This window comes from Balaenoptera physalus (genome assembly GCF_965194825.1).
Source record: "Balaenoptera physalus genome assembly, chromosome: 5".
In the NCBI taxonomy this organism is placed as follows: Eukaryota; Metazoa; Chordata; class Mammalia; order Artiodactyla; family Balaenopteridae; genus Balaenoptera; species Balaenoptera physalus.
In genome coordinates this window covers 47572509-47844399 of record NC_138884.1, presented here as the reverse complement: position 1 = coordinate 47844399, position 271891 = coordinate 47572509, and the positions used below count along the sequence as shown (strand labels likewise).

The following is a 271891-nucleotide window of genomic DNA, read 5'->3' as shown; positions in this document are numbered from 1 at the left end:
CTCTACATCGGATAAATGAAAGCAGGTGAAGGAAGCTTGCTGAGCAGTTTAAACCCTTCAAAGAAGATAGCTATAACTTATCCAGCCTCCTGCCCTATTGCTAGTAACCAGTACTCCAGGTATCAAATCAGCAACATCCATTTCTCGAGTAAATACCAAATCCACCTGGAAACATATTTATGACCCCAAATTCACTGATTAGTGGTATTCATTCCAGTCCTATCACTGGTTGTCAATACCTGACCACACTGTGGCTCCCTAACTCTTCAACTGCTTTGTGAGCAGTGGAAAGTTTACCTGTCACATGACATTGCTTCAGCATCCCAATACCTGAAGCGGTATTCCCTTTTCATCAGTGAACCATCTGGGTGTCTGTCCCACCCAGATCCAGAGCCATGGAAGCAGCCCCGAACCTTATGGTCCATCAGGAGAGAGTCAACAGTCACTCAGTCCTCACAGGCTGCCAGAGTAGAGGGAAAAGCTGAGCCACGTGAAGCTGGCTGGGGAGATGGGGCAGGTGTTGGCTTGTTTCCCCACCAGCTATTACAAAACCTCCACTCTCATATACCTATTGCTGATTTCCCCTAGTTTGAGAACTGAAGCTAAATCCTAAATCTTAGCTCAAGCTGAAAATCAAAATTCAAGTTAAAAATCAACAACAAAATCTGCAGTAATTCCGAACAACCGTGGTCTTTGAAAAAATACAGCTTTTGTCCACTTTAAAGATAAGTTTCAGAAATTCAATACTAAAAACCTATTTGAAACCACAGCTCTGTGGCCCATCTAGATGGATATAAAATAACATTATTGCTTGTATGAAATAACATTAAGGAGGAAAAATGGAATATAAAATGGTATTTTTAAGACAAAGCAATTGATTGATTGATTATAACTAGGCAGAATGCTTCTATGTACATTGATAAAGAGAGATTATTTTGAACAATAAAAATGGTTTACTATTTATTATTTTTTGGTAAATTTAAGTTGGGAGGGAAGTTAGAATGGAAGACAGAGATGTGAGGAAAGATTCAATACAACTTAAGTGGAACCAGTTTTAAACAAGGAACCTGTGATGCTAGCTCATAAAAAGCTCCCTTAGAAACCTCTGGCATCTTTAGGATCAAATGTCCATAATTCAGTGGCCATTTCATTACCTAAATCCAGTGGGTCTAAATGTCCATCGACAGATGAATGGATAAAGAAGATGTGGTACATATATATAATGGAATATTACTCAGCCATAAAAATAAATGAAATTGGGTCATTTGTAGAGATATGGATGGACCTAGAGTCTGTCATACAGAGTGAAGTAAGTCAGAAAGAGCAAAACAAATATATATTAATGCATATATGTGGACTCTAGAAAAATGGTACAGATGAACCTATTTGCAGGGCAGGAATAGAAACACAGACGTAGAGAATGGACATGTGGACACGGGGCAGGGAAGGGGAGGGTGGGATGAACTGGGAGATTAGGTTTGACATAAATACAGTACCATGTGTAAAATAGATAGCTAGTGGGAACCTGCTGAATAGCACAGGGAGCTCAGCTCAGTGCTCTGTGATGGCCTAGAGGGGTGGGATGGAGGGGCAGGGAGGTCCAAGAGGGAGAGGAAATATGGATACATATAGCTGACTCACTTCATTGTACCACAGAAACTAACACAACATTGTAAAGCAATTATACTCCATAAAAATAAAAATTAAATAAATAAATAAATAAAAATAAATCCAGTGTGTGCCATCCTTGTCACACGCTCCACCATCACCTTTATTTCTGTCGTTTTTTGCTCTGCCCAGATCAGAAGCTGCAGGTTGTTAGAGAACAAAAAATGCAGCCCCACTGGAAGTAGGAAACACCCCCAAATATTCGGTCAGACGGTATTACCTGTCAGAGCTGGAGGGACACAAAGCAGATCAGCGAGAAGGGTCTCTGCCATATGTTAATGCTGACCTTCTCAGGAGCAACGTGCTCTCTTTAGCTTCTACACATGTCTAATCACGAGGGATTTGTCTAGCTACACGAATTTTTCATATTTGTCAGCTAAGTCAGTGCTCCAAATGCACAATGCAGCACTTAGAAACATTATGTGAATTTATTAAATTCTCTGGAGGACTTTGGGTCCATAAAGCAGTAAATTGATTACAGGGAATCGAGGCCATAATATTTTCATCAGCAACAAAAGCAGTCGGGCTCCCATATTGTCCGTGGCACGTGAAGAGAAACTGTTCCTCACTTCACTTAAGCCAGCAGGCTTAGGATCACTCAACAAAGGAAGGAGAAAGCTCTGGGATGCTCCAACATGATCTGTCATCTCATCAGTTTCTTTCAGAATGCCAGCTTTCCGGTTTACCAGTTACAAGAACACATGTGAGAAATATAAATGGCCTCTCTCCACTCTGGATCTACGTATGAATGCTTTCAGAATTAGCCCCTGAGATCATCTGCTCATTGACTTTACCATGAAATTGTCTATTGACATTGCCATCAAAATGAGGAGCATTGATTACTAGCGAACCAAGAGGAGACGAGGGGTCAATGGTGATGACACGATGTTGATACCGAGCATCCTTATACGTTGTTTGATGACCATGTGACTGACTGCCCTTACCCCCTTCCAAAGAGGGAGGAGACAATCCTAACATTTTCTTGGACGCCTCATACACCAGGAATTACTATAGTTGCTTTCCCGTATATTATCCTATTTCAAGAATTGCAACAACCTTATGAGCTAGGAACTATAATTCCTGTTTTTAAGTGAGAAAACCAAGGCTTACAGTAGTTAACTAAATTGCCCCAAATAACAGAGCTGATAAGTGGTTAAGCTGGGATCCGAACCAGGACTGTGTGTTTTCAAAGATATCTTGTTCTATGACCCATTTCAGTATAATGGCTGCTCATTTCTTCTAAAAGCTTTGACTCTTGTAAAAAGTAATTGGGTATCTTTCTGCTGCTGCATGGGGAAACTTTTACCATCTTGAATCTTTCTGGATGATGAGGAGAGGATAAACCTGGGGGCAATCTTGTTAGTGTCTTGGCACAAGAGATGTCATTTTCAAGGCTTCTCCTAGAATATGACTTTGACCATTTCGCTGTGTCTTTGAACCTTCTACAGGCATCCTGGAAAAGGATATGATTATAAAATTCAGGTATGATGAGTGATAATTTTTTCACTAGATTGTAATAAACATCTAAAATGACCATAGTTCTTCCCTGTTTGAAGGGTGGTAGCACAAGGGGCACAATCAGAGGGTGAGCAATTCTCACTCTTCTGTAGCCTCCGACTAGACAATGTTTCTGTATGAGAGAAGCAGGGACCTTGCTACAGAAAGGACAACGGATTTAGGGAGTATTGACTCCTCTCCTTGCACCACAGCCCTTGGACTGAGACCTTTAGCTGTGATGGAGGAGAAGCAGAGTCTCCATAAGGCCTGAAAACAGCTGAACTAAAGGCTAACATGGAAGGAAGGGCTCTGTTTCACTAATTTGTGGATTCCTAGTGCTTGGCAGACTGCCTGGTACATAGTAGACCCCCAATAAGTGTTTATTAAATTCAATTGAAATATTAAGATAGCTCAGCAGTTTGTCAAGTTATACAATATCAGAATATTAAAAATTACTTTATGAGTTGTTTTTCATTTTTTAATTTTTATGTATTCATTTATTTATTTTTGGCTGTGTTGGGTCTTCGTTTCTGTGCGAGGGCTTTCTCTAGTTGCGGCAAGCGGGAGCCACTCTTCATGGCGGTGTGCGGGCCTCTCACTATCGCGGCCTCTTTTGTTGCGGAGCACAGGCTCCGGACGCGCAGGCTCAGTAGTTGTGGCTCACGGGCCTGGTTGCTCCGTGGCATGTGGGATCTTCCCAGACCAGGGCTCGAACCCGTGTCCCCTGCATTGGCAGGCAGACTCTCAACCACTGCACCACCAGGGAAGCCCCTTATGAGTTGTTTTTAAATGTAATAATTTGCAAGCATGAATGTATTTCATATGAGGTAATGCACAAAGCTAAGTCCAGCACTTCCCAGTTCATCTTAAAGCTGTATATTTAAGCAACTCTTGACCCTACAGCAACAGCTATCCATTATATCCGAATTTTTCCTAGCATATGTGCCTTTCCAAAATAGTCTTTCAAAACTGGAATTATCCAGGCCACACCAGAGCATATAATCGACTTAGAATTAGCCATCATTTTTGTGTATTTCTTCTTCCCCATACTATTGGCTGCAGTTGTATGAATTGCAAAGATTTTATCTCCCTCTGAATTTTTTGCTTATGGAGGGGGGTGGCTGGCTTTTCTCGCCTTATTGCTTGTCTGATGCTAAAATCCTATCAATCTTTCAGAAACTAATCTAATTCATTTTGAGATTAATGTTGTGAACTCAACACAGTCCAAACCCAAAAAAGCGTCAATTGCTTCGTGAAACGGCACCACCTACTGGCAGAATTGTCACATTGCGCCATCATATTCTCAGCCCCGAAATCCGTCCAAAATTGCTGAACTCTCTCCCTTTGGGAAATTTTGACAACTAACTTCACAAACAGAACCGATTAGAAAGACTTAAAACTTAATAAAATTTTAATTGTATCTTACCTTCTTGGAAACTACTCCGTGCTTACAATATTTGTTAAAAAAGAGAAAAATATCTGATCTCTACCTCTTTTCAATGACCATAAAATTATAAAAGACAAAAGTTTCCTTCAAGTCTGACACCAGCATCAGATGGATTCAAGCCAAGCATTCATGTCTTTGTGTTAAATGAGTTCAGCAGTACTATCCCATGTGTAGTAAATACAAAGTACCAAAACTAGCTTTAATAATATTCATACAGTTAGTGTTTTTGCTGTGAACATTTATTTATTCCTGATCAGAACATTCAGTTAACAAATATTTACTGATCACCTAGGCTTAGGGACACCACAGTGAACAACCTAGGTCTTGTCCCTGCCACATAGAGATTATAGCCTAGGAGAAAGAATAGACAACCTGTACAATGTGGTAGGTTTTATAAAGGAGGAAATAGGAGTCTGTGGAACCATGGAGCAAGGGCACCTAACATAGTTAAGGGGGATTCAAGGACAACTTTCTAGCAGGCACTGCTTGTACCCCACCCATAACCCCTCAACCCACACTGAAAGTCACTGTAGCCTCAATAGATAGTTGTAGCCACACTGATGTTTTCTACATCAAGTACTTGCATCTCCCTAACTGAGGACTTCTGCTGTGTACAAAATGGACCAGCTAAAAGTGTCAGGGAATTAACACCCCCAAAGCAACCCTCAATCAGTGAGGGATGGGAGTTGGTGGATAAATACGCCAGCTTCCTTGCCCCTCAATAGATAATCCTGAAGTGTATCCCACTCAGGCTCTTAAGAGGTCCCCAGTGGAACCTATGCAATTATTATGTTGATAGAACTGTTGGGACTTCAATAGGCTCTACAAATAACATCCATCTTTTCCACAAATGATGTGAGACAATTAAGAAAAAAAGATCAGGGACTTCCCTGGTGGCGCAGTGGTAAGGAATCCGCCTGCCAATGCAGAGGACACGGGTTCGATCCCTGGACCAGGAAGATCCCACATGCCGCAGAGCAACTAAGTCTGTGCGCCACAACTAGTGAGCCCACGTGCTGCAAATACTGAAGCCCGCGTGCTCTAGGGCCGGTACCCTGCAACAAGAGAAGCCACCGCAATGAGAAGCCCACGCACCGCGTGGTAGAGTAGCCCCCGCTCGCGGCAACTAGAGAAAGCCTGCACGCAGCAACAAAGACCCAACGCAGCCAAAAAACAAATTTAAAAAAAAAGAAAAGAAAAAAGATCAAAGAATAAGGCAGATAGGGGACTGGATATCACGTTGTTAAAACTATAGGATGTGGCTCATATATTTAGGTAAGGGGATTCCATTATACTGAACCTAAGAGTTAAACTACTTCTGAGTCACAAGCACCACTGGAAAGGGACAAGCCTCACAGAGACAGGGCCTGTCCCTGGTATATTTATGGGAAGGAGGATCAGAGGAGAATGCAAGCTTCCTGCAGACAGGCTCACTCCCAAGAGAAAAGGGGAGAGTCTGGACCTACCGTCATAGTTAATCCTTCCACATCCAGCAGTCAGATAAGAGACTCCTCCTCGAGAGAGGAACAAAGGGGCCAAAAAGGCCAAAAGTATTACACCGGAGGAGCTCCCTTCACACAGGATGAAACATCAACAATGGCCAGAGTGTGCCCAACACCACCAACCGACACCACGTCCCTGTCAACAGCACTTTCACATAGTTTTGCTAGTCCCATAATTCCTCCACAGCACCACTCAGTATAATAAATAAAAACAAAGCCTTGTAATTTCCACACTCCCAATACCCTTTCCAAGTGATACTGGTCCCCAATTAGGAACAGAGTAATTGGTTATATGAATAGACAATGATCATTAAATCCATGGTCTCTAAGACATTAATAAATGGATTTCAGCCATGTAGTGCCTGCCTATAAAAGGTACTTAAGAAAAGCTTTGCTTTTTTCTGATTTTTGTTTTAACATTTTTGTACCCTAACTAGGTGCTAATACCACTACACATTTCTTGAACCCTCACAATAACCTTATGAGGTGAATACTGGTATTACTCCCACTACTCAGATCAGAAGACTGAGACTTTGGTTAGAAAATGTGCTGAAAGCCAGACAATTAATAAGAGTGGAGCCAGGATTCAAACCTTGGTCAATATAGTGCCAAAAACCCATGCCCTTAAGCGCTACCCTATCCTTCTCCTCTAATCATTAAGCTAAATGCAGGGTCTTAAAATAAATCATTCAATTTGCTTCAAATTAGAAATGCCAACAGGACAATGAGCTCTGAAACTGACTAATGAATAATGTAAATTGATTCCAATATTGTTTGATGATTAATTAGCCCTCAAGTGAACAAACCAAACTCTGCTTGGAACAAAAGACTAGAAAAACTAGAAAGAGGAAGAAAATGCTTCCATCTTTTTAGACAAACCATTGCCAAGTATCTTTCACTCTGAAATTAATCCCAGTGATATCACTAACTCTTTGAGGTTCTATCAATATTTACCACTATTCTCTGTACCAATGAGATTCTCTTATTTCAGTGGTTTTTAACTTTACATAAGCACCACTTGTGAAATATACAGAATTCTAAAAATGCTACAAGTCGAACATATATGCAATTCATACTGCAATTACAGCCCCTTACTGCTTAGTATTGTAATTATTTTTCATGTCTTTAAGTTCAGAGAAGTCAGGGACATATTCCTAGGACCTAAAATGATATCTGACAAATATCAGGGGTTCAAATAACTGCTTATTTGAATAAATGATTGAATGTCTCTGAAGTGTTTGACTTACTAAAATAAGTTTCTCAGAGGATTCTTTTCTTTTGGAAATTTTCAAATATATGTTAAGTAAACCCAAAATAGATCAATTCAAGTGAACTGACTTTGTGGTCAAGTTTTTTTTTTCTCTCCTTAATGGAAATAGATTGTTGGACCAAGAGTAGCCACTCTATCTGGACCTAAGGGGAATGCACAGTGTCTAGAAATCCTAAGCTTGGTGTTGAATTCATCAACTCAATGCATCTTTTGAGTTGCCTCCTCTTGAAGAGGGGGTAAGTTTGTGCTGTCGCATTGTGCTCAGGAAAGTTGAAGCGTTTTGGCCCTTTCAGAGTTGCGTGCACAGGGAAAGGGTATGGATGTGTGCTCGTGCCCAAGTAGTGGAATGTAGTGGGTTGGGTTGCTCCTTTAGTTTGCTCATTTGCCCAGCAAACATTCCCACATATTCTGTCACTACGGTAACATATTCATGTTGCTAAGTCCCTTCTCCTCCACCCCCAACCACAGGGCATGATCACAGATTCAAGGTGGCAGTTCATGGTGCCCCATTCCCCATGCCAGTGGCGCTTGGCATGTGCCCCATTTGGGTCACATGCCAAGCCTTGTGCATGATTGGTACAAGGCTTGGCATGTGACCCAAATCAGGCCAGAGTTTGTACCTCAGTCATAATGCAGAAATGATTTGAAATCTGGACCTCTGACAACACTCTTCCCTGAAGCAAGAGGGGATAAAACCGAACAGAAATGAGAAACAGAGGGGCAGGTCCTGGTCACACTGGGTCCTGGATCTAGCCTCCAAGGCCATGGCTGCTACTTCCTCAGTTCTGTGAGATAACACCTTTTCTTATTTAAGCTAGTGTGAAATAGGTATCTGTCACCTGACACTGAAAGAGACCTGATTAACATACCAGGGCTTTGCCATGGCCAGATAATGTAATCTCGCTTCATGACACTAGTTCTATGGGGAGAGTTTTCAAGTCCCAACAGCCCAAATGTCTTCATAAACTTTTTAAACAATCTTTCTGGCAAGCTGAAATGAGTTGAATTCAATACATTCATAATACTGACCACAAGATGGCACCTAAAGCATTCTTTCAAAGACTTCTCAGCCACTCAGGATGATTGCCGATGTCTAATGTCTTATTTACAGATTTTATTAGACTGCAGAATCATTCCATTCTAGATGATTCCATATGCATTCTGGTAGTTACAGTGTACCTCACAGAGTATCTTGCACTTAATGGTCTTCAGTGGATGGTCAAATCACCAAAATGTTGAACAAATGTAAAAAGGTGAGGTTTGGTCATTTCTTTCAGGATAACAGATCAACCTACTGTGTTTGGGAAATTTAGTCATATCAACAAGTTGTATGACAGCTGAGATCTCCAAACACCTATTATGCACCCATGAAATTAGCCTGATTATCTGTTCTTTCTTCATGGCAAAACACAACTTTATATTATTTTTAGATCGTTTTCCCTGTTGACAACTTAGAGTCACAAGTTTATGTCCCTATCTCTAAACCAGATTTAATGTCCACCAATTGGTCCAAGAAGTCTTCTTAAAGCTTGCCTTCAGGTTTCAGTTACAACCTACTACACATAAGGTCAACACAAAAATATACTACATCTTACAGAGTGTATCACTGAATTATATTTTAATGTGAGTTTATGAAAATGAAGGACAAAGCCTCTTGGATAAAATGCAAAGTTCCTACCACCAGAATGAAAGTTTGAACACTCTTTATGGGGAAAAGTCCTTCTCCGTTGCCTCTCCTTTGATAGTAAAACACCATCACGTGTTATATCCTGACCACAATCTGTAATTTTCCTTTTTAGCACTTGGCGCAATTTATAATTATACATTCCTATTTAATTATATGCTTAATATTATTCTCCCTCTCTCTACACTTACTATCTCCATGAGGGAGGAACTGTATCTATTCTGTACCACTATGTACTTAGCACCAATACCGATGACTGGCATTCAGTAAATATTTATTGAATGAGTAAACAAATGAGAGTGTCACAAATCTTAGTCAATTTCCTAAATGCAGAGAGTTACTATAAAGCAGGTGCAGTTATTTATCAGGACACAATTTATGTCTTGATAAACAATGGCAGGTTCACAGAACAGTTCCAGAGTCCAACCCAAGTCCCTCTATTCCTTCATTCATCACACCTTTGTTGAGTGACTATTCTGTTTTAATTGACATTTCCCTCTAGAAAGATCTCCCTTCTCCCCCAGCAACACATGCACGCATGCGCGCGCGCGCACACACACACACACACACACACACACACACACACACACACACCCATCTCTAGGCACTGTCTTCTTGATCAAAATAGTAGTAGAAAGAGCTTCAATCTAGAAATCTGCGTCTCTTTCATCTGTAACAGCCTAATTCACATGGATCAATTAAGGGAACATATGCAAATGTGTTTACATGCATAGGAAAATAAGATAGTATTTTTATTGTTAATAAAGTATTATTTCCAAACCATTTTCCCATTTCAGGGCTTTTCTCCCCTTTCTCCACTCCCCTTCTTCAATTCCAGAAGCCTGATGACTAATGGGGCTTTTGGGAAGGGGGGATTTGCTTGTTTTTTGTTTTTTTAATGGTAGAACAAAGAGTCTGATAACCCAAATCCCAAGAGGAAGTTACAGACTGAAAATAGTTTAATATTTTAAAATTAATATCATAGTTTAATATTAAGAAGCAGGGGACATGAGGGTCTGTTCCCAGGAAGGCCCCGAAATGTCTCGCTCAGTTTCAATAGCACCGTGGATATACTCTAGTACAGCACATAACACACAGCATTCCTGGTAATTGTGTCTGTCTGTCTCCCAGACTAAGCCATGTGGTCTATTATCCTAGCGTCCACAGGAATATAGTCCGCCAGCCCTTCTTGAGCTGTCTCCTCTCAGGCTGGTTTTGTTGCGTACTCAATTCACCCTTTCTTTGCTTCACAGGCCTCCGTCCCCACTGCATGCAGAAGTGCCCTGTGCATCCCCGCCTTTCCCTTGGTAACCACGCCCACGCGAGTCATCCTGGGTCCAGCTCATCCTCACTCCAAGGCTTCTCCAAGTTCCTCGTTGGCTCCCAGTCAGTTCCACGCCCCCGCTGGTAACTGTTCCGTGGAACTGCACACGTGCACGTGGGTGAGCAGTGGGAGGAGATTCTGCCTACACACACCACACCATTCTGCTCTTCCTCAGCTGCACCATATTACCGTGGGGCTGGAAGAGAAGGACTTCTTTCAAGGCTTGCTGCCTTCAGGCTTCTCCTGGGAAATGAGGGGCAGGTCCTCTCTGCCCTGACATCCTCCAAGACGTATTAAAAATGTCTCTCCTTTCTCATCCTGCACCTCCACCACATGGCTCAGTGTAGGAGGCCCATCTCAGACACTCAGTAGCATCAAAGTCTCGGTCATGTTCTCTCTGAAACTTGGCCCCCCGCCAGTCACTTAGACTTTAATGCCTGTCTGATGGGGAAACATTCCCACACCATTGCACATCCTTCTCCGGACTACAGTTAGAAAGTAAACTCAATGCTTAAGAACTCCTTTTCTCTCTCAAAAGTCTGACTCTTCCAATAGGAAGCCTGATTTTTAAAAGTCAGGCTTTTTTAAAAGTCAATTCAGAAACTCAATGTTTACACTTTTTAGGGCCAAATCAGTGAATGCTTCCAATAGGCGGTAGCCTATGGGGCAACAAGAAAATTTCAGGAAAGAAAAGCATTGGTTATTATTTTATAATTTTACCCTGTCACAGTCTGTGTGTTATGTGAGGACTTGGAAATGAACAACGGAGGCATTTGGATATGGTTTTCTAAAGTCAAATAATGTGTTAAACTAAGTCAGCAGAAGTCTTGGGAACTATATCTAGCATCATTGAAAGTCAGAGCTGGAAAGATCTGGAGAATTCATCTTTGTCTAATCCCCTTACTAAAGGTAAGGCACTGAAGCTTCGGGAAGCGGGGAAGAGATGGAATAAAATGATTCGCCCAAGGACGTGGAAACAGACACTCTCTTTTTATTTTTAGCTACAATCTATTCAGTTTTTGCTCTGTGGCAAGCACTCTGCTGTCACTACATAGTCATTGTCTCATTCACTCCTCCCAGCACCCCTGAGAATTGGTATGATTCAGCTCATTTTACAAAGCAGTAACTGGGGCTTACAGAGGTTAATTTATTTGCCCAATGTCATATGGCTACTAACTGGAGAGCCAGTTTTCAATGTCATGATGTTGGATGCCAGAGCCCAGGATTCTAACCTGAACCTACTGTTTCAGATACAATGCAGAGGGCTGAAAATACAAGGAAAAATAAGGTACCCTACCTGGCCCTGAATTGCTGGATCTGCTAACAATACAAGCTACTGTTGGTCTGCTACTGTGACCTGCAGTGATATTTCTATCAGGTCAGGAACGAGGATTTCTCCTTGGAAATCTACCAGTAGCAACTACTCACTCTTAGGCAATGTCGTTTTGTGCAAAGATCACAGGACTTAGGGTCAGAAGGTTCTGGTTCTAACCTCAACTCTGCTACCCACTCATCAGTTATGAGTCCTGTGTTAGCCTCTCTTCCCTACCTGCAAAAGCATAAAATGCCCATCCCAGTTAGCTCATAGGACTGTGGTGAATTTCAAAGAAGATTGTAGACTAGAAAGCCCTCAGCACAAGGTGAAGAATTATTGTAAATACACATCAGAAGTCACATTGCATATTCTCCCACAAAGGTTTTCAAAACTCTTTATAAATAATTATAGTCAGTTCGTGAAAATTTTGGAAAGGAAGGCACAATGTGGTTCATAGTGGGAGGGGAAGGAGGAGGAAAGAAATGAACCACAGATAAAATGAATAGCATTAGCCGTGTTCTGGCTTGTAAGTCGATCGGTGGTTCCACAGGTGTTCAAATTATTAGTATGCTTCTTAATATATATGTGGTACAGACATTCTTTTTTATTAATACATTGAATAATAAATGTTTGAATTTTTAACAAAGAAAGGAAGGCATTCCTGGAAAAAAGCTGTAAAGCAAGAGGTTAGAAATATGTGGACTCTTTTCTGAGGAACTTTTATGTTTGGGGTTCTTATATGGAGGGAGCTTAAGACCACACAGGTTTTGTGGGTAGAGGGGGGTTGAAAGCAACCTCCCTAACCTGCTGACTTCTCTAAACTCAGACTCCACCAAGTTTCAGCCTCAGTTCAATTAGGTGCTCACTTTCCCCATTTGAATGGAGGAAACCATTTCCTCTTCCAAGAAAAAACTCTCATCTAGTCTAGAGAGATAACACATGTGTCATAACTATAAATTTATTTGGAAGAACAACTGGGCTTTACACAGGCCATCTGGAGAAGACAAATATATCATGTAAGCATTTGGGAAATTTCACTGACAACATATGCAGCTAAACGAACTGTCCTCAGCATTGCCAAAATGAGAAAATTCCATCACACATGAGGAAGGTATCTCAACAACCACCTCAAAATAAATACAAATCAATCTTTTAATTTAACTAAAACATACGTAAAGGGTAGCTGTATTTCTTTTCAATGTACTGACAACCAAATACACAGCCTCTGCAGAGAGATGCATTGGGTTCAACTCCGCAGGGACAGCTCTGAAATCATTGCATTCATCTACTCATGTTTAAAGAAATATGTCTTGAGAAGCCGGTTGGAGTCTGCGACGTCTTGCCGTTGTCTGAAGATTCTTCAATCACTATGTCAAGTGACACAGATGTTTCTCTTTCTTCATATGACGAAGGTCAGGGATCTAAACTTATCCGAAAAGCTAGAGAGGCACCATTTGTCCCCATTGGATTGGCAGGTTTTGCAGCGGTCGTTGCATATGGATTATATAAATTGAAGAGCAGGGGCAATACTAAAATGTCTCTTCACCTGATCCACATGCGTGTGGCAGCCCAAGGCTTTGTTGTGGGAGCAATGACTCTTGGTATGGGCTATTCCATGTATCAAGAATTCTGGGCAAAACCTAAACCTTAGAAGAGGAGATGCTGTCTTGGTCTTGGTGGTGCTTGCTTTAGTTAGACATCTCATATTGAGGTTATATGTTTATGTTGAAAATAAATTCTGTGGGTCGGACAATAACATGGTAATTTGAATATTGGCTTCCCTTCTTGCAGGCTTGATTTGCCTAGCGACTAGTTCACTAGCTAGGTCATTTAGGGGAGTCAGATTAGCACAAAAACATGTCACTTTTAAATGCACTTGATAGTGGTACAATGTCCACCTTCTTAAACTCTTCTGATAAAATTAGTTTTAAAGAGGACAACATGCCAAACCTGAAAATGCTCCCAGTTGCTGCAGAATATCATATGCTTTTGATGTAATGTAGGAATCCTATTTACCCCAGTTAATTTAACTCTTTCTGACTGCCTTGTGGACTGAGTACTGTTTTTAAGGTCTGGTTAGCTCTTGAAGAACCCTTTCAGAACAGTGCACAGAATACAACATTATAAACCTCCCAGCAACTATGTGTGTGTTTTGGTAACAGCTGCTTTGAAGTAGTATCTGTTTCAGAATCATAGTTGTAAACATGAGAATAACTTAACTGTAGATCCCCGTTTAGCTGTTTTGTAATTGCAAAATTATAGTTTGCTGCTGTTATATTAGAATAATTTTTAAATGGCATTTTGAAATAGAAGTGTGTATTTTAAGTGCTAATGCAAAGGTAAACGAAAAATACTTTTTAAATGTGTGCAGTCTGTTTATTTTCTCTGAAAGAATCATAAGTGTTAAGCTAAATAAATTGCCTATAATGGAAGTGATTTATGAGCAAGCTGGTTTGGTCAGACATTATACAAACTTTGGTATACTACAGAATGCTTTGTTGTACTTGTGAAATTCTCTTGTCTAACCTGAATTTACATTCCATGGTGATAACGTGGTAAATATAGTGTTATTAAAGTAAGTGAACACAAAAAAAAAAAAAAAAAAAAAAAAAAAAAGAAATATGTCTTCCTGCAACCTTCCCTGCTTTGCACACATTCCAGTCCTCTGAACACTGGATGTGACAACATGGAAGAGTGTTAGACAGTAAATCAGAATTATCCTCACTAATTCAAAGACTGACCTCAAATCCTGTTACCAATCTGTTTTAGTTTAATCCCCTCTAAAATAAAGAAATAATTCCTTCCCAAACAAGTTTTAAATGATACATTAAACAAGATGGACTTAATTGGTATTTACACGACATTCCATCCAAAAACAACAGATTACACTTTCTTCTCAAGGGCTCATGGAACATTTTCCAGGATAGATCATATCTTGGGTCACCAATCAAGCCTTGGTAAATTTAAGAAAATTGAAATCATATCAAGCATCTTTTCCGACCACAACGCTATGAGACTAGATATCAATTACAGGAAGAAAATCTGTAAAAAATACAAACACATGGAGGCTAAACAATACACTACTAAATAACCAAGAGATCACTGAAGAAATCAAAGAGGAAATCAAAAAATACCTAGAAACAAATGACAATGAAAACACAACGACCCAAAACCTATGGGATGCAGCAAAAGCAGTTCTAAGAGGGAAGTTTATAGCAATACCATCCTACCTCAAAAAACAAGAAACAGCTCAAATGAACAACCTAAAGCAATTAGAAAAAGGAGAACAAAAGAACCCCAAAAGTTAGCAGAAGGAAAGAAATCATAAAGATCACATCAGAAATAAATGAAAAAGAAATGAAGAAAACAATAGCAAAGATCAATAAAACTAAAAGCTGGTTCTTTGAGAAGATAAACAAAATTGATTAGCCAGACTCATCAAGAAAAAAATGGAGAAGACTCAAATCAATACACTTAGAAATGAAAAAGGAGAAGTAACAATTGACACTGCAGAAATACAAAGGATCATGAGAGATTACTGCAAACTACTATATGCCAATAAAATGGACAACCTGGAAGAAATGGACACATTCTTAGAAAAGCACAACCTTCTGAGACTGAACCAGGAAGAAATAGAAAATATAAACAGACCAATCACAAGCACTGTAATTGAAACTGTGATTAAAAATCTTCCAACAAACAAAAGCCCAGGACCAGATGGCTTCACAGATGAATTCTATCAAACATTTAGAGAAGAGCTAACACCTATCCTTCTCAAACTCTTCCAAAATATAGTAGAGGGAATAACACTCCCAAACTCATTCTACGAGTCCACCATCACCCTGATACCAAAACCAGACAAAGATGTCACAAAGAAAGAAAACTACAGGCCAATATCACTGATGAACATAGATGCAAAAATCCTCAACAAAATACTAGCAAACAGCACATTAAAAGGATCATACACCATGATCAATGGGGGTTTACCCCAGGAATGCAAGGATTCTTCAATATACGTAAATCAATCAATGTGATACACCATATTAACAAATTGAAGGATAAATACCATATCATCATCTCAATAGACGCAGAAAAAGCTTTTGACAAAATTCAACACCCATCTATGATAAAAACCCTCCAGAAAGTAGGCACAGAGGGAACATACCTCAGCATAATAAAGGCCACATATGACAAAACCACAGCCAACATCGTTCTCAATGGTGAAAAACTGAAACCATTTCCTCTAAGATCAGGAACAAGACAAGGTTGCCTTCTCTCACCACTATTATTCAACATAGTTTTGGAAGTTTTAGCCATAGCAATCAGAGAAGAAAAAGAAACAAAAGGAATCCAAATCAGAAAAGAAGAATTAAAACTGTCACTGTTTGCAGATGACATGATACTGTACATAGAGAATCCTAAAGATGCTACCAGAAAACTACTAGAGCTAATCAATGAATTTAGTAAAGTAGCAGGATACAAAAATAATGCACAGAAGTCTCTTGCATTCCTATACACTAATGATGAAAAATCTGAAAGAGGAATTAAGGAAACACTCCCATTTACCATTGCAACAAAAAGAATAAAATACCTAGGAATAAACCTACCTAGGGAGACAAAAGACCTGAATGCAGAAAATTATAAGACACTGATGAAAGAAATTAAAGATGATACAAACAGATGGAGAGATATACCATGTTCTTGGATTGGAAGAATCAACATTGTGAAAATGACTCTGCTACCCAAAGCAATCTACATATTCAGTGCAATCCCTATCAAACTACCAATGGCATTTTTCACAGAACTAGAACAAAAAAATTCACAATTTGCATGGAAACACAAAAGACTCTGAATAGCCAAAGCAATCTTCAGAAAGAAAAACGGAGCTGGAGGAATCAGGCTCCCTGACTTCAGACTATACTACAAAGCTACAGTAATCAAGACAGTATGGTACTGGCACAAAAACAGAAATGTAGATCAATGGAACAGGGTAGAAAGCCCAGAGATAAACTCACGCACTTATGGTCAACAAATCTATGACAAAGGAGGCAAGAATATACAATGGAGAAAAGACAGCCTCTTCAATAAGTGGTGCTGGGAAAACTGGACAGCTACATGTTAAAGAATGAAATTAGAACACTCCCTAACACCATAGACAAAAATAAACTCAAAATGGATTAAAGACCTAAATGTAAGGCCAGACACTATAAAACTCTTAGAGGAAAACATAGGCAGAACACTGCATGACATAAATCACAGCAAAATCCTTTTTGACCCACCTCCTAGAGAAATGGAAATAAAAACAAAAATAAACAAATGGGACTTAATGAAACTTAAAAACTTTTGCACAGCAAAGTAAACCATAAACAAGACAAAAAGAGAACCCTCAGAATGGGAGAAAATATTTGCAAATGAAGCAACTGACAAAGGATTAATATCCAAAATATAGAAGCAGCTCATGCAGCTCAATATCAAAAAAACAAACAAACAAATCCAAAAATGGGCAGAAGACCTAAATAGACATTTCTCCAAAGAAGACATACAGATTGCCAACAAACACATGGAAGGATGCTCAACATCACTAATCATTAGAGAAATGCAAATCAAAACTACAATGAGGTATCATCTCACACTGGTCAGAATGGCCATCATCAAAAAATCTACAAACAATAAATGATGGAGAGGGTGTGGAGAAAAGGGAACCCTCTTGCACTGTTGGTGGGAATGTAAGTTGATACAGCCACTATGAGAACAGTATGGAGAGTCCTCAAAAAACTAAAAATAGAACTACCATACGACCCAGCAATCCCACTACTGGGCATATACCTTGAGAAAACCATAATTCAAAAAGACTCATGTACCACAATGTTTATTGCAGCTCTATTTACAATAGCCAGGACATGGAAACAACCTAAGTGTCCATCAACAGATGAATGGATAAAGAAGATGTGGCACATATATACAATGGAATATTACTCAGCCATAAAAAGAAACGAAATTGAGTTATTTGTAGTGAGGTGGATGGACCTAGAGACTGTCATACAGAGTGAAGTAAGTCAGAAAGAGAAAATCAAATGCCATATGCTAACACATATATATGGAATCTAAAAATAAAAAATAAAAAATGTTCTGAAGAACCTAGGGGCAGGACAGGAATAAAGACACAGACATAGAGAATGGACTTGAGGACACAGGGAGGGGGAAGGGGAAGCTGGGACGAAGTGAGAGATGGCATCGACGTATATACACTGCCAAATGTAAAATAGATAGCTAGTGGGAAGCAGCCACATAGCACAGGGAGATCAGCTCGGTGCTTTGTGTCCACCTAGAGGGGTGGGATAGGGAGGGTGGGAGGGAGACACAAGAGGGAGGAGATATGGGGATATATGTATATGTATAGCTGATTCACTTTGTTATACAGCAGAAACTAACACACCATGGTAAAACAATTATACTCCAATAAAGATGGTAAAAAAAAAAAAAACAGAAATGTAATCAGGATAAAAAAAAAAAAGAAAGAATTCCTTCCCTATTCACATCTTAGAGTTTTCTGTGAAGATACTATTAACACCTCACATTAGCATAATATTTTACAATTTAGTAAATGTTTCAAACATATTATTTCATTCACAACAAATTTATGCCCATTTTATAGATAAGAAAATTGTTGCTGTATTAGGGGAAAGGCAGGGCTATAATAAATAAGCTGCAAAAAGTCAGTGGCTTAACACAGTAAGGTTTGTTTCACATTCATGTAACAGTGTAAGGCAGGTGTTCCTGGTCACTGATTAGCTTTCCAGCATGAGATGATTGAAGAGCCTGGGCTCCTTCTGTCTTGTGGCTCTGTAAAGCCCTAGGACCTTGGAGTCTCCTGCCTCCAGCTAGCAGACAGACAAGGAGAGAAAGGAGAAACTCACCCCCTTCTAAGCAACCTCTTCCTGGCAGTGACTCAAAGGAGTTCCACTCATATCTCATAGGTGAGAACCAGTTAATGGCTCCACCTAGAAGCAAGGGGTCACTGAGCAATGTAGCTCCTGGCTGGCAGCTGCTTCTCAGTGATGATGCCATTCGGTGGAAGAGAGAGCATAACTTTATGGTGAATAATCATCTCTACCATGAGAGAGAGGTTATGTATTTACCTCAAGGTTGCACAGCTAGTAGGTAAGTGCATTAGCTATCTATTTCTGCACAACACACTACAACAAACTCAGTAGCTTAAAGCAACACCCATTAGTTTTCTCACAGTTACTCTAGGTAAGGAATCTGATCATGGGTGAACTGGTCTCTGCTTCAGAGTCTCACTACAGTCAAGATGTCAGTCTGGGCTGCGGGCTCATCTGGAGGCTCAACTAGGGAAGGATCCACTTTCCCACTCACATGGTTCTTAGCAGCATTTGGTTGCTTCCAGCTGCAGGATTCATGGCAGCTTCCTTCTTCAAAGCCAGCAATGAAGAAAGACTCTAGAGTAAGTCAGCTAGCAAGACAGAGTGATATACAATGTAATGTAATCATGGGAGTAAAATCTCATCACCTTTGCTATATCCTACTGGTTAGAAGCAAGTCACAGGTCCACCTACACTCAAGGGGAGGGGATTACACAAAAACATGAATATCAGGAAAGGGAACATGGGGGCTACCTTAAAATATGTCCATCACAAAAAGAAACTCAAGCCCAGATTTCCTGACTACGAATCTAGTGCTCCTTCCATTTAATTATGTGTCCATCTCTGGATTCCAAAGTTATTGTCTATGATAATATGGATAATATTTGCATATAACATACCCAGTTGTTATGAGGAACAAATGAAATAGTGGATGTGAGTACACTCTATAAACTATAAAGTACTCTGTAAATTTAATGGGTATTTATTACTATTTTATCCCCCTGACTGTGATGTTTCTTTACTCTTCTTGTCTGTTTAAATCCTACTCTTCCTTCAAGGACCATCTAAATGCTACCCTATGTCTTCCACAAAGTATGTGTATCTGTTGGTACTGGGTTCAGTTTCACATAACAAAAGAACAAAATGATGGCTCAAGTAACATTGAAAGCTGAGCTCATAATATAGATCCACAAAATCACTGGAGATCCAGATTCCTTCCAGATCTCTGGTCTGCCTGGTCTAGAGTGTGGCTCTTGTCCTCAAGGTCCAAGATGGTTACTAGAGCTCCAGCCATCATATCCCCAAACTAGGCAGCTAGAAAGAAAAAATGTCTTTTATAGATGCTTCCCAGAAGTCCCACCCAACACTTGGATTGATGTCTTCTTAACAGGAACTCAGTCCCATAACTATACCTGGTTACAACAGAGCCTGGGAGTTACAGTTTTCAGTTGAGTATGCTGATATCTTGAATAAAAGTGAGGTTCTGGGGCTTCCCAGGTGGCGCAGTGGTTGAGAGTCTGCCTGCCAATGCAGGGGACACGGGTTTGAGCCCTGGTCTGGGAAGATCCCACATGCCACGGAGCAACTGGGCCCGTGAGCCACAATTACTGAGCCTGCGCGTCTGGAGCTTGTGCTCCGCAGCAGGAGAGGCCGCGATAGTGGGAGGCCCGCGCACCGCGATGAAGATGAAGAGTGGCCCCCACTTGCCGTAACTGGAGAAAGCCCTCGCACAGAAACAAAGACCCAACACAGCCATAAATAAATAAATTAATTAATTTAAAAAAAAAAAAAAAAAAAAGTGAGGTTCTGTCACTAAGAAGGAGGAAGAAAATGAATGTGGGGACAATAAATAGTTTTTGCTGTGGGATGTTTTGGAAACATCAAGTATACACATCTACCCAGAGGAAAGACGATAAATAAGAATTTTGGTAGTTTGGAACCATATTGTGGGGAGCCTAGGATTTCAGGCTAAGGAACTGGTCTTCATTTGGCATCTAATAAGGAACAAGGACACGATGAAAAGGGTATTTTAGGAAGCTGAATCTAATGGTGACTTCATATTTGGATAATTTTATTTCTAAGACTGTTGTAATCTAGCAACAGAGTGGAAAGGTCTGAACGCTCCCTGAATGGTGATGACAGAGAAGAAGAAAATAAGGGAGTGATCTTAAAAGAAGAATCCAGTTGTGTGTAGAGGGCAGGAGAGGGTAAAGAAGGTTCAGATGTTGCCAGCCAAGTTGATGGGGAGACAAAGGTGAGACAGAAGAACCAAAGGACATACAGTATCAATAAATTAGAAAAGCGGGTTTCCCTGGTGGCGCAGTGGTTGAGAATCTACTTGCCAGTGCAGGGGACACGGGTTCGAACCCTGGTCTGGGAAGATCCCACATGCCGCGGAGCAACTGGGCCCGTGAGCCACAACTACTGAGCCTGCGCGTCTGGAGCCTGTGCTCCGCAACAAGAGAGGCCGCGATAGTGAGAGGCCCGCGCACCGTGATGAAGAGTGGCTCCCGCTTGCCACAACTAGAGAAAGCCCTCGCACAGAAACGAAGACCCAACACAGCCAAAAGTAAATAAATAAATAATTCTTTAAATAAATAAATAAATAAATTAGAAAAGCAATTAGAACTCCAAGGCAAACCACCAGAATTAAGGAAAACAAATGATGAGGAGGGTAGCAAATCTGAAAAATAAAGCAGTTAAATATGTATGAGAGAAATATCTTAAATGTATACCATCTCTCAAGCTGTGGGGCCTTAGATAGGCCCCCTAGCCTCTGTGGGCCTCACTTTTCTTCACCTGAAAATGAGGATAATAATTCTTACATTGCAGGGTTAGAGTTCCTGGTATACAGAATTCACAGTAGCAATGACACCTACTTTTTCAATTCAAAAGGTGAAGAGAGGCACATCTGGCGGGTGACCACATGCCTGGCTGTGTGGCTCAAACAGACACCTGGTAAAGCAGGTCAAGTTCCTTTCTCTTCCAGGAAATTACATGAATCTAGTGGCTTTAGCGGGAAACCCAACACTGGGGGACAAGCAAAGACAAACACAGTCTCCCTCACCCCTGTTTGAACTCAGGAGTCTTCCAACGCCAACCACTTCCACTGGCCCCCGACAAAAATGTCAGTGTGTGTCGGCCAACTGCCAGCATGGCTGGGGCCGCATCCAGTCCCTCCATAAGAACACTACTAGCCAGCCTCACAGAACACGCTCCAACCACCACAATGAGGGGCTGGGGACATCTAGCCCAAGACCAGAAAAAGATCTGCAGGCAACCTTAACTCCTGCCCCAAGGCCACACCCACAGACCAACAGGTGAGACGCCCAACGTGGAAAATTAACATTTGTTTCTGTCCAATCAGAGGGTTGTCAGGAAAAGTTCTACTTCAGTGACCACTGAGTGAATGAATGAATCAATGTCTCCAAGCTTTTGTTCAGAAAGTTGAGCTATAGATATAGGACAGGTGATTAATCCACAAAGTATTTTGAACTGTCACAAGATGATCCACTCTCTCAATTTCATCTGTAAATATAACATGACAACAGCAGAATAAAATCTCCTGAATTGGAATTTAGTAGGAGTCAAGAGAAGGAAGAAATTTAAAACCTTTTGGCCATGTTGCAATTTCCCATTATTTAAAAAAAAGGAAGTTGCCTATATGACATTACTTACTTTCTTAGAAGACGAAGTTGAACTTTTGGCCTCAGACTTTGGCTTGTGTCTATGAAACTGGATTTTCTTTTAATGATGTAAGCAATTATTTGATGAGACCACTTTAGAAGGAAATGAGATCAGTACTAGGAAATAAATGCTTCTTGCTCCAAAGCAAATCTCACTAGAATTCACATAACCACTTGGAAAACGCTACACTTAAAAAAAAAAAAAAAAAAATCTGACTTGGCATCATTTCAGTGATGACTATGCCTTTTGTTAGCTGAATGACTTATGCTGCCAAGACACATGATTTCCATCCAAAACTACCTCAACGATGTGCTAAAAATAGCGAAGCAAAATGAACTGAGCACAGCCAACCAAAGCCAGACTGAGTGTTGGGGTCACACTATAAATAGAAGAAAGAAAAGATGGAGAGAAAACAAGGTCAAAGAGAAAACCAAAATGTTTTTCTTTAATACAGACTGAGATTCCCAGGGTACAGTGAGGAAAAGGATTACATCTTACATTGCTTTATGGAAAGCTGTCATGGTTTACACATTCTGAGATTTTCTGAGTTGTACTCTTGCAGATCAGCATTCTCTCCTAACAATAGGGGTTTGTTTACAGAAGAAAAGCACTGATACCTGCCTTCTCACTGGTCCCCCTCAAAGTGTAACTACAGCATTGTGGAACCTCTAACTCCCAGTATTATTAAACCCCTTTGAGAGTCTATTCAATCACCCCTTTTATGTTCAGATGTCAGAGTGTTGTGTTCTACCCCAAAATCTACCACTCTGCAGCATTAGAAAATGTGTGTGTTTACTGTTGAACATGGGGACTTGCCTCAGGCGATAGGGGTGGAATCAGGTATAGATGAACAATGAGGGATATTCGAGGCCTCAAACACTCTTTTACTCCAGCTCACTCCAAAAGGGGAGAGGGAGACTTCTGGAACATCTTCCTCTACTTCCTGTGAGTTTGCGATAACTCTGCCCTGCCTCAGACTGGCTGGCTGTCTGTCTGCCCTGGCCCTGACCAGAGATTTTGTGCTCTGCAGCTGCTGAAAAAATCCATGCCTTGGTGGCCTCCATCGTCTGGGGTAACGCCCCACACTGGCTTCTCTACCTCAGACAGGAGTTCTGCATCAAGTAGGAAGCTGCCAGAAGCTCCTGGGCACAATTATCTATCTTAGCTAGACTCAGGTTTAATTACGCTAATATTTAATTAACTCAATAGTTGATGCTGTCCAAAAAAGTACTTTGAGGGAGACATTTAAATTCTATAAACATTGTCAGCAAGGTTTATTGTACTAGCTTTATTTTATTTATTTATTTTTAATACAGCAGGTTCTTATTAGTTACCTATTTTACACATATTAGTGTATATATGCCAATCCCAAACTTGCTTTATATTTAAACCATTAAAATTAGGCCCTACTTGCAACTATACCCCAATAAAAAATAAAAATAAATTAAAAAAATAAAAATTAGGCCCTACTTAATTGAAGGGGAAATCCCTTAAAAATGCGTATTCAGGGGCTTCCCTGGTGGCGCAGTGGTTAAGAATCCACCTTCCAATGCAGGGGACACGGGTTCGAGCCCTGGTCCGGGAAGATCCCACATGCCGCGGAGCAACTAAGCCCGTGTGCCACAACTACTGAAGCCTGCACGCCTAGAGGCCATGCTCCGCAACAAGAGAAGCCACCGCAATGAGAAGCCCGCGCACTGCAATGAAGGGTAGCCCCGGCTCACCGCAACTAGAGAAAAGCCCGCGTGCAGCAACGAAGACCCAATGCAGCCAAAAATAAATTAATTTTAAAAAAAAATGCATATTCATTGCTCCAAGCCTGAGCTTTCCTTTTTGTCTTGCAGAGCCCTAGGGTTTCACAGGGTTGCCCCAGACTATGAATGGAGGCAAAAGGAGACTGAGTGAATGGGGCTCGGGGTAGCTGGAATCCCATCCCTGATCCAATGAAAGTATTATCTTTTGAAGTTCTAAGGGCAATTTCAGTTGGGGGAAAAAAAAGAATTCCCTAGCTAAAAAAAGAAAAGTGCTTGTGTATGTACATGTATACGTATAAATACTATACATACATTTTTATAAAACCATTTGTTTTAGGACTGTTTCATTTTCAACATACTATAGCTGTAAACTTGAACTCACTCTAAATGCGAATCCATCTAGCTTAAGTAGAAGGAAAAGATTTTATTGACTATTGTATCTGGAAATTCATAGGGTTTTCTGGCTTCAGGCATGAGTGAATGAAGGGTATCAAACTATACCATCAGGATGGGTCTCGCTTTTTCTCTCCACTTTCCTCTATGTTCGCTTTATTCTCACAAGGTACTTTCCATGTGGCAGCAAAGAAGATCCCCAAGATCTCTAGATCTGCATGGTTCTCTTTCTCCAATCTCAGAAAAAATAAGAAGCTATCTCTCTGTATCCCTTTTGCTCTTTCAAAGGACTCTCCTTGACACTCGTAGGTCATGTGTCCACCCTGGGAACAAAGGAAGTCCTCTAACTGGCCAGCTTTGGGGGGATGTACCAATCTCTGTGGCAGAAGAAGTCACTTGCCCTATACTGTAACATGGCAACAACAGGAAAGAATATGGGTAAAAGTAATAACATTTACCCTCTGCATCGCAGTAATATCAGACCTCAGTTTGTTTCACAGTAATATCAGACCTCAGTTTTCAAAAGAAAGCATAGTCCTAAAACATCTTTAATATTCTTTGTTCATTAAAGCCAAATTAGAATTTATCCAGGAAAGTGACCCAGTTATTTAAAGAGACATGAAATATGTATACTTATGTATGTGTAATTTAAAGAAACATGTGAGATTGAAAGTAAAGGTTGAAAACAATACAATATGCAACCACTAAGCAACCCCCCACCGTCCCAAAATTCAAAAAGATGGGAATGGCTCTTCTACATCCCATTTCTCTGCTTCTCCCTTTCCTGAACCCTTCAGTCCTAAAGCCACAGGTGGTGCAGAGTAAGGTGGGCCCCATGCTGGTGGTGGGAAGCCTGCGGTGGACCAGAGCAGGTGTCAGAGCCTGTGCAGGGGCCAGAGAACGTCTATGGAGGAAGGACCCACAGGACTCATTTTAGGGGGAAGTGACATGATTCGATTATGATGCTAAAGGATCAGACCAGCTGCAGTTCATCAAACAGACTATTTTGGAGAGAAGGGCAGAGGCAGATTAATCAGTTGGAAGATTCTTACTGTAGCCCAGGAGAAAGACGATGATGGCTTGGGCTCAGGTAGTAACGGTGGAGAAAGAATACATGGCTCCAAAAATAAGAACAGGAAACGTTTCAGAGGCAAACAATTCTGTGGTTATAAACAACCTTCTCATATTGAATTTTTTGTTTTGTTTGGGCGGGGGGGAAGGGAGGGCGTGGTGCATGTAGGTGCACATGCGGAACAAGGAATCCAGTCACCTGCATTTTCCCTGATTTCATCAGAGAGCACTTACTCACCCTCCATAGCTCGCTGCTCAAATGTCCTCCCTTCCACACCCCCTTTCATCCCCTGCATTAACCACTTTTTCAGACTCCACAGCATTTTACTCCTGGGGCAGAAAAAAAAAAACAAAAACAGCCTTGCCTTGCCACTTCCTCTTGTGGTTAGTGGTGTTCGTCTTCAGTTCCAGATTCTAAGTTCCTGCAGTGTGGATTCCTGTCTTGGGCAGCACAGAGCCTCAGTACCAGCAGAGTGAATCATCATATGCATTTCATAAAGTATGTGTTACATATCTAAACAAAATCACTGTTTAACAGAAGCATTTTCAAAAGAGAGGTATTAAATCAATGGATTTATTGGGCGAAGCTACAGTATCTCATTTGTCACTCTACTGGTTAACCAAATTACTGTAGAACCTGCTGGATAAGTCCTTCCTCTGCCCCATCTTGAACAAAATTCTGGCTCTTCAGGAACAATTTCAGAACCTGCTCTAAACAATCAGCCCTGAAAATTCCTTCCAGTTAGGAAGTTTGGAACTCTTTCACTTGTGCCTGATTTAGTAACAACCAGATGTCAGGGCTGCCTGTATCAGCAGATGGTTGCTATAATAAGCAAGCTTTAACCAAGGTCAAACCTTCAGTCTGCTCAGCATTGAGAACTGTCAGGTGTGCATTCCAGAGAGATTAGGCTCCCCCCTTCTCCCAGTCACAGAGCTCGATTGCACTGATGCTATACTCTAGCTGTAAGAGAAGTATACTTTCCCGTAAACTTCTAAAGAACGCTTAGGCATTTACTATCCCAGGCTTATATAAAAAAATTGAAGATCACTCTGAATTGCTTGTGATGGTTTTGTCCAAACAGGTTTCTTGATTTTTTTGTTTTCCATCTGCTTTAGTGGATTTCCATAAGCCCAGCAACTTTGTCTTCCGTTGTCATTGCTGTGTCCCCAGACCCAGAACAACCACACACAGCAGTCACCAAATACAGGTGTTTTACTTGATAAAGCTTGAGAAACAGTAATGTGAATGCTTTCCCAAGAAAGCTTTGGTTCCCAGTTGATTTTTACAATTGGCAAGAACTTAAGGGATACGATTTTCAACCCTACTCAAAAATAAATAAATTCACTTCTTTTTAATAGTAGTATCATATTTCACCTTGCAAAGAGACTGACTCTTTGGTCCCAGTCTTCCAGGCATCTCACACCCTAATCATAGCTTAGAGCTCAAAGGGATTCAAAATATTTTAGTTCACCAAGACAGAGTATAAACATTCTATTTTCAAAGCTATCTTGGCCATCCTTTCCAGACATAGAGCCAAGAGGCCAACAAGTAGCCAGAACTGCTATATGCTTCCTACCACAGTAGGGGGTGCCCACAAGGGGGATTTCTGACTCCCATGAAGGGCCATCAAAGGCTTTTATGGGACTTCAGCCCAGGCTGTAACGTGGGCAGTCAGAGAACTTGCCAGTCACCCAAAAATGCAGAAAACACCACTGCACCTGCTTTCAGCTGCCTTCATGCTGTTAGGTTTTAGCAGTATGTATGCTAAAAACCTCTTAACTTGCCCTGTGTTGGTCCATACCTTCCTGTATATCACTTCATCTTATAAAAAGCCTTCAGCAGAGTATTTAATTTTCAAAGTTATAATTCTAAAGAAGTTTTTTTGCTCTTTATATTAAAAGAATGACTCAGAGAAACTATATATTTTTTGAAAGTTGTTGCTTTCTAGAACTTTTATTTCTACCAACATGTTCCCACCCTCTTTCTATACGATAAAAGAAAATTATTTTGACGGCTTCCATAAACTAGCAAGAAGGTTATGACTACTCAAGCCAAAGACTGAAGGAAGATAGGTTATCCCAGTAGATAAGCAGAGCAGAGAGGCCAGCTGTTGGCTTTCACCTTGAGAGTGTTGGCTGAGCCAAGCAAACTTCAGCAGTGGCTTCCAGAGCCTCAATGACCTAAGGGACAAGAGACAAAGCTGAAGGCCAGCCCAAGGTGGGAAGTCTAACTAGAAACCCTTCCCTGAAGGGTGGGATCTCAAAGGGCTACACCCTTTAAGTAAGAAGAAAGTAGAAATCACCCATCCCTCACTCCCAGATGCCAGCCTGATAAACTGTCTGTGTCAAACCTTAGTGCTAAGTGAAAGGGAAAAATAATTCCCCCTAAGGATTTAAAACCACTTGGCAATTAAAAGGTAAGAACTACTTATAAACATAACAACATGGATGTATCTCAAAAACATTATGCAGAGAATTCAAAACCACCAGATGGCCTCATTTGGGTTTACAGGCTAAATTCTCACTATTTACATGGTTCAATAAACCTCAAGCCAATAAGTTAGTTTAAAGTAGTCCTGGATTGACTGTGCCCTAGTGCAGGGGTAGGCGAACTATTCCAGGTGAAGGGCCAGAGGGTGAATAGTTTAGGCTTTGTGGGCCATCCAGTCACTGTTGCAACTACTTAACTCTGCTGCTGTAGCGCAGAAGCAAACACAGACAGTGAGTGAACAAATAAGTGTGGCTGTCTTCAATAAAATCTTACAGAAACAGGCAGAGCACAGGATTTAGCCTATGGGCTGTAGGTTGCTGATCCCTGATCTAAAGGCCTGAAGGCAGATAAAATTCCAAAGATGACATCATCATAAAAATTCTCTAACCACACAAAGAAATGACTCCATTAATGAGAAGCCACAGGGGGAAAAAAAGACTCAGACTCGCAAAAGATCGAAGACTTTGGAATAGTAGGAAAAACATATAAAATCAATATGTGTAAGATGCTTCAAAACTTATTGAAGAGTAAGCACTTTTGAAAAAGAATCAAATACTCAGGGAACTATATTCAATATCTTGTAATAACCTATAATGGAAAAGAATCTGAGATAGCTATCTATATGTATATAGCTATACTGGCTTGACCAAAAAGTTCATTTGGGTTTTTCTGTAAGATGTTATGGCCAACCCAATATATGAATAGCTGAATCACTTTGCTATACACCTGAAACTAACACATTGTAAGTCAACTGTACTTCCATTTAGGGGAAAAAAAAAAGAATCAAATATAACTCATAGAAATGAGATATATAAAAACTGAAATTAAAGACTCAGTGACAGAACAGTAGATTAGAACTGAAGAATTAGTGAAATGGTACAATCATAAGATTGTCCAGAAAAAAGTCTAGCTAGAGGCAAAGAAATGGAAAATATAAAAAAGAAATGAAGAGACAGGTAGGATACAGTGAGAAAGTCTAATATTTGTTTAAGCAGACTTCTAGAAAGACAGGAGAGGGCAAATGGGAAAAAGACATTATTGAAAGGGATATCTGAGAATTGATGAAAAATACTAAACCACAGATGAGAAACCAACAAGTCACAAGCAAGATAGATAACAAGAAATCCACACCTAGATACATCATGGTGAAGTGGTAAAATAACAAAAACAAATAATCTTAAATACACTCAAAGAAATATTACCTTCAAAGAAGTAATACTTATGCCTGGTAGCTGACTTCTCAGTAGAAACTATGGAATGATCCTTAATGTGTTTAGAGAAAAATAACTGTTGATATAAACATAAACTTCTATATCCAGCAACAACTTTCAAGAATGTATACAAAATAAATAAACTTTCAGAAAACAAAAACTGAATTTGCCACCAGCAGACTCTCAATAAGGAACGTGATCCCGGATGAAAGGATTGAGATAAAAGAGGTAAGGAATAAGAAAGAAAGTGGTCAATGTGTGGGTAAATGCTGATTATATAAAATAACCAAAATGATGATGATGACAACAATGACTACAATATTTTGTGGGATTATATAAGTAATTAAAATGCATAATATCATATAAATTGGCAGGAAGAATGAATGACTGGAATTCAAGGTCCTTGTATTATTCAGGAGTATAAGGATAGTGATCAATTTTAGACTTTGATAAGTATGCAAGTTGAAATTTATAAAGTAGCCACAGAATAAAAACAAATTAAGACCACTGAACTCCAATTTAAGTAGAGAAAATGGATAAAGTAATAAATCCAAAAGAGGGCAAGAAGAAGAGAGAGATTTTTAAAATGGAAGAAAGAGAAAGCACAAAAGATTAAAAATAAATCCAAATATGTTATTACACTAAATGTAAATGTTGCTCTGATACACTGCTGCTGGGTTGTGTAAAATGGTACAACCTTTTTGGAAATGTTTGGCTGCTTCTACGCTAAAGGTGAAATGCTCATACCCTATCCTGGAGCAGTCCTAATTCCTACTATACAAACAACTAGGGAAACTCTTGAGCATGCCTAAAAAGAGATATGCAAGCATATTTACAATAAGCTAAAAGGAACCCTACTGTCCACTGACTGTAAATGGAATAATAGTTTGTGATTTTTCATACCTTCCAGGATCCAGTCATGTTCTACTTATTGGCCTGGTAACAAGCACGCAGGTATCTATTTTTATCATTGCCCTTAAAGTGTACCTGCACACCTTCATATACATTTGTGTGTGTTCTAGAATTACACAATAAGTAGAAAGAAGATAAGTGAGAATCAGAGAAGTAAGTTGTCAAAGGCTGAAAAGCTGATGAGTGCTAGAGCCACAATTAGAAAATGTCTTTATGACTCTTTATCTCATCCTAACCATTACTCCAAAAAAACATCAAACACCAGTAGCATCAATTCGCTAGAAACCAGTGTTAAAAAAACAAAAGCAAGCATATAGCTTTTGTCAAGTTCCTAATAAGGCCCCTAGTTCTCGGTACCAATCCCAGATCCCATCCTCCCCGCCAGCCTCCCAGCACAAGCTACTCAGACCCAGCAAGAAGCAGGTTAGATCTGCAGTACCACGTTTAAGAAAGTACCATATTTCAGAAACAATGACTGAGAGCAACTCTGGTCAAGAGGCAGCCCTCATGACCACAGTAAATTTTCTGTAGTCACGAGAAACCAATAGCCCTTATCATATATTTGCAGGTATCAATAGAATAACGCAAACGCAGCATGCGCACCGAGGGGATAATGGCAAATCACCAAGACAAAGTTGAGTTGGCCTTGGAAAGTCTGCTTATACAAGAAAACTTTCCTTGCCACTGTTCTTTGTCCCAGGCTGTGATCCAGGACTACTCCCCCTATGCTCTGAGTGTATTTGCTGATTCAGACATGGCTGCTCTTCCAGTCCCGGAATGTGCCAGGACATTTCAGAAACCCTTGGCATTCCTGAAACTCGATGTCTATAAATGTCACCAAGACAAAGGGTAGGACTAAAAAAAGGCAACCTCAAGGCTCAGTGAATGAATTTGTACAAGGGTTAGATGAAAGTTCTTATCTAATGGGATTTTTCTACCAAATCCTGCCTACCCTTGATATCCCAATACAGTTACAGAAGACTCAGGAATACACACAATATTTCGGGCACAATATTTCTAAAGTGGGTATAAAATAATATTAGGGAAGGCAAGTCCAAAGAAGGAGTTCTAGGGAGCATAAGCTAAATCTGAGCAGTATTTGCTTTCTAAAAATATGTTTTCAGTAACATTGTAATTCCTAAAACAACCTGAAAACTGGTTGTGTCAGTCAAAGACTTACAAGAAGGTTCTGATTAAAATAGCATTCGATTTTCTAGTGAATACATGACAGCATTATTACTTTCACAGTGCCCTTGGAAAGATACATATTATCAGTGTCCAAACAAAACAGCTGTTAGTTGTTCTATCAGCTTTTCTGAGAACTGACCCAATAAATAAAATGGATTTATTAATTCAAGCTATACTGAATATGAAAAGGAAAAAGGAAAAGGAAATCTTCTGAGAAAAAACAAATAAGACAAAGAGTCACCCCAACATACGTATTTGGATTTGCTGATTTTGGGTCAAGCTCACCCTCAGGAGAGTTTTTGTTTGTTTGTTTGTTTTGGGTGGGGGCAAAGGTTAAAGCAAGAGCAAAGGGAAAAGTTGGGAGGAAGTGAGAAGAGAAGAGTAGCTGACCAAGATGGTCACCTGTTTGCAAATCTTCTCTTGGGATCAAGCCCCTATAGCTTGATAAGAAGAATACACACTGATAGCGCTGGGGCAGGCCTACCTAGAGTCAGTTAAGAGAGAGTTGCCTGAGTTCACCTGCAGAAGAACGGAATCCAAGGGTCAGAGTCCAGACAACTAGGCTAAAAAAAAAAAAAGAAAAAACACACCAAAACCAGCGGTTCATGTTTCACATTTCCCAGATGTTCCAGTCCCAGAAAATCTAACTCTGTCATTGAAATGAAAAACAAACAATCCTTGTTTGTAATGAGAAAGAATTTAACTTACTCAAAATCAGAAGAGGGTAAGAGGGTGGAGGTGCAGGGAAAATAATGCAACAGACGTTTAGAAATATAGAATTTATTTATATTCACCGTAAGACAGTGTCACATTTTGTACATGGTTACCAGCAGAGGAATAACACTCTGATTGCACTATATTGCTATCAACATTGCTTATGCTGTGGAGTCGGGAAACACTTATCGTCCCCTTTAAAAAATTTAAGGCTCAGTTTCCAAAAGGTAATTTTACCATTTATTTTCCTGTTTAAGGAACTGGGAAAGTTCTGAAATAAAGGACAAAGGGGTGGAGGGGGAAGGACAGTGCCACACACTTCACTCCTCCTACCCCCGCTGAAGACACTCAGTGTGACCTGTGGTTTTGTCAAAGGCTCCTCCTATGTGAAATGTGTTTGGTTACAAGATCAAACAAATCAGTAGATGGGAGACGCCTTAGGTATGTACCTTTAGTAAACAAACGGGAAAACTAAAAACTTTATCACTAGTTGCTGGCTAACATATGTTTATTTGCAAGTTGCCTGCAGAGAAGTGTGCACACATAGTCACGTGGACTCACTTTCCTTCGGTAAAGCTCACCAAACAGGATGTCTCTTCTAACACGCTAGTAAAAAATATTTAATTTCCTTTCAACTTCCAGATCAAGTGGCCACAAAGCTGTCCTTTCTCCTAAATACTGTCTTCCGTTTTTCTTTTCAACCTTGTAGTAGAACAAAACCATGATAGTAACTCAAACTGGTGTGTAATCCCTGTTTCAGTGATTAAAGGGAGTGGGAGGAAAGAGCGTGAGAAAGCTGATCATGAACAAAGTTTGGGGTATTTTCTTGAGAATTACCATATCAACGAGTTCCAAACACGAGTTCCCAAAGTGTTTTAGAAGCACGTTTTCCTGTACAAATATTTCATTCAATCTACAATGACGTCATCATTTTACAAAAGAGAATCTGTTCAAACACAGTGAACTACCTCACAGTTCATGAGGCTAAGGCTATAACAACAACAAAAGCCAAAAAGGGCACCGTGGGTTCTGCCTCTGGCGTAAAGAGGTAGAGACAATCACTCAGTAGAAAAGATTAACAATAAAAAACAAAAACGGTAAAACAAAACAACACGCCCTCCCCTCCAAAAAATACTCCACCACATTCCATTTCTAAGGACTAGTTCTGGAAAGCCTGGGTGGCATTCAGTCTAATTCCGAGTTGAGAGATCCGTTGCCCACGATCATCTTGCTGTAATTCTTCTGCTGCTCTTCCTTATACGTGTCCTTCACCTTGGCTCTCTTCAGCCCTCCATCCCTGAGAATAGAAAGACAAATAAATAAAAGATACTCCCAGCAGTGATTTAAAAGGGTTACCTATTAATACATGCTGCACCGTGCCATGACATTTAGCAGCTGGTCAGCGATGAGGCAAAAAAACACTGGATTTGGAAGCAGAAGGAACCAGATTTCAATCTCTGCTCTGCCACTCAACCAGACCTGTGTTACTTTAAGGCAGGAACAATCTCTCTGATGTCTGATTAAAATAAAACAATCTCTCTGCTCGGTGTCTTTTTAGAAGTTAGGGCTGCTATATTCAATATTTGGATACTGTATTAAAACTAGGATTGTTTACCTATCTTTTTCCCCAAGGAAAGTAAAGTACTAGGTATTTTTAATCTAAATCGACCTATATCTTACCAGAAAGCCATATGGGAAATTTTAAATAAACACACAAGAAATGGTGAGGATACTGAGTATGTGTGGGTAAACTCCTTAAAGAGAAATGGGTTCGTCATTGTTCACATCTAATCCTACGTCTAACAAGTCATGTTTTGATTCAAACCACTATATTTCAAGTATTTATAATCTTCCATGTTCCAAAACAGACTCAAAATAAAACAAGCAACAAAAACATAAACTGCATTCAACCAATCATAGTGCCTATGTAAGCAGCATTCCTTAATTCAGAGCCTGTGAATCTTTGAACTCTCTCCAGGGTGGAGAAAACAGACCTGCCTGGGTTATAAGTATTCTGTGTGCCCTTCCTTCTTTGGACAACACAAAGAAACAACAAGCTGGAAGAGCTGGAAGGGGACTGGACTGTCAGGGCCACTCTCTCTCTCCTAATCTCATGTTTCAGATTTTAACTCCTAGGAGAGCGTGGACCAAGAACTTGCTTACTTTATACTCTGCCTGTTTAATTTTAACCCAGCTAAGCATGAATGTTTACCAAGTGCTCTCTAATGATGATGAATGGATCATAGGTTAGACAGTGAACTCAATGCCATGAAGACAGAACTTGACCTACAAACAGACGGCTGCCTGAGACAACTGCCATGTCCTGGCCTCTAAAGTCAAAACTAAGACACGGCCCACCAGGAGGTCCTCAACTTAAAAATAGACTTCGGTCCACAAATCTTCCAGGGGGTCAGTTGTAGGAAATTTCCATGAAATAAGGTTATAAGTTGTCTTTAGGTCTCCAGAATTGTCCACAAGAGCCTCTTTTATCCACATGAGCTGTCTCTTAACTATTCAGAGCATTTATGTGAATTCTGAATAGTAAGAACTAGGGAAGGGAGGGAGAGACAGAAGAAAGGCCATTCCTCCTTTCCTGAGGTCCAGGCCAAAACAGATAAAAATTCACAGTCAGCAACATTTGTCCTTGAGCATCCTGACATTATTTTTACACAATTCTCCCTCCCAAGAGTTCCAGTAAACCTCACGCTGCTCTGGGCATCCCAGCTGTGACTTGCCACCCCTAGAGACTTTAAAGTTTTACCCAATTCCCCTTTGCAATGACAGCAGATCTTAGTTCTTAAGGAGGGCAGCAGCTGTATATAAAAGCCACTTTAAGATGACACAATTAAGTTCTCATTTAATCTAGGGGAAAAAAAAAATCTAGACATGTTAATTCATATCCAAATGACAAACACATCTGGAAAGGCACTGAGCCTATTTTCTTTTTAAAGAAGAGGCCAGGTAATTAAAAGTAACTTTTTATTATAAAACTGCAGATGGCCTGATAAAAGGAAATTTTAAAACTCTGAGGATCATTTCTGCCATTTCGTTCAAGCCAATCTGACTGGGAGTCTGTCCTGGAGCTAACTCCCTTAGGCTATTTTTATTTTGCAAGGCTTTCTTCCTTTCCTTGGTATCTGAGGCTATAGATCCAAAGCTCTAAGCTTTTCATAATGGCTTCAGGGCAGGAGCAGGGCTGGGATGTCAGGTAAGAGGAAGGGGGATAAAGAGTAGAAAACAATGAACAAGGAAGAGGAAGCCTGATACACATATGAACATGGGTCACCAGGACATCTGTAAACTAGGACATTGGTAAGCCTGTCATTTCATGATGGTAGGATGTCTGCAATTTTGTTTCACATATTCCAGTTTAGAGAGTGTAATACAAATATTAGTCTTAACCTGTCTTAACCCTAGTCTTGACTTTAGGGCCCTAAAGTGAGTTGCCCTACATCAAGAACACATACTCCCAGAGTGGTCAACTAGGCATTTAATCAGCAGGCCACCCTCCAGAGGTGCCACTATAAGGTTTCAGCTATCTTGATCTCCCATCAACTTCCCAAGGTTTGTTAATTAGCATAATGAATTTTAGAAATGGGTTTTCACTGTAGAAATTAGTAGTTTGTTCATTAGCATGACAGATGCCAGAGACAGGCTTTCCTAGGTGAAATTAGTTGTATTCAAGGTATGCGAATGGATAAAATATTTTAGAGACATTCCCCACCCTTGCATTAAAGGGTATATAAGAATCTAGCCAGGGCTTCCCTGGTGGCGCAGTGGTTGAGAATCTGCCTGCTAATGCAGGGGACGTGGGTTCGAGCCCTGGTCTGGGAAGACCCCACATGCCACGGAGCAACTAGGCCCGTGAGCCACAACTACTGAGCCTGCGCGTCTGGAGCCTGTGCTCCGCAACAAGAGAGGCCACGATAGTGAGAGGCCCGCACACCGCAATGAAGAGTGGCCTCCGCTTGCCGCAACTAGAGAAAGCCCTCGTACAGAAACGAAGACCCAACACAGCCAAAAATAAATAAATAAATAAATTTTAAAATGAATGAGTCAAGTTTCAAAAAAAAAAAAAAAGAATCTAGCCAGCCCTTCTTCCAGAGGCTTAATCCCTAAACAGTCCTGCGTCCCTCTGCGGTTTCAGAAGGCTTTGGTTGCCTGGCTGACAGCCTGACTTGGTGAGCCACATCCTGCTCCTACAACATTACCAAAATTGTCTCCGATGAACTTTTCATGTCAAGTGTTTTCAAAACACCAAAAAGACAGCAGGGACTTTATTACACTTACAGGACTTGAAGTATGGACTATTTTGTGCCAGTTTGCAAATCTTATGTCTGTGTGCGTGTAAGAATCAATCTCCTATTATAACCCTCACTGACACAGACTAAATGTTTGTGTGCCCCCCAATATTCATGTACTGAAGCCCTAACTCCCAATAATATGGCATTTGGAGATGGGGCCTTTGGGACCTAATTAGGTTTAGATGAGGTCATCAGTGTTGGGCCCTCAAGATGGGAATAGTACCCTTATAAGAAGACACACAAGGGCTTCCCCGCTGGCACAGCGGTTAAGAATCCGCCTGCCAATGCAGAGGACACGGGTTCGAGCCCTGGTCTGGGAGGATCCCACATGCTGTGGAACAACTAAGCCCGTGAGCCACAACTACTGAGCCCATGTGCCACAACTACTGAAGCCCGCACACCTAGAGCCTGTGCGCCGCAACAAGAGAAGCTACCGCAACGAAGAGTAGCCCCTGCTCGCTGCAACTAAAGAGAAAAGCCCGCGTGCAGCAACGAAGACCCAACGCAGCCGAAAATAAATTAATTAATTAAAAAAAAAAAAAAGACACAACAGAGAACTTCCAGCCTTCAGAACTGTGACAAAATAAATTTCTGTTGTTTAAGCCACCCAGTCTATGGTAGCTTGTTATGGCAGCCTGAGCAGACTAATACTCCCATCTACATTCAATCTTGCTCAAAGAAACAAAAAACTGAAGCCACAGATATCCATACCTAAAATATTTCACTTATTTCCTGACAAGTTTTTAAGTTTTCTTTAATATAGTTATAGCTGGAGTTAAATATGGACAAGTCTGTAAGTTGCCCCTTGCCTGCCAGGGTCCATTCCTCTCAATCCATTCCCACTTTCTTCTTCAGTGAAAGAACCCTAAATTTTAGCTTGACACATGGCCATGCATAACAAAGACTACATTTCCCAGATTCCTTTGCAGCAAGGTGTCAGTTCAAACAGATACAAGTGGGAGTGGCTTGTCCAACTTCCAGCCTGTGCTCTTAAAGACATGAATGTGTCCTTCTTGTTTTAGTTCTTCCCTGCTAGCCATTTTGCTGTACTCACTAGGTAGAGGTGGAGCAGCCATCTTGGACCCTAAAGTAGAAGCACACTGAGGATGGTAGACAAACACAGAATGAGCTGTTATAGCAGTCTAGACTGCCTATGTTTACGTATGGGAGATGAAATTCTATCTTAGTTAAGCCATCGTTATGCTGTATAAGCCACTGTCAGTGTCAGCTAAACCTCCAGCTAACAAGCCTAATAAATGACATTATTAAAAGTTGAGTTCTTTTAATTTAAAAAAAAGTGATAGTACTTCTGAAAAATTTCTTACCAAGGAAGCTCAGTCAACCCTCCTTGTATGGCAATAGCAGACTTAACCCGGTTAGCAAACTGGACTGCATCTTCTCCTTCCTGGAAAAAAACAATCACAAGTACTTCCTTAAGATAGAGTTTTCAAATAATGCTTTCAAATGTCTCACAATCATTTAGATTTGTTTTAAAGTATAAGATTCATATTTTAGCTCAAATATGCTCTATTCTGAATCATAGCAAATATCATTTGTTCTATCAAGAAAATGCAGTGCTGTATTGTTTAATATTTTTATCATATGTATATATGTTTATTATGCTCTATATTAGCCTTATTCAAGATACAAAATTCCACAATATCTGTAGGTTCAAGAAACCAACAGCAATTGTAAAAACTATTATGGAAAAGAGTCCCTGAATATAAAACCAGCTTGATTTTGAAGACAGCTAGGTATATATACTTTTTAATGACTAATGCTGAGAAAGCAGAAAGTCCAACTGTAGCTAATGTAAGGAAGGGAGACACCCAGGTTTTCAGGTAAAGGTTTTCTTGCCTTTATCTGACTAGATAAAGCACCAAAGACCAGCTGTTATCTATGGCATACCTCTCTGGTCATGGGGGGCATGTACCACACATCACAGACAATGGCCCAGCTGGTCATCACTCGAAGCAGGTAGCTCACCATGTTGTATTTACTACTGTTCCAAAATGCGTCACCAAACTGAGGATTATACTGAGAAAAGAGAAAAGAAAATGCATTCCAGTTAGGAATTAAGAGACAGTTTCTCTTATCCATGTCAGTGGATGATAAGCCAAACATCTCTATCAGACCCCCCAAAAAAGAGAAGCTACTTCACTTGACAGAAAGGATCCAAAGAGCAAACCAGATGTAGAAAACAAATTTATGGTTACCAGGGGGTAAGAGGGGGAGACAGAAATTGGAAGATTGGGGTTGACACATACACACTACTGTATATAAAAGAGATAACTAATAAGGACCTACTGTATAGCACCAAGAACTCTACTCAATAGTCTGTAACAACCTATATGGGAAAGGAATCTAAAAAAGAGTGGATATGTGTATTTGTATAACTGATTCACTTTGTTATACACCTGAAACTAACACAACATTGTAAATCAACTATACTCCAAAAAAAATTAAGAGAACAATTAAAAAAACTATACTCCATTAAAAATTAAAAAAACAAACAAACAAAACAAAACCCAAAGAGCAAACCAGGCCATATAACTCCCCTGACTAGAGCCAGAGAGCACTGATACAGGAGGGTTATTGACATGACTCTTAAATATCTGTCTCCCCACTTAACTGGAAGGTGGGTGAAAGGAGGAACAGTATCTGTTTTGCTTATCATGGTGTCCTCAGTACTCAGACACTGGCCTGGCACACAGTACCACCCCACATATCTATATACATATCTCAATAGAGAGAAAAAGTGATCAAGCAAATGGGGTAACTGTAAACAATTGGTCAATCTGAGTAAAGAGTACACAAGTATTCCTTATTCTTGCAAATTTTAAGTTTGAAATTATATCAAAATAACATTACCAAGTCACTGCCCTCTTTTGCAGGGGGTGAGGGTGTTTTACCTTAATTGCAACTGGATATATGGTTCCTCCAATTTCAAAGCTTCCCTTTTTAAACATCATGACTGAAGTATTGTTGATGCAAGTTCCTATAAGGAAATGGGAGTAGAGGGTGAATATTTTTTAAAGCAGTCATTTTTAAAAGGAATCATTTTGATATAAAATAATTTAAAATATTCAAGTCATATCAAATTACAGATTTTTTTTCAAAAAGAAAAAAAATTACAGATATTTTAGTATCATTTTACAAATCAATTCCTGCTTAAGTAGTAGTAATTCGACAGTTCTAAGCAGGTTTAATAACGAACTTTTACTTTTTTATTGGCTACTCTAAAGATACAATTTCCTCACAACAGGTGACAATTTCAGCACATCTTAAAATAAGGACTTTAAAAAGTTATGGACAATACCTTTCTAAGTTAATTACCCAGAAACAACTTCTAAGGTCAAAAAGGTACCAGGACTTCCATCAAATCTCAAAAGAAAGCAGGGAATTACTAGCTCAGAGGCCGTCTCATCCCTACAGGACAGCATAGATCTGAACTAAGAATGCCGATTCTAGAACAATCCAATTCCTCATATACTTTTGGTACTTGTTATCAACTAAAGCTTGGTAATAAGCACTGCCCCTTCTTACCTTCAGGAAAGATTAATATGGGTAATTTTTTCTTATCAGCAATATGTTCTCTTAGTCTGTGAAGAAAAACAAAGGATCAAAATTATACCTTAAAAAAGAGAGAGGTGGGAATCCTCTTTGGTATTCTTTACTCTCTACTAACACAGATATACTTGTAAAGCAATAAGGAGGAAAGAAATAAGATACAAGTAAAGAAAATAAACTCAAGTTGGTCCCTTTCTAAAAAAAGTGTAAAGGCTGGTAAAGCTGAGATAGAGAGATTACAGCTGCCAGAGTATATACCGTTGCTCAGTAATCTCAAGATGGGGAACAGTTTTCTAACCTTAAAGAGATTTCAACAGGTACTTTCCATTTTACTTTTAAAAGCATGGCCCACCTTCATCTTTACAGCAATGATCAGAGTGCCTTCAGTTAAAGGCCTCAGGCAAAAAGCTGTTTCCAAACAAAGGTTTCTGGTAAGCAACTGTACCCCAAGCCCCAGAAGTTCCTTCTCCTGTTCCATAAATAGCATTAGCTCTGTCTGTCTCTACATGGATTTAAGTGATAACGGTCATTCAGCAAACACTTAATCCACCATCTATTTATTCAGCCAACTGTTACCAGTTATTTACCTTCAAGGTAGTAATCTTCAACTTTAAAAATTCAGTGACTGGACTATATCTAAGTCATGGCAATGTAAATGTATGGGCCTTCTAATCTCATCATCTATCCCACTATGACTACAGAATTCAAAAATTTTTAAATCTAGCTAAGACAGGTGATTCACCAGAAAAGGCCAACCACAAATAGAGCTCCATATGTTTTAGTTTTAACCTTTAGTACTGCTCTGCCTTCTTTGGCAGGAAGACCAAGGCTTAAAAGATTTTATGCTACCCCAATGGATACTGTGTAATGATGCTGCTTACCTCTTAGTAACCAGATGTCGGTCCTTCATTTCTGAGCGTTCAAACCAGACATGTGGACAAGCCTTGACCATAGCTCTCTGAATAATTCCCATCAATCCACCATGAACCTGGCCAACCTAGAAGGACCATGAGAAAAAGGGGAAAATGCAAAGGCACAGTTGTCCAAAGAAAGCCTTTTTTTCTTTTTAGTACCAGTAAGTTCCTATTCCCCACTCAGAGAAAAGACTGGCCTTCTTCTACTGATTGAAGTTCTTAGTCTGTTCAAAGGACATGACTGGCCAAATATAAGCACAAAGTATTCTTTAGTAGCGCCTTTGAATTTTAAGCTATGTTGCTATACTAGCTTTACTCTAGCTTTAAAAAGTAGAGGTCTTTCAACTCAGTCAAGATAAGGGAAATACAAATTAAAACTACACTGAGGGACTTCCCTGGTGGCGCAGTGGTTAAGACTTCACGCTCCCAATGCAGGGGGCCCGGGTTCGATCCCTGGTCGGGGAACTAGATCCCACATGCATGCCTCAACTAAGAGTTCGCATACCACAACTAGGGAGCCCAAGTGTTGCAACTAAGGAGCCCGCCTGCTGCAACTAAGACCCGGCACTACCAAATAAATAAATAAATATTAAAAAAAAAAGAAAAACTACACTGAAATACAATTTCTGACCCATCAAATCAACAAAGATTCAAAAGCTTGACGATGCGCTCTAAGCCAAGACTGTGGGAAACAGGCACCATCATGCATTGCTTGGGATGAGGAGATTATAACACCCATAGCAGGAAATTTGGCAAATTTATCAAAACTACATATACATTTATCCTTCAACTCAATAATTCCAGTTCTAGGAATTTACCCTGAAGATACAGCTCCAACAAAATGGAAATATATATATACACAAAGTTATAACTGCATTATTTGTAATTGCGACATATTGGAAAATACCTAAATGTCCAAACATAAGAACTTAGATGAATAAACCATGGTACATGCACACAGTGGAGTACTATACAGCTAGGAAAAGAATAAGGTTGATCTCTATGACTGATAAGGAGTGATTTCTAGGAGATATCATTAAGTGAAAAAAGCAACTGCAAAAGAGCAAATAAAGTATGCCACCTTTCATGTTAGATGGAAGGGGAAGTATACACATGTACTTGTTTATCTCTACAAAAAGAAAACATACGCAAAACCAATGTAGTTGGAAACCTACAAGGATAGGAGGGAATGGGGTAGAATGGACATGGGTGGGGTAACTTCTATGAGTGTAGTTTTTTGTCTAGTTTTGACATTTCAAAGCATATTAATGTCTCACAAATTTAAAAAATAAATCAACAAGGATGCAACTAGCAAAGTGAAAGCAAATTTAAACAAATGAACCCAACTGTATTTCAAATGAATAAAAGGACACTGAAGGAAGGGGGAAGAAAAAAAAAATCTAAGAAATTTACAAAGATAGTATTTGACCACATCTGCTCCATTTTGGGTGGGGTACCAAGAAATGCAAAATACCCTGAATTTTTTTACATTTTTTTCTTTTTGTAGTAAAACAGGTGAAGCAATTCTGAAGCAATTTTAGATGTATTATAGGATTGAGAAAATGAGTAAACATGTTGATATTGTTGGGAAAAAGGGTATTCACTGTGAAGAAAAGGGAGATACAAATATAGGTTGCGGAAAACTAAGAAAGAACTTGATGAATTGAATGAATTGTTACAGACTCAGATTTCCAATATTATATTAGCATTACACATAAATATGACATATAAACATATTAAAAATAGAAATATTTTACACACATTTTTACATAGAGAGAGAGAAAGCAGCACATGAGAATGTAAATAATAAAGCAAATGGCGCAAAATGTTACCAACAGGTAAATGTGGATAAAGGGCATATGGATGTTCCATGCAACATTCTTATTATTACAATTTCTCGCTAAGTTAGAAAATATTTCTAGATTTTAAAAAAAAGTAGAGAGCTTTGTTTAGGAAGGAAAAAAAAAAAAAAAAAACCTCTGAAAAGCCGCTAAGAAGAGATCTTGATGTATAGTTTATATTTAGCCAAAAGAGGACAAATACAACCTCTGGAGGTTAGCTATACAGTTCCTCCCACTTCTGCCCTCTGCTGCCTCTGATTTAAATCTGGTTGGCTTAGAAAGGATGGAGACGGGGGGAGGGAGGGGGGACAAAATTAGGTGAAGAGGATTAAGAGGTACAAACTTTCAATTATAAAATAAATAAGTAATGGCATGTAATGTACAGCATAGGGAATATAGTCAATAATGTTGCAATAACTTTATATGGTGGCAGATGGTTACTAAACTTATACTGGTGATCAATTCATAATGTATATGTGTTGAATCACTATGTTGTACGCCTGAAACTAACATAACATTGTACTCAACTACAATTAAAAAATTAAAACTAAAAAAATAAATAAAGAAATCCAACTGGCTTTTGGTTTCTATCACTCAACCCATCAGAAAGTTCGCAGGTTCTATGCTTTTCTAAGCCTTGGCTAATACTGTAAATTATACAATTGTATACTGCACCTGTAATTGCAGTTATATACGATCAAGAAGCATGGAAGATGCTAACAAAATTCTGAGGCCCTCAGTCACAAATGAATTATACTCAACTCTTTGTTGACCAGGACAGGGAATTAATATTGTATCAGAAACACAAAATCATGATTAGGCAAGTTGGTTAAGACGCTTGAACCTCTGCTTTCTCAACTACAACATCTCAGCCCTAACCCCTTTGGATTACAGAGAAGGTCAAACACAATGGATGTGAAAGTGCTTGCGCACATAAATGCAAGGAATTATTATATACACCCAGAACTGTGTGGGGTCTATCCAGGATTGTTAACATGAGGGTTTCTGGAAGGGCTTTCTGGGGTCTCTGGATGGGCTTTCTGGGATCCATAAACATCTTGAAATTATACACAAAATTTTGTTTGTATGATGCAAATGTATGTTGTTGTTTTTCTAAAAAAAAAGGATACATAAATATTAACTGATTGCTAACCTAAAAAAGGTTAAGAACTACCAATTCCCATTAAGTCTTTTCAGAGTGGTGGTTAAAGCTTCCTTAAATTCAGAAAGAGCTCCACAACTTAGAGAAATTTAATAAAGTGTTAAAATGTGGTTGCCCAAGAGTTATACATCTGAACTTGTATCTTACACAGATTAAATATCTGGCAGTGAGCTAGGAGCTTCTACAAAGGTCTTTAAACCCCCCTTAATGACTGTATAAGCCACAGATTGTCAGCTACCAACACACATGCCAGCACTCCCTACTTGCCTATCTGCAGCAGACACTTAAATCAACAATGGCTCCCTTCATGTGCCTTCCTTTCCAGGAAAGCACACCAGAACACGACTATCAGTCATAGGAGGAGGGGACTCAGAGGTACAAACTACTATGTAGAAAATAAATAAGCTACAAAGATACGTTGTACAGCACAGGGAATATAGCCAATATTTTATAATAACTATAAATGGAGTATAACGTTTAAAAACTGTGAATTACTATGTTGTACACCTGAAACTTATATAATACTGTACATCAACTATACCTCAAAATAAATAAGTTAATTAATTAAATAATGGCTCCCTTCAAATGCCTTCCCAGGAAAGCACACCAGACCATGACTATCAGTCACTGGAGCTGACACGTGAAATAAAATCCATCTGTTCTCTCTGAAGCACAAGCCACCACCATGAGATATGAAAAGAAGATTCCCCAGGATTCCTCTCCCATTATTCTATTCACACGCCAGCTTAGGGCATATTTACCGCCAGCAGGAAAGAACATCTTTAGTGATCCTCCAAATTTTACTTGACATATACATAAAAGAGAGGAAGGAAATCTTGACAAGTTCTTCAGGGTGACAGAAAACACCCTTTGAATTGAAAACATGCCAGAAATGCCACAAAAAGTCTTCTGAGGTGTCTGATTTTTACTGTGGACTTTGTGGTTTGTTGATGGGTTTTGTTTTTTTTTTCTTTTCTTTTGCAGCTGTAGGCAAGAACTGAGAAAGGCAGTGTGGTATAAATATCTGCCTTCCTTGCTTGATCTTCATTAAAGGGACAGGTTTTTTTTTCTTTAATTGCATATGACTCCCTGAAGGGAGACAGAACTAATTGGCTGGTAAGGGATTTGTACAGCTCTAAGGAGGAAGACTTTAACATCTCAAAGTGTCATTAAACATTGCAGGGATTTTTTTTTTTTTTTTACTTTTTTTATTGCTTATTAAACATTGTAGGGATTTTACAAGCAAGATGGAATCAACTTTATAAAGTCTAATCATGCTCAAGCATGTCTACATTTCATTAAGTTAATTTCTTACTACTTTAAATATAATGGCTGTTTTCCTTCTTTTTCTTGCACTATATATTCCTCATGTAAATATATTAATATTGATAACTTATATACTTACATAGTATAACCCCATCACTTTCTAATATAAAACTAACTTTCTAATTTGTGCCAAAATAAAACAAAAGTTTGAACAATCCACAACACATGCAATTACTCGAAATATCAACGCTTGAAATATCAACACGTTGTTCTTACCATAGCATAGCACCCATCCGTTGTCAAGATCAAAACATCTATCGGTGAAGTATGGTTGGCAACACAAATGCCTCCCTTCTGGGGTCTGTACTGCCTGCAATTACAAACAATGGTTAATACTAAATCTTGAAAAATGGCCACTATTTTGCAGAACAGCATGTAGAAATTCATGCTATTTTGTTTTTAAAAGTACACTAAAAAAATAAAGTTTCAAAGTATACGGGCTCATCTTAAAAAGGTTGTCTCCAGGCAGTATGATGGGAGGGGGGTAAGAGTATAGGAGGAGGGGTCCATGATTTTCCCTTTACATACATTTATATCACTTTTCTGTAATGATCATATTGTCCTTTTATGATGAAAAAATAATTTTAAAACATTAGACTGAATTACAAAGATTCCATAACTTTAATAAACTTTGTGATATGTAAGTTTTACTTATTTTACCATAAGTGTTTTCACGTTATTTCAATCTTCATAAGTATCACTTTTAGCGGCTTCAGGATGATCCAGAGTAAATTCACTGTAGTTTCCTCCTTCCTATCCCCCTAAAACAGAGGTTGGCAAACTCTTCTTATCACAGGCCAGAGAGTAAATACTTCAGGCTTTGCAAGCCAGCCAATCCCTTTCAAAACTCCTGGACTCTGTTGTTTGGGCACAAAGGCAGCCACAGATAATACATAAATGAATGAGTGTGGCTGTGTTCCAATAAAACTTTATTTACAAAAATCAGATGGCGGGCCACATTTCGCCTACAAGCCCACAGTTTAGTGTGCCAACCTCTGTCCTAAAGTTCAAATGGTATTTCACACTAATGAAGCAAAGTGGTTTTCTTTGGACCCATACAGAGAAGAAAGGGAACCAAATGCATAACAACTTTAGTATGTTTTCCTTAAAATTAGAAGCAATTCTACAATAAGCTGTGAACTCCTCTCTATGTAATTAAAGCTCCTTTTCTGTAGAAGATGTTTCCTCTAATCACACTTTTACCAAAACATTTTCTTCTACTCCTCACCCCAAAACTCACAGCCCAATCACAAATCCTGTAATTTTAGAAATTTAAGGGGCCTTTTATGTTGGTAACACACGGTAAAGCCAAATGATGAAATGTTTCCCTTCTACAAAAAAGATACAAACATCCAGACACACAGATATAGAGAGCAAACGAGTGGTTAAAAGTGTGTGTGGCAGGGGCATCAGAGGGGTGGGGAGTGGGAGGTGCAAACTACCGGGCGTAAGACAGGCTCAAGGACGTGCTGTACAACACGGGGAATGTGGCCCATATTTTATAATGACTGTAAGTGGCAAGTAACCTTGAAAAGTTGTACAAAAAATTTTAAATTTTTTAAAAAAGATCCAGTCAGTAAAAAAAGAGACACTTGTCCTAGAACTTTTAAAATAATGATATTAAATATAAAAAAAAAAAATTTAGTTTCCAGAAAAGTAATTCAAAAACAATCAAAATGGGGCTTCCCTGGTGGCACAGTGGTTGAGAATCTGCCTGCCAATGCAGGGAACACGGGTTCGAGCCCTGGTCTGGGAAGATCCCACATGCCGCGGAGCAACTAGGCCCGTGAGCCACAATTACTGAGCCTGCGCGTCTGGAGCCTGTGCTCCGCAACAAGAGAGGCCACGATAGTGAGAGGCCCGCGCACCGCAATGAAGAGTGGTCCACAGCCATAAATAAATAAATAAATAAATAAATAAAACAATCAAAACGATCTCCATGTAGCTAATAACTTCACTTACTACCTTTCTCCTCTCTGATGAGGGGTGAGGTAAGCAGAATGCTGGGTTCTGTTTTAAGGCTCAGTTGTGGGATTTTAGAAGTGGCAGAGCTGAGACTAGAAACCAGACTCAGGGTTCCCAAGTCTAGTCCTCTTTCCACCATTCTGCAGGCCTGTCACCTTCACCATTTAAAAATTTTTACATGGATCCAGTTTAAAACCTGACTCTCCCATTTACTAGCCACGTGACCCTAGACAACCAAACCCAGAGCTTCCATTTCTTCACCCCGTAAACAGGATAACACAGTGCCTTCTCAAAGGGATGACCTATGAGAAGTACGGGCCTGGCCTGCACACCATAAATGCCTATTTATTAAGGTCATTACATGTTTATTATTATGTTCCCTCTGCAAATGGATTGCTTTTGAAAAGTAGGGGGTTTTTTTGTTTGTTTTTTAAACATCTTTATTGGAGTATAATTGCTTTACAGTGGTGTGTTAGTTTCTGCTATAAAACAAAGCGAATCAGCTATACGTATACACATATCCCCATATCTCCTCCCTCTTGCGTCTCCCTCCCACCCTCCCTATCCCACCTCTCTAGGTGGTCACAAGCACCGAGCTGATCTCCCTGTGCGATGCAACTGCTTCCCACTAGCTATCTATTTTACATTTGGTAGTGTGTACACGTCCATGCCACTCTCTCACTTCGTCCCAGAATGTCCTCAAGTCCATTCTCTACGTCTGCGTCTCTATTCCTGTCCTGGCCCTAGGTTCTTCGCAACCTTGAAAAGTGTTTTTGTGCACTGTTATGTCTGTGACGCTCTAAGCAGTAGGGATGAACACACTGGAAATACTCTTATTTCACCTACTTCCTCCCACCCACTACTGTCAATCACACGCTGATTTACCTAGAGAAAGGCTGGCAGGAAGCCAGCAAACACTCACTTGTTATGATAATGAATGGTACCAGAGAGGGCACGAACACAGACCCTGCAGCAAGTCAGGTGGACCAGTTCACTCAGCCGGTTTTTGAGGCTGAAGGAAAGAGAAAACATTTTATTGGGCAGCTCTGGGCACTCCTAAGAAACAATACAATAAAAGCTTCAATGTGCTCCTTGACAGCAGCATACTGTTCAATTCTCACCGTCTCGCTGAGGCATTTAGGACAAAACTCTAATGGAAAATAGCTTCCACCCTGACCAACGATAAATCCTGACCAAGGACCCGCATGATAAATTCCTGCCCAAGATAAGCTGAAGCTTCTTTGGTGTCAGCCTCATGAGCTTGACAATACTACAAGACTCTCTTGCTTTCCTTGAGTCCCTCAGTCCATTTGCTTCCTTCTCTTCATTTCCCCTTTTGAAAAGCAACTTCTGTCAATTTAAATGCAAGCATCATGGGAAATCAAATAAAGACTATGAAGATGAAGTGAGCAGCATTTTAATGCGCGTGCTGAGGCCATAAATTTGACACAGCACATAGGGATCACACAAATATTCTCTTTGTGGACACAGCTAAGAAAACGGACAATCCTATTAATGGCTGGGAGGAAGGAAACAGTTCACCTGCTTTCTGGCAGCTGTCCAACCAGGGTAGTTCCTATAACCAAAAAACTGATCCCAATGAAAGCCAAGGTAACCCTGAAAAAGAAAAGAAACAGTAACGCAAAACCTAGTTGAACAGTAGGGGGAAAAGGGAAGGAATATAAAGTTCATAAAAAATTAAACTGTAAATAACTTGAGGAGCATCTACGCTATGCAATATGATGCAGCCATTCAAAGAATCGGGCAAATCTATAGATTCTAACATGGAAGAATGGTTCTTTGCACATTTTGAGAAAAAAAAAGAGTAAATCTCAAAATAATGTGTAGAGTATGATACCATTTTCAAAATAACAGCAAGCACATAACCAGTCTATAGATGCATATAGCAGGCCTGGAAATTTGTTCACAAAACTGCCACGTTCAATCTATGCAATCATCAAAGGGTTAAGCGGGCTAGTGAAGAGAATAAAAGTCTTGCCTTTCTGCTTTTCTGAAGTATTTTTTAAAATTTTTAAAAATATACACATATTAACTTCTTATATAAGATAAGAAAAGAGTTTTATGCTGTATAAAGGAGTCATTTCAGGTTGAAAGTAGTTAACTTATTTTGTTCGAGATACTTTGGTGTGGCATGGTGAGGCTGTAAAAGGAAAATACCTTGCAAAGGTCTGAAAATAACTTGTTTTTCTATGCTTTTTAATGACAGGGGCAAAAGGGCACAATTCAATTTTTTTTCAAAGAAATTTACAATTTATAGCAAATGACCAGAAAGTTTTACTTAAAGGCTCTTTCATAGTAAGAGCACCAAGTTATATCACCATGTAGGAATCCTTCCATGCAAATCTAAGTGTGGTTCCCTTGTGTGGTTCTAGATAGCTCAGAAGTTAGTAAACAAGGTGACAGACAATACCTCTCATTTCCACAGACACTTTCTCATTTTTGAAAAGTGCTTTTACTTTCAAAAAGGAAATAGTCATTTTTAGAAATGTAAATAGAATTTCTCAAAAAGAAAAAGCTGAGATTTTATACCTTTCAAAATAAATGGGGCTTCCTTATAAAGACCTTGTTAAGTTGTTAAACCTTGTTAAAGTCTTAGTTTAACACCTTTTGACACAGCGATTTGAAGGTCCGATTCAGTTTTTCTTTGGATGCCATATTTTCATGTCAGTCACTAATGCAATAACTAAATGACTGCTTAATCTCATCCAACAATCACACAAAAGTTTTAAAATAATGTTTTGTGCCATCTTGTCCTAATGAGAATCACTTGTTCCTACACATTAAATCAGAAGAGGTTATATATTTTAACATGTTTAACAACTGGATTCAGAACTACTGAACATTTTTATTTGCTAAATTAACAGAAAATTCTGTTTTCCAGTCTCAGTGAGCCAACATGAGAGTTCTCACAGATGACACAAGTTTTCTGCCACAATCTGTGTTGCTTAAGAGCTTTACTGAGATACAATTCACACGTCATACAATTCACCACTTAAAGTGGCAATTCAATAGTTTTTGCCACATTCACAGTTATTCAACCATCAACACGATTTTAGCACAATCTGTTTTTTAAATGCTCACTTTGTAGCAACTGCTTCTTTTAAAAAGCATTTACAAAGCAATTCTTTCCCATGAAGAGTATGTACTAAGAGTAGGAGCCTCAATTCTGCCATTTTCTTCTTGTTCTTGGGTGCTTATATTACTGGATTATCCTAAATCTGTGGTTTCTTTGCAAGAATCTTTTTATGTCATGTATCTATTTTATGAACATTAATTTAAACTAGATAATAGAATCATATCACTATTTGGTGGGCACCCCCAGCAAGTGAAAGCTAACCAACATATGAGGGCATCCCAAGTACTCTGGGCTGTAAAATCCTCACTCTTTCTTCAGGTTGCCTTGGATACGGTGCCTGACCCATGGACCAAGTGAAGATGTAAGAGCTCGCCTATATATTCAACCTTACTGAAATTTCATTTCTTTATAAGAATAAAAATAAAATCAATGGAAACACTAATTATAAATAGACTAGAAACTTCTAATAAATAAAAGCTGAAACATTTCCCAAACACAACAATGGATAATCTTGTGCACCCCAGAGTGCATGAACCCCACTTTGGGAACACTGGCTTAATGTTCAAGCAAGTGTGTCCTAATTTCACTTTGTTATCACAGCTGAAATGATTCCCCAAAGACATACCCCAACATCTACACAGTGGCAACATGAGCACAAGAAAAGAGAAAGCGCTTCTTAGAAATGTGCCTTTGCCTACACTTAAGCAATCTCTTCCCGCATAATAAATCTGAATGAGGCAAGGATAGGCCACCCTAGGGATGGTAAAGAGGTTTCAACTCATGTGCCAATTTTAGTCTGCTGGAAGCAACTGCCTGGAAAGCTGTATTGAGAGCACACCAAGGTCATGGCCAGGGAAATGAAGCAAGACAATCTACAGCAATATCGTGCCTGGCACCCGTGCTACTACCTGCCATCACCATGCTAAACAGACCGTAACCACTTCATCCCACTGCCCGGTGTCACCCCTTCAACTCAAGATCCACACTGTGGCTCCAGTAAACTGGGCTTTGAGGCTACTTCCTCATGAAGCAGCACGCAAACTCAGAACCAAAACGGGGCCCAACTGGTGAACTTTTAATAGGAAGAGTGAGTGATCAAAATGGAACTAGGTGGAACAAATTCACCCTTCCAAATATCTCTCTCCCCCGTGGTAACCATTCTGAGGAATTTTTTTTCTCCTGTGCAGCTATGAATGGCTACAGACCAGCAAAGAGAGGCAGTCACAGTTTGGATGACGCTCTGGTGAACGTGAAACTGTAAATACTCTCTCTTCTTTTTTCTAACTTCCCTTTTCTATCCATCCTCAAATCTTCCATGACTGAAAGAGCAACACGGATGCAGTTAATATATACTGGATTCTGAATACACACTTTCATTTGGGAAAAATGCGAGCGAATAAATAATATGTTTTGGTGGAGGTCACGTTTAGTGGTGTTTTCTAAATGGGAAGGGGTGGGTTAGTATCATTAATACTCTCACGTGGCCATTCCATACATGATTTAAAAAGAAAGCTGAACCAATTGTACCATCAAGTTACTGGGCAGGAGACGTACCTCAGAGGTAGTAGGACACAGTAGCGCACTATGACGCCCAGCACCCACACCATGGTGAGCTTCGGGCTGATGTACTGGAAATTTACATTGGTCCTTGTGAGGAGATTCCATGACACTAGCTCCTCTGAGGAGAACCTCTGGGTCACTTCGTCTTCCACAATGGCTTCCAATCCCTTCTTGGAGAAATAAAACACGTCAGACAGCTCAAAGTCCCTTCCTCGCAGACCAGACAGCCCTTTTTCCATGGGTGACTCATCTCTTTGGATAATACCTTAAAAGAAAGCATCAGGACATGAGAAAATGCCATAGGACAGAAGAACAACTGATCAAAGAGGCTACTTTAACTTGTGCAGAAGACAAATAAATAAATCGAATGGGTAACATGAAGCAGATTTCAGAAATAAAAGACAAGCAACTGCAGTGGGAAAAGGGGTAAAAATCCCTGAGTCTGCGTGAAATGGCTTCTACCCAATGATTTCAACTCATTACAGAGGAATTTGGTCCTCAATAACCCTTTTGCTTGCACCTTCTCCCTACGAATCATTAGCAAAAGAACTCACAGAAACAAACTCTCCCCAAGTATAAATCTAGACTGTGTAGAAACAAAGGTTTATGTTTTCCCCGGATAAAAACTATAAAGCCAGAAAGCAAGCAAAATGGCAAAAGATATTTACCACAAATAGCAAAAGTTTGATGTTTTTAATATGTAAAAATTATTTAATAAGAAAAACATAGGCTCCTGCAAAAAAGTAAGCAAAGTTCATGAACTGAATTCGTAGAAAAAAGATAAATAGTTAATAAATATTTTAAAGCTTTTTTACTTGTAATCAAAGAAACGTGAATCAGACAAAGAGTGGCCTATTTGCATGATCAAATCAGCAATATGTTTGTTTAATGATAAAGTTCAAAGACAGAAATGACACAGGTACTCTCATACTCAATTTGTATGAGTGTGGAACTAGGAGCAATTTTGTCAAAAACTGTTTGGCATGAAGAAACTAAAAATAGTTTTGCTGATGATTCAATAATTCCAATTCTAGGAATCTGTCATAAGAAAATAATCAGAAACGCAGGCAAGAGTGTTCACTGTAGCATTTTCATTATAATAGATCCAGACAGGGACTTCCCTGGTGGCACAGTGGTTAAGAACCTGCCTGCCAATGCAGGGAACATGGGTTTGAGCCCTGGTCCAGGAAGATCCCCCATGCCGTGGAGCAACTAAGCCCGAGCACCACAACTACTTAGCCTGTGCTCTAGAGCCCGCGAGCCACAACCACTGAAGCCCGCACGCCTAGAGCCCGTGCTCCGCAACAAGAGAATCCAACGCAATGAGAAGCCCTCCCTCGCCGCCAACTAGAGAAAGCCCACGCGCAGCAACGAAGACCCAACGCAGCCAAAAATTAATTAATTAAAAAAAATAGATCCAGACAATGAGATATAGTATATCCATTAATAAAAACTATAATGTTAAGTGAAAAAAGTCAGGATCTAAAACTATGGTTTACTCTTAACTCTATGAAATATATATATAGTAAAAATGTCCAGAAGGAAACATTAAGTGGTTATCTCTGGGCACTAGGACTAGGTTTTCCTCTTTATACTGTTATTGTATTTTCCATAAAGAAAACAATTCAAAGATTTCTTAAAGTAGCATGAGTTTGGTAGATTGCAAAATGACTACTGCCACTCGGTTCTACCCACTGAATAAAAATAATAGATGAGAAGATCTTCAAAATAAAAAGTAGCTATATACACAGTGACATGGCTATCCATTTGTCCCTATGGGGCGTATCACAAATGAATTTACTTCTTACATTAATTAGAAAAGTCAAGACTTAAGACGTTGAGTTCCCTGAAAGAAGATCCCCTTTGATTTTCTCATCTTTCAGTTTACTAGGAAATCAATGAGGAAAGTGGAGACAGCTATGTGATCTGCCCTCTGGAGAACTTGGATGTGCATCTGTAGGAGGAGCTGTAATACACCCGTTTTTTGAAGGGATGGCAGCATAATGCACTGGAGTAGAAAGTAAAGAGGATCTGGAATCCAAAGTCAAGTTCTGTTAGGACAACCACCAGCTTGCTCTGTGACCGGGGTTAACCAATAAGTCACCAAACTTGGTGTTCTCCTTTATAAAATGGGGGGCAGGGGGCTGGGAAAGTCCTTACAAAGGCTAAAGTTTTCTGATTTCACTTTTGAGTTTTTTGGTCGGTTTTGTTTGTTTTTGCCCACATGCAAAGCTAATACCTAACCACCTTAAGAATGAGAGCACTAAAGTAAGTTCTTGAATGATCATTAGATTATCTTTTTCAGTAGCGTACTCCAAGTGGTTTAATCTTTCCTCATCTCTGCAAAGGGTTTAATCAGTATTAGAAAATGAACCAAATAGTTTTGTTACTGAATTACCCTCTTGCTCTGTAGGTGCTGCAGTACCACTGAGAGCAGGTTACTCAATCCGAGCACTGGCCAATATTTAGCAGTGCAAGAGTTTCATTATTTAGCAATGTATAGACTTTTTTTTATTAAGTCTAGAAGGGAAGAAATGAACAGTTACTTGGGAAATCGCTGAATGAAATACACTGGAGACAGGAGACTGCCCTTCTAAAAAATAACCTTTTTCAGAAGGACCAGAGATAAAAATACAAGTTCAAGTTGCCTCATATTATTTAACTGAGCCAGGAGAGAAGAGATCTGTAAACAGAAGCCAACCCTTTAGCCACTACACATTTGATGTGCAATGTTTTCTCTGCCCTCTGACCTACTTTATTCTGTGTAACTCAAATAAAATATAACTCAATTTTATATTTTCCTTAAGCCTCTTTCGAAAGTATGTGGGTAACTGCAATGCATCTAACTGACAAAGGATTCATTTCCAGAATATCTTAACATACAAAAAATTCATAAGAAAAAGTCAAAGAACTCAGTTAAAAAAATGCTTAAGTATATGGCGAGGAATTCATAAAAAGAGTAAGCCTTAATGACTTACTTACTTTTAAATAAACATTTAAAACGATGTTCAGCTTCCCTATAATCAGAGAAATGCAAAGACCACAATGAGATACTATTTCATACCCATGAAGACCGATAAAAATTTTTAATTGAATAATATCAAGTGTTGGTAAAGACCTGGGACAATGGAATGTAATTAGCACAACCACACTAGAAAACAATTTGGCACTGTCTAGTAAATTTAAAGATATTCACAGCCCAAGACCCAGCAACTCTACTTCCAGGTACACCACAGGAAGATCTGCATTTAATAATTGCAAATATACAGAAAAACTGCAGTGATGGTTCACTTTACCCAGATCCACGAACTGCCAATGTTTTGTCACATTTGCTTTACTGTCGTATCTCTGTATGTATAAAACAATACTTTTTTCTGAACCACTTGAGAATAAATTGCAGACATCATGCCCCTTACCCCCAAATATTTCAGCATAGATTTCTTTAGGACATGGAGCTTCACTTATTTAACCTCAGTACTTTTTTTTTTTTTGGCCTTGTCGCGGGGCTTGCGGGATCTTAATTCCCCAACCAGAGATTGAACCAGGGCCACGGCAGTGAAAGCACCAAGTCCTAACTGCTGGACCGCCAGCCAGGGAACTCCCATAACCACTGTACAATTATCAAAATGAGGAAAAGTTGACATTACTGCAATACTAGTATCTACAGACCTTATTTAAATTCTGACAATGGTACCAATATCTTTCATAGCATTTTTTTTCTGGTCCAGGATTCAACCCAGGATTGTACAATACCTTTACATGTCGTCTCTGTAGTCTCCTATTATATGAAAAGTTTCCTCAGCCTTTCTTTGTTTTTCAAGATACTGACATTTCTTAAGAGCACAAGCCATTTATTTTGTAGAATGTCTCAATTTGGGTTAACGTGGTGATGTCTCTTCGCGATTAGATGCAGGTTGTACACTTTGGGCAGGAATACTATGTAAGTGATGCTGTATCCTTCTCAGTGCATCACATGGGGAGGCACTGATGTCAGTTTGTCCCATGATTTGTGACGTTTAACTTTGACCACTTGGTTTAAGGTAGTCAGTTCTTACAGGGTTCCTCCACTGTGAAGTTACTATTTTTCTCTTTTTGATTAATAAGTAGATAATTATTACCTATAAGTATCCATAAAAAAGGAGATGCTTTGAAACTACAGAAATATCCTGCTCCTAACACTTTCACTCCAAATAAATTGGTACTATGTGTCTTTTAAAATAGTATTTTCTCTCTCCTTCATTCCCTCCACATTTATTATTTGGTATTCCACTTTAAGGAAGAGCTTTTTCCTTATATTCTAGAGAGCTTCTTATAAAATTGTGCACAAACAGGCATATATAAGAACATCTTGCCACATTGTTTATAATAGCAAAATAGTGGAATCAGTACAAAGGTCCATTCAATAGGTGGATATACAGCAATATATACAAATATCGGGACTTGTCTGGAGGTCCAGTGGTTAAGACTCTGCTCTTCCACTGCAGGGGGCACGGGTTTGATCCCTGGTCGGGGAGCTAAGATCCCACATGCCACCCACATGGCGTGGCCAAGAAAAATTTAATTTAATTTAATTTAAAATATATATATACAAATATCGAATCATTATGTTGTACACCTGAAACTAATATAATGTTATATGTCAATTATACGTAAATAAATAAATGGCAGCTCATATGTTTTTAAATGGATATATGAAGTATATACTACATAGCAGTTAAAAGAAATTAACTAAAATTTACCAAATTAGATAATTCGCAAACATCAGAAGGAATAAACAATTCAGAGTAATATGTGAAAGGTGATATTTTTATAGAGTTTGAATAATGCAAAACAATAAATACTACGTATTGTTTAAGAATACATACATGTATAGGGGAAGTATGAAAATAATAAACATCAAAATCAGAGTAGTAGTTTCAGGTTTGGCAGGGCAATGGAATCAGGGAGGGATAAACAGGAGAATTTGTTTTGTAAAGTTTTATTTATTAAATTAGGTGTTGGCTACACATGTGCTATAACCAAGAAAAAAAAAAAAAAGTTACATGGAACTGACAATTATTCCCAAGATGAAGCTCTATATTGTAAGAGAGCAGGTACTAGCTTAAGAGCTCTTTAATAAGGCACACAAAATCTGAAATTAGGTATTATAAAATCAGATGTCAAAAGAAGCACTACTGAATTTATAATGTTACTTCCTTCCTGAATATTGACTACTGAGGGTCAGAAATACTGACTGAATTCACCCTAAGGATGAACTTCTAACAGGAAAAAATATTCAATTCAATCCACGTATAGGGGATACTCACTATGTATCAGGCATCAAAATACACCTTAGAAAAAGAGGAAATATTTCTTCTGACACCAAAAAATGTTCATAAGTAGACCAAAAGTCTTCAAAATATAGATATAAATACATATCAGATTTAACTAGCACAGACAGTTTCTACACTGGTTTTATTGTCATTAAGGAAACCTCGTTATTATTAATAAATTAATCCTGATCCTTCAGAGAACCCACAGTTCTTAAATTGGTAAAACCCTGATTCTAGAAAATATTTCCTCTTGTTTCGCAAGTTAACCTCAAAAAAGGAAAGCCATAAACGTTTGAACTTTGTCCTTACACCAATGCTTCGGCCAACACGACAAGGTTCATGCTTGGATGAAAATAAAATTAGAACAATTATATCTAATGCAAGAGATGAATTGCACAAGCTGTCTGTGCCACCTGCCTTGAGCAAGTCACTGGTACATAAATAATACCAGCTATGAAAGGCCTGTTAAAAGAAATGGAGGCTGAAGTTAAAACCATCTCAAATATAATTAACTCTAAATTAGCTGAGTGAACTCCTGGAATAACTGCCCATTTATAAATCACGCTAGTTTTTCCATCTTCCAGCTGTAAAGTATGCTTTCTAGGTCAGCAATTACGGAAAATCAGGGTCCACCACAGACCAAAAGTGGATATAGCAGGCTTATGTATAGAAGTTGATCCTTAACCTACCAATAGGCTATATTCCAAAAGTCAGAAGCTCAGAGTTTAAGACACACTCTCTCATGGAAACTTTGAATTAGTCCGTTTAGAGCTAGGTCCTATCCAATCATAAGCCTAATTAACCCAAAATATACGTGATCATATAGTAGCAGTACCGTGAAATAGAAATCTCCTTTAGCACTATTTCCACAGGAAATTTAAAAATTAAATCTGGCTTGGAATCAACAAAAACAAAACAAAAAACTTCCTCGTCCTGTAGTGACTTAGAGGGGGCATTAGGGGCACTTTCTGGGACACTGTTAATGTCCTATTTCTTGATCTAGGTGAGAGGTCCATGAGTACAGTTACTTTGGGAAATCCACCAAGTTGTACATTTATAATTCTACACTCTTGTCTATGTATATTATGCTTCAATTTTGTAAAAATTGTACTTGAGATCTGCTGGATGGCCTATAGTTAACAATACTGTATCGTACACTTAAAATTTTGTTGAGAGGGTAGATCTTATGTGAAGTGTTTTTACCACAATTTTAGAAAAAAAAAGAATTGAAGGAGACAATATCTGTTAATCCCCTATTTCCATGATTTACCTATTATAGAATTAAATAAATACTACGTCCCTTAAAAAAAAAAAAAAGTTTACTCTATATCCCCCTACCCAATTATTAAGCAATTGGGCAGGAAGGAGTTTACCTGTCCCAGCACCAACTAGTGGTGGCAAGGTCCTTTTTCTGCTATGAGAATTTCCTCTGAGGGTCTCTGGTTCTTGGCAAGAAAGCCAGGCCTACATTCTTCCCTCCCATGCCCCAATATCCTTCCGGATCCATAAATGTGATTGGCCTGATTAAAGAGACCAGGGTAAAGTAGCTGTAAAGATTAATTGTATGCGGGCTTGCCTGGTGGCACAGTGGTTGACAGTCCTCCTGCCAATGCAGGGGACATGGGTTCGAGCCCTGGTCCAGGAAGATCCCACATGCCCCAGAGTAACTAAGCCCGTGCACCACAACTACTGAGCCCACATGCCACATCTACTGAAGCCTGTGCACCTAGAGCCCATGCTCTGCAACAAGAGAAGCCACCGCAATGAGAAGCCCACGCACCACAACGAAGAGTAGCCCCCGCTTGCCGCAGCTAGAGAAAGCCGGCGCGCAGCAGCAAAGACTCAACGCAGCCAAAAATAAGGAAATAAATTTATTTTTTTAAAAAAAGATTAACTGTATGCGGTTGGGGCTGGGGAGTAGGGTGGATCGGAGCAGCTGGGATTAAAGAGCGGAAATATTCAGTGCCAGCCTCCGGAGAGATAAGACCCATGTTCAATCTCTAGGCATAGTTCAAGGTCCTGATACAATTCTAACAAGCCAGAGTGAAGGACAGATCCCTGAACAGACCACTGAGCTCTGTCCTCATTCTTCTCCAGTTCATTAATCATCACAGATATTCACACACTAATGAGTGAATCAACTACGCAGTCACCCAATTGCACAGGTTTCCAGCCCACTTTTTGCCACCTTTTTTCAAAATAATTTACCATCGCAAGGCTAAGCTTGAGATATACCATGTGCAAAAAATTCCCTGGACCGTTAGTCAAGTTACAATTTCCAGCACATAAATTAGGCGATTTGACTATGCTTATTTCACAGTGAATCCTTTGTGTTCCTGACTACCACTGCTCTCCTTCCTAAGGACTCTTTAAAAATCCACGTTACTGGGCTTCCCTGGTGGCGCAGTGGTTGAGAATCTGCCTGCCAATGCAGGGGACACGGGTTCGAGCCCTGGTCTGGGAAGATCCCACATGCCGCGGAGGAGCGGCTGGGCCCTTGGGCCACAACTACTGAGCCTGCGCGTCTGGAGCCTGTGCTCCGCAACAAGAGAGGCCGCGATAGTGAGAGGCCCGCACACCGCGATGAAGAGTGGCCCCCGCTTGCCGCGGCGGAAGAGGGCCCTCGCACAGAAACGAAGACCCAATGCAGCCATAAATAAATAAATAAATAAATAAAAATTAAAAAAATAAACACACTACATCTAAAAAAAAAAAAAAAATCCAGTTTACTGTTATTAACTTAGTTAAGTGTAATAGTGGTATACAGATTATGTTTTTAAAAAGTCAGATTTTTGAGACTCATACTAAGGTACTTAGAGGTAAAATGACATAATATCTAGTTTTAAAATACTCCCATAAAAGGACATTCATTAAAGTGAGAGTACGGGGGGTGGGGGGATGGGATGAATTGGGAGATTGGGGTTGACATATAACACTACTGATACTATGTATAAAATAGATAACTAATGAGAACCTACTGTACAGCACAGGGAACTCTACTCAATGCTCTCTGGGTACCTAAATGGGAAGGAAATCCAAAAAAGAGGGGACACATGTATATGTATAGCTGATTCACTTTGCTGTACAGTAGAAACTAACAGAACATTGTAAAGCAACTATACGCCAATAAAAAGTTTTAAAATGAGTCACTACAATTATACATTAAAATACATGACAGCACACACAAGAAAGTGAGAATACGGTGTTTCTGATTGCTTATCTGTATTCTCTGATTTTCGACATTGCTCACATACTACATCTGTAATTAAACTTTTAATTAAATAAAATACTTCCACAAAGGAAAAACTGAAAAAAAGGATAGATAAAGCAAATTCTTATTGAATTTGGGTGATGGCTATAAGGGAATTAACTGTACTATGCTCTTTACTTTTTAAAACTGAATACTGTATTTTTTAAAAAATCTGTTGAAGAAACTCATTTGAAAAGTCAGTTTAGCTGGGAATCAATTTCCTCATCTAAATCTCATTCATTCCTTCATTCAGTCATTACAGAGAGTGCCAGGCCAGGCACTAAAATATTCAATACACAGATGGGAGAGGGAAAAAAAGGAGTTGAACTAACTCAGTAGTTCTCAAGCATGGCTGCACATTAGAATATCTTTGGAATCTATAAAAGTAAAGACATCAGGGTCCAATCCCAAATCAACTAAATTAAAATAACTACACTTTTTAAAATATATAGGAATGGGGAAAAAACTATAAGGAAAGATATCAAAATATTAGGTCTTCTCTGAGTAATAGATTTCATGTGGGTAACTTTTAATTTTCTTATACATCTGCAATGTCTAATTTTTCAATAAAGTATATGCATTATTTTACATAGTGAAAGAAACGTATGAAAAATGCTATTTTTAAAAACCAAAATGAGATATGTACTACTACTTACCCACCACAATGGCTATAATTAAAAAGGCCAAAAATACCAAGCACTGAAGAGACTATGGAATGCAGACACAGCTCTGAGCGTGTACAACCATTTTGGAATACCATTTAGCAGTTTCCAACAGTTAAACACACTTGCTTACCCTATGACCCGGCAATTCCGCTTCAAGGTATGTACCCAAGAAAAACAAGTAAACAGGTTCACAACAATGGTCATAGCAGCTTTATTCCTAACGGCTAAAAACTGTAAACTAACCCAAATGTCAATCAACACAATAACGGGTAAACAAATTATTATGTATTTGTATAAAGAAATACACCACAGCAATTTAAAAAAATCCACTGATTCATGTAACAACATGGAGAAATCTCATAAACATTATGCTGCTTGAAAAAAAACACAAAAGAGCCCATCCTATATGATTTCATTTATGTGAATTTCAAAAAATAGGAAAAACTAATTGATAATGGCAGAAATCAAAAGAGAGGTTACAATGAGGACTGAGGGATGAATCACGCCTACTAAGCAGGGCCTGAGAGAACTTTGAGATCATGAATATGTTCTTCAGCTGAATCTGGGTGGTAGTCACATTGGTTTACAAGTACGTAAAAATTCATCTTGTTGAACAGTTGATATTTGTGCAGTTTAATGTATGTTAATTATGCCTCAATTTTTTGGGGGAATCAGAAAACTGTTACAGGGACTTCCCTGGTGGTCCAGTGGGTAAGACTCCACGCTCCCAATGCAGGGGGCCCAGGTTCAATCCCTGGTCAGGGAACTAGATCCCTCATGCTGCAACTAAGAGTCTGCATGCCGCAACGAAGATCCTGTGAGCCGCAACGAAGACACGGTGCAGCCAAAATAAATAAATAAATAAATATTTTTTAAAAAGAAAACTGTCACATTTAAGAGTCTCCACAACTTTTAGCTATAATCCCAATTAGAGGCTCTAGCCAATCATACCTACCCTTCCCACGAATAATTTTGTCTACCTTCCTAAACTAAAAAGACAACTGACATTTATTGAATGCTTCCTGATGCCAGACTGTGTGCCAAACCCTTGACATGTACACTCATGTAATCCCCATAATCCTATGAGGTATTGTCTATTATCCCCATTTTACAGACTAGGAAACTAAGGCTCAGAGTGATTGGGTAACTTAGCTGGAGCCATGGGGAGAGAAAGAAATAGAACCAGGATTTGAAACCAAGTCTGTGACTCCAAAACCAAATGTTCTCTCATATCCTAAACCTTCAAATTCCATGTCACTCTCCAACAGTTGCTCTCTGACAAACCTCAAAGATGTAAGATCTTTCCTATCAACTCCACATCAGCCCCAGTTCTTCCTTGCTAAAGAGAAGCCCTGAGTAGCAGTTCTACTGAGTATCTCTCCTACCTTTGAAGGAAGAAATGGAACTTTGATATGGGAAAACCTATAAGTGGCCTCCATCTGTCATTAATCTGGACACGCACTTGTCACTGACTGACTTAGGCTTAATCATCCCTCCCAGGAAGCAGGAACTCAAGTCACTGGTTTTTGTTTTTTTTTTTTTTTTTTCCATCTGGGGCAGGAATCTTTTACAGCCTGGAGCACATCCCATTAGGTCTTCCTACAGTAAGCCCAATAAAAAACAGCCCCTGGGCAGTGGTCCATTTAATACTCCCTCAGTTTGTAGTTCAGCCAGGTCCGAGTTGCCCAGGAGGCTGTTCTGTCCAATTTGTGATTCAGCACACAGATGTCCTGCGGTATCCTTCCTCTTCAAGTCCTCTCTGAGGCAGAAGCAGCTGCCCCAGGCATCTTGCAGGTTAGTCAAGGTTTAGAAAGGATAATAATCACCCTTGATGTTTTATCGTTGTCACTGTTAGGGTTTATTCTAAAGTCATTTACCTCTGTTATATCCTCATTAACCTGGACTGTTACCCAGCCAAGGTTTGTAGAAAACAGCCTCTATACAACCTGTTGTATCCTCAGCCATGACTCTACATTGAGTTCAAGGTCTCTGAGCCAAAGACAGAGTGACTGTAAAGTTAAGAAGGTTAAGCTTCAGTCTCCTCACCTGCACGGCCCCTTCCGAGCTCCCACACCTAACTTTGTGTATTCTTTTTCTTAAAGAGAGTCTCCAAATTGTATAAGCTTCAGGCCCCTACAAAACCTGGATTGGTCCCCACCTCTGAATCAAATTATTTTGTTGCTACGAGTGACAGATCTACGTTAACCCCTCACCCTACAACCTAAAATGAGTTAGAAGAAGAAATACTTAGGATGAGAGAAACATGTTATTACCAGTAAGTATTAGAACACTGAGAGTTCACAGACACACATTAACATCTTTCTGCTTAGTTTCACCTATTATTGATAATATTTTATCGATTTGATGGTCAAATTAGCAATATACTTGTAAGAGGGGTTGCTGTTGGCTAGGTCATTTTTTGGTTGCTGTTTTAAGGTTTGAAGTTTATCTGTTCTTGGAAGTAGAGAGATCGGTAAGGATGAAAAACAAAAACATGAATACAATGCAAACTGAAGAAAAAAAAACTCACTACATAAAAGTTTCACAAGTGTCCCTGCTTTAGAATGACATTCGTATGTACCATATAATAGGTCCATAAAAAGAAAAGGGGGCAAAATCAGCAGAACTATCATGACCCATGAAATACATGAAATGTGCTCAAAATAAATGCTGACTTAGCATCTCCTTTGGTTCCCTAAGAGCTACTCAATCACGATTGCCTAGTTTTTAAAAAAGCTTTAGAGTTATGAAACTACTCGTGCTCCCCTCCCCCCCAAGTAACGTTTCCCCAGTTGGCACATTTAAGAGTCACATTCAACTTTTTTTTTTTAACATGAAAAGGGTAAAGTTTACTTTAAACACCTACACATCCCACTAGTTAATCCAAGTAGGAAAAACAAAATAAGGACAGGGGAGAAAGTCCACATATGATGCAAAATAAGAATTTACAAAGAAGAAATAACATAAACAGAAAAGTATAAAAATCATAAGAAACAACTTTGCATAAAGTCCTACGCAAATGAATATAATAAAAAGCTAGGCAAAATGGATAGCTTTCTAACTAAGAAAATAATACTAATACTGACACCAAGAGATGATTGCTCTAAACGATGAGGGGGACAGTTCAGGAGGTAATGTGAGCACTGGGGAGCAACAGATGAAGCTTCGCTCGACCACCACTCATCTCCTGCTGTGCGGCCCAATTCCTAACAGGCCTCATACCCAGGGATTGGGGATCCCTGCTCTAAAGGGAACCATTTGCACAAATGCAATAATGTTGTGGGGAGTAAGGAAACTTTACCTGTCCCAGACCCAAACCATTTTACAAGGAATTTTACCAAACCTTTAAATCTGAGAAGAAAGGGCATAAAGGGGAAAGGAGGGAAGCAAGTAGTAGGTAATACACTAATCTCAAATATAAGGATCAATTGCAAAAATCCTAACTCCAATTTTGGTAGACAGCTTCCAGCACCATATTATGACCAACCAATGTTTAGTCCATAAACACAAATATGACTCTAATATTAAGCTATTAATGTAATTTACCATAATATGCCTAAGGGGGTGGGGGAAATACTCATCACCAGATATGCTGAAAAGCATGACAAATTCAACATTCATTCTTGATTTACAAAATAAGCATCAAGAAGTATTTACTGGACTTCCCTGGTGGCGCAGTGGTTAAGAATCCGCCTGCCAATGCAGGGGACACGGGTTCGAGCCCTGGTCCGGGAAGATCCCACATGCCACGGAGCAACTAAGCCTGTGCGCCACAACTACTGAGCCTGCACTCTAGAGCCCGCTTGCCGCGACTACTGAGCCAACATGCTGCAACTACTGAAGCCCGCGCACCTAGAGCCCGTGCTCCGCAACAAGAGAAGCCACCACAATGAGAAGCCCGCGCACCACAATGAAGAGTGGCCCCCACTCGCCTCAACTAGAGAAAGCCCGCGCACAGCAACGAAGACCCAACGCAGCCAAAACAAATAAATAAAATTAAAAAAAAAAAAAAGTATTTACCATAAGATGGAAAACTAGATCAAAGCCAACCTGATGCTTACAGGGAAGATGCTACAGGCACTACAGCCCGTCCCCAGCAGGAACGGCAACTAACACCACTGCTAGTCAATGCTGTATTGGAGTAGCAGCCAGCACAATTAGACAAGGGAAAGAAATGAAGTATAAACTGGAAAAGAAATAAAATACAAACTAAAATTGAATAAGAAGTGGTAAAACTATCACTACGAAGATAAAATAGCTGCATGCCTGAAAAAAAAAAAAAAGGAAATCTGAAACCTACATAAGTAGAATTCTTACTTTTTTATATCCTTTTGCCTTACTAAAATCAAAGCTTTCCAATATACAAACAACAATCAGTTAGAAGATATGATGGAAGAAGAGGCTCCATTTATAATATCTACTGGAATTATAAACTTAAGAGGAAATGTACACTGTCTAAGGAAAACTTTCAAACACCTCTGGAGGGTACAAAGAAACACCTAAACAAATGGAAAGATGTAATGTTCTTGGAGAAGAAGACTCAACACAGATAAGGTCAAACCACCCTCAGTAAATTTATAAATTTACCACAATGCCAATAAAAATAGATAGTTGTATTTCCTCTGGAACATAGACAAGCTGAATGTCAAGATCATACGGATCATAAGCAAGAATTAACAAGACAGTTCTGTAAGGAAAAGCAATGAGAACAACGATCCCTGCCAGATATTAAAATGTCAGTAATTAAAACAACGTACCAGTGCATGACAAGACAAGTAAACACTGCAGAATAGAAAGTTCAGGAATAGATCCAAAACTATACTAGAATTCAGGAAATTATTAAGGTTGCATCACAAATCATTTGGGTAGAGATGGGCTTTTTAATAGACAGTGTTGCAACATCTGGGTAGCCATCTGGACAAATACACCAGAATAAATGAATCAAAGATTTAAATTCTTTTTTTAAAGCCATAAAAGTAGTCAAAGAAAACACTGGAGAATTCCCTTAAGACTTGGCAGAAAGAAAATTTTTCTACTAAAAAAAATAAAAATCCAGAAGCTATAAAAAGAAAATATTGATAAATTTGACTACATAAAATTGAAAAATATCGGACTTCCCTGGAGGCCCAGTGGTTAAGAATCCACCTGTCAATGCAGGGGACACGGGTTCGAGCCCTGGTCCTGGGAGATCCCACATGCTGTGGAGCAAATAAGTCTGTGTGCCACAACTACTGAGCCTGCGCTCTAGAGCCTGCGAGCCACAACTACTGAGCCCGCGTGCCACAACTACTGAAGCTCGCGCATCCAGAGCCTGTGCTCCACAACAAAGAGAAACCACTGCAACGAGAAGCCCGCGCACCGCAACGAAGAGTAGCCCCCGCTCACCGCAACTAGAGAAAGCCCGCGTGCAGCAATGAAAACCCAACGCAGCCAAAAATAAATAAATAAATAAATTTATTTAAAAAAGAAGAAAATATCTGCATAGTAAGAAGCATGATAAGCAAAGGGGAAAATACAATTGCAAACTGAAAGCAGTATTTTTAGCTCAGCACAGACAAAAGCTAATCACTTTAATATATGAGAAGGTCCCAGAAATCAAAGTGAAACAGAAATCAAGAGAGAGAGAAAAATGGGCAAAAGAAAAGAAAAGAAAAATTGCCAAAAGACAGTTTCCAGAAAAAGAAATACAAATGGCCCTTAAACATAAAACGTGTACCAAATCACACTCTCTATAAAAGAAATGCAAATTAAGACTAACATGAGTTTCCACTTCTCACCTATCAGACTGGCACAAACCCAAAAGTTTGACATACATTTACACCATTGGTGAAGCCGTGGGGAAAGAGGCACTTCCATACACCCCTAGTGGAAGTACAAATAGTACAACCATTAATGAAGGGTGATTTGGCCATCAATCAAAATTACAAATGCTCTCTGACAGAGCAATCCCATTCATGTCACAGATTTATGTTACACGTAATTCATGTTACAAATAGTGTGAATCGCCACATATTTTTTGATAGCAAAAGGTGGAGAACTACAGGTAAAAAACCATTTGCATTGATGTAATGAAATTTCTTGTAGCTGTTAAAAAAAAAAAGAAACTTTCTAAGTAATAATATGGAAAGGACTACAGGCTATAAGTGAAAAACTGGCTCAGAGTAGTGTTTACTGTACATCATCTTTGGTACTAGCAACCCAAGAAAATAACAAACATTTCCATTACAATAGCATGTTTGAGGTCACATAAAGAACCACTGGAACATCCATAAGACACTAACATGGCATGGAGGTAGAAAGTAACGGCTGGAAGCTACACTTATCAAAGCACATGTTTTTAAGTTGCTATGATTTTTGTACCATGTGAATGTAAATACTACCTAGGCCAGAAAGTTTTTAAAAGATGTGTAAACCCAAATTTAAAATGTTTACACAAGAACTTGCACACACATATCCTTTGTGTGTCATCTGCTGGCTCTCCCAGAATCCCATCAGTCTGATGGCTCAGCCTCTGCAGAACTGCAAAGATGCAACAAAGTGAGACCGTACTACGATCAATTTCCACATAAACCAGTGTCACCCCTGCATTTCAAATCTTACCCTAAAATACGTAATTTCTACGTTAGCTTTAGAAGTCCCTAATAACCCCACCACCACCTCACGTGTGTAGACACTCACAGAAAAGCAGTTTACAGATAAGGTATTCACTGCTTTTATTTCTGAAAAAGAGTTGATAGAAAACATCTATCGAAAAATATAGCACAGAAGAGTATCAGTGGGCAGAGGAATAAGGAGAGAGAAAATATAAAGTTAGAACTCTCTCTCCTCTGAGTTTCCACTCTCTCTGCTCCTATTCTTTTCCCTGGTTGATACTCATCTGGTTCATTTATCTCTTCCAGCCCCCCTTTTTTCTCTAGCCTCTATAAATGTCTTTCACTCAGTGAGTTCATTCAATCTACCATTTCAACTTCCACCCTCTGCAAATAATTCCCAAATGTACATCTGTAGTCCTGACTTCTTCCCCAAGGCTCACATTTTTATATGGCTGCACAGACCCTCCACCTCTGCACCAGCCCCATGGCTCTGGTTCAAGGCCCCAGTACCTTCCAGAATGGATTTCCATCTACCACCCTCCTTTCTCCACTTTCCCCACCCTCTTCCTAACCCCGCTTCCAAAAAGCTACCAGATTTGTCCTGAATTTAATTAAGTAATTTCTTGGCCTGGAATTCAGGGCTCTTTAGGATTGAACTATTCAATCTCGACATTCTGCACCTCCAACTCACCTTCACTCATCCTAGCTCCAACCAGACTAAATCAGTTCTTGGGCCCCTAATATCTCTTAGGCTCTCCTACTCTCCTGCCTTTGCTTACAATTTCTTCCACCTGATATCCCTTTTTCTAAAATTACTCAAGATTCTTCCCATCAGCAGACCTCCATTTTCCCCTTTTTCATTTTCCTTGAGCCCATGAACCACCAGCCCCATTTATTATATGATGCAGGAGTTGTTTTAACTGATTATCAGCAAAGACAGGAAAAAAAAGTCCATGTTACATCAAACTTACAAAACATCAGTTATAAGTTTCTAAAACTAAATCAGGCTTACACTAAAAGACACAATGGATGACTTGTCCTATAAGGGTGAGGATGAAATGGCAAGGCAATGCCCTCCCTTGAAAAAAAAAAAAAAAAAAAAAAAGATGTTAGTTCTTTTTTGTTGATTACAAAATGCCTGTTTTTCTCTTGTACACACACCCTGATACACACACCTCTCTATTGATTAGCAATCTTGGGCACAGGCTCACTTGAGCGTCAGAGGCTGAGCACCGTCACACGCTGGGATTTCGCAATGCCTGCTGGCATCACACACGATGTCTGTTGCCGAGGGTCATGTGGGTTGACCACTGACTGGCAAGGAAACTCACTGTTTAGAACATATGAGTCACTGAAAATGAGGACGTTCATTTAGTCAAGTAAATTTGTGCTAATGCTGTTGCAGAAGCAGGAAGAGGAAAGGATTCATCTGCATGATACACTAACAGATACCAACTTAATTTAGTAAACAAAAAGCTTACCACACTTTGAAAAAAAGAACATACACCTATCCTTTGCAAAGGTTTGGAGTACTTTACATAGTCTACCAAGCAGGTGAATGCTTGAATTAATCACACATAGCCAACGTCTGTACTCTCCATCCAATCTTAATCTCATTTTCTCTCTCTCTTCTTTTTTTTAAGGGATGGTCTCTGGAATTCATTATCAACTTCCCTCTGCTAGTTAGCTATTTATTTATTTATGTATTTATGTATGTATGTATGTTTGTTTGTTTGTTTATTTGGCTGCACCGGGTCTTAGTTGTGGCACGCAGGATCTTCATTGCTGTGTGCGGGATCTTTAGTTGCGGCATGTGGGATCTTTTAGTTGCGATGTGCGGGCTCTTATTTGCGGCATGTGGGATCTAGTTCCCCAGGGATCAAACCCGGGCCCCCTGCATTGGGAGCACGGAGTCTTAACCACTGGACCACCAGGGAAGTCCCTCCCCCCTGCTTAAATCAAGAGAATGCCACTGGTTTCAAAGGGATACCCGAAATCACTGCCCTTAACGCTGTTCTCTCTTGCAACTTGAAGAAGGGTGTCATTTGCTATGTATACGCGCTGTCTCCAGAGTACCTTAAATTTTGTGAAGGCCTGAAGCCATGTTCCTCCAAGTTGCTGTCCTCTGCATACAATGCATTTTTCCAGGTATCCAAAGATAATAAGGCCAAATAATCCACCTACACAGTTTGTCCATGGCATCCCCTGCACCCTCAGGCATCAGGGTCCGCTTCTATTTCCCAGGTGAAATTAGCAGGTGCAGGCTGCCCAGTGCTCAACCCCAGAGAAGCACAGAGGCAAATCCTGTTTCCAGAGAGAAACATCTGGAAAGGAAGAAGGCTCTAAAGCCCTAACACAAAAGCGTCCCATTCTTTACTCTTGTTCACCAGGTATCCCAGAAGTTACAGGAGACGTAAGGGGTCTACTAGTTCTGCTCCCTGAGGAACCTTCAGAAAATGGGCTAGGGCTCCAGGGTATAGAAGCTCTTCTCTAGCCAGCCCAAGTTTTGCGGGAAACAGAGCTTTTGAGGAAGAGAAGCAGAGATACCAGGCACCTGACCTAGAAAAGCGAGTGAAGGGGTCCAGAGTACAGCTTTTCATCACCCTGTTCTGAGGTTGGCACACCAAGGAGGAGGCCCCTGCCTAAGAGTTTGGCTCACCCCCAGGGCATCCAGACATCACTGGCTTCTTCCTACCCCAACCCAAGAAAAAAACTGTCTAATCACAAGTCCAATGGGATCTCTCCTTTCTCTGAGCCCAAGAGTCTATTCTCAACAAACATAGAACCCACACTATCTGCTCCCTATCTCCCCCACCTTCCGTGTACGAGGCATGCTTTGGTGCCCTCACCCCTCACTTTCTTGTTGGTTCGAAAACTTATGCTGCCCCGAGTGCTTCAGCAAAAAAAAACAGAAAATTGGGAACTGCTATTACAAAATCTCTTGAAGAAAGGAGAAAAGGTGAAGAGGGCTTGAGGAGTTGTTACCACTTGCTGGCAAAATAACAGAACTGATGAAGAGCTTTCTTGCTTTCTCTGCCCATAGAGCCAGTGACCCACAAGCAGACAGCGATGTTACAGAGATAAACACCACATAAAGACAGATTGAAAACTGAAATACTTAAAACATTTATAGGGAATTTGTTACAACCAAGACAACAAGGCACAGCTAAAAAATGAAAAGAGTTTTGTTATATAATTTATACCTCTCCCAAAATTATCAATTATCTATCCAATTTGCAAAAAATCTCTACGTAATCTACCTACTAGCCTGGTCCAGTTTTCGTATCCTTTTTTGCTAATGAGAAGTTCTTTCTTATATCTATCAATTTTTTTACTTCAATTTAAGGCAATCTTTTTGTTCCATCTTTTATGGATATGGAGGGAAAGTGGGATGGCTTCCTCCTTCTAATAATTAACCAACTGAAAAATGTATAATCCCTCAGTTTTTTGGTTTTTTTTTTTTCTTTTTCTAAATTCAAAAATCAACCCTCGGGCTTCCCTGGTGGCGCAGTGGTTGAGAGTCTGCCTGCCAATGCAGGGGACACGGGTTCGAGCCCTGGTCTGGGAAGATCCCACATGCCGCGGAGCAACTGGGCCCGTGAGCCACAACTACTGAGCCTGCGCGTCTGGAGCTTGTGCTCCACAACAAGAGAGGCCGCGATAGTGAGAGGCCCGCGCACGGCGATGAAAAGTGGCCCCCGCTTGCCACAACTAGAGAAAGCTATCGCACAGAAACGAAGACCCAACACAGCCAAAAATAAATAAATAAATATTTTAAAAATGCATTTAAAAAAAAAATAATCACAGATCTCATTCAACCCTTTATACAGGCTTCAGAATTTCCTCTTTACCACCCTTAATACAAACAGTAAACCTGGACTTACCTGTGCCTTTATATCACATCTAAACTGCTTTGCATTTGAGGCCCTTCATAACCTAATCTTATTTCTATCTTTCGTCTCTTCTATAAACTAAGCTCACTCCCACTGCTATTTAAATGATTCCCTCATTTTCCCAGTTTAGAAAGCCATCACCTTAGTTAACCTCAATCCACCTCCACATGGCCAGTTCAACACCAAACATCCACAAAAAAACCCTCTCTGATGTCCCCCATCCAAAATGATCTTTCATGCTACGCTCATTAAGTTTCTTCCTCAAATTAATTATATTTATATGTTTGTGGACTTCAATAACACCAGTGCTGCCTGATTCTCAACTGCCACATGGCTTTCCGGATCTTGGTGATATCTCCTTAACTAGGCTAAGGGTTGCTTGTGGGCATAGTTCCGAAAATAATGTAGGCACATGGAAGACACGCAGGAATCACTGTTCATGGCCAAGACCAGGGCTAGTAATTCAAAGCAGCGCATCACTGTGTAGTTAAACATGCTGGCTCTTTTATGCACTGCAGCATCAGTCTAGGTTCTGTGCCCTGCTTTCCACTGCCTGCTTATCTAAAACTCTGCCTGTGGCTTTCTGAAGGGGCCAGTTCCTATCATGCATGTAACCAAGCCTGGTTTTTTATCCCATTTTGGAGCATCCTCCTTGGGTAAACGATCTTGAATGTTTTCCCTCTCTCTGGTGGCTCATTCATCAAAACCATCAAGGTTACTTTAAACTCTATTCCTGTTTCCTAGGCTGTTTAAAACCTAACTAATTTAAAAGCATTCAGTCCACCATACTGCACTTCAATGATGTCAAAGTCATCAACGTAACCTCAAACAATACAACCAAATCTAAGCCAAACCCAATTACTCAACAGGTTCCCTTCCTTTCAGTTAGTGGTCCTCTGATGAGCAGTGTGAGAAGCCCCATCTAATCTCCAGATCAGGAGTGTGACAAGGTTTCATCAGGAAGGCCAACCCCAGGTCAGTTGGTAGTGAGAAGCTGTCTGCAGGTTTGTGCTAAAGAAGACTTTTGGGGCCACATCTTGGTTCAGTGCCAAAGACGTCATCAATTAGTGATGTCTGCCAGGGTCATGAGAAGGGTAACAGGTAGAATGGATTTGTTGACCCTGTTATTTGGGATTAAGATAAAATCAAAAGCTTTACTGAAATAAAGCTTCTATTTTCCTGATTTCTACATGGTTTATATATCTATAATAGAATAATTTGCCTTTTTTGTATTGTGAGTAATTTTCTATTAGTGTCTCTCAGTTATCAAGACTAAGAGTACTAAGCTAGAAGTACTGGAGATGTACTTTTAGTCTCTTGAGAAAGGTGGATGAGAAAATCTACCTCCTTTTTCATCATTATTTACCCCAGTAGTTCTCCAGAAACTTATAAAATAATCAATGCTGATTATAAAATGGGAGGATTTTAGCCCCAGATATAAATACTAATCACAGAATTAAATATGTGTTTATATCCATTTTAAAGCATAAATGGGGTGGAAGTATGGACATTGCAATCAGTTGTCAATCAACATTGCAGAGAAACCAGCAGGCATTTAGAATAACAGGCAGAGTTTCATTTTAACAACTAACATTTTAACATCTCATTCAATACACTGTTGACCCATATCTTGACTGACATCCACATTAACTTCGTTTATTTGGACATAAGTAATCTGATTAAACAAGAAATCCCACAACACAGAAGAGTCCATAAACTTCATCATCAAATGAACCATCAATTCAATTAAAATGTCAACCTTATGGTTTGGCATTTATGTACAGTATCTTTGATCATAATGCTGGATAGTCTTAATGGATTTGTTTTCTTTAAAATTTCTGTTGATGATTTAGGATTGAAATGTTATGAGTTTCCTAGGATGTGACAAAGCCAACACTCAGCAGAGGAGATTCCATTTGTGGAAGAGTCACCTCAACCTTCAAAGGGAGAATTAGAAGACATTGGCCAGAGGGGCTGGTAAGGAAGGCATGGTTTAGGGTAGGAAGTGGTGGCGAGGGATTCTGAGTAGGAAAGACAAATTGGGATTCCTTTTCAGGCTACCTTTGACTAGCGATGTGATCTGAAGCAAGTTACTTGACCTTCTTCACCTGCAGTTTTCTCATCAGTAAAATGAGGATTAACAAGATGTTATCCTCATGTAAATAATGTAAATTAATTTTGCACAGTGGAGTTGGTGTTTAAGAAATAGTGGTGAGTATATTAATGCATGTATGCGGAACCTAGAAAAATGGTACAGATGAGCCAGCTTGCAGGGCAGAAGTTGAGACACAGATGTAGAGAATGGACATATGGACACCAAGGGGGGAAAACTGCGGTGAGGTGGGGATGGTGGTGTGCTGAATTGGGCGATTGGGATTGACATGTATACACTGACGTGTATAAAAATGATGCCTAATAAGAACCTGCAGTATAAAAAAACAAACAAAACAACTAATACTAAACTTTCATTGGGTTATTTGTATGGAAATATGTTAATATAAATGTTTCAGACATTACATGAAATTTCTAAAAATCTTATATTTGTATTTGTATGGAAATATGTATGGAAATATGTTAATATAAATGTTTCAGACATTACATGAAATTTCTAAAAATCTTATATGTTCTGGTATAATGTTATAAGTAATAATCCTAGTTATTACTTTAAAATGTATATCTCAGAAATAACTAATTTTCTTGTCAACTGCATTATTATGAACTTTCATCAAATCTTTAACCGTGGTCATTTTTAAGTCTTTTGTCATTTACAGACAGTTCTGGGTGTACTCTGATGATTTTGCAAATATGTTCCTATAAAAGGGTTTCATCTTCAAGAAATTCATGGAAAAGACTCTGACAAGTACAGGTTTCAGGTAACTGACTGTACTGCTGAACTGAATGAATAAGCATTTTCAGAACTCTAATGAAAAACTTATGAACTCATAAAAGTGCTAACAAAATATCAAGATGAAAAAAAAAAATGAATTACATGGGACTGAGTGAACTGATGAGGATGAGTATAATTTTTGTGACTTTCTGTCTGAATTTAAAAAAAAAAAAAAAAATCCCACAAGGACTCAGAGGCAAAGAATATACAAATCAATTTTCACTGCAAAGTAAAGGAGCTGTTACAGTGGAGGATTACTGGACTGAATGTCAATATTATGACATAGTACGAGTGTGTTTCATGTTTGGTAATTGCAATCATTGTTGCTTTTGTTGTGGTCATCCATGTACAATGCTTGGTGTCAGTCTATTTATCTCTTGTAAAAATAAAATACAGTGTGTGTGTGTGGAAAAAAAAAAAAAGAAATAGTGGTGATTATTATTATTATTGATAGGTTCTTATCTATAAGGCAGAAACAAAATGGAGAACCTCTGGAGTTTTGATTAGGGTTTTCTCTGTGGGGTAGGGTGGCCAGAAGCGGTATGGTGAACGGGAGGTTGGTTTGGGGAATGCTTTTTTATTTATTTATTTATTTATCTATTTATTTATTTATTTTTGGCTGCGTTGGGTCTTTGTTGCTGCACACGGGCTTTCTCTAGTTGCGGCGAGCGGGGGCTACTCTTCATTGTGGTGCACGGGCCTCTCATTGTGGTGGCTTCTCTTGTTGCCGAGCACGGGCTCTAGGCACATGGGCTTCAGTAGTTGTGGCATGCGGGCTCAGTAGCTGTGGCTCATGGGCTCTACAGCGCAGGTCCAGTAGCTGTGGCACACGGGCTTAGTTGCTCTGCGGCATGTGGGATCTTCCCGGACCAGGGATCGAACCCATGTCCCCTGCATTGGCGGGCAGATTCTTAACCACTGCGCCACCAAGGAAGTCCCTGGGAACACTTCTAAAATGACAAGCTGGATTTTGAATTTGATGGGCACCTGATGAGATGTCCGCTCCTCCCAACAGTAAAGAGAACTCTAAATAAACAGGGGATGTGTTCTCGAGTTGACTGTCCTGTCATCTGATCCTATTATCTTTTCACTCTCAAAGAATCCTTGTGTCTTAGTTTTCACCCAGCTTTTTCAAACCTCCACAGTTCTGAGATGAAGGTACCCTCTTCTAAACTACTGAGGTATTTGGGACTAAGAGAGCTAAATCACCAATAAGATCCCCAACTAGTTACTGCTGAGGAGAGAAAGATTTAAAACCTGCTTATATTAGGTACATTTTTTAAAAAACTAATTTCATAGAAAATAGGGACAGGGCACAGGGCAAGTCATCCACTTTGTTACAGCTGTATGAAAAGAAAAACAAACTGAAAAATAGTAGAGAGTATGTTTTATGGGCTAAAATATACTGGAAAAACTGGTTTATTAGCAAGGGAGCCTTTCTTTCTGTGACTTACCACTTAAATTGCTCTTTTCCACCCATCCCTCACAATGCAGTTAAAAGTATTAGTCTGCTCTGACATTCTGTCTTCCTCCTTCCTGCCAGAACCACTCCATCCCGCTTACTCATTGTTGGCCAGAATTACGTGCTAAGTCATCTGCTTCCAGAGGTGCGAGCACATACTCATATGCAAGTCTCTAACCCACTCTAAAGTAAAGTTTCCTCCAAAAGAAGCAGTCTATTTTCCTCGGACTGCGAGGTGAAGTTTGAAGGAAGATTCCCTTGTCTCACCTCTACCTGTCCTTAAGGAACATGCCTCCTCTGCCACCATCCAGTGACCCTGTTAACCCTGTGATTCCCATGCCATACCTTGCATTCCATCTTCCCCCAAACCAGCCACCAAAAACTGTAGAAATCAAGTTCTGCTCCTTCAAGGGGCTATGAGTTAGAAAGCTAGAATAAATTATGCCAGTGAGAGTGGGTACCAATAGATTAATGCATTATTCACTAAGAGAGGTGGTTCCCAAAGGAATGGTCCCAAAGGAGGGAGGGGGGAGGGAACAGGAGGATTTTGCCCCTAGGGGACAGTTGGCAATATCTGGAGACACTGTTGGTTGTCACATTAGGGGTGTGCTACTGTCATCCAGTGAGTAGAGACCCAGGACACTGCTAAGCATCTTACAACACATAGGACCACTCCCTGTGACAAAGAATTATTCTGCCCAAAATGTCAGTAGTACTGAGGTTGTGAAACCCAGCTCTAAGAGGTAATATACTTCAATTAACAACGCCTTTGTTCCACAGGTTTAAGTTTCTATTTCAGGCACTAGGCATGCTGACTAGAGATGTATTTTGGAGCATGTAAGCATCAATCACACCCCTGAGACAGGTACCTATTTTCTATTCATATGAAACTAGTTCCATTTATCAGACTACAGACTAGCTGAAGGCTTATTGATATTTTATTTGGTTGGTTTTCTTAATGTTTATGTTTAAAATACAAGTTTAACCAAAAAATATGAGTTCAACAAAGAAAAAATTCCATTGTCATATCTGCTTCAGATATTTTTGAAGAAAAAAATTATAGGTACAGTTAAAGCCCACCTCCCCATCTATTCTCCTCCCTCCTAGCAGATATATCATTTCCACATGTATTTTATACTTATCTACATACATCTACATAAATATATAGTATCTGTTTAAGGTACTAAATTTTAAATGAGTGTTATTATACTATACATTTCTTCTCAATGTCTGTCCATTTTGTTTTCTTCATTAAATCCAGTTAATTCATTTTGATCGCTGTACAGTACAAATAAAGCAGCTTACATAATTTTCCTCCTAAGGAGTGACTGGGTCGTCTCCACATTGCCACTATTTGTATGCAGCTGTAACACGTCTCCTAACATACACATGCTGAGAGTTTGGGTAGGTCTGGTATCTTAGGAGAAGTGGAATTGTGGGGTTACAGTGCTACGAATCGCCAAATTGCTCTCCAAAGTGTCACCGAACTAAGTTTTCATTATATTGCACTTAGAAGTGCAGATGACTGATCTTACGGTTTTAAAACAAACAAAAAAGAATTAAACCTTTGCCTTCTGCAGAACTATATTAACATATGAGGATTAAAATACATGGTATGCTAGTGAATTTTTTCAGAATCACCTTCTATCAAGTAATTTTTGTTCCAAGAAGAGAAACTGTACTCCTTATGTCCAATAAAGGCAGTGTCAATAAATAAATAAGCAAACATATTTGTGGACCGTGACTAAATGTCGAATCAAACAATCAGTTATCAAACCAATTTGAAACTGTTACAGAAATTTATATATGGACTATGTATTAGATGATATTAAGAAAATATTAAGCTTGTAAAAGGGATAAAAGCATTGTGGTTATTTTTTAAAGTCCTTTTTTAAAAAATGTATAAAAAGATGAAATCTTATATCTGCACTGAATACTTTAGCAAAAACTGAGGAGTGATAGATGAATCAAGTGTGGCAAAATCTTGACAAAAGTTGGCTATATGAGTTATCACACTAAGTAAAGTTAAGTCAGATAGAAAAAGACAAACATTATATGACATCACTTATATGTGGAATCTAAAATATAGCACAAATGAACTTATTTACAAAACAGAAACAGACTCACAGATATAGAAAACAAACTTACGGTTTACCATATGGGAAGCCATCGAGTTGTGGGAGGATAAATTAGGAGTATGGGATTAACAGATACACACTACTATATACAAAATAGATAAACAACAAGGACCTATTGTATAGCACAGGGAACTATATTCAGTATTGTGTAATAACCTACAGCGGAAAAGAATCAAAGCAAAAAAGGATAGAGATATATACATATATACATGTATAACCAAATCACTTTGCTATACACCTGAAATTAATGCAATACTGTAAATCAACTGTACTTAAATTAAACAAACAAAAAACAAAAACAAATTGGCTACATGGGTCTCATTATACTGTTTTTCTACTTTTGCTTATGTTTGAAAATCGTCATCATCATCATCGTCACCATCAGGTACAAGATTTACCAACAGAGATAGACTAATAAAAGCAGGTAGACATTTGGCTGTGATAAAGAAAATCTCAACCTATAATCCTTCCATATCCCATAACTGGATTATTTTTCCCTCTGCAAGTAGTTAGACGCGTTCTAGGATTTTATGAGCAAATTAACCCCATTAAGTGCATTATCGTCCATATCCTTGAGGACAGCAGACACTGATTTATATTCAGAGAACTTACACCAAGACAATAGTACGAAATCAACTTAGCTGATTTAAACAGACTATCAAAAACGGCCCGCCCAAGACAAAATGAGTACAGAACATGACACTCCTCAAATTTCTGTTACAACGTATTATCCCACATTTTCTGGGAAGTTCAGAGATCTGATTAATGTTGATGTAACCAATATTGTATTGGCATCAACGTGGTTAGTCAATTCTCACAAAAGAATCCCAAATGTAAAAGTAGAGGGAAACGTTAGGCAGCCTGAATTCTCTCTGGACAGGTACAACATCAAAGGCTTCACCGTAGCATTTTGTCCTTTGTGTGTGTTTGAGGGGAGGAAGAGGTGGAGGGGGCTGAGGGCAAGAGATACTGGGCAGAAGAGAAACTCAGCCCAGGGGCTTAATTAACGGTGGGCCACGTGACCCCAAATCCTTGCTGGAACAGGGCAACGTGGAGGACCTGAGGAGGCAAGTGCATTTCCTACTGCCAACAATGCCGAGTCAGGCCAGCAACACACCCCAGGGAAAAACACCGGAAGGACTGAGCCACAGCCTCTACTTATTTGTATTGCTTAGGACTCACTCCCCAGGCAAGGGCACCTGCAGGCCTTAACTACTGCCTGTCAACATTTAGTCGCTAATCACTATGATGTCCTAGCATCATAATGCAATTACAGTGGAATTAATCCTGAGTCATGAAAATGACATAATTAATTACATTCATTTCAATCACAATTAAAATGACTGACTCATTCAAGTCTGACAGCATAAGTTCTGGAAATCAGGTACCCAAAGAGCGAGACTGGTGGCTCCTTAGCCAGAAATATCTCAGAGTCAAACGGTCCCTTGCACTAGTTACAGCAGAGTAAAATGAAAGCTGCTAAAATCTCCATCAGACCACAAGCCAGGGTCTGAGAAGATGCATTTGTTCTATGGCTAGAGTGGTAAAAGTACAGCTGATGCAAAGCAAAAGACCCAATACCCCTCTCTCTTCTTGTTTTACCTTCTAGCACATCAGCTCTCAGGGAACAAAAACTAGGGTAGAGGGTGACTCTGTATTCTCCACTGAAGTTGAATGCTTACCTATAACACAGTTACTTAAAGGGAGGAGAAAATTTATATTCACCGCTGTATTAACAATGAGGAAAAGTCCTTAAACCCAGAAGAGGAAGGTACAATGATAGAGCTTCTTAAAGAGCTTTTATTCATGATCATATCTGAAGCTCAGTGAGCTGGACAGTGTTTTAACAGAAGACATGGTAGAGTACCGCCAAGGACAGCAAAAAAGTATTTAAGCACAAAGATAATAATTCCCGAGGTTCAGCTTTCAGTTGGCTTATTCAATAAAAGCACAGAAGAAGTACAACACAAGAGGGGTTTAACTGGAGAGGGAGATTTGAAAACTGTTTCCAGAAATGTGCTTCACCAAGTAAAAGAGCGGCAGAAGGAATTTTCTGGTGCAGAAAATAAACATAACTCTTGTCCCTGTTTAGCTCATCTCTCCCTCTCAATTCCCTAAACCTATCATCAGCACTATATCATTCAGACATCTCAAAATTGCACCCACACCCCTGGGACCCGTGGCCTGCCAGTGACCCTTGCCTAAACTTTGGCCGGCTCAACACTGACTTGTGCTCAGTTGGCTGCGGTACCGAGACACGATGCTCTGAGGGTAGGCGACTGCACCAGCCAGGCACACAGGTGCTCAGGGTTTCATCACCCTCTGCCTCTGCCTAGGACTGTGATACTACCTCTCGGCTGACTCTAAACACCAGGATGTACAGGTGTTTAGAGTCAGCTGAGACTGACTCTCAACAGGGCACACACCCTGCCACAGGGCGACCCAAGCAGGACGTAAGTCAGGATGGGAGTAGAGGTGCATACCATGTACAGTTGTGGTATTAATACGGATGAAAGCAGCACATAGCAGAGCCTAAGTGAGATCTCACCTCATCCTTTGCTTATGCCGCTATTTTAGCATTTATCACAGTGGCCTATCTGATGCCTGTCTCCCCACAGGAGCCATGTCTTAATCATCTTGGGATCCCCTGTCAACCTCACAGGTAGCAAACGCTCAGTAACTGCAATAGTCAATTCCCAACTGCACAGGCTAAAAGGAAGAGCAGCCACTCTGAATGAAATATGATAAATTTTGTAGGCATCAGCCATACTCTAAACCAATTATTATATATATTTTCTCCTCCTGCTCACTTCCACTCTTTCCTGGAGGTACCAAGAAAAAGGCAAAGACCAAAAATAGAAAAGACAGATGCATGATAAAAAAAAAAAAAAAAATCCAACAAGTGGAAATATTCACTCCCATTAGCCTGAAAAAACTAAAACAACGCTACAAACACCCTCAGCTAGTGGTTTTTGAATCCTCTTAACCTACCAAATTGAAACACTTTGTGCCCTTTTAAATTCATGGCCCAAGACATGCGCCACCAGCACCCCAACCTGTAGGGTCCCATAGAATTTCATCCAAGAACAATGACAGCCCAAAGTCTCACCAAGTACAACAAAAAATCAGCAATAAAGTTTGTTCTCTCCTTAAATCACAAGGGCACACATTTAAAAAGAACCCAGAAAAAAAATTTAGTAAATCTGCTACACCTGAGAGAAGGTCTCTCTCAGGTCAATAAGAAGAGGACCAAGTAGAGCCAGAAATATCCAATCTTGGTTAACATGTTATTGGTGCTAACCCTTTGGTGTTTAAGTAGACACCATGAAGCTCTACTAGTTGCTTTAATCATTTGAACATAACAATCTAATTACACAAAAATGCACAGATGTTTTCACTCAGATTCTTTATTTCCTAAATGCACTATAGCATATAATTTCTACAATTCCTCTTAGACAAGCCTTCAGAAGATAAATTCCTTCTAGTGAAGTGTTTGACATTTTGACCATCTTTAACCCTAAATCAGATGGGCGCAAAATTGTTTCTATATTATTTTTGAAAAACACATAAAGCCTTAATCTTTTAATTAAATCAAGGGTTTATTTCTCCTTAATTTCACAGCCATCACTTCCATAGAATTCTACTCCCCTTTGAACCCAGTGTCTTAAAAATTCTTAAAATTCTTAACCCAAGTGAAAGGGTTTATTGGGACAAAGGCAAAGCACACATATAGAAGCAGGGACGGCTTAGCTCGGTTGATTTGTTAACTCATTTCTAACAAAAATTAAGTGAGTTTCTTTACTACAGGACTTTTCTGAGCCTTTGTTACTATACATTATTAGTCTCCAAGAGGAATGTGTAGCATGTGGTGATTCCCAAGCTTATTTCACAAGGGAGTTATTTTTTTATTTCATGCATTACTAATTAGTTTTTAGCAGGAAAGAATATTTTGAGGAACATACTTTGAGAACCACAAGTTAGAATAAGGTGTTAACAAAACCTCAAACATAGGTTTAACTTAACCCCAGGTAGTCCGATTAGCCTTTTTTTTCTTAAGACCATTAACTACCATGGGCAACCACCTTTAAATGCATACCTTTAGAAATACCCTATAAGAACACATAGATGAACCAGCACATATTACATCTTTACAGTAAAAACTCATCCAAAACTCAGAAGGCTGCTATTTTGTATAAAGGACAGAATTATGAACAATCCAAGGCCCATAAAATGTACTACACTATGCATATTTGAAGTTCAAATTGGGTAGATACATCTACCCAATTTGGATACTTTAACCATTAAAATGAAAAGGAAGACTTACCAACAGAAGCTGAGTTTTTAAGAACTGATTCCTTTGAGACTCCTTTTTCAATTCGTAACGTGGCCCACTGTTCAAAAAACAACAAGTATTAATGTAAACTGTGCCACAGACACAATGCAAGATATTTAAACCATGTTTATATAGACATGAAATTAATCATTAAGCCCTGGTGCTATGTGAATTGAAGAGATACCCCACTGAATCTCTGATGTAATAGTATTCCAAATCCCAGGTATACTCTTATATTAGTTACTGGTAATGCCCAAATAAAAGGAGAAAAAGATCATGTTTACCCTATTAAAAAACCCTCACACACACCTGGTACCCCAATAAATTACTCCTTAGAAAGGTCAGAAAGCATGAAGGGCAAGAGCACAGACTATGGCATCAAGTCTATCTGGGTTTAAAATTACTTAATCCCTCTCAGCCTCAGTTTCCTCATCTGTAAAATGAGGATAATAGTTCCTATTCCATAGGGTTGCTATGAAGATTAAATGAGATTAACACATGTAAAGACATACACACAGGGCACAAAGAGTATTATTTTCATAAGAAATTAGGCATTCAAGGATGAGACACACTCAAAGATGCCTAATTGCCTGTATCAGACAAAAGCTTTCAAAAGGAGCAGTGTGAGACTTGGAAAGCTGGAAAGGAATCCATGAAATCACTAACTAAAAAGACATCTGCCAGGAGATTGGGATTGACATATACACACTACTATATATAAAATAGATAACTAATAAGGACCTACGTATAGTACAGGGAACTCTACTCAACAGTCTGTAATGGCCTATGTGGGAAAAGAATCTAAATCAGAGTGGAGATATATATATATATATATATATATATATATAACTGATTCACTTTGCTGTACAGCAGAAACTAACACAATATTGTAAATCAACCATACTCCAATAAAAGTTTTAAAAACAAACAAACAAAAAGTTTAAAAGACATCTGGGGGCTTCCCTGGTGGTGCAGTTGAGAATCCGCCTGCCAGTGCAGGGGACACGGGTTCGAGCCCTGGTCCAGGAAGATCCCACATGCCGCAGAGCAACTAAGCCCGAGCACCACAACTACTGAACCTGTGCTCTAGAGCCCACAAGCCACAACTACTGAGCCCACATGCTGCAACTACTGAAGCCCATACGCCTAGAGCCTGTACTCCGCAACAAGAGAAGCCACTGCAATGAGAAGCCTGCACACCGCAACGAAGAGTAACCCCCACTCGCCTCAACTAGAGGAAGCCCACGCACAGCAACAAAGACCCAACGCAGCCAAAAATAATAAATAAATAACTTAATTTTTTAAATATATATATATTATCTAGATGACTACAATTCTAGAAGCTAACAATGTCCAAATTGACTTGATTTGGGGAGGTGGGAGAAGAGCAAAACAAGAGGTAAAAGGCACTATAATAATTATAATTACGACTTAGGCACTCTTGAAGGGGCAAAAAGACAGAATTTATTAAATATGTCAAGGCAAAAACCTCAGTTGTTGCTGGGCTTGAAGGGCTCAAGCAGAGAGGTAAACATTTTTTCTCAAATAAGTAAGAAAATAAGTAGTAGAAAATAAATAACCTAAAACATGTACACGAAGGTCAAGGAGCAAAGCATGATCTGACTACATCAGGACCCCTGCACAACATCCCAAAGAGCAAAGTAGGAACATGCCATGGGTGCTTAGAAAACAGCCTATGAATAGAGGCCTAATCTTCCCAGCTTCAAGTGGCAAGTCACAAATGATAATAGGCTCGGAGTCTTAATCTGGTTGCGTCCTTTTCTCTTCCTTGCTGATCTAGGCAGAAATTCTCAAACTCCGGACTTTACCTCCCATCTCTTCTCAATAGAGGTAAAGGTTTGTTTCCACAGTTTTTCACTTTAAAGCCTTGTTACCTATTATCAGTTGTAAGGAGACCTAAGACATGATTAAAATAAAATTTTGTAAACAATCAATCATCCTTATCCTGGAGCTCACTTTTTTCATTGTGGGCATGTGATTTTATATTTTATATAAATGGTAATTACCTTAGACCAGGACAATTAGTCCATGCTTATAAGATGGAAAACATTGGTATTCTGTGGCTATTATGGGCTGAATTGTGTCCCACACAAAGCGCGCCAAAAATTCATGTGTTGAAGCCCTAACACCCAGTGCCTCAAAATGTGACTATATTTGGAAACTGGGCCTTTAAAGAGGTGACTAAGTTAGAATGAGGCCCTTAAGGTGAGGCCCTAATCCGGTATGACTGGTGTCCTTATAACAAGAGGAAGAGAACCAGGGGCATGTACAGGGAAGACAGACCATGTGAGGTCACAGCAAGACAGCACCATCTAAAGCTAAGGAGAGAGCCCTCAGAAGAAACCAAAGCTGCTGACACCTTAGTTTTGGACTTCTATCCTCCAGCACTGTGAAAAAATTAATTTCCACGGTTTAAGCCATCCAGCCTATGGGACTTTGTTATGGCAGCAAACTAACATGGGGGCATTTCTCCAATAACATGATGTGCTCCAAAGAGCTCCCTGTGCCATCATCAGAAGTTTCTCCTGAAATGCTAACTCTGAGGTCTATCCACCAAAATGTAGTTACAGTGTTCACGATTAGCAAGTTTTAAGGTTGGAGGAGAAGTCACTTAATGCCAAAGGCAATTTGTACTGGAAAATGGTTTTCTTCTTTGGGCTAACTCTCCAGTGAAAATGACCAAGTGCCTATGACCATTTTAATCTGAATCTAGAGCCTGAGTTCTACTCTGCTAAGATGACAGACTCTGCTGAGAGACTTATTTTGCTACAGATCATGGCCAGCTATTATTTGAGTAAGCCTAATATTTTGAATTTTTATATAATTTTATATAATTTTTATATAATTTGTATTTTTATAAAATGACCAAGCTGGACAGACAGAAGTACACGTGAACTGCAGTTCTGTCACTTCCTTGCTGTAATCATCTCAGACAAGACTTTAACCTCCTGGGGTCTAAGTTTTATCATCTCTGAACAATACCAAGGGTTGTTGTAAAGATTAAAGGAGATAATCTATCCAATGACCATCACACAATCAGACACAAGGTAGAAAAACGTTGGCTTTCTCCTCCCTCCCTACATCTATATAGGTGCCAAAATGATCAGGTTTTTTTCCAGACCATCAGTGCATCTCCCAATAAATAGCTATTTCTCTTTCACCACACCAGCTTCTCTAGCTGCTCAGGTAAGCCCAAATACAGAGGAAGAATATCTCTTTAGAGGTTCTAAATCTCTTGAGGTATCTCAGGACACATCTACCTCAAGGCACCAGGAAAGATGCAGCTCTGTCTGCAAAGGGCCCTGAAGACAGCAGCTTCGAACAATCCCGGCTACCACTCCCCATCTCACTACCCCTACCAAGAAGGGTGACAACTTTCAATCAGGTTTTCACCCCCACTTAATTTCAAAATCCTCTTGGAAGAAAATAAGTAGCTGTCTACAAGTCACCAAAATAAAGAGTTAAGTATAATTTTTAAAGCTTAGGCCAAAAGCTTGCAGAAACGTGACACTGTCACCTAGACAATTCAACTTTCAGTTTTCACACTAAAAAGACATTTAAGAATTGACTAAATAGAGGGAAAGAAAAAAGGAAAAATGTAAAAATTATATAAAAATTCAAAATATTAGGCTTACTCAAATAATAGCTGGCCATGATCTGTAGCAAAATAAAAGTCTCTCAGCAGAGTCTGTCATCTTAGCAGAGTAGAACTCAGGCTCTAGATTCAGATTAAAATCCTGATTCTACCACTGACAGCTGTGTGCCACTGTCCAGACAAATCACCTCTCTGAACCTCCGTTCTCCAGTCTATCAATGGGAATAATAACAGACCCTAACCCAGAGAGGTGCTGTAGAATTAAGTTATCTGAAAAGCATATTGCTTTGGTAGCTTTTCTTTATTGTTACTTTCTGTCATAAACAGTCATGGCCTTCTAGCAGATTTATTATATTTCCAACACCAGGGATAATACCTGAGTGTTATAATAAGAGGTGTTTATCAGCTGAAAATTATTGACCTGCCTTTTTAAAATGACGGAAAACTAACTGGTGGATGGAGGAAATGTTAAGGGAAAGAATAATAACTAAAATAAAAGGCAGGAGTAGGCTGTTCTGAGTGTGTACGTGTGCTGACGCATCTGAAGGTAGGTTAAATCTTAGCCACATAGGAGCAAAAAAACCCCAAAAAAACCCAACCAAAGAGTGTTCCAATTCAAACTCCACTAAGATTTGAGCACCTACTATGTATCAAGTGCTTTTATTCACCTCTCCTCATTTAATCTGCGCAATAACTCTGTGAGGCATATTCCTACATACACATGTAGAAACTAAGGTGGAGATGTTGAGTGATCTGCCCAAGGTTACAATGCCAGAAATTTGGAGTAAGTTGTTCATGCATCCAACTTATTCCTCAAAAGTTGAGGGAAAAATCAGGCCATTAACATTTATCTTCTCTGTCTATTGTTTGTATTATCTGGTTAGATTAGATAATTTACATATCATTTCCCTGCCTTCTTTTTCTCCATCAATCCTATATTCTCTTCCCATTCTTTATTTCCCTCTAACCATGAACCTTAGGCCAATGAATAGCAATCCTTAGGTCAATGAATAGGAAGCATCATTAACCTTGCAGGGTTGAGAACAGCATATTTCAACCTTTAATCCATGCTCCTGTTTGATAAACATAAAAAATTCACACCCACTCTCCCAGAGATTCAGATATATACACCCCACCATGCAGATGGACTACCCTCTACAAATCCTCTCAGTCAAAAGTTTTACTTTTCATGGTTTGTATTCCTAGAACAATTTTCCCCAATATACTGCTACCATATTGGCATACATACTCCTAAGAAATTGTTATATACCCCTTGAAAATCACTGGTTTAGAGAATCACTACAATTACTCTAGGCTAAGAATTCAAGCCTTATCCTCAAGCAGCTTGCCATATCAGGGACTTATGAACACATCTAGAGATATTCAGCAATGCAGAAGGCAGCATTCAGTAGGTACTCAATAAATAATTATTACCTGAACTGATGAGCTAAGAAGGGGCCCATGAAGAGCATATAGCTGGCTGAGTTACTTGACAATTAGCAATTACCACAGTCAGCTATTCTGAAGGTACCCCACACACATTGCAACTTCCAGAATTTGAGTTTATGGTCACAAAAAAGCTACCCATTGTCAAGAAAACTTATCAAAGTAAACACATCATGGAGCAAACTAAATGACCTTTTAAAATGGTGTGTAAATTGTAACCAAGGAAACCTGTGAAATAGCTAATTCCAATCAAAGAGCCCAAAGAATATTCTTGGGACTGGAATGCAAAAGAAAGAAAGAAGCAAATCAGTTGAGAACATACTAAAGAATAATGAGTAACAGAAGGGCTGGGCCTTGAATGGACTCTACAAAAAGGCAGGGTATGTTTCCAGATCTAAAGATGTTCTAATATTAAACAACCAGCACAATTTTTAAGAGAATTAGCCCCATAGTTGGCCAAAAAAAGCAATCCACTGTACCAACCTCTGCCTAACAGAAATGTCTCTGAAACATCTAACGCTGTTCTGGTTAGAGGATGAAGAACCCTGGGTTGCCATCTCCCTCTCCTGTGCCTAAAGCAGATATCACTACAGAATCATAGCTCTTTCCTGAGGAGTCCAGCTGCTCCCAAACACAGGAGCTCCAGGCAGCTACCACCAAGTCAGAGTTGGCTCACAAAATGAATCCCCATTCTAATTCCATATATGCCAAGCATCTCTCTGACCTAATAACTTTGGTCTGAGCAAAGAGGATGGTTCCTTATGCTGTCATCTACCTGGTTTCCAAGCTAGGTGGTGTATCTCCCACTCTGATTAGAAAACTAGCATTCTTGAGAGTTTGATTAACAAGGAGTGCATCTCTAAGTCTCTTCAAGTCTAGATGGACAAAAATTAAAACTTGAGGCCCTGCCACACTGAAGCCAGACCCTGGACTGGAGATATCCCTTCGAAGTATAATAGTTATTTGCCAGGCTAACAGCAACTAGCAGGCCTCTCTCCTTGACACCTCTTTAGCTGTATCCTGACTTACTCAAGCAAGCATGTAGGAGTCAGCACCTGGAAGACAGGGTGTGCAACTTACTTTACTCTATCCTCACTTGGGGTGTCAATTCCAAAAGACATTGCTATATGGGAGAACAGTTCAATCATTCCAGTTCTGAGAAAGAGTGAACACCAGCTGAAGAGGATCAACTGCTACGGGGAGAGTATTCTGAAGATCTAACAGTAAGAGGCAGCTAAGAAATTCACAGTAGAGTGTGACCAAGTTCAGAGTGTGACATCAACAAGATAAGTTCAAGACTGTGAAATATCTGCCAAGTAGAAACAGAACTTTTAAAACATGAGGGTTGAGGATGAAGAATCAAATATAACTTCAAAGACTAGAGAGAAAAATAGCCACAAAGAGAAGTACAACAAAAATGTGGGGTAAAACAGGAGATGAGCAGGTAGAATAGATTTGCAGGAGATTAGCTGGTGGGAGATCTGCTGGTAATCTCCAGGTAAGAGATAAAAGATTAGAGATGTATATCTGGGAGCCACCCTCCTGCCTGAGGGAGAAGAGCAAATAAAGCCACGCCTGGGGGCAGACATAGAATAAGGGCAGAAAAATGCGAACCCGTATTAGAAGGTACTTTAGTAGCTACAGAAACAAGAATGCTAGAATCTAAGTAATAATATTATTACTTTATTATTACTTTAATAAGAATAATATTATTCTTTTAATAGCAGCAAACACATACAGATACCATTCTAGGATGCTTGACATATTTTAACTCACTTAAACAACCCTGTGGAAATAGTTGTTATTGTTACTCCTATTTTATAGATGAGGCAAATGAAGCACAGAAGTAGGTGACTTCCCTATGGTCATATACTGAGAAGCAGAGCTGGGATTTTGGTACCAAATCAAAGCAAATCTGCACCCAAAGTCTGCATTATTAACCAATAGCTACAGGCCCTCTCCTCAGTTAAGACTCCTGCCTCCACCACTTAATTCAAGCAAACCACTGAACTTCTGAGTCTCAGTTTCCTTACCTGTAAAAGGGGGAATAACACTTGCTCTCCCCACCTTCCAAGGCTTTGGGGAGCATCTGATGAGAGGACCAACAGGGAACTCTCTGTGATTTAATAAAGCCCTGTATTAAGGTAAGGGTAAGCTGTAGTTGTTCCCCATCAGGCCCACTTAGAGTTGAGGTCAAGGAACATAGATTTTCAATGACATTTCAAGTGCCGTTGGTTAGATTAAATTTCCATGACTCTGTTAAAATATAATCAGATTTCTTTCTACCATCCAGCAATTGGTTTCTTATATTGAGCATACACTAGAACATGATGCCTTTCTGGACAGGATGCCTTAGTCCACGAAAGGACCTCTGAAACCTGGGGCTGTAAAAACTAAGGACACTGAGGTGACAGCTGCCCCGCAGAAAGGATATAAAGAAATTCGGTGATAGAAAAGGCGGTTGCATTGATATTCTGATCAGTAAAAATCCTAATAACAACAGCAGGGGGTGGAGGTAGTTCTGTCTTCAACCACAGCAACAACAGGGTGGTCCAGTGGTTTTAGCCCGAATCCCTCCAGCTCTGCGGAAGAGGAGGGATGCAGCCGCGGATAAACTAAAACGCACATCCCTCCGGACCACTGACTTTCCTTACTGGTCCCCTCGCGTCTACTCGGCTTTCAGCTCTACCCTCGTTTCGCATCGCCCCAGGATCTCCCTAAAGCCCTCGGAGGAGGGGGCGCGGCATGCCCCCATGCACTCACCTCTAAAGTTTTCACCAGGATCTTCATGTAGATCTCGGAGATGCCCAAAGACACCCCAAAGGCCGAAGGCAGGAGTATGAAGCCGAGCACCAGAGTCAGCCAGGTGTAAACGATCTTCCCGGCCAGCTCCGCGCCATCCATGGCTCGGCGCGCCCGAAGGGGTCCACGGAGGAGGTCCGAGCGCGACAGCTGTCCCTGTCCCCAGGTAGTCGGTTGGCAGCTCCGGGAGCAGAGGTGCGGAGCCCAGCTCCCGGGAGTCAGCGCTGCCGCCGCCTGGCACTCACCTCTGCAGGGAAAACAAGAGAGGACGGGAAAAACTTTCAGAAGGACAGAGATTTCCTTCCTCTTCGGGCTCCACCTCGCCGCGGCCGGTTAACTCTTTCTCGGCTGGAGGCCCAGGCCCCCGCCGAAGCTGCTGCCGCTTGCGCAGACCTGGTAGCGCCGGCCAGGCGACCAGAGCTGGGGGTGAGTGTGGAGACACGCGAGCGCAGCGGGGAACGTGTCCCACCCTGTGTCTGATTTCAGTTGGGTGGTGATTGGGGCAACTCAGCGTTGACTCACGGAGGCCCTCCCGGAACGAGGATCCCTGCGGCGCAGTGCACCGCACCACCGCACACGAGCCGCTGGCGGAACTGACGCCTGGTCCAAGACTGCGCTGCTGGTGGGCTGGCTCGGACGCCCAGCGCCCAATTTCTGCACCCTGCCCTCGCCCCACCTCCTCCGCCACCCAACGGGGAGCTTCTAGTAGGGATCTGCACGGAAAGCGCCGCAGCCTCCCGGGCGGCCTCCAGTCTTCCCCGCGCCCCGCCTCGCCAGCACTCTCAGCGGAGGTCCTTTAGGGAACAGAGTTTTCATCTGCAGCACGTTAGCATTTTCTCACCCCCAGAATGAACTACTGACGTGTCCGGAACGCTTGAGAAGGTCCTGCTTGTGTGTGTATAAAACGACCTCTCGGCAGGGCTGTCAAGGAGAGGGAAATGCCCACGGCGCTGCTGAGCTGCGGCTTCCTCCGCTTCCAGGTCTCCCACTCCTCCTTCTCCCTCCTCCTTCCCCTCCCTACTCTACGGAGCTGCCGGGCGAGATCTTGCTCTTCCTGAAAGTGGAAAGCTCTCTCCACGAGTCGCCTTCCCAGCTCAGCCGCCGTTGCCTTGGCACAGAAATCCTTCCGCCGAGGGTCGCTCTCTTCCTGGGGCAAGATTTCAACCACAGCTTCCCCTACCTTTCACCCAACACTATTCTCACAGAAGCCCCAGAAAAACGCCAGGCCCCCGCAAGCTGCATCCAGCTGACGCGCGCTTCCAGGGAATTCAGTGCCCGCATCGCTGCCTCGCTAGCCCTTCTTAGAACAGTAAAGAGCAAAAAGCTTGTACGGGTATTTACTTCACTGCGGTTCATGCCTCTTAGAAACCTGATCTGTTTTTAAGAGTAAGCATGAGAAGGGATGTTGAGACTGTAGTAGACAAGAAAATCAGGCTCCCAGCGTTTCCAGATCGTCACTGAATGGGACCAAAATCTCGTACATGTCTCTTTCGGGTGTAATTTCAAGCTAGAAAAACTGGGACGGCAAGCAAACTGAATTCAAAGAGTGTTGACAACAAATACTGCGAAAGAGGCTGCCTCGGCCCAGGGTGTGGAGGAAATGGAGAGAGGAAGAGAGGAGAAGCCCCCTGCAAAGAATGTAAATGTTTGGCTTCTGCACCTCCTACCAGGCAGGTATCACAACTCCTTCCCCCACTATCAAGGGAAAAAAACTGTAACTCGGTCCTAAAAACCAAGTTAAGAATGAAGAAGTTTCAGGCGCTTGGCTTCTCAAAATTAAACCTCTTTATAGTCTGCCATTTTACGAAAACAAAGAGCAACAACAAAAAACCACACATGCCAAAATTCGTCTAAAGTCTTTGCTGGAAACAAACACATATTTAGCACAAAAACCTCAAAGATTATATTGACTCATTTAACACCATATATTCAGGCAAAGCTCTTACCCTCCTTTCATTTCCTCAAAGGAAGATGGCTAAGGAATGCTGAATGATTGTACCAAAGTTTACCCAACAAGTCTCAGTGCAGGTAATTTCGTTTAAGGATGGCCTTTTTCTGCCCATCCAGACAGAGGAGCTGAGTGCCCACAATCTCCAATGATTTCTTGTTGCTCATGACCAAATTTCATGAACTAGGTTTGCTTCTTTGGTTTTGGTTTTGGTTTTGGTTTATTCTTTATGTAAGAATTATTGTCCCAGAAGGGACTTCCCTGGTGGCACAGTGGTTAAGAATCCACCTGCCAATGCAGGGGACACGGGTTCGAGCCCTGGTCCGGGAAGATCCCACATGCCGCGGGGCAACTAAGCCCGTGCGCCACAACTACTGAGCCTGCACTCTAGAGCCCACGAGCCACAACTACTGAAGCCCTCATGCCTAGAGCCTGTGCTCCGCAACAAGAGAAGCCACTGCAATGAGAAGCCCATGCACTGCAACGAAGAGTAGCCTCTGCTTGCTGCAACTAGAGGAGGGCCGCGCCAGAAATGAAGACCCAGTGTAGCCAAAAAACAAATAAATGAATAAAAATTTTTTAAAAAAAGAATTATTGTCCCATAACGGAATGGTGGAATGGTAATAACTTGGAGTCTGAAGTCTTAGACTGACTCCAGACTGACACAGACACTTGTAAGTTTGAACAATTCATTTAGTCTTCTGTGCTTCAGCTTTCTCATCAGTAGAATGGATTCTTTTTAGGGTCAAATGTGATTATGAGTTTGAAACTGCTCTGTTAAGGACAAAGCTCTGTGCAGACATTGAAGGCAGCTTGGTGCAAGTGTAAAAGCTCTCTAATTTTTTTTTTTTTATAATATATATATATTTGGCTGCATTGGGTCTTTGTTGCTGTGCACGGGTTTTTCTCTAGTTGCAGTGAATGAGGGCTACTCTTTTTTGCGGTGTGCAGGCTTCTCATTGCAGTGGCTTCTCTTGTTGCGGAGCATGGGCTCTAGGCGCACGGGCTTCGGTAGTTGTGGCACACAGGCTCAGTAGTTGTGGCTCATGGGCTCTAGGGCACAGGCTCAGTACTTGTGGTGCCCGGGCTTAGATGCTCCATGGCATGTGGGATCTTCCAGGACCAGGGATTGAACCCATGTCTCCTGCATTAGCAGGTGGATTCTTAACCACTGAGCCACCAGAGAAGTCCCTGGCATATATTTTTAATGATGTTTCCTTTCACTCTCAAAAATATCCTGGTTTGAGTGAAAAATCACATGGTTCCCTTATTCTTACATAATTTCTAAGATCCCTTCCAGTCTTAAAATATTAGACTTTTGATAAAACTGTCAAGTCCATGCATAACCCCTTGTCAACATCTGAGGCCAAATGAAGTTGTATAGGAGAATGAAGAAGAGGGATTAGCAGGTAGTCCAGAGCTTCTCAAACTTTAAAGTGGGTGGGAATCCCTGGGACTCCTGGGATTGAAGATTCTTCCTAGGGCTGGGATGGGGCCTGAGAATCTGCATTTCTAGGAGCTCCCAGGTGATGCTGATGTTGTTGATGTACAGACACACCTTGAGTAGCAAGCCCTTAGAGTTCAGACAAGAGGGGAGTTTTATATTTAACTGATGACAAAAGGCCATGGGAAAAACAAACATATGGTTACCAAAGGGGAAAGGTGGGAGGAGGGATATATTAGGAGTTTGGGATTAACAGATACACACTACTGTATATAAAATAGATAAACAACAAGGACCTACTGTATACCACAGGGAACTATATTCAATGTCTTGTAATAACCTATAACAGAAAAGAATATGAAAATAGAATATGAAAAAATATATATATATTACCGAATCACTTTGCTCTACACTTGAAACTAACACAACATTGTTAGTTACTTCATGAATAAAACTAAATAAATAAATAAATAAACAAGAAAAGACCGTGGGAGTCCAGGTAAGTCCCCAGGAGCCAACGCAAGAAGAATTGATTCTGAAGAGCTCCTCCTTACCTGAGGACTTGTTGTATTATCTGCATCTTTTTCCATACCCCTGCTTTGACAGCAATTGTGAGCAATTGTGAACAGAGGAGTTTAGGCTACAAAGCTTTGAGCAAATGTCAATACGCCCATGAATAGGTGCCTATGGCAAATAAGATGTCATAGTTGGAGCCAAATGGCAGATATTGATTTAATTTAAGAGGGAGGAATCCACGCTGGCAAAAGAGAAATCTGGGGGTGTAGCAGATTGCTGAAGCATTTTTTGAACAGGCAAGTCTTGCATTTCTTGTCTGCAGTCTCTGTGTGAGACCCCTCTTTTCTCTCATTTCACACCTTTCTTGGGCCTTCATCATACCCCACCTTGATTTGTGTATTTGCTTCATCATCCCACTGTAAACTGCTTAATACCAGGAACTGTGTCATTTATCTGTAGCTCCTTCCCACTATTCTTTTTTTTTTTTTAAAGGCAAAGAGACATTTTTTATTAATTAATTTATTTATGTATTTTTGGCTGTGTTGGGTCTTTGTTTCTGTGCGAGGGCTTTCTCTAGTTGTGGCAAGCGGGGGCCACTCTTCATCGCGGTGCGCGGGCCTCTCACTATCGCGGCCCCTCCTGTTGCGGAGCACAGGCTCCAGACGCACAGGCTCAGTAGTTGTGGCTCACGGGCCCAGTTGCTCCGCGGCATGTGGGATCTTCCCAGACCAGGGCTTGAACCCGTGTCCCCTGCATTAGCAGGCAGATTCTCAACCACTGTGCCACCAGGGAAGCCCTCCTTCCCACTATTCTGCCCCTTTCACCTGCACAGAGTTTTACTTCATGCCACACTATTGTTCAAAGCCAGCAGTGACTCCCTAATGGTCACAAATTAAAGTCCAAATATATCGAATATCTTAGGCTGGATCTTAAAGCACTCCAACTTTAACTCCCTGACATTCCAGCAAAACCTTTCTCACCTTCCCCTGGTTTCTGCAGAGCTTCTTCTTCTCTGGGTGCTTGATCACATCACAGTGCCCCACCCCCACTCTCATCCTCCCACACCCTGCCCTTTGCACACCGCTCTCCTGACCTCTCATCCAAATCTCTCACTCCACAAGTTTGGGATCCAACATGGGGATCCTGCCACTTACTCAGTCTGTCTATTCCAATTATGCATCCCAGAACTGGGGAAATAGCCACAGGGTGGATTCGGGAATTCATTGGGCCCAGTGTTAGATGCACCTGAGCTAAAACCCCATTGTTCACCTGACATCCACAAGCTCCTATTTTCACTGATAGACCAGAGTGACATTTTGGGTCTCTAGGAGTTAGTGTCACTTCAGAAATAGTGTCCAGTAATCCCTGAAAAGTCTGATTATTTCCCTTTCTTCAAAGAGCAGTCACCCTCATAAATGGCCTTAGGTCCCTTTGTGGAAGACTGGGAAACAGAATAACAGTATAAATCTTTGGCAGTCTTCCAGGGAACCCGGCCCCCCCCTTCTTTCAAGTGGTTCTGGATCTGTAAACTGGCTAAAGTTTGGGAATTAATCAAGAGATTGTGACTGTTTGGGGATTTGAGTTAGACATCTGTTGACTAACCTAGAACTTTTCCACTTATACAACTGAGAATTTAGTTGATTGCCATCTATTTCTTTTGATCAGTTATTCAACGCCACAGGTTTCTTTGACTCAGACTATTCTGATTACTATATACTTGGACTCTGCTGCCCATTACAATCGTACTCACTTTGTCTTTGGTAATTAAATACAGCCACTTAGCACCTGGCTTCTTGGAGTCCTGTTATCCTCATTGCATTTAGGGACACTAGTTGAATGGTAGCAGTTCCCACTGTAAATTCTGACCTACAGAGAAGAGCAACCACAGAGCTCTTCAAAGATTCTGGGGCTCCTCTCACAAATATGTTTCTCACAGGTGAGGTAAAAGGTATGTCTTTCGACCTTCCCAGAGTGAATGATCAGGTCTTACATGATAAATCCACTCTAACATTCCATCTCCCTAAGCCTTTGGATGCTTCCTCTACAGTATACCAACACAATTCTGGCATTTGAACTTATTCAGTGTAGACCACTTATGGATCCATGTTTCAATAACAAATCAAACTGTTAGAGTTCTTTCTAACCCCTTGAGCTAAAACATGAAATCTAGAATTTCTGCTTAGTGGGTCCATCTCAATAAATTCCAACTGATCCAACTTTCTATTCCTTCCACCATGCTCTCACACCCTTAATATCCATTCCCACGCATATTCCCTAGATTTCTGCCTGTAAAAACTGGAAAAATCATGCAGTTCTTTTGGAGCATAGCTCACCTTCTCATGGAGGTACCTCATACTTTGTACCTCACCTTTCAGGGCCTGCCGGGACTTGAGTTTAATTACAGTTCTAGAAGCAAAGAGTGACAGAGTCAGGTCCTGAGGAGGATTATCAGTGTCTTGCAGGGCAGGTACTTCAGGGGAGGCCATTACAGGTTCTTTGGACAGAGGTAGAAAGCTGCTTCTACTGGCAAAGATGACTCAGCAGAATTTAGGGGAGGAGTTCAGTGTTCCTACCTTCATCAAGATCTGCCCATAGATGTCCCCATGTCAATTTTCAGGATCCTGTTTCTTCCCAATCAATGCCCTCACTTTTGTGTCGTAGTTCAGCCACTGAAGGATGAGACTCTAGGTTTGGTTTTCAGAAATCTTGGCCCATAGCTATAGGAGATAAGGATTTCCTTCTGGGCAGATATAGAAGCTTTCAGACCATTTATGTAAAGTTCAACCTGAGAATTTGAAGCCTTTTTCTTTTCCCTGCTGGAGGGCAGTTAGGAGCAACTAACCAATTTCATTATAGTCCTCAGTTTGGCTAAAATGTTCTAAAATAGCTAATACATGGTCACCCAGAACTTTGCCTTCTCCTGCTATTGATTAGAAGTATCCAATGGCCATATTTTGGGTATCTCTTACATATTATGAAATGGACTACCAATGCCCTCTCTAGCACTGAAAATAGAGGCATTAATGTCTTTAAGTCTAGTTAAATTAGAAAATGAACTCCAGAAAACTCATTCTTAAAATTCTGTTCTTCTTTAACCAGACCCACCCAGGTTATCTAGGATTATCTCCCCTACTTAAAGTCAACTATGTACTTTAATCACTTATACAAAATAATGTCACAGCAGCACCTTGATTAGTGTTTGATTAAGTAACTGAGGAGCCTGGCCAGGTGTACACATCAAAAAGACCGTCAATCACACGTGTGAGAAAATAAGAGTAAAAAAGGAAAATAACCTCTAAATATTAATATAAAAGCAGTTGTGACTTCATGCACCCCCTGAAAGGGCTTCAAGGACTTCTGGAGTCCCTGAGCTATCCTTTGAGAACTACTGACCTACATAAAAGTATTTCTCCAACAAAAACATAACAGTTCATGGAGGCACATTACTTACAGTGAAGCTGCCTAATACCTCATGCCGTACTTTATGTCTCATTTAATTTATTTGAATTAAATTTTATGACTAAAATAATGAAAAGAGCCAAAATTGAATAGTAGGTAGCATGTTGAGATGAGGAACATAAATCTGCTTTTCCTTCTGAAGGTCTCAGTTCCTGGGAGGTCTCTCAAAGTGTGAACATTTCCTCCAATGACTGTGATTCTGGTGTTTAATGCTAGAGTGCATGTTTTTAAGAGCTTAGCCCTGAAAGTCAAGCAACTAGTTCATCTGTGCTCAGTCCAGGAAACAATGAACCTATTCCAATACTGAAGGAAAAACTGACACGGTGTTAAAGTCTATCGGTCTCCATGATGGAGCATTCCCAGGGAACTTTTCAAGGATAATTTTGACATACCCAACTTTTTCATTATGGATGGCCTTAGAACCTAATTCTTGGATCCAGGATGTGACTCTCTGAATTCTAATCTACAGTCTGATTGGGAACCACTATGATAGGATGTGATATCTGAACCTACAAATGTTCAGATCAAGTCTCCAAAGTAAGAACCAATGACAAAAATTTTTCATCCCAGGGCACACTGTTATGATATAGTGATATACTCAATGCACACTTGCTAAATTGAACAGAATGCCCCAAAAGGGCAAGAGTGTAGCTTCAAGGATTATGTACATTGGCGGAAAAAAGTCTCTGACAGGAAAGCCCAGGCTCTCCTCTTCCCAATCCATTTATTCACTGGTTATATGTAAATCAGCAGTCAGAAACCAGAGGGCCTTTACCATGATCCATACAATATTTTTTAGAAAATTTGAATTGATTGCCCACATATTAAACTATTCACACTAAGATTAGAATTTCTGGATTCTCTTAGAATCAGGCAGCACTGAGCTCCCATTCCTATAGGACATAACCTCTCCTGTGTACTCTATGTCCATCCCTGTTGTGGTCTTTTGTCATCACCATGGCATTGATGTATTTCTTATAGTAGAGTGGACTTAAGGAGAAAATGACATGTACTTTTTACTTAAGTACTTACCAAAATTTTTCTTAACCCCAGCCTACATTCTCATTTTCATTACCTGCCCAGCTTCTTTCAGTAGTTGTTTGAATTTGAATATAGATAAATTTCAGCTAGTCCTGATTAGTCAGAATTTCTTCCACCAGGAATTCTATTACCCCATCACCACCAAAGCTTTAGATTCCATTATTTAGATTTCAGTATTCATCATTATTTAGATTTCATTTTTTTTTCTTTTCTCTTCCTTCTTCCTTTCTTTCTTATTTTATTTTTTGTTAGAAAGATTAGAGAAGGAGTTTGATGGCCAAGTGCCCTGTGTCTCCAGAACAATATTAAGACAGAAGACCCCACCATAGAATTTGGCACCTCTGGGGAAGGGGAGAGAGATGATAACAAAGGAAAATAAAAGTGGAGGATAATAAGAATGTTGGCAAAATTTTCCATTAAGAAATGGTTCGCTTAGGGAGGGTCTTCTTCCTCAGACAGTTGTAATCACTTTTATCCCCCGTAGTATCCATAACTTATCAATCTTCCCAAAATATCTCTCCAATTTTGTAAGAATCATTACATTATTATAATAACCACTAAAACCTTTAACAAATTTTTAAAATTGACTTTATATTTGAATTTTCTGGATAATAACAACATTTTGCTCAGATGCTGATACTTTATCTAGCTACTCTCTAGAGAGAGTGGGTAAAGTACTCATCTCTGGTGAAAGTATTGCACCGTATCTACATGCACACACACATGCACACACATATATGCATGTACATAGGTCTTGCTTGTTTGGTGATTCCAGGCATGGTTTCATGATGTATAATTCTCTAATGGTATAATCAATCCCTCACCGAAATTCATTCATGACTGGAAAACTTGTCATAGAGATTGATTTTCTGTCTCTTTCCTTAAAGTATTCACATTTCAGGGAAAATTTTTTAAATTTTTAAAAATAAAGAATTTTAAAGACCAAATGCAGCTCTGAATTATATATTTGGGCAAGTGGTAATAAATGGAAACTAGTATTTTAAATATTATTCAGGAACATACCTTCCCTTCACTAAGGCAGAATAAAAATAAGTAGGTTAGTAGTTAAACAGTCAATTTTATCCCACAATTAACCTTGGAGTCTTCCATTCTGCATGTTCATAAGTTAAAACCTTTTCAAATCAGGAAAGTTTCCTTTAATTAATGGATTGCTGTCACCACCCTGTAATATATAGTGCTAAAGTTCACCTCTGCATTTTGAGCAGAGAGTAACTGGCTGACAACGACAATAAAAAAGAAAACAACCTGCTGACTAATTAATAGCTTCAATGCACTCTGGCCTCTGTTAAAAATAAAATCTTTTCAACTACCATGATGACTGTTATAACACAGTCCGATTATTTATAATGCTTCACCCATTACTCTTTATTTGTCCCCTCCCTGGAGTCCTGAGGAAAAACACCACCCTTATCAAACCAGAGTTTAGTTGAGCAAAGCTTGATAGAGATAATGGTGCCAAGCACTTCCTGATTGATTTCTAGGCTTCAATAATCTCCACAATTCTTATTGTTATTTTAACAAACCAAAACGTTTTTGTTTTATTTATATTTTAGTCTGTCACGTATTGCTCTCGTTAAAAGACTAACAACATATTGGGCAGAACTTCAACCTAAATGCAAAGAAAACTGGTAACCCAACTTTGTCCATGAGTAAACAATCAGGTGAAGGCCATCATCTCCCCAGTGCTTCTCAAAATGGAGTCCCTGGAACCCACGGGGGACACAGACATATTCTCAGGGGTCCATAAATCCTCTGTGAGTAAGTAGTGGCCATCCACTTTTTTTTTTTAATTAATTTATTTACGTATTTATTTTTGGCAGCGTTGGGTCTTCTTTGCTGCGCGCGGGCTTTCTCTAGTTGCGGTGAGTGGGGGCTACTCTTTGTTGTGGTGCGCGGGCTTCTCATTACGGTGGCTTCTCCTTGCGGAGCATGGGCCCTAGGCATGCGGGTTTCAGTAGCTGTGGCATGTGGGCTCAGTAGTTGTGGTGCATGGGCTTAGTTGCTCCACAGCGTGTGGGATCTTCTGGGACCAGGGATCGAACCTGTGTCCTCTGCACTGGCAGGTGGATTCTTAACCACTGCACCACCAGGGAAGTCCGCCATCCACTCTTTTATTCAATATTTCTTAAATTAGCCTAAACAAACATGTTAGAGATCTGAGAATTCTCTGGTTTGAGTACCCCAAGAAGATGGTGATATGGTTCTGAATCTGATGAACTTAAAACCAGAGGAAGTATTCTTTGGAACCAGGGAAAGCCCAGCCTATGAGTCTGTCACTAAAGACCTTAAAAAGCAGATGGTTCACCTACACATGTGTTTTGAATGAGTTAAAGAGAACATCAGCTTGCTTACTTTTGATTGAAGCTTCAGCCTCTTAGATTATCCTATTGATCTGCCTTTACAAAAGTGCATCTGGGGGGCATTTTTTCCGTGACTCCTACCTGGAGAATACCATGACCCAGTCTCCCCAGCCCTCCGAAAGCCAAAGCCACGCCAATGACTCCACAGCAGAGATTCTGCAAGAGAGTCTGGGAATGAGCTACCCTGAGGACGCAGGCTCTTCCCCTAGCACTCCAATGGGCTTAGAGAGGATGAGACAGAATATCAAAAATGGGGACCCACCACGACCTTAGTGTGATCATCTCCTTTTGAGATAGCTAAAATGGACTTCGGTTTTAAAGTCAAAAGCTTGATTTGGTCGGGCTTTTGTGGCCAGTTCATAATAATCAGATTCACAGGAAACTGAGGTACAAATCAGAATGCCAAGTGCCATGTACGATCCTATGTATTTTTTTCTAGTAGCCAGAACAGTTTCAAAATATAGTGCCTCTTCCTTCACTGTGTCAAAGGGATGGAAGGCCAAACTCACAATCAAAAGAAAAGAGAGCAAGAGAGCAGTATAGTGTAGAAAGTGTTTTCATCCAGGGCCAAGAGAAACCTGAAGCAGAATCACTGCTGTGGGGCTGAAAGATGAGTGACCACCATCCAGTTCCCCCTCTGGTCAAGCTACATGATAGCTACGTGATGACACCCAAGTCAGCCTCTCTGGTATCTTTTCTTTTCTTTTCCTGATTTCACCTGGACTCCCTGCCTTCCTTCTTTAAACAGGTTTCTAAATAGTCAGTGAGGTCACAGGTACCTTTCACATTAGTCATTTTCTGGTCATTCTTCTAGGACGTTTACTCTAGTCACCTTCCTGGATGTTCCCCACATCTCTTTGGCAACACATTGACTGGTATTTTTTCTTTTTTTCTGATTTTTCTTTTTTTTTTTCCCCACTGCCAATGGCTCACTATGCATGGTTTCATTCATCCCCTCAAATCATTTTGGGAAAACAGGGAGAATAAGAAATCAAGAAAAAAAATGATGAGCAAAGAAGTATATATATATACATTATTTTCATTCTCAAAGGATGTTCTTATTTCCAAATTCTGGTGATCTGAGGATGTCTTACTCCATACTCTACCTAATGACCTTTAAAATAATTTCCTAATGAAAAAGTCCATTCATTCAATAAGCAAATATGGAGGGCATACTATGTATATGCCAGATAGTATGATAAATCTTGGAAGTTTGAGGAGGAATAAAATAGTCCAGTGCACGCGAAGAAATTAACTATCAAGGTCCATAAATACAGAATAACCGAGAATGAATCCACTTTTGCCCCTCCCGATCCGTTCTCCGCTCTGCTATTGGAGCAGTCATTTTGAAAGCAGTCATCAGCATATTTGGGGTTATGCGGTCTTAGAGTCGTGTGTAAGGTATCAGCATTCCAGCACAGATTAGGTTGTACCAAGTCCAGGCTTCTTCCCCATTACTGTCTCCTCTAGCATAAGGTGAAGGCTCTGGCTCTTTGGCCCTGGGACAAAAGCTCTGGATCTCCTGCAAGCAATTCTTGAATAAGCCCACACCCACCTCCTCAAGGGTAAGCCCCCTTTGCTTGTAACCATCAACTCTAGGTTTAAATAAAATCAAGAAACATTTCTCACCACAGAAGCAGATGAGTCTCAGTATGCAGTAATGATTCAATTATCTACAACTATTTAGAGTCCAAGCACTGATTAAGACTTCCGTCTAAAACATCTACATCCTTGTTTTTCTTTCAATTCTCTTCTAAAAGCAAAGGGTAAGTATTTGCTTTACATTTGTGTAATCAAAGTGTTCATTCAGGTGATTTCCCAGAATAAAGAAACATTTCACAGTTGAGTCAAAATAAGATTCCAAAATATATATTAGTTTTCTCTCTCAACTCAGGTAACCCTTTCGTCAAGTTTTGGTCAGGACTTCCACACCCCTGATGTTCCCTTGCCTGAGCACTGGTTCTTTCCCCGGCCCCTTTCCTTCCAAACTTTTAGGTCCTTGAGAAGACTTTTCCTGATCCCAACACTAGGGGGAGTAGGTACCTTAGCTATCCTTGCTTCTAGCTTTCTATATTTTTCCTACAAAGTGTTGATCAAAGTGTTGTAATTATGTCATCATGTAAGAGATTATGTCTATAATGTTTCTGTCTCCAGCTAGATTATAAATTCCATTGGAGCAGACACCATATGTATTTTATTATTCAATGTACCTTCAGTAGCTAGCAGGGTACCTGATTTAAAGCAGATATTCGTTAGGAGTGAATTAATGAATACAAGGAAAGTATAAGGCAAGATTCTTGCCCTCCAAGAACTTAGAATCTTACTGAAGGATGAAAAAAATCCAAGAAACACCTTACTAGCCCAACAGTCAATAATTAAGAACCAAAATGTGTTCATTCCACAAATATTTATTTAGTGTCAACTTTGATCTGGGCCTATTCTAGGGATTGAAAATAAAGTGGGAGTTTGGGGAGAGATAAATAATCTCTATTTGTATGATGCTCACATTTTAGAAAAATGGTTGATATTGATAAAAAAAAATCTATAGGAGCAAAAATAACTTTCTACAATGGAGAAACTAGAACGCCAATAGGTGGAATGTAGATGTATAGAAAAGAGAGAAGACATGAAAGGGATTGTTGTGGCCTGAATGTTTGTGTGTGTGTCCCCCCACCACTCATAGTTTTAGTCCTAACCCCCAGGTGATGGTATTAGAGTTGGGGTCCTTGGGAGCTGATTGAGTCAGGAGAGCAGAGCCCCCAAGACTGAGATTAGTGTCCTTACAAAAGAGACCCCAGAAAGCCAACACATCTCTTCTGCCATGGGAGGGTACAGTGAGAAGAAGCCCTCATCAGACATCAAATCTGCTGGCGCTATAATCTTGGACTTCCCAGCCTCCAGAACTGTGAGAAATAAATGTTGTTAATAAACTACCTAGTTTATTGTATTTTTGTTATAGCAGCCTGAACAGACTAAAGCAGGGATATAAGAAAATATAATGTTATAGAGAAAGAGCATGATCTTGGTGGAGAGTGGAGAAGAGGTTGTGGTTTAGGGTGGTAGAAGATTAGGTGTATTACACAGTGAGGCTTTTAAACAGCAGAATAATCTTCTGCTTTAGGAAATGAATTAATATGCTAGGACTGCCTTAACAAATTACCTCAAACCAGTTGGCTTAGATAACAGAAACTCACTGTCTCACAGTTCTGGAGGCTAAAAGTGCAAACTCAGCAGGGCACGGCTGGTTCCTTCTGAGAGCCACGAAGGAGACTCTGTCCTGTGCCCCTTTCCTGGCTTCTGGTGGTGTTAGGGGAAACGCTGGCGGAAACTGCCCGCCCTGGCCAGGCCCGATAGTAACCACTTGCGTGAGTTCTCTTAGAACAGGAGGTCCTGGTAAGGAACGCGGAGCTAACAAGCTACCACCAGCCAGAAGAATTCGGAAAAGACCAAAAGGAGAGAGGAGACGCCGGTCCATAGGTCCTACCAACTTCCCAGAAGCCTCCCCGCTGGAATCCACGTTGGCTGAGCCACGTGTGCACCACCAGGAAGGACCGTGACTCAGAATGATTGGCCAGAGACAACCCGGAAACTAATCCCATTCCCATAAAACCCGACACTGCGAGCCACGTGGCAGAGCAGTTCTCCTGGGTTCCCTTACCCTGCTGCTCTCCGCCTGGGTGCCCCTTCCCAATAAAGTCTCTTGCTTTGTCAGCACGCGTGTCTCCTCGGACAATTTATTTCTGAGCATTAGACAAGAGCCCACTCTCGGGCCCTAGAAGGGGTCCTCATTCCTGTAACAGTGGTTTGTCTGCAATCTGACATTATTTGGCCTGTATTCGCATCACCCCATTCCTGCCTTCATGTTCACAGGGCATTGTGCCTGTGTGCATATCTGTCTCTTTACATGGCATTCTTTTGACAATAAATATAAATCTTAGGTGATTCTTAAGTGATTTGAGAGCCACTGATGTGGGAACCTATTATCAGTACACCTCACTCGTAAGTGCTTCAAAACATTTTCTGTGGTTATGAATCATATATTGTATTTAGTTAATTCATGTTTATAAAAGCAAAGATTTGCATTTGTTTTCTCCCTACTTCATCTCTTCCTCAGTTCTGATATATTTGTAGTATGAAACGGGTTCCCAGGAATGAAATTCCAATTTACAACATTGCATCTCTAGGAAATAAGGACTTGGTTGACTAAAACCTTTGAGAACTGAGAAAACTCTTTGCCTGAACACTCCATTCAAACCCCTGCAGTAGGAAACTCCACCAAACTTTTACACGGCTTCTAGCAGCCTAAGCCCACTCCCTGAGGCCATCCAGGCCCCTACTGAGTTACTATATAAAAAAGTTCAAGGCTGCCAATAGATTTACTGTTCGTTCCAGAGAAAGACAAATACTGTATGATCTTATATGAAGACTCTTATATGTAGAATCTAAAAAAGTTGAACTCAGAGAAACAGAGAGTAGAATGGTGGTTTTCAAGGGTTGAGGGGTGGAGAAAATGGGGAGATGTTTGTCAAAGGGTGTGGGGAGCTAATGTACAATAAGGTAACTATAGTTAATAATACTGTATTGTATACTTGAAATTGCTAGGAGAGAAAACCTTAAATGTTCTCACCCCACACACACAAAATGACAACTATGTGAGGCAATGGACGTGTTAACTAACTTTATTGTGGTAATCATTTCACTATATATATATATGTGAAGTCATCACGTTGTACACCTTAAATTTATATAATTTTATTTTTTAATTGTACTTCAATAAAGCTGGGGAAAAAAAAAACCCGAGAATGATTTTGTTTTGACCTGTAAAATGATCAGCATGAATATTCATGTTGGATCAGTGATTGGAGATTATTTTTTAAATTGGCACAAATTTGAAGCTGTGATCTTTATGGCTCAGAAAAACCTTCACAGGTGTATGAAAACACAGGTACTCTGTCCTTGTGGGTCCTTCTGCTGAGAAGCAGACACAAAGATAGGATTAAATGTGCAAGAGACACATTGGGGGAAATGCCTGTGAAAGATAAATGGGGAGAGAGTGAGAGTAAGCGGGCAGAGGCTTCAGAACGCCAGCTCTCTGACACCTGGGAAAGAGGAACGGAAGGAAGGAAGACAGTGGAGGAGGGGTCTCAGGCTGCAGGGCAAGCTAAGAAAATCTCCACTAGGCTGACGGGGAGTCCTTGAGCCACAATCCCCTGTTGAAGGACTCTGGTATCTCATAAGAATGAGCCTGCATTAGTTCCTCCAACATCTCATGGATTGATTGGAAGCAGCCAGGATGGGGGGTGGGGGCAGGATGGCCACAGAATCCACAGGGGCTGCAGGTGGAGGCTTTCCACCAACTGTGCTCTCGCAGTGGGTTCTCTTGAAGGAGACCTGATTGGAGCACATCCATGGCCATCACACACTCCATTCATTTTGAAGAAACTATATAAATAATGATATGCTGTTAAGATAACTTATGTTTTCCTTTATGATGCTCATTTATTTGTATGCATATTTGTTCAAAATTTGATGCCACAAGTGCAATCATTGCTTTCCATATTCCTGCTATGATCCTTTTTAAGAGAAAAATAGATGTCTAAAAATGCAAATAGAAAGGTAAAAAATGCAGTCTTTCCTTGAAATGATTTGAGTTTTCATTAACTCATCTATTTAAAATGGCACAGATATTTAACAGAGATGAATACTATTGGATCCCAATTTAAGCAAGCAAGCACATGCCTCTGAAGCATCAAACCTATAACTAACATGATTCTAATAACACAGCTAAAGTGTCTCCCTATTTTTATTGTGATTCTTTGTTCTGGCTTTATTTGACTACTAGGTCAATAACTTGCATTATTCCTAAAATTGTTATATTGTAGTGAACATAAATCCCTGGCTTTCATAGGAATTCCAAACAGAATGAGACTATACCTCATTACTTATGTCCCTGGTGGAAAAACTGTAATATTACTATTGATTATTACATAGACCAATGTGTAGATATGAGTTTCTCCCATTTCAAAAAAAAAAAAAAAATACATCAATGGAATTAAAAAGTATTAATCTACTATTTTGTCTTTTTCTGTACTCTAATATTTAATTATTAATTTGATGTTTATTTACTTATTTTTCCTGACATAATTATACATACAGTTCAATTTTTTAAAAAGTTTCAACGTTTGCAATTGTTTTCTGGACTTTATCATTATTTACTTCATTTTGTGATTATTACTGAAAATAATTTTGTTGTATAGAGGAAGGAATGTTAAAAAAAAACAACATACTTGCTCCAGGTGTCAATTACACTAGACTCACCACTGGGAGTTTGCATGCTGGTCCAGATTATATCATCAGCCTGGCAATCCCAGTTTAGCTCTCTCAGACTCAAAATGGTACTTTCAGAAAAATTAAGAAATAACTGGCTTTTCTTGGGACTAATTCAGAGACCTTTCACTTAGGTAGCATATTAGGAGTTTACTCTTGGTTACAATTAAACAAAGGTAAAAAGAGAATATATAAAGGAGGAGACAAGATGGGAGGAAAAAAGATAGTCTAGGAATAGTGGGCTCTATTTTTTTACTTAAGTCATCTGATTGACTGGAAAGCATCCTTGAGGGCCTGTCTAGGAGTCCACACTGGGGCATGCTGACTGAGTCCTGAGGGAAAACAATTTCAGTTACTTGCAGATTGTCTTGAATAGCAGCTCTCAAATGTTAGGGCAGGCGCTTGGAGAGGCTGTTGAGACACTGTGTGCTGTGCTCCACCACCTGAATTTCTGATTTCTTAGATTTGGGGTGGGGCTGGAGAATTTGCATATCTAAAGGCTTCCCAGATGCTGCTACTCCAGGAATCACGTTTGGAGAACGATTGCTCTGAAAAGTCATGAGAGCTTTATCTGTAGTGCGTAATGTCTGCCTTTGTTCTTCTGTTGGCACCTCTATCTTTGTTACACCAGGATTATACCCCTTTCCTCACCAGAAATTCTCAGTTCCACCCTTTTGGTCAATGTCGGCTCCTAAAGGAACCAAGTTGTCCATAAGGGCTGCTTTTTTTTTTTTTTTAATATTTATTTACTTATTTTATTTTTGGCTGCGTCAGTCTTAGTTGCGGCCCGTGGGATCTTCTTCACGGTGCGTGGGCTCTTCGTTGTGGCGCAGGCTCAGTAGCTGTGGCAAGCGGACTCCAGAGTGTGTGGGCTCTGTAGTTGCGGCACGTAGGCTCTAGTTGTGGCTCACGTGCTCAGTAGTTGCGGTGCGCGGGCTTAGTTGCCCTGCGGCATGTGGGATCTTAGTTCCCCGACCAGGGATATAACCCGCGTCCCCTGCATTGGAAGGCAGATTCTTAACCACTGGACCGCCAGGGAAGTCCCAGGGCTGCTTTTTTGACACGGTATTTTTAGTTGGAATTGCCTTGGGATAACGACTTCATAGCAACATTAAGTGCCTGAATGTCAGACAATGAAGAAAGGCAAAAAGTGCAGTGACAATCATCAATATCATAAGAAATATTCTGAACCTATTTTTATATCCAATTCTTTAGCCAGCCTAGGACTAGCCAATTTGGATCATAGTCAGGGTTAAATTATGTATCACACATTTTTGTTCAAGAACTTGTAGTCAGGTCAAACATCCTTGCACAAACCAGTGACATGCAGCATCTTAGACCTCCCCTGGTAATTTATCATCTTAATAAAATACGAGCAACTGATGGGTTTATTTTGAATATTTGGAAAGTACAACTGACCACTGGTGCATGTTGTGTTCTTTGAAAGCCGCCGCTGAGATGGAATTTTGCCTGTAGGGCATTTATTAGGGACCAATGAAACCGAGCAGGACCCTGCAGGGTCTTCTTGGGTACAAAAGCCCCTCCATGTCCCCCGCTTCTTGTTTGTAGGAAACTTTTAGCCTCCTAGGACTTCCCCAAGTTCCAAAGACTGCTCTCAAGCAGTTAATAATTAGAGAAGCAAGGAAATACAGAAACAAAGGAAAAGCAGTCAAGAAACAACAGTTCAGTCATAAAGCAGAGTCACAGGACTCCTAGTTCCTCCTGAAGGGACAGAGATAATAATCTGAGGCATATCTTTGAGTTGTTCTGCAGAAACTAAGACCCCCCACCCTGTGGAGGATGGTGACGACAAGTTGACCACAAGCACTCAGACCACAGACCGGTTGAAAGCAGAAGACTAATGGTTAAGATTCCCAAAACATCACCCTGTTACTTCACCACAAATTAATCAGAAGAATTCCCACAAGCTGATCAGATACCCTGTGACCCTCACCCTTAAAAATCCTTTAAAAATTGTTGCCTTTAAAAATCCTTTCCTGGGACTTCCCTGGTGGTCCAGTGGTTAAGAATCCGCCTTCCAATGCAGTGGACGCGGGTTCGATCCCTGGTAGGGGAACTAAGATCCCACATGCCGCAGGGCAACTAAGCCCGTGCACCGCAACTACTGAGCCCTCACGCCACAACTAGAGAGAAGCCTGCACTCCACAAGGAAAGATCCCACGTGCCACAACTAAGACCCGACACAGTCAAAAATAAACAAATAAATTAAAAAAAAAAAATCTTTCCTAAAAGCCATCGGGGAGCTTGGGTCTTTTGAACACTGGCTTTCCATTATCCCTGCTTGGTGCCCTGCAAAAAATGCTGCACCTTCCTTCACCATAAGCCAGTGTCAGTAGATTAACTTTACTGCATGTCAGGTAAGGGGACTCAAGTTTGGTTCAGTAACACCAACACCTGGGAGGCTGGGGAGTGGTGTGGGGAAATAGGATTAGGCAGAAGGCGAAATCCAACCGTCATGCAAGCCTGGCAAAGCCTCAGCCAAACCAAATCCATAGGAAGCTCTGGGGCATATATGACCCACAAGAGTTGTCCCTCACTGGGCCAAAATGGCCAGGCCTTTGTACCCCTGCACGATCAGTTAGATGTCAGCCGCCCTAGAAAGGGCAGGTCCTTGGACAAGGTAGCTTCCTGGAGCTAAGAGAAACCTTGGCAGCTGAAACAGTAAATCTTGTTCACCAGCATCACGTCTAAATTACAAGTTGCATTTTGATGAGGTAATCACAGGAAGAACTCTCCCAGGGATTCTCTCATTCAGGAGACAAAAATGTACAGCTTAAAGTATCAGTTGCTGTCTGAATTTTGTTGGTCTGATTGTGGAGGACAAATGCCCTGAATTGTATTAAATAAATCACGTAATAGTTTCTATGTGACTTGGTGAGAAAATAATTAGATAACAGCTTCCATTATTAGTCCCTTGTCTCTTTCTATTCTTGATGTCTCTTGGGTTTCTTTAAGGCTCTGGAAGATGATAGTAATAGCAGCTAATTATTGGAGGCCTATAACACACTTGACCATGTAGATATGTTGCATCTGATAATATTCCGTTCCAGGGTCAGTTAATCCAATAGTTGCAAAGTCCAACGGTTGGAAAGTCCAATCCTTAGAAAGATTTGCAGTCACTTTGATTGTTTGAAAATCATATTTAGGGATTTTAAAGTCCATCGTCAGATCATAGATCTTGATCCAAAGGTTGTGGGAGAAAGATGTTTATACTGAGAACTGCAAAAACTCTTGGCACAAAAGACTCCATCCAAACCCATGCACTAAGAGACTTGACCAAACTAAATGGCTTCTAGCAGATTAAGGTCATGTCCCTGGGATGACCCTGCTGCCCCTTGAACTTCTGTCTTGAAAAGCTGAAGACTGCCAAAAGAATTTGCTGTTTGTTCCAGCCAATACCGGATGATAAACCCCTGACTTCCCTTTCTTAGAACATTTACTAAAAAGGGCTTACAATTATAAATCCTTCCTTTGTCCCTTTAGATGTATTTGTATTTCCTACAATCCAAGAGTGTCTTTCTCAAGGACCTGAAAACTATTCCTTTGAAATGTAATCATCGGGAGGGACAGGGTCTCTGTCTCCTAGTCTCTTTGGAAGGGTAGAAGCCTAGAAGAAATGCCAATTAGCAGGCACAGACGGTTTAGGTCTAATCATATTTACATTGACCAACCCTCTTACTCTTTTCTGGTAATTTTTCACCTCCCTGCCTCTGCTTAAGCCTCCACTCACTCCCCCTTCCTATTCCCTCATTCTTCCTTGAAAATGCCCAGTCACCTCTGCACAAATTGGAGTGGAGCTCAGCTCTTTCTCCTATGGTAGTAGTTACTAAATAAAATCTTTTTTTACCACTTTAACTAATATCCAACTTTGTTTATCTTTAACAATATCCGATGCCATCTTCTTGATACATAAAATGTTTGGCATGTAGACCTGAAACAAATAGACTGCCAGGTATTTCTCCAGCAAAGATGGGTTTATTTGGGATCGGCAGAGAAATACAATTCGGGGGTCTGCAGCCATGGCAAGCCACATGCAAGTTCCAAAACAACAAGGGAAGGAGCACACTTTTATAGAGAGGAAATGGAAATTGGGAGGACGATAGTAAACAAAGCATCCGTGGCTTTTCATTTGCTGAGACCTTGCCAGGAAAGAATGGTCTTTCTTCTTGCTGAGTTCTGCTGCCGTCACAGGGTGTGAGAGCTCCCCCTTCTGGTCTCCCAGCTTTATTTAATTGAGGTTTCTGTTTACTAATTTTTTACAGGGGAAAGCTTTCTACTTCTGGAAGTCATCTGTTTATAGAGACCATTTAATGAGCGTCAGGATCAGATCTCCAGTGAACTAGATATCTGGGGCTCTAACTGCATCAGGCTGGTGGTATGGAGTGAATTGTGTACCCCCAAATGCTTATGGTGAAACCCTAACGAACAGTACCTAAAACCATGACCTTATTTGGAGGTCGGGTCTTTAAAGAGATAATTAAGTTAAAATGAGTTCATTAGGGTGGGCCCTAATCTAAATGACTGATGTCCTTACAAGAAGAGAAAGTTTGGACTTACCTGGTGACGCAGTGATTAAGAATCCGCCTGCCGATGCTAAGGCACACGGGTTTGAGCCCTAGTCCGGGAAGATCCCACATGCTGCGGAGCAACTAAGCCCGTGCGCCACAACTACTGAGCCTGCGCTCTAGAGCCCACAAGCCACAATTGCTGAGCCCGTGTGCCACAACTACAGAAACCCGCGGGCCTAGAGCCCATGCTCCGCAACAAGAGAAGCCACCACAATGAGAAGCCCGCGCACTGCAATGAAGAGTAGCCCCCGCTCACCACAACTAGAGAAAGCACGCGCGCAGCAACAAAGACCCAACACAGCCAAAAATAAATAAATAATAAATAAATAAATTAAAAAAAAAATTTTTTTTTAAAAAGAAGAGGAAGTTTGGATACACGATAGATGTTTGTGCACTGAAGAAGGACCATGAGAAGACACAGCAAGACGGCCTCCGTCTGGAAGCTAAGGAGAGAGACCTCAGGAAAAAACAAAAAATCCTGCTGGTACCTTGATCTTGGACTGCTAGCCTCCAGAACCGGAAATAATTTCTGTTGTTTAAGCCCTCCAGTCTGTGGTATTTTGTTATGGTAGCCCTAGCAAACTAATACAGCTGGGAAGCATATTTGCACAAGAGTATGCATTGGTGCTCGGAAACATAATTAGGATCTAAAATGTTCTTTTCTAGTATGTTCTAAGGCTGACTTCTCTTGGTGTGTTTTCTTTTATCTCCTGGTGGTACATCAAGGAAGGGTATGTCTGATAATGTTCTTTTTGGAAACATATCTTGTACCTGTTGGACATCTACTGTGGAAATGATACTCTGAAAATACTTGGTAAGATTGAAATGTTGTAGGAGGAATCAATCATAGTAGGAGTCATGCCAAGCTTTATGAGCCTTCCTATAAGAATTTCATATGGTGGGACTTTATGGGGATTTTGAGGTAAAGATTGTATTATCATTATGTTGGGGTAAAACTTGGGCTGAAGGGAGATTATGCTTTCTAGAAATTTTAAACTATTTGGAGTTTATAATAGATTATCTCACCTTATCTTCTGAGTTTGGGGACTCAGAATGACATGGATAATGACATCTCTGATTCATGAAAGTATCTTGTATAGTTCTTTAAGTATTTCACCTGTAAAATGAGGTGTTTTTTTTTTAATTAATAGAATGTATTAAAGGAATCCCCAGATTGGAAAAATAAAATCCATGCTTTTTTTTTTTTTTTTTTTTTTAAGCAAAATTTCGAGCATGGCATGGCAGGGAAAGTTTCAGTCTGGCCAGAAAATTTACAAACTATTATTCAAACGTATTCAAAGCTAAGCAATTTGGGTAACTGGAGGAAATCTATTCGTAAGTTTTAAAAATAGTTCTTGAAATGGAGATTTCAGAGTTGCTCTATTACTCAGGTTTTCCTGAGTTATCATATGTTAATTATAGAGAAGGCAAAATAAAATCTGGTAAAATCCTTTTCACCAATTTAACCAATTTGTCCCTGTCATTTTGGGTTATTCCTTGCAGCATTTGGTTACCTGTTTCTTTGGTTTTCTTTATTTTTTTATTTTTTATAAATTTATTTATTTATGGCTGCAATGGGTCTTCGTTGCTGCATGTGGGCTTTCTCTATTTGCAGCGATCAGGTGTTACTCTTCGTTGCAGTGCGCGGGCTTCTCATTGCAGTGGCTTCTCTCGTTGTGGAGCATGGGCTCTAGGTGTGCGGGCTTCAGTAGTTGTGGCACGTGGGCTCAGTAGTTGTGGCTCGTGGGCTCTAGAGCACAGGCTCAGTTGTAGCACACAGGCTTAGTTGCTCCGCGGCATGTGGGATCTTCCCAGACCAGGGATCGAACCTATGTCCCCTGCATTGGCAGGCTGATTCTTAACAACTACCCACCAGGGAAGTCCCCTGGTTTTCTTTAATCTAGAACATTTTCTCAGCCTTTGTGTTTCATGCCATTGACATTTATAAAGAGTACAGGTCAGTTAGTTTATAAAATGTTCTTCAATTTGAGTTTGGTGTTTCCTCATGAGAAAATTCACTTTTAGCTAGAATATGGCTGAACTGATGTTGTCTTCTCAGAGCTTCATACTAGGAGGCATCTGATGTTGACTTGCCTCTTAACTGGTGATGTTAACTTTCATTATTTCATTATTTGATTAAGGTGGTGTTTGTAAAGTTACTTTTCCTCCTGTCATTCATAAATATCTTTGGTGGAAATACTTGGACACTACATAAATAGGCTGTTACTCAAACTTTACCCTTTAGTTTTAGTACCTGTTGCCTGTATCAATTATGATGATGATGATGAGAGTTGCCAAAAGGGATTTTCTAATTTTGTGATTCCTTCTACATTTATTAGTTGGTATTCAACTGTAAGGAAGAGCTTTCTTTTACCCCATTTATTTATTCATCCACTCATTTGTATCACTATGGACTCAAAGATTCTTATTTTATTCAATGGGACATAATTTATTACTATTGTTATTTATTTTGATATTTTGCCTCAGATTTGGTCAGTATCAGCCCTTTCCACCTGACTCCTATGTCAGGTTGACATGTTTACCTCATTTTTTGAGTCCATCTTTATTTTCCGACACCAAATAAATATTTCAGGCTCATCTTGTATTTTCTCTTGCTCCAGCTTTCAAAATCAGCCTTTTCTCTAAGGAGTACTAGTTCCTTTTGGTGAAGAAAGAAACAAATTACCATTAAAAAAATATTTTTAAAGCAATTCTATTGTTTGTATGGATCCGGTGTTTAGACTTTTGGTAAATGATCTCTGTTAGGGTTCCATTCCGCAAATGGCATTAGTCTTAGTTAGTAATTGCCTTTTTTTTTTTTTTTTTTAATTTATTTTTGGCTGCTTTGGGTCTCCGTTGCCGTGCACAGGCTTTCTCTAGTTGTGACGAGCGGGGGCTACTCTTAGTTGCGGTGCGCAGCCTTCTCATTGCAGTGGCTTCTCTTGCTGCGGAGCACGGGCTCTAGGCGCATGGGCTTCAGTAGTGTGGCTCGAGGGCTCAGTAGTTGTGGCTCACGGGCTCTAGAGCACAGGCTCAGTAGTTGTGGCACACGGGCTTAGTTGCTCCGCAGCATGTGGGATCTTCCCGGACCAGGGCTCGAACCCATGTCCCCTGCTAATTCAAGAATAATTGTTACTAATCATAAGACAGGGAAGTCTTCCTAATCACGATACATTAGAAAGATTAAGGGTATGAATAAAAGCTTTAAATACAAAATTTTAAAGCTTCTGTATTAAAAGTAATTTACCTTAAATGTGTGTAAAATTTAAAAGCCATCTGGGGAAAAAAAACCAGTTTCAATATTTGACAGACATAAGGTCAATACCTTTAATATATAAGTACTTTTAAGTCAATAAGATATAAAACAAGAAGATATCAGCTCTTCCATTTCTATACAGTATTCTCTCAATCTAATTGCAGCCCATGTTAGGGCTTCACCAAGTGGTGTTGGTGCCACAGTGCATGAGGCTCCTGTGTCAAGGTATCTCAGAGACTTCCTCATCCCCAGACCCGTTTTACCTCCTCCTGTGCGTTAGATTTTGGGTCCTCAGTCAAGGGGCCCCGTTTAGTCAAACTTCATCTTGATTTGTATGCCTAACTATTGCCCCAGGCCATGCCAGGTCAGGTTTCTCATTGTATTCTTTGCTTTCCAGCTTTTAAAAAATTCTTCCAAACTGGGGTAAATAGAGCAGACTTGTTTGGTGCATTTTATTTTATTATTTTTAAATTTATTTATTTATTTTTATTTTTGGCTGCGTTGGGTCTTTGTTGCTGTGCGCGGGCTTTCTCTAGCTGCGGCGAGAGGGGGCTACTCTTCGTTGCGGTGCATGGGCTTCTCATTGCGGTGGCTTCTCTTTGTTGTGGAGCACGGGCTCTAGGCACGCGGGCTTCAGTAGTTGTGGTACTCGGGCTCAGTAGTTGTGGCTTGCGGGCTCTAGAGCGCAGGCTCAGTAGTTGTGGCACACGGGCTTAGTTGCTCCACGGCATGTGGGATCTTCCCGGACCAGGGCTCGAACCCGTGTCCCCTGCATTGGCAGGCGGATTCTTCACCACTGCACCACCAGGGAAGCCCGTTTGGTGCATTTTAATATTGCGAAACCAACAGGGGTTCCATTTGGTCCACCCAAGCTCCTTTTCTCAACCCTATCAATGTACACTTTGTTCATCCCATTTCTTATTAACCACCTAAAGATTTCCACCTTACTGAGAGAGTCCCTTGATTCTTCCCTCTGCCTTTCCCCATTTTCTTGTTAACTAATTTAATGTTTTTATTAGCCTATATAAGACCATGAGGGGAAGCTGAGACAGCGAATTTGATAAGGCTTTTCAGACAGTTCCTTGATTTTTCTCATAGAACCCTATTTTTCCATGGCTGAGTAGTATTCCATTATTCCCACATCTTTTTGGGGAGAGGTTTCTCTTTTTATTTTGGATTATAGAAAATTTCTGTACAAAAATAGAATAGTAAAATAAACCCTCATGGACTCATCACCCAGCTTCAACAATTATCACCTATAGATTTCTTATTATCTAGTTTAGCTATGACTGTATTATCCTTTAGTATTGATTAAATCACTCTTTTTTTAATATTTTTTGTTGATGTAACATTGGTTTACAACATTATATAAGTTTCATGTGTACAACATTATATTTCTAATTCTATATACCCTACGTCATGCTCACCACCAAAAATTTATTTTCTCTCCATCACCATATAGTTGATCCCCTTTACTCATTTCACCATCCCCCAGCCCTTTCTCCTCTGATAACCACTACTCTGTTCTCTGGATATATGTATTTGTTTCTTTTGGTTTGTTCATTTACTTTGTTTTTTATATTCTACATATGAATGCAATCATACAGTATTTATATTTCTCTGTCTGACTTACTTTACTTAGCATAGGTCCATCCATGTTGTCAAAAACGGCAAGATTTCATATTTTTTATGAGTAGTATCCCATTGTGTGTGTGTGTGTGTGTGTGTGTGTGTGTGTGTGTATATATATATATAAATATATATGTAACATCTTCTTTATCCATTCATCCATTGATGGGCACTTAGGTTGTTTCCATATCTTGGCTATTGTAAATAATGCCACGATGAACATAGGGGTTCATATACCTTTTTGAATTTGTGTTTTTGTATTCTTTTGATAAATACCCAGAAGTGGAATAGCTGAATCATATGGTAGTTCTATTCCTAGTTTTTTTTGAGGGATCACCATACTGTTTCCCACAGAGGCTGCACCAATTTATATTTCCACCAACAATGTATAAGGGTTCCCTTTTCTCCACATCCTCACCAACGCTAGTTATTTCTTGCCATTTTGTTTTCAAAGTAAAGGATAAAAACCCGCTTTTATTTAGTCAATTGTAATTATTCAGTTCAGGTTGCTCTTGTCCACAGATTTTGATTCAACATCTTATTTATTTATTTGGCTGTGTCATGGCGGTATGCAGGATTTTAGTTCCCTGACCAGGGATCAAACCTGTGTCCCCTGCAGTGGAAGCAGGGAGTCCTAACCACTGGACCGCCAGGGAATTCCATTTCTTGCATTTTGTTTTGTTTTGTTTTGTTTTTGGCTGCGTTGGGTCTTCATTGCTGTGCACGGTCTTTCTCTAGTTGTGGCGAGCGGGGGCTACTCTTCGTTGAGGTGTGCGGGCTTCTCTTGTTGTGGAGCACAGGCTCCAGACGCGCAGGCTCTGTAGTTGTGGTGCACGCGCTTAGTTGCTCCGTGGCATGTGGGATCTTCCCGGACCAGGGCTCAAACCCGTGTCCCCTGCACTGGCAGGCGTATTCTTAACCACTGCGCCACAAAGGAAGTCCCCATTTCTTGCGTTTTTGATAATAGACATTCTAACAGGTGTGAGGGGATATCTCATTGTGGTTTTGATTTGCATTTCCCTAATAATTAGTGATGTTGAACATCTTTTCATGTGCCTGTTAGCTGTCTGTATGTCTTCTTTGGAAATTTTTCTATTTAGCTCCTTTGTCCATTTTTTAATTGGGTGGTTCGGGTTTTTTTGTTGTTGAGTTGTGTGAGTTCTTTATATATTTTGGATATTAACCCCTTATTAGATATATCATTTGCAAATATTTTTTCCCATTTGGTAGGTTATCTTTTCATTTTGTTGATGATTTCCTTTGCTGTGCAGACTTTTTAGTTTGATGTAGTCCCATTTGTTTATTTTTGCTTTTGTTTCCCTTGCCTAAGGAGACCATCTAGAAAAATATAGCTAAGACTGATGTCAAAGAGTGCACTGCTTATGTTTTCTTCTATGAGTTTAATGGTTTCAGGTCTTACATTCAAGTCTTTAATATGGAACCCCATTCTTTAGGGGTTTTAATGGAGGTTTCATTACTTAGGCACAGTTGATTAAATCACTGGCCATTAGTGATTTTGTTGCAGCAAAAATAGAAATGAAGTTTTCCCTCCCCTGAGAACAAGGAAAATAAAGGGAACAGTGAACAGGCTAGAGAAGAAACATACCCTGGCCTGAAAGAGTTAATCACTCCTAGGTTTGTTGGTTTTTTTAACTGTTACTAACCTGTAGTGTCTGTAACTAGATTTGTACTTCACAAAACTAACCTATTACTCTTTAACACTATGTGAATTACATCCTGCACTCCCTTGTAGCAAATCACCCCTTGTAGCATTTGCATTTCAGAAAAAAAGGTCGCATGCCTTTATAACCCAGAGACAAACGGACCCAATTGCCAATTACCCGGCTGCCTGAAGCCCGCGGCAACTGTTCTGAAGTAACGCAGGAAGAAGAAGAAAGCAAGACCTTCACTACTTTGATCCTTATCATATACCCTGGACTGCCAGCCCCACATATAAAAATCTTCTCCAATTCCCTAAGGTGCGGGGCACAGTTCTTGAGGCTCTAGCCTGCTGTGTCTTCCCTTCTGCCTGGCAGAAAAATAAAGCCAACTCTCTCTTCCTCCAAAACCTCTGTCTCCGTATTTCTGTTCAGCATCGGTACACAGAGAAGCCGAGATTTCGGCAACAATTTAAACTCAATCTCCAGCCCCTCTCACCTAAGAGGTCAGGAGTGGGGCTAAAAGTTTCAATCCTCTGATCAAGGCTTGGTCTTTCTGGAAACTAGCTCCCATCCTTAAGCTATCTAGTCTACCACCCTCCCTTCCCAACAGTTAGCATACAGAAGACACTATTATCACTCTGGAGACACTAAGGGTTTTAGGAACTCTGTTCCTGGATGCAGGAACAGAGACCAAATATATTTTTTATTATACCATTGCTATCCTAATGGGTGTGAAGTGGTATGCCATTACGGTTTGATTGCATTTCCCTAATGATTAGTGATGTTAAGTATTGGTATCTTTTCATGTACTTATTGGCCTTCTGTATAGCTAGCTTCTTTAGAGAAATGTCTATTCAAGATGTTTGCTCATTTTTTTTTTTTTCAAGGCCTCCTTCAACTTTATTGCTCTGTTTTTATCCACATGGCCCAGCATTCTCACCAGCAGGCAGAGGGGGAGAGAGAAGGAGAGATATCCCCTTTTCTTTTAATAGCATGACCTGGAAGTTGATCCCATAACTTTCTTTTTTTTTTTTTTTCTTTTTTTCACACACCCACTGTATTTTATTTTTACAAGAGATAAATAGACTGACACCAAGCATTGTACCTGGATGACCACAACAAAAGCAACAATGATTGCAATTACCAAACATGAAACACACTCATACTATGTCATAATATTGACATTCAGTCCAGTAATCCTCCACTGTAACAGCTCCTTTACTTTGCAGTGAAAATTGATTTGTATATTCTTTGCCTCTGAGTCCTTGTGGGATTTTTTCTTTTTTTAAATTCAAACAGAAAGTCACAAAACTTATACTCATCCTCATCAGTTCACTCAGTCCCATGTAATTAATTTTTTTTTTCATCTTGATCTTTTGTTAGCACTTTTATGAGCTCATCAGTTTTTCATTAGAGTTCTGAAAATGCTTATTCATTCAGTTCAGCAGTACAGTCAGTTACCAGAAACCTGTACTTGTCAGAGTCTTTTCCATGAATTTCCTGAAGATGAAACCCTTTTATAGGAACATATTTACAAAAGCATCAGGGTACACTGGGTTTTTTTTTTTTCTGTTGTCATTGAGTTGTAGCTCTTTATATATATTTTGGATATTAATTCCTTATCAGATATATGGTTTGCAAATATTTCTCCCATTCTGTAGGTTGCCTTTTCACTCTCTTGATAGTGTCCTGTGATGGACAAAAGTTTTTAATTTGATGAAGTAAAATTTGTCTACTTTTTCCTTTGTCTTTGCCTTTGGTGTCACGTGCAACAAATCATTGCCAAATCCAGTGTCATGAAGTTTTCCCCAATGTTTTCTTCTAAGAATGTTATCGTTTTAGGTCTTATATTTAGCTCTTTTATCCATTTTGAGCTGATTGTTATATACGGCATAAGTTAAGGATCTAACTTCATTCTTTTGCATTTGCTGAATAGCCTGTCCTTCCCCAGTGAATTGTCTTGGCAACCATGTCAAAAATCTTTTGACCTTACATGTGAGGGTTTACTTCCACTCTCTTGGACTCACGTTTTTTATTTTTTAATCCTTTAGATCATTACTATCCATAAAACACAAATTACATGAAAATCTCTTCATATTAACAGTGATTATGCTGAAACGACAGCACGAAACAATTTTAGGGAATAAACACATAATCTTTAATTCTACACATGTCTTCAGTGTGTTAGTCCAATATGGATACCACACAACAAAACCCAGAAATATGCAATATCAATTCAATTCAGTCTGATATTTTGCTGGCTTTCATTTAAAAACCATAGCTTTACATACAGTGTGTGGAAAATTGGCAAGCCCTGGTCTTCCTACTCCCCTTACGTTTATATCAAATGATCCATCACAGTACGTTTATACCTATCATTAAATTGTCAGAACAATGTTAAAAAGTCTGTATATTCTTTGAACTGAGTCATTAATTTTCTAAAAGCAAGCAAACTCTCAAAGAAACCCGTTCCCCTCCTCCCCACTGCATGGGACGGGACATCGCTGGAGAGATCCAGAAAAGACATTCTCTGAAACGGTCGTTAGTATTCCAGAAGTTTCAATGGGTAACGGGCAGCATCTGACACTCTGAAAACCCCAAACGTGGCATTTCCATTGTGATATTATGCCACTAGGCAATGCCTCTATTCTGTCAGAAGTGTTCATTTAGTACAGTTTTGCACATATGCCAGGGTCCCTCAGTAGCCACCAAAGCGCTGTCCGTGGCCTGGCGCTGGGCAGAGGTGCCCAACACCGAGAGGGACGGACCAGGGGCTCTTCTCAGAGACGCCTCGCCGCCAGCGCCTCACCAGAGAGCCCCAGGGACTTTCCCCCCCGCCCCTCGGGGGAGCGCGCCGCGGCCACTGCGCCGGCGCAGATCCCGCCTCCTCGCTCGGCCCCGCCTCGCTGCCGCGCCGCCGAGGACCCGGCCTGTTGCGGCCCGCCCGAGCCCTGTCTGCTCGAGCAGGGCGGCGGCGGAAACATGGAGGGCGAGAGCACGTCGGCGGTGCTCTCTGGCTTTGTGCTGGGCGCGCTCGCCTTCCAGCACCTCAACACCGACTCGGACACGGTGAGCCGAGAACCGGGGCGGGATCTGGCGTCGCCTCGGAAAAGGACCCGTGCGCGTGCGCGCGGGCGCCGTCCAGGCCGTCGCTTCCCGGGTCCCGCCCGCGGGCTCCAGACGCCGCCGCGCCGGCTCTGTGCAGTCGGGGCTGCCTTCTCCCGCTCCCGGGCGGCCCCGGAGGTGCCTCCGGGCGGTGAGCCTTTTCCAGGGTTAGCCCTCCCTCTCGCAACCAGTGTTTATTTCCGCGCCCCGCCCGCAGTGTCCCGCACGCCCGCATTTCTCTCTTTCAGTAGTCCCCCTTTTCTGGTTCAGCTTGGTTGTGAAGGAATAGAAGGTTCACGTAGCGCTCTCCCGCTACCGCTCGATGGGAAGGTTGCCGGTTAACTTTCTCCTAACTACCGACAGTGGTTTTCGCAGACAAGTCAATTTTCCCCTGCAGAGCAGCTACTGTGCACGTTTGTTGAAATGGAAGGCTTGTAAAGGAATGAGAAGTGATGCATCCAGTGGCTATTTTGGGGGGAATCTTAGTAGATGAAAAAGATTAATTTCGTATATTGGATAGCTGACTTTTGTTTGCATTGGTATCAAATTTATTAAGTTGTAAGGTCTGAGCTAGTTCCTTGTCAGATGCTTTCGGTTGTAATTTAAACATTTAAGTTTATCCTGAAATATGAGATATTTAAATGCTTATTTCACACTTTTGCCTAGGTTCAAAACCTCTAGATGTAGAAGTAGTTTTTTAAAAAAAATACAGTACCTATTTTTAAAAACTTTCATTTGTATGAAATTAAAAAACACTGTAAAACTTTGAGAAGTAGTGTTCTAGAGTAAGTGTTTAGTAACTTGCTAATACGGTTTAGAGAATATCATACTGAACAAAACCTAGTGATTTCTGCTAAATTTTGTGCCCTTCATTTTATAATAAAGGCTTGCCTTATCCAAAATAGTTTTTTGGCGCAGTCCTAATAAGGTTGGGATTGCTGTCTTTCATGTATGCAATTTTAAATACGCTTGTAGATTAACACCTAGCAAAGAGCAGATGTATGATGATTTAAAATGTGTGTGGCTGTAGAAATTACTTTGGAATACCTTAGTGTAAACATAACCAGAGTGGGACTGTAAGTCCTCTGTAGCTTAAAGGATTAGCACTTGCAAAGTACCGGAGTGTTAGAGCGGACTCTTCCTTTGATCTTTTTCCTGAAGTCCTTAAAAGGCGGTTTGATGGAGAGCTGTACTCGCATTGTCTCTTTTCCAGGGGTTTGTGTAGAACGCTAGAGAGTAGAGTTCTGGATTGTTCCCCTTTGATTCCAGCAAAGACTCACATTGTGGAAACGTTGCTTTTGTGTTCTTCTTTTAATGAAAAAAAAAAACCATTTTTAACTAAAGAAGTTATAAAGACGATAAAAAAATTCATTGTCAAGCTCATTGGGTTTCTAAATGTGCCAAGAGAAATAATTGAATTCTCTGGAACTCAGAGAGCTCACCGCTATTGTGGCAAAATGCCTGCATTTTAAAAAGAACCAGGGCTCACAGCTCCTCTTTTATACAGCAGACTCTAATATTGAATTACAGGTCTTTGATATTGTGCACATTCTTAATCTAAAAGCCCATCCTGTGTCATTTCATAGCTCAGAAGCCTCCACTGACTCCCAGAAGCATGTGCCATTAATCCAGACTCCGTGGCCGGTCATTCAGGATGGTCCATTATTGGTGCTGTTCATAGCTACCTAAGATTTCCTTACAGATGGGAGGCTTCTATTCTCAGGCTAACTGCTCTACTCCTTGTTCCTTGAACATTGTGTTCTCATTTCTGCCTTTAAGCCTTTTATACTTCCAAGAGTGCTAAAGTCACAGTGGTATTTACAATCTCTTCTACTCGTGTTTTTTAACCTGATTATGTTGCCCAGGTAAACTGGACTGCACCTAGCCTTTCTTTTGTGTGTGCTCCAGCTGGTAACACACGCTTGTACGTGTTGTAAAATTCTTGGGAAATACTGGTTAGTTAAGTGACTGAAATTGGTAATTCTATCAGTGTATTCCATATACTGCTTATTTTTATTCTCACAGGAAGGTTTTCTCCTTGGGGAAGTGAAAGGTGAAGCGAAGAACAGCATAACCGATTCTCAAATGGATGATGTTGAAGTTATTTATACAATTGGTGAGTCACTTATTTCTGTGTCTTCTATTTTGATAGTTTATGGTGAAAGGGGTCAATATAAATTACTTTTTAAATTATTAAGCAATAGATATCAGGACTTCCCTGGTGGTCCAGCGGTTAAGACTCTGCGCTTCCACTTAAGGGGGTGCGGGTTCCATCCCTGGTCGGGGAACTAAGGATCCCACATGCCGCGTGGTGCAGCCAAAAACTAAAACAAACAAACAAACAAAAACACCAAAAATAGGTATGAATTTTTAAAATCAAATTTTTAATTTATTTATTTGTTTATTTATTTATTTATTTTTGGCTGCATTGGGTCTTTGTTGCTGCGTGTGGGCTTTCTCTAGTTGCAGCCAGCGGGGGCTACTCTTCGTTGGTGTGCATGGGCCTCTCATTGCGGTGGCTTCTCTTGTTGGGGAGCACGGGCTCTAGGCACGCCAGCTTCAGTAGTTGTGGCTCGCAGGCTTAGTTGCTCTGCGGCATGTGGGATCTTCCCAGACCAGGGCTCGAACCCATGTCCCCTGCATTGGCAGACGGATTCTTAACCACTGCGGCACCAGGGAAGTCCCAGAAATCAAATTTTAAAGGAATATATTGCACTCATTTCTCAGTTAAAGTTATGGCTATGCCCTAGTCTAAAGCAGGAAACAATATGAGACATAGGAAGCAGATTAAGATTACTGTGGGGAAGGAAGGATGAAGTAGCTCCTGTGTATATGTGAGTGGCAGAAAGATGATCCAGCAGAAGTAAGAACCAGTAAGCAAGACCAAGAAAAAAGATCAAACAGGTTCAACAGAAATGTAAAATGCTGCAGAAAAGCTGGAAGATGAGAACTGAAAAAACTCAGTGATTAAATAATTGGAAACCTTACATAATTTCGGAAGTGTAATGGGGAAAAAGCCAGACTGCAGAGGGTTTGAGAAGTGGGTGGTGAAGCAGCTGCAGCTGGTGGCAGCTGTTCTTTCAGAAAAAAAGGGAAACAGAGCTTTAAAATACATAGGGAGTTTTCTGATTCTCTAACATATGCACTTTTTTCCTAAGCATATATATATATATTTTTTTTAACAAAATTGGTGGTATACTTTATAAAAAATTTGGTGTCATCATTTTCTCATAGTAAATAATCCTCTAAATATTATTTCTTATAACTGCATTTTATTCTCTATGGTCTTACTCTTATGACTGTATGTGATTTTAGCTGTCCTTTAAATAAATAAATTATAATCAGAGTTGTTTCCAGTTTTTCATTATCATAAATTATACTACAGGGAACATCTTGGTACATAAATATTCTACACCTATTATAGGTAGATTTCTGGAAATGGTGTTAAAATGTCAAAGGGTATGAACATTTTTAAGGTTCTTGATCTGTATTAGCAAATTGCTTTCCAGAAAGATTATATCAGTTTATACTCATACTGTACTTTTTGTTTGCTACTTTAAAAAGGTAAAAATGGAAGTATATATGTAAATTTAGCATATATGTATAAAGTAAACATATAAATTTAAACTCACTCATTAAAGTCACCTCTGTGGCAATGACTTGGTTTCATGAGTGTTTTTTCACTCATTAATACTACACATAATACACACATATAAATGTATGTGTATTTTTATATTCATAAGTGGGATCATACTACATACATGGATAAATATCTCCAAGATATCATTAGTGCAGAGTAGTATGAATGTGTATAGTTTGTCATTCTTTCTGATGTCTTCGTATTCCCATTGTATGAATGTACCATAATGTACTTAACCAGCTATGGATGACTTTTTATTTTTTTATTAATACAAAACAATGTAACAATGCACATTTTATGGTGCATATATCTTTGTGCCTTTGAGTATATCTGAAAGCAAAATTCCTAGAGGTAGGCCATTACCTTTTGGAAGAGTCATGTCATCTTAGACTCCTCTACAATATGTGAAAGTGCCAGGGTCCCCCTACCCTTATCACCATTAGGTATTATCACATCTTTTAATCTTTGCCAACTTGATAAGTGAAAAAAAAAAAAAAAACCATTTTAATTTGCATTTCTTTTTTTTGAAGTATAGTTGATTTACAGTATTATATTAGTTTCAAGTATACAACATAGTGATTCAATATTTTTATAGATTATACTTCATTTAAAGGTATAAAATATTGACTGTATTCCCTGTGCTGTACAATATATCCTTGTAGCTTATTTATTTTATGCATAGTACTTTGTACCTTTTAATCCCCTGCCCCATCTTGCCCCCCCCCTTTCTAATTTGCATTTTTAAATTACAAATGAGGTTAAGTGTTTATGTGTTTGACTTTTGGGGAGACCTTTTTATTTGAAAAGAACAGGCCTGTTCCATGCTTTGACTATATTTCTGCTAGGCTATTTTGCTTTTTCTTATTGATTTGTAATGCTGTGTCATAACTTAAGGAAATTGGCCTTTTGTCATGTGTTACACGTTTATATTGTTTGTAATTTTATTTTCTTAATGTTTTTCTTTCTGCTCACACATGAGCTTTAAAAGCAAGCCCTTAGTAAGTCTTTGTTCCCTAATTGTAATTGGTGTGCTGCCCAAAGTATCTGACATATTTTAGGGGTTTAAATAAGCAACCATTTATCGAGCAACTCCACTGTGTTAGGAGCAGTGCTAAGCTTCAAGGTATCTGGCAAGTGCTGTAGTTGCACTTAAGTATTTGCTTAAATTATTTTAAAATGTTGGATTACTTTAAAACAGGTGGCAAGATCTACAAATTACTACATTGCTTTGGTTAATGAGATTTTCATCATTTTATTATACTGTGCCTTATCTACACCAGATTATGTTTGGCCGGTTATCAGTTAAAGACTGTTTCTGTTCAGAGGGATTTATCTGAGGGTAACATATATTTGCTAGAAGAAAAATATCTGAAGAGGATGATCACTTTTCCAATTTTTTTAATAGCCTGAATTACTTTTATGATAGTATATATATATATATATATATATATAATAGTATAATATCAATAACTTTATATACATATCAAGTTATTGAAATGGTGACTTCATGTAGTTTTCTCCTTAAAGATGGCCTTTGCATGTACAAAGATGCAAAGATGTCTGCATCCTTCAGATGTTTACTTGAAAAGATTCTTCAACAGCAGTTTGATATTGGGATTCCTCACCTAGATGAAGATTCACAAATTCTCCATAATCAAACTGATGTCTTTGATTTAGGTGACAAATGAAATTGCTAGTACTCTGGGTAGGATCTCCCCAAGGAAGAGAACATCATAGTCACAGGAATTATCTGAAATAGGTGATTACTGCTACAGTGATCCTGTAAATGCTGTCTGATAAAATTTGATTGTTGACACAGGGACACATAAAGATGGGATGCCTAGAAGAATTTGTATTGTCTTGATGACTTTCTGTGTGATCATATGTGAATGTCTCCTTTCATTGTTCCCTACTGAATCTTGAGAGATCTGAAAGTTTGGGATGATAGAGGAAACATAATATTCATCTTGATACTTTCATGATTTGTAATGATGTCTTGTGATAGAATTTAATGTTTGCACAGCACCTGCAGCAACCAGAAGTTAGATGTCTTTAGATGTATTATTTTTATTGACAGGAGAATAAAACTCACCTCTTCAGAGAGGTTGGACTTTTTTTCTTTAGTCTACAATTAACATTGACATATCCTTTATGAAAGAACCAGTTGGAATAACAAAAGATAATTCCTTTAGCAGCTGTTTTTTATCAGTTGGGTAAAATTACAGCATAACCATTTCAGAACTCAGTGACTATAGCAACTGTGACTTAATCTTTTGTATGGCCATTACTAAACCTATTTAGAAGGAGTATAGCATTCTATCAGTAGTTATGAGTGAGGCTCTGGGTTTGAATTTTGGCTCCACCACTGGCTTGGGTGAGCCACTTCATCTCTCTGCCTGTTACCTCATCTTTAAAGTGGAAGGAGTGATAACATCTGTCTCATAGGTTTGTTGTGAGGAATAAACGAGATAATGGTAAAGTACATCCTGGCATGAAGTGCTCAATATATGTTATTCAAATGATACTTAATGTAATCATAACTAAAAATTCTTTTTTTCCAGACATTCAGAAATACATTCCATGCTATCAGCTTTTTAGGTGAGTAGTAAGAGCAAGTGAATGATCCATTGTGAAAATTATTCTCTGCAAGTGAATTTTTGAAACTAACAAAGTATCTTAGTTATACCTGGTGGTACAGATTAAAATGAAAAGACTTTTTTTAAGTACCTGAAAATTCACCTGTTCATTTCAACCCTAATAGTTCTTTCTCTGTATTTATCTGCTTCCTTTAGCTGGTCTTCACGGCCTCTCCCAGGTACCAGTTTACCTTGAGGATTGCTTTTCCTTCTCCCACCCAGTCACCTCATCGCATATTATAAACTCAGCAACACGTTCTCATACATCAACAGCAGCCCTTTTTTCTTTTTATTCCAGTTTATTTTATCATCTGTTTCTTCACTTATATTTTTTAATGTTACCTTTTGTCTATTAACTGGTTAGGTTCTTTATCTAACCCGCTTCCTATTACTTTTCCAGGGTGGAAACTTGTACTCATAGTCCTACAGATAGTAGTAGTACTCTTAGCCCTGATAGGCTATGATATTGTTAAAAACTTTTTATTGAGGTATTTACATAGAAAAGTACATAAATCAATGATGTTTCATAAAGCAAACAACTATAACCATAAACAACATGGTGTAGTTTTGTTGAAATAGCCTTATGATTTATATAAACCATACATGAAAAATCAGCATTACTGTCTTACAGTCACACTGTATGTACCATTTCTAAGGTTGTGTAAGAGTTGCCATGGAACATAGCGTTAAGGTGAGAAACACCATTGGTAGGTGTGACAGAAGGCTTAGTGTGGTCTTAAACTGCTGTACCAGAAAGGGGCACAGCTCCTATAGTGCCTAATAGACAGTGCGTATAAAAAATATCTGTTGAATGAGGGATTCTTGGTGGAGACTCATAAAAAGTACTTTCTTGAGGGACTCTGGGCCAGCAATGGATTAAGGAGGGAAAGTAAAAAAAAAAAAAAAGGTGATTCAATACCTTCCGGAAACTACCTTAAATAATTAGACCAACTTAATAGAGTCTTAGAGCCGAGGAAGCCATCTGATCCAGTGATGAGAAACCCATACCTAGGCCATTTATTGATTGATTGATTGATTGATTGATTGGCTGCGTTGGGTCTTCGTTGCTGCACATGGGCTTTCTCCAGTTGCAGCGAGTGGGGGCTACTCTTCATTGTAGTGCGTGGGCTTCTCACTGCGGCAGCTTCTCTTGTTGCGGAGCACAGGCTCTAGGCATGCGGGCTTCAGTAGTTGTGGCACACAGGCTCAGTAGTTGTGGTGAGCGGCCTCTAGGGTGTGTGGGCTTCAGTAGTTGTGGTGCACAGGCTCAGTAGTTGTGGCACGTGGGCTCAGTAGTTGTGGCACGTGGGCTTCAGTAGTTGTGGCTCGCGGGCTCTAGAGCACAGGCTCAGTAGCTGTGGTGCACGGGCTTAGTTGCTCTGCAGCATGTGGGATCTTCCCGGACCAGGGATCGAACCTGTGTCCCCTGCACTGGCAGGTGGATTCTTAACCACTGCACCACTAGGGAAGTCCCTCGGCCTTTTAGCTTTACAAAATTAGAGGATGGGGGGAAGAACTGGTTAGTGGTAGGGCAAAACTAGAAGAATCCGGATTCTTGAGCTCTAATCCAACAGCATAATACTATGCTGTTTCTTTCTTGTTTTAAATCAGGGGTCCCCAACCCCTGGGCCCCGGACTGGTACCGGTGAGCGGCGGGTGAGTGAACAGAGCTTCATCTGCCGCTCCCCGTCGCTTGCATTACCACCTGAACCATCACCCCCCACCCCCATCCGTGGAAAAACTGTCTTCCACGAAACCCGTCCCTGGTGCCAAAAAGGTTGGGGGCAACTGTTTTAAATGATGTAGATGGAACATGTTAAAAACAAAGTCTTCTGATACCATACTTCATGGAGTCCGAGCTGGATAAGCTTTAATAACCAGTTTTATGTTTCTGATACAGAGGGTGGCAGAGTACAGCCCCATGGCCTGTTTTTATATGGATCTCTATGAATAGTTAATATATTTTTTAAGAGTTAAAAAAAAAAAAGAACAATGGAGGAATATGTAACAGAGACTGTCCAGCAAAGCCTAAGATATTTACTATCTGGCCCTTTATAGGAAAAGTTTGTCAATCCTGCTCTGATACATTGTTTGCAAAGTTTTCCACTGAAATACACTGTTTCCCTTATCTCAGAAATCTAGGGGGAATCTGGAAAACAGCCCATTGAAGCCTAAAACTTAAAGTCACTTTAAAAAAATTGCGCAGTTTAACATGATTTCTACTGTACAGTATATCTATTTCTACAAAAAAAAAAAAAACTGCCCCCCTTCCCAGAAGCTTTACATAAAAATCAGTGCTTGCACAGAAGATGTACACTTTTATCTTGTTGTTTTATACACCCTGGTGTATTGCATTATGTCCCAGTTTGAGGAGCTCAGGAGTGGACCATCCTAGAGAAACACAGGAATAAACTCTTGTATTTAGATTTTTCATGTTGGAATAAATAGGTAAGATGGAAGGATCTGTTCGATGAGCTGAATTATCCCCCTTCGGTAGGCGGAACACTTTGTAAGTTAAAAAGAAAAAATATATTGCCTATTAGGATATGTTTTTTCCAGTTTTATGTAACTAAATTTTTTCAGTGTGTATATTAGAATTACCAGTAAAAACCTACTACAATGAATAGTATTTGTCAAAGATTTTGCATAATAGATATTTCATCATAGAAAAGAATATTGTTGATCTTGATGAATGTTAAAAAGAGGAGAATATTATTTGCAATCCCTGGAGGGGAAAGAAAGCTGAAAGTAAATGCTTTGGAATCTTTTAGAATTATTTTACAATTCTCCCTAAATCTTTGACATTCCAACTACAGAACAGAGGTCACTAAACTAAACCAATACCTATCCTCCACCCACTCCCACCCCCCGAAACAAAAAACAACCAACTTCTAAAGCACTTCTCTTAAATTAAGAATAGCTTTTGGAGGGCTTCCCTGGTGGCGCAGTGGTTGAGAATCAGCCTGCGAGTGCAGGGGACACGGGTTCGAGCCCTGGTCTGGGAAGATCCCACATGCCAGGTAGCAGCTAAGCCCATGAGCCACAACTACTGAGCCTGCGCTCTAGAGCCCACGAGCCACAACTGCTGAGCCCACGTGCCACAACTACTGAAGCCTGCGCACCTAGAGCCCATGCTCCACAACAAGAGAAGCCACCGCAATGAGAAGCCTGCGCACTGCAACGAAGAGTAGCCCCCACTCGCCGCAACTAGAGAAAGACCACGTGCAGCAATGAAGACTCAACGCAGCCAGAAACAGTAAATAAATAAAATCATAAAATAAATAAATTTATAAAAGAAAAGAATAGCTTTTGGAATTAGCAATGAATAAATTGTCTTTTTGTTATTGTGCTGCTTCATTACTCACATTACATTCTTTTGTATGTATCATAATTGTAAAAAAAAAGTTTTAATGAGTAAATTGTGAACTAGCTATGTGAACTTACAAATACCTGTATTTAATGGAGAGTTTGTTTTGTTTTAGGTTAAAAAAAAATGTGGTACGCAAACTTATCCTTTAAAGTTCCTCCACTCCTTTTCCTTTTTCATTGCTTATGGACCGCATATTTCTACCACTTTAAGTCTGTTAATTTGAGAACTTTCTCTCCTATTTAATTTAGAACTTCATCTAACAGGCAAGTAAGTATATGGATTTTGGTTGGGTAGTTGGGCTAGGAGTAACTGCAATTAAAAGTGCTAATAAAATCATATTTTTAGCTTATTTGAAATGCCTTTAATTTTGGCTTTTACAGCTTTTATAATTCTTCTGGTGAAGTAAATGAGCAAGCACTGAAGAAAATATTATCAAGTGTGAAAAAGGTATTCCCTGATTTACCTTTCTTTTTTTTGTATTATATGTATTATTTTCAGCTCGTAAAAACATGTAATACTTTGACAGAACTTTTAAGCAGCATTTGTCTTCACAATGTCCTATGTAAAGCAGGTGAGGAAAGGCTTGTTCTTTCCAGAAATTCAAAGGGGTTTCCCTGAAAGCAAAGCTAGTCATTAAAAATCTTCATCTTGTTGTCATCCTCTTGACTATTCTGATTTACATTGATCTCATCCTCTTCTACATTCTAACCAAACCCCTTCCCAGTACCACGTACTCTAGGACTTAATCCATTGCTGTTCTTTTACTTAGCTACAAGTTGCTATTTTTCCTAGTGCAGGGATGATTTCCTATACAGCACCTAATTTGGATCCTCTGTAGCCCACTTGGTGTTCAGGTAAAACTTGCTGAATGATCAAAATAGATTTTTTTTTTCCCAAATACATTTTTTCTTGGTACTTTTTTCCTCTTAAAACTTTTTGAGGGACTTCCCTGGTGGCGCAGTGGTTAAGAATCTGCCTGCCAATGCAGGGGACACGGGTTCGAGCCCTGGCCCAGGAAGATCCCACATGCCGCGGGGCAACTAAGCCTGTGCGCCACAACTACTGAGCCTGCGCTCTAGAGCCCACGAGCCACAACTACTGAGCCCGTGTGCTGCAACTACTGAAGCCCGCGTGCCTAGAGCCCGTGCTCCGCAACGAGAAGCCACTGCAATGAGAAGCCCGCACACCCTAACGAAGAGTAGCCCCCGCTCGCCGCAACTAGAGAAAGCCCACGCGCAGCAACGAAGACCCAGTGCAGCCAAAGATAAATAAATAATACTAACAACACATTTGTTTAGCATGTTATAGTTTACAAAACCCTTTAATGTGATCTTAATCTTGGAACCAGCTCTGTGGTGTAGGTGATAACATTCCCATATAAATTTCAATTAAAAGCTATTGGGTTCAATTTACTTACTTAGGAAACCAAGTATCCATACAGGAAGTTAACTAGTTTTCATTGGTGTTTTCTTCATTTAAATTTTGACTAAGGGTTAAAATGTTAAGACAGTAAATGCCATAAGAGAAACTAGAGGAAGTTAAGAATTTATTTTCTTTAATCTATATTGAATAAAATTGTAGCCTGGTAACTGAATGGAAAGTAATTTAACTGCAAGTCAGTTTGCATGCTTTATAAAAGGTAAAGTGTTGTCTTAAGTGTACGTTTTGTTTAATATAGGCCCCAAATCTTGGTAAATATTAAGAAAGCCATTTAAAAAAATTTTTTTAATTTATTTACTTTTGGCTGCCTTGGGTCTTCGTTGCTGCGCGTGGGCTTTCTCTAGTCGAGGCGAGCGGGGGCTACTCTTCGTTAGGGTGCGCGGGCTTCTCATTGTGGTGGCTTCTCTTGTTGAGGAGCATGGGCTCTAGGTGCATGGGCTTCAGTATTTGTGGCACGTGGGCTCAGTAGTTGTGGCTCCCGGGCTCTAGAGCGCAGGCTCAGTAGTTGTGGCACACGGGCTTAGCTGCTCCGCAGCATGTGGGATCTTCCCGGGCCAGGGCTCGAACCCGTCCCCTACATTGGCAGGCGGATTCCCAACCACTGCGCCACCAGGAAAGTCCCAAGAAAGCCATTTTTAAGGTTGCCAGTTTTACTGCTTGATTATGACAGTAAGATACATAATAACTGTAACCATTAAGGTATACACCTGATGTTTTTCTATATTTTCTTTCAGGATGTGGTTGGTTGGTATAAATTCCGACGTCATTCAGACCAGATCATGACATTCAGAGAGAGACTGCTTCACAAAAACTTACAGCAGCATCTTTCAAGCCAGGAACTTGTTTTTCTGTTATTAACACCGAGTATAATAACAGAAAGCTGCTCTACTCATCGGCTGGAGCATGCCTTATATAAACCTCAGAAAGGGTAAATGTTGGCCAGTCACTGGCTGTTTTCAGCTAACAGAAAAATGTACTCAATATTTTTATTGTACTTTTTATGGCTTACCAACTATTTTCGTATATTGTTGCATTAGATTGTCACAATAACCCTTTTTAGCCTTTCTTACCATCGGTTCTTTATATGGGAAAATGAAGGTCAGATAAGGAAGTTAGAAGCCCAGTATGGAATGATGACTTGTGTTTCTGGCACTGAGGATTTGCTCTTATTTACCATAAGGTGGAAAAAATATGCATGCTTTAGGTATTGGTTGCTAAGGAATATAATGCAGAAGTGAAGCCTGCATACCTGAGCAGCATTTCTCTAACCTCTGCCAGGAAGCAGGGTGGTTCTTGATGATCCACCAAGATGAGTTAACAGGACTCCCCGCAGGTTATATAGACAACATTTTCATGGAGTATGAGAATGAAGTTAAAAGTACCAAGGAAGAGTAGTTTTATCATTCATGGAAGATGGGATGAATCGCAACAATACTGCCTTTATTTTTACATGTGGTGATAAGTTAAAATAACCATTAAAGTATTTTTTCACACAGTTATCTTACACTATGCACATTTCACAGTTTTTAAAAGCTATTTGCCTCAAGTCAGTAAATTCTGTCATGGATAAGTAGTAAGGAATGGGGTTTTGTTTTTTAATCTTGTAGGGGAAAGGTAGTCTATATACTACTAAGTAGATGCTGATCTTTCACTTTATTTTAAATTTATTTTAAAACATTTTATTTCTTCAGACTTTTTCATAGGATACCTTTAGTGGTGGCCAATTTGGGCATGTCTGAACAACTGGGTTATAAAACTGTATCTGATTCCTGTCTGTCCACTGGTTTTAGTCGAGCAGTAAAAACACACAGGTGAGATCCCTCAACTGCTTCCCCACTAAACTTAACTCCTATTCATTTTTTGAAGTTAATTTGTTTTATTACACAAGAATAAAAATGAAAGGAAAACTGACTAATGACCACATTACTCAAGTAAACCAGACTTTTAATTTCTCAGTATTTCCTTCTAGCACCTGTCCATTTATGAAATACAGAAGAGAGGAGCATTGTTGTATAGCCTACATATTTTAACATATTTATTCTAAGAATAAGGAGCTAGCCTCAAAATAATAATTTTCTAAGGCAGCAGTTCAGATTAAAGGCAAGAAATTAGATTGGATATGAAATAAAGACAAAAAAATGAGGCTTTAGCCAAGACTTACACTGTAGACTGCTGAGCTATAACTTTTTTGTGGGCAATAATAATTAATGTCAGAAATAACAACACTGGTACTACAGGATACAACACTGGTACTACAGGATACTTACTAAGTGTAAACTTTATGAGAATAATGGACTAGATTTTATTTATTTTTGTGTTCCCACAGTGCTTAACAGTGTCTTATAGAAATTGAACACCACATTTCATTGATACTAAGACACAGTTTTACATTTATCTCAAATTGGGATTTTTACAAAACATGCCTTAGAATGTTCTTTTTTCTTTGTGGTATATAAAATAATGTTGCCTCTTTCAATCAATGATGACTTAAACTCAGTAAAATAATTGACTGATCCTATTGCCAAGAAAGAACCACCCCCACCCCCTTCAATCTTTATCTGTTTTCACTTAACCTCTTTTTTGAGTCCTGGAAATAGTACTTAGGAGGCTAAAAAGTTTGCTGAGGTGAAGATAGATAACTAGGTTTTCTGGTTGGTTTTACTTATTCTGTAAATAAGTAGGTTGACAAAGTTATGGTCCCTACAAGGCCAGTAAAAAGAATCATCTATTGTTCCTCAACTACGAGTAAATTTTTCATTGTATCATTAAAATGAGTTCTGTACATTTGCCTGAGGAAATGGTAATATTTTACAGCTCTGAATTTTTTAAAGAAGATGGATCTTTAAAGGAGGTACATAAGATAAATGAACTGTATGCTTCTTTACAAGAGGAATTAAAGGTAAGTTAAAAAAACATTTAAAGATCACCTATAGAGTTCATATCACATTGCTCACAATATATGTTTAGGGATAACCTGACAGTTGATTAGACATAAAGTTTTGTATTAGTTTAGCTTCAGTAACAAAGGCCTCCATCTTGGTGGGCTACGAAAACAAAAGTTTTGTCTCACTCACATTGTATCTTGGCTGCAGCTCTGCTCCTGTTTTAAATGTCATGTTCATTCTAGGATCCAGCCCATCTGTGGGACATGCTCTTCTCATGACAAAGGGAAAAGAGCAAGAAAGATGGTGGAAATTCACAACAGCTCTTAGAACTTCTCAGAGCTGGCCTGTCACTTCCACTCACATTTCATTGGCCAGAGGATGTCATGGCAATAGGCAGGGATATATAACCCTTTTACAGGATAAAAAAGGGAGCAAATATTTGGGAACAAAAAAGTCTACCACAGTACTAAGTTCTACCTCATTGTGTCCATTCAGGTCCCTTGAGGGGAGGGAGCAAGAGTGGCAGGGAGACTTGCAATGTAAGTTTGACACCTGAGGAAGGAGACAGGGAAAGGAGAATGATTGGGTAGGGAGAACTTGAGACTGCAAGGCCTGAAAAATTTCAGCCAGACTGATGGAGAGTCTTTGAGCAAAGGCATCCTACAGGAATAGACTTTTACTGATATCCCCACTGTGCTCAGTTGGTGGCTAAGAGCAGCCTAGGGGAAGCATGACCTAAGCACAAGCACAGTACTGGACCCAAAAAGATGGCACCTGGAACTGTCAGTCAACTCTGCTTCCTGCAAATGGAGATCTGAGTAGTATATTCCATGGCCACCATACTCACCAGTATAGCACACTAAGGGAAATGGGGTTAATGCATTTTACACACTGATAATATTGCATTGTTTTTTAATATGATAATACAGGAATTTTAGAAAATAGGAGAACATCCAGAATCCTACCATTGTAACTTAACTCTTTGCACTTTGCGATTTTCTCCAGTTTCCCCCTAATGTATACATGCTTTTACATTGTTGACAGTGATGGGGACATAGAAATTTGTGTCGTGATTTTTATTTGATGTACCATTAAACATTTTCCATATTTTAGTTCTTTTTAATAGCAGTATATTTCTTAGAGCAGTATATTAGAACTCTAATGTGAAAAGTATCAACTTGGGGACTTTCCTGGTAGCGCAGTGGTTAAGAATCTGACTGCCAGTGCAAGGGACACGGGTTCGAGTCCTGGTCCAGGAAGATCCCACATGCCACAGACCAAATAAGCCCGTGTACCACAACTACTGAGCCTGCGCTCTAGAGCCTGCGAGCCACAATTAGTTAGCCTGCATGTCGCAACTACTGAAGCCTGCGCGCCTACAGCCCGTGCTCCGCAACAAGAGAAGCAACCGCAATGAGAAGCTCGCACACCGCAACGAAGAGTAGCCCCTGCTTGCCGCAACTAGAGAAAGCCTGCACGCAGTAATGAAGTCCCAGCGCAGCCAAAAATAAATAAATTAACTTAAAGAAAAAAGTACCTACTTGGGCTAAATTAGGGAATGTCGAGGTATGTGAGAGGAGCTGTGGGCAGAAGGCCACTGAGCTCTAGGAAGGAATTGGAACCAGGAGCTTGAATGCCATCAGAACTTTCTCTCCTGGGAGATCCCTGGTGGTCTAGTGGTTAGGATTCGGCGCTTTCACTGCCATGGCCAGGGTTCAATCCCTAGTCAGGGAACTGAGATCCCACAAGCCGCACAGAGTAGCCAAAAAACAAACAAAAAAACTCTCTCCCTTTGTGTCTGCCTGTTGGTTTCCTTCATAGTATCTACAGATCTTGCTGTTTATTCACTCACTGGCTGACCAAAGAGCTAACCTATAGCTTCTGCATTTAATCTCTTCTATTCAAGAGATTAGGATTTGCCAATTGGCTATTGTAATTATCTCTGCTTGGGTCAGCTAGGGTGAAAGTTGGTGAAAGGGTTACTGGTGAACTCTTAGGGCAGAATGAACAAGTTCATGAGAAATAGGCTGGGCAGACGTGCCATGAAGTATCCACTAAAACTGGCTCTTAACAACCCCTTACATTATAATTGGAAATTAGTTAGTTTTGATTTGACACTATTCTAAGAAACATCATCTTATATAAATTTTTGTTACTGATTCAAGATACATTCCCAAAATGAAATCACTGAGTCAAAGGTTATTAGTACTTAAAAACTGATGACACATAAGGCCATTCTGCTTTTCAAAAGTAGTTTTACAGGAATTAAAACCTTCAGTAGTTTTCTTTTGTAATAGTGAAAGTCACTTTGTTATTGGCAGTTTCTTAAATGTTTGCAATAAGTATGCATCTCAAAATAGTATTTTTTGTTTTGAAGCAGTTAAATATTTTTGTTTTTTATTTCTGTGTATTATCTAGGAAATAACTTGAATGATAAAACTTTGTATAAATAAGAAGTTAATATATCTGGAAAGCATTTTGTAACCTATGAAGCACCATACAAATGCTTGTTGGTGAGTTCCTCCAGAAAATAGCAAAATAAAGTAAAATTTTTATAAAGGAAAATATTTGATGTTATATACCATGAAGGATTTTATATTATTTGTGAACCTAGATTGTAGTATACAATTTGGAACTTTATCTATGCTCTTAAATTACTTTATTTTCCAGAGTATATGCAATAAAGTAGAACACAGTGAGAGAGCAGTAGAGAAACTACTAAAGGATGTAAACAGGTTAAAACGAGAAATTAAAAAAAGAAAGCAAGCACAGATTCAAGCAACACGTAAGTAAAAACTTCACATATCACTACTTTCTGTGCTTTGAAGAAAAATTCTCACTGATTGGAATTACGGATGAGCTGGTTGCGCTAACTGATCAATTTGTTCACCTTAGGATTAAAAATAACCTCCATTAATACTCTTAAATCCCACTTAACAAAGAACATGGCACTACTATAGCTATACTACCTTGATGTTAAAAAATGTAACAACTTTAATTTTCTCTGAGGATATTGTGGCATATAAATTTGGGATTATCATTTCTCTTAATTTAGATAATTTGTTATGATTCTTTAAAGTCTCTGACTTTACTAAGAAATAGATAACTATAAAAGCTTTGTAGTATAAATACTGTATGTTGAAATATTTGTTTGTTTCTTTAGGAGAGAAGAATGTCCAGAAAGACCCTCAGGAGAACATTTTTCTTTGTCAAGCTTTACAGACCTTTTTTCCCGATTGTGAATTTCTTCATTCGTGTGTTATCTCCTTGAAAAATGGACATATTTCTAAAAGTAGTTGTAATACCAACCACCATCTCAATGTGGTAGACAACCTGACCCTAATGGTGGAATATACTGACATTCCTGAAGCTAGTCCAGCTGGTAGTGCGCTGCAAATGATTAAGCGTAAGGCTTCAGGTACAGATGGTGGATGGCAATTCAAGAAGTCACGGCTGTTAGAGATACAGAACAAACCATATAAAACAGATACTGATAGCAGTAACCAAGAAAAAGCATCCACAGTGAGCAGCCCAGAAACAGATGAAGAGATTGAGAAAATGAAGGGTTCTGGTGAATATCCACAGTCTCCTACCTTTTGATTCTTTTAGGCCGAAAGGAGATTTTTCATCAGATGAAGGGTAAAGCCAAACATGCCTATTGTTTTTACTATGTTCAGCTCTTTGCAGTAACACATAGGTAAGTTCTAGTCCATTTATTTCATGAAGTACTTTAAACTGAGTCAGTTCAGAATCTGAGTACAGAACAAAGCCTGGTAATGCAATATGTTTGGGATCAGCAGTTGGTTAGTTAGGTGAAAAGGCCAGTTAAGTGGGACTCAGATGATACACAAATAAGGTGTCTATCAGAGATCTCACTTTAACATAAAGCAGAAGTGTACATTCATTTGTCAAACTGTTGTAGGGCCAGGAACTTTTTTACGAATGTATTGGAGTTCCTATGTAAATCAAACCCATTACTTACCCTATATAATTCCCAATTTTAGTTTCTTTAAAGAAATTTGCAAAGCAATCTAAGTATAAAATGCTACTAGGTTTTTTCATTTTCCATTCCCAATCTTATTTGTCCTAACCACACCTAATTTGACAACTATTTTTTTAAAAAAGCTAGTTATCTTTATCAAGTCTTCTCAGAGCATTTACTTGGTTTTCACTGCAACTGTAACTTTCTTTTTAATGCTCGTATTCATCACTACAAAAATATAACTGATAAGGTCTGGGAACAAAATAGCTGACTCTTGGTAATGTAGAACTCAGCAGGTTAAGAGTCATGGGCTTCCATGTGATTTTTAAGGAGGATGTAAAGCCCCTGTTTAATCCAGGGAGTTGGTTAAGTGGAGCTTGGTTAAGAGAGCTTTTACTGTTTGTTATTTCTGTTTGCCCTTTCCATAACAGAATTTCCCATGAAGCATACACATCACATGAAGCCTTCATGCTTTACTCACTGGGTGAAATGCTGAACCCACATGTTGACCACTGCTCTTCCATCACTTATCTCCTAAATGATAGAGCAAATTCATAGCTAGTGTCAAAAACTATCATCTTTTATCTATGTGTTAACATGCATTAGTTACCATGGGGTGTTTATGAAGCCCACATAATACCAGGGATGATTTGTGCAAATAATGAGTTGCTGTTGGGATTGCTTTACTAGTTACATAAGAAGCACAGGGCAGGAGAGGAAATGGGGTTCAGTCTGAACCCTAATTTTAAAATAATTAAGTTTGATGTCCCAACTTTTAGGGTACTCAATGAAAAGGAGGAAAAGAATCCTTGTAGGACATTTTTTCTCAGTTATTCTCCATCTTTTGGCGATCAGTTTGTATCACTGGAGTAAGAGGAGATGATACAACAGATTGCCTATGGATCGGTTTATTTACGGACACTACCAGTTCATGATAGACTAGCCCAGGAGTATATGTTAGGTCCTGTGACAGACAGCACCGCTGTTCATCCCCACGTAACGTCTCTACAGAGGGAAGACCCATAGTCCTAGCCAGGCGTAATTATTTACTTGTTAGAAAATCTTCCTTAGCAATTTCAAATCCACACCCTGTCATGTGGGATTTGTACATTATATAAGCATTCCACTTTCCCGCACCCATATCCCTACAATACGATTTACAACACAGAATCTGGGCCTAAAGTAAAATTCCAATACAAGTCATCCCTTCCATGTTTAACATCTCATTATCAGTGGTATGCTGTATGAGCTATTTGGGGGCCAGATATAAGTGAAAATCCCACAGTACCTTTTTTTAATTCATATGTATGTAAAATGTAACAAGTATTAACATTTTAAATAATCTGATTTACTTAACATTCTGATATGGAGAGGAAACTTCACTCCTGAAACACTTTTTCCTCATATAATTTCAAATTATTAAGAATTAAAAACATAATACTTTATAGTTTGATAAGATTTAGCCTATCAGTTCTCTACTCAAAGGTTATTAAATCTTACAGTTTGAGCCAGTATTACCACCACACAACTGTAAAATAAATTTATTGATGATAACTTTATAGAATTTACTCCCTGTATTTGATGTTACAAACTTTAGGGTCTTTGAGATATGCAGGATCCTTGTATGTAACTGGCATAAACCCTGTAAAGAGATAATGAAAGTTATTCACAAAAGATAATGAGCAAAATTTTGCTCATGATAATGAGCATAATTCAGTTTTTCAGATGCTCTTACCCATTATTTGAGCTCTCTTAATTGCTTTTGTGATTTCTTTTTGTTTTTTCCCACAAAGACCTATAAAAGAAATTGCTTTCTTATTCGTAAAAAAATGCCAGTAATCAAAATGCATAACAACTGTCTATGTCATGGAAGGACTGGAAAACCTGTAAAGAGCCAGATAGTAACTATCTTAGGCTTTGTGGGCCATACAGTCTCTGGCATCATTACTCAATTCTGCTTGTAGCTCAGACACTATGGAAACTAAGCTATTTACAAAAACAAGTGGCAGATCCGATTTGGCCTATAGGCAACAGGCCCCTGGTTTAAATAATAGCCTGGGGATGATTATAGTATACTCCCAAACAGCAAAGCAATTTTTTTAAGCCCAAGTTTTCTACATGTTGTCAGCCTGTAGTTAACTGAGTATAAGAAGACATGCAAAATAATTGCATGTCTTTGGCCTAAGAAGAGGCTTTCTCAAACTACCCATAGTATCTGGTGTCATAGTAATTTGTAGTAGCATAGTAATTTGTAGATTTGAAAATCTGCCAGTTTCCTTAAATAACAGAAGTAGCTTTATATAAGTCTTACCTACATTTAAGTTGCTATAATATATAGAAAACAAAATACCTGTTATGTGCCTTCCATAAATGCATCCAGTAAATGGAGAAATAAACTGGGATAAAAGCTGTTTTGAGTTATATTTGAAAAGGAAAAAAATTTACATTAATACACTTGTTATTCAATCTTGAATGGTAAATTTAAAAAAAAAACCTTATTCCACACCTTCAAGTTATGTAAAGGTTTATTAATACATTTCAGACAAACTTCAAAAATATGAATAAAAACACAATTATGTTCATTCTATTAATAGGTCATCTGTTTAAATAACTAAAGTAATCACTAAAGTTGAAATCTCTTATCCAGTGTGTCAAAAAAGTCTATACAACAGATTAATGAGCATATTCTTTCGGTGCTAAAGCTGTTTTCTTGACTTTTCCACAGATAACTTTTCTCAAATACTGTTGCTTTTATAACAAAGTACAAAACATTTCATCTATCATGATAGGCTGTCACATAATATCAGACTACAATGAGGTCTTCAAGATGCACAGGTACATCAGGCCGTTTGCTGTTATTTATGTTTTATTAATGTAAATTCTTTAGCGCTTTATATGTACCAGGCATCATTCTAGGCACTATGCATAATCCTAATACATTGCATTTTAAAATTCCTTGGGTTTTCTCCCACCAAGGCAGCTATCACTTTATACTACTGTCAGTATACTTAGCTCCAGCACCATTCTCTCCCCTAAATTTGCCACTTTTAATTTGCTGAGTGCTTGACAACAGATAAAATTACATTTGAAATAGCGATATTGGTGGTGAGGTACAGAGATCAACTTCACCAGAGGAGCTTTTCCCAAACTACTGAACTCCACCAACTGAGAATCACTGCCACAGCGAGCTACTGTAAAGACATTTTGGGCAAAGAAAAAAGAGGAATGCTAAGCTGAATTAAGAGTAAATGAGGGACAGCCAAGGGGCTCTTATTTGAATAAAACAGAGATGCCTTGTATTGATACGTAGAAGTATAACGAGATCTGAAATTATGAAGTAGCTAAAACAGTCACCCTACACAAAGCCTGTTATAAAAACTGACTTGCTTCTCTATTGTATTAATAAAGGAGCCAAAATCCCAAAATCAAGTATCATAGTGAAATAAAACCAGAGCTCACCTGTACATTCTTATAATCTACACGTTTTCCACACAAGATACATTTTTTCAGAGGCTCCTTATAAGGATTTTCCATTGGAACAGGCTAGGATAAAGGAAAAAAAAATATGATAATATAGTTTGTGTTAACTTTGAATCGAAAAAACTTAAAATCTTAGGTTACCACGTTTAAATCTCTCCAAGGGATTAGTTGTACCTTTCTTACTGTGAAAGAGAATACAACAGCTAGGCTTGTAAAGGAAAAATCGAGTATTTCAGAAAAAGATTCACCATTTTAAAGGTTTCAGTGTACTCAAACATATTTTGTGCAAATGTCTTGTTTAAGTTTGGCTAAGGAGGAATTAAGTCATGGAGGAGGATTCTGGGATAAAATACAATCTTTGGAGAAAAAAGCACTTATGGGAGGGGGGAAAAAATTCAAATCTTCGATAAATGATTCTCTCCTCAAATGCTTTGTCCAGACTGTAGATGACTAAAAATTCTCAGATTTAAATCAAGAAAAACTTAAGCACAACAGATACCATATGCAATTCTTAAATTATAATCCCTAAATCCATCCCCATATTTTTCTAGATGTTTTATCACTATTTTTCTTGTAAAAAGACAACGCAGGACTTCCCTGGTGGCGCAGTGGTTAAGAATCCGCCTGCCAATGCAGGGGACACGGGTTCGAGCCCTGGTCCAGGAAAGATCCCACATGCCGCGGAGCAACTAAGCCTGTGCGCCACAACTACTGAGCCTGCACTCTAGAGCCTGCGAGCCACAACTACTGAGCCCGTGTGCCACAACTACTGAAGCCCACGTGCCCAGAGCCCGTGCTCCGCAACAAGAGAAGCCACCGCAATGAGAAGCCCGCACACCGCAACAAAGAGTAGACCCCGCTTGCAGCAACTAGAGAAAGCCTGTGCGCAACAACAACAAAAAAGCCAACGCAGCCAAAAATAATAAATAAAATTTAAAAAGACAAGGCTTAATGTAATACTATCAGGTTCTTTGACTACAATTTTATGGCCCCAGACTGTTTTGTAAGTTTGTGTCAGCCTTTTTCGTTTTTCTTTTTTCGCTACTGCCTCTAATGCTTCTATCACAAGGCCTCCCTCCTAAAATCAGTTTAGGTGTCTCCAGTATACAGATTCTTAATGTAGAAATGGCTATGAAGTCCCTGAACCGCTGTAGTTGTATGCAAAATTTCAAATAAATGGGACTGTGTGCCTTTTTCTGGGAGAGCCCATAGCTTTCATTAGTCTTAGTGGATTTAATGACCTAAAGAGGAGCTCTAGTAATTTCCTTTACTCTCTTGACTATGGTGTGAATTAGATGACCGAGATGGACGCTCAGAGGGACTAGAGGGGTTCTTCTGTTTTTTTCCAACTCCTCAAATGTTCTTAATCCAGTTTACATTCATTACCTGTAATGACTGTGTTCCTTCTCTGCACTGTGCAAAGTGCTTTATGTGGTCTGATTAGTGTCAAATTATCTTTGCATGTAGCAAGAAAACCTATACTGCCCAAGTCCAGTGATAGTACTTGAAACCCATAAAAATACATCTACAGTTTAGAAGAGACTGTACTTAATGTCCTGGTATAAAACTTTAATTTTGATCCCACATTTATTAAAGCAGCCGCCACCCAGCCAAAGTGATGAATAGGAGGAAGACAGAATTGAATTTGAAATGAGGAAGAGAGCCAAGGTATATGTAAACTTTGTACAATCCCTTTGTTAGGTTTTCTGCAATTACTGCATGCACCAAAACTACCTTCTTAAATTCCCAAAGCACATATCTAGGAAGCAAAATATGGTGTTACAGAAGCCATGCTTCCTGCTGGGAATATAGGGATTCTCTTACTTCAAAGTTCACTTAAGTAACTACTCAATTATAATTTTCCAACTCAGACTAATGATTATCATCTTAATTGTTTTTTGTCCTTCAGCTGCACTCTATTCAGATAGCAAAGACATAAGAACTTGGTCATATTTGCAAATGCCTTATTAAAAGTAAGAAAAAAATTCTTACCAGGTCCTCATTGCTGGTTACCTGTTTATATTGTGAACAACTTCTTCTCCACAGCACTGAAATTAAACAGAAACAGCAACGAACTAATTATTTTTGTTAGCTGAGCAGCTAAGGAAAGATTTTGCTTCTGTGGAGGCGAGATGAATTAAGGGACATAACAGAAAAGAAAGGTTTTATATTCATTATGCTAACAAGGTTAAATGAAGATTAAAAGTCTTCAGATTTGAGGCAGAGTTAGACTTAGGATAAATGTGCTTTCTGGGGCTTTGGGAAAAGGGCATATATATCCCCACCCATACAACCTCCCATCTGTTCCGGAAATTTATATTCCCTTCTCTCCATGAGTAGAGACAGATTTTAATGCAAACTGAAAGGCATTGTCACACCAAAGGGAAAATGAAAAGATTCTTTACAGAGAAACACAAAGTAGATAAAAGTGCAGAAATGATTGATTCCAGGGCCCATGTCACAATTTCGCCCAGATCTGGGCCCTCAGACATCTGGAAATTGCTGCTAGGTGACTGAAAATGCTCCTTCCTTACCAAGTCTACCCGAAGATCTTGGGCAAGTCCGTGCCTCTTTTTAAGAATCACCCCATAACTCCCCTCGTACATTTAAAAAAAAAAAAAGTACTGGGCGATATTTCACGCCCTCTTCAGCTTTAAAATACTAGTCACGGGCCATTACAGATTCCCATTTACCTTGGAGAAAACTGCCTAGACACCGGAGTCCTTTAGCTAACAGTGACGACTCCACCGACCTAATTAGGGCTAAGCCAAACGGCTGCAATGCTATAAAGGAACCTAGGATATGGAGACTTTACCTGCATGAGTCCCAGAATCTGTGAGGCAGACAGCAGCCGTTACGAAGTGCGTTAACGTTCTCCTTCCTAGCCCACTGCAAAGGGCTACCAGAGCTGCCATGGTTCGTTGCTCCTCCTCTTCCTTTCCTTTTTCCAAATCGTCTGGACAAGTCACTTCCGGTATGCTTCCCCTGTTGGCCCAAGTACTCGGTTCAAAGGTTCCGAAGGCGAACGCTGGGAATCCAAGGAAAGAGCAGGTGGGGATCTCTATGCACCTGCGCAGTACCTTCCCGTTCTCCTCCTCTCCCTTTTGCCGCGCCGCAAGCTGGGACACTTACGATTGGACGAAGAGAGGGCGGGCTCCTGCGTCTGTGCCTCCGCTTCCGGTCCCAAAGCCCTGACAATTGGTTTGTGATCCTTCTCAAAGGTGGATGGAGAGGCGAGCGCAGTTTCCGCCTGTTGCTACCCTCCCCCTGTTGCTGCGCTCACCCCTTCACTGGGGTTTGGCGGCTGGGTCACGCGGAACGACGTTCGGGCAGCGCCCCCAGCCCCTGCCATGGATGAAGGTTGTTCCCGCATCCGCCGGCGGGTGTCGGTCCGCAAAAGGAACCGTCCTAGCTTGGAGAGCGTTTCTGCCGCCCCCACCGCGGCCGAGCTTAAGCCCGGCGATGAGGAGAAGGAGGAGGAGGACGAGGAGATGGTGGCTGGGAGCCGGCGGCGAAAAACCATGGACGTGCAGCCGGTCGAGGTACAGCCCCGTCACCTCTCAAATTCCCCGGAGTTCCACGTTCCATTTCCCACCTTTGGGGTGAGGATACAAAGCCAGGTCTCCCACTGCGCATGCTCACTGAAAGAGGCGTGGGAGACCAGCTGAAGAAGGCGTGGTTGGAACTCCAAAAAGTTTGGCAGTTCCCTTCCCAGGTGCAAACAATTGACCAATTATCTACTAGCCTTCGCGTGATTACCTCGTGTTTGTTATCGCGGTTAATCGTCACCTGTGAGGTGTCGCACTGTTAGCCCCATTTTTATATAGGTATGAAACCCCGAGACAAAAGTTGTTCACGCAGCAAATAAGTGGCATGACCGGGACGCAAACCTAGACTTCCAAGTTTCTGCTGCTCCTTGTACTAAAAATCTACCATTTACTGCAGACCTATTATGTGCTGGGTACTTTGTTAAACTATTTACGTTATCTAGATTTTACAACAGAAATCTGGCCCTGAGAAGTTAAGAAACTACACTTCCTACTCCAAATCTTGGGTTCTTAATCACTCCCCTATATTGCTACCTCCAAATTACATCTCTTCTGTTTATAGACCATACCAAGTCAGACTCTCCCTTTCAATTCCAGATTTCTAAGAACAATCTCCTTGGAGTGTCCAGTGGTACAAGCATGATTTTATTACAGGCCAGTCTCTGCAGATTGGAGTATCGGAGGTGAAACGGTACTGCGGTTATCAGAAACTTCTCCCCTTCCAGTAGATGGTTATCGGTCTTGCTGCCATTTTTAAGGATTTAACACTAGCTTAAGAATTAGGATCCCAGCATCACTAGGAGGACAGTTTATGCCAGTCACTTAACCTCTCTGGGCCTCCATTTCTTGATCTGTAAAATGGGTTGATAGTATCTATTTTATAGGCTGATTTACATTTAGGTCTGTGAACCATAAGTGACCATATAACTATATGCTTGATAGAGCCCTCAGCTGAAACTTTTATTCTTAATGAAGCTAGAATTGACCATAAATCTTTTTGTTTTCTTTCCAGAATATTGACAGTGAAGAGGACCTGTTTGGTGACTATGATAGCTTTGCTGAAAACTCTTTTTTAGCTCAAGTTGATGACCTGGAACAAAAATATTTGCAACTTCCTGAACATAGGAAACATGCTACAGACCATGCCACTGAAGATCTTTGTTCAGAAAGCATTAAACACAACACACTCAGCATGACTACTGTAGGCGACTGTACTGAATTAAAAATAGATGAGCACACGAAGAACCAGAGCGGGCATGAAGAGGTCTCTATTGAACCTGCAACTGATGTTTTGTATGATATACCTTCTTCACAGGTTTTATTCTTTGAAAATTTATATAACTCTTCAAATGATTTGGGTGATCCATCTACTGAAAAGAGGGATTGGAACTCATCCTCTCACAAGACTGTGAACAAGGAATTGCCCATTAATAACGTAGAGCAACCACAGCAAACTGATGAATCCTCTTCTAAAGTCAGAACTAGTTCAGATGCGAATAGGAGAAAAAGTCTTAAAGATCATCTAAAAAATACCATGACTGGAAATGCCAAGGCCCAAACACCAGTATTTTCTAGGACTAAACAGCTCAAAGAGACTCTCCTATCTGAAGAAATTAATGTTGCTAAGAAAACAATTGAGTCATCATTAGATGACCTTGGTCCTTTTTATTCATTACCCAGCAAAGTGAGAGACCTTTATGTTCAGTTCAAGGGAATTGAAAAATTATATGGTAATGTTTTTTGCTGGAATGAAAATAATTTACCATCATTACCATAATATTGATGCAAATCAAAAGAAAACTGATGCTTCCATGGTCATATTTCTCCCCTTAAAACAAATCAAAACATCACTCCTCTCTGAGCCTTCCATCCCTATCCTGCTACTATTGAACTTCTTTCCTTCCCTTCGTGGCCACACTTCTCCAACGTGTTATCCTTGCTGCCTCCCTTTCCTCACTTCAGATAATTCCCAGTCCACTCCAACTCTGGGTTCTGTGCTGTCACTTAAGATATAATGACTAGGGGGTCGCAACTCAGTGATACTTCTAGTTCTTACCTTCTTTGACAGTTGCTTACCTGACAAAATTGACCAAACTCTTCTTGAAACACCCATTTCTTGACTTCCTGACATTCCACTCTTGGTTTTTTTTCTCTGATTGTCTAGCTGCTCCTCAGTTTTCTTAGCTAATGCTTCCTTGGCTGGCTCTTACTTTACTACCAAAACTTAGTTTCTGAAATTCCATTGACTACTCATATGTCTTGAGTGAAAGAAGTCAGTATTTGTAAAACTGACTGAACTGTTTAGTTTGATTAAAACTAAACATTTTTAAGGACAGCTAACATTAGGATTTAAGTGCAAAGAAATAGTATTAATAATTCATTTGTCTTGTAACGTTTTTCAAAAATCCTGGGTCCTTGCATATATTTCAAATATGTGTCATTTTAGACAGAAGGGACACTTGCTTCCATCCCTGAAAAGCAGCCTATCATCCAATTACTTCATAATTATTTCTGAAACTCCTAAGTATCTTATGAACCACATGAAAACATGAGTTCTCATCTCAGGAGAAGACAATCAGGTTGGAGAAATAGGACTACAGGAAACAAAGTCTAATATAAGGCTCTACAAGAGTCTAACAAATTCTAAATTGCAAGGTTTGCAGTTTAAGAGCTACAGGTGTATATTGCCCTTGAAGTAGATGTTAACTTTCTTCTCTCTGCTTTTCTCCTAGCACCTTGTTTTTTGTCTAATCTGCATCTCCTGCCAGAATGAGTACCCTGAGGGCAGGGCTCTATCTAACTCATCTTTTTCTTATGTGACTAGCACTGTGCCTGGTACACTCTGGTAGGTTCTCAACTGCTGGGGTTTGTCAGCCTAGTTATGAATTCTGGCCGTGTCACTCAAACACAGGTTTTGCACTCTGAGCCTTAGTTCCTGCTCTGTTAAAAAGGGATAATAATAATAGTTGTTTTTCCAGTTCTGTGTCAAGGACATGCCAAATTAGACGTTGGTAATGACTGTCAGTAATTATATTGATTGCTTCTAGGTAAGAACTTCAGTAAATAACTTTTTTTTGGCTGCATTGGGTCTTAAGCTGCGGCACGCAGGATCTTCGTTGCAGCATGCGGGATCTTTCGTTGTGGTGTGCGGGCCTCTCTCTAGTTGCAGCACGCGGGCCTAGTTTGCCCTGCGGCATGTGGAATCTTAGTTCCGGACCAGGGATCGAACCTGCGTTCCCTGCATTGGAAGGCATATTCTTAACCACTGGACCACCAGGGAAGTCCCAGTAAATAACTTTTTTAAATCTCTTTATTTGTAAATCTGGCTTAAGGATGACCAAGTTAAAGCATAAATATGTGTGCTACTTTTCATTGAGCTAAAGCAGTGCTTCTCAAAGTGCAGTTCCTACTGCAGCATCAGTATCACCTGGAAATTTGTTGAAATGCGCATTCCCAGGCTCCACCCTAGCCTTCCTGAATCAGAACCTTGGGGTGGGACCTGGCAATCTGCTTTAGTAAGTCCTCCAGGTTATTCTGATGTGTGGAAAGTTTGAGAGCCACTGAGCTAGAGAACTTCAACCTTATACTGTTATTTTTGCCTCTTAAGTGTAGAATTATGCTTAATTTGTTTTATAGAAATGTTGGGAACTAAGTTAATGTAATTTTTTTTTTTTTTTAGTGTGTGAAGATAGATGTTATTCCTAAATATTCATTATTTTGGTCATTTTATACTTTAAAACTCTGAGTTGGATAAAATGTGGATATGGTCAAGTTGTATTTTCACACAGACATCTGCAGTTTGATAACTAGCGGGTGATACTAGTCGGAAGTATTTTAATATTTAAGTATTAAATATTCAATTCAAATATTTTTGAAAATTTTTTATTTAAGCATAGTTGATTTACAATATTAGTTTCAGGTGTACAACATAGTGATTCAGTATTTTTATAGATTATACTCCATTTAAAGTTATTACAGGGGACTTCCCTGGCAGTCCAGTAGTTAAGACTCCATGCTTCCACTGCAGGGGGCACAGGTTCGATCCCTGGTCGGGTAACTAAGATCCCACATGCAGCACGGCACAGCCAAAAGATAAAAAAATAAGTAAATAAAGTTATTACAATATAATGGCTATATTTTCCTGTGCTGTAAAATATTGAGATACTTATAAAGTAAAAATACATAGTCGTTTGCAAATATTTCAGGCTGAGAATTACATCATATGATTGTGCAATAATTCAGTCATTACCCCTTGATGGCTCTTTGTTATATATAAACAATGCTATGGTGAACATCTTGCACATAACCTATATATATATACCCTTGCTTTTATTTCTGTAGGTGTAGAGTTCTACAAGCAATAGTGCTAGATCAAAGGCAGTGTGCAGTTTTATTTTTGATGCTGCTAGATTGCTTTCCAAAAAGATTGTAGCAGTTTATGCTTTCATCAACCATACACAAAAATGCCTGTTCATGTCCACTCTAGTCAACTCTGGATTTTATGTGTGGGGGGGCTTTTTTCTTGGTAGCTGTTTAACACTTTTTATTTGTTTATTTTGCCAACCTAATAGGTAACAATAGAGCATCTTTTCATGTGTTTATTAGCCATTTGCATTTCTCCCTGGTGTGAAATGTCATATCTTTTGCCCATTTTTCTAGGGATAAAAATGATGCATATTATGAAGACTTTTGATGATCCACCTTGTCAAATTTTCCTACAGAGTAGTTATACTAGTTTTCGCATTGTTTTGGATCTGATGCGATCCTTTTCATAAATTCCACCTTGCTAAGCTGTAGAAATCCTGGATGTCCTAGTTAATAATCCTAGTCTTTTATGGTTTAAACTGTCTCATCAATCAGTTTAAGGTGGCATTCAGGCCATTCAAACTTCAGCTCCCTGTGAGAGCTGGTTGAATAGTCTTTCTTAGTTTGTGTAAAACCTCATAAATTTTATTCCTCCTCGCCCTGTTTCTCTCTAAGATGGTATTTGGGTGAATGAGGACGGGAAGCTTACACAGTGTCCTTGCAGAGCATAAGAGGAAGGCCTTAGAATTCACACAGATCCTTGAAGTGCCCGTTAGCCCCTCCGATGTCCCAGGTGACAGACATCTCTTGTCCAGCAGGCGCTGTCTGCCCTGTGGAATCTTAGACCTCAGCCTGCAGCTGGCAAATAGGTGGACTAGTTGCCCACCTCACTGACCAGGCCTGAACTAGAAGGCACACCATGCATTGGGGATTTTGACGATTAACATTGATATATAGTTACATTTATCACTATGAGAAGATGCTACACAGGGTAAGATTTGATTTTTTCTTCTTAGAAAACCTTGTGATTGTAGAAGGGGAAAATAAGCCTTTTTTTTTTTTTATCACTATGAGAAGGTGCTACACAGGGTAAAATTTGATTTTTTTCTTCTTAGAAAACTTTGAGATTGTAGAAGGGGAAAATAAGGCTTTTTTTTTTTTTTCAATTCCACAGAATGGCAACATGCTTGCTTAACATTGAATTCTGTGCAAGAAAGAAAAAATTTAATATATTCCTTGCCAACAAGTGGTGGAAAAACCCTCGTGGCTGAGATTTTAATGCTGCAAGAACTGCTTTGCCGGCGAAAAGATGTTTTAATGATCCTACCATATGTGGCAATTGTTCAAGAAAAGGTGTGATTTTTTTTTTAACAACTGGTATTTGCTAATGTAATTTCCACATTCAGATATAAAAACTAGCATAAATGTAACAACTTTTTATTGACTGAGAAAAGGTATCTCTATTAATGATGGAGAATTATTATTTTTAGGATGTGCAAATGCAGTGTGGAGTACTTAACCGAAAATCTCTTCTAATTACCTGTTTCAGAAGGGGTTTTATTTTTTTCTAAACCTGTGGATTAAACTCCATTTTACATGTTGTATTGATACTTAGCCTGCTTTTTCAAGGAGAAACTAACCAATTATTTTATCAAAATAAATGAGTTATTTTGATTTTTTTTAACATCAGAGGAGACACTTAAAATTTATATTTACTAGTTTAAAAGTGGCATTTATTTGCAAAGATTAATACATTAATTATGACATTTCTTATATAGGTATGTATTATCTATGACCTTGTTCCCATTGTTTGGTATTAAACACTATTTTAGATTTTTTAAATCCCTGTGAACACTTAATAATTAGGATTCTTATCTGATTTTTTTTGTTTATTTTAAACTAATATTCTAGATTTCAGGTTTGTCAACTTTTGGTATAGAACTGGGTTTCTTTGTTGAAGAATATGCTGGAAGCAAAGGAAAATTTCCTCCAATTAAAAGAAGGGAAAAGAAATCACTATATATTGCCACTATTGAAAAAGGACATAGTCTGGTGAACTCCTTGATTGAAACCGAAAGGATTAACAGTCTGGGTCTGGTTGTTGTAGATGAGGTTGGTTACTACATTTATTAATTTATCAACATTTTTATTATACTAACATTTATTATTATGTGGATCTGCTTAATACCTTTATGAGAATAAGTAATTTATTTTAATATATAGATAACACAGATGAAGACGTTTCATGCATGGTAATCTTTTTTTTTTTTAAACATTTTTTATTTCTTTAATGTATCTATTTTATTTATTTTTGGCTACATTGGGTCTTCGTTGCTGCGCGAGGGCTTTCTCTAGTTGCGGCGAGCAGGGGCTACTCTTCGTTGTGGTGGACAGGCTTCTCATTTCTGTGGCTTCTCGTTGTGGAGCACGGGCTCTAGGTGCGCGGGTTTCAGTAGTTGTGGCATGTGGGCTCAGTAGTTGTGGCTCGCGGGCTCTAGAGTGCAGGCTCAGTAGTTGTGGTGCACAGGCATAGTTGCTTTGTGGCATGTGGGATCTTCCCGGACCAGGGCTCGAACCTGCGTCCCCTGCATTGGCAGGCAGATTCTTAACCACTGCGCCACCAGGGAAGCCCCCATGCATGGTAGTCTTAAATTCAGTTTTGTGTCAAGTGTTTCATGAAGAATGAATATATGTATATATGTTCAGTTTTATAATAGTACTTATGAATTCCAGATGCCAGAATGTTGTCCTCGGGACAACCTCATTAACTTAAAATACCAGTGAAATAAAGTATGTGTACTCTAGTTGCCATACGAAAATGCTTGAGTTATAAAGCAAAGATTGCTTCTTCATTTCATCAAATGTATGCTTGTTTTATATAGGTATTCTATGCAGATTTACTTTTCTCCCCTTTTTTTTTAAATCTCAAAGTTGCACATGATTGGTGAAGGAAGCCGTGGGGCTATACTGGAAATGACTCTAGCAAAAATCCTCTACACTAGCAGTAAGTATTCTTTCAAATGTGGTCACTAATTGATTTATAATCAAGAGACCTATAAAAGACTTAATTCTATCACTAGCTAGATTATGTAACCTAGAGTAAGGTACTTAAGCTTTCTGCCTTAGTTTTTTATGTCTAAAGTAAGCTTATAAATTTTTGTTGGAAGAATGGATGAATGAGTAGAATTGTGAAGACAAATGAAGTTAACATTTGAGGATGTCCCCTATCAGTATCCTCCACTTACTAGCTATGTGTACTTAGGCATGTGACTCAACCTCTCTTTCTTCATCTGTAAAATGGGGATAATAATGGTACCAACCAGATGGGATTGTTGTGAGGATTATATGAGTTAACACATGTAACGGACGCATTCAGCCATGCCTAGCACGTAGCACAATAAGGGTTTGCTGCTGTTGCCACCATCAGTATGATCATCATACCAAGAAAACATTGTATATGAATAGTCACTTTAAGGAGCTATTTTACAACATCAGATAGTCTTTAAATGTATATGAAATATTCTAAATATCTTCTCTATTTTTTTTGATATACTATTGCAATAGCTTATTAGTTGTTATATATTGTAATAGTTTATATACGGAAAATTATTAATCATAAAGGTCAAATCTTAAGAATTATTTTTAAAATTTTGATAACAGTGGTATTTAGTCAGGTTGTAGCACTTTATAATCATTTATTAAAAAAATATTTATTGCGTACCACCTGCGCATCAGGCCCTGCCTTTATCAAACCTATATTTTAGTGAAAGTGAACAGATAATAAGCAGATAAACAAGAAAACATACGGTGTGTCAGATGGTGACAAATTCTATGGAAAAATATAAAGCAGAGGAAGAGGGGAAAAATGACCATCTACTTGTCAAATCCAGTGTACGCTGACTGTCCTTGTCTTAATTTCTCTTCAGCACTTGATTGTTTATCATTCATTTTTCCTTTGGATGCTGAAACATCATTCTGTCTTGGTTTCCCTACTATCTGTCTGTAAGACTGATCATGTGTTAGCATTGAGAGATAGCATAGCATAATGGCTAAGGGCAGACTCTGGAGCTGGATTCAAATCCTGGCTCACTTTTAACTTTGTCTGTGACCTTGGGCAAGTTATAGTAACTGTGCCTCTTTTTTCCTTATGCATCAAAAATGGATGATAGTAATAGAACCTTCCTCACTGAATTGCTGTGAAGATAGCATGAGTCAGTCTTTGTACAGCATCTAGCATAGTACCTGCACATAATGGACGCGTCTTTGCTACTGCTGTATACTTATTTGTCCTTCTGTCACCAATGCCTTACACTTAATAGATATTTAAATGAAAGGAATCTCTTTAGTTTCTCCTTTTGTTCTCCTTTGTGACACTGCTTTCTAAGCGTATTCATCATGTACATTGGTGTTACCATACATTCACCCTAGACTCTTCTCTTGTTTCTTGCTTCATACAATTTTTGCTAATTCTCATCCATACTCATGACTTCAGGGGCTTCTTGTGTTTGATGGCTCCCAATCTGTGTTACCAGCTTATACCTCTCTTCTGAGTAATATCATCTGCCAGATTAATACTCTGGTATTATACAGTTGACCGTTGAACAACACAGGTTTGAACTGCATGGGTCCACTTATATGTGGATTTTTTTCAATAGTAAGTACTACAGTACCACATGATCTGTGGTTGGTTGAATCCAGGGATGCAGAACTGAGGATATGGAGGACCGACTATAAGTTTCACATGGATTTTCGACTGCGAAGCAGGTTGGTACCCCTAACCCTCGTGTTGTTCAAGGGTCAACTGTGTTGGTATTTTTCTTACCTGCCCCCTCTTTCTCAAATCACTCAGGAAGAATAAGAACACTAAAAGTTTGCTGAACTTAATACTAAGTAACACATTTTCCTCAATACTTTGGGTTTTTTTTTTTTTTTTTTTTAGAAACAACTCAAATTATTGGTATGAGTGCGACATTAAACAATGTTGAAGACCTACAAGAGTTCCTGCAAGCAGAATATTACACGAGTCAGTTTAGACCAGTATGTACCTAAGGTTTGGTTTGTTATGTATCATCTTCTATTTAGAAAGAAAAGTAGCAAATGTACTGTATAAAAATTCTAAGAGTAGTGAAGGAACATAATGCCACTCACCATGGCTGAATGGTAGCAAGTTTGTGTGTAGAGGTCAGGGATCTTGGCTTGGGTCAGTACTGTATGGGTAACACCTGGAACAGTGCCTGACCCATGGGCCTTCAATGAATATTTATTGAATGAAATTTTTCAGACCCATTCTGCTTTTCTACTTTATATTCTGTAAGGTAAATTCTTTCATTCAGTGAGAATTTAGTGATTCATGTCTCAGGTTATTGGCACATAAAAAAATTTATCTTAAAAGTTAAAACATTTTCAAATATTTATGCTTTGGTAGTTTTAATGCTTTTTCTAAATAAGTTAAGACTTCACATGGATTTAAATTTAAACTCCCCAATAACAGCATTCCTAAAAGACTTGAAGAAAGTAAATAAATGTAGTTCATAGTTATTCGAAAGTAACTTATAATGTACATATACTCTGTCTGTAGTTTCTGTGTCTAAATAGGTTTTCAGAAAATAATTTTTTTAGAATCACCAAATTTTAATTTGAAATTTAGTGTTTTTACATTTACACCAAATATGAGAATTTTCAAGAGATATTTTCTGACCTTAATTGTCAAAGTAGATGCTGTTCTTTTAAAAATTCAATGAGCTGTATTTACAAACTTTTTTTGTCTACAAATAGTTAACTTAATAATTTGGTCATTTTTAGATTAAAACTGATGACTAATGCATCTTTAAATCTTGAGGAATACCACAAATAACTCCTTAATAAAAGATAGAGTGTGAACACTTGACTCATTTATACTTCCTCTTGTGACACACACAAGTATCTGATTTTCTTTTAGATATGTGGCTATTCAATTCATAAGTATTTCTTCAAGGATATTAATCCCTGTTTTGATTTAAAGGGAAAAATAAACTTAGATGGGAAAGAAATAACTTTTAAGTTGAAGCATTCTACATACCTTAGAAAAGCTAAAATTTTTGTATATCTTTCCTTTTTACAACATTTTACAAAATTTGATACTCTGGAAAAAGGAATTTACATATGATATTAATTGTAAATGTCCTTTTAATTCGAGGTTGAATTAAAAGAGTATCTGAAAATAAAGGACGCAATATATGAGGTTGACAGCAAAGCTGAGAATGGCATGACTTTTTCACGTCTCCTTAACTATAAGGTAACCTTGATAATCCCTGAAGGTGAGGTTCCCAGACTTTGTGCCCAGCTTCCCTGGGGCACCACAAAAGAGTTGCATGGGTACCATGGGGTAGTTTAGTTGTTTCAGAGAAACAACTGATGCTTGACAACTCTTGGACACCACACAAACAGTGTGGTGTGGTTCAAGATAGGCAGTTTCCAATGTCAACATTAGATCACACTACATTCCTTTCTACGCTATTGTACCTTTGTGAAGTTGGGGGTTGTTTTTGCACTTACTGTTAGCAAATACCATGTGAAAATCAATGTGGGACAGGAAATGAGGATTTCTAAGGTTTGAAAGACTGCAGGGCCCAGTGTGTGCACATCCTGTTAGTGGGCTCTGATGGCTATTTAAGAATGAAATAAAAAAATTTTTTATTCAATTGATGTGTATTATTTATTTAGATGGCTACTAATTTGTGAGGAAATACATACTTATTAAGTTGTTTGGACATAACTACCTAACAATCAGAACTGTTAGTTATTTCTTTTGACCTTGGGGCTCCAGGAACCAAGAAAGTTTGGAGACCTCTCTCATAAATGTTTATTCATTCAGCAACAACAGCAAAACAAGAAGAAATATTTGTGGGCTGTATAGCTCAGATACTGGTGTATGAAAATGTTAATGTATACTATGTTAATGTTCTGTGATTTATGTGAAGAACATTAAAAGGGGAAGAAAGGGATTTTACAACAGTTTTAGAATTCTGTAAAGGTATATTATTCTAAATCTGTATCTTAATTAGTTTTCAGTAAAGTCGAAGGAAGTGAGGAGATTTTAAATAACTTTACATTTTTCTTCACGTTCTTTGAGTTCTTTGCATCTGCTTGATAAATATATTTTTTATTTCTGAAAATATGTCCTGTAGTATGATTGAATCTGTGTTTTTGAAAACTGTTAGTAAAAGCAGGAGGTTTAGCTTATTTATGCAGTTCTTTGACTATTATTAGGATCAATCTGTGTTTCTCTCTGTGGACTTTTTCTGCTTCAGTGGAGATGGGCGTGCAGTGGGGTTATTAATAACATTAACTATTTTCACTTCCTTTATTTAAAACTAAATACACCTAACGAAACCCTAATAACCCAAGAGAAAAGTGGGACTTAACATTTTGCTGTTTAATATAGGTTGTATCTTTTCTTTTAAGTGATCATATTTTAAATGAGAAGTTCAAACCTATGGTTGGTTTACTTACCTTTCAAAGCGTACCTTTTTACTTACCTTTTACACTGGTAAAATGAAAGGCTTTCACGGTTGCTAACTGCCTTGTTCCTAAATCTTGTTGTGCAGTATTCTGATACTCTGAAAAAGATGGATCCTGATCACTTGGTAGCATTGGTGACAGAAGTTATTCCCAATTATTCCTGCTTGGTTTTTTGTCCCACTAAGAAGAACTGTGAAAACGTAGCAGCAATGATATGCAAAATTTTAAGCAAGTATGTTACTCTTTTAAAAATATTCCGTTTTATTTTTATTATGATTTACATGCTGTATGTTCTGTTTATTCAACAAGCACTAATTACTTCTTGCAGAATAATTATACTAAGTTGTTATAATAGATTCTAAAGGCCCTGACCTTGAAGAAAGTTGCACTGTGAAATTCACATATGTGAAATGGCCAGAGAAAAATTCTACATGTTAGAGAATGCTGACTAATATAATGGCTTGGCTGCACAGTGAATCGTCTTGGGGCCTTTTTAAAATTTCAGTGCCCAAGCTACATCCAAGACAAATCAGAATATATGGGAGTGGGACCCAGGCACCATTATTTTGTAAGGCTCCCAGGCAGAGTCCAACATGCAGCCAAGGTCAACCGCTGGCCTACATGATCAGAGGACAAATCACTGATCACTGCATGGATGAAATCATATCTTCAGCTTACCTTTCTTTTTAATTAAGTACTGTTGCCTTTGTTTTCTTAGTAAACTTCACACTTAGGTTGTGTGGACATTTGAATTGAATTTCCTAAATAATTAAGAAATGTGTTAGTTTGTAATTTTATACTATAAAATTTTAATGTTGGTTCTGTTATGTCGTAGAGATAAGTATAAAATGAACTTAAGTATGAACAGTTTAGTTTTTTCTGTACCTTTTTGTCCCATGTGTAGTTTTATCATATTTTTCAGACTTCTTTTTGGCCCCTGAGCCAGTGCTATATCACTGTTCACAGACCAGTACTATGGATTCTAATCTAGCCATCCTCCGCCTCCCCTCCCAATCCTGCTGTCATCATGGATTGATCTAATATAGAGTTAAATTCATGGACTAGCACAGAGATGCAGATGTTCGGGGTAAAGTTCAGGAGTTTCCCATTTCAGTAACAAGAGTCTGCCTTTACAGTGATGATGTAGATTATAAAAACCTAAGGAGATTAAATTATCATTGAGATATTCTCAGTAAATCAGTTGTTTCTTAGAATAAGGTAGTGTAGCACTGACTAAGTGATGGGGAAATTTAGAGACAAACTTTTGACTGGGAGATGTGAGGTTTATTATTAGTCAAGTTATATCCTTGACTTATTTTGCTTTTTGGTGATAACAGTTTATTTGGGTCATAAATGTTGATGTTTAATATTGAATTACTTAAAAATTTGGTTCTCCAGAACCCTTAGTTAATGAATTATTATAGACCCTTGATACTTTCTTAAACTCTTTCTGAAGGAAAACGTCCTCTAAGATACATTTTCCATATTACTTGCTGCTTTCGTAAGGTGAATGTTCTGAGTATAGCTTAGCCCCCTTTTTTGGTGGCTGTTGACTAAAATGTCATGTTTAGAGCATACTTTTTTATATTATTCTGTAGTTTACATGTAGATAAAGTAAAATCTGGGGCTAAATGGTTTCTGATCTCAGTATTGTCCTTAAAACATAATTTCATGAGAGTCCTGGAATATCAGCCTATGTCTTAATGATTTGCCTTCTAATCATAAATTTCATGTGAAACAGGTATAGTAAAATCACCTAGAATATGTTTGTATGTCTAAGTGCAAAGACTGAAGCAGATTTTTTCCCAAGTGATTGTCTCAATCTCAAGGAAAATTATCTTTTTTATAGCTATTACCACCTTTGACTTCTAAGTTAAGGATGTCTTTTAAACACTATTTACTGACAACTGCCAGAGCTCTGGTCATACCACTTTCCCTAAAAATGTCCCTGAAAATGATACCACAGTGCTTCTTAGCCTAGAATTCACGCTAAGATAATGACTCAACTTACTTTTCTGTCCTTATTTCTTCCTTTCTTTATCCACCCTGCACTTCATCCAGACTGAACTACTTGTCTTCTTTGTTTATTCTTGAACTTCCCATTTCCATGCCTACAATCGTGCTTTACCCTCTGCCAACACTGCACTTTCCTGCCCCCTCATTGCTGCCTCTCTAACACCTGTTCTTCAAGGCCCAGCTCACATCTCAACTTCTCCCACAAAACCCTTGTCCATGTAATTATGTCTTATCTGGTCAGTTACAAATAATGTCTCCCTTCTCTAAAATTATGGGGTGATTATCCATAAGTCTTAATTCCTTGAGAAGGATTTGTCCCTTTCAGGACCTCAAACACTGGCTGGAACGTATAACATAAAGTCTCTGCTCCCTACTCAGCGGCCACTTCTAGTTCTTGCACTGATGACTCTTGACCACTTTCTTCCCAATTCTTCATTGTCTCCTGGCCTCCCATTTCCCAGCTTCGTGTGAAATTACTGTCCTTGTGCAGTTAGCACCAGCCAGAGCTCTCTATGCTTTCCATGAAGCATGCTAAAACAACATAGGGCTGTGTGTATTATATTTATATCTTGGATTATATTTGTTTGCTACTGGTATTCAGAAGTTGTTGCTTTGTAGTCAGTTAGTAGTTAGTTGTACTTAGTCTTTCTTTCCTTTTTTTCTTTTCTAGAAGGGAATTTAAAATAATAGGTGCTTCTAGGTAAGGAGACATTGGAGGATATTACTGAGGCTTCTAAAATGCTAGAGTTTAGACAGTGTTTTACATATAATTCATATGATTTAATAGTATATGTTTTCATCTTCAGAGAAGAAAATTTATGACTTAAAACAAATCATCTTCACTAAAGATTTATGTTCTTGTGAAAAAATAATTGTAACATCTAGAGCAGGGGTCTAAACCTGGAGTTCATGGATTCATAGGAGGTACAGGATTGAACTTCAGGAAGTTCATGAATCCTTGAAATTATATGCAAAGTGTTGTGTTTATGTGAATATTTTTTTCCTTAGTTTTAAGCAGATTTTCACAGGGCTCTGTGATTCACAAGAAGTTCAGAGAAACTGCCTAATAGCTAATGAAGTCAAATCAAAATTCTAAGAACATTCTATGTATTTATATCAATAAAAGTAATATGTTCTTTTAAAAAAAGAATGTTTACATGCACCTACTGAAATTAAAATTTTAGGTACTTTGTCACTATAAGATCAAGGGTTCATGTCTAACATCTTTTTCCCAGGGAATACCTGAAACACAAAGAGAAAGAAAAACATGAGGTGATTAAGAACTTGAAGAATATCAGCAGTGGCAACCTGTGTCCTGTTTTAAAGCACACCATCCCATTTGGAGTTGCTTATCACCATAGTGGTTTAACGAGTGATGAAAGGAAGCTCTTGGAGGAGGCCTACTCCGCAGGAGTTCTCTGCCTTTTTACCTGCACATCCACCCTAGCAGCAGGTGTTAACCTACCAGCTCGGAGGTAAGATATAAGTCATTGTTGGCCGGTCTCAAAACTTTCCAGTTCCTAGCCTGCCAACAGTTTTTTTGTTGTTTTATTCTTTCTCAGTAGTGGGTGAGAATTTATCAAATGTGTTTTTCAGCATTTGCTCAGTTGATTGTTTGGTTTATTTACTTTAATATTTTAATGAAAAATAACACTGGTAGATTTCTTGCTGTTAGAATTCCTTCTTTCTTTGTTATTCTCCCTATCTGGTTTTGATGTCATGGTTTATTATCCTGGTTGTGTAGAAACAGTTGGCAAGCTTTTGACCATTGTTTATGATCTGAAAGAGTTTATTTAACAGAGATTTCCTTGAAACTTTAGAGAACTCATCCATAAAGACTTTTGAGTCTAGTATCTTTTTTTAAAGAGTAGGGCCTTGATTATCTTTTTGGTTATTACCAGTATAATTGATTTCCACTCTTTGTCATTTGTGACACTTTTACAAATAAATGGTCAGTTTTTATAAATCATCCATGAGATTTAAAAAAATATGTATTTTCTTTTTTTTTTTTTTTTTGAATTTTTGGTACTATATTTATTACTGGCCCTATGACAGTCAATATTTTAGAATGTCATTAATATTAGAATCAAAGATAGTCACTTAAGATAGGCCATTCTTGGGTTCTCTTGGGGTTGACATTTGGGGAACCCATAAAATCCATCACCATAATAAAACCACTACTTATTACACTCTGTGCCAAGCACTGTATATGCTATCTCGCTTAATTCTTTTGACAGTCCTATGATGTGGTTTTTATTTTCTCTATCATTAACTCAGTTTTATTTTATTTTATTTTTTTTGCATATATTTAAAAAAAATTTTTTTAATTAAAAAATGTATTGGAGTATAGTTGATTTACAATGTTGTGTTAGTTTCAGGTGTACGGCAAAATGATTCAGTCATAATATACATATATTCATTCTTTTTAAGATTCTTTTCCCATACAGGTCACCACAGAATACTGAGAGAGTTCCCCGTGCTATACAGTAGGTCCCCGTTGGTCATCTATTTTATGTATAGTATTTTTTTTTTTTTCACACACAAACACTGTATTTTATTTTTACAAGAGATAAATAGACTGACACCAAGCATTGTACATGGATGACCACAGCAAAAGCAACAATGATTGCAATTACCAAACATGAAACACACTCATACTATGTCATAATATTGACATTCAGTCCAGTAATCCTCCACTGTAACAGCTCCTTTACTATGCAGTGAAAATTGATTTGTATATTCTTTGCCTCTGAGTCCTTGTGGGATTTTTTTTTTTTTTTTAATTCAGACAGAAAGTCACAAAAATTATACTCATCCTCATCAGTTCACTCAGTCCCATGTAATTAATTGTTTTTTTTCATCTTGATCTTTTGTTAGCACTTTTATGAGTTCATCAGTTTTTCATCAGAGTTCTGAAAATGCTTATTCATTCAGTTCAGCAGTACAGTCAGTTACCAGAAACCTGTACTTGTCAGAGTCTTTTCCATGAATTTCTTGAAGATGAAACCCTTTTATAGGAACATATTTGCAAAATCATCAGAGTACACCCAGAACTGTCTGTAAATGACAAAAGACTTAAAAATGACCACGGTAAAAGATTTGATGAAAGTTCATAATAATGCAGTTGACAAGAAAATTAGTTATTTCTGAGATATACATTTTAAAGTAATAACTAGGATTATTACTTATAACATTATACCAGAACATATAAGATTTGTAGTTTCTTTTTTTTTTTTTTTAATTTATTTATTTATTTATTTATTTATTTATTTATTTTTGGCTGTGTTGGGTCTTCGTTTCTGTGTGAGGGCTTTCTCTAATTGCGGCGAGCAGAGGCCACTCTTCATCGCGGTGCGCGGGCCTCTCGCTGTCGCGGCCTGTCTTGTTGCGGAGCACAGGCTCCAGACGCGCAGGCTCAGTAGTTGTGGTTCACGGGCCTAGTTGCTCCGTGGCATGTGGGATCCTCCCAGACCAGGGCTCGAACCCGTGTCCCCTGCATTGGCAGGCAGACTCTCAACCACTGCGCCACCAGGGAAGCCCAGGTATGTAGCTTCCTATAGCTCAATATGTAACAGTTATTAGTCATCAGCTCCTCCTTTTTCTTTGTGATTCTTTGATTTGTCAATTTCAGAGTCTCCCACTGTAATTATGGAGTTGTCAACTTCTCCTTTTTACATTTTTAAAAGTTCTTGCTTTGTATTTCAAAACTAGGTATATAAAGGTTTACTGCAAATACCTTATTGCTGAATTATACCTTTTATGAACAGAATACATCCTTGTTTTCCTCATTTAGTGATTTTATTTTGAATACTGGGACTACATTTTTTGCCAAGTATATTTTTTTCTTTTCTTTTATTTTCAAACTCTGTCACTGGTTAAGTTTTCTGGTTTTTCAGACAGTTGTTGAAATAAAAAAGGAAGTTATGTATCCTATTTCTCTTATTTCAATGGTTACTCTTAAATTTTTTAACAGTTGTAGAACTTAAAAAACGCAACTGTGTTTTTCTATCATTTTAGAATTAATAACTATATCCTCTGCTGAACATAACAGGAGTCTTAGCATTTGTGTATTTTTCTACACCGCCTCATGTATTGTTGCAGTTGCCTGGAATTATAGTTCTAGATTTTAAATTTTCTTTCATCTTATAATCAATAGTTATTTAAACTTACCTGTAAATTATACTTTTTTTTTTTTTTTTTTTTTTGTCTACCACTGCCTCTTGTGTCTCACATCTTCCTTCTATGATCCATTTTTTATTTTGCCATCCTTGGGTGATTATTTTTTAAATGCTGCATTGGGAGTAAAAATTTTTGAATCTTTGCGTAGCTGAAGATGTCTTTATTTTAGCCTCACACTTGAACACCTTGCTAGGAACAGAATTCTAGGTTCAGTTTTTTTTCTTTGGTGCCCTTGTAGTACTCTTCCATGTCTTTTAGGAGCGAGTGTTGGTCATTTTTGTTTTTGCATAGGCTTGCTGTTTTTCCCTTTCCAGAAGCTTTTAGACTTTTCTCTTTAACCTTAACATTTCGTCATAGTGTATAATAATAATTACAGCTATTACACGCCCTCACTCATGTCATAACAGCTTTACATGCATTGACTTAATAGATCCTCACAACAGCTCTGTGAGGAAGGTTGTATTTTATTATCCACATTTTATAGAAGGGAAGACTGAGGCACTGAATAATGAAGTAACTTACCCAACTTCACGGCCAACAAATGAGTTTCAAAGCCAAGGTTTGAAACTCAAGAAACTGAGAAATCTAATTCTGCAATCCTAAGTCTCCCAGTTTAGCTACTTCTTATTCATAGGGCTTAGCCCTTTGGTACGTGCTTTCAATCTAAAGTTTTATGCCTTTCTTGATCTTAGAGTAATTTTTTTTCAGTTATTTTATTATTTCTTTTCTTCTGTTATCTCTGTTCTCTGCTTTTGTAACTTCAGTTAGACAGTTAAACCCTCTTAAATTGAGTTTTCATCTCTTAATTTTTCTTACACATTTTTCAATCTATATGAGCTATGTGATTTCTTCACCTTTACTTTCTATATAACAAAATCAGTTTTTAAATGTATTCCATTAACTATGTTTCATTCATTATCCAGTTGTTCTATTAAATTGTTTAAATTAATTAATTTTTTTTAATTTCTAAGAACTCTCTTTTATTGTCCTTTCTTTATAACCGTCTGCTCTCATAGTGTGAATACAATACCCTTTAGAATTTTCTGTGGATACTAATTAGAATTTTTTAAAGTTCTTTTCTGTTCTGCGTATTATCTGCTTCTGTCAGACATTTTTTCTGTATGTTCTCATTGTTTTTCTTTTATGTCATTAGTTTTCTTCATGTATTTGGTAATCTTGTCTGTCCATTGAGATTTATAAATAAAGAGGTAGGCTGATTATTTTAGGTAAATGACAGGTTTTCTCTCACCTTTGAATAGGAAAGCTGGCTACAAACTTCTGTATACGTGAACAGGATTGAAATCACCATGTTTGTAGGTCAAAATCAGTTGAAATCTACAATTTTATGTTGACAATATTGTAAGCTCATAAATGAATATGCACGTATCGGTGGTCCATGGTCAGATTTTTCATTTATGGAGTATCAAATCAAAACTATTTTGAGATTATTGCTCTAGTGGATTGACCATAAGTTTTACAGCTAAGCAGACTTAAGTTCAAGTTATGGTTCTGGTAATTACTAATTTTGTGAGTTTCGCTAAACAACTTAACATGTATATATGTGCTTTAGTTAGCTTCTTTGTAAATAAGTAAGTAAGAATATTATCACCAAGAGTTTTGTAAGATTACAAATAATGTACATAAAGAGCCTAGGACATCATAGATTCTTGGTAAACAGTAGTTGCTTATTATTTTGAGTTAATATGTTACTAAATTTAATATCACATAAATATAATGAAGACTTTAAAAAATAGATGCTATTGCTATAGATGGAGTACCACTTTTAATTAATTTTATCAATTCCATAGAGTTATTTTAAGAGCCCCCTATGTTGCTAAAGAATTTTTAAAGAGGAATCAATATAAACAGATGATTGGCAGGGCTGGCCGTGCTGGAATAGATTCTACTGGGGAGAGTATCCTTATATTGCAAGAAAAAGACAAGCAACAGGTAATAATCTGGTGGATGGTTGGTCATTTTGTTGTCTTTTCTTGGACTTTGGTCTAGCCCTTTTATGAGACTGTCTTTTAAAAATTAATTATTAATATTCCTTTAAATAATGTTTCCTTCTCCCCCATGATTAAGAATTAGAAAGAGTAGTTCGAATACTTTTGTATTTCAGGCAAACAATGAAAAGTATTTTCCTTATTTATCTTCTTCCATTTTCATGAGAACACTTGCTAAATTCTTATTTTTTTGTCTTTATGTTTTTTATCTCCCCCAGCCTCCACACAATCTACGCAAAATATAAAATTTATATGGAACACCATTTATTTTTTATAATAACGCAAAACATAAATTTATTTTTTATAATAACGCTTTAACTCTTGTAGGTATTGGAGTTAATAAGCAGACCATTGGAAAACTGTTACAGCCAACTTGTTCAAGAATTCACCAAGGGAATCCAAACTTTGTTTCTCTCTTTGATTGGTTTGAAGGTATTTTTTAATATTTTTATATCTTATTGCTATTACCTGAGATAATGGAAGTTAAAAAGTTTTGAAAACTACAAAGTATGAAAAAAATGTTAACTTCTAATCTAATGTGGAAAAGAACAGTCTGTGACATGATAAATCTGAGTCTGGATTTATATGTGTATTTTTAATCCTGAAGAATGTGAAAAATCAACAAATCGTAACTGGGCATCCATTACAAGTAAGAAACTTTGGTGGATACTATGGAGGATAGAAGGAGCTCTAAAGACATGGGTCCTGATGTGGGATAATCCAGCATCTCTGCCATTGTTAAGAATAAGGTTCATTGTAGTCCTGTGACCATAAACATTTTTCAGATCAGTATAGCCTTTATCAGGCAGAAAATTAAAAAAAAAAAAAAAAGTTGGGTGGGGCATGATGGGAAAACACTCTTTTTTTCCTAAGATTAGAAATTAGCTCCCTTTTTTAGGATATCTCTTGAGCTAAACCTCTTTTTTAGGGTTATCCTTAAGTAAATTTTAACTCTGTGCCCAAATCACTCAGCCCCAAAGTGGCAAAGCCAGGGTTTGAATTCAGCTTTCTCTAACTACAAAACCAATGTTCTTAACCTATCATGCAGTCTCTCTTCAGCAACCTGAATGGTTTAAGTGAAAATCCAAAATTTAATTGACAAATAAAAGATATCATGAGACAGGTTTTGATTACCTTGCAGATGAATGGTGTAATATTGCAGTATCCCCTGGCCATTTACAAGAGTGAAAGGCTACAAGAAAGAAAAGGAATTAATGCTGGGTATTGAAGGAGATAGAGGTTTTAGATAAGCAGAGGGAAGGAATGAGCCATTCCAGGTACTTAAAATAGAATGAAAGATGAGAAACTTTAAGATGATGTGGGGTAACAGTCAGTAGACAGATATTATAGCTGTAGAGGAGGGCTGAAGATACCAAAGAGTAGAAAGTTGGGTGGAAAAAGTTGGGCCAGAGTGTGTGCTGTAGATTGGGGAAGACAAGAGAGAGTGCTTAAATAGTAGACTCAAGAGTTGTGACACAGTCACTTATCAGTGGAGAAATAGTCAAAGTGTTCTGTGGTCATTTCGAGCAAGGGCTCTGATATCACACATATCTGTGTCTGGGTCACAGCTCTGTCTCTTGTTATCCTGTGTAAATTACTAACTCTCTCTTAAACCTCACTCAGTTGCCTTATCTGTAAAATGGGAATAATAGTATGCAGAAGTATTGCAAGGCTAGTTTGGAAGCAACTGTAGTAATCCATGTATAATGTAATAAAGACCTGCAGTTGGAGGGTTGCCAAGGAATTAATAAAGAAGGGAAAGAGATCATGAAGATCATTGAGTCTTATTACATTTATATATTGAATAAGGTAACAGAGAATTCATGATTAGTTTAAGGTCATTCAGTGTGTTCTGTTTAGATGAGATTATAATTCAGTTTCCTGCCTTGCTGGCCTGTACTCTTTCCAGTATGCCATTGTGTATGTGGAACATTCACTAAGGGCACTTGAAAACTCATCAAAATAGGCCATATTCTGGGCCATAAAATAAGTATCAGTAAATTTAAAGGATTGAAATCATATAAAGAATGGTATCTAATGATAACAAAATTATAGTATACATCAGTAATAGAAAGGTAGGGACTTCTCTGGTGGTCCAGTGGTTAAGAATCCACCTTCCAGTGCAAGGGACGCGGGTTCGATCCCTGGTCGGGAAACTCAGATCCCACATGCCTCAGGGCAGCTAAGCCCTCGCGCTGCAACTGAGACCCGATGCAGCCAAATAAATAAATAAATAAATAAATAAATATTTTTTAAAAAAATAAATAATGGAAAGGTATCAGGAAAATACCCAAATATTTGGAAATTAAATAGCATACTTTTATAGTCAAAGTAGAAATCACAAGGGAAATTAGAAAATATCTTGAATGGAATGAAGATGAAAACAGATATATCAAAATTAGTGGCAGGCAGCTAAAGAAGTGCTTAAGGGGACATTTATAGCTTTAAATGCTTATTAAAATTCAAGGAAGATACAAAGTCAATGATCTAAGTTTCACCTTAGGAAGTTAAAACAAAACAAAACAAAAAGCCCCAAAGTAAGTAGAAGGAAGGAAATGATAACAGATAAAAGCAGAAATCAATGACAAAAAATAGACAAACAAGAGAAAAAATTAATGAAACCATAAGCTAGTTCTTTGAAAAGATCAGTAAGATTATTGATTGAATTGATCAGAAGGAAAAGAGAGTACGCATGAATTACCAATATCAGGAATGAAAGGAGGGTCATCACTGGATATCCCAGAGATAGTAAAGGTAGTAAGGAATTACCCTTGAATAGCTGTATCCTTGAATACTGAAAAATGAATTCAACAACTTGGATGAAATGGGGGAAATTCTTTTTTTTTTTAATTTACTTATTTTATTTATTTATTTTTGGCTGTGTTGGGTCTTCATTGCTGTGTGCGGGCTTTCTCTAGTTGCGGCGAGTGGGGGCTACTCTTCATTGAGGTGCACAGGCTTCTCATTGCTGTGGCTTCTCTTGTGGAGCACGGGCTCTAGGCACGCAGACTTCAGTAGTTGTGGCACGCGGGTTCAGTAGTTGTGGCTCACGGGCTCTAGAGCACAGGCTCAGTAGTTGTGGTACATGGGCTTAGTTGCTCTGTGGCATGTGGGATCTTCCCGGAACCAGGGATTGAACCCATGTCCCCTGCACTGGCAGGCAGATTCTTAACCACTGTGCCACCAGGGAATTCCAGTGGGGAAAATTCTTGAAAGAAACAATTCCCAAAATTGACTGAAGAAATACAAAATCTGAATAGTCCTATATCTATTAAAGAAATTGAATTTATAATTTAAAACTTTCCCACAAAGAAAACTTTAGGCCCAACTGACTTCACTGGTGAGTTCTAACAAACATTTAAAGGAGAAGTAATATCAGTCATACACACATTCTTTCAGAAAGTAGAGGAAGATGGAACACTGCTCATCTTATCTTATGAGACCAGCATTATGCTGATACCAAAACCAGACAAATATATTACAAGAAGAGAAAACTACAAGCCAATGTCTCTCGTAAACATACATATAAAAACCCATATCAAAGTACTAATAATACGGCTATACATTATAAGAACAATATACCATGATCAATCAGAATTTATTCCAATAATGCAAAGTTGGTTTAACATTCAAAGTTCATCAGTGTATAGATAATTATCCATTTGACAGAACTCAACACTCATTCATGATAAAAACTCAACATACTAGGAGTAGAAAAGAACTTCTTCAATCTGATAAAGGTTGTTTATTTAAAAAAGAAAAAAAAAAACTACAGGTAACATCACACTTAATGGTGAAAAACTAAATGTTTTTTCCCCTAAGATCAGGAAAAGAAATCTGCTCTCACCCTACTAATCAACATATATCAGAACTTGTAGCCAATACAATAAGACAGGAAGAAAAAATAAAGCAAACAGATTAGAAAGGAAGAAGTAAAACTATCTTATTTGCTGATGGCATTGAGTTCAAGAAAAATCCAAAGGAATGTACAAAGAAACTAGAGTGTAATTAGTGGTGTCACAGGATACAAGGTCAATGTACAAAACTCAATTATATTTCTGTATACTCACTGCAAATAATTGGAAAAACAATTCCATTTACAATAAATTCAAAAAAAACATGAAATACTTAGGGATAAATTTAACTAATATGTGTCAGACCTATACACTGAAAACCATAAAACACTGCTGAGAGAAATTAAAGAAGACCTAAATAAATGGAGAGAGATAGCATGTTCATGAATTGGAACACTCACTTTTGTCCAGATGTTACTTCTTCCCAAATTGGCCTATAAATTCAGTGCAATCCTAATCAAAATCTCAACAGGTTTTTTTTGTAGAAATTTCAGACTGATACTAGAATTTATTTGGAAATGCAAAGGAATAGAATAGCCAAAAATAGTTTTGTAAAAGAACTTGACTTCAAGACTTACTGTAAAGCTTCAATAATAAAGACAGTGTGATATTGGTGCAAAGATTGACATATAGACCAATAGATCAGTAAGTCCAGAATTAGAACCATATATGATCAATTCATTTTCAACAAAGGTGCCAAGGTATTTAAATGGAGAAAGGATTTTTTTTTTTCAATAAATGGTGCTGGAACAACTAGATATCCATATGGAACAACCACAAACAAATTAACCCCAACTCTTACCTCACACTGTCCAAAAAAATTAACTCAAAATGGATCATAGACCTAGACCTAAAAGCTAAAATAAAACTTCTAGAAGAAAATCTAGGAGAAAAATTTTTGTTACCTTGGGGTAGGCAAAGATTTCTTACGTGGGAAACAAAAACCATAAACCATGAAAGAAAAAAATCAATTTAATAGGCTTCATCATAATTTTAAAATTCTCTTCAAAAGACCCTGCTTAACAAATGAAAAGGCAGGGGGAAAATATTTATACATCTGACAAATATGTGTATGTCATGAGTGAGGACTCCACAACAGGCAGTGGAATTAGGAGGGAATTGGGACTTCAGTGCCCTCAGGTACAGGAACCCTGGGGGAGCTGACTTGGCCACAAAGGTCTGGTTTTATGGGCCTGGCAATGCAACCGTTGTATTCTGTTTTAACAATTGAAGTACAGCAGGAAGAAGTCCAGGCAGAGTCGGCTCAGGAGATTAGCCTATAGGCAGCTGTTGTTTCAAGCCTGCCCATAGGAGGCTACTGGGCCCCGTCCTGAGGAGGACAGGCCATCAGGGTTCCTCCTACTCCTTGAGGTAGGGCTTCACAACAGGGCTGTAGCTGTGGAAGGAGGCCAGAATTACAGACCGGGTGGAGAAGTGGGAAAATCTTTAGAGTTAGAACTGAAGCAGAAGTCAAGTCCTCTGGATAGGAACAACCAGGTGGGATAGGGGTGAGAGGCAAGAAGGGTAGTGTGAGGTCAGGAGACAGGAGGTAGAGGTGGGCATCCCTGGAGAGAGACTAGGTCCAGGGTTTGGTGGAAGAGATGGAAACTCCAGGACTTAATAAGAGATCATAACAGTTGTTGGGCCATGGGATACAGGGAGCCTCCAATTATTGTTTCTCACAACTATGTTTCAGACGCTCTGCTAGACACTTGATATGTTTTATCTCTGATCTTTGCATACCTGTGAATAAAGTAATATAACTGTGCTTTCACAAGAAAAGAATCCAAGGCAAAAAGGCAGGTTACGTAGGCTGCTTGCACACCGTGGTGCATGCTACCGCGGTCTTGCCTGGATCACTGTGACGGTCTCCCAGCTGGTCTCTGCATTCACCCTGTCTGCCCTGCCTTCCACATCCCCTCCAAGTAATTCTTCAATTCTTCCCCTCCAAGTAATTCTTCAATAGACTGATCTTCGCAAAATGTGAAATCCGAATGTGTCACCCCCTTCTGCTTAAACTTTGTCACTGGTTGTTTCCCGTTGCTGTTAGGATTGAGCCCAAGTTCCTTATCATGGTCTACTGTGGTAGATCTGGCCTCTGCCTGTCTCTTCGTCCTCATCTCTCACCAGCCTTCGTATACTCTGTACTCCAGACATGCTGGCCTTCTATGACATTTCTCAAACATTCTGTACTTGCTCCTACTGCAGTGTTCCGTAAGCCTGGGACTTGCCCTTCTTACCTCCCCATCTCCAGTTTCACCCTCACCCACTCCCACTTAACGGTCAGACTTTCACTTCACCACCACTTCCTCGGGGAAGCCTTCCTTTGCCACTGAGTCCAGTCAGTCTGTTGTATGCTTTGTAGAAACACATTTCTTTCCTTTAATAGCACCTATCAGTCTGTAGTTGTATTCTTGTTAGTGCCATTATTTGGCTAGTAACTTTACCCCAGTGGAATATAAGCCCTGTGACAGCAGGATCCACATTTATTCTCATTTATCACTGAATCCCCGTGGCTAGCACAGTGCCTGGCATGTGGTTGGCACTTGGTAAACACTTTAATTAATGAATGGGTTGACTTTGGAGTTGGTCATGGCTGAACTTGAAGGTTGGGGCAACAGTGAAGAACCCAGCTTTGAGAAGCCAGAAGCAGAGGCTATACCAGTGGGTTTAAACCACTATGTCTAAAAGTTTTCATAGAGGGCTAGAAAGATAACCTGTTGGTAGCCAGAAGGATCAAGTAAAGGGTTTTGTTTATTTGTTTACTCCCATGGTTAACTGTAATCGGCCAACCAAAACACAATATAGAAACTAAGTATGTTGATAATCTACAAAGTGAGTATCTTAAAAGTACAATTTGGCCTGAATGAATACTATATTAAGAATGATTTTTATTAAAAGGAGAAACAATAGGAAATGTCTGTGCTCCGTATTATTTTCTGTTATCGCTTATAATGGTTTAATATGAAACTACTAGTTAAGTTTTCCAGTTGCAATATCATCAGAGTTGTGAGAGAGAGAAATATGCTTATTGATTGACTATATTTTAGTATAACTTGCTGATTTCATTGAAATTGGCTAATATAAATTATTCTAATTCAGAGACAGCTCTACATCTGAATACCAAGTAGTGAGTTAAGTATTACTTATGATTGCCATTATAAGTTTTAAATAGTGAGTAAGTGGGGAGAAAAAAAGGCAGCAAAAGAACAGGAAAAGGAGATGGGAATGATAGAGACAAAAAGCAGTAAAAAACTGTTATCTATTTTTAGGTAATATGTCAGGGAAAGTATTGCCTGATCCTGTTTTAGTGGAGGCTTTCAGTTTTGTTTTCCATGTTTGTTTGTTTTTTTAATACAATTTTTAAAGCTAAAGAATGTTTTCACATGTGGCTGGAAAGGGGTGGAGGAAGGATTTCTGAAGGAGACTGAGTGGGAATTAGTGATAATTGAGGAGTAAACAGAGAGCACAGCTTTGGAGGTATTGTGAAAAATTATTCAAAAACCTAATGGGTTTTTGAATGAGAAATGTGTAGATGTTTTCAGTATGAATATGATAACTGTCTTCTCCCTTAAATTGTTTTTTTCTTGTGATTTTAAAATGTTGTTATAAAATTACCTTTATGCAACTATGTAGATTTTATAATAGTTTTTTATTTAAATAGATTTGTGGTATGGAAATGAGTCATCATCTTGATTAATTATTCATTCAGAATGTTGCCTTGAATTAGGGAAGATGGTCTAATGATGTCCTGAATTGTTTCAGATTGCAACAAATCTTGGTGACATATATCACTTTATGAGTGGTACATTTTTTGGTGTTCAGCAGAAGATTTTGTTGAAAGAAAGAAGTCTCTGGGAAATAACTGTCGAATCACTTAGATACTTGACAGAAAAAGGACTCCTACAAAAAGATACTATTTTGACAGAAAAAGGACTTCTACAAAAAGACACTATTCATGGGTCTGAAGAAGAGTTCCAATATAGTTTTCACATTACAAAGTTGGGACGAGCTTCTTTTAAGGGTAAGAGTTTACCTAAATCTCATTACTAATCTGGGGAAATGCATTGGAAAAAATAGAAATTATTATGTAATGTTAAGTTGGATTTGTAATTTCATATTAATAATATTAATCTTATCTTACAAACTGTTGGACTACTTCAACTTTAAAAAGTTGAAAAGTGTTTTGAAACAAGTAATTTAGAATACTGTAGAGGTATATAGAGAAAAAGGTGGTCATCCCTCCTTAATGCTCACCTCCCTCAGCAATCATAAAATCATAATATCTTACCAAGAATAACAATTTGGTATATATTTTTGCAGACATTATCTGTAAATTTCATAGCAATTTGATACATATATCCTTCCAAATATTTTTGTGTGTACGTGTATATGTGTGTGTGTGTGTATATATATGTATACACACACACACACACACACACACACAGAGCTTGCTTTTCTCACTTATAAAATAGCATGAGCATCTTCACATGTTAATCCCTTTAAATCTACCTCATTTTTCTTTTAGTACAATAGTCATCCATAGTATGGATACCATAATTTATTTCACCACTACCCTATTGATGGACATTTACACTGTTCCTGATTTTTCTCCATTATAAACAAGGCTGCTTGGGCATCTCTGTTCATGTATTTTTGGATATGTGTGGAAATGTTTCTCTGGGTTAGATTCCCAAGAATAGAGTAGTTGGGTCAGAAGGTATGTACTTATTAAATGTTGATGGATACTATCAAAATGACCTCCAAAATAGTTGTGTTAAGTTACATAGTAAGAGATTTTAAAGACTTTTGTAGTTAACTCCTAAACTAGACTTTCTTTAAAGTCACCTCTTTCCCCCTTTGGTGATTATGAAATATGAACTATTCGTGTCTTTCTTTTAGGAACTATAGATTTGGCTTATTGTGACAGTCTCTACAGAGACTTGAAGAAAGGTCTTGAAGGACTTGTGCTTGAAAGCCTTCTTCATCTAATTTACCTAACAACTCCCTATGATATGGCTTCTCAGTGTAACCCTGATTGGATGATATACTTCAGGCAGGTGAGACGATAAGATTCTGCAATACAGGCTACAATAATGAATCAGGATATGATTTTTGTCAAGTGATTATTCACTTTTTTCTGTATTAAAATATATTTGAAATTGGGCCCTTTGTCTTCAAGTTTTTAAAGTAGTAATATGGCAATAACATTTTTTGTTTGTTTCACTTAAATATTTTCTGTTAAATATAAACATGTTCATTATCAAAAAAATAAAGAAAGGTGCAGAAAAGAAAAAAAGGTCATCCTGGTCCCATTTCCCCAAATGTAGTTTACTCTTGTGATTTGGTGACCACTACATTTTATAATGCCTGGAATATAAAGAAAACCATGAAAGCCATCCCTGATGACTGATAGTTTAATTACATGAAAGCTCTATTACAGTCACACGTGATGTCACATCATGTCACACCAAACCCGGTGATGTTAATACCTGAAAAGGAATATCATCTTTATCAACAGTAGCAAGGTGGAACTGGCCATACTTGTTACAAAACCAAGTGGTAGAGTACAGTCTATTATGATTTTACTGTGAACAGGCTAGATGCACGAACACATATTAGGCAGAAGCAATATGCAGCTTTTAATTGCAGGAAATTAACTTTCTTTTTAATGTCGTATTTTTAAATTGTTACTCTAAGTTTTTCTAAGTGGTATTATACAATGCGGTTACTTTCAAAAGCTTTCCATCTTCTCTCTTCCCACAGACATCTCCCATATTAAACATGAGCCCATAGTCCATGGTCACAGTATTTGTGGCCATGTCTTTAAGTCATTCTACTAAAGTTTGTTATATTGGGTTGGCCCAGAAGTTCGTTTGGGTTTTTCCGTAACAGCTTACGGGAAAACCCGAACGAACTTTTTGGCTAACCCAAATATTTTAATACTATATCTTTTAAGCTTGCAATATTTGTAAACAAAATATGTGGGTTTTTTCATATCTTTTATAATAATGAAAGTGTGATATGACTAAATACTGGATTTGGTTAATGGCAGACTTTTTAAAGTTACAATTTAATTTTTCTGTATATTTATACTCTTTTTCTCTGTAGTTTAGCCAGCTCAGCCCAGCAGAACAAAATGTGGCTGTTCTGGTTGGAGTCTCTGAGAACTTTATTGGGAAGAAAGCATCAGGTCAAGCCATCAGGAAGGTAACCTAGTCTTTTTTTCCTTCCTAAATAACTAAGTTCATAAAACAAAATTAATGCTGTTGTATCATCTCCTTTGTTGACTTGATCCTTTTGGTTCACTTTTTTCCTCTTTAATATAATTCCCATTTTACTATTTAAAACATCTAAGGACCAGAAATTTAGGTATTTTTTTTTTAAACAGTATTTATTTCTGGGTGGTGTGATGGCCCTTTTTATGTGTACCTTTGTATTTCTAAAATAGTCATGCACATGTAAGTCTTTATCATAGGAAAAGGTAAACCTTATTTATCTATTTTTCTTAGGCTACTTATTATGGCTTAAATTATATAAATTGTAAAATATTTGTAAAATGTTTTCACAGTATTATGGAATCCTGAAATAAGTTCAATTCAAGGGAGAAAAAAATCTTCTAGAAACTTTTTATTAAGCATTTTACTTGGTATCAGGGATTCTAAGATAGGACGAGTTTGGGATTTTTGTTTTTGTTGTTGCTGTTGTCCCAAAGAACTCCCAATGTACTTGAAGTACATAAAGCATTTTAGAAGGTTGAAGTGGAAAAGGCAATACTCTTGTGTGATATCTTATATTTTTGTGTTTTAAAGTTTAGTCAACAAACATGAAGCAAGCGTTGAATGCACACACTAACCTTAAGAGAAGTGGAAATAATTCTGTGGCAAACATGCATTCAAAATCCTTAAGTTCATATAATCTTCCACCTCATAATACACTTTTTTTCATTTTTCATTTTCTTTGGTAATCTAATCTTCCTTGAAACCTAATTATCTTACCTACCATTTCCCCTATATCTTTTAAATTTATATAGATTTTACTGATTTCATTTTGAAAAATGGAAGGCGGTGTTTACTTACATTTGAATTGAATGGTGCAGCTGTCCCCTGTATTGATGTATCATAAAATTATAAATATATAGCACTTCAGTATTCATGTTGTCAATATTTAGATTGGGTCTTTTACCTCAGAAATGACTGTTGTTTAGGCCTTCAAAATGTTGAATAGAGATATTTCTTAAAACAAGCCTTTTGTATCAAACTCTAAAATATAAAATAAAAACAAAATCATATTAGTTTGGAACTCATTACCAAATAATAAACATTTATAAAACCTTATTAGAATAATGTATCTTTTAAAACTTGAATCAAAATTTATTTTTGTTACATTTTATGAAATATAGTCAATAAATGTTTGTTCAATTGATAATTAAATATTTTAAATAGTATGGGCATGGATTTGTCTTAATTACAAATGGGTTAGTTACTAGTTCAGTGCTTTAGAAGTATCTTTTTAAAAAACTTCTGCAGAACGTGATGTTTACTTAAAATCTAATTGATGTCTTCACATTGAAAAAGACCTTTAAACATTTTTTGTAAAAATCTTGAAATTGGCATAATGTGGCTTATCTTGCCATGTAATATAATTATATCATTTTTCTTGGCTTTGAAAATACATTCTAAGCAAAATCTACGTTGACTCAATTTATAGTTGATAATGAAGATGCACTAAAATTGGGAAATTAAAAGGTAATCTTTTCCTACTTGTTTTTCAGCTATCATACTTTTTCAGCTTAATGCTTTTTAAAAGGGTGATCCAGTACAACACGCAGAATCTGTAATTCTTATATCCTTCAGTGTGCCGCCCTAGGTTCTCATCGTAAACATTCTTTTACTGTAGTAAAGGATATAATTTTATATTTTAAACCTACTTTTTCTCTTTAAAATTCATCTTTTTTTTCCTCTGATTTTAAGCATGAGTTACTCAGTTTCTGAGTTAGCTTAATGCTTAATGCTTTACCCAGAAAATAATCACTAGGCACCACAGGCAAAAGCACATATACAGAATAGAAATAGTCAACTACAGGAAGCATTTTTCTTTCAGTGTTTTAACTTTGGAAACATTAATTATTTATCATGACCATGTAGAAATCATAGAATCTAGTATTTACTTTGTAAACTTATTAACATATTTATCTAAACATGCGTTTGTCTAATTTATAATCACAGTCACACATATATATACCACCTATAAATACTACAGTAAATGTAAAGGTTTCCCCAACTCCTTTCCTTCCTGTGTTCTTTCTTAAGGCTACCATAACAAATTAGCACAAACCAGGTGTCTTAAAACAACAGAAATTTATTCTGGCACAGTTCAGGAGGCCAGAGATCTGAAATCAAGATGCTGTCAGAGCTGTTCCTTCTGGAGGCTCTGAGGAAGAAACCATCTTGCCTCTCTCCTAGCTTTTGGTGGTTGCAGGCAATCCTTGTAGATGCATCCCTCCAAAGTCTGCCTCCATTTTCACATTGCCTTCTCTGTGTCATTCTGTGTCGTCTCTCTCGTAAGGGATGACAGTCATTGAATAATGGGCCCTTAAGGGCCCCCTGTACATCCAGGATGATTTCATCTCCAGATCCATAACTAATTACATCTGCAGAGATCCTATTTCCAAACAAGGTCACATTCAAAGGTACCAGGGGTTAAGACTTGAGCATATCTTTTTGGGGGAACAATTCAACTCACTACACTCCCTATAGAAGGAACTTTAAATTGGGAACAATTTGGCATATCTCTTTTTTTACACTTGGAAAAACGGTAATTTGAACTAATCTGAAGTACATTTGTTAGAACTTAGATTTATTTCTGTGGAACCATTCTGTCCTTGCTGTCCTGTGGTACAACTTCATTCGCTTTACATTTTGTCCATTTTGAATGTAATGTACATTTTTTAGCAGGTCCAGTACATAAACTTACTTGTGTCTTTCTAGAAGGTGGACAAGAATATTGTCAACAGACTATACCTGTCTTTTATCCTTTATACCTTGCTCAAAGAGACCAACATTTGGAGTGTGTCTGAAAAATTCAATATGCCTCGAGGATATATACAAAACCTTCTCTCTGGAGCTGCCGCATTCTCCTCTTGTGTGTTACATTTCTGTGAGGTAATTCCACTGAATAGATGATATATGCTGTGTGCATCTTCTGTTTTAACTGTTACTAAACTCAAAAACCAGTTAGTATGTTCTCGTTTCTTCTGTTATTACAAAGCACTCAAAATTTGTTTAAAATATATCTTTGTTTTTATCCACTTAAAAAAATACTATATACAGGCATGTAATAAAGGTATTACAGAATGACAGAATCAACTAAAACGTATAATGAACAAGTAGAAAGTCCTTAGTTATCTCTACTTTTGGAACTATCATTAATAGTTTCAAGTATTTGGAATCAACTCTTTTTTTTTTTTACTCTTTCTTTTTGTTGTTGTTGTTTTTTCTTTTCTTTCTTTCTTTCTTTTTGGTTGCGTTGGGTCTTAGTTGCGCCATGAGGGATCTTTGATTGCAGTACATGGACTCTTTGTTGTGGCACACTGGCTTCTCTCTAGTTCTGGTGTGCGGGCTCAGTAGTTGCGGCATGCGGGCTTAGTTGCCCCGTGGCATGTGGGATCTTAGTTCTTCAATCAGGGATCAAACCTGCGTTGCCTGCATTGTCTAAGGTGGATTAGACAAAGGTGGATTCCCTACCACTGGACCACCAGGGAAGTCCCTGGAATCAACTCTTACAATAACTTTTCTCCATTGATGTAGATTCTGTGTGGGTGTCTTTCTCCTGAGTGGTAACTGTGTAAAGTGTTTGATTGGTATGTTACCAATATCCAGCAGATACCTGACTACTCAGTACCATGTTCTTTTGATTACCACAGTAATTTCCCATTTTTGCTTTCAGTGTCAGGCAGCTACTTTAGTTTCTACATCAAATGTATATTTTATAAAATAAATCAAGAAGAAAACTTAATTTTGGCCATATGCATTTGAGATCGATTTGTTTAAGACTTTACTAAAAGAAGCTTTCAGAATTTCCTTAAATAACACAACAAAGCTTACCAGAGTTTTCTACCCAGACAGTTTTTTGATGAGTTTATAAGATAAGCCATTTTTGCTGCATTGAAATTTATTATTTTTGGGTGGCATAGTAATATTTGTTTCTGTACTTATTTTTTTAAAACTTTTTTCCACAATGAATTCTACTTTTAAACTTAAAATCTACTTCATTTGCCCTATCTTAAGCCTCCATATTCTGTGTGTGTATATGGCAATTTGTTCTATCATATACGCTAATGGAGTAAATAATCCAAAACTACTTGGCTTTGGATTGAATGATAATTATTTTAGCAAATTTACCTTTCTAAATACCTTTTATTTATGCTGATTTTTAAATTTTAGCTTATATTCCCTAATTACATGGTAGCTAATTGGTACACAAAAATTATGGATAATAAGGAGAAGCTGGCCTTTAAAATGTATTTTCTTAAGTTTACTGTGTTTGTTTTCATATTTAAAAAGGTGTTCCCTGATAGGTTTATCCCTTTGTTTTACTTAGAACTATAAGGACGTGAGCCTTACACAATTGTTCAAGTGAAAGAATCTACAGGTTGAACTTCAAAAGCAACTATAATTTGATGGTTGATCCTAGGGTCAGTCTATCTGACAACTCTCATGAATGTATTTTCAATATTTTAAAGCATTTTTTTCTTTATAAAAAGTTATGTAGGACTTCCCTGGTGGCTCAGTGGTTGAGAATCTGCCTGCCAATGCAGGGGACACGGGTTCGATCCCTGGTCTGGGAAGATCCCACAGGCCGTGGAGCAACTAAGCCTGTGCACCACAACTACTGAGGCTGTGCTCTAGAGCCCGCAAGCCACAACTACTGAGCCTGCATGCTGGAACTACTGAAGCCTGTGTGCCTAGAGCCCATGCTCCGCAACAATAGAAGCCACCACAGTGAGAAGCCTGCACACTACAGCGAAGAGTAGCCCCTGCTCGCTACAACTAGAGAAAACCGACGTGTAGCAGCAAAGACCCAACGCAGCCAAAAATAAATAAATTAAATAAATAAAAACAAAAAACAACAACAAAAAATGTTATGTAAGTGGAATAAAATAGTACACTGATCATATTAGTTAAGATACTTTTAACTGCAAGTAACAGAAAAATTCCATAGAAATTTAAACAATAAGGAAAAATGATTATCTTATGTAGCAGGAAAGCCAGAGCTAAGGCAGTTTGGGATTGATTGATTCAGTAGTTCTATTCAAGGTTTTCTTTTCTTCTTGTTTTGCTGCCATACTAGTGCACTGACTACTTTCCTAGTGGTCACAAAGTAGCTAGCTAATGTTGTTCCATGCATCACAAATGCTCACAGTGATACCCAAAGGTTAGAAAGGAAACTTAAAATGAAACAAAACAAAAAACCAAACTACTATTACAGAAAATTTCAACCATATATTTAAAAAGACAAGATAATGTAATGAATACCCATTTACCCACCCAGCTTTAAGAATTACCAGCTCATGGTTTCTAATACTATTTTAAATACTGCTGCACTGAGCATCATCTTGTATTTGAATCCTTCCGTATTCAGTATTTTGCCTTCAGGATAAACCTCCAGAGGTAGGAATTGTTTTCAATCATTTGGGAAAGAAAAACTATGCAGTCACTTGCTGATGTTCTGATAAAAATGAATAGAACTCTTCTTATTGACTTCTTTTTCTTTTTTTTTTTTTAATTGGGGTATAGTTGTTTATTTTTCACTTTTCAATCTTTTTCCTCATCATAAAACCATTCCATCACATTCCTCAGTCTCTGCCATGTTTCCTTGTAATAATTTTGCTTGGAGTCATTGGTCATCTCTGGCTTAACCCAACTTCCAGAATTTACAGAAGGGAGAGTCCTCTCTGAGCCCCCTACGATGCAAACTAGATTTTGAAATAACTTACCAGATTTAAATTCTGCATATTTCTTTGTGTTCTGCAGGAACTTGAGGAGTTCTGGGTTTATAGAGCCCTTTTGGTAGAACTTACCAAGAAGTTGACTTACTGTGTAAAGGCAGAGCTGATCCCTCTCATGGAAGTGACTGGAGTTTTAGAGGTTAGTAGCTTCCCAGTTTCCCACCTGAGATGATTTCAACCAACAGAAAAATCAGGTTTTACTGTCATGTCAGGGTAAGTGACAATAGCCTTATTGTTCATTTATCATGGGAATCTTTTTTTTTAATTAATTGCTGCCATGGTCTCCCAGAAATCCCTGTTAATCTGGAAGAAGTTCTGATGAAAAATCACATTTGTGAGAAAAAGTAACAGTAGGGATAGGGGTGACTCTCCCCAGGTATGTGTGTCATTCTTAACATGCCTTCCTTCCTCTACTCCAGTGAAGAATCACCTTCTGTCAGTTTAGACAGTGCTTGTTGAAGGTGGTGGTGACTTGGTGGCAGTGAGGGTCATTTACATTTTCTAAGGGAGTGAGGAGAAAGTATCCTCAGCTGGTTTCTTAGTTTTCTATTTTTGACCAACCCTTGATTTCAGTTTATCCTCCGTTATTCAGTTCTTAAATCAGAGGAGTTCTGTTTGGGAATGCAGACACACACCCCCCACACCCCTACCTCAGAGGTCCCCTGAGTAGATGGTAAGAACATTTTAGGGATACTGGACTAAAACATTTGATTGGGGATGCCCCTAGCCTAAGTGCCCTAATGGGTTTCTTATTTCTGATTGCAGCACATATCAGCTCACTTAAGCTGCACAGAAAACTAGCTATCTTGCAGTCAGATTGGAACCACCCAAATGCATCTTTTAAAATTCCTCAGGATTCTGATGTGTTATCTCTTCATATTTATTATCTTAGTTTATTCCTCTCTCTGCAAGTGCATTTTTTCCCTTCAGTAAGACACTTAATTATTTTTTCCTAATCCCAAATTCTGATCGTAATGATTTTTGTAATACTTTTCAGGGTCGAGCAAGACAGTTATACAACGCAGGTTATAAAAGTCTAATGCACTTAGCTAATGCAAATCCTGAAGTGCTGATAAAAACAATTGATCATTTATCAAGACGCCAGGCCAAGCAAATTGTTTCATCAGCCAAGGTAAGCAAACAAACTATTTTTTAATCTTTATGATATTTTTTTTTTTAATTAATTAATTTTTGGCTGTGTTGGGTCTTCGTTGCTGCGCACGGGCTTTCTCTAGTTGCAGTGAGCGGGGGCTACTCCTCGTTGCAGTGCACGGGCTTCTCATTGCGGTGGCTTCTCTTGTTGCGGCGCACGGGCTCTAGGCGTGTGGGCTTCAGTAGTTGTGGTGCACGGGTTTAGTTGCTCCGTGGCATGTGGGATCTTCCTGGACCAGGGCTCGAACCCGTGTCCCCTGCATTGGCAGGCAGATTCTTAACGACTGCGCCACCAGGGAAGCCCAATCTTTATGATATTTTGTAGTGTAATCTCCTTATACTTTAGACATAAAAGCAAAAACGTTTAACTATATATGCAAAAGTTTATACTCACAGTATGTGGGTAAAAATAGTACACGTGTTATGATACAAGGCTTGCTAAAAGGAGGAAAAGAGTCTCCTAAAAAATAAAGACACTTTCAAGAGTTCATTGAAGTGCGAGGAACTCTGGAACTCGCTGAACTCTGCCTCCCGCTACTCTTGACACAGAAGTCCTTTCGTCAGCATCTCTGACATCTGGTCTTTTCACCTTTAAACACCTTCACTGACAAGGAACCTACAACCTCAGAAATTAAGTAGTTCTCTTTTTGGACCCCTAGTGTTACAAAGAGCATCCCAATATAATGAGGCTGTCTTAAAATGTCTACCATGGCCTCGTAGAGTACTGCCCTGTGGAACTAGGCTGTTGCTTTGTTCATTTGGTAGCTTTTCACATACTTGAAAACGGCTCTTCTTGCCTCCAAGGGCTTCTCTTTTCTGTTTCTTTCACCTGTAGTAAATAACCTAGTTTTAGGCTATTCACTATCCTGGTTACCCTTTGCTAGACGCATTCCACTTTGTCATTACCCTCCTGCTCCATGTGGGTAAATCCATTACACAACAGTTTGGGGTTATTTCCTTCTTGATCTCAACTACAGTTCTATCCTTGTGGTCTGAAATCACATAGTTTTTTGTTTTTTTAACTTCACTGTTATACTATTGTCATATATAGATCAGAACTGGCTGAAAAGTAAATTTCCATCTTACTTTTTTGAATGGTGCTCACATTGTTTGTATTGCTTTGATTGATCTTTACAACAGTCCTCTGAGGTGGACAGAGTTGGTGTCACATTCAATTTACAAATGAAGACACTAAAACTTGTTCCATTAGATTAGGAGTTCTTTGGGTTGATAAGGATGAAGTTATAATTATTTCCATTTCTGTAGCACCTAGCACGGTATTCAGCCTATAGTAGATATTTAACAAATATTTGAATAAATAAATAAATGAGATTGGGGCTTCCCTGGTGGCGCAGTGGTTGAGAATCTGCCTGCCAATGCAGGGGACACAGGTTCGAGCCTTGGTTCGGGAAGATCCCACATGCCGCGGAGCAACTAACCCCGTGCACCACAACTACTGAGCCTGCACTCTAGAGCCCACGAGCCACAGCTGCTGAGCCCACGAGCCACAACTACTGAAGCCCGTGCACCTAGTGCCCGTGCTTGGCAACAAGAGAAGCCACTGCAATGAGAAGCCTGCGCACCACAACGAAGAGTAGCCCCCGCTCGCAGCAACTAGAGAAAGCCCGTGCACAGCAACGAAGACCCAACGCAGCCAAAAATAAATACATAAATAAATAAAATCTATAAATAAATAAATAAGTAAGATTTAAAGAAATTGATTTACCCAAGGAAACACAGCTAGTCAGTAAGTAGTAGAGCAGGACTATAGAGTTACACTGTATGTTATTAAGGATACAAAGGGAGCTGCGGTAACGATGGCCAAAATAAGTGACTTTAAATGTTAAAGGTTTATTAGTTCAAACACAAACAGTTCACAGCTGATATGAGGAATCAGTTGTGTGTCCAAGGACCCATACTTGCCCTGTCCCATTGCTCAGCCACTCTTAATATATGGCTTCCATCTTAGGGACTGAGGTACACGCTCTCCTTCCCACCATCCCTTCTGCTTTTCCAGTAAGCTTGAAAGAGTAAAATGGATATTCCTTGCAGGATTTTGAGTAGAAGAGTGGGTTAGAGGTTGAAAATAGGGGATCAAGAATGGAAGTAAGGACACCAGTTAGGATTATATTGAGGTTAAACAGGTTTTTGCAGGAATGCCACAAAAAAGTTGTGTGTCCTTAGTACATCAGATCAGGAGCCACAGGATGTCACTTTATCACATTACTGATAATGACTTTGATCATTTGGTTAAGGAAGTGTCAGCTGGCAAGCTTTTCCACTGTAAAGTTATTATTTTTCCCTTTTTATTAGTATTTTCGGAGTGGATACTTTGAGACTATGTAGATATCCTATTCTTCATTAAACTTTCACACGCTTTTTTTAGCATTCATTGATGATTTTTGCCTCACTTATTTCTGTGATGTTTGTCAAGTGGTGATTTTCTAACTCCATTATTCCCTCTATATTTTTTATTGGCATTTTACTATGAGGAAAAGCTATTCCTTCCTCATTTATCTTTTAATTCATTTATTTATATCAGAGTGAATGATGGGTTCATACTTATTTTGGTAGTCAAATGGTCTCAGAGTTGGCCAGGAGGAGCCCCTGCAAACTGGCTCCTGTGTATTTTTGGCCTGTCCCCATCATTATTGGTGTACTTTCTTACTTTCTGGTTGTATCTGTCAGGGTCTAATCATTAGGAACAGAAACCACACAGTAATTTGAACAGGAAAGCCTAATATAAAGAATTAGTCAGCAATGAAGACCCAACACAGCCAAAAATAAAAATAAAATAAATTAAAAAAAAAAAAAGAATTAGTAACAGAGGTTACTAGTTGGCCTCTAAGGGGTAAACAGAACACTTCAAGTCATTTGGTGTAGGTGGTGTTCTCTGTATTCTAGTAATGTTGACATGTGAGTTTTTTATGGTTTACTTATTGTTCTTGGTGATCTGTAGAGTGCTTACAGGATGTGTTGGTAGATTCACTTTGCATGGTCACCATTACCTCAGTTACTGGAAAGCTTACCTAATTACATTTTTTTTTCTTGACTTCATTGCTTTATTTTTTTTTATATTTGAAATTTCTTTTTTTAAATTAATTTTTGTTGGAGTATAGTTGATTTACAATGTTGTGTTCATTTCTGCTGTACAGCACAGTGTCAGTTACACATATACATCCTAATTACATTTTAGACTCCTTAATATACTGCTAAATAATGTTATGCTTTATATCAAATTGGTAGAGAGTGGTTTTTTTCCTCTGTGTGATTTTGCTGACCTTTTTATTATAAAAATGTTGTAAGAGAAATAGTGCAAATATTTCACACCAATATACTCAAAACCCAGATGCAACAAATACGAATATTTTATTTCTGGCTTTTTTAAAGAAAGGGGAGAAATCGTTATTCAGCAAATATTCATTGACATCTACTATGTGCTGGGTTTAGAAATACTTTCTTTGCTCATTATGCTTCTTTTGAAATTAACCATGTTAATTTTAGAAGCTTGAATAAAACTTTTCTTTGAAACACTGATAAGCTTTTAAAAGATAGCATACTAAACTTTGAGGAATAGTTAAAATCCATATATAAAGGATAACATTTTCAAGAACTAATTAAATTTTTGCAAAATTGTCTTAAATTTTATAGATTAAAAGTTAATTTTTAAGTGGCTGAGTCTTCAATAAAACAAATCTTTGAGAGTATTAAAGCTCCCTTATTTTTGGTATACCAAATGCAGTGATCAGCTAAAATGGCTTTAACTAAATATCTCGGCTTCATTAATTGTAATCACTTGTTCTTAAGTGGCCATTTTTCAATCTCATTATTAGTTTTAATGTCTAGTTTGCTGGTATGTAAGGATTCAGGTGTCGAACAGATGGTGGTAAAATGTTAGCAGTTCTCTAGAAATTGATGTTTTTGCCTCATGTCTTGATTTTTTATTGTAGTTGCTGTTGCATGAGAAAGCAGAGGCTTTGCAAGAAGAAGTAGAAGAGTTATTGAGACTGCCTTCTGATTTCCCTGGTATTGTGGCCTCTTCTGTTGAAAAGGCATGAAACTGTCAGATGAACATTTTTAAGTATAATTATTTATTGTACATATGTTTTATTAAAGATTCCCTGTAATTTATGAGTGAAAAAACTATATTTTAATTATATATTAAGAACTGTGGATGATGTTTGAATATTCCTGTCACCCATAATTGCATACATAATTGTGCATTATTTCTCTGCTCAAAAATCTGGTATCTACCACAAAATGAAATCCAACTTTCTCAGCATATCCCCAGCCTACCCTTGTAGCCAGATCTTTCATTTGATCCTCTTACCCATTTCTTTCATCAAACTGGACTATTTGAAATCCCAGAATTTTCCTTGGGATTTCCAAACCCTCTCTTTCCTAACTGCCTTATGCTATTCCCCATGCATGGGAAATTATCTTTAAAATGTACTAAATACTTCAAGTTTCAACTAAGAATGCTCGAATACTATCTCCTCTAAGAAATTGTCCAAGTTCAACCTCCTCCCCACCCCATACATGGGTTCTTACCCTCCTATAAGTATTGTGAGTCCCTCATTTATGCCCATGTCTTTTTTTTTTTAATTAATTAATTAATTTATTTATTTATTTATTTATTTATGGCTGTGTTGGGTCTTCGTTTCTGTGCGAGGGCTTTCTCCAGTTGCGGCGAGCGGGGGCCACTCTTCATCGCAGTGCACGGGCTTCTCACTATCGCGGCCTCTCTTGTTGCGGAGCACAGGCTCCAGACGCGCAGGCTCAGCAGTTGTGGCTCACAGGCCTAGTTGCTCCGCGGCATGTGGGATCTTCTCAGACCAGGGCTCGAACCCGTGTCCCCTGCATTGACAGGCAGATTCTCAACCACTGTGCCACCAGGGGAGCCCCGCCCATGTCTTTTTTAATGTGACTAGTTTGCAATCTCCTGGAGGGCCAAGACCTTTGTTACCATCTTTGTATCCACACAGCACCTACCCCAGTTTATTGCACAAAGTAAGAACCTCTGTGAAAAAGGAATTCTACTCAAATTAATAATTTAAAGATTCTCTTTAAACACAACTTATATATTGCCTCTCCCCCCTCCCTTTTCAGATTAATAGTTCAAATGTAGATGACTGGTTAAACTAGAAAAAAAGTAATAACTAGCAATATTTATAAGTACTGAACTGGTTTAGTTAAAGTTTTCCTCACCTGTCTGAGAGACAGCCATTGGAAACTTTGCAAATAGATCCACAGTCTAAGTTCTTTGTTCCTTAACATTGTAGACCATTATAATATGGGCACACCTCAGAAATACTGTGGGTTCGGTTCCAGACCACCACAAAAAAGCAATTATTGCAGTAAAGCAAGTCACATGAATTTTTTGGTTTTCCCATGCATACAAAGTTATGTTTACACTATGCTGTAGTCTGTTAGGTCTGCAATAGCATTATGTCTAAAATAAAACAATGTATATACCTTAATAAAAAATACTTTATTGCTAAAAAATGCTAACCGTCATCTGAGCCTTTAGTGAGTTGTAATCTTTTTGCAGTAGTAACATCAAAGATCACTGATCACAGATCATCATAACAAATATAATAATAATGAAAAAGTTTGAAATATTGTTAGAATTACCAAAATGTGACACAAAGACACACAGTGAGCAAACGCTGTTGGAAAAGTGGTGCCGATAAAATTAGAGTAACTTGCCCAAGGTCATGTGCTGTTAGTGGCAGAGCAGGGATTCAGACCCAGCCAATCCCAATCTAAAGTCTCTGCACTTAACCAATACACAGTATTGTCTTGGTAGCATTTTTCCCATTTTGTCCTTCCTGAGTGTCCCTTTCACCTTGCTTGATTTTGTCCCTAGCATTACATCACACTGTCACACCTCACCCCTCCATATGAGGCACAGTATGGCATCCTAATGTCCTGGTAGAATCCTGGGCTGTACTGCACATATTCCATTTATTGCAGCTAAAATGACTGTAAAAGAGCAGCTGGCCCACGTACTGGCTGCTTGGGTGCAGCTACTGAGGTGTGCCCCAGAGGTCCATAGTCAAGCCTTCGGTGTTTTAAAATCTAGAAACCCCAGTATTGTTAGTTTGCTCAAGTGAGCAAGTCTCTAAGTGAGCCCTGATTCTTGCTAACCAATTTATAAGAGACTGATTAATAATCCCAATTTATTAATTTAAGATTCGAGATGGCAAGTTGGAGGGGTACCTTTACGGAAACTAGAAAACCTGTACCTGCAGTCTGGGACCATCTCCCCCTCCCCCAATCAGTGTCTCTCTAGGTCAGTCCAACTGAAAGGCTGTAACCAAGGGCAATGATGGGAGATTAGCCCTGAAAGATATTAAAATGTTAAGAAATTGAAACAGTTCAGCTCTAGAGAAGAAGAGAAAAGTAGATTAGTGGGAACAGAGTGGAGAGTAAAAATAGATTCAAAGACATTTAAGAACTTAATATATAATAAACATGGTTTTTCAGTTTTGATTGATAGAAACCCAGGTATATCTAGCTTAAACAAAAAAGAAAATTTAGCAGCCACGTTCTCAAACCATAACAGCAATAGAACTGGCCTGGAGCAACTGGAGCTGGAGACTCAACACCTCAGGACTTGCCACCTCTGCTTTGTCGGGCAACTCTAGACTGACTGACTCAATGGCTTCAAGATCAAAGCAAAATGAGCTCTCTGCTGCCATTCCAGGTAGAGAAGTTGCTGGGAGGGATTCTCATTGGTGTAATTGGTCCTTTGCCCACCTCTGTGGCCAGGGTGTAGAGTTTTTGTTTTGTGTTAGTTTTTTCAGAAGCTGGAGGGGAGGGGTGGAAGGCAGAGAAATCAGTAGCTAATACAGGTGACACTTGAGTCACAATGGAAAAGATGGATAACTCAGTGAATGGAATTCAAACAATGGCTACCTCATGTTTTAGGAAAATATTAAGCTGAATCTCTGCCTATGTTCCTAAACCAAGTTAAATTCTAGGTAAATGAAAAGATTTGAATGTGGACTTTTTGATGGTATCATCTGACTGCACTGAAGCATCAAGGAGTGTACCCACAGTTCCTTTGTTAATCAAGCTTCAAGACATTAAAATTTCAGCAAGTCCAGGAAAAAGGAAAAAAGGAAAAAAATTTTCCTTTTTGTATTTTTTTCAAGCTATGAGCAAGCTTGCCCATTTCTAGAATGTTTAACTTCACCAAGATCTTGATAATGTCCTAGCTTCTTTGGATTTGCATTATAAGCTTAAATAACCACCACCAAAAAAAAAAAAAGAATTTTTTTTTTTCCTATTGGGTACATCAAATTTTTGGTCAAGTTTAAGCGTTTCAAACCCAGCTATCCTCTCAACAAATATCAAAACTGATATTTTTTCAGTCCTTTCAGGAAGGACTAACGTAAGACTCTCCTTGGCTTTCTGCTTCCATTTGTAAGAACCTTCCCACACAAGAATCACTACAGCTTTTTAATTCCATACTGTTTTCCTTACAGCCATCTGAGGTACATGTTGTTTTTTACCCTATGTTACAAATGAAGAAAGTGTGGCTTGCCCAGGATCACTCCATTAATAAGAGACAGAGCCTAGGTCACACCTAGGTCACGCTGATAATTCTTTCTTTGATTGTGTTTATTTGCATTACAAGCTACCCTATGTGTGTTTGGAAAGGAGTTGATCAAGATGGCAGACAGCATATATCAGTATAATAGCCCCTCCTCCTGCCTAAAATCCTGTGAAGTGATTAAAAATACAAATTTGATGTGATGAACTAGCATGCTTCATTTTTCATTTTTGAAATAGTCTTTTGATCCTTTTCTTCAGTAAGTGGTTACCCAAGTGATATGTCGTCACTTGGAGTAAAACTTAAAGATGTGATAATTCTCTTTCAGGAGAATTACATACATCTCTTTCAGGATGTTTGTAATGTATAAAAATTTTGCTATTAGAATTAAAACTACCACTCTAGAGGAAATGAGTGATTTTGCTCCAGCTGAACCAAATGTATTAGATGATTAAACCTCCCCAAAATGATCCATATGCACGGAGAGGGCAGTAGAAGCTTTAGTCTAAGGGCTGCACTAAAACATGTGAACCTGGCAGCACAAGCTAATACACTGATGGAAGGGGCCTCAAGCCAAGGCATGCAGGCAGCCTCTAGAAGCTGAGAAAGGCAAGGGAACAGAGTCTCTCCTAGAGCCTCCAGAAAGGAACTCAGCTCTGCTGACACCAGCTGTTAGCCCGTTGAGACCCTTTGAGACTTCTGATCTCCAGAACTGTAACATAAATTTGTGTTGTTTTTAACCACTAAATGTGTGGTACTTTGTTACAGCAGCAATAGGAAACGAACACATCTGAAAATAGCCTGGAACACAATTGGGGAGCTACCATTCTGCAGGACCCCTTCTGGATCTTAGCATATGAGCAATCTCAGTTAAATGTGTTAGGCCCATTGACAGGATTATTTTGTGTTCCTGAAACTAGAGAAATTAACTGTGGTGAAGGCCTACATTTTTTTTTAATAAATATATTTATTATTTATTTATTTTTGGCTGTGTTGGGTCTTCGGTGCTGCACGCGGGCTTTCTCTAGTTGCGGCGAGCAGGGGCTACTCTTTGTTGCGGTGCACGGGCTTCTCATCGTGGTGGCTTCTCTTGTTGCAGAGCATGGGCTCTAGGTGTGCGGGCTTCAGTAGTTGTGGCACGAAGGCTCTAGAGCTCAGGCTCAGTAGTTGTGGCTCGTGGGCTCTAGAGCGCAGGCTCAGTAGTTGTGGCGCACAGGCTTAGTTGCTCCGCAGCATGTGGGATCTTCCCGGACCAGGGCTCGAACCTGTGTCCCCTGCATTGGCAGGTGGATTCTTAACTACTGCACCACCAGAGAAGTCCCCCTACCATTTGTATTAATTGCATTTTCTCCAGTAAAAAGATTTATTTTTATTTATCCCTTCAACAACTTAAGTAAAAAAGTCCTATCCCTAGCTGACTAAAACAAAACGACAACAAAAAAGATCCAATTACCACAGAGATTGGAAGTTTGAATCCGTAACTTCTGAGGAGTTTTATGAGCCATCTAGTCTATGATATTTCCCCAGACCTTGTTTTCTTGTTTTCTGTCTTCAAAGGGACATAAAAGTATGTTATCATGATAAAGAGATATGTATAAAACTAGGAAAATGTAGGCTAACAGCAATGTAAGTATAAAGAACTAGCTATTATAATGCTGCATGCTAAATGATCCTCCTTTGTAGTAAAATATAGTATTACTGTATGATCACACATAAAATTGGAAAAAATCTACAGACAAGACTACTCGCTCTACATGAAGTACAATAACACTAGTTTACTTCTTTATAAATGTGTAAGCACTTTGAGAGTCTACTGCCCATCCTAGAAATGATGAAGGAATTCAACATCATTTTGCTGAAATTTGTCAAAGTCATCTGAAAGCTCAATCAAAATATTTACATGCATTTTAGTGAATAGTTTTGATGTGCTTAGCCTGATGCTAGATGCTGGTGGAAAACAAGAGGGAATATATGGTTTTTGTTGCTTTTAGGAGCAGTAAAGCATAAATACATGAACCATGAGCCACGGATGGTTACATCATGAAGCACAGTGTACAAAAGATAAATGCTTATAGGCACTAGAGACAGAAGTGGGAGGTGATGGGAATGTCTGAGACAGAGGGAGAAGGGCGGATGGGAGAGGGGAGAACATGAGCGACAACAGGAAGGTTCTCTTCTGGCCGAGCTATACAGAGTGAAGGCTGCAAGCACCATCTGTATATTTGCACTCTTAAAGCAGTAATAAGGAACCAGAAAAGCAGCAGCAAATGATGTGTGCTGAGCCATCTCTACGTGCTCATCTGGTTCACCTTGTGATCAGTGAAAGGCCCTGGTGAAACACCTGACAGAGGTGGAAACACGTGACCACAATATGGACAGAGCCATATGGAGATCAAGTTCATAACCTTGGCCTTGTTAGCACTGTGTTCTGTCTGTCTAGTCCTTGCTGCCGGGGACAGATAGAAAATGTAGATCCGAGCTTTGTCAAGCATAAGCTGGACGCTAGGTAAAGCGGTAAGGATGGAATTTATTCAGTACTAAGTGCAGAGGTGATGGGCGTTTTCAAGGGAGAATGGGGGAGCAGGAGGGGAAAGAGCGGACCCTCCAGCAGAGACTGGGTTTATTGACTGGTGCTTATCCAGAGGAGAAGCAAGCTTCTAGTATCTGTAGGACAGGAGGTAGTGGTGTAAGTCAGAGCAAGCCCCCCAGAGCCTTCTAAACGGGAATGGGGGCCGTGCAGGGGCCTATCTGTCTATTACCAGGTTTGGGCTGGAACAAACAGTAATCCTCCTGGCAGTTTTCTCAGGCAGACAGTTTAAGGGGGGAGTAGGGTCATCCTAGGGGTGCAGCCTTGAGCTGTTAGGAGCTATGTTAGTGTTTGTTCAAATCTTTTAGTGGGGGCTTGGGACTGGGCAGTGGGGGGGGGGGAATGGAATCATTTGTGCTGAGAGTCTGCAGTTTTTCTAGGCCAGAGTTGAGGCCTGGTCAAAAAGAGGGCTCAGATGAGCCCATTTAAAGTCTGGTCAAGAAGAGAATCTTTGTCACTTTCCAAGGTTTGTTCCACATGCACCACTTAGCTCACTTTAAAACATGCCATCACTAAGAGTGATATTTGGTTTCCTTCAATCTACGTTATGAAACCTAGACCTTGGTCTTTAATATTAGTTCCTGGTTCTTTTTCTCAGCGTGATCACAGGGGAGTAGGAAGGGGGTTTGCACGAGTTATTCCAGCTCTTCACATAGCTCTTAAGTTCACGTTTCAGGACTCCTGCAGCAGGAGGAAGCCTTCAGAAACTGGAGCGACCTTTAAAAGCTTTGTCTACCCACCACTTCGGTTTGAGCAGGTGCGGTCCAGAATGACCTCAAGGGGGCTTGAACTTTTACAGGCAACAGGCTGCACTTTAGTTGTTCCAGCCCGTGCAGACGTACTAAATCAAAGTTAAATGTTAATGATGGTGGTGTCTGTGCCACTCTGCTGGGGAAACTAGAATGCAGAGAAACGAGGCCCTAACAGCTGTCAGTAATTGGGTCACTGCCTTCCCCTGTGCACTGGCTTCCTAGATTTACGCCGGCACCTACTATCGTTAATGACCCTGCTGCCAGAAAGACTCGCCTTTGCCAAGACGGTCACTGGAGGAACCTGTGTTCTCACAGGAGAAGCTGAAAGTTCTTGAGAGAAGCACAAAAGGAGGACATGAATCCACACATAGAAAAAGGTGAGCGTGATGTCCTGCCTCACCAAATGGTCCCACATGCAGAACAAGAAGCTCGACTGTGGCTGCGTCTGCCCTTCTGTTACCAAGGGCAGCGCGTACTTCTGGTGGAGGCCGACTTGTGAAGTGATCTTTTTGTTATCTTTTCCTGTGAAATGAGCAGATTCTAGCAGATGCTGCCGAAACCTCTTTCTTGTCAATTCAGCAGAGAGAAAGCGTCTTTCCCATTATTTATTCCAAATGCATACTTGGCATGTTTCTGATTCATAATGGCTAGTGGTTTCATTCATACACAGTGGTCGACTGGGTTCCTATGGCTGAGGCAGGCCGCCAAGCAGGCTAAGATCAAGGCATCCCATCCCAGATTTCTGCTCCTCCACAGTGAACTTCAGTGATCTCTGTTGAATGAGAAGCTTGAATTCTCCTCCTGGAAACAGGTGCCCTGACTGGTCTCTGCTGGAACTGTAGGGAAATTGTTCTGAGACAGGCTGGGACCTGGGACCCTTTGCTGCAGTGCTGCAGTGCTTGGACCTGGACACACCTCTCCTTGAGCAACAAAATACAAAGAAACTGTATGGGACTAAAAGTAACTGTGTGCATGCCAAATTCTGGACCCAAAAGATGCAAAGCGACCAAAAAACCCAACTGCCGCTTTTGAAGAGCCTGGAGCAAAAACAGGGTGTTGGGAGCGAAAGCAAGGTACTGCGCATGCCCCCTGCACACAACACCACCTAAGGGGTGGGCGAAACACCTAAGCCACCCCTCCTGCCTGACCCCTGGGCCCGCCCCTACCCTCACCCCATATAAGGAACAAGCTTGCCTCACCCCTCCCCCAGGGAGCGAGCAAGCAAGGGAACCTGTTGTTTGTTCTCTCTCCCCCCTGCTGCAGCAGGGGCCCCACTAAAACCTCGCTTGAATGTCTTGTCCGGCCTCTTATCAATTTCTATTGATTGGGGAAGGCCAAGAACCCTGGCTGGTAACAGTTCCGTAGGTAACTCAAATTGTTTGGAAAAGAATGAGCTCTACTCCTTTTTTCTGGGGCCACTTGTCACATCCATATTGTGAGTTAAGAGGCTTCCAAGTGTTATTTGGGTATTTTATTTAAGCACGTCAATTTGGTGTTGCTGATAAACCAACATAAAATTATATTGATAGTTTTCATGCATGTGGCCGCTGGGAGCACGGTGGAGGTCTCTCCAATGCAAAGAAACATGCACTGGCTGGCAAAGAAAGTGACAGCTGAGCTATTTGGCCATTGTGTCTGTCCATAACTATGAGGAAGGAAGACAGACAGAGAAAGGAAAGATGGAGTCCAGAGGGCTTAGGGGGAATAAACAGGCCCAGCTTCTGGAATCTGAACACTGCTGAAAATTTCCCTCTAATCTTACTGTGGAAACCAGAAGGGCATCAATTTAAGATACATGTCGATCACAGAGTTTGGTACCTGCTCAAGTTGCTTTCCACCATCTGTACTTTCTATTGAGGGGCAGCTGTGTGCTGCAGAGAATATAAAGGTGAATCTGATAGGATCTGGTCCTTAGGAAACATGTAGCTTAGTAGCAGAGAGAAGCCATCTGTATAAATAACTATAACAAAAGTGATTAGGAGAGGAACTTCAGAGCAGAGGTAGAAGCACACTTCTGAGGTAGACTAGAAGAGGATGTTAAGACCCCAAGCTCTTCCACCTCCACCCCCCTGATTCATTTGGGAAAAGAGGAAAGCATGGAGAGTCTGTGAGTGCTGTGTGCCACTTGCTTGCTGAATCCCCAACCAGGGTTTTGATGGCTCACATGAACAAACAATTCAGAAGAGGGCTTCAGGCATGGCTAGATCCAGGACTCAAATTTTCTCCCCAGGATACTGCCTCCTTTTATCTTAATTCTGCTTCCCCCTGAATTGCTTCCATTCTCAGTCAGGCTCATCCTCACAGCTAAGAAAAAGAATTCCTCTTTCACACTTTTTCATGGTGGCTAAAAAGATGAGCAATTGACTAGGCCTTGGATACAAGACAACCCCTAAAGCTACAATGGTTTGGGTCATAACCCCCCTCCCTGGACTAACTGAGAAAGATAATTAAGGTGTTGTTACTTTAAAAAAAAAAAAAAAAAGAGGCTGACTCTGGGCTGGTCAGAGATGTCTTCCACTAAGAGGACTGACTCTAAGTTCCTCTAACAATTGCAGTGGTCAGCCCACAGCAACCATTACTGCAACATGCATCAGACAGGTGTGGCCCATGGAGTGAGAACAGGATTTTTGGCATCCCAGCCCAGTCTGGGCTCAACAATTGGGCTGTGTGTCTTGATAATTTGTCTAGGCCAGGACTTTTCAATGGAGGATGGTTCTCATCCCCACGCCACCTGGGACATTTGCCACTGTCTGGAGACATTTTTAGTTGTCGTAGGTTAGGGGGAGGGGATGTCCTACTGGCATCTGATGGGTAGAGGCCACGGATGCTGCTAAACATTCTAGAGTGCACAGGACAGTTCCTACCACAAAAAATTATCTGGCCCCCCAAATGTTAATAGTGCCACACTTTAAAAACCCTGGTCTGGGCAATCCGAAAAGAGTATATTTCTGCTGTTTTGCCAAAAAAGGAAAAACTATAAACCTGAATTACTGAATTATTTATTTATTTATTTTTGCTCGTTATTGGACGCAAATTGAGTTGGTAAATTACCCCATAGTATGTGTGAGGGCAAATAAGAGGCTTAATTCTTGCTGGAAAGACCCCCCTACTTTTCCCTTTTCTTTAAAAATTTCTTGCTCTGTATGTAAATCTTTTTAATGGCTAGATAAGCCTCTTCTTGGTCTCACAACTCAGGAGTATTTCCCAAGAACCTGGGAGCCATACCTAAGAAAGTTGCATCAAGGACATCACCCCATCTCCCACTTTCCCGGGAGGAGGTGGGCCTAACGTCAGCTGTCCCCGACTGCAAATTGCAAAACCAACCTAACGCCATGGGCTGCACCCTCTCTGCTCTGAGTGTGAGGTGGCTTTCTGTCTCTACCATCTCTTAGCAGATGGCCTGACATGTGAATCGCATTCCGGTTGATGCTTATTCAATAATAACAATTGTTTTCTTTCTTTCTTTGTAGAGGGATTTTCTGGGCTGTGAAGAGATTTTGTTTTTAATTATATTTCCCCAACAGATGCCAATTGATTAGTGAGATTAAAGGGCAAACTCTTTAAAACTCAGACATGTGGATGTACACATTTCTCCGTGGTTTTCTAATAAGGATATTTCACACCAATTCATTGTGATTTTCTTTTCATCTTGATTCAATTCAAGATTAAGTTCTCTGTTGTTTAAATGTTCTTATAAGCTGTCCTTAACCGAATTATAGTGTTAGTACTGTTTTCAAATAACTTACATGTGGTCTTACAATCACCTTTGTTTCAAAAGGAAGTTTTACTGTTTCATATTCCTTTCCAAGAAATCATTCTATTCATTTCTTTTTAAATTTTCTCCTTTCCTTTATTAATAGGAGCTATACTTAATAAAAATAATTCCCATAGCTGAGCTCTAGAAAGAAGTAGTGATTAGCTGGCGTATTTTTTTGCAAAAAAAAAAAACAAAAATAAAGTAAAATGAACTCTAGTTCCAGATTTGGGAGGCAAATGTTGAACCTCTGCATAGACTGCAAAATCCCAGAGGAAATGACTTTACCTTCTACTACTAATGTAACCATCCAAAGAGTGAGGAGTGCTGAATATGCAGTAAATGCTTAAAAAACAATGTCAAATCTGGATAGAAGGTAAAACAAAAACAAAACAACAACAACAAAAAAAACCCCAGCAAACAAGAGTGATCTAGAGGACATTGCCTATCTTACATGTTTAATCATTTATTTTTGTTATCTATTTATTTATTTTTAAAATTTTACTATTATTATTATTATTATTATTTTGGCCGCATCACGAAGCATGCGGGATCTTAGTTCCCTGACCAGGGATCGAACCTGTGCCCCCTACAGTGGAATCATGGAGTCTTAACCACTGGCCCACCAGGGAAGTCCCGATCACTTGTTTTTTAAATAATATTTATAGTGGAGAAAATAGCTTTTTTAAATTATAATACTAATATTCATTGCTGAAAATTTAGAAAATAAAGCCCAAAAAAGGAAATTTAAAAATGGTCTCATCCAGAAATAACTCATGCTGGTATGTATTCTTTTCTTTTTCCCTTGCAAGCATCTACATTTTAACACTGTTAATGAATGTGCTGCCGATTAGTCCTGTGTAAGGGAGAGAGGTGTCACTGTGGACATCTGTGGTTCAGACATGGTCCAGCCCATCATCAAAAAATCTACAAACAATAAATGCTGGAGAGGGTGTGGAGAAAAGGGAACCCTCTTACACTGTTGGTGGGAATGTAAATTGATACAGCCATTATGGAGAACAGTATGGAGTTTCCTTAAAAAACTAAAAATAGAACTACCATACGACCCAGCAATCCCACTACTGGGCTCATACCCTGAGAAAACCATAATTCAAAAAGAGTCATGTACCACAATGTTCATTGCAGCTCTCTACAATAGCCAGGAGATGGAAGCAACCTAAGTGTCCATCGACAGATGAATGGATAAAGAAGATGTGGCACATATATACAATGGAATATTACTCAGCCATAAAAAGAAACAAAATTGAGTTATTTGTAGTGAGGTGGATGGACCTAGAGTCTGTCATACAGAGTGAAGTAAGTCAGAAAGAGAAAAACAAATACCGTATGCTAACACATATATATGGAATCTAAAAGAAAAAGAAAAGAAAATGGTTCTGAAAAACCTAGGGGCAGGACAGGAATAAAGATGCAGACGTAGAGAATGGACTTGAGGACATGGGGAGGGGGAAGGGTAAGCTGGGACGAAGTGAGAGAGTGGCATGGACATATATACACTACCAAATGTAAAATAGATAGCTGGTGGGAAGCAGCCGCATAGCACAGGGAGATCAGCTCGGTGCTTTATGACCACCTAAAGGGGTGGGATAGGGAGGCTGGGAGGGAGACGCAAGAGGGAGGAGATATGGGGATATACGTATACGTATAGCTGATTCACTTTGTTATAAAGTAGAAACTAACACACCATTGTAAAGAGCAATTATACTCCCATAAAGATGTTAAAAAAAAAAACCAGACATGATCCACCAGTTGCTAGAAGCTGATGAGAGTAATAATGAGCACACCTTTTTTGGCAGAATCATCTATCCTTGTTAAGATAATATGCTGGGATGTTTGCATTTATACATAGTCAAGCCACACAGCCACAAATGAAAAAACAGCTCTTTTCCAAAGCCTTTATAGGGAAGGAAAAAGTTTTTTTTCACTACCCTCTTATGTTTAGTGCCTGGGGCTTGTGAATTAAACTGACAAACGATTAACAGGAGAAAAAAGGTTTATTGGTATACATACAGAAGCCAATAAAAGAAGCAGCTGGCTAGTTAAGTGGTTAAAGTTAGAGGCTTGTATATCTAACAGCTTCTATGGGAAGAACAAATATATTTCTTTAGGACAGACAAATGGATTTTTAGGAGAAAAATCAAATGGGAGATAAGAAAGTTTGTGCTAATGTTTGTTTATGCAGCCAAAGAGAGATTTTAGGGCAGCCTCATTTCTCAGAAGTTTCTACTTTTAGTCAGATAAAGGGAACCTTGGAGAAGGCTCCTTTCTGCATCTGTTGAATCTCAAATGTCTTCAGCCTAAAATAATCTTTAGAACAACTCTGAGCATTCTGAGTGGGTCCCCACACCTTCAGAAATGGAAAAGCAGCAAAAGGATGTATGCCAACACTTTCTGAATCATGGCACTGGGCTGGGTTCTTCACTCACAGAAGTTCTACGGGGTTGGATTTGATTAATCCCATTTTACAAAATAGCAAACTAGAGGCTAAGAGAAGTTAAGTAATGGGCCCAATGATCTGAGCCAAACTGTAATATTTGAGGGTCTTAGAACTATTCTTCTTCTATTCAACAAACATTTGGTGAGTGAATCCTATGTGGCAGGTTTCATACTGGCGCTGAGGATGCAAATAATAAATTCTTCCTGCCTTCAAGGCATTGCAGTGTAAGAGGAAATCAAAGCAGATTGAAGATTATTGTACAATGTACCAGGTGCTGTGCTAGAGACGGGTACCCTGCACACACAGGCAGGTGCTGTAGTAACACGGAGGAGGAACACCTGTACCTGTCAGCTGGCTGACAGCCTTCTGGCTGAATCTGGCCCTCATGTGCATCTTATTTGACCTATACAGTTGTTATGGGTTGAATTGTGTCCTCCAAAAAGATACGCTAAAGTCCTAACCGCAGTACCTCAGAATGTGACCTCATCTGGAAATAGGTTATTGCAGAAGTAACTAGTTAAGACGAGGTCATAGTGGAGAAGGCTGGGCCCTAAGTCCAGTATCACTGATGTCCTCATAAGAAGACGATGTGAAGATATAGGGGGAGAACGCTGTGACGGAGGCAGAGATTGGAGTGATGCATCTGAAATCCAAGGACTGCCCTGCTACACCTTGAGTTCTGATTTCTAGCCTCCAGAATTGTGAGAGAATAAATTTCTGTTGGTTTAAGCCATGCAGTCTGGGGTACTTAGTTACAGCAGCCATACGAAATGAATACAACAGTGTAACATTTAAAAAATAATAGTTTGGGAATTTCCTGGCGGTCCAGCAGTTAGGGCTCGGCGCTTTCGATGCCACGCTGGGGTTCAATCCCTGGTCAGGGAATTAAAATCCCGCAAACCGCCTGGCGAGGCCAAAAATAATAATAATAATAAATAATAGTTTGATGACGTTGGTGTTGATGCTTCTTCCTCACACCTGGTCTCCTCTTCCCGTGGAAGGAGGGAGCACTGAAATTCTAACATTCCCGAATGCTCCTGCCTTCTCCACCCCTTACTCACTCTTCCCCCAGCTGAGTTTGTCATAAGGAGCAGGGCTGGGATCCCACGTCTGTCTTCTCTCAATTTCCTCTTTGGCATGATCCTGCCCTCAGGGGCCTCCATCCTGTTCAGCTCTCACAGGCTGTGAATGGTATCGGGCTGACCTCCCTCTGGAGGTGGGTCTTTTGTTCGGTTCTCCAGAAGCAGAACCTCAGTTGCGAGTTCACGTTCAATTGCTTTATGGGGGGATCGCTCTCAGGAGAAGCAGAGTGAGGGGAGCCGGGCAGGAGAGGGGAATAAAGCGAGGCAAGCATGTGATCTCCACTGGAGCCTAGCTCCGTCTAATCCCACAGAGCAGCTCGGGAGCACAGATTGCAACACAGAATTAGTCGTTTCGAGGCCGTTTGTACCCTCCTTCATCAGCCAGTCACTGGACAGCTCAGGGGCAGGTGAGAGGCTAGCAGGGCCTCCTGGGCGGGCTGAGGCAGCCCTATGTGGCCGAGGGCAATGCTCTGGCGAAGGCAGCAAGTGTGGGGTGTTATCAGCCGCCGCTGCCAGCAAGCGGGTGGGCGGGAGCACCTGAGGGCAAAGCTGGGTCCCGCAGCCATCTCCACCACAGGGAGCCTTTTGCAGTCCGGGCAGCTTCTGTCTGAGTGAGCAAATGTGTGTAACTGGGGGAAATAAAATGGAGGAACCAGAACCAGGAGCAGCCCCTCCCTCGTGCGTGTCCTCCCAGTGCCTTCTCTTGACAAAGCCTAACAATGCGCACTCTGCAAACGAGAGGTGATGCAAGGGTCTAGCCCATTATCACAGAGCAGATAACTGTAGCGTTCGAGCTGATGGGCAGTAAATTGATAACTCACACACACAATAAGATCACATTTAGACACTAAACCTTCCTTGGCTTTTCTTCTTTTTCTCCATCCCTATTCTTTCAAAATTTATTTATTTATTTATTTTTGGCTGCACTGCGTCTTTGTTGCTGCGTGCGGGCTTTCTCTAGTTGCGGCGAGCAGGGTCTTCTCTTCCTTGTGGTGCGCGGGCTCTAGAGTGCAGGCTCAGTAGCTGTGGCGCACGGGCTTAGTTGCTCCGCGGCATGTGGGATCTTCCCGGACCAGGGCTCGAACCCGTGTCCCCTGCATTGGCAGGCGGATTCTTAACCACTGCGCCACCAGGGAAGTCCTCTCTGTTCTTTCTGAGTGTGTATAATATTTACCCTCAAATTCACAAAAGAGCCTGCGTTACCTCGCCTTTTTGCTCAGGCCTGCAGTGCTGGCAGGATGGGCCAGTGTCGCAGTCTTGCCACTGCCAGGAAGCTCTGAGGCCCCCATGGGAGCAGAAGTGGCACGGTAAACAGTACAAGAAAACCATCTGGCACAGCCCTGAAAGCCAGGCCCTTTGGAGGTGCTGGGAAAAGTAGGGTTGAAGCCAAACAGCCAAATTCTACCAGGCCTAACAGTGATGGCTGCTTGAACTGTATTGAGGAAAACGATGAAGTTAGGTTGCTGTGTTTGGTCTCAAAGGCCGCGATGTTGATGGCTTTCCTCGAGTCTGTTTTAAGGCTGTCAAAGTAGCCAGTGTCTCTTTTGGCCTTAAACAAAGCCCAAAGATCGTAAATTTTGATGACGCAAACATGGGAGTAATACATTCTCGTAAAAATATATTTATATTTTATATTAAAATATATTTGAAAATAGATTTTCAAAAACTAGCAAAAGAATATAGAATAGCACTATATTCTCCAAATAATGTCTTTTTCATAGTGATAAAGAGAAACCAGTGTCATTATTATCTCCAGAAGATATAGAGGAGACAATGCGAAGCACCAGAGAAGGTTTTTTTTTAACATCCTCTTGCTTGTCTGTGTGGATTGACCTCCAAAGTCAATTGCAAATACTGTGCTCAGTCTTTAACTTATGACTTTAGAGCTGAGTGAACCTGTCAGGCTCGGTGCTCATTTGTATTCCTGAACCTTGCAAAAAAAAATCCAAACTGCTCACTGGTATTATATACTTCCTATTTCTAGATATTAGGAGATAGATTTACATTACCTGTGTAGCTGGCTTTTTAAAATGTTTTCATTGTGCACTTACATGTATCAGAAAAGCTATTCATTTTTTTTCCAGGGATCAATAGAAAAATGTACTGAAAATCAGCAAATGGAGTGATTTTAGAAATTATTATTATTATTTATTTATTTATTTATTTTTTAAATAGTCACAGCTCTGAGATGGCTTTTTTTTTTTTAATTTTTATTTTGGGCTATGTTGGGTCTTCATTTCTGTGCGAGGGCTTTCTCTAGTTGCGGCAAGCGGGGGCCACTCTTCATCGCGGTGCGTGGGTCTCTCACTGTTGCGGCCTCTCTTGTTGCAGAGCACAGGCTCCAGACGCGCAGGCTCAGTAGTTGTGGCTCAGGGTCCTAGTTGCTCTGCGGCATGTGGGATCTTCCCAGACCAGGGCTCGAACCCGTGTCCCCTGCATTAGCAGGCAGATTCTCAACCACTGTGCCACCAGGGAAGTCCAGAAATTATTATTATTATATTCTTCCATTTCTGGGAACATTACTATTTAGAAGTTTAATGGTAATTAGTGAAAACCATAATACAGTATATTTAATGAAAGATGTCGCTGATGTTATTCTATTTATTTCTGTCTACTTTTGTGAATGAAACAAATGCTTTAAAATGTCCATTTAAAAAGAATATGTATATATACATGGATAACTGAATCACTTTGCTGTACACTGGAAACATTGTAAATCACCTATACTTCAATTTAAAAAACGTTTTTTGATCTGATGATATAGATAAGTCTGATGAGTAAACTAGGGAACATTGAGGAGTCTTTGGACACCAGTGACGTCTCTGTAGCTGCGTTCAATGGCCTGTTCTCCGTCCTCATTCTGTTTGACCTCTTTGAAATGCCTGATTCTGTCAAGCAGTCCCATGGTCTTATTTATTTATTCTCAGGCTTTGTAAAGACGCCGATTCTTTTCTCTGCACGCTACTCCATACCTTCTGTTTGTGCCTCTTTACCCTCTGAGCTGGTGCACACCGGATAGACCTCACTCTCCCCCGTTCACTATAATTGTAGGATTACAATGCCTCTTGCTAGTCCTAAGTTCCAAATTCCTGCCCCCAAATTACCTTTGCCCAAAGGTTTCTGTGAACACCCAATGAAACTCTCCTATCCATCTACAAGCCTGCAGCCAGGGCTCTTAGACAGCTGGGCCACGAACCAGAAAACCTAGACTCAAACCTCAGATTCACTCACTCCTTGTGTGAGCTCGAGGGTGTCACCTTGCCTCTCTGAAACTCAGTTTCCAAATCTGTGAAATGGGGATTTCTACCCTGCCTTGTATGAAGGTCATGTGAGATTACATACATAAAAGCACTTTGTGAAAAAACAACTGTTCTTCATCAAGGTCTTACCAAAATGTAGGTATTTTTGAGGCTATTTTACACTTATTGTTTCATTGGATCTAACAACAACTCTGTAAGATACGTATTCTTATTTTACAAAATGAGAGAAATTGGGGCTTAGAATGCTTAAGTGTCTTGCTCGAGGCTGCAAAGCTAGTACCAGGGCTGAGATGAAAACTTGTGCTTAGTTCCAAAGCCCATCCCCAAGCAACGGTCAGGGCTCTTGGTTGCAGGTGACAGAAACTGACACTGACTATTATAACAGAAGGATAATGGGGGGTTACGATATTGGCTTGAGGCCTGAGGACCAGACTTGGAAAATTAGCTGGAACCAACGCAGCTCTGGGGATCAAAAAAGGAAATATATAAAAGCATCTTTTAGCCGCGCCAGTTGGGAGAGACACTGTGACACCAGGCACTGCTGCCATCTCAGCAGAACATCACTGCAGTTGCAAAGAACAGCTGCTTGTTCCAGATTCAAAGTCCCAGGTCAGCATCAGATGGAGGGAGCCTGGAACATATGACCTGTCCCTGGTTGCAAAGGGATGGGAGAGAGGTATCCTCCCATTTCCGCTGCCCCTGTCAGAAGGAGGGCACCATGACATGTCAGGCAGGGACTCCCTCAGTTTCTGCACATGCCCCCTGCCCGACACACACACACACACACACACAGACACGTACACGCATGTACACGCACACTCCCTTTCCTCTCCTCCCTCCTCAAAGAGGGTGAAGTATTTTCTGTCTTGTCCACTGTCTCCATCTCTCCTCCGATTTCAACCTCTCCACTCCGCTCATTTTCAATCCCCACACAAAAGAATTCAAAGCTCTCCAGTCCCACTGAAGAGAGGCACACGGTGGAGTTGCTGATTTCCACTATAAATTCATGATCACCAACCTCAAATGGGCTCAGCCCTGCCCAGAAATCACACTGCATTTCTCTGATCAACTCCCTGTTGCACTCAACAGAACGGCTATTTCAGGCATCCGTACCCATCAGATCTCTGAAGGTTGTAAGGATCCATCGCCCTCCAGGACAAAGAGAAAAAAATCGATCCTACCTGTCTCAGATGCCAAGAGCAAATGGTTCCACCAACCCCAGCAGCTAGAAGTGAAGCGAGGTGGAGTCTGGACCTCGGGGGGCAGCAGAGGAGACCAGAGCAAGGGGGGAAGTAGGGCCATTTGCAAGTGACCATCCTCAGCTGCCTCCAGACAGACCGAGGGATGTGCCGACTGAAAACACAAAGAAATATTCTGCCATTTGTTCTGGTGAAGGTCTGAACCTATTTACACGTCTTGGGTGCAAAACAACAGAGTTACATAAAAATACAACTTTATTTATTATTTATTTTACCATTCATTTGTTATTATTGTTTATTTAGTTATTATTACTCAAATGAGTAAAGGAAGGCATATTCAGAAGGTGATGGTGGGATAATTAGTTAAAAATTTAGAGGAATAACAACTAGGTTCTCACTTGAATAAGCTCAAGATACTTTAAAGTTATATAAATAAACAGAACGAAAAATAAGAAACTGTAATTGAAGAATTGGAGAAAAGATGGGCATATTTGACTACATAAAATTTCTTATCCCTTACATGGAAAAATAAAATTAGATTTGGAAAAAAATGTATTTGGTATGAAAAATGCTGAGAGCAAAATAGTTTAGTTGGCAAAGGATTTGTTATGGACTGAATTGTGTCCCGCTAAACTCAAATGTTGAAGCCCTAACTCCCCCTCAGAATATGACTGTATTTGGAGATAGAGTCTTTTTTTTTTTTTTTAACTTATTTATTTATTTATTTTTGGCTGTGTTGGGTCTTCGTTTCTGTGTGAGGGCTTTCTCTAGTTGCGGCAAGCGGGGGCCACTCCTCATCGTGGTGCGCAGGCCTCTCACTGTCGTGGCCTCTCTTGTTGCGGAGCACAGGCTCCAGACGCGCAGGCTCAGTAGCTGTGGCTCACGGGCTCAGCTGCTCCGCGGCATGTGGGATCCTCCTGGACCAGGGCTCGAAACCGTGTTCCCTGCATTGGCAGGCGGATTCTTAACCACTGCACCACCAGGGAAGCCCCTGGAGCTAGAGTCTTTAAGAGGTAATTAAGGTAAAATGAGGCCATTAGGATGGCCTTAATCCAATATGAATGGTGTCTTTATAAGAAGAGATTAGCACACAGACATACAGAGGGAAGACCACCTGAAGGCACAGGGAGAAGACAGCCAGCCGTCTACAAGCCAAGGAGAGAGGCCTCAATAGAAACCATCACTGTCAACACCTTGATCTTGGGCTTCTCGCCTCCAGAATAGTGAGAAAATAAATATCTGTTGTTTAAGCCACCCAGTCTGTTGTACTTTTTTACAACAGCCCTAGCAAACTAATGCATACATGTACAGATATTTTACAGAAAATAATACAAGTAATAAAAGTACACAAAGCCAGAATGGAAATCCTCACAAAAGAGATGACTTTTGACTTTGGTTCTGAAAAATAAAGGGGAATTGTTGACACCCAATGAGCTTGTAATCATTATTCGGAGTTGGTCTGCTAGTTTTTAAAGAAAAACACTTCATATTTTGCCAAAAAAATGAGTAAATCTGAAACACAAAAATTTAGGCTGTAATTTTGTATCAATGAAATAAACACAAGCAACACACTAATTTAAGCCTTATTCAAACAGGAATGCATGTCAGATACAATCTAGAAGCTGTGTGTATTGCTTTGATAGGGTTTTGTGGTGAGCTAATCTTAGGGTAACAGATGACAAAGAGATTAGGTGCATTGAATCTATTTGCACTGAATTACTGTTGCTGCAGCATTTTTACCATGTTCAGCCCTGGGTCTGCAGCTGCCTCACCGGGATGGATGTCGTGAACATCCACGCAGCATAGCCTGACTCCCTTATGGTGTGATCTTGAAAGTTCCAGAGGTGGGAAAACAAAAACCACGCTTTGCTTCCTAGACTTCTTTGCAACTGGGGTCCTAGACATGAAAGAGGTTACACCATAAAATGCATGCCCACCTCTACTGCTACTACTACCTGCGTGACCTGGAGATGATTACTCTCTCTGCCTCAGCTTCCTTGTCTGTAAAATAGAAATAACAGCATCTACCTCTAGGTTTGTTATGAGAACTAGTGAATTAAATCCTATAAACTGCTTAGTCTGGCACATAGTATCAATAAATGTTAGCTCTATTATCATCTTTGTTGTGGTGGTTATTTTTTTTAAAATTTTATTTATTTATTTATCTTTGGCTGTGTTGGGTCTTCGTTTCTGTGCGAGGGCTTTCTCTAGTTGCGGCAAGCGGGGGCCACTCTTCATCGCGGTGAGCAGGCCTCTCACTGTCGCGGCCTCTCTTGTTGCAGAGCACAGGCTCCAGACGCGCAGGCTCAGTAGTTGTGGCTCAGGGTCCTAGTTGCTCTGCGGCATGTGGGATCTTCCCAGACCAGGGCTCGAACCCGTGTCCCCTGCATTGGCAGGCAGACCCTCAACCACTGCACCACCAGGGAAGCCCTGTGGTGGTTATTTTGAAGGTGGAAGTGCAGTGCAGGCCACCTTCCTGCTATGTAGCTGACTTTCTCTGCCAAGTACTGCCCTGGGGTTTTCTACAGCCTGGGTCTGGTGTCCATCATTAGCTTCCTAGGTGTCCTGAGGCAGGTGGTCATGGATCAAGGCAGTGGAAGTGTGTCCTTGAAGTCAATGGGTCATGCTTCAGCCTCTGATTCCCTGGTGGGCCAATTCTGCAGCATGCTTTTGAGACTCATCGCAGAGGCCCAGCCTGGAGTCCTCTCTTATAGCCCCTGCAGCAATTTTGTAAGTGCTTAATTACCTTTTTAGAAATCCCTTTCTGCATAGTATACATGGAGCAGCATCTGTTTTCCACAACTGAATCTTGAGTGATCTACCCACGTGGGCCCCTTTCTCAGTCTCCCTTTGCCCATTTACAGTTGTGAAAATGAACAGGAAAACTGGCTTAGGAGAAGGTGTCACAGAGCTGTGTTGGTTTTGGTAAAGCCCAGCCTGAAACCCAGTGTCCTTCTCAGTGCTTTTCTGCTAGGTCAGACTCCAAGGCTGGCTGGAGCTGATCCACGCCCCACCTCCCCATGGAGCCGACAGCAGAGAAGGGGAAGGAGGGGAACTTATATTTATTGACATTCCCTCTGTGTTGGACACTCCTCTAGAAGCAAAAGACCATTCTTATTCATCTTGTATCCCCAATATTGGCACAATCTATTATATGCTCATCAAATGTCTGTTAAAGATCTGAACTGAGCTGTTGAACAGGGTGTGTTACAGAATTCACACATCTCCTCTGAAAAGTAAAAGTTTCTGAGAAAATCAAGGGAAAATGATGATGTGCTTATTTCCATGCATGTTTTAGGTTGGTATTTTAGGTTGAACTTACTGTGCACTTTGTTTGCTTTAAGCTGAGAATGGAAATCCTAACACAGTAGAACCTAATTAAACTGTTGAAACCGTGACACCTCTTTCATTTAAGATTGCATTAACCAAATATGTTAATTTTAAAATGATATTCAGATTCTGTGACTACTATTTAGTAAGTGACTTTTCTTTCTTTTTTTAAAAATTAATTAATTAATTAATTTACTTATTTATTTTGGCTGCGTTGGGTCTTGGTTGCGGCGAGCGGGGGCTACTCTTCGTTGCGGTGCGCGGGCTTCTCATTGCAGTGGCTTCTCTTGTTGCGGAGCATGGGCTCTAGAGCGCAGGCTCAGTAGTTGTGGCTCGCGGGCTCTAGAGCACAGGCTCAGTAGTTGTGGTGCATGGGCTTAGTTGCTCCGTGGCATGTGGGATCTTCTGGCACCAGGGACCGAACCTGTGTCACCTGCATTGGCAGGCGGACTCTTAACCACTGTGCTACCAGGGAAGTCCCAGTAAGTGGCCTTCATAGTCAAAGTTCTTTGGGTTACAAGTAAGAGAAACCCAAGCAGAGTAATGTAGGGTGAATGGGGGGGGATTTATTATAAAATGCAGGGTCACTTTACAGACTCCAAGGACGGGATGTGCCCTCAGGTTCATAAGGGACAGAACCAGGAGCTAGAAAGCTGTCAGACAGCTGCTCTGTGTCTCTCCCATGCTGCCTAGAGCATATCTACCTTTGCTTTGCTCAGCACTTCTGCATCTCTCTCTCTCTCTCTCTCTCTCTCTCTCACTCTGGTCCTTGGTCTCTACAGATGTGTGGTGCAAGATGGTTGCCCCACAGCCATAGCTTCAGAACCTCGTTCATAGGAGCTCTCGTTTGCAGACCAGCAGACACTCTCCTGGCTCTATAAGTCTTAATTTCCCAGAATGACCACATTTAGTTTGCATTCTCATCCTTGGTCAATCGACTGTGGTGGGAAACAGTGGCCATCACACAGGACAAATTTACTGCACAGAATCAACGCTGTGGATGGGTGGGAGGAGCAGCTCTTGGAGGATGGAGAGTAGGTAAACACACTGTCATACACACATGACAATGTCCCAGGGAACAAGGACTTTGTAGCTTTAATGTGGAATTGATGTAACTCTTAAACTGCCCGCATATAGGAATATCATGCTTCACATTTAAAAAATGATACTCTTTGCATATGAACGTGTATTCACATACGGCAACTTAAAATAACCCACATTAGCTCTGTGTCTTTAATATTTCTCTTATCCAAGCAGTATGATATGGCTACTCTGAGAATAGTTATCAAAGTAACTAGAAAGTTAACTAATGAGATAAATAGAAACAGAATCCTAAATGTTGCTGGGTGGCTAAATCATGCTCAGGATGCAAATTAGGCCATTTGGAAGGGGCCTCCATTTATTCAGGCCACCAGGGCACCATTTGAGGAATTATTATGCTGAGAAGTGAGGGTAAATAGGACCCTAGTGACCGAAAAATTTGAGGCTGCTTCCAAAAGCTCTAATTTGCACCCAGGGAGTACAAAGAAGAATCTGGGTGGAATAAATAGCTAGATAAATAATGCAAAAGCAGAGAGTCTGGACCAAGGTGGAAGTCATATTTGAGAGCTCGGTTACTGATGGAAAGGTTTAAAGTGTGTTTTGTGGGAGGGTGACCATAACAAATTGATTTGATACGAGGCTTTGATATTGGGGTGTCATTATCTAGCACATATGCTTTCATAGATACATGTTTGAGCTTAGGGCTAAGCCCCCAGAATGGCAAGTCTGAGATATGGGTAAGAGAAGCAGGCTCTTATTCTCACTGTGTTCCTGGCATCCCCGCTTTATACAACCCGTTCTCCTCACCACTCATCTAAAGCAAGTTTCCTCCACTGCGGCAATATATATTGTCAACACGTTTTGTTTTTTTTTTATTGTCCTCATGGGTAGTTTCTGTGCACAGAAAGTTATTTTCATTTTAAAAATTAGTGTCTCGTTTATTTAAAACCTGATTATTTCCTAAGCTTTTAAGAAGTCACGGTTTGTTTTTGAATTTTAGAATTTTATTTATTTTTTTATACAGCAGGTTCTTATTAGTTATCCATTTTATACCTATAAGTGTATATATGTCAATCCCAATCTCCCGATTCACCACACAAGAAGTCACAGTTTTTTAAAGCATATAATTCTCTTTATATTTCTAGACAATTTTAACACTCACCTTAAAGATGGATTTTTAAAGGGAGTAGATTCCCTTAAATATTTCCAACTATATTTATACTTTTAACATATTTGATTTACCTTTCACGTACTGTTTAAACAAACAAAACCTTCCTATGTTCTTAGGTGAGTTAAAATCTAATAAATTAAATTTATATAACACCTCAACTTAAAATCAGGAGCTAAATCAGTTGCTCAGTTATACATTTAACTGGGAGTTACAAAGCTAAAATACTAAGAAAAGAGGCCAAATTCCCTTAAACACTTAAATGTCAAATATGTACAATTTCTTTAACCCAAAGATATTCATGTATAGGTGTGATTTTCCTAAACTCCTATACTTAATGCTTTCTGAGCTTGAGAGATGCTTACCCACCAAGGAAAAGATGATGTCATTCCACACTCTTAGGGAATTATCTTCTCAGATGCTTGAGAGGTTGCAGAACAACCAGAAGTTGCAACCTGACCAGCTTTTCTTACAATCCCAGCCTAGACTGAGTTCCCATCTCTAATCACTATGGTGTTTTATGCCATAATTTAAGGAAGGGGTGATGAACAACAGGGCTGACTTATCCATTAAGCTGAGTGGCACAGTGTCTAGGACCTACAATACTTTTGGTGCCCACAAATATATTCTAATTTTAATTTCTTTTAAAATCAGAAGAAAGATATTAGTATAACGATAATGAATATATAATACCAAATCAAGCGTGGATTATATTCATCTTTATTCCAATGCAGTAGTAAAATACAAATTTTAATATCTTTTTTCCATAAAGGCAAAAGTGCCCAGAGTCTATGAAGTCATAATGGCACTCTAGTCACTTAGCCCACTTCCCTGGGTGTGAGTTCTATCAGGACCTTATTTTTAAATCAATCTACAGAACTCTGACATCCCACCTAAATGGGCCCCTCATGCCAAATGCATTTTGCATTTCCTTGGCTCTTCAGATACATGTGTCTGAATTCTCAGAATTCTGTGTTCTTTTTAAAATTTTACTACCTTGAAGGGCATACAACCCTTACATATATTAAAATGCTATACAGTTAACAAACTTTTGGGCAATCATTTCATAAAGGAAGCTGTTCAAATGGCAAATAAGCACATAAATAACATCATTAGTCATCAGAGAAATGAAAATAGAAACCACAATGAGATAGGATTATACGCCCTGTATGGGCATATAATGGGTACAGTTTTTTAAAGTGACAGCACTAAATGTTGGTGACGGCATGGAAAAACCAGGACTCCCAAACGTTGTTTAAGGGAGTGTGAAAAGGTACAGTCACTTGGGAAAAAAGTTTTGGCAGTTTCATAATGACCCTATGACCCAACAATTCCACTCCTGGCTATTTACCCTAGAGAAATGCAAATATATGTCCACAAAAAGACTAAGATAAGAATGTCCTAAGCAGCCTTACTCATAATAGCCCAAAATTGGCAACAACCTAAAATGCCCATCAATAGAAAAATGGATAAACAAGCTGTGGTATATTCATACAATAGAAACTGCTTAGAAAAAAAAAATGAATAAATTCTGATACATACAACAACCTGAATTAATTTAAAAAACATTATGCTGAGTGAAAGGAGTATTACACAAGAGTATATAATGTATGATTCTAGTGATTTGTTGTGTTTTTTTTTAGTTCTAGAGCAGGCTAAACCAATATTTGATGAATATAGTCAGAACAGTGATTGCCTTTGGGGATGGGAGAAGGGATTTACAGGGGAGGAGTTTGAAGGAACTTTCTGGAGTGATAGAGATTTGGGTTCACGCATTGTCAAAACTCATCAAATGTTAGAATTAGTGCATTTCACTTGTTAAAAAACAAAATTCAACTGAGTAAATTTTAAAGATCTTATTGGCTTTATTCAATGATTCATGAATCAGGCAGCATCCAATCTAGCAGACAGAAAGGAGCTCTGAGGAGCTGTACAAAATGAAAGACTTTTATAGGCAGAAGGGAGCGGGAGCAAGGAAGTTATACTATGCAAAAAAGCAGGTTGGTTACTGCAAGATCACTTTTCTTTAGGGGATGGCAGGGGTCTAACAGGCCGATTACCTAACTAGTGCTGATCAAGTGATTCCTGATTGACTGGTTGAAGATTCCATTTCTGGGAGATGCTGAAACTATATCTATCTCGGTTTAGTGACATGGGGTTTAGCCTAAATGACTCCATTTGGGGACTGTTGTTTTTAACATACTGTATGTAAATTTTTCCTAAAAATGAAAGAGCCATAAACAAATATTGAACTATAGGTAATAATATGCATGTTGAAGTCTTTAAAGTATACTATCTGCAGCTTACATTGCAATATCAAAAAAATAAGATGATGGACAAAGAATTTATGTAGACTTCTCTTCAAAGAAAATATACAAGAACATGAAAAGATGTTCAGCAGCATTTTTCAATAGGGAAATGCAAATGAAAACCACAATAAAATATCACTTCACACCTCCTAGGATAAGTATAATTTAAAAAAAAAGGCAGTCAATAACAAGTATTTGCAAGTATGTGGAAAAATTAGAACCCTCATGTATTGCTGTTGGGAATGTAATATGGTACAGTCACCATGGAAAAACATTCTTCAAAATATTAAACACAGAGTTATCATATGACTCAGCAATTCCACTCCTAAGGTAAATACTCAAGAGAACTGAAAACAAATGTCCACACAAAAACTTGTACATGAATGTTCACAGGAGCATTATACGTAATAACCAAAAATGGAAAAAACATAAATGTCTGTCAACCAATAAACGGATAAATACAGGTGGTATATATCCATACAATGGAATATCATTCAGCCATAAAAAGAACAACATACTGGGGCTTCTCCGGTGGCGCAGTGGTTGAGAGTCTGCCTGCCAATGCAGGGGACACGGGTTCGAGCCCTGGTCCGGGAAGATCCCACATGCCGCGGAGCAACAAGGCCCGTGCACCACAACTACTGAGCCTGCGCATCTGGAGCCTGTGCTCCGCAACAAGGGAGGCCGCGATAGTGAGATGCCGCGCACCACGATGAAGAGTGGCCCCCACTTGCTGCAACTAGGGAAAGCCCTCGCACAGAAACGAAGACCCAACACAGCCATAAATAAATAAATAAATAAACCGAAAAAAAGATCCCACGTGCTGCAACTGAGACCCAGCGCAGCCAAATAAATAAATTAAAAAAATAAAATAAAATTAAAAAAAAAAAAAAGAACAACATACTGAGTCATGCAACAACATGGAAGAACCTTGAAAACACTGTGCTAAGTGAAAGGAGCCAATCTCAAAAGGCCACAGGTTGTATGATTCCTTTTGTATGAAATGTCCAGAATAGGCAAATCCATAGAGACAGGAAGTAGATAGCAACATAGAGTGACTGCTTTATGGGTAAAAGATTTCTTTTAAGGGTGATGAAAATGTTCTGGAATTAGACAGTGATGATGGTTGCACAACATTGTGAATATATTAAAAACCACCGAATTGCACACTTTAAAAGGGTGAATTTATAATATGAGAATTGTACCTCAGTGAAAAAAATAAGATGGATTGATGGATGGGATAGAGGGATGGTTAGATGGATAGACACATGATAGAACAAACATAGCAAAATGTTAATTGTAGAATTTAGGTGGTGGCTATGAGTGTTCACTGTATGATTCTTTCAACTTTTCTGTATATTTGCAGCTTTTATAACAAAATGATGGAAAAAAACCCGAATGATCAATTTATTCAACTTTTAAGATTATTTTACCAACATATATCAAGGACATTTTTTAAAAATAAAAAAACAGAGTATAAATAGATGATAGGTGATAGATACCACAAACCTTAGACCCAGCAAGTCTGTTTCAGCAACTTAATCTAAGGAAATAATCATATCTTAGCTGAAAAAAAAGTATGTGGAAAGAAGTTTCCCAAAGTGTTGTTTATCATAACAAAACACTTGGAAATACCCTAAATAAATACTGTGACAGAAATGAATCTCAGAGCACAAATTGAGGTGTGCCTTAAGTATAAAACTTTAAACATAGTACTGACATATATACACTACCAAATGTAAAACAGATAGCTAGTGGGAAGCAGCTGCATAGTACAGGGAGATCAGCTCGATGCTTTGTGACGACCTAGAGGGGTGGGATAGGAAGGGTGGGAAGGAGGCTCAAGAGGGACGGGATATGGGGATATATGTATACATATAACTGATTCACTTTGTTGTACATCAGAAAATAACACAACATTGTAAAGCAATTATACCCCAACAAAGATTAAAAAAAAAAAGAACACGAGAGAATAGAGTTCCACCTTAAAAAAAAAAAAAAATTTAAACACATTTTCTATGACAACTTAATTTTTATTTTGAGCCCATTCCATAGGAGGGGTAGACACAATCTCAGTCAATTAAGAATTTTCCCTCTTCAGGCGTGAAGAAAAGGGAATCCTCCTACACTGTTGTTGGGAATGTAAATTGGTGCAGCAGCTATGGAGAACAGTATGGAGGTTCCTCGAAAAACTAAAAATAGAGTTACCATATGATCCAGCAATCCCACTCCTGCACATATATCCAAACAAAACTATAATTCAAAAAGATACATGCACCCCTATTTTCATAGCAGCACTATTCACAACAGCCAAGATGTGGAAGCAACCTAAATGTCCATTGACAGATGAATGGATAAAGATGTGGTGGGACATCCCTAGTGGTCCAGTGGTTAAGACTCGTGCTTCCAATGCAGGGGGTGCGGGTTTGATCCCTGGTAGGGAACTAAGATCCCACATGCCACGTGGCCAAAAAACAAAACACAAAAATAATACTCATAGAATAAATGGCGTTTTTAAAAAAAGATGTGGTACAGTGGAATATTACTCAGCCATAAAAAGAATGAAATAATGCCATTTGCAGCTACATGCATGGACCTAGAGATCATCATACTAAGCAAAGCAAGTCAGAAAGAGAAAGACAAATACCATATGATATCACTTATCCATGGAATCTAAAATATGAGATGAATGAACATATCTACGAAACAGAAACAGACTCACAGACACAGGAAACAGACTTGAGGTTGGCAGGGTGGGGTGGGGCGATGGGGAGGGAGTCTGGGGTCAGCAGATGCAGACTATTATATATAGAATGGATAAACAACAAGGTCCTACTGTCTAGCAGAGGGAACTATATTCAAAATCTTGTCATAAACCATAATGGAAAAGAAAAATTAAAAAAAGAATTTTCCCTCTTCTGTAGGATTATTCTGAGTTTGGAGATGCTTGCACAGTGCCAAGGTGTGGTATTGGGAGGGAGCAGGCAGGTGACGGGTGGGACTGAGGTTCCAGGCGTCCATCCACTCTAGTGTCAGCTGGAACGTCTACTGGCCCATCTGCCTCTTGGTCATCAGCAAGCCCTTTCTGCCAATTACAGCTTCATCAGTATTTTGAAATACTTACTATGAAAAGTTAAATTATATCTAAAAATCTATTCACTTTATCACAGGAAATTTCAACATTATCTTTGTCGTGAAAGAAAAGGAATTGCTGTAAGATTCTTGTAATAGAATTACAACTAGTAAAAAAAATTTTTTTTTGTTTATTATATACTGTGTGAGTAAAGTTTTTCTCAAGAATTTGAAGAGATCATCATTTAAAGCTTTTGATCAAGATGGTGGCCAGCCATTTCAAGCACAACATTGGATGTTAAAAAGTTTTGTTCATGGAATCAAGCTCAAGTCTTTTGTTAAGAAAATGGAAGAGACAGTATTTGGAAGTTGTGTACAAATCAAATATTTAAGAAGCATATGCTCTGTATTTTATTTTTCTTATCATAATTATATAATATACAAAATGGAATGATTTTTTGCCAAGTGTATATAGATTTCCTCCAAAGCACTGGCTTTCCCTAGAGTGCCCTACAAATGCTGTAGTTTCCTGTGTATGTCAAAACAAGTACAAGGTTGGGCAGCTGCACTACGGTGACATGTTACCTCTGATGCACATCATATAATCTCCTTAGAGGATTTAGGCATAGGCTTTTAGAAATGAAAGCTTTTTCTCTTTCTTTTTTTTTTTTTTTAACCTTGTCACATCCCTACCATGGGGCAATGAGCCTGGCTAGCTACTTGTTCTAAAGGGAAGACTAGAAAGAAAAAACAAAACAAAACATATAGAGGGTGGTAAAAGGGTACAAACTTTAAACTATAAGATGAGTAAAGTCTGAGGATCTAATGTAAAACATGGTGACTGTAGCTGATAATACTGTAGTGTATACTTGAAATTTGCTTAGAGAGTGGAAATAAAATGTTTTCTCTCACACACACACAAAATAAATACCCAACGTGATAGATGTATTAATTAACTAGAGTGGGAAATCCTTTCACAGTGCATACATATATCAAATCACTATGATGTACACTTTATTTACTTTTGGCCACGCTGTGCAGCTTGTGGGATTTTAGTTCCCCAACCAGGGAATGAACCCGCACCCTCGGCAGTGAAAACGCGGGATCCTAACCACTGGACCACCAGGGAATTCCCATGACGTACGCTTTATTTTTTTTTTAATATTTATTTATTTATTTATTTATTTATTTATTTATTTATTTATTTATTGTTTTGGCTGTGTTGGGTCTTTGTTGTTGTGCACGGGCTTTCTCTAGTTGCGGTGAGCCGGGGGTTACTCTTCACTGCGGTGTGCGGGCTTCTCATAGCGGAGGCTTCTCTTTGTTGCAGAGCACAGGCTCTAGGCATGCAGGCTTCAATAGTTGTGGCACGCAGGGACTCAGTAGTTGTGGCTTGCGAGCTCTAGAGCACAGGATCAGTAGTTGTGGCGCACGGGCTTAGTTGTTCCGTGGCATGTGGGATCTTCCCGGACCAGGGCTTAAACCCGTGTCCCCTGCATTGGCAGGTGGATTCTTTAACACTGTGCCACCAGGGCAGTCCACATGTACACTTTAAGTGTCTTAAAATTTTGCCAATGGTACTTAAATAAAGCTGAAATTTTCAAAATATTTTTGAATAGGACATATGGTAATATCTATTGTATAAAAAGACTGTTCTTAAAATGTAGTCCACAGTCCGTAAAGGGTCTCAGACACCCATGCAGGGGGTCTGTGAGATCAAAGCACTTTTCATAATAATACTAAAATGTTATTTGCTCTTTTCATTTTCATTCTCTCATGAGAGAACAGTGCAGTTTTCCAGAAGCTACATATGTGATATGCTAACAGATTGACTGCAGAAGTTGACATGAGAATCCAGCGTCTTCTACTAAACCAGACATGAAAGGGATTTGCAGAAATGTAAAACAATGCCACCTTTCTCACTAATTGTCGTTTTAGAAAATATAGTTATTTTTCACAATAATGTTATTTATATTAATTTAAAATGTGTTTATTACAGTATTTTTAAATGAATAGATATTTTAACTTTCTCAGTTTTAATATCTAGTACATCATATATCACAGATATAACTACAAAAAAATATTTGGGATCTTAATAATTTTTTTTAACATCTTTATTAAAGTATAATTGCTTTACACTCTTGTGTTAGTTTCTGCTGTATAACAAAGTGAATCAGCTATATGTATACATATATCCCCATATCCCCTCCCTCTTGTGTCTCCCTCCTACCCTCCCTATCCCACCCCTCTAGGTGGTCACAAAGCACCGAGCTGATCTCTCTGTGCTATGCAGCTGCTTCCCACTAGCTATCTATTTTACATTTGGTAGTGTATATATGTCCATGCCACTCTCTCACTTTGTCCCAGCTTACCCTTCCCCCTCCCTGTGTCCTCAAGTCCATTCTCTACGTCTGCGTCTTTATTCCTGTCCTGCCCCTAGGTTCTTCAGAACCATTTTTTTCTTTTTCTTTTAGATTCCATATATATGTGTTAGCATACGGTATTTGTTTTTCTCTTTCTGACTTACTTCACTCTGTATGACAGACTCCAGGTCCATCCACCTCACTACAAATAACTCAATTTCATTTCTTTTTATGGCTGAGTAATATTCTATTGTATATATGTGCCACATCTTCTTTATCCATTCATCTGTCAGTGGTCACTTAGGTTGCTTCCATGTCCTGGCTATTGTAAATAGTGCTACAGTGAACATTGTGGTACATGACTCTTTTTGAATTGTGGTTTTCTCAGGGTATATGCCCAGTAGTGGGATTGCTGGGTTGTATAGTAGTTCTGTTTTTAGTTTTTTAAAGAACCTCCATACTGTTCTCCATAGTGGCTGTATCAATTTACATTCCCACCAACAGTGCAAGAGAGTTCCCTTTACTCCACATCCTCTCCAGCATTTATTGTCTATAGATTTTTTTGATGGTGGCCATCCTGACAAGTGTGAGGTGATACCTCATTGTAGTTTTGATTTGCATTTCTCTAATGATTGGTGATGTTGAGCAACTTTTCATGTGTTTGCTGGCAATCTGTATATCTTCTTTGGAGAAATGTCTATTTAGGCCTTCTGCCCATTTTTGGATTGCGTTGTTTGTTTTTTTGATATTGAGCTGCATGAGCTGCTTGTATACTTTGGAGATTAATCCTTTGTCAGTTGCTTCATTTGAAAATATTTTCTCCCATTCTGAGGGTTGTCTTTTGGTCTTGTTTATGGTTTCCTTTGCTGTGCAAAAGCTTTGAAGTTTAATTAGGTCCCATTTGTTTATTTTTGTTTTTATTTCCATTTCTATAGGAGGTGGGTCAAAAAGGATCTTGCTGTGATTTATGTCATAGAGTGTTCTGCCTTTGTTTTTCTGTAAGAGTTTTATAATGTCTGGCCTTACACTTAGGTCTTTAATCCATTTTGAGTTTATTTTTGTGTACAGTGTTAGGGAGTGTTCTAAGTTCATTCTTTCACATGTAGCTGTCCAGTTTTCCCAGCACCACTTATTGAAGAGGCTGTCTTTTCTCCGTTATATATTCTTGCCTCCTTTGTCAAAAATAAGGTGATCATATGTGCGTGGGTTTATCCCTGGTCTTTCTATCCTGCTCTATTGATCTATATTTCTGTTTCTGTGCCCATACCATACTGTCTTGATTACTGTAGCTTTCTAGTGTAGTCTGAAATCAGGGAGCCTGATTCCTCAGCTCCGTTTTTCGTTCTCAAGATTGCTTTGGCTATTTGGGGTCATTTGTGTTTCCATACAAATTATGACATTTTTTGTTCTAGTTCTGTGAAAAAATACCATTGGTAGTTTAATAGGGATTGCACTGAATCTGTAGATTGCTTTGGGTAGTATAGTCCTTTTCACAATGTTTATTCTTCCAATCCAGGAACATAGTATATCTCTCCATCTGTTTGTATCATCTTTAATTTCTTTCATCAGTGTCTTACAGTTTTCTGCATACAGGTCTTTTGTCTCCTTAGGTAGGTTTATTTCTAAGTATTTTATTCTTTTTGTTGCAATGGTAAATGGGAGCGTTTCCTTAATTTCTCTTTCAGATTTTTCATCATTAGTGTATAGGAATGCAAAAGATTTCTGTGCATTAATTTTGTATCCTGCTACTTTACCAAATTCATTGATTAGCTCTAGCAGTTTTCTGGTAGCATATTTAGGATTCTCTATGTATAGTATCATGTCATCTGCAAACAGTGTCAGTTTTACTTCTTTTCCTATTTGGACTCTTTTTATCTGTTTTTCTTCTCTGATTGCTGTGGCTAAAACTTACAAAACTATGTTGAATAATAGTGGTGATAGAGGGCAACCTTGTCTTGTTCCTGATCTTAGAGGAAATGGTTTCAGTTTTTCACCACTGAGAACAATGTTGGCTGTGGGTTTGTCATATATGGCCTTTATTATGTTGAGGTATGTTCCCCCTATGCCTACTTTCTAGAGGGTTTTTATCATAAATTGGTGTTGAATTTTGTCGAAAGCTTTTCCTGCATCTACTGAGATGATGATATGGTTTTTCTCCTTCAATTTGTTAATATGGTGTATCACATTGATTGATTTGCATATATTGAAGAATCCTCCCATTCCTGGGATAAACCCCACTTGATCATGGTGTATGATCCTTTTAATGTGCTGTTGGTTTCTGTTTCCTAGTATTTTGTTGAGGATTTCTGCATCTATGTTCATCAGTGATATTGGCCTGTAGTTTTCTTTCTTTGTGACATCTTTGTCTGGTTTTGGTATCAGGGTGATGGTGGCCTCATAGATTGAGTTTGGGAGTGTTCCTCCATCTGCTATATTTTGGAAGAGTTTGAGAAGGATAGGTGTTCGCTCCTCTCTAAATGTTTGATAGAATTTGCCTGTGAAGCCATCTGGTCCAGGGCTTTTGTTTGTTGGAAGATTTTTAAACACAGTTTCAATTTCAGTGCTTGTGATTGGTCTGTTTATATTTTCTATTTCTTCCCGGTTCAGTCTCTGACGGTTGTGCTTTTCTAAGAATGTGTCCATTTCTTCCAGGTTGTCCATTTTATTGGCATAGTGTTGCTTGTAGGAATCTCTCATGATCCTTTGTATTTCTGTAGTGTCAGTTGTAACTTCTCCTTTTTCATTTCTAATTCTATTGATCTGAGTCCTCTCCCTCTTTTTCTTGATGAGTCTGGTTAATGGTTTATCAATTTTGTTTATCTTCTAAAAGAACCAGCTTTTAGTTTTATTGATCTTTGCTGTGGTTTCCTTCATTTTTTTTTCATTTATTTCTCATCTAATCTTTATGATTTCTTTCCTTCTGCTAACTTTGGGGGGTTTCTTTGTTCTTCTTTCTCTGATTGCTTTAGGTGTAAAGTTAGGTTGTTTATTTGAGATGTTTCTTGTTCCTTGAGGTAGGATTGTATGGCTATAAACTTCCCTCTTAGAACTGCTTTTGCTGCATCCCATAGATTTTGGGTGGTCGTGTTTTCATTGTCATTTGTTTCTAGGTATTTTTTGGTTTCCTCTTTGATTTCTTCAGTGATCTCTTGGTTATTAAGTAGCATATTGTTTAGCCTCCGTGTGTTTGTATTTTTTACAGTTTTTTTCCTGTAATTGATATCTAGTCTCATAGCGCTGTGGTTGGAAAAGATACTTGATACGATTTCAATTTTCTTAAATTTACCAAGGCTTGATTTGTGACCCAAGATATGTTCTATTCTGGAGAATGTTCCATGAGCACTTGAGAAGAAAGTGTATTCTGTTGTTTTTGGATGGAATGTCCTATAAATATCAATTAAGTCCATCTTGTTTAATGTGTCATTTAAAGCTTGTGTTTCCTTATTTATTTTCATTTTAGATGATCTGTCCATTGGTGAAAGTGGGGTGTTAGAGTCCCCTACTATGATTGTGTTACTGTCGATTTCCCCTTTTATGGCTGTTAGCATTTGCCTTATGTATTGAGGTGCTCCTAATTTGGGTGCATATATATTTATAATTGTTATATCTTCTTCTTGGATTGATCCCTTGATCATTATGTAGTGTCCTTCTTTGTCTCTTGTAATAGTCTTTATTTTAGAGTCTATTTTGTCTGATATGAGAATTGCTACTCCAGCTTTCTTTTGATTTCCATTTGCATGGAATATCTTTTTTCGTCCCCCCACTTTCAATCTGTATGTGTCCCTAGGTCTGAAGTGGGTTTCTTGTAGACAGCATATATATGGGTCTTGTTTTTGTACCTATTCAGCTAGTCTATGTCTTTTGGTTGGAGCATTTAATCCATTTACATTTAAGGTAATTATCGATATGTATGTTCCCATTACCATTTTCTTAATTGTTTTGGGTTTGTTATTGTAGGCCTTTTCCTTCTCTTGTGTTTCCTGCCTAGAGAATTTCCTTTAGCATTTGTTGTAAAACTGGTTTGGTGGTGCTGAATTCTCTTAGATTTGCTTGTCGGTAAAAGTTTTAATTTCTCCGTTGAATCTGAATGAGATGCTTGCTGGGTAGAGTAATCTTGGTTTTAGGTTTTTCCCTTTCATCACTTTAAATATATCCTGCCACTCCCTTCTGGCTTGCAGTGTTTCTGCTGAAAGATCAGCTGTTAACCTTATGCCGATTGCCTTGTATGTTATTTGTTGCTTCTCCGTTGCTGCTTTTAATATTTTTTCTTTGAATTTAATTTTTGATATTTTGATTAATATGTGTCTTGGTGTGTTTCTCCTTGGATTTATCCTGTATGGGACTCTCTGCACTTCCTGGACTTGATTGACTATTTCCTTTTCCATATTAGGGAATTTTTCAACTATAATGTCTTCAAATATTTTCTCAGTTCCTTTCTTTTTCTCTTCTTCTGGGACCCCTATAATTCGAATGTTGGTGCGTTTAATGTTGTCCCAGAGGTCTCTGAGACTGTCCTCAATTCTTTTCATTCTTTTTTCTTTATTCTGCTCTGTGGTAGTTATTTCCACTATTTTATCTTCCAGGTCACTTATCCATTCTTCTGCATCAGTTATTCTGCTATTGATTCCTTCTAGAGAATTTTTAATTTCATTTATTGTGTTGTTCATCACTGTTTGTTTGCTCTTTAGTTCTTAAACTTCCTTGTTAAACGTTTCTTGCATTTTCTCCATTCTATTTCCAAGATTTTGGATCATCTTTACTATCATTACTCTGAATTATTTTTCAGGTAGGCTGCCTATTTCCTTTTCATTTGTTTGGTCTGGTGGGTTTTTACCTTCCTCCTTCTTCTGCTGTGTATTTCTCTGTCGTCTTATTTTGCTTAACTTACTGTGTTTGGGGTCTCCTTTTCACAGGCTGCAGATTCATAGTTGCCATTTTTTTTTTGGTGTCTGCCCCCAGTGAGTAAGGTTGGTTCAGTGTGTTGTGTAGGCTTCCTGGTGGAGGGGACTGGTGCCTGTGTTCTGGTGGATGAGGCTGGATCTTGTCTTTCTGGTGGCCAGGACCGCATCCTGTGGTGTGTTTTGGGGTGTCTGTGAACTTATTATGATTTTAGGTAGCCTCGTGCTAGTGGGTGGGTTTGTGTTCCTGTCTTCCTAGCTGTTTGGCATGGGGAGTCCAGCACTGGAGCTTGCTGGTCGTTTAGTGAGCTGAGTCTTAGCATTGAGACGGAGTTCTCTGGGAGAGCTCTTACCAATTGATATTATGCGGGACTGGGAGGTCTCTGGTGGACCAATGTGCTGAACGCAGCTCTCCCACCTCAGAGGCTCAGGCCTGCCACCAGGCCAGAGCACCAAAACCAGTCTCCCAGCTTGGAAGTGGTGTTACCAGGATTTGAACTGCTGTCTCTTCTAAGTCCAGCTCTCAGGCTCTGGCAATACCCAGAAGAGCATGAGGCAGGGAATACAAACACTTCTGTTCTGGTTCTCACTCTATCACCTTGAGAGCTGGGACAATTACTCCACATCTCCAGCCTCTGGTTTCCTTAGATCTTTTTTTTGTTTGTTTGTTTTCCTTTGTGTTTCATCTAGTTTCACTTGCTCATAGGATGCTGCATGCAGAGGCCTCCACCTGGTGCTTCAGACCAGAGTTCCAAGTGTGAAACTCTGCTCCCGGATGTTGCATTTTGGGCACTAGATACTGAATAGCCTGGGTCAGATTTTTAATTTTGTCCAAAGAGAAATTGTTAATTGAGACCAACCTTTGTGGCTAGTTTCCTAAGTCTCAAAAGATAGACACACACAAAAACACTCTTGGTTAGCTGCCTTCTGAGGCTAAAGTGCTGAGCCGTGGTCACCCTGAGTAATCTTCAGACAAAGCAATCCGTGAAGGGAAGGGTTTTTAAAAAAACAGCTTCTTGTAAAAGTCGGTGGCAAAACATTTTGAAGACTATCACAGAAGTCCAAAGAATGTGCCTAGGAGCCGTAGCAAACTTGGTAGTCCTTCATTGTTCTACGGGAGATACAGAAAAGCCCACATAGGAGGGAGAGAGAGGCAGACGTGGTGGGGAGGCCCCAATAATTTATAATTGTGTAAAGGGTTCCTGCGAGCAAAAACTTTGAGTACCACTGCCAAAATTTTATTCTGCCACACATCTAGTATGGCAGAAAACTCTGCAACCACTGAAATGGAGCATGGAAACATATCTATTGAAAGAAAAGATATCTTCTTTGTTGTTAAATGGGTATGGTGTGATCCCATATTTAATTAAAATAAATGTGTGTGTGTGTGTGTGTGTGTGTGTGTGTGTGTATACCCATAGGGAAAATGTATGGAAGGATACATGTCTATTAATGCTAATTATTTCCAGGTTATAAGATTATGAAGATATTTATTTTCTTTATTCCTTTTCTTTATGTACTAATTTGAAACATTTTATTGTGGTAAAAAACACATAACATACAATTCACCATTTCAACCTCTTCAAGTGTACAGTCCAGTAGTGCTAAGTATATTCACATTGCTGTGAACCAGATCTCTAGATACTTTACAGCTTGCAAATCTGAAACTCTATACTCGGTAAACAAAAACTCCCCGTTCCCCCCAGCCCCCAGCCACTGGCAACCACCATTCTACTTCCTGTTCCTATGAATCTGACTAATTTAGGAACCTCATGTAAGTGGAATTATAGAATATTTGGTTTTTGTGTGTGTGATTGGCTTATTTTACATAGCATAATATCACTTAGGTTCATCTATGTTAATAGCATGTGACAGGATTTCCTTCCTTTTTAAGACAATAACATTTTTTTGTATGTATATATCACATTTGTTTACATATTTATTCACTAAAAGAACATGAATTCACTTTATAAATAGAAATAAAATAAGGCTATATCCATTTTGGAAAAAGACAACACACTCTCCCTCGAAGAGCACAGGTAACAAAGAGAAGGAAAGGGAGGTACAAAGGTCTTTAACTTAGCTGATCAGCCTATTGTGCAGGACTCCTGGGAATTTAGTCAACTATGAAGGAAAAGAAAAGATTGTCCATAATCCTGTCAATGAAAAATTAAGCAGTCGATCTAAGAAAGAAATGGAACATTTTATTTGAGCCAAATTTGAGGATTATAACTCGGGAAGAACATCTCAGAAAGCTCCGAGAACTGTTCCGCCCTTTAGAAGTCAAGGCAGAGTTATATCAGTTTTTTGAGACCGAGGGCTGTACATCAAATGACATATTATTGACAGTTCACACAATCGAGATCTAAGCATCATCGTGGCCCCTTACAAGATCAAGAAGGAATGTCGTCTTTTAAGGTGTTGTCTTATTGGTGCTGGGAGAATGTTGCTTTCTTATGGTTGAGCAGGTGTTTCTGCCTATGGGAGAGGCTTGCTCACTGCATGATGCAGATACACAATGCACAGTGCAGGGAGAGAAGAGGGCAAAGGGCAGAGAAAATTTTTTATATTTAAATTTTTCTTGTCTTGCCATAAAATATGAACTTTACTTCACAATCTCAATATTCATGAAGAAGAAATAAGGGCTTAGACAGCTTCTCTACACATAAAATATAGAAATCTACTTAGAAGCTTGGGATTTCCCAGGCGGTCCAGTGGTTGACTTCACCTTCCAGGGCAGGGGGTGCGGGTTTGATTCCTGGTGGAGGAGCTAAGATCCCACATGCCTCGTGGCCAAAAAGCCAAAACATAAAAACAGAAGCATTATTGTAACAAATTCAATAAAGACTTTAAAAATGGCCTACATCAAAAAAAAAACTTTAAAAAAAAAAGAAATCTACCTAGAACCTGCAATTTACTCTAATTTGACCTTTCACTCTGAATACAGGAGTCTACCCTTCCCACTATCTCCCCACACTCTGTCCTCTCCAACTTAATACAAGAAATCTCATCTAGACAGTCTCTGACTTTCTCACAGGCTGCACGTGTATGACCAAGGAGTCTGAAAGTTTACAGTACTATAAGGGGGATTCTGTCCCCAGAGAGCTAAAACCATTGTAAAATCCTTCATTGCATCTCACCTTTTATTTCATTTATTTATTTTATATAAATTTATTTATTTATTTTTGGATGCATTGGGTCTTCGTGCTGCACGCGGGCTTTCTCTAGTTGTGGCGAGCGGGGGCTACTTTTCGTTGTGATGCACGGGCTTCTCATTGCAGTGGCTTCTTTTGTTGGGGAGCAAGGGCTCTAGGTGCGTGGGCTTCAGTAGTTGTGGCTCGTGGGCTCTAGAGCGCAGGCTCAGTAGTTGTGGCGCACGGGCTTAGTTGCTCCGCGGCATGTGGGATCTTCCCGCACCTAGGGCTCGAACCCGTGTCCCCTGCATTGGCAGGCGGATTCTTAACCACTGCACCACCAGGGAAGTCCCACATCTCACCTTTTAGACAACCTGATGGTGTATTTCTAGCATTCTTTTTTTTATGTCCATACAAACCTTTTCAAAACTTTTTATTATGGACAATTTCAAATATATACAAAAGCTAAAGAGCAAAATGCCCCTCTAATTCATTTCTCTGTTGCTGCATAACCCCAACTTTTACGATATAAATCAAGAACCATTTTACCATGTTCATGGATTCTAAAGGTCAGGAATTTGGACAGCACACAGCAGAGATGGCTTATTTCTGCTTCACAATGTCTGGGGCCTCAAGTGAAAAGAACAGAATGGTTGGTGTGATTTGAATCACCAGGGCTGGAATCACCTGGAGGTTTCTTCACTCACAGATCCGTCCCGGTGCTGGGGTGACTTCGAGGCTGAACTTAGGTGAGGTTGTTGACTGGAGCATCTGTACATGGCCTCTCCATTTGACTTGGGCTCCTCATAATATGGCAACTGGGTTCCCAGATGGAGCATCCTGAGAGGGAGTGTCTGGAGAGCAAGTGTACCAAGGGAATCAGGTGGGAGCCACGTGGCTTTTATGACCTAGCCTTAGAAGTCACCTTGTGTCATTCCTCTTATGCCATATTGATCAAAGTCATTATAAGCCTGCCTAATTTTCAAAGGGAAGAAACATAGATTCCCCACCTTTCTATGGGACGTTGGATAGGTCAAATTACAGAAGGATATGTGGTTTGGGAAATACTGTTACTTCCATATTTAGAAAATAAAATCACATACCCATCACCCAGCGTCAATAATTGTTCACTCACAGTCAATCTTTTTTATTTTTTATTCTTTGTCCTTGACTTTATCTTATTTTTTAAAATATTTATTTATTTATTTATTTTGCATGTGCTGGGTCTTAGTTGTGGCACGCAGGTTCATAGTTGCAACATGCGAACTCTTAGTTGTGGCATGCATGCGGGATCTAGATCCCTGACCCCGGGACCCCTGTATTGGGAGTGCAGAGTCTTACCCACTGAACCACCAGGGAAGTCCCATCAATCTGCTTTCATCCATACCCAAACCCACTTCCCTCCTCTTGCTCAGTTTATTTTGAAGCAAATCCCAAACATCATATAACTGTACCCATAAACACCTTCAGTGTATATCTCTAAAACATAAAGATTCTTGAAAAACAGCCACAATGCCATTATCCCACCTTAAAAAAATTAACAATAACTTGTCTCGTATCATTAAATATCCAGTCTGTGTTTCCCTAATTGCTTCATAAATGTTTTAAAAAAAGTTTATTTGTTTGAGTTGGGATTGGAATCAGGTTATTTCTAGCATTTTTGAATAGAGTCTTTAATATAAATTTTTCCTTCAGAACTGAATGCACATTTGGCCTGAGTATGTCTGAAGAGCTTCAGATTGAGGATAAAAATTTGTCTCTAGGTACAGCCCCTGTGGAACACAGTGTGGGGATTCCTCAGAAAACTAGAAATAGAACTACCATATGATCCAGCAATCCCACTCCTGGGCATATATCCAGACAAAACTATAATTCAGAAAGATACATGCACCCCTATGTTCATAGCAGCACTAGTCACAATAGCCAAGACATGGAAACAACTTAAATGTCCATCGACAGATGCATGGATAAAGAAGATGTGGTACATATACACAATGGAACACTACTCAGCCATAAAAAAGAACAAAATAATACCATTTGTAGCAACATGGATGCAACTAGAGATTATCATACTAAGTGAAGTAAGTCAGAAAGAGAAAGACAAATACCATATAATATCACTCATATGTGGAATCTAAAATATGACAGAAATGAACCTATATATGAAACAGAAAGAGAATTGCAGACATAGGGAACAGACTGGTAGTTGCCAAAGGGGAGGGTGTTGGGGGAGGGATGGAGTATGAGGGTGGGGTGAGCAGATGTAAGCTTTTATATACAGAATGGAAAAACAACAAGGTCCTGCTGTATAGCACAGAGAACTATATCCAATATCCTATGATAAACCATAATGGAAAAGAATATATTAAAAAAAGAAAATATATAAATATATATGCATTACTGAATCACTTTGCTGTACATCAGTAATTAACACAACATTATAAATCAACTATACTTCAATTTTAAAAATGCAAAAAAAAAAAAAAAGATTTGTCTCTATCAGCACACCTAACGATTTCCCACCTGGTTGCAAATGAAGTAAGTTACTAAGATGCATGCTTCTCAGCAATAGTATTTTCCATTTTCTACTCTTTTTATGAAATAATGGCAAAATCTAATGCAATATTCAAATAATTGCACTATCATGCCCGAACCAACTATTCAATGAAAGTTGTAGAAGCCATTGCCCGCCCAGCTCATTGAGCATTCCAACATGCACTTTGGCCACAATCTGGATGCAAACAGTAGTCATTACAATGCCTAAGTCACCAGCACAAAATCAGTTCCATCGCAAGAACAGTTTCCTACACAGGCCATCTTCCTTATTAACTGCGTATCTGGAGTCAACAAAGCAGGAAATACTTTCACCCTGCTTCATAGCACTTATTTCTTGAGAGGGCCCTAAACTACCTGATGCCTGGACCCAAGTCAAGAACATAGTAGAGAGTCTATCGTACATATAGTATTGGGGTAGGACACCTCCTCCCTATCTCTCCAACCACTTACTTATTTCCAATGCATTTGCTGGAAATTTCCTTCTTTGCCCATGTTTGTATTGTTTACACTGTTTATAGAACCCGGAGATAATAATAAATAATGTCCACTTAACTCACTTTATTGTGCTTTTTTTGGCATAAGTATAATTAACAGGGTCTTCCAGGGCCTTCACCATCCCAGCAACAGGTGACCAAAATTGGGCTGTCAGCTTTCCTCTGGGGATCTTTGAATAATCCTTCAGCCTACACCACAGTAACCTACCTGGTTACTGTGTGTGAACACTGGGACTTATAAGTCCTTATTCTAGGGACACTTCCTGCTTTCTCTGACACCCCCAGGCTCACTTCCTGGCCCCAAGTACCTACTTTCCGACAGACACAGAGTGAAATACATATTTATAAGGTATACATAGACATAAACTTAATAGAAAAAAACTGGGAACCCAGTCTAGAGCTATAGAGAAATGCACATCCATGTTCTATGAACAGACATCCACACAAGAGAGGAAACAGAACATCTATAGTTTGCTTTTTAAAATATAAATCTGGGACTTCCCTCGTGGTGCAGTGGTTGGGAATCCACCTGCCAATGCAGGGGACACGGGTTCAAGCCCTGGCCCGGGAAGATCCCACATGCTACCGAGCAACTAAGCCCGAGCGCCACAACTACTGAGCCTGCGCTCTGGAGCCAGCGAGCCACAACTACTGAACCCACGTGCCACAGCTACTGAAACCCGTGCGCCTAGAGCCCGTGCTCCGCAACAAGAGAAGCCACCGCAATGAGAAGTGGCCCCCACTCGCCGCAACTAGAGAAAGCCCGCACACAGCAACAAAGACTCAACGTGGCCAAAAAATATTTTTAAATAAAAAAAAAAATGAAATATAAATCTGATCATATCACATCCCCTCTCTGCCTGCTGAAAGCTTGAAGCCCTTCCAGTGCTTCAACCCCATCACTGCAAGGATATTGCAAGACCCTGCAATGCCAGTCCCCTCGCTCTCTCTGTCCAGCTCCCCTAGACTTCTCTTAGCCTCTTCCTTCCTGGCTCCCTCACCCTTGCACATGCCATCCCCTTGGCCTTGAATGCTTCCCAACCCCCAACTTTGCCAAGTTGTTTACTAATCTTTCAGCTCTCGACTTGTTTTATCTCCATTGGAACTCTCCCACCCACACAAATTCAAATCTTCCAACATACGCATGTAAAGCACCATGATCATCTTTGAAACATCTGTCACACTTGCAATTTCACTTCTGTGTGATTCTTATGTTTTAATACCATCTGCCTCCCCAGGGAGACTGAGAGCTGCAGAGTGCAGGGACCCCTCCTGCTTGCTACTTCCTGCTGCCCAACCCAGTGCTTGACATATGACAGGCACCCAATACATTTTTGAATGATTAGATGAATAAACAAATAGGTGAAAGCACCTTGAAGAATAACATACGCTCAGTACATGTTAACTTCCTTCTTTCCAGTCTCTAGCATATATTTGCTTTTAGTTTCCCCTTGTTTTAGAGTATAGTTTGATCGTCGAAAAGTTAAAAGTAAAACTTTAGTAAGTCTTAACCCAATAACTGAAAACAACATATTATCTGTGTACTATTTACACAGTCTGGAGGGAGCCACAAATGCCTGAGAGATTGCCATCACTAAGGGATTTCTACATTAGGAAAATCTTAATTTTCTAGACAGGCAAGTGAAAAGATTATTATTTTCTGAAGACGCCCTGCAGTCAGCTGTTGTCTTACAAGTGTTTGTAGTCGTTGACCTGGTAAACTTTCTGTGAGTCCCTTTTTGGCTTTTAACCCAATGCCACTACTGAAAGTCAATCCAAGGCCACATGGAAATGATGTTACGTCATAATTATTAAATGATTCGCATGCACTGGTCCTAGTTCATTTAAAGGTTTTTATTTCTAAATCATTATCGTCACATAATTTGTGAGTCACTAAATCTGGGAGATAATAGTGGAAAACCTCTGGACTTAGAATCAGAAAGCTGGGTCCAAATCTACTTTACGAGATTATTGTGAAGATTAAATGAGTAATAATAATAAATCATCTGTTGAACACGTACTTCATACTGCATATGGAGCTAGATGTGTTACATATATTAGGTTAATTGAGTCTTAAAAGAAGCACTGTGAAATATGTATTATTACACCCAGTTTCCAAATGAGGAAGCTGAGGCTCTGGGAAGTTGAAAAACTGGCCCAAGCTTCCACACCCTTCCAAGCTGCAGGCCTAAGATGCATGTAAAAGGGCTCTAGCTACGATGTGTGTAAGCTGGACTTGCCATAAAAATATAAGGTATCTAATTATAAAGTGTCTCTGAAATGACAAGTTCTTTTAATATTACCACATAGCCTCCCTTCTATGTGCCTGTATATTCTTATCTGGCACAGTGGATCAAACCAGCTTAGATCCAGGAGCTGGGAACTCATCTGACCTCAGCCATCATTTATGCAAGTCGCTTTTCTTCACTTCCTCATTTATGTTTTCCCAGTTTCCATATTAGTAACTCACATGTGGACCGCACTGACCCACATCTCACCATGTCACAAGGATTTACTATTTAGAAAACTTGCAATGGTCAGTTTTCAAAATAGCCCAAATATTCCAAAGAAATTGGTGTGATTTGCCCCATAACAACAGGGGCATGAGTGGAGTGGGGTAGGTTGTATGCACAAAGGCAGAAAAGGAGCCCAGGCATCTGCTTTTCCACCTTCATGTCTGTGGCCATATGATCCCCTGGTAGCTTGGTGATTATATATGAATTTTTTTCTTATGTATAATTGTAGGATAGAAACCTGATTCAGATTGCACAGTTGCTAAGTAGTGGATACATACACACAAAATCTCCAAACTGTAACCTTCCTCAATTAACTATACATTTAACTTTTAATGGGAATTCTCTGGAGGTCCAGTGGTTAGGACTCAGCACTTTCACTGCCGGGACCCGGGTTGGATCTCTAGTCAGGGACTTTGGGGCACCTAAGATCCCACAAGCCACTCGGCACGGGGGAAAATCTTTTAAATTGCTTAAGAATAGACAGATCTATGAAAATTAGACATAAATTTCAAAACAGTCCATTTTTATTTATTACTTTATTGGTGGTACAATCTAAGCAGAAAAATCTAAGGGTTTTGGTGTCATTTGCTTACTCAACACTGATTGGATGCAGACTAAGTGCCAAGCACGGTGCTGTGAGCTTCGATGAATGCAGTAGACAAGACAAACCCCATCTCTGCTTTCACGGAGTTTATAATCCAGCAGGGGAGGCCAGTGTGTAGCAATACAATACTAACAAATGTGGTAAGTTCTAGCAAGTTCAGGATGCTGAAAGAGTGTGTCATGGGGGGAATTCAGCTGCCTGGAGATTCAGGCGAAGCGTCTTTGAGGAAGTTACATTTCAGCCGAGACAGACTGCCATCTGCTCCGGGTTATGTAAGTGCATTCCCATCCCGATTCTGACCCTTGGACATGTTAATGTCTCAAAGCTTGGGTCCTCACATGTCAAATGAGGATAATGCCCACTTGTCAGTGCTGTGGGAATGAAAGAGAATACAAGGTAAATCACCTCCTGCGGTACCAGGCATGTAGTAAGCCCGAAGTGTATGGCGCTTGGTGTAATTACATACCAATGTAGGCATCAAAGGGAAACTGAAGAAAAGTTTGGCCAACAGCTAAAGATAAATGTATAGAGTGGAAACTTGGCAAAGTCTCCAAATTCAAGGGACAGTCGTTACCCCACACTTGTATGAGGCTGTATGTCCCAATTTTCAGATATTGGAACACCTAATACTTTAAGGCTCTGCTAAATACTGTTTTCATGCGAAATTGATAAGAAATATTTGGGGTTAATCTCTTTCTAGGTGTATGTTAGCCAATGCCCAGGTCAGATTTTTTTTCTGGCAAAAGTAAGATGCCTGGGAAACAGCACTCCCGCCAGAGGACACATAGTTAATCAGATTTTGGCAAGCTCAAGTGACAGGCAAGTGTTCAGAAGCCAGATGAGGAGGGAAGCGATAAATGCTCACTGGAGGCTTTAGTTGAGGTCAGAAGAGCAGGCGCCACAGGCGAGGACCTGGAGGAGGGAACCGCTGGCGTTCTCACCAGCGTTCACTGGACATTATGCTTCAGGAAGCCGGTCCGGGATGCCCAGCGCTCCTCCCCGGGAGCTCCCTCCCCAGGCCTCCCGGGCGCTTGGATCCTAGCCACGTCCTCACCCTTCAAATGGGTGTGGGTGATTTCTTAAGTGAACGTGACCACCGCCGAGGGGAAAGCGTGCAAGGAAGTGAGAGTGAGCGGGGAGGCGGAGCGGGGTGGGGAGGGAGCAGGGGGAGGGATGCCGAATGCAGTGGGAGGGCTGAGGAGGAGTGAGAGGGTGGCGGAAAGGAGAAAAGGACGCCGGGGCCGGGCAGGAGGAAGTGCGCCCGGTCTCGACGGTCGCTGCGCACCCCTGGCGGGTGGGGCCGCCAGGTGAGGCCGAGATGCTGCCGCGCTGGAAGCCCGGGCTGCCGCTGCCGCTGCTGCTGTTCCTGGGGCCGCTGTGTCCCCGCTCCCCGGGCGCCCTGGCGGAACCCGCGCCAGCTGACGACGTCGTGGAGCTGCTTTTCTCCACCGAGCGGCCAGTGCATCTGGTGAGTCCCGCGTTCCTGTCCTTCACCATCGACGCCAATCTGGCCACGGACCCGCGGTTCCTCACCTTCCTGGGGTAAGTGCGGGCCTGCGGGTCCTCGTCCTCTCTCCTGCCCTGCTGGCATCACGCCCGCCCTGCCGGCCGCTCTCTTCTCTCTGCTCCGGAACCTTCTCACACCTCTCTCTCTCCCTCTCTCTCTCTCTCTTTTTCTCCCCAGCCCACCCCCTGCAGGTCCCCCAAACCCTTCTTTCCCGCCTTCATTCATTCAGCAAGTGTTGCCTGAGCGCCAACTAAAGGCCAGGCATTAGGGGAAATTGCGGAAAGAAACTTCCCATCTGCCCCAGAAACTCGCCGGAAGGAGGGGGCCCGGCAAGTGCACCTGGAGGGCTTTGAGCATTTTAATCTGCTGCACCTTGTAGGACAAGTAACGCTGTGCGCCGGGCTTCAGTCTCTTAAACTCTGTTAGTAAGGTTAAAGGAAAAAAACAACTTTTTCCTTGGGGTGGCGGGCGGGGGGGAGGAAAAGGCCACAAAGGAGAATAAGCTTACTTATTCTATAAAAAGACTTTTAAAGAGCAGTTTTACGTTCACAGCAAAATTGAGTGCAAGGTACACAGATTTCCCATACTACACTCTTTAAAAAAAATTTTAATATCACATCAATGAGACCTGGAAGACTATTTCAGTGACTTACAGAGCCTTAATAAAAAGCTCTCTCTCCAAGATGAGACTGCAAAGTGTGGCACTGCTTTACTAGCTGTACTTTTTTTTCTCACTTGAGAAAGACTGAGCCTAGTGCAGGTTCACTGGCCCCTGCCCGTGAGTGCAGGCTGATTCCAAGATAGGGCGCTGCAGGTACAGACCCAGGTCATCTAGGCCACTCATCTAGGTCATGAGAGCCTCCAGAGATGACCACACCTCAACCAACTCAAACAATTCAAATCCTGCCATTGCCAAACACCTACAGGCTGGCCTTTCTGTGCCCATAGCTTCAGCTGCTATTGCTAATTTCAGTCACTTACTTTGCAAATAAAAGCAGATAGCCTAAGGTTGCGAGATGGGCAGTGAGACCAGCCTTGATTCCCAACTCTGCCCAAACCGGTGGCTTGGTTTTTACAGGTTGCTTGGCAACTCCAAGCCTCGATTTCTTCAACTGTAGAATGGAACTTCTAAAACCTTCCTGTAGGATTGCTATGAGCATTTGATGAGATAATAAATCAGTACTTAGTGTTTGACAGTGCTCAAAATTTGTTAATTGCTTCTTCCTGGAAATTGGTGAGTGTTTGCTAACCATTCATCAGTCCTCTGTGCATTTCTTTCAATTGTAGTTAACCTCTATCTTTCCCCATGTGGCAAGAAAGGAAGAATTTCCTGGTGGGAAGGAGTTCCCACTTTTTCCCCTTTCCCTTATGGAAAGTGAGCTGATATCAGGCAGCAGCTGGCTGAGAGGCAGAAAGATTATTCTGGTGAAACACTGAACTAGAGGGCTCCATATCTGAGGACCCCAGGCCTAGCTTGGGTTGGGGGGGTTGGTGATAGGGGAAGAGAGAGTGTGACGTGCCTTACTGCAAACAGAAAGATTAAGTAAATGACCATTTATTGAAATGTGAGAACTTAAGCCCTTTTCTGCTGCTGCAGCCAGCATGTACCCTACCCCTCCCCAAGGAGGAGCATTTGGGTATCCCTTCCTGGAGACACAAGTCCAAAAGAAAAAACCTACAGTATGACTTTTGGGGTCCAGGCCTGATCACCCTGCAGTCAAGCTAACCAACTCACTAGCAATCCTCCCCACTCCGAAACACACACAGAACTTCCATTCTTCTTAAACACATCTCTTAATTTCCCATAGCACTCTTTCTTCCCCCCTGGTCTCTACCTTTTTGTTAAAGGCTGGAGGATAATGAAACCAAAAAAGCATAGCATGCAATAAATAAGGCTGTTTGTTTACAAAACACAATGTATTCCTGTTCATACGGGCTTCTCTCCAGGGCTGGCTCCTGACCCCTCCAGGTCCCCTCCCTGGGCAGAAGCTGTTTTCCATGCCTGCTCCCCAGAGGCACCCACACAATTCTCTTCTGAGACCTTAAAGACGGCAGCTCACAGAGCTCCCTCCCCTTCTCACCTGAGACGGAGCTTCTGAATTAGGGTCTGAGGGTCCATCTCCCCAGGATGGCTGACACAGTGCCCAAAGTGACCTGGCCATCTCAGAAGACAGAATATTTCGCTTCCATCTCTAAAGACATCACAAGGCTTATCATCTGTCACAGGAGTAGAGAGTCAGAGGGGCATTGCTGTGTTTCAGTTCCTCAAGAGTGAAACTGCTTGGGTGAAAACGGCAAGAGCTGAGCAGATGAAAGCTGAAGTACTAAGAAGGAGAGGATGATAAAAATAGCTGACACTAATTGAACCGTCGTCATAGGCCAGGCCCTGTTCTAAGCACCTCCCAGGCATTAATTCATTTAGTCCTTGCTACAAAACTGTGAGGTCAGTACTATTATCATCCCCATTTTTAAAATGAAGAGATTGAGGCCTAGGGAGATTCAACAAGTTGCCCATGGTCAGCCAGCTATGACATGAAGGGGCAGAATTTGAAGCCAGATGCTAATTGTAGACACACGAGTACACAAAAAGAAAATAAAGCAGTTCATATTTTTTAAAGGCAGCAGAGGAGGGATGGTAGAAGAAGATTGTCTGGAAACAAATTGAGAACATTGATGTAATGAAAAGAAGCACTGTCTTGAGAACAGGAGAATCAGGGCCCATATCTCTACAGTACTTCAAAAGAGGCCTAAGCAAACTCAGTCAGATGGCACGGTTCTGGTTTCCCACGATGGCAAACAGATGTGTTTTGGGTTTGTTTGTTTTTTTCCCCACATTTGCAGTTAAAGAACATGGAGTACACAGAACTTAAATGCCAATGGTAGAACGATCTAGAATCAGAAAGGAGCATCTTTTCAGTTTGCCCTCTTCCTAGAGGTAACTCATCCACAACCCAGTCAAAAACTTCCTAAGCCCGACTACGTGCAGAGCTCCCAAGAGGCCCTGGCCCTCAAAGATGGGAGGACAGAGACCAGTAGGGCTAAATAGAAATAGAATGTGGGCCTCATGAGTAAGCCACATGATGTAATTTAAAGTTTTCTAGTAGCCATATTAAAAAAGGGAAAAAAGAAACAGGTAAAATTAATTTTAATAATATATTTTACTAAACACAAGATATCCAAATTATTATCATTCAACATGTAATCAATACAGAATATTAATGAGATATTTTACATTCTTTTTCAAACCAAGTCTTCAAAGTCTGGTGTATGTTTTACACTCCCAGCACATCTCAGTTCAGACTAGCCACGTTTCAATACAAGCACAGTTCACTAATTCAAGGTAAAAATTAGAGCGCCGAGTCAGTGGTAGAAATCACAGAGCAAAAACGTTGGTGCTGCACAGCGATTGCAGTGAAAATGCAGCTGTGCTTGCGTTTCATAAGGATTTGCTTATTTTATTTCAGCAAAGTTCATCCCTTTTTGCCAATTTGATAAATATTTATTATTAATAACTTTCAATAATCAGATTCCTGCATCTTCATGGACAAAGGTGCTTTCCACATTAGAAAAGCACTTATTATCAATGTCAAATGCATGTTTTGATAACCAATGTTGGAAATAACCTCAGGCCCTCTTTGTGCCTGTTGCTGAGAGAAAGAACCACAGCCAGAGAAACAGAAAACTGAGAACAATCAACAAGCCGTAGGCTCATAGTTTCTGACCCCTGAGACTCTGCGCTTCCCCCTGGCTGAGCAGCGCTCACTGTTCCCTTCCTCCACAAAGTCTTTCATTGTGCAGCCTAGAGCCCTTTGCATGGTAACCCTGCTCCATTTTCCCTGGAGAATATTCCGGCCTCCTCTTTGCCCTAGCTAAAACTTGGCTCTTCTTTTGAAGACCCAAGTGGAGAAGTAGACGCAGCTACTTCTCTGAAGTAGCCCTTTGGAGTAGAAGCTGTGCATTCTCCCACACTGCAGCCCTCCCCCATTCCCCAGTGTGGCTTCTAGATAATTGCCCACTGGTTTGAACTCCAGATTGCTGTGGTTCAAATCCCCATTGGCTTGTTACCTTGGGCAAATTACCTAGCCTGCTTTTGTTCGGGTTCCTTTTCTGTAAAATGAGGGTAATAATGACACCTACCTCTTTGGGATGTTTGGGCATTAAGTGAAATAATCTATGCAAAGTGTCTAAAACACTCGGTTTGGATAAATTGATGCCTGCTAGAGATGACGGTCCCGATCCAGTGTGAGGTTTGCTAGCTCCACGTCTGGCTCTCCTCCTATGCTCCTTGCAGCCGAACTCTGCTCCCCTCTTACTCACTCCTCATTACTGACTGAAGATCCACACTGATCTCACAGTTTCCTCTGCACTCCCACGTCCCACCATCATCCTAGATGACTTCAAGTCCACTTGAATACTGTCTCTCAGTTTCTTCACACCCACATTTTCTAATAATCTTCACTCAGTGTTTTACTGGAGCCAGTTTCTACCAGCTGGTGAAATGTGTGCATTTCTTTCCAACTCCACATTCAGTGACATCAACACCATTACCTTGAAATCAGCCTTGATGGGAATATTTACACCATGGAAATTGGCAAATGCAAAAAACAGGGCACTTTTCTGTGGGGGGGGGGCAGCTTCCTAGAACACACCATTTCACTCCATTTCAACAACCTGATGCCATGGCCATGCCTTGACTCTTTCCATCATTAAGAACCTTTCAACATCTGAAATATTAAATTAAAATCTCCCATTCTTGGACTGTACTCCTTACCCTCTTAGCTTTTTTTTTACTTTGTGGATCCCACCACAACTATTTTTTAAGTACCTCCACTGAATAGCCTCTTCCTTTTACTTCTTCCATATCTGATTTGGGCTTCTTGATTTATCACATGAATCATTTTTATGATAATATTCCCCAAACTCCTGCCCCATTTTTCTTCTTGCTAAAACCCAAACCTAGCTTAGTCTAACTATATTTTCCTTCTTTGGAATCTATAAGGTGGCCATAAAGTCTGGAAATGGAAAATATTATCTAATCATGTACTGTCATGCATATTAATAAGCCACTTATAGGTATTTGCCTCTGCTTCCAGTCTTAGTGGCCACCCCGCATAGCAGGGCTATTACGCTCTTGGGGGCAGAGGGGAATCTCTCAGTGACATGGATTGATGTCATGCTGTAAATTCCTGGCCTCCAGACTTACTTGGCCTTTAATGCTACTCCTTAACACTCCTTTTCTGGCCTCTCTCATTCTACACTGCCTTCATAACTCTGATCCCACTTCCGCTTCATCACTCTTAGTCTATGACCGCATTTCTCTTTCCCAAAGAAAATGAAGTCACTAGACAGGAACTTCCTCTTCTTCCTGCAGTCGAACCTGCAGACAGCACGGCTACCTCTAGCTTTCTTCCTTTCTCTCTTCTCAGCCCAGTTCTTCTAGCTCTGCTGTGGATCCTGTCCCCTCCCGAAGGACTTCGCTCTAGCAGTCATCTCTTCTCTCTCCTGTATCTTTAACCTCTCTCTTTTCGTTGGATCCTTCTTCTCGGCATAGAAACATCCTCAAGTCTTTCCCATCTCAAACACCTCCCTGCACGTGTGCCTCTGCAGTCACCACCCTCTTTCTCCTCCCCTTTGCAGCCTTTCTTACTAACCATGCCTTCCTCGGTCCACCCTCATGATGTTCCCATCATCGTGTCATAAAATCAATCTCTCCCACATCATCAGTGACCTTTTATTGCGAAATCCAATGACTACCTTTCAACCCTTATCTTATTTGTCTCTATTATGGGTTGAATGTCTGGGTGTCCCCTCCAAATTCATATGCTGAAGTCCTAACCCCTGGTACCTCAGTCTGTGACCTTATTTGGAAATAGTGTCATTGCAGACATAACTAGTTAAGAATTGGTCATAACGGAATGGAGTGGGCCCCAATCCAATATTACTGATGAGCTTATAAAAAGGGGAAATTTGGAGACAGACATACACACACAGAGAACACCCTGTGCAGATTGGAGTTACACTGCTAAAAGGAACTACCCGAAGTTGGGAAAAAGGCCTGGAGCAGATCTTCCCCCAGCACCTGCAGAGGGATTATGGCCTTGCCAACACCTTGATTTCAGACTTCTAGCCTCCAGAACTATAAGACAATAAATTTCCACTGTTTAAGCCACTCAGTTTGTGGTACTTTGTTACTACAGCCCTAGCAAACCAATACAGCCTCCCAGAAGCATTTGACGAGGTTGACAATGGAAACACTCATCCCTGTGTCACTTCCATTTCTGGGGATCTCTCTAACAGTTCTTCTCCACCTCTTCTTCTAGCTTATCTTCAGTGTTGATGTTCTTTAGACTTCTGACCTAGGCCTTCTTTTTTACTTCACATAATCTCCTGAGTGGTTTCACCTACTTCCATGGCTTGAATTACTGTTCATGCAGTGGTGTGCCAGAAAATGTTTCACGACTGGCTCTCTGGGAGGAGAGGAGACTGATTTATGTTTTTTTCTGATTTCTGTAGTATAAATATCCCCACCATGGCTGATTTCAAACTGCCAACAGTTTAACAGCTGGTTCTCAAAAGGAAACGGTTGGCTCTCACAAGCTGGTACGAGTCAGTGCAGGGTGGCTCCACTCATCTCTGCTTTTGTGTCAGAGATAAGCAACTTATTTTTACACATAAGGTAAAATAAAAGTACCTGCAGACGTTTCTTTCCCCTAACAAACTGTTCCAGAAATGGAATATCTGCAGCTGCTTTTACGTGTTCTATCGTTATTTCCACGTCGCTGTGGTGGCAGTGCCGATGTCGGTGGATTTTTCCCCCCTTTCTTTTTACTGTGTATGATAGAAATACTGTACCTTTGATCAATTTCGTTTTAATGACAAGTTTGCAGCTGTTTTAAATCTGGTTTTTGTCAGAGGGCATCAAAATTGTATCTCAGAACAAGAAAATATTCCATTACAAAGGAGACGAACAAAAAGGTCCTTCGTACCAATACTTCGAAACATGTGATTTCCTTTACTTGGCAGGAGCCATAGCAATGGGTTTTAATTTTGTTCAGAAAACAGTCTTTGTCTGGACCCGCTTGCCCTTTCATCAGGCTGGACTTAACTGTTCGTTCACCTGACGAATACTTATTAAGCACCAGCTGTGGGCCAGGTACTTATCTAGGTGCTGAGGAGATTCTGAGGAGCCATACAGAGGCCCTGCTTTCGCAGAGCTTAGCTCAGGGGTGGGGATAGATAGGAAACCACATACACAAAAAAGAAGCTGATTTCAGAGAGTGGTGAGCGCTGTGAAGAACATAAAGGCAGGGTAATGTGGTCGAGAGCGACCCGAGGTGGTACAGTCACCACTTCTGGGAATCAGGCTCTGATCCTCCGGCATCTGAGCAGGGCCGTGCACAGACGCACATCTCGTGATACCACAGCTCCTTCCTGCTTCTCACTTTCCCTTCCTTTCCCAGACAGCACCAGTCTCTCCCGTCTCAATTACTTACGGATACCAGTTACACAAATCTAAATGAGCTTCCTCCATCACCAAACACAATCAAAATCAAAATCGAGGACCAGAATCGGTGCCTAGACAAAAGCAGTGGAACAGGGCCAGCCCAGAGTGACTCTGAGGGAGTTCCTTGTATCAGTTTTAGGGCCACATCTCTGCACCTGTGGGCCAGGGATTCACTAGTCACTGACTTCTAGACTGAGGACTCTCCGTTCTACAGCTCGCCTTTATGTGTCTTCTGAGCTCCAGGCACACATGGCCAAGGGCCTAATGGAAATGGTTTTTGGTTTTCACTGGCATCTCAAATTCTACAGCACTGTGCCCTGCCCTCACCTTCATCCCCATCTCCAGTCTATCACCTATTCTTCATCTCAGTCTATCACCTATTCTTCATCTCTTGGACTCTCCTCCAACATCCAGTTAAACACCACATCTAGTATTTCTGTCTCCACGTGTATCTTCAATTTATCCCTCTCTTCATCCCCACTGTTTTTACCTTACCTCAGCCCATCACTTTCTGTCTACATTAATGTGACCACAGTCTTGGTCCTTCTATTCAGTTATTTACACTGCAGCCTGAGATTCTTTTCTAAAATAAAAGTCTGGTGTGGGCACTCCACTGCTTTAAATCCTTCCGTGGCTCCCCACTGCCTTGATATAAAATTGGAACTCCTGGACATGGTGGCGTACAAGCCCTCCATGATATGGTCCTGCTTGCCTCTCCAGTCTATCTTCTCCCAGCACCTCTCTGTCCCCAATCTCTAGGCTTTCGCCACACCTGTCAGCTCTTCGGTGGTGCCATATTCCCTTCTTCTACCTCTGGTGTTTGCAGAGACTTTTCCCTACACCTGGAACACTTTCTTCAATCCCACCTCACTATCTTTGATCTGGATAAGATTTTTTCCTTTTGAACATCTAACAGTGCAGACACTTGCCCCTGGAAAACCTCTAACCACCTCCTACCTCTAGGGCAAGGTCTGGGTTAAGATCCCCTTTGTATGTTCTGATAACATTGTTTTGGAATTGCCTATTTACTTGTTTATATATATATATATATATATATATATATATATATATATATATATATATATATATATCACTGGACTATAAATTATATGAGAACAGCAGCTACCTCTGTCTTGTTTGCCACTGTATCCCCAGCAACTAACATAATGCCTGACACAGAGTGCGCCTACAATGAATATTTATTGAATAAATTAATGGATGACTATGTCTCCTTTAAGTAAATCTTGTTTTTTTCACCTATTCTTAAAAAGACAGAAACACACACACACACACACACACAGAGTCACCTTGTATGAATTAAAATATTATGTGCTTATTATAGAAAATGTGAAAAATACATAAAAGCAATAAGAAAGAGTCTACCATCCATCTCACCACATAATTATGACTCCTGTTATCTCCTTCTATATATATATTATTTTCATTGTTGAAATCACACGATGTCTACAGGTTGTTCCTTTAATAGTAAAAGTTGTGGTTATTTAAAGTGCAGAGTTCCCTGGCATTAAGTGTATTCACATTGTTGTGCAGCCATCACCACCAGCCATCTTAGAACTTTTCCATCTTCCCAAACTGAAACTCTGTACCCATTAAACAATAATGTGCTATTCCCCCTTCCTACAGTTTATTTTTTTTATTTTTTGGCCATGCCTCGAGGCATATGGGATCTTAGTTCCCCGACCAGGGATTGAACCCGTGCCCCCTGCATTGGAATCTTAACCACTGAATCACCAGGGAAGTCCCTACAGTTTAGTTTTATTTGGGTTCATAGCATAGTGGAAATGGCTTTCTTCTGAATCCTTACTCAGTTCAAGCGAACATTCCCATTTATCTTCAAGAGGTTCTGAGGATTTCCTGGCAGATGCCATCCTTCCCAGAGTTCTTTGGTGCTGTCAGGTATTTCAGTCAATTCCATGTTGATAACATCCCTGAAGTCTCACTTTGTGCTACATCTCCTCATGCCAGGACCCACAATAGGTTCAGGGGCCCTTGAAAATATTTCAAGTTCTTTTAAGATCCAAAGAAAATGAACTTTTAGGTCAAAGAAAGTGTTTTAATATGTAATGTTAACATATTTGTCTTTACATGAATATCATCACAAAATATAATTTAAAAAAATTTTTTATGGTGGAAGAGGTTCATGAAGGCAAAAGTGCCTAGGTAGTACTGTAAATGTTTTCATGTTACAAACAAAAAAAATGGTGAGGAGGAATCGCTGAAGTTTTTAACGCAAGACACCTATCCTTTGGTCAATTTCCACCTTTTAATTTCTCTTTCCTAAGCAAAAATAAAGAAATCTTACAGAAATTTTACATAGCACTATATATAGTTAAAGCAGGAGCACGCATTGAAATTTTAAATTTTAGGTCCTGTCTTCAGTTTCTAGGATGTCAAGAAATACTGGCAATTAGATAGTCCTCCTGGCATGATTTTCCAATTTGAAATAAACCCAAATGTAAACTAATTAACTGGGCCATTTTGAGAACACACAGCATTGGTTCCATGTGTTTTAAGAGCTTTCCAGAGAGCACAGAAGCCAGGATCACATATGTGAGGCTTCAGAAATACATGGCAAGTGTCCCTGTTACCTGGGTCTTCTGTTTTTTTAGTTTTGTTCACTTAAATATTCATGACATCTTCATCTCTCTGAAAGAAGGAATTATAAATCATTCTAATTCCATTCTATAGCATTCTGTACCATTCTGAGTGTATAATAGGCACCTATCAAGAGCGTTTTGGGCTTGATGACATATGCATTTAGAATTGCTTGAATTGGAAGTGTCCTAGGTGGGGAGGAATTAGAATCTTACATCGTTCTAAGTCATTTGACTTAAATTTAAAAGGCAGGTTTTCCTTGGGGTGGAGGTGGGGCTTGGTTAGGGAGGGGAGGAGGACTCCCAATCATTTATGAACTTCTCTGGGAACATAAATTTTTTAAGACAATCTATATTTCAAAGAAACAGAGTCATCTTTCCACTCTCTCACCTCTTTACCTCCATGAATCACAAAAGGTCATGAATTTTTTGAAAGTACTGAACATTATCCTGCTTGTCAAGTTGAAGTATAAGCTCTTGCCCGAGTCAGAGCTCCAAGCGTTCTCAGGTGCCTAGAAGAGCAGCCTTGCAATTAGGAAGATTCCGACTGAGCCGATGTCCCTGTTAGAGCGATATTTCTCCCTCCAGGGCCTGTACAGCTATTAGGAAATGGGTCCACCAAGAGAGAAGGGAGGAAATGTGTTTGACTGCATTGTCTTGGAAAAAATAATTTTAATTTCTTGCTTGTCTTCATAACAGTTCTTCAAAGCTTCGCACTTTGGCCAGAGGTTTGTCTCCCGCATACCTGAGATTTGGTGGCACGAAGACGGACTTTCTCATTTTTGATCCCAAGAAGGAACCAACCTTTGAAGAGAGAAGTTACTGGCAATCTCAAGTCAACCAGGGTGAAACTTTAAAGATTAACCATATATCTGAGTTAACTTGAGTCAGTCGTGGGCATTCTCAGAGAAGAGCTATTGCTCATATCTAACAATTAATAAGAGATGAAGGGCTCCCAGCGGACCTGTGGAGGCACCTATACAAAAGGAGGAAGCAGTGGGCAGGTTTCCTCCTCCTGATGTTTTCATGAATGTGAGACATTGGGGCAGGGGGGATGGTGTGCTGGACACAACACTGGGGCAGGGGAGAGTTAATTGTGGTGTAAACAGCACAATGATTGTAGCTAAAAGGACAGAGCTGCCTAGAGGGGCCCGTGGGTAGAAATGTACCAAAACAGAGTATTTCCCGCTCAAGACATAGCACTGATCGAAACCCATTTATTCCAAAAAATGTGGATGAAAGGTGTAATAAGGGGACATGGAGATATGCTCTGCTTCTAAGAATGGATTTCAAGACTTGATTTGTTGGGCAGTGGTTCTCAAACTTTATTGACTAGACATAATCACCTGGGGTGAGTTTGAATATTTGGATTCTTGGGCTCCAACCTTAGGTTACAAGTTTAGCAAGATCCTCAGGTGATTCTGATATTGGGAGTCTGTGGGCTTCATCTGAGAAACACCCTGGGGCGCCACGAGGATTTGCCCTGTGTCTTTCATAAGTGCTATACAGACATCAAATGGAAGCTAAATCATTATCTTAACAGTTATTAAAAAAACCATATACATCATTGAATTACAATAATGAATTATGATATATATAAATGAACAATATTTTATATATTACATATTTCCTTCTGTTTATTTTCTGCAGTTAGGAAGTGTTTAGAACCGTTAATCAGTAACTGCGCCAATTGATAGAATAGTAATTAGAAAAACTGAAAAAAGCAGGAGAGTTTTCTTAGTATAACACATTGGAATATGTTTAGACCTGGCCCTTTCTCACCAGTCATATGCGTTCAAAAGGTCTCATAAATTTAGATAGGAAACTGTCCTTTGCTCATCAATTTTCTTCATCCTGTGGGGAGGGGGGAATCACTGGGGTTATCCAAGTGCTTCAGAAACATCCTTTGTAAGCACAAGGGTGGATGAGGCACCCGCTGTCAGAGAGCCAGAATGTGCAGCTTCCCAGAAAGGAAGTCACTGGGGGGTCAGCCAGCCCTGGCAGCCGCCCCCGGCAGCCCTGCTGCCTTGTGATAAAGAAGCACAGTCTGCCTGATAGGATAGTGGTGGATTTTCCAAGTACACATGTTGTGGTCTCAGGAGCTTTGATGATACCAAATTTGAAGGAATAAAAGTCAACATTCCCTGCCCTACCATTTGGCAAGAGGAAATCACCACAAAGCAGATATAGTCCATGTAAAACAAATTTCTATGTATGTTGAAAGTGAACCTTAAGAGAACTGAACTATGTTTTCTTCTGGTGGGTTCTCTAGTAATTTCAGGTTTCTGAGGAGCCTTCTGAATTGTTAAATAACTTGAAGTTATGTCCAATGTATCTATGTCCAGTATATGTCCAGTGTTTCTTCAGAAACCTGCCCTTTGGCTGTTTTTTTGTGGTAATTGATTAGCCAGCAAATTTGACATGTATAGCAGAATATATCCTTCTCTGATGTTACACTTAACAACCAGAAACTCAATTATCCTGCTTTAGTCACATAAATAGCTAACTAAATAAGTGCATGGGATTTCAACCGTATCATTGTGAAAATAGATTCTCTAAATTATTTACTCCATTTGCAGATGTTTGCGAATCTGGATCCATCCCTTCTGATGTGGAGAGGAGGTTGAAGTTGGAATGGCCCTTCCAGGAGCAATTGCTACTCAGTGAACAGTATCAGAAAAAGTTCAAGAACAGTACCTACTCAAGTAAGAAATGAAAGGTACCCTGCAAGTGCCCCAGCCCCCAAAATACTTGGATGGCTTGAACTTGGGCTTGAATCTAATAAGCCCTATAGCAGTTGTGTAAAGCTGCATAATCCTCAAATGTTAGCAAGAGTTAATGGGCAATCTTCAACCCCAAGCTTCTGTTTTTTTCTTTTCTTTGCCTGACTTTGCCTACTAGCCACGGACTAGTGGCTAGCCACTGACTTTGCCTACTAGTCACAAGCTAATAATGACCTCTACTGCTCTGAAGAACTAGGAAGTCAAGGAAGACATGGATATACTCCTTGTGTAAAAGTAAAATATAAAAGTGTGAAGAGTAAAATGTGAAACCATTCACACCTCATTGTCCATTCTGTTTCCTCTCCAAAAAGCAGCCACTGCCCTGCCAGTGATGTGTTGTGTATCACTGGCAGGGCAGCTTTCTCATTTTCTTTCCTCTGTGGGTTTGAAAACACAGGACTAGCTCAACTAACCAGGAATTTATTTCCATTCATGGAAACACTTTTCTGGTGTTTAAATGGGATGATGTCACGCAGGGCTTTAAAACAACTGAAATAAGCAATCCTTATCTATGAAATATATTTTTATCCGAAAGTTGATGTTTTATACCCAACTAAGGGATGATATTGCCCCATATCTCAGCTAAGAAAATAACCTGCTTAGATACGCTACAACAGTCTTCTTTTGACTTTTGAAAAATAAATGATCTTGAAGTTAGTTTGGGTTAGTCAACATTTCTAAGAGTACATTATTGACAGTAAATTATTTCTTTGTAAGATTTTACTATACGCTACCTAGATTCCAGTGTGTACAATGGATTTTTTTATTTTCATATTTTTTATTTATAAGGTAAGGGAAAAAGTAACACATAAGAAATCAGAAAATAGGTTATATGCTAATAGAAAATGTGGTCCTCTAAATTATTTTTTGCATTTTAAAGCAGAGGGCAGGGGGGAGCTATGCTGACGGTTTAATAACATGATCTATGGTTGAACAGAATTTGGCAGGACAGGGCCTTCTCAGATCCCATTAAAGGGATGACAGAAGTCCCAGAGACCCACAGCAGGAAGGCCTTATTTGTAATTAATCATCTGATATAGGCCTGCTAGGAGAAGACCCTATGGTATTAGGTAATCTATAGCTTTTTACTCTTTTTCTTGGTCATCTTAAACATATGCCAATTTACCTTAAATTTTTCCTTAAAAATGTTTGCTACCTCACATGATCTTTTTGGAACCAAGATGGTAGGTTTTCAACATCTTTTTCCTGCTTTTGGGACTGGGGCCTTCATAGTTTCTGCACCAGGGGAAAGCCCTTCTTTTACTAACTATGTAGCTGGGTCAGTATAATTCCAGCCACCCTACTGGCAATGCTAAAATATATAACAAATACAGATAGTTAATTTGTATTTGGAAATATTTGACTTCTGATTTGAAATTTTCTATTTTAATCTGCATGTATTAGAAACATATAGATAGAAATCTATGGGACTTCCCTGGCGGTCCAGTGGTTAAGACTTCGCCTTCCAATGCAGCGGGTATGGGTTTGATCCCTGGTTGGGGAGCTAAGATCCCACATGCCTCATGGCCAAAAAACCAAAACGTAAAACAGAAGCAATACTGTAACAAATTCAATAAAGACTTTAAAAGTGGTCCACATCAAAAAAATCTTAAAAAAAGAAATCTACTGCGTTTGGTCTGGGCACCAGCTCATTATAGGGATAAGTATCTAAGAAGCCAGTAGGTGTCTCTACACATGGTTCTGCATCCGTGGCTAAGGTTGGTAATGCCTGAGTAACATCGTATGATGTGGCATCCTACGATGGAAGCGATAGCAGAAGTCTATTGTGTTAATTGCTTAATGGCCTGCACCTTTAAAACAGGTTTCCTAGAAGATATAGGTGAGTTTTCTAATTACAGGGCCCATTGGATGGTGTGTTTCACTTAAGTAGAAAATGACAAAAACATGTCATGAGAATATAGATTCACACTGTAAACCTGTCTGGGCAGGAAAAGGAAGCAATGTTACGGGTATAATTTTGAGTGTGACTACAAAAAGGAGGACTCCCTTATTAAAATAATAATATTTAATGAGCTAATTCTTTTTTCTCCTTCTTCTCCACCTTTCTTACTCATCATCCCACTCCCACACTGGATGCTGGACACATTTATGTAAACAAAAATGGTATAATAGTCAGTGCCAATGTATAGTGTGTCATTTAGATTGTCTTCATTCCAGGGATCTTTCCACCCTTTCATACAGTAAGAGATAAGAGATTGGGTAATGACTGGGAATTGGATAATTATCTGTGAGTTTTCTTATTTTGAGGAGGGAATAGGCTGGGTGGGTTTTATTTTTAAGAGTGGATTTTAGCTCAGTAATACACAGCCCTTATTCTAGGAGATGTTACTCTTACAGAGGGCATATAATAGAATTTCAAGCTACTTAAATTCAAAGTGTTTTTGGAAAAATGAGGAAATAGAGGAAGAGTAAGGAATGAGCTGAATAAATACTCAAAAATGCAAACATTCTATGTTTCTTGAAAATGCCATAATCCTTGTAGAAGGTCTAGGCAATAATAGTGCTTTATATCTGTAAGAGTTTTTTATGGCTTACAAAGGGTTTTCACATGTGCTATTTCAACTTGGTTTTGTGACGTAGATGGATGATGGTACTAGTTCCAGGATTGTAGATCCGTAGCCAGGGCTCATGCAGGTAAAGGGGTCACTCCTGATCATTCAGTCTATAAGTGGGATAGTGGGGCTGGGAGTTCGGATCTATGATTCCTGATTTAGGACACTTTCTACAACATGATTAGCAGTATACATCTAAAAGATAACTGTGTCTAAGACAGTCACAGGGCCTTTATTACAGGCTCTATTACTGTGGCACTGTCACAAAATAGCTATGTGATATTGGGCAAAGCACTTTATTTCTTTGGGTGTCAGTTTCCTCATAGAAAAATGAGGGTGGAGGTTTGGGGAGGACTCCATAATCCCGAAGTCCCACGCTGTCCTCCACTGTGGCCCTAAGATCCCAGGAACAGGCTAGGACTCAGAGAGCTTTTCAGACCCCAATGTCTGTAACTCCTTAATGACAGACAGCAGTTTTGTGGAAGTGGGTGACACAGCAAATATCAAAAACACCTAAAATAGCTTGCTAGTGTTGTTACTGCCCCTCAGCCGTTATGGGCCGTATTAAACCTAGGGTTTCATTGCTATGGTAATCCAAGTAGTTCAGGCTGAAGACTTAGAAACAAAGCCACTTTGAAGGAGAAAGGGTGTAAGTTTGCCAGATAGACAGAGATTTTTTTTAAAACTAGGGAAGTGAATTTCTGTTTAATAGATAACTCTAAATATATATTAAGATCACCAGATCTATGCAGATAATAACTAATTTAAACACTCAAAAATACATTGCTGCCACTCTCAAAAAGAGCTTATAGGCTAGCTAATGGTTAAAAAGCTGAGTTCAAAAGTTCCAAAGCTTTAATAACTCCTTAGTGACTCAGTAATTTTTTTCACAGCACATCTAGCCCGAAAGAAATACCTGAGAGTTTCAATTAAGCTGTTAGGTCCGAACAACCTAATAGTAACAGTTCTCATCATGTCCAACAGATGTTGATGCATTCCCTTGCAAATTTAAAAGATCCTGCAGTGCCCCTGTGAGTAGGGTTGCCTGGTTAAATTTTCATTTCAAATAAACAATAATTTCTTTGCTGTATTTCTCAAATAATGCATATGACATATACTAAAAATGATTCATTATTTATCTGAAGTTCAAATTTAGCTAGATGTCCTGTATTTTTATTTGCTAAACGGTACCAGTGAATTCGCTCCCCGGAGTGCCTTGGCGCAGAGTTTGGAAACCACGGCCCTAGAGCCCTAGGCCAATTTTTTAATGTAAAATTCCATTTATTTTGAATTAATAAATTATATACATGAATTTTTCAAAAACTTTAAAAAAATGTAATCGAAGTTACCAAGTTATTTTGTGACTGAGTTTATGAGTGGAGATATTTAGATTATGAAGAGTGGGGTTTGTGTTGACTAATGAAAATCTGGCCTGCGCGTGTTGAGCCCTGAGCCGTACCATGCAGTTTCCCCAGTTCACCTGAGGTCACTTGAACAAAACCCAAGTGCCAGACCAAAGCCTCTGGTACCTTCCATAGGACTTGATTCAACAGCTGAAGCAAATAAAGCAATATATATATTTTTTTAATTTGCCAGTCCAATTTTATTGACGCATTCATAATTATAAGCACTCATTGGGATTGCTTCCATTTAACCACAGAAATAGCAATTCATTATGAGGAGCAAATCTGGAGGCCTTCATCACTTCGGCACTCTGGTGCTGACCTAACCACGAAATGGCAACATTTTTCTTTTAGGAAGCTCAGTGGATATGCTGTATACTTTTGCCAGTTGCTCAGGACTGGACCTGATCTTTGGTCTAAATGCATTACTACGAACTGCAGATTTGCACTGGAACAGTTCCAATGCTCAGTTACTCCTGGACTACTGCTCTTCCAAGAGTTATAACATTTCTTGGGAACTAGGCAATGGTAAGTGCTCCCCTGCCCCTGCCCGGGGAACATTTCAATAATAAGGAGATGCCCTTTGGCATTATTTGTTCCTATTTATGACCTTATTTTTAATAATAGCAAATATGCTTTTTGCCTTGGAATATTTGTGTAAGTGCTCAATGGTGTGAGTTTGGAATTACTTGTGGCAGAAAACTCCTTATGTATCCCAGAACCTATCGTTAATCCCAGTTTACGTTACATTTGAGCACTTCCACAGCTCCCTGGTTCCCTTGAGCTCTTCAGGGTCACTTAGACCTCTTATGCTTGGCAGGTTGGACTCAAGCAGTTTGCTTTTACCTTTCCATTCCTTCCTCTGTTCTCAACTTGTCAATCTCAGCAACCCCATGCCAACACTCATAATGGGTTCAAGCTAGAAGTTCCAGTACAGAGTCTTACCTGGGTCAAGCTCTTGCTTGTCTCCTTTGTCACTCTTTTATTGTAAGGAACTTATAAATTGTAACTAAAGTGCTAGTGATTAGCCGCATTCATTCAAACATATTTACAATGCTTTGTTCACACATCAGCCGATGGAACTGAAGATAAAATGGGAAGTGAGATGTAGTAATATGATGAGCAAGTACTATATTCCAGGCACTGTTCTGAGCATTGAATAAGTATTAGCTTATTTTATCTTTATAATTGCCCCGAGGTGAACACAATTATGACATTCATTTCATAGATGACAAAAGAGGCACAAAAAGGTTAGCTAAATAGCTGTGTGATGCCGGGCAATTATCAGAGAGAGGAATCTTACAGGAGTTAGGATTTGAACCCAGGCAGTCTGGCTCTAGTAGGAGGTCCCTGCTCTCTTGAGACTTCTGTTCTAGAGGTAGGGAGGCAGACCGACCAGAAAGGAAGCAAAGAAGTGATGCATGTCTATAGTGGTATGTATTATGATAAAGTCTAGCAGCAGATTTTGGGATTGGGTTGCTGAGGGTAACTGGCAAGTTGAAGCACTGAAAACAGAATAAAGGAAGGGTCAAGGCAACCATATCTTAGATGCTGAACAACTTTACTGCAGCAACTATGTGAATAATAGGTCGTCTGAACCCATCCTTACCCATCTCTGTACATCTCACCTTCCCTACTTTTCTACCCTACCCATCCCCATCTCCTTCTGCTCTTCAGAGTAAGATAAAAGAGTGTCATCATGTGCCCGTCTTCCTCGGGCTGCATTTTGCAAAGGGAAGGTCTGGTTTCCGGGGTGAAGGAGAAGAGTAAGGTAACTTGGGAAGTAGATTGGACACTTTCCATGCCTCCCTCCCCTCCCTTCAGCTTTGCTACTTCCAGACTCACATGCACATATAATTTGCACTTATAATTCTCAGTAAGACTTTTTTTTTAATAAATTTATTTATTTTATTTATTTACTTTTGGCTGTGTTAGGTCTTCATTGCTCTGCGCGGGCTTTCTCTAGTTGCCGCGAGCAGGGGCTACTCTTCTTTGCGGTGCGCGGGCTTCTCTTTGTGGTGGCTTCTTTTGTTGCGGAGCGCGGGCTCTAGGCGTGCAGGCTTCAGTAGTTGTGGCTCGCGGGCTCTAGAGCACAGGCTCAGTAGTTGTGGCGCACAGGCTTAGTTGCTCCGCGGCATGTGGGATCTTCCTGGACCAGGGCTCGAACCCGTGTCCCTGCATTGGCAGGTGGATTCTTAACCACTGTGCCACTAGGGAAGCCCCTCAAGAAGACTTTTAATTACATCGTAGAAATAGGTTTTTAAATGTCTTCTCCCACACAATCTTTTTTTAACAGTAAATTAGGTTATTAAATACTGAATACAGACTATTTCCTGAATATCCACTAGTTTAATATCCCAATTATTAATTTCCAACTGTTGTATTACCCCCAATACTTCAGTTATATAACTTATATTTTTATTTTCCTGGAATATCTTCTTTATAACTAGAGATTTTACTTTCCTTGACTTTGGATTCTAAGTTTTTGTAATATGAAAAATGCTTTGTTGCTTTTATATGCTGCTTTTATGTTTGCTTTTAAATAAAAAATTTTCTAGGTAAGCAATTATTTTGCGAATTGCTGTCTTTCAGAACCTAACAGTTTCCGGAAGAAGGCTGGTATTTTCATCGATGGGTGGCAGTTAGGAGAAGATTTTATGGAGTTGCATAAACTTCTACGAAAATCTGCTTTCAAAAATGCAAAACTCTATGGTCCTGATGTTGGCCAGCCTCGAGGAAAGACTGTTAAGATGCTGAAGAGGTAAGAGCTAGAGGAAGCAGAACCACTTTTCTTAAATATAATATTTTTCTTTGGTGGAGAATCTTCAATAAACCACCTGTTATTAAACAATTTGTTGCCTGACTAGAAGGTTTACCAAAAGAGGAAACATTGACTGGCTCAGAATACCAAAGATTTTGGGGCAAATGGCATCTGTGATAAAATTTGTATCAGAATTAGGAAGTTTGTGTTGCTTTATCCTAAAGTAGTAACCAGCTCATTTCTAGGGAAAACAACTCTTGTGCATTTATTGTTCATATAAGGATTAAGTGATAACATAATAGATTTTTTTTTCTAGTTTCCTGAAGGCTGGGGGAGAAGTGATTGATTCAGTTACATGGCATCAGTAAGTATGTCTCCTACTGTTAATACTGAGAAAGTAAAGCTAGCTTTACTTATTACCTAGTTTTCAAAAAATTGTTTTCATTTAATTACTAATTGACTTTATAGTTCCCGATAAGAAACTTGTCTCAAGCAGCATTGTACTAGGATCTTAATATTAATAAAACAAAAATTTAAACTTGTTTTCAGTAACGTGGTAGTTTCTACAAGATCAAGGCACACTATCGTTTAAGTCATGGAATAGATGTAGCTAATAGTAGCTAAAACTAATATGCTTGCCAAAGAATGGGTAACCCACAAATACCTGCATTTGTGACTATGTTTTCTCAAGACAGAATAAGTGGTCCCCTTTCATCTTGTTCTCTCCTTAGTAGAACTTCTGCTTTTTTTTTTTTTTTTTTTTTAAATAGCACAGGGGTGGGAAGAAGTAGGAAGGAGGGCAAGGGCGGCCAATTAACTTACAGGCAGAAAGTAAAGTTTGTTACTTTTTCCTGAATATTTTGTGAATAATTTAGCTACTACTTGAATGGGCGAATTGCTACCAAGGAAGATTTTCTAAACCCTGATGTATTGGACACTTTTATTTCATCTGTGCAAGAAATTTTCCAGGTAATAGTCTTTTTTTCTTTTTCATGTAAAACCAGAGTCCTTATTTTGTAGTCTAGCTAGTCCTAAATTCTACAGGTATATAAATTTATATGTTTTTCCAATTTTAGAGAGCAGGCACTAGATCTTATTCACCTTCAGTTCCCCTTAGTATTGGGTCTTACCCATGTATGTTGATTAGAAATTAAAAATACTTCCAATAGCCTTTCAGTAGAATGAACTCTCATAGTCCATAAGAAAAGAATGGGATTATTTACATTCCTTCCACACCTAGTATTCCAATAAAAGTTAATTGCCCAAGACCTAAATGACCGTGAAAATATTTTGTAACTATATTGAACGGATGGATCTGGGAATGCAAGGTTTTGAATATTGAATAATCTTCAGCACCATATTTGGTCAGCTTGTTTGCAATTACCATGGAGACTTTCCTGTTCCATACATAGGCTGTTGAGGAGACCAGACCCCACAAGAAGGTTTGGTTAGGAGAGACCAGCTCTGCGTATGGGGGTGGAGCGCCCTTGCTGTCCAACACCTTTGCTGCTGGCTTTATGTGAGTGAACTTGCACTTGTCTCAGGGACCAGATAGCATTCTCCTGTTCTTCTATTCAGTTGAAATAACTCGTCAGACAAAAATCTGGTCAAAGACAGTTTCTGTGGCTGAGCTCCAAAGTTTGTGCCAGATTTTGCAAGAAAATGATTTACTAAAGTTGGTTGGACATCTTTAACATGTGCCCAAATTAATCATTGTATGAATGAGCTGCTTTAGAAGTTTTGTTCCTTAATTATGGCCCATAAATATGTCAAGCATTCCTTTCTCTAAAGAAATACATTGTAAAAGAGTGCATCAAGAGCCTCGACTCTGAGAAGGATTCTGAGTACATATAGCTCTACTCATAGATTCCCAAGAAGTTTAGAGCCTGGAAGTATGAGGTCACACCCAAGGGGCTACCAATGAATTTAAAGATTTACTAAATCACCCCCTTATCCAAGCACCACAAACTTGATTGCTTTAAAACCAGCTGGTTTACTTACATTTCATAACTCGGTTAACACTCTTAGTCTATAGTTCTACATGCTCATATTGAGCTTTATTCTCTTTCCTCTCCTACCCTCATTCTTATAAGCCCCGACTAGAGCACACATCCCTTATGCTTGTGGAGGCATGAGGAGTAGAGGAAAGAAAGGAGATGTGTGTTTTGCCACTGACTGAACACGGGGGGAGGAAGTGTCCATAAAAGCTTAGGGGCGATTCTACTTATTTCGCATTTTAGCACTGCTGACCACCAGCAATCCTTTCTTCAGACCTCACATGGAAATGCGGGTGGGGAGGCGGCGGGTGGAGGTGGGAAGGGCGGGTGTGGATCCCACACAGGACGGAGAATAATTGTCTATAAGGGTGGGCGTTTGTCTACTCCGCTTTGTAGATGTTGTCCTACCCTGCTAGGGACTCTTATAGCATATTAATAGTCTTCTAGGATTTGTTATCATGCAGAAGTGTGAGAACACGTGAAGTGAAGGATAGTCTCTATTTCATCTGAATGACTTATTGATAATTAATACTACTTTTCTGGCTTCCTGTCAATTCCTCCCACACGGAGGAATAAATCAGAATAGTGTATAGTTAAAACCGAGTTATTTTGTTTGCCAAATCTGAAGGAAGCTTGGCCTCACTCTCTTCCAGGTGGCTGGATAAATTGGGCCTGTCGGCCAGAATGGGCATAGAAGTGGTGATGAGGCAAGTGTTCTTCGGAGCTGGAAACTACCACTTAGTGGATGAAAATTTTGAACCTTTGCCTGTAAGTGACCATTATTTTCCTATTATCGTGAGTAGGTTAGAGTATACTAAGGGCTCCCTGTATTAACCTTTTATAAATAGTCAATTCTCTCAATAAATTCAATGCTCTCAATAAGTAGCCAAACCATGGAAAGATGAATTAGAAGAAACCTTAGAGATCACTCATTCTAACTTTTTTGTGTCTCAAGAAATTGAGACCCAGAAATAATGTTTTTAATGTGGGTTATTTGGGGCATGGTGTGGGATTTTTTAAAAAAAGGAGTAATTTGAAATTTTATGACTTCAATTTTACAAGATAAACTTGAATCAAATGTTTTGCCAAGTAAATCAAATTTAAAATTGCCTGTAGTATCCAAAGTTTCAAAATTTTTTGTCATGAAATCATAATTTATTTAACTTTAAGATAAGCTAGTACCATGTATTTATTCAAAAATATCACCATACGATTGGCTATTTTGTTAATAATCTTCAAGATATTTATGAGTAAAATCTCATTTCCACCCTACCTCCAACTACATCTGGTACTAAATCAGGAAATATAGCCTTTCTATTTAAAAAGCCACCTGGAAGATATATATATCTAAAAATTGGGATAGCATAGATATAGCCTGAGAAGTATGACCTTGATTTTTAGAGTCTAAAATAGCATTTGAGAATATCTATTTTCTAAGAATAATTCCTAAGGGAATTGCTTGAACATTGTAGGAAAGCTAAGAAAGTCTGCAAAAAGCACATGCCAAAATATAAGCTAGGCTTTTGTGGTTTGTAGATAGATCTCCCCCCAAAATTGCCTTTAGTCTATAGTGGTCCAAGCTCATGGAGCACACTGTACATAACTTAAAAAAAAAACTTAGTAAAATGTCTTTGCACAAAATGGAATCTATCTTCCCCAAGTATATTATGAGTCATTTATAAAATGAGTTAAACCAAATGTGATCATTTCATTAGACAAATATCCAAAATCTACTACTGGCCCCTTCTTAAATAGACCTTGAACAAGGAAGAGAAATAAATAGTTTCTTCACAATTTGCTTCGAGTCCAATGCCTAGAAATTAGTCAGCTTATCCTGTCACTCTTTGTAAATAGTACCAGCTATTTATGTTGTTATCTAAAGCTTCTCAGCCAAACATAAACTTTTGGCTTAAGAATTCTTTGTATATGTGCTAAATATACTTCTTCCTCAAGGTTCACAAGTCAGCTAGAAAAACTTGCAAGAGTAAATGTTACCTTTGACATCTGCAGAATCCCAGGGAATTCGCAAAACAGTCCTGGAAGGTGGCAAGGAAGGTATCTTAGATCCATTTTTCAAATGAGGAAGTTCAAATTGAGATGAGCTTGTGTGATTTGCTGGAGGTCACACAGCTGTCTCATTGTTACTCTAAAGAATCCTGTACATGGGCTTCCCTGGTGGCGCAGTGGTTGGGAGTCTGCCTGCCAATGCAGGGGACGTGGGTTCGAGCCCTGGTCTGGGAGGATCCCACATGCCACGGAGCAACTAGGCCCGTGAGCCACAACTACTGAGCCTGCGCGTCTGGAGCCTGTGCTCCGCAACAAGAGAGGCCGCGATAGTGAGAGGCCTGCGCACCGCGATGAAGAGTGGCCCCCGCTTGCAGCAACTAGAGAAAGCCCTCGCACAGAAACGAAGACCCAACACAGCCAAAAATAAATAAATAAATTAATTAATTAATTAAAAAAAGAATGTTAGCAAAAAAAAAAAAAAAAAAGAATCCTGTACAAATCCTGGCTCTGAGCCTGCTTGCTTTCTACTCCCAAGTCATGGAACCATGCTACGTCTCCTTTGAAAACATTTGATTCTCTTCTTGTCTCCAGTAAAAATTTTGAAGTTAAGCAGAGAAACAAAAGCTGTTTGCCTGTTGAGTCTACCTTACCCAAGCTCAAGAAGGAAGGGTTGGGGTATATATATATTGAATGGATTTTTTTTAAAAAAAACTTTTTATTATGAAAAATTTCAAAGTAGAGAGAAAAGTATACGAAGCCCTAATGTTGTTTAATCTATAATCGTACCCACTCTTTACCTCCCACCTACTGGATTACTTCTAAGCAAATCTCAGGTATACCACTTTATCCATAAGTATTTCAGTATGTATCTCCTTTGTAAAAACATAACAAAATATAATTATCATACTTTAAAATATGAACAATAATTTCTCAATATCATTAAATATTTAGTCAGTGTTTCACATTTTCCTTATTGTCACAAATGTTTTTTTTTTTTGTTTCTTATTAGTCATCCAATTTTTTTTTTTTTTTAATTTATTTTGGCTGTGTTGGGTCTTCGTTTCCGTGCGAGGGCTTTCTCTAGTTGTGGCAAGCGGGGGCCACTCTTCATCGCCGTAGTCATCCATTTTATACACAGCAATGTATACATGTCAATCCCAATCTCCCAATTCATCACACCACCACCTCACCCTCCAGTCACAAATGTTTTTAATTGTTGGTTTATTCACATCAGAATCCAAACAAGGTCCATATATTGTATTTATTATATCTCTTAGGTCTGTTAATCTTTAAGTTCTCTCTCCCTCTCTTTTTTTTGCCCCTTGGAATTTATTAGAGAAACCAGGTAATGTTATATAGTGTTTCCCACATTCTGGATTTTGCTAAATTTATTTCTGTGGTATCATTTAGCATGTTCCTCTGTCCCCTGTATTTCCTGTAAACTGGTAGTTAGACCCAGAGGCTTGATTTTTGTGGGGTTTTTTGTTTTGCAAGAATTCTTCATAGGTGATATTGTGTGCTTCCGTCAAGAGACACATCATGTCTGATAGTCTCTTTTTTTGACCTTGATAGCTAGTGATGGTCATTGCCTAATGCACTGCTTTATTGGGCAGGGGTTGGGGGTTTACAAGGTTTCAGAGGAAATTGTTTTAGTCTCTTAAACAGAAGTTTTATTTTTAAAACTTGGCTTTGTGTGTATGTGTGTGTGTGTGTGTGTGTGTGTGTGTGTGTATGTGAGTGTGTGTATGTGTCTATATCTAAAAGTTTTGCTTTGAGCTTTGAATTCTTGGATGATTGACAACAAAGAATATTTAAACTGTCTCTGAGCAATGAGTTGCATCCTTGAGATTTATCTCCTAGCACGCATAGCCCTCTGAATTGTGGAAGTGTAGTCCTCCAGTGATAAAAAGCAGCAAACAAGATATTGCCCTCAGATTCGTGGTGGTAATGCAGACCAAAAGATGAATCCTTTTAAAATAGCTCTAGGATAACAGTCACACTCTTTGTAGGATAACTATTTGCTTGACACTGTTTTTGTTAAAGAGTAAGTAAAGATCTGTTTTTGTCCCTCCCCTCCCCAATCACTACAACTAGGATTATTGGCTCTCTCTTCTGTTCAAGAAACTGGTGGGCACCAACGTGTTAATGGCAAGTGTGAAAGGTCCAGACAGAAACAAACTTCGAGTATACCTTCATTGCACAAACATCAACCAGTAAGTGTGTAAGACACCCTTTACCAAGCAACGAGTTTTAATTAGTAAGCACACAACTTCCTACTCTAACACCCTGTTGTCTTCTATCTATACAGTGGGTCTAAGGTGTGTCATTGTTCTTTATTTCTTTTCATTCTCATAGTGATATGGTGCCAGAGTCTAGCTAAAAAAAAAAAAAAAAAAAATACGTTAAACATAGGCATTTGCGGTCCAGCAAAGATTTGTACAATGATTTAATTATCACAATCCATAATGAAAATATATCCTGAATTTAAATAAATAATGATACAAATGAAACACATAAAACTAATTTTGTATGAATGATTAATCAATTGAATGACTATGAATGAATAAAATATGAATATGAACTCATATGAATGAATAATTACATGAATATACTTATCCCTTTGCGTCATATCTGATTAATAAAGAAGAAGAATTAAAATGAGACCAATAACAACAATAACACTCATGTTTTCAAAAGTTTCAACCCAGTTTCTGGAGTTGAGAGGCCATAGAGATTTTTGTAGTCCAGTATTCTGGCCTTAGGTAGGAAAAATGTTCCTAAATCTGAGATTTTTCTCTTTTTAGTTTCAGTCTGTCTTTCCTAATAGAATAATATTAAAATGCTAATTCTAGCTACAAAAGCTACACACTGTTTCCAGTTTCAGTGAGTGGGAACTCTGTTTCTGGTGAGTGGGCCCCATTAGGAATAAGTGGGGGAATGGTTTAGGTGGAAAAATTATGAAAAGTGTCAGTAGATTTAATTTTCTTATTTGTTTCAGTCTTTTCATAAGGTTAGGAAAAGCCTGGGTTTATATGCTTTATATTAGGAATTCACATGAACCCTGAAAATTTCCATTTTACCATTTAACTTTCCTATGTTTGAACATATATGGGCTGACTGGCTTCCTCACAACGCAGCCTAGCAAAGCAGCAAAGATCTCAAAGTGCTAAAGCCCAGAAAATGGCAGTGTGAAGAGCAATATTTTTATCATGTTTTCAAAATAGGACCACATCAGTAGTCTAATATTATCATAAATGGAAGGATACAAAGAGGGCCCATCATCACTATAGATACTAATACTTAGTATTATCCATGACTATATTTTTAATCAACTATTCAATTGCTTAAATTAGATAAATATTTTTATTGAGTTAATCTATTTGCTTTTAGCCCAAGGTATAAAGAAGGAGATTTAACTCTGTATGCCTTAAACCTCCATAATGTCACCAAGCGCTTGCAGTTACCACATCACTTATTTGACAAGCAAGTGGACAAATACCTCATAAAACCTTCAGGACCCAATGGCTTATTTTCCAAGTGAGTAATTTTCTTGGTTCATTTCAAACTTTCACCAAAAGTGAATTTTATTGGTGTTTGTCAGAATACCATGTGTTGATAGGGAGCAAAAAAAAAAAAAAGTCAACTATTTCAAGTTCTAACAATTCTTAATATTCAGGAAGTTATGTATGAATACATACTAATACAAGTGTGATTCATTCAGAGAGTCCAAAGCGGAAGGATGGGACCACAAACTAGCAGTTATCTTAGGGAAATGTTTTCATTTCAGAGCAACTTGATGTATCAAGATCCACTCAATGCATTTAGATTATTTGCTCCAAAAAGACATAATTCTTGGTAACACTGTCACTAAAACAAAAATACCTATATGTAATTGCTATATAAAGGCATAGGAGTTGGTGTAAAATATTATATGGCACGAGCTGGGTGTGAGTCTCTTATGGTATCAGCGTAGTTTTTTTATTGGTTAGAGTAATAAAAAAGTGGTCAGAAATGTGCCTTTTAGGTGAATTATTTAAAGTTGGTTCTAATACATTTTACTTATAAAAGCCTGTCATTGAATATGTCTTACAAAAGCCTGTAATCCAACAGAATACCCAAGAATGACCGTAAGCCTTGAAGAGTTAGGCACACAAACGTTGTAAGATTTCTGTCTAATATGTATTGGAAGGAGACTTCCCAAGTGGTCCAGTGGTTAAGACTCTGTGCTCCCAAATCAGGGGGTACGGGTTCAATCCCTAGTCAGGGAACTAAAAATCCCACAAGCTGTGCGGTGCAGCCAAAAAAATTAATTAATTAAAATAAAAATTCATTGTGTGTTGGAAGGGGCTCTTTCCATCATGACTATTCTCACATTAAAGCATAAAAAATTGAGATTACAAAATTCTTACTACCTCCTCCCATCTTTGCAAATGCTCTATGAGTGATGTTTTCAGTGACAGCATCAGAACCTGAAAAAGTACCATAAACATGCTTTCTCCAAAGTCCTAACCCCCACAGACAAGCATTATTAACACTGGGCACCATTACTTTATTTTTTTCCCTATCCTTTATTTTACTATAACTGTAATTATACAACCTCTAATAGGAAAAAGTGAAGGGGAACCCACAAGTTTCCCAAAGTATCTTTCCATATATAGCCTTTGTAGACTTCTAAATGGGCTGCATGTTTTATAAAATGCTATGGTTTACTTATTTTCCTACTGTTTAAACCTTTTTTTTTTTTCCCTGTTGTAAATAATGCATATTTGGATAACAGACACTTTTCTCTATTTGGGTTTTGACCCTTTTTTTTTTTTTTAATTTTTATTTATTTATTTATTTTTTATTTATTTATGGCTGTGTTGGGTCTTTGTTTCTGTGCGAGGGCTTTCTCTAGTTGTGGCAAGTGGGGACCACTCTTCATCGCGGTGCGCAGGCCTCTCACTATCGCGGCCTCTCTTGTTGCGGAGCACAGGCTCCAGACGCGCAGGCTCAGTAATTGTGGCTCACGGGCCTAGTTGCTCTGCGGCATGTGGGATCTTCCCAGACCAGGGCTCGAACCCGTGTCCCCTGCATTGGCAGGCAGATTCTCAACCACTGCGCCACCAGGGAAGCCCGACCCTTTTTGAAGTGGCTAGTTTTAGCATATTTCTGTCTGAGGCTGATAAGAGAAAAGCTTGTCTGAAGTAGTTGAATAATAGTTGTAGAATTAGAAGTGTCTTAAGAGATCATTTTAGATGGGTATCTAAGGCCATTCAGCTCTGTTTGATTCCTCCTCTGTTGGATCTCGCAGCCTCTGCTGGCGACTGCTCTCTGTGGCAAGGATAAAGTGACCTCTAAGCCTTTCACCTGCTGCTCTTAGTTCTATTCTCTAGAACAGAGGATGGAAACTATACCTCATGCCTGTGGACAAGCGGGTTTAAAGGATTTTTTTTTTTCTCTTTTTCTGGTAGGGGAGGTTGGCATACGTTCCGTGTTAATTTTTATTTTTAATTAGTTGTCAATGTTGTAAAAATTAACAACTACTAAAGTATCTGGATTTCTAGCTTTTCTTTGAAAATGGGTGCTCTGGCAGCTCTGGGATGTTTTCCCAATTCGATGGAGTTGAACCGGGGTTGTTTCTTTTAGACAGGTCATTCAGCTTTCTGTTCTCCTTAGTCCCCACGTGACCCTGCTGTCTCAGGCCTGTCCTACTGCACTGGCACACGTAACTTCCTTGGCCCTTGAGGACATTTGAGTTTGCTACTGTTAATCTGGAACAATGCTGAATGCCTCCTTTTCTCCAGAATAACTCTCAAGTATTTGAAGGACAATTGGACTGTCTTCTCTCCAGGCTAAAATGCCCAGTTTCTTCAATGATTCTTCTCTTTGCTATATTTATCAGACCCTGTTGCATTCTGATCACATGTTTCATGCTTTATACTTGGAAAATTGGTGAAATTGTGCATAATGTTTTGTTACCCTAAGTTCTCTTCGATGAGTATATATTACTTATATTTTTCTCTCTTTAAAATGTTGCAAAAGCATCGCAGGTAAGTTTGATGAGTGCACAGTCTGCACACTTGCTCACGCTAATGACCTCAGAGGGTTAAATAATAATCACCTTTAAAAAATTATTTTTTACTTGAATAACTTGTATAGTGCCAATAGAAGGTCCTGCATAGTAAGTTTTTAATAAATATTTGAAGTGAATATATGTTAACATAAAAACAGTATTTTATAGTTATCTCACATAAATTTTGCCCAGCATCAACAATTCTGCCAAATCTGTTGCTTGCTAATTCCTTCTAGCTCTATGTATCTGAAACGTGACAAGGATGTCTTCTATTTCTTGTCATCGTGTTACTGACTTAAAAATATAAAACAAGATACTACCCTCAAAAAAAACCCTACCCTCATTTGCCAGCCTGATGAGGAAATATTCTGCATGCTTTAAGCTTACACTCAGTATATTGATAGCATCCTTTAGCTATATTTATAGGTGATTAAACAGTATAGCCAGATGGTTTATCTTGCCCATGTTTCATCATCTTAACCCAGAGCAGCATTAACTTACAATGATCAGACTTACCTTTAAACTCTGTGGCCTCTCCTAAAGCATTTCTGAAACTTTTTTGTGTACCCTTGTAATGGTCTTCAATTTCATGCAGGAGAGGTCTTACTACCACCATTTAGAGATGTTATCAAGGCCTGTTTTTGTCTGTGGTTTCCTGATGATGGTCATGGTGTTTCCTCCCACACCCTATCCAGGAACTGCTGTGATATAGGTGCTAAGACAAAGCTTGGGTGCATGTGGGCTGAGTGTAACAGCTATGCAAGCTTATTAGCCTCCAGCACAGTCATGGTTATCTTGTTACATCTTTAGGCACAGAGCCCAGAGCTGGGCATTTAACCAAGGTTAAATGGAAATCAGTTTTTCTGCTGACTGATACTTAGGATAGAGTGTGAGAGATCTTTAAAAATGAAAACTTTATAATAATGTTAAATTGGAAACAATCAAATGTCTAACATTAGACAATTAAGTAAATAAACTAATATGCTCATACAACTGAATCTTGTGCAGCCATTAAAATGATGTAGTGGATGAATGTTTAATGGTGTGAACAAATGTTAGGATGTGTTACAAGAAAAAGAATCAAGTTTTAAGAGACTATATACTGTATGCTCATTTTTGTCTAAATGAAAACATCTATGTACATACATACATAGAAAAGAGATGAAGAAATATACATTAAAATCTTAAAAATGGTTATGATGAGTTAACAGGTTGCTTTTGTTATATTTATTTATCTGAATAATAATGATGATGATAGATAATACTTTTACAGTGCTTACTGTATACAAGGTACTGTTACATATATTATATACATGACATAGATAAACTCTGACAGCAATCTAAATTTTCAACAATAAAAAACTTTTTTTCATATATAAAAATTTCATAATGTAAAAAGCATTTAAGAAAAAGATAATAGAGATAAAAGCATCATTTGGAATTATGGAAGTAACTATCAGCAGAACTAAAAGCAGACTAAAGCTTTTCTTCATAAGCTCTTGTTTATATGAGATTTATTGCTGTAAGCATGTATTAATTTGATTTAAATAATAATAAATATGCATAAGAAATAACACTTGTCCTTAATTTTTTTCCATTTTTTGACTCAGTTTTGATTTTAAATTCCGACAGTGAGATGCAAAGAAAACATATTTTTTTTGGAATCTGTGGTTTAGCTAAACAAAATCATTTTTGCTTCACCACAGCAATATACATTCTACCAAAATAGCTTAACAATTTAAGAAAATGAATGCATACCTCCTGGGAAAAGGGGAGTAAGAGGGTTTATGGACATAGTTACAAGTGGGAAATTGACTGTCATTTTGTATGTTAAATTCATGAAATTCACATTCCATTCTATATATTTGCTTTATACAAAAATGTTTTCAATTTCTTACCATCCAAAAAAATGCTGCAGATCCAGAAGTATGTCATTTTCGTTCTTTTTATAACTCCATCATCTTGCCTAGTATGGATTACATATGTTCCATTTTCTGTAAAGGGCCAGATAGTAAATATTTGGGGCTTTGCAGGCCATATGGTTTCTGTCACAACTGCTCAACTCTACCAGTGCAGCTTCAAGACCATCTAGGTCAAATACCTAACTGACATAGTGTTCAAATACAAATTATATAACAGAAACTGCCACAGAAAAAATTTTTGGTCTTAAAAAGATCTCACGACTTTTATAGAGTAGGTGGAAGACACACAACTTGGCTAACTTGGACGTATCTTTCCCCTTTGCAGATCTGTCCAGCTCAATGGTCAAACTCTGAAGATGGTGGATGACCAAACCTTGCCAGCTTTGACAGAAAAACCTCTCCGTCCAGGAAGTTCACTGGGCCTGCCAGCTCTCTCATATGGATTTTTTGTGATAAGAAATGCCAAAGTTGCTGCTTGCATCTGAAAATGAGAGACATATACTAGCCCAGAGACTGAATTTTTCAAGTGCATTGATAAGAGGAAAGCAAAACTCAGGCTGTAGGAAGGCGAGCAGATGCATTACAGATCAATTGGTGACTGCTTTAGGGCCACTGGGACATTCTCAGTGCTAGATTAACACAGTATTTTGTTCTAAGTAGACCACTGTTAATAGTAATACCTAGTTCCAAACACTATGTTTGTATTCTGCATGTACTATTTTTATTTAAGATTATTTAAAATGTATATAAGTACTCCCAATACAGCCAGGGGGCAAGTAAGTGAAGGATATATTATTAGTTTTAAGAAAGTGTTTAGTTGTTTTTATTTTTTTAAAAAAACAGTTATTAGAAGATTGTCAGATTCTTTCCTCCATATGCTTTCCTCCTATAGGGCTGCTGTCAGAAAAAGTTTACTACCACAGCCTTCAAATCATCTATAAAAGAGAGACAATCTCTTTGCAGCTTAACAGAGAGCTAAATTCAGCTGCAGCTTCACTTCCCTCTGTTCTGTTTGTCTCTGTCAGCAACACCGTGTGAGAGGACAGATGGTTAGATGTGATAGCACAAAAAAAAAAAAAAAAAAAAAAAACCATTAATGGCAATTTGGAGGGAAGGGATTATGTAAACTTCAAATGAAATAAAAAATGACTGTAAGTGAAATTGATTTACCAAGAGGAGAAAATTTAATTCAATACATTGTAACCATCTGTTAATGTTTACCTTTAATCTACCTTAAATTCTTGTTTTAGTTGGCTGCAAGTAACAGAAAACCCTGATTCCAATGGCTTAAACCACCACACATTTATAATCCCACATAACAAGAAGTTCAAGTAGGGTGGGCTCCACTGCTCAGTATGTCATCAAGGAATCGGTTTCATTCCGTCTCTCTGCTCTGTCACCTTTAGTATTGGCTTCATTCTCAAGCTGGTTTCACGATGGCTGTAGCTATCCCATGGGCCCATTCAGACCTGGCAGCAGCCAGAGAAAGAAGATGAGCAATTTTTTCTGTCTCCTTCATAGACTTTTGAAGTATTGCCTTTCTCAGAGGTTCTCTCAGCAAAACCCTCCTCATGTCTCCTCGTGTCATGGTCGCATGGCCATTCTCCCCAGTCACGGCCACCATCAATGAGATTCCTCCAATTGTCTCCTAATAATCTTTTGGAATGGAGAGGGTGTTGGGAAGTCTATAACACTGACCACTACTGTTCTGTGCTTTTATCAGTAACAGAATGTATTATTTTCTCCTGTGTCTTAATTCTTAGAAATATAATTCTCCTTATATTTATGCCTGCTATGAATATTGTCTCAATTAAGTACATTTATAAGGAACTAAAGCTGAAATTTAAAGTATGGATGCTTTAATACCCTTAAATTTTATATGTAAGTGATTTTTATATTTTCACATTTGAAATAAAGTAACTTTTATAACCTCAATATTGCATGATTATTCTTTTTTTTAATTTATTTACTTATTTTTGGCTGTGTTGGGTCTTCGTTGCTGCACGTTGGCTTTCTCTAGTTGTGGCTAGCAGGGCCCACTCTTCGATGCGGCACGCGGGCCTCTCACTGCAGCGGCTTCTCTTGTTGTGGAGCATGGGCTCTAGGTGCGCAGGCTTCAGTAGTTGTGGCACATGGGCTCAGTAGTTGTGGCTCGCGGGCTCTAGAGCGCAGGCTCAGTTGTAGCACAAAGGCTTAGTTGCTCTGCGGCATGTGGGGTCTTCCCGGACCAGGGATCGAGCCCGTGTCCCCTGCATTGGTAGGCGGATTCTTAACCACTGCACCACCAGGGAAGTCCTTGATTATTCTTTCAATAAAGCTTAAGCCTACAGATCCCTTGTTTCCTTCACCACTTTGTTTACACCTCCTACCTTTATTTGTCCTTTCAGCCTCCCCCATACCGACTTGACCTTGAAGAAAAGAGATCGTCAGGCACAAACACGATTTCCTCCCTCATCATGTAGATTCAATCATGATCAGGGTTCGGTCCTGTCTATTTTTCTTTTCCCTAACCCCTCTGCCACTTAATAAATTCAAGGCCCATTTTTTCACTTGTATTATTGTAATAATTTCCTAAGTGTTCTTCCTGACTTTGCTTAAAATTCTTAAATTTTCCTTAAATTTGCTTAAAGTTTGCTTAAAAATTAAAATGGCTCTCCATTTCCTATAGCATATAAGGTCCTCCATAACCTGGCACCTGCTGTTTTCTTCAGCCTCAATTCCTGTTCCTTTCCCCATGAGTTCTGTTCTCCCACGCACACATTGGTTAAGCAGTCTGGACATACAGCCTCTTGTACCTTTTGCTCCTGTAACTTTGGTACTGCTCCTTCCGCTCTCCACCTGGACTCTGCTACCTCTCCTCTCTATGTGGCAAACTTTTATGTTTATTAAGACCCAGCTCAAACAGCAGTTTCAACGCCTCCCCTATCATTCAAGTAGCTTTAGTCCTATTCTTTGCTCCTATGGCAGTTTGGACATTTACTGTGCCACTTATGATACATCTAAATTGTGTCCATATATCTTTCTAACTTGACTCTAAGCTTATAAGAAAGAAGTTCAATATCTTAACCATCTTTGTATTCCCTATGCTTAGCATGTTGTCTGGCACACAGTAGCCATTCAGATGTTTCCTTAATGACAGAGAAGAACGTTCAAATTTGAAACTAGCTTAGGTAGTTTGATTTTGAATATACAGAAAAACTGAGTGATGCTTCAAATCTCAAAAAGTATTGCCTGATAACTTCAAAAATTTTTTTAAAATTATCACTAGAAAGCTTTTACTGTGGTGGGTGGTTATATGAAGAACAGGGGCATAGTTATGTGAAGAAAGGAATGCTCTCAGTTGTATATTAATGAATATTAAATGCATTATTAATAAATAGGTTTTTTTTAACTTTTTTAGAGGAAGCTTCTTGCCTGTCACATTAGTGAGACTTTTTGAGCCCATATGATTTCCTTAATTTATTTAATCAATCAAATATCTTTATTTTCTGCAACTTATTATATTGGCTCAGAATTACATCTGTCTTTTAGTTTGGCCCTTGTGATTCACCTCATCTACATGATAACGGGAATTGCCAAGTCCTGCTGTGAAACTTGTATGTTCAGGGCTTGTCAGTTCTGTAATTGCACCCATTTTCTTTTTTAAAACTTCTGACGTGTCTCATCAACCTATTGAAACACCTCATGGTTGATAAGTCTTTTAATTATCCTTCTAACCAGAATTTTGATGACCAACCAAACTAACATAAATACCCATCTATTTTATCTGATAATGCAATACAAAATCAAAGCAGTAGTATTCAAAATTAAATGGTAGTAGAATAAATAATTAGTTTCAAGTGTAGAAGAAAATATTACCGATGATGTGCAGACCAACTTACATACTGTGTGCCTTAGAAAAATATAGTGTGAACATTCCCGTACTCACTCCATCCCTGGGTCAGAGATTTGTGGTTTTCTTCAAGGATAAGGTACTCCTGTCTTCTCCTTTTCCAATTTTATACCATTCTCAATTCTACAGACTTATGGATTAGAAAGCCCTAGAGCAAGTTAGATACTTAAATATTTAACAGTATTTTTTAAAAATCTTCCCTATCATTGTCATTAAACGCTGTAAGTTTCTTTTTTTATATAAATTTATTTATTTATTATTTATTTTTGGCTTACTTGGGTCTTCATTGCGCATGGGCTTTCTCTAGTTGCAGTCAGCAGGGGCTGCTCTTCGTTGCGGTGTGCAGGCTTCTCATAGCAGTGGCTTCTCTTGTTGCGGAGCACGGGCTCTAGGCGTGCGGGCTTCAGTAGTTGTGGTGCATGAGCTCAGTAGTTGTGGCACACAGGCTTAGTTGCTCTGCAGCATGTGGGATCTTCCCGGACCTGGGCTCAAACCCGTGTCCCCTGCATTGGCAGGCAGATTCTTAACCACTGCGCCACCAGGGAAGTCCAAACACTGTAAGTTTTTATAACACCTTTGATTTAAGTTAAATTCGTTCCTTACTTTTATATATTTGATGATAGTCACTAGTTTTTAAATTGGTTCTTAGGTTACTTTATTAAATGCAACTTACATATTTATTTCAATTCCCATAGACCTTTCAAAGGACAATAATAAGGCTACTTTATCTGATTCTGCAGCACTCCAAAATTAATAAGGCAAATTTGCATATTTAACATATTCTTCCTAAACACATTTTTTAAAAATTCTTATATATCAAATAAATCACGCACAAATTTAGTAGATCAAGTTCCCTAAGCATTTCAACATCTTAAAAAACAAACAACAGTGATAGCAAACCTATATAAATACAATTTGTAGGGCTTTCCTGGTGGTGCAGTGGTTAAGAATCCGCCTACCCATGCAGGGGACACAGGTTCAAGCCCTGGTCCGGGAAGATCCCACATGCCGCGGAGCAACTAAGCCCGTGCACCACAACCACTGAGCCTGCACTCTAGAGCCCACGAGCCACAACTACTGAGTCCATGCGCCACAACTACTGAAGTCCACGTGCCCTAAACCCCATGCTCCGCAACGAGAAGCCACCGCAATGAGAAGACCGTGCACCACAACGAAGAGTAGCCCCCACTCGCTGCAACTAGAGCAAGCTGGCGTGCAGCAACGAAG

General features: G+C 39.4%; 6 protein-coding genes across 24 annotated transcripts; 4 read left to right on the top strand and 2 right to left on the bottom strand.

Moving 5' to 3' along the window:
* Positions 1 to 13020: 13020 nt before the first annotated feature.
* On the top strand, positions 13021 to 14073 carry LOC309660697 (HIG1 domain family member 1A, mitochondrial). The gene has a single exon (XM_082461609.1). It carries the CDS (start codon positions 13077 to 13079, stop codon positions 13356 to 13358), a length of 282 nt encoding a protein of 93 aa, XP_082317735.1. The 5' UTR covers positions 13021 to 13076; the 3' UTR covers positions 13359 to 14073.
* A 17989-nt stretch (positions 14074 to 32062) lies between these two features.
* On the bottom strand, positions 32063 to 92808 carry GPAT3 (glycerol-3-phosphate acyltransferase 3). 5 transcript variants are annotated; one of them, XM_082463262.1, is made up of 13 exons: positions 90990 to 92806; positions 90110 to 90395; positions 82276 to 82342; positions 51746 to 52016; positions 48637 to 48711; positions 48017 to 48106; positions 45346 to 45439; positions 40768 to 40883; positions 39863 to 39918; positions 39229 to 39314; positions 38225 to 38353; positions 37642 to 37721; positions 32063 to 33309 (listed from the first exon to the last, which is right to left on the bottom strand). In XM_082463262.1, the coding sequence occupies exons 2-13, from the start codon at positions 90248 to 90250 to the stop codon at positions 33198 to 33200; spliced, it is 1317 nt and encodes a 438-aa protein (XP_082319388.1). In that variant the 5' UTR covers positions 90251 to 90395; positions 90990 to 92806; the 3' UTR covers positions 32063 to 33197. The 5 variants fall into 5 exon arrangements, with proteins under 5 accessions (XP_082319388.1, XP_082319391.1, XP_082319389.1 ...); XM_082463265.1 differs by having other exon boundaries at positions 91010 to 92806; XM_082463263.1 differs by lacking the exon at positions 90990 to 92806 and adding an exon at positions 90671 to 90971.
* Positions 92809 to 121277: 28469 nt separating this feature from the next.
* ABRAXAS1 (abraxas 1, BRCA1 A complex subunit) lies at positions 121278 to 143882 on the top strand. 7 transcript variants are annotated; one of them, XR_014264377.1, is made up of 10 exons: positions 121279 to 121468; positions 123530 to 123620; positions 127706 to 127742; positions 131531 to 131597; positions 133325 to 133518; positions 134282 to 134401; positions 135405 to 135489; positions 138146 to 138260; positions 138639 to 139172; positions 143519 to 143882. XR_014264377.1 is itself a non-coding variant. In XM_082464042.1 (9 exons), the coding sequence occupies exons 1-9, from the start codon at positions 121382 to 121384 to the stop codon at positions 139073 to 139075; spliced, it is 1233 nt and encodes a 410-aa protein (XP_082320168.1). In that variant the 5' UTR covers positions 121279 to 121381; the 3' UTR covers positions 139076 to 140594. The 7 variants fall into 7 exon arrangements, 4 of the variants coding, with proteins under 4 accessions (XP_082320169.1, XP_082320168.1, XP_082320170.1 ...); XR_014264378.1 differs by having other exon boundaries at positions 143489 to 143882; XR_014264379.1 differs by lacking the exon at positions 143519 to 143882 and adding an exon at positions 142183 to 142910.
* Positions 126608 to 146060, bottom strand: MRPS18C (mitochondrial ribosomal protein S18C). Of its 3 annotated transcripts, none has more exons than XM_082464046.1 (6): positions 145753 to 145995; positions 144930 to 144985; positions 142917 to 143000; positions 141808 to 141865; positions 141193 to 141252; positions 126608 to 127170 (listed from the first exon to the last, which is right to left on the bottom strand). In XM_082464046.1, the coding sequence occupies exons 1-6, from the start codon at positions 145850 to 145852 to the stop codon at positions 127121 to 127123; spliced, it is 408 nt and encodes a 135-aa protein (XP_082320172.1). In that variant the 5' UTR covers positions 145853 to 145995; the 3' UTR covers positions 126608 to 127120. The 3 variants fall into 3 exon arrangements, with proteins under 3 accessions (XP_082320172.1, XP_082320174.1, XP_082320173.1); XM_082464048.1 differs by lacking the exon at positions 126608 to 127170 and adding an exon at positions 140983 to 141099 and having other exon boundaries at positions 145753 to 146060; XM_082464047.1 differs by lacking the exons at positions 126608 to 127170; positions 141808 to 141865 and adding an exon at positions 140983 to 141099.
* Positions 146061 to 146069: 9 nt separating this feature from the next.
* On the top strand, positions 146070 to 187638 carry HELQ (helicase, POLQ like). Of its 5 annotated transcripts, XM_082464037.1 has the most exons (18): positions 146070 to 146479; positions 147498 to 148215; positions 151965 to 152143; positions 152702 to 152902; positions 153722 to 153794; positions 155730 to 155827; positions 156966 to 157064; positions 158377 to 158522; positions 161542 to 161781; positions 166294 to 166435; positions 166819 to 166923; positions 174111 to 174369; positions 175248 to 175405; positions 176457 to 176555; positions 179336 to 179509; positions 182381 to 182494; positions 183353 to 183487; positions 187458 to 187638. In XM_082464037.1, the coding sequence occupies exons 1-18, from the start codon at positions 146288 to 146290 to the stop codon at positions 187563 to 187565; spliced, it is 3240 nt and encodes a 1079-aa protein (XP_082320163.1). In that variant the 5' UTR covers positions 146070 to 146287; the 3' UTR covers positions 187566 to 187638. The 5 variants fall into 5 exon arrangements, with proteins under 5 accessions (XP_082320163.1, XP_082320164.1, XP_082320165.1 ...); XM_082464038.1 differs by lacking the exon at positions 166819 to 166923; XM_082464039.1 differs by lacking the exon at positions 179336 to 179509.
* A 47178-nt stretch (positions 187639 to 234816) lies between these two features.
* Positions 234817 to 268554, top strand: HPSE (heparanase). Of its 3 annotated transcripts, XM_082463646.1 has the most exons (12): positions 234818 to 235187; positions 245971 to 246116; positions 247851 to 247976; positions 252385 to 252558; positions 254623 to 254791; positions 255108 to 255155; positions 255667 to 255760; positions 256204 to 256310; positions 257442 to 257556; positions 260890 to 261008; positions 262186 to 262332; positions 267098 to 268554. In XM_082463646.1, the coding sequence occupies exons 1-12, from the start codon at positions 234964 to 234966 to the stop codon at positions 267255 to 267257; spliced, it is 1629 nt and encodes a 542-aa protein (XP_082319772.1). In that variant the 5' UTR covers positions 234818 to 234963; the 3' UTR covers positions 267258 to 268554. The 3 variants fall into 3 exon arrangements, with proteins under 3 accessions (XP_082319774.1, XP_082319772.1, XP_082319773.1); XM_082463647.1 differs by lacking the exon at positions 252385 to 252558; XM_082463648.1 differs by lacking the exons at positions 256204 to 256310; positions 257442 to 257556 and having other exon boundaries at positions 234817 to 235187.
* Positions 268555 to 271891: the final 3337 nt, after the last annotated feature.

Bases quoted from the DNA above. Each gene is read 5' to 3' on its own strand.
- HELQ (XM_082464037.1), top strand. From the start codon at position 146,288: ATGGATGAAGGTTGTTCCCGCATCCGCCGGCGGGTGTCGGTCCGCAAA. The intron at 155,828-156,965 runs GTATGTACCTAA...TTTTAATTCGAG, and splicing joins ACACGAGTCAGTTTAGACCA to GTTGAATTAAAAGAGTATCT. The intron at 158,523-161,541 runs GTATGTTACTCT...TCTTTTTCCCAG, and splicing joins ATATGCAAAATTTTAAGCAA to GGAATACCTGAAACACAAAG.
- MRPS18C (XM_082464048.1), bottom strand. From the start codon at position 145,852: ATGGCAGCTCTGGTAGCCCTTTGCAGTGGGCTAGGAAGGAGAACGTTA. The intron at 141,866-142,916 runs GTGAGCTCTGGT...AACTCAAAACAG, and splicing joins TAGATTATAAGAATGTACAG to CTTTTATCCCAGTTTATTTC. The intron at 141,100-141,192 runs GTAAGAGCATCT...ATCTCTTTACAG, and splicing joins TAAGAGAGCTCAAATAATGG to GGTTTATGCCAGTTACATAC.
- HPSE (XM_082463646.1), top strand. From the start codon at position 234,964: ATGCTGCCGCGCTGGAAGCCCGGGCTGCCGCTGCCGCTGCTGCTGTTC. The intron at 252,559-254,622 runs GTAAGTGCTCCC...GCTGTCTTTCAG, and splicing joins TTCTTGGGAACTAGGCAATG to AACCTAACAGTTTCCGGAAG. The intron at 255,156-255,666 runs GTAAGTATGTCT...TGAATAATTTAG, and splicing joins GATTCAGTTACATGGCATCA to CTACTACTTGAATGGGCGAA.
- GPAT3 (XM_082463262.1), bottom strand. From the start codon at position 90,250: ATGGATGGCGCGGAGCTGGCCGGGAAGATCGTTTACACCTGGCTGACT. The intron at 48,107-48,636 runs GTGAACTGTTTC...TCTTTCCTTCAG, and splicing joins GGACAGCTGCCAGAAAGCAG to CCTCAAAAACCGGCTGAGTG. The intron at 38,354-39,228 runs GTAAAACACCCT...CTCTTTTCTCAG, and splicing joins TATATCCAGTTGCAATTAAG to TATAATCCTCAGTTTGGTGA.
- LOC309660697 (XM_082461609.1), top strand. From the start codon at position 13,077: ATGTCAAGTGACACAGATGTTTCTCTTTCTTCATATGACGAAGGTCAG.
- ABRAXAS1 (XM_082464042.1), top strand. From the start codon at position 121,382: ATGGAGGGCGAGAGCACGTCGGCGGTGCTCTCTGGCTTTGTGCTGGGC. The intron at 121,469-123,529 runs GTGAGCCGAGAA...TTATTCTCACAG, and splicing joins TCAACACCGACTCGGACACG to GAAGGTTTTCTCCTTGGGGA. The intron at 127,743-131,530 runs GTGAGTAGTAAG...TGGCTTTTACAG, and splicing joins CCATGCTATCAGCTTTTTAG to CTTTTATAATTCTTCTGGTG.